Source organism: Bos grunniens, chromosome X, assembly GCF_055505025.1.
Source record: "Bos grunniens cultivar Pamir isolate PY7600 chromosome X, Bosgru_T2T1.0, whole genome shotgun sequence".
Classification (NCBI taxonomy): domain Eukaryota; kingdom Metazoa; phylum Chordata; class Mammalia; order Artiodactyla; family Bovidae; genus Bos; species Bos grunniens.
In genome coordinates this window covers 38819597-39063389 of record NC_141194.1, presented here as the reverse complement: position 1 = coordinate 39063389, position 243793 = coordinate 38819597, and the positions used below count along the sequence as shown (strand labels likewise).

The 243793-nt window shown below is 51.1% G+C and overlaps 1 protein-coding gene, 6 long non-coding RNA genes and 1 pseudogene across 39 annotated transcripts; 3 read left to right on the top strand and 5 right to left on the bottom strand.

Moving 5' to 3' along the window:
• Positions 1-15875: 15875 nt before the first annotated feature.
• On the top strand, positions 15876-134972 carry BCOR (BCL6 corepressor). Of its 33 annotated transcripts, none has more exons than XM_086387023.1 (16): positions 15876-15973; positions 109115-109240; positions 110555-110633; positions 111557-114400; positions 115048-115101; positions 115573-115759; positions 121309-121569; positions 121875-122219; positions 122836-123161; positions 123463-123717; positions 128293-128459; positions 129568-129713; positions 130094-130195; positions 130396-130552; positions 131747-132034; positions 134821-134972. In XM_086387023.1, the coding sequence occupies exons 2-16, from the start codon at positions 109155-109157 to the stop codon at positions 134882-134884; spliced, it is 5361 nt and encodes a 1786-aa protein (XP_086243149.1). In that variant the 5' UTR covers positions 15876-15973; positions 109115-109154; the 3' UTR covers positions 134885-134972. The 33 variants fall into 33 exon arrangements, with proteins under 33 accessions (XP_086243149.1, XP_086243166.1, XP_086243162.1 ...); XM_086387016.1 differs by lacking the exon at positions 15876-15973 and adding an exon at positions 16053-16240; XM_086387018.1 differs by lacking the exon at positions 15876-15973 and adding an exon at positions 45711-45844.
• Positions 16288-17278, bottom strand: LOC147340179 (uncharacterized; annotated as a pseudogene).
• On the bottom strand, positions 42956-46303 carry LOC147340178 (uncharacterized). The gene is made up of 2 exons (XR_015158624.1): positions 45997-46303; positions 42956-44212 (listed from the first exon to the last, which is right to left on the bottom strand). It is a non-coding gene; the product is annotated as an uncharacterized LOC147340178 (long non-coding RNA).
• On the bottom strand, positions 74623-78936 carry LOC147340177 (uncharacterized). Its single transcript, XR_015158623.1, has 2 exons — positions 78683-78936; positions 74623-75865 (listed from the first exon to the last, which is right to left on the bottom strand). It is a non-coding gene; the product is annotated as an uncharacterized LOC147340177 (long non-coding RNA).
• LOC147340176 (uncharacterized) lies at positions 83580-83914 on the bottom strand. Its single transcript, XR_015158625.1, has 2 exons — positions 83778-83914; positions 83580-83689 (listed from the first exon to the last, which is right to left on the bottom strand). It is a non-coding gene; the product is annotated as an uncharacterized LOC147340176 (long non-coding RNA).
• A 32199-nt stretch (positions 134973-167171) lies between the features above and the next one.
• LOC147340173 (uncharacterized) lies at positions 167172-181087 on the top strand. The gene is made up of 3 exons (XR_015159420.1): positions 167172-167557; positions 176077-176175; positions 179494-181087. It is a non-coding gene; the product is annotated as an uncharacterized LOC147340173 (long non-coding RNA).
• On the bottom strand, positions 168278-170854 carry LOC147340174 (uncharacterized). Its single transcript, XR_015159421.1, has 2 exons — positions 170675-170854; positions 168278-170468 (listed from the first exon to the last, which is right to left on the bottom strand). It is a non-coding gene; the product is annotated as an uncharacterized LOC147340174 (long non-coding RNA).
• Positions 181088-231091: 50004 nt separating the features above from the next.
• Positions 231092-238508, top strand: LOC147340172 (uncharacterized). The gene is made up of 2 exons (XR_015159419.1): positions 231092-231387; positions 238182-238508. It is a non-coding gene; the product is annotated as an uncharacterized LOC147340172 (long non-coding RNA).
• Positions 238509-243793: the final 5285 nt, after the last annotated feature.

The following is a 243793-nucleotide window of genomic DNA, read 5'->3' as shown; positions in this document are numbered from 1 at the left end:
GCCTGTTTATAGAGTAGTAAAAACTGCTTTCCAAGACATAGAAACTCCACGTGAAAACCGGCTTACATACTGATTGGGGGATGTATTGGCTCATATAACCTTAAAGTCCAGAGTTAAGATCTGGCTGGCTTCAGGAAAGCTTTGATCCAGCAGCACTGTGATCTCTCCAATGCCCTAGTACCCTCTCCCACATTTCACTCTTCTACCATCCGAGGCACAGACTTCTTCCTTAGGTTTGCTCCCCAAGGCAGACACTATTGATGCCCCATTCCTTATCCCTTTGGCCTGCTTGAGTTCATGGGCAGCTATGGGAGACAGTTCACTGTACTCTGACAACTTCCTTTCTGCAGTATTCATGTATTTTGATGCTCTGCCTGGATACCTTCTCTTGCAACAAGGGAGCTGGTGCTACTGCAGGTTGGGAATTGAAACTAGGGAGACATCCCCTCTCTCTGTAGCTACATATGTGGCTTGCATTATATTTCTATTGGACAGTGTTGATATAGATTCTATAGCAAACTACAGCCTGTGCACCAAATCTGGCCCACCACCTGTTTTTGTAAATAAAGTTTTATTGGAACCTAGCCACATCCATTCACTTATATATTGTTTGTGGCTGCTTTGTCTGCAAGGGCAGAGTTTAGTAGTCACAACAAAAACCACGTGGCCCACACAGCCTAAAATTTTTCTTCTCTGGCCTGTTATAGAAAAAGTTTACTGATCTAGGAAATTTTCTAGGCTGCAAAAATATTACTGGCTTTCAGAAAAGAAGAAAGGTTTGGTTATGTGGGGAATATATGAAAAATACATATTTAAAACATGTATGTGGGCTTCCCAGGTGGCTCAGTGGTAAAGAATCTGCCTGCAATGCAGGAGATGCAAGTTTGACCCCTGGATCGGGAAGATCCCCTGGAGAAGGAAATAGCAAGCCACTCCAGTCTTCTTGCATGGGAAATCCCATGGACAGAGGAATCTGGCGGGCTACAGTCCATGGGTTCACACAGAGTCAGACATGACTTAGTGACGAAACAACAACAATATGTGTGCATGCACGTCATATGCAACTGGCGAGTATGTGTGTGTGTTCGGGGATGGAAAAGAGAAGATGGCAGCCATGTGGAAATGAATGCAGACTGCAATGTGGACACCTCAGCAGGACATTGAAGTCCTGCTTCCAAGTGATGACTGACAACATAAACTTTGACTAAAATGAAAAGTGCTTCTAACACACTCTTAACAACTTGCCAGAGAAGTAGAAAAAATATTCTTATTAGGCTCAGGGTGGCAAAGTAACTCGCTCAAAGTCACACCGCTTGTGAGTAATAGAGCCTGATCTCTGACCTTCTTTTTTTCCCCAATTAAAAAAAAATATTTTGCTGACCACGCTGCACAGCATATGGGAGATCTTAGTTCCCTGACAAGGGATCCAATCCATGCCCCCTGCATTGGACGTTCACAGTCTTAACCACTGGACTGCAAGGGAAGTTTCTCCCATCTTCTTTTAAAGAAAAAGCCATCTACCTTAGATGGCCAAAAAGCACTTGAAAAGATGCTCAACATCACTAATTATCAGAGAAATGCAAATCAAAACTACAATGAGTATCGTGTCACATGAGTCAGGTGACCATCAACAAAACATCTACAAACAATAAGTGCTGGCGAGACTGTGGCGAAAAGAGAACCTGCCTGCACTGTTGGTGGGAATATAAATTGGTGCAGCCACTATGGAGAACAGTACGGAGATTCCTTAAAAAAACTAAAAATAGAGCTGCCATATGATCCAGCAATCCCACTCCTGGGCATATATCCAGAGAAAATCATAATTCAAAAACATACATGCACTCAATATTCACTGCTGTACAAAAAAGGTCTTAATGGCCCGGATAACTATGATGGTGTCATCACTCACCTAGAACTAGACATCCTGGAGTGTAAAGTCAAGGGGGCCTTAAGAAGCATCTCTATGAACAAAGCTAGTGGAGGTAATGGAATTCCAGTTGAGCTATTTCAAATCCTAAAAGATGATGCGGTTAAAGTGCTGCATTCAATATGCCAGCAAATTTGGAAAATTCAGCAGTGGCCACAGGAAGGGAAAAGGTCAGTTTTCGTTACAGTCCCAAAGAAAGGCAATGCCAAAGAATATTCAAACTATTGCACAATTGCTCTCAATTCACATACTAGCAAGGTAATGCTCAAAATCCTCCAAGCTAGGCTTCAACAGTACATGAACCGAGAACTTCCAGATGTACAAGCTGGATTGAGAAAAGGCAGAGGAACAAGAGATCAAATTGCCAACATCCCTTGGATCATAGGAAAATCAAGGGAATTCCAGAAAAATATCTACTTCTGCTTCACTGACTACACTAAAGTCTTTGACTGCGTCGATCACAACAAACAGTGGAAAATTCTTCAAGAAATGGAAATACTAGACCATCTTAACTGCCGCCTTCGAAACCTGTATGCAGGTCAAGAAGCAACAGTCAGAACTGGACAGGGAATAACTGACTGGTTCAAAACTGGGAAAGGAGTACATCAGGGCTGTGTATTGTCACCCTGCTTATTTAACTTATATGCAGAGTACATCATGAGAAATGCCAGGCTGGATGAAGCTCAAGCTGGAATCAAGACTACCGGGAGAAATATCAATAACCTCAGATATGCAGATGACACCACCCTTATGGCAGAAAGCAAAGAGGAATTAAAGAGCCTTTTGATGAGGGTGAAGGAGGAGAGTGAAAAAGCTAGCTTAAAACTCAACATTTAGAAAACTAAGATCATGGCATCCAGCCCCATTACTTCATGGCAAATAATTGGGGAAAAAATGGAAACAGTGACAGACTTTATTTTCTTGGGCTCCAAAATCACTGCAGATGGGGACTGCAGCCATGAAATTAAAAGATGCTCCTTAAAAAATAGCTATGACAAACCTAGACAGCATATTAAAAAGCAGAGATATCACCTTGCTGACAAAGCTCCATATAGTCAAAGAAAGTGAAAGTGTAGTCACTCAGTTGTGTCCAACTCTTTTTGACTCCATGAACTAATAGTCCTCCAGGCTTCTCTGTCCATGGAATTCTCCAGGCAAGAATACTGGAATGGGTTGCCATTCCCTTCTCCAGGGGGATCTTCCCAACCCAGGGATAGAACTCTGGTCTCCAGTATTGCAGGTAGATTCTTTACCATCTGAACCATCAGGGAAGCCCTCATAGTTTTTCCAGTAGTCATGTACAGATGTGAGAATTGGACCATAAAGAAGGCTGAGCGCCAAAGTATTGATGCTTTCAAACTGTGGTGCTGGGGAATACTCTTGAGAGTCCCTTGGACAGCAAGGGGGTCAAACCAGTCAATCCTAAAGGAAATCAACCCTGAATATTCATTGGAAGGACTGATGCTGAAGCTGACACTCCAATATTTTGGCCACCTGATGTGAAGAGCTGACTCACTGGAAAAGACCCTGATGCTGGGAAAGATTGAAGGCAGGAGAAGGGGACGACAGAGGATGAGATGGTTGGATGGCATCATCGACTCAACGGACATGAGTTTGAGCAAACTCCGAGAGACAGTGACGTATAGGGAAGCCTGGAGTGCTCCAGCCCATGGGGTAGCAATGAATCACACACGACTGAGCGACTGACCGACAATATTCATTGAAGTACTATTTACGATAGCCAAGACATGGAAGCAACTTAAATGTCCATCAACAGAGGAATGGATAAAGGAGATATGGTACATATATACAATGGAAAATTACTTAGCCATAAAAATGGACAAAAAAATACCATCTGCAGCAACATGGATGGACCTAGATTGTCGTATTGAGTGAAGTAACTCAGTCAGAAAAAGACAAACATCGTATGCTATCACTTAAAAGTGAAATCTAAAAAACGGTACAAATGAACTTATTTAGAAAACAAATAGAGTTATAGATGAAAACAACTTATGGTTACCAGGGGTAAGGGGGGGCAGGGATAAATTTGGGAGATTGGGATTGTCATATACACACTGTGTGTGCTTAGTCACTCAGTACTGTCTGACTCTTTGTGACCCTATGGACTGCAGCTGGCCAAGATCTTCTGTCCATGGGATTCTCCAGGAAAGAATATGGAAGTGGGTAGCCATTCCCTCTCCAGGGGATCTTCTCGATCCAGAGATTGGATTGAGCCTCCTGCATTGCAGGTGGATTATTTACCAGCTAAGCCACCAGAGAAGCTCCATATATACACTGCTGCTGCTAAGTTGCTTCAGTCGTGTCCAACTCTGTGCGACCCCAGAGACGGCAGCCCACCAGGCTCCCCCGTCCCTGGGATTCTCCAGGCAAGAACACTGGAGTGGGTTGCCATTTCCTTCTCCAATGCATGAAAGCAAAAAGTGAAAGTGAAGTCCCTCAGTCATGTCCGACTCTTAGCGACCTCATGGACTGCAGCCCACCAGGTTCCTCCATCCATGGGATTTTCCAGGCGAGAGTACTGGAGTGGGTTGCCATTGCCTTCTCCACACACATAAACTAGGCTAGAGCTAATCTACTTCCTCCTGGATGGAGCAGTTAGCTCAAGGGGTAGGCATGTGACTCAACCCTGGCCAATTGGAGACCTTTCTCAGAATTTTCTAAGTAGCTGTTAAGAATGTAAACCTAGCTTTTTTATTCCACTTACTATTGCTATGGGACAAATTAGGTCAAAGCACAGCAGCATAAAACAACCATTTATCATGCTCGCAGGTTCTGTGGGTCAGGAATTCTGATGGGGCACAGTGGGGAGGACTTGTCCCTATGCCCCAACATCTGGGGCCTCAACAGGGAGGACTCAATGGCTGGGGGCCAGAGTCATGTGGAGGCAGCATTACTCCTATGTGGTGGTTGATGCTGGCTGTTAGATGGGACTTTAGCTGGGATTCTTGGCCAGAACACTTTCATGTGTTCTCTCCATGTAGCGTGGGCTTCCTGACAGCATGGCAGCCTTGGACTTCTGCCACTGCAGCTCAGGACACCGAAGGCAATTTTTCCAGCCAACAAGGCAGAAAGTGTACTGTCCTTTATGACCTAGCCTAGTCACATGGTGTCACTTTCATCGTGGTCACAGACCCACCCAGATTCAAAGGCAGAAAAACACAGACCCTACCTCTCAATGGGAGGAATGTCAAAGTCACATTGTTAGACGAGCGGCTGGGATGGGAGATACTGTTGTCATTACTTTTGGAAAATATAATCTGGCATTCTCTTGGTAGTCGTTTTCTCTATAAAAACAAGGCCAAGTGCCTCAGTGAGAGACTATGGAGAGAGGATCTGGCAGGTGAGGCCCTGGTTCCTAGAATCACTCTGTAGATGTTACAAGCTGCCCCAGTCATCTGACCCCAAAAATTTCCATTGTGCTTAAAAAAACTTTAAACAGGTTTCTAACCATGAGTCTGGCTGATAAAATAAATAATTATTGATATCAAAACTGAGAGAAGACTTCATTCATTCACCAAATATACATAAATATGTACACATGGTAATGTGCTAAGTTCTGTGGGAGAGACAACACAGTGAGTAAGACACATCCCTGAGTCACCCGCACGGGGTTTACATGCTATGTTAGCTCAGGTTGTCAAAACAGAATACCACAGACTGGGTGGCTTAAACAAGAGAAATGTATCGTCTCACGGTTCTGGAGGCTGGTAGCCCACGATCAAGGTGTTGACAGGTTTGGTTTCTTCCGAGGCCTCTCTCTTTGGCTTGCAGACAGCTGCCTTCTGGCTGTGTCCTCTCACAGCCTTTCCCCTGTGTATCTAAATGTCCTTCTCTTCTTATAAGGATACCAGCCAGTTTGGATTAGGGCTCCCTTAATGGCCTCATTTCAACTTAATCACCTCATTAACAGCCGTATTTCCTAATGCAGTCATAATCTGAGGGGTTGGGGGGTCAGGCTAAAACATTATGAATTTGGGGGGGATACAATTCAGTCCATGGGCTTCATTGCTGGCTCAGATGGTAAAGAATCCGCCTACAATGCGGGAGACCTGGGTTCGATCCTTGGGCTGGGAAGATCCACTGGAGGAGGGCATGGCAACCCACTCCAGTATTCTTGCCTGGAGAATCCCATGGACAGAGGAGCCTGGTGGGCTACAGTCCATGGGGTCACAAAGAGTCAGACACGACTGAGTGACTAACGCTTTCACACACTTCACACAATTCAGTCCATAACACAGGTTTTTAGGGATGATAATTGTGAGAGACTGGAGTATTATTCAGTAAATATTTATTCCCGTTGCCCCTCCCTCTTGGGCTGTTGTCCGCCCCTGCTCCACTGACCTTGGACTTGAGTCTGTGACTTGCTGTAACCAATGGAGAGTGAGCAGGTGTGATGCCAGCAAAGACTTTAAAGGTGCTTGCATTGTTTGGCTTGCCTTTTGCTCTCTGGTGATCTACCATAAGATGAGGATGTACCCAGGAAGCTGCTGGCCCAAAGAAAATGAAGAGACACGTGGAGCAGACCTGGACCCAAGCTACAGCATGCAGCCAAACTCAGCTGAGATCAACAGAACCCCCACCCCATGAGCAGGAAATAAACATTTAAAGCTGCTGAGTTCGGGTGTGCTTAAAACTTTTGTTACACAGCATGATTGCAGCAATAGCTGACTAATGTGATAAGTAATAAAGTAAATTACTATGTCATGTAGACAAAAAGCTTTTCCTCTGTGCTGAACTTTATTTTACCAAAGATTTCAGATAGATAGAACTCCTTTTTTTTTTCCTACTGGTTAAACAGACAAGCCATAAATTATTTTGATTATCTAGCATACTTGACAGGGAGGAAAAGATTTTTCCAAACACATTGCATATGTTTTTACTTTCAGGAGGATTATTAGTATTTTGTGAGTGTCAGCAAGGCACTAAGTGCTGACCTGGGATTCCAGGAAGCGTAGTTCATGCCCAGAAACCTCAATACTGGAGTCACCTAAGGACCATCAGACAGATGAGGTCATAAGCTAAGAATGTCTTAAATATGTGAAAGGATTGTGAGTAATTATTTAATTATGCTGGTGATTAAAAGCCCAGGCTCACATACCTTCAGTCTCAGGTATGGCTCCCTACATATTTCCAAATTGAAATTTCTCAAAGCTTTGATAGCTCTGGTATGCCCAGTTTTTTATTTCTAATCCTAGGAATCTGTTCCAAGGTTGGAGGGACATCTTCCACCCTACGGGGTCCAAACATTGGTAGCGCCATTTATTCATTCTTACTTTCCTGATAACTTGCCAGGATCCAAGATTTATAATCAACTGCATGGGATTTTGAACATTAGTTGAAATTACACTTTATCTGGCCTGCAGATCCTCTGTTTTATTTCATTTAGGCTCACCCGTTTCCACTGCATCTCTAAGCAAAGGTCACGACCTCTTTCAAAAAGGGCTCAACGGAAGGGAAAATAGCAAGTCTACGTGTTGAAGTAAGAGAATTTGGTTCATAAAATAAAACTAAGGCGACAGAAGGCAAAGGGAGTTTCCGCTGTTTGAAAAGGGGCTTTCTCAGCACAAGCTTGGAAAAAAATGTTGATGATTTATGCAAATTAGAGAGGAAATGTGCCCCAAGGGATCTTGGCACAAAAGCTCAAGTCGGAATTCTGGATTCAAGGCTGGCAGTGTCTCTGATTCACTCTGTGACTGGGGCTGAGCCATTGAACTTCTCTGTTTCTAAATACCCTCATCTATAAAGGCGGGCTAACAATGCTGCTCTTCCTGCCCCTGAAGGGGAGGCAGTAAAAATGAATGAAATGTCGGGGAATTACTTCTAAAAGCCATCGATTAGAAATACAGCATATGGTCTTAATGAGAGCTTGTTTCTGCCACAAATTTTTCCCTGCTCCCTACGATCACTCCAGCTAGAGTGCCACAGAAATCAACTTCTCTCTTCAGCTATCTTCACATGCCGCTTTTCCAATCACAGAGGTCTTTAAAACAGCACTCCTGCCTGCTCTGGGTGGGCATGACGAGGCCGTGGCTCCTGGCTCCTTTCTACATGGAGCCATGCAGTCCAGATTTTCCGAGACGGTGGTGATTTAAAATATTCTGTCCCATTGTCAGACCATGTGTTGGAACATGTGTCAGATCACGTGTCCTGATCATTGCCTTAGAAAATATGGTCGCTCACACCTTCATGGGAAAAGAAGCACCTGCTTGTTGCCTAAAGTCCTCTTTGGAAAAGCATGGGAATAAGCCATAAAGCTGTAGAGACCCACTGATTGATTGAGCAGTGGATATATAAACAGGGAAGGGGAAATGGGGGAGAGTGTTAATTTGACTCAATCATTATGTGCTAGGGTAGGGTGGGGAAACTCACCTGTTTCTTAAGTAGCTAAGTTTGCGCTGGGCACTGGGCTAACCACTGTGGTTACAGAAACAGATAGACAACATCCCTGGGCCTGAGCAGCTTGCAGTGCAGTGAAGGACAAAGGCAGGTAGCAATTAACAAACTAAGGGGCGCTTCCAGGCTGTCATGAGAGCAAGGACAGTTTGTGGGGAATCAGGAAGGGCTTCACAGAGGTGGTGACACCATAGATGAGTATTGAAGAATGAGCAGAAACTCAGCAGTGGGGGGCTAAGAAGGAACAGGCATTCCAAGCAGGGAGCAAGAGCCCAGCAAAGACCTAACCGCAAATTCTGTTGGCGTCCCACCCATGTCCTTCCACCCAACCCAGAAGGCACCTGGAAAGATTTCCCAAATACATGAGGACTTCCTGAAACTCCATCAGAGGGAGTTCTCAGGCCTCTGAAGCAAGCTCAGCTGGCTACCATATGTGCAGGCAGATCCTAAGTGCTTAGTTCCCAGAAATCATCCTCAACTCATGAGAGCCGGGGTGTGCTGGAGCCGTGGTACGAGCTCTGGAGCCTGACTGTTAACATATTCAGAAAATTTGCAAGCCAATTGTTAAAACACTGGTAGCTTCCAATCAGCCACAGTGGGAATATTTATACCCTGGCAATTGGCGAATACCATAAATTGGGACTTTCTTCGTTCTCCAAGAAATCTGGTTTACTAGCACACCACTGGATGGGAGTTGGTGGATAGATACTCTGAGGGGTGTACTACACAGGATCCCACAGAGGCACCAGCAGAATTGAGCCCCAGTTGCTCATGTTGATAACCTGCTCATGAACGGACCCTATACTGGTCTTCCTCCCTTCCCTGTCTTGATTTTTAATCCCTCACTGTGCTTCCTGGGATCACCTCTCTTATGCCCCCAGATCCTTGGCTCAGGGTCAGCTTTGGGAGGCACCCAAATTAAAACAGTAATGGAAGCAAGAGTCGTGATCATGGAGGGCTGTTATACCAGGCAGAGGATGTTGAATTTAACCAAGGTGTCTGCAGTCTTGAAAGAATTTAAAGAGGTAAAAGGTGGCAAGATCAAATCTGCATTTCTTAAGGTCACCCTCAAGGCCTGCGGAACAGATGAAAACACGGGGAGCAAGACTGAGGTAGGAGGACGGTGGTGATGGTTTCGAAACGTGAATGTACTTAATACCACTGAACTGTACACTTACAATGGTTAAAATAGTCAGTTTCATGCCCATTTTACCACAATAAAAATAATGGGGGGGGGGGCGGGAATGGAGGCGGGAAAACCAAGAACTAAGTCAGTGTTAGAATGCAGGAAAGAAATGATAAGGGTGTCAGACAACCATGGGGGATGCCATCCATATAGAACATGAGGGAGTTGTGCTTGCCATAGCACTGTTCATGGATAGAACTCTGAGCACAGCTGGCACTGAAGAAGCAGATACCAGAAGAGGAGGATGAGACACAAAAGAAGACTGTATCAAGGAAGACAGAGTAAAGGGAACGTCAAGAGGGAAGTGTCACCAGGGCCACAGACCAAAAAGAAGTGGTTATCAGGATTAAATAGGTAAGGGTTTAGTAGCTGAAATAAACTTCTCATTGACTTCTCACCAGAGCCCTACATTAAATTCAGTGACCTTGCTGAATTCCCTTATTAATTCTCATAGATGAATTATATGTTTTGTTGGATGTTCTCTGTGCACAACCATGTCATCTGAGAATAGTTTCACTTCTTCCTTTCCAATCTTCATGAGTTTTCTTTCTTTTTCCTGCTTTATTGCACTGGCTATATGGTCTCCAGAGTAATAATGAGCAGGAAGAGTGATAGCAAGCATCATGCCTAGGTCCTGATCTCAGGAGGGAAATTTTCAATATTTTGCCATTAAATACAATGTTTGTTGGGGCTTCCCTGGTGGCTCAGTGGTAAAGAATCCACCTGCAATACAGGAGACACAGGTTCGACCCCTGGGTCAGGAAGATACCCTGGAAAATGAAATGGCAACCCACTCCAGTATTCTTGCCTGAGAAATCCATGGACAGAGGAGCCTTGCAGGCTACAGTCCACGGGAGTCACAAAAGAGTTGGGACACAACTTAGCGACTAAACAACATCTGTTATAAGTTTTGCTTGTACTTACTTTTTATCAGATGAAGGAATTTCCATTCTAAGTTTGCTAAGTGATTTTACCATGAAGGGGTGCTGAACTGTATTTCTGTATTTCTCTGGGTGACCCTGGGAAAGTTCCTTAAACCGTAAACCATAAAATGACCTACTGCTTTGGCATTAGATATATCTGGGTTCAAATTCCAGCTGTACCATTTTCTCCCTGTGATTCTGTGCAATTTAGTTAAGTTACCTCATATAGAAAATGGAGACAATAATAGTAACTCCCTCATAGGAACCAGAGATTTTTTTGTAAGTTCAAGAGCCCAAGAGGCTGGCTTTGAAGCAGGACTAGGGTTTAACATCCAAATCCTGGAGCCAAAGCCTATGGAATTAGCTCTCTGCGGGGACCAATGTTCCCAAGAGCCTTTCCATCTCCTGCTCCTTGCTCAGGATTTCCCAGAACCCTTCTGATGATGAATGGGGATGGAGCTGAGCTCTTCCATCCATATTGTTGCACTCTGCCCCCTCAGGACTAAGGGAGCAAACATATGAGTAGTTGGTCCACTGTGATGGCCCTACCCACGGCCCATGCATCCTGGTATTCATGCCCTCATGCAGTCCCCTGCTTTTGAATCTGGGTGAGCTTCTCTCTTCTAATTAGGTGAATTGGCATAAGTGATACTGCATGACATCTAAGGCTAGGTCAGAAAAGGATTTCTAGATTATATCTTGGTCTTTCAGAACTTGGGCCACCATGACAAAAGTGCTATTATCCTAAGGCCACCATGCTGGAGATAGGAACCGCATTCTACAGTCCCAGCTGAGCCCAGATTGCAAGCCATCCCCATCAAAGCATCACACTTATGCACAAAGCCAACCTGGACCCTCCAGGCCAGCTCATCCACCACTGGAGTGTCACTGAGAGTCCCTAGTTGACCACATGGAGCAGAGGAATCACCCATCTTAGTCCTGGGCCAATTCCCGGCCCACAAGATAAGAAGATACAGTAACATGGTTGTTACATACATTTGGGAGCTGTTCATTGTACAGTGATAAATAACTGAAGTATCTACCTTATGGGTTGAGTCTTTAGTCATGGAAAAACACTAAGCAAACCTGTCTAGTGCTCAAACCTATAACATTCATCTTGTTTGACCTTATTCTAACCACTTCAGCTAACCAGATTCAAGTATGCAGTATTTAAGAACTGAGAAAATAGAGAAGGAAGTTGTTTCACTCAAAATTCTCTGCATGCCTTTGTGTCTTAAATCCTTCTATTAACAAGAAGGGGTGTAAACAGATAATCCTCAGAGCAACTTACAACATTGGTACCATTAAGTCCAGCCGATTTTTTAAGGTTGAAGAAATGAAGGTTCAGAGAGAATAACTCACTTGCACAATATCACACAGCTAGTTAAATGGCAAAATTGGGACCGAAACCTAATACTATAAACTGTAAATCAGGCTTTTTTTTTTTTTTGGTCTGGGTTGGGGCACTTTTACTTGGTAATCAGGGGGATCCACTCATAGTAGCACAAGGAACAGAAGAGAACTGATGAGAAGAACTCAGAAGCAAAAGTACAGCCAGGTTCCCCGCCCTGGGGCGGAGGCAGGACCCCCTCACTGGACCCCTATCTTTGAGAAACCCACCTTTGCCCTCTCTGGGGCCCTGTGTTTCTGAAGGCACTCTGTTTTTTACTGTATGTCTTTATTATTCTCTGCCTTTCTGCAGACTAGTTTTCCCTGGCCTGGGATCCACAGGCTTGAACACCACGGTCCCACGATCAGGCAGAGTTGACTACATAATCTATGGGGCCCAGAACAAAACTAAAATGCAGGGCCCCAGCCAGAGGCTGGGAAGTCAGTCTCTCTTTCCCACATGTCCACTGCCTCAACCCAAGGTACTCGGTGGCCTCCAAGGGATCACAGCCTCCAAGCTGGAACACATTCAGGGCTGGGATCCTCCGTGGAGGAGAGGTCCCTGCCAAGTGTCAGACCCAAAGTGCTACTACCTTGCCCCACCCCCAAGATGCTATGAGGCTCACTGGACCCCAACCTGGACCTTCCCAAAGTTAGTACCCAGGCTCGTGCCAGGGGCAGAGGGTGGCAGCAGCCCCAAGGCCAGGGTGGTGTGCAGGAGGCCAAGTAAGGCCAGGGGCACCAGGAGGTGGGGAGCCAGCATCTGAGAACCCATTACAGGAAGGTAAACCGGGGGTGGAGGGCAGGAGGGGGGACCGTGCATGAGCTGGGGCTCCATGCCCCTGGGTCATGCTCCACTGTCCCATCGGACCTTACCCACCAAACCCAGATTTGAAATAATATTCAGAATGCCAAGATGGCAACTGCAGAGCAGTAAACCCCAAGCGTGGGGCCCTTCTGAGCACAGGACCCTGTGACTGCACTGATTAGACTCCACATAGCCAGCCCTGCCCTACCTAACCAGCTTTTTTTTCTCTCTGGCTCCCTTGTTCCTGGGGTGGGGGTACAGACTCCATCTGCAGCTAAAGCGATATAGAGACTGCTGGCATTCCAACCCTGTAGAGGACAGAGGTCCCAGACATCCGGGATGTGAACCAGGAAGAGACCCCAAAAGCTCCCTCGTGAATGCTCTCCTACCACCTCCTAAGTGATGTCATACTGCCCATCACATACTCTGCAGGTATATGAGCTAAGGGGGCTGGTTGCCCACCCCAGCATCCATCCCCCAATTCCTTAGTAACTGGAGGCCGCAATGGCCTCAAGCTAAGCAGTAGCATTACTCGGCCTCCCTTGCAGCAAGAGGTGGCCAATTGGCCAATGAGACGTGAGTAGAAATCACGGGGTGGGACTTCTGAGAAATCTTTATAAAGGAGGCTGACTCAGTTGGATGGGGGTGTCCTTTTCTCCCCTTGTCTCTCCGCTTCTTGCTGCTTCAAGGATTCAAGGCAGTGGGTGGCATGATCAGATGGAGGAGGCAAGTTTGGAGAGGGTGGGTTCCATTGTTCCATGAGGAGCTCTCAAAGATCTGAATTAAGAGGGTCAGATGGGGAAGAGCCCAGGAGAAAGGTTAAGGAGGTACGACCTACAGGATTTGATGGTCGAGAGCACAGTCAGTACCTTTCTGTGTGCCAAGCAAAGTAGAATGTAAGCTCCATGACACAGGGACCGTATCTCTATGGCTTACCATTCCACACCCTGGCCCAGCACAGTGCCAGGCACAAAGTGGGTAATCCCTATGTGTGGTCCAATAAATGAATGAAGAATGAATGAAAGTGCTGTAGAAGTCCTTTGAGGGCTTGACTCCTAATTGATCAGGAACATCCATCCCCAGGGAGCCCCTTGTACCCAGGGAATGATTCCCAAGTATGACTCTCTTGCTTTGTGCTACCTGTGAACTCCTGCCATCCTCATGCTCAGACTCAGGCTGGGTTTTGGGGGGACCTGGAGGACAAAAGCCATTGGAATGCCACCCTGCTCCAAGCTTTTCCCAACTCTGGCTCTGATGTGGTTTGCAGGCCAAGTTAATGCCACTGTTTCCACAACATCACTTCCTCTGCAGCGTGAGAAAAGAGGAAGAAAACTCGCTCTATGACTCTCCTCTTCCCCCAGGGAAAGCACAAAGCTGTTGGAAACAATAAAAGCAGCCCTGTGTAAAGGGGAGACTTTTGTCTGTGCAGTCAGGGGTTGCTGCGCCCGCGACTTCCTGCAGGGACATTCGGCAGTTTTGCAGATAAATAAATGCTCACATTCAGAATGACCAGCCTAGAACACTTTTATGAGCCTTTTCTCCTCCCCAGGCTGTACACAGATAATAAATCAAATTAGCATCCTGAACCTCCAGATCAGCATCACTTGTCACCAGTTCCCCCTGCATGAAGGGTAAGTGAGTTTCGGCAAGGCTGTGCTCAGCTATGATCTGGCCACGTGGGATTGAGGCCTGTGGCCTCCTTGGAAATCATTTGATGTTTCAGGCTGAGGTCACAGGGCCCTGTTGGTCACTCCAGACCAGACTGTAAAAGAGGTGGCTGAAGCCCCAGCCTTCTAATCAAGATTAGGTTGTTACTTAGAAAATAAACACTTTCATTTCTTAGTTAATAATCATAGGAACAAGAGCCAAAATAGACAACTGTCAGAAAGACAGACAAAGAAGGAAGGGGAGGGAGGGAGGGAGAGAGGGAGGTAGGACAGACTATATCCATAATCAGAAACAGAGGCTAGCCATTTTCCTCCTCCATGTTCTGCCTAAGAGAGTGACTTACACAGCAGAGGCATTCAACAGATGCTGGAGGAATGGAGTTGGAAAGGAGAGAGTTTACTTTCAGGTAACTGGAAATGAAATTGGTCCTCATTTCAGGCTGCCCAATTAGTGACACAGAATGGACAACTGGTTAGGTTTAGAAAATGAGGGTTCGGGGAATAACAATGACATAAAAGTATGTTCTATAGGATTACCTGAATATATGCATTTTTTAAAATCGCATCCTCTCTTGGAGCACTGGAAGGAGCTGGACAGCCCAGAGCAGCAGTGGTAGGCTGTTCAAATGGCAGATGTGGTCCTACTGCCCAGCCATCTCCAAGCTGTTGGTTGAGGTAGATGACTGCCTTCCAAGAGATGTGACCTCACAGCTGGTGAGGGCTGGGACTCTGAAACAAGCTGCACAGATGTACGATCATGGTGTTCCTTATGTGGTCTGTGAATTGAAAAATAAGCGCTAACTGCAAGTCACGCTCCCCCCCACCCCCCGCCCCCACCGCTGCCACCAAGGGCCTGTGGAAGGGAAACCAATGAGCCATGCTTGGTGGGTGTACCCTCCTTTCCTGTGATATGTTCAGATATGCCTGATCCTGAGCAGAAGCCTACAGAGAAGGAAGGGTGGGGGAAAATGGCTGAGATCAAGCAAAAGCTGCTTTGGGTATATGCCCCAGCAAGTTCAAATGCTGCCAGGCTGATTGGTTGGGGGGAGGGGTGGAGTGGGAAGTTAATGTATTTTTGAATAAGAGTTTCCTGTTATCTGCAAACAGTCACAAAACAGCTAGAGATTTTATTAAAATAGTCCTCTTAGAAGGAGCAGTGGTTGGGGCCGTTTTCTCTAAAATCATGGGTGGTTCTTGCCATGGGTGGTTCTGTTATCGTTTCTTCAGATACCCATTCATTTCACCATTATTTACTAAGTGCCTACTGTGTGTCAGTCATAGGGCAACGTAGAAAATACACAGTCCTCAAACAAACACTAAGTTTTGTAGATGGGTCTGGACTTCTGATTCCAAGGTGACCACTAACAAAACGTTTAACCACTCAGACTCAGGGATACTTGGCTTCAAATTCCCACTAAGTCATTTAACTCGCTGGGTGACTTGATAAACTCATGTAACTGACCTGTAAAGTTTGAGGGCTCGTAAAGTACTCAGCACAGCGCGGAAGTGGGAGTACTATTATTATTTAGCGCGATCCCTCCACCCCACCCCAGCTCAGATCCCTGCCGCCCTCCACCGCTTGATGGTATTTCCGAGGCGGGCCAGGCCTTCTGCCGCTGGGCCGTGACCCTGGAAATCGGGTCAGGCTCTCGTCAAGACGTGAGTGTGTGTGTGTGTGTTGGGGTGGGAGTGGGGGGGGGGCGGCTTTCTTTGCGCGCGGCTTTCCCCAAGGTCTGTCGACAGTCTAAAAACTCACTTGAGAGGAGAGGAATGAGCGCGAAGTGGCTCTTTCGATCTGAGACACCCCCTCCCGGAGAAATCACCCCCTCCCCCCAGCCCAGCGCGGAGTGAAATCTTAGAAGCCGCGGCTGCCGGGTTTGAACGGAATGCCGGAGTCGGTGGAAGCCGGAGCTGGTCGGCCCGAAGGTCAGCGAGTTGTTTTGAGTTCTCGTACCCGGAAGGGGGGGGAAGCAGGGAGGAGAGGACGCCGGGGCCCGAGAGACCCCGCGTCAGAGCAGAAATTGTTTGTGCTCCGGAACAGGCAGCTCAGCGGAAGCCGCGACGGGGGCGGGTCACGTGCGGCGGTGGCGGCGCAGCTGGCGGGGAAGCCGGGCTGGGACAAGGGCCGGGCCGGACGGGGGTGGCACGGGGCGGCGGCTTTCGCAGCCGAGGATGGAACCGGCGTACTCGGGCCGCTGAGCGAGTGGCGTCCCGAGCCTGGGGCGAGGGAGGCGCGCGAGTTATGGAGGGACTGGGGTTGGAGCCAGCGTGCTCGGAGCTCCGCGTGGTGCCGCACGGGCGGGACGGGAGATCGCTGTGGGGGAGGGGTGGTGGCGTGGGGGGTACGGGAGTGGGTCCCCCCAGGCAAGAGTGGCGATAGCGGGACCGACGCGGAGACTGCACGGTCGTCTGAACCCCGAGAATGGAGGCACCGCTCCTGTAGTCGCTGGCCTTGTTTTCGTCTTTGCACGCAAATCCCGGAACGACCGGAACCGCCATCCCTGTCTGCGTCCCAGGGGTGCCCCATTACGCGCGGGGGAGGCTGCATCCCGCAGGGCGACTCCGGGAGGGGAGGGCTGCCGCGATGGCTCCGCGGAGGGCGCCGGCTGGAGTCGTGATGCACACGACCTACACACCTCCTTCTCCCCCGGAAGGAAAGGCTCAGGCCATCTCTGGGGACGCCCCGGGGCTGTGTGAGCTGTGCGGGGACCGCGGAGCGGGAGAGGGTGCTGTAGGGAGACCACCGGCCCTACCTTAAAGACAGGGGTGGCCTCGTGGCCGGGAATGAGGAGTTTCACGCTTCCCCGAAGTAGCGAGCGCTACTCCGGCGTGGGATGGAAAGAACACGAACTTGGTCAGCAGCCAGAGCGCTTGAGGACGCCTGACTTCGGTGCCCCCCTCCCGGAGTGGCCTGAAGTGTTTCCCTCTGCTGCGTAGTCCACGCGGTTGAGGTCCGAGGCCTAGATAAGTGGGAGGGTGTGGTCAGGCCTCTGATGTGAAACCCACCCATGTTCCTCTCGGACGCCACGCGGAAGAGGGGCGGCACGGTCCTCGCACAAAGTTTCCCACCCCACCTCTCATCGGGGAAGGGCAGTTCTTCCGGTGGTGGGGGGCAGGGAAATAATGGCTTGGGCACGGGGAGTGGTGCTAGTTCGTTTTCCAAAGGGGCGCGGGCGGCCAGCGTTTTCGCGTCCCCCGAGTGGCGGCGCTTGGCCCCGCTGCGAAGTCTACTGGGAGTTGAGGCAGCGGGAGCCGTGCAGAGTGTGGTGCGACGCGAGACGCCATTTGCATCCCCCTCCTCCCCCCCACCTCCGCCTGCAGGTTGGCGGGGGCCGAGGTGTCGCCCGCCGCGGAAGCGTGCTCCTCGCAGTGACACTGATTAGATGCTGTGTCGGTACGTGCCCGGAATCGGGTGGGCCTTCACCTCTCCTGTGCGCATACACTTTTCTGTTGGAAAACTTGCGGGTTATTCCAACCCCCCCTCCCCCACCCCCCTTGCCGCACAGCTGCAGTCTTCAGGGCGGAATTAGGCGAGCACGTTAGCTCAGCCCCAGGGAAAGAGGATCGTGCTAGCGCTGGGAGGCCGCCGGGCCCGGGCCGCGAAAATCCAGCCCTGGCTTTGCGTCGAGCTGCCGAGTGCGGCGCTTACGCGCGCCCGGCCAGCCGAGGCCTGGTTTCCATCTGCCCCTTTTGCCTCCGTGTTAAGTTAGCCGGGGAAAACCCAGTGATCCGTGCACAGCCCCTCGGAGAACACCGCCTCCCCGCCCCCCCCCCCCCCACCCCCGCGCCAAGCCCGATTCTGACCGATGGAAAAAATGACAGTATAGGTCGGAGCAGGCTGCCCGCGAGTATTAATGCGGCCGCCTCCGTTCCCGGTGCATGGGGAGGATGGGCGCCAAGCCAGGAAACCGCCGAAGGAGGAGCCAGGAGGGCCGCCTGCCCCTTCCCGGCCTAGAAAACGTGGATTCTTAGAGAGACCAGACAACCGTGGGCAGACAGCTGCGAGAACTTATCCCACTAAATACAGGTTGTCCGTGTATCTTTCAAGCAAGATCGATCTTTTTGTTTTAATCAAGTACACGTTGAGTCAGTTACAAATACTGTGAGAACTGGTTGATCTGTAGCTGAAACCCCGCGCTCTGCCTGCTATGAAAAGTCTGGGCAGGAGGTACCGGACTGAGCATGATGTATCTTGGCGCAGGCCTTGTGTGTCCTGAGAAACCGCAGTCCCCTTTGCACTCCACCTTCGAGGACTCTTACTACAACTCTCAACGGGGATTTCTTTCCGTTGTAGTTTCTATTGGGGGCTTGCTTGTTCTTTGCAAAACCCTGCCTGGGATTGTTAGTACTTCCTAGTGGATGGTCCTGGGTTTTGGCTTTTATAAGCCCACGATTTTCTCTTGCCTTTTTCTTTTCCTGCGTTCGTGCGGCTGGGTGCTGTGGAGTCCTTTCCCGCACCCCGCCCCCGGTCCCGGTCCCGGCCCCGGCCCCAAACGTCTGCTGCCGCCGCCCTCGGACTCTCTCCTTCGCGCACCACGCGGCCTCGGTGGGGGAAAGTGAACTCTCCGGGTGGCGCTCGAGAACTGGAATTCTGACTTTGGGCTGCGGGTTTGCTCCGGAGGCTGGCCGGCAGCGGCGCGGGAGCCAGAGGCTGTGAAGGGGAAGCCCCAGAGGTGACCCCAGAGGCTTCGGGAGCAAACCCGGAGGCGCCCGCGTCTTTGTCTTTCGCGGGGCTGGCCGCCTGGCACGCACAGCTCGGATAAGAATCAACTGTGAGAGCGAGAGCGCACCGCCAACACATTTCAGTGACTAGGCAAACGCCGGCAGCCACGTAAGGAAAAGGCCATTTGCGTTGTCTTTGAAAAGGAAAAGGCTGTCCCACTTAATGAATTATGAGTGACCTGGGAGAGGCCAGGCGCGGAGTTTGTGGCGCCGAGGCCTCCTCGGGGCGCTTCTTCGCCCCAGCCCCGCCCCATCGTGCAGGAGACCCCATTTCAAAGGAAATGAGAAGCTTTTGGAAATCAGACATCTGACCCATTCTATTTACGTAAATAGTGGTACATTTGTGTGTCCCTAAAATGAGACTCACCAGCAGCCCAGGGACTGGGGCCTGCTGCCTGCCAGCTCTGGACCGGCGTTAAACTCTGGCTAACTTACATCCCCAGAGGATGTGGCTTTTGCCCAGCGTCTCTAAGAACTGATTTATAGGAGGTGGCCTTGAGCCATCAGAAAGGGTGGCCTGCAAGAGTCTACAGGACGTCCTCTAAACCAGGGCTGTTCGCCCAAGGCCTCAGGGAGAGGGTGGGTAATGGTGCCTGAGCCCTGGCAGAAGCTTCCCATTAATCCAGTCTAAATGAGCACCATTAAAGCAGTTTCTCCTTCCATCCTTACCACACACACGGGTCTTTAAGGGAAAGTCTAGTCGAGACAGTTTGAGCCCATTTTGCCTTAATTTTTTTATGGGCAGTAGTGCTATTTCTGGGCTTCCCAAGTGGCTCAGTAGGTAAAGAATCTGCAGTGCAGGAGATGTGGGTTCAATCCCTGGGTCAGGAAGATCCCCTGCCACTGAGTGTGGCAGGCTACAGTCCATAGGGTTGCAGAGTCCGACAGGACTGAGCACAGCACAGCATCAGCACCCTTTCTACCCTGTCCAAACTCTGCCTTCAGCAGCTTCAGCCTGGTAACCTGAAACTGAAATCTCTCAGTCGTGTCCGACTCTTTGCGACCCCATGGACTGTAGCCTACCAGGCTCCTTCATCCATGGGATTTTCCAGGCAAGAGTACTGGAGTGGGTTGCCATTGCCTTCTCCAGGGGATCTTCCCAACCCAGGGATCTAACCCGGGTCTCCCGCATTGCAGTCAGATGCTTTTACTGTCTGAGCCCACCAGGGAAACCTGGTAAAAGTATCAAATCCTAACAACACTGTAGCCAGGCAGAGTTCTATGCACTTTATGTATGAATTCATATCATCCTGAACACAGTCCTATGAGTTAGACAGTTACCGGTATCATGTTACAAATGAGGACACTGAGGCCCTGAACGCTTAGGAGGCTCTGTGGCACATTTTGGGCTATGGCCAGGATGGTCCCCAACTGAGGAATGTAGGGCTGTGCTGCCTCCCCGGTATTGTGTAGTGAAGGTGAGCTGTTTGGGTTGGGGGGAGACGGTGTTGGACCTACCACCTTCCAAAGGGTTATGGGAAGAGATGGGGAAGCCCGACAATTTGGCCCTTATCTTGCAAAGGGAAGTCCCGAAGCCTCTTACAGAAGCACGTTATAGTGGCGGCAGAAGGAACCAGGGAAGGCAGTGCAAAGGCCCCTCGCCCCACGTCGCCGCATAGCATCCGGCGGTCACGTCCGCCGGAGGTGACTGGGGGCTGGGGACAGCCGATTGCGAAGGAACTCCTTATCGCCGAGAGTCAGTGGTCTCAGGAGGCGGAGCTAAACGACCGCCTTCGGGGTGGGGGTGGGGGCTAGGTTAAGCCGGTCCCTGGGCCCCGGGCGTACCCCCGGACTCCTTTCGCGGAGCCGGCCGGATGCCTAGCAGCGCCTTCCGCACCTCCGGGCTCCACTCCGCTTGAGCCGCCAGCCCTGGGCACGGAGCCTGAGGACCGGAGCTGGAGAGGCCAGCTAGACGAGTCTCGATTGGGATAGCTGGTTCCGGGTTGCTCGCACACTCACCCTGCCGCCCCCATACACTCATCCCCCTTTCCGGGTGCGCGCGCGTGCGCGTGCACACACACACACACACACACGGATCTCCAGCCCGCAGCCCGCCTCCCGGGCCTCCGCCTTCCCTTCCTCCTCCCAGCTCCGGCGCTTCCGAAGCCCGTGGCGGTTGTGTGTTGCACTCCGGAAGAGTCGGGGTTGGGGGAGCCGTGCCACCTCGCCCCTCCCCAGGGTCCGTGCACACGCTGGCGCCTCGGGGGCGAGCAGCCAGGCCTGGGGATCCCCAACTCCCACGGGAAGTAGCGGTGGCTGCCGGGGACCTGTGCACTCTGTGTTTCGTGTTTCATGATGGCCCGGGGGTCAAAGGCGAGGGCCAAACAGTGGGGCCTACGCGTGAATGGGGATGGCGATAAATACCCTCTCCGGGAAGGCTGGCCGAGTCTCGACCACGGCTACTAGGAGTCTGCCCTGCATGGCTTGTATTGGCCACAGTTTGACACCCTGGATGCCCGGGCCAGAGTGTGGCCCTGTGTGTCTTGGGGTTGGGGTGCGAGGTGTTGTGGTCGGAGGCGGCACTGGAAAATCAGCCCCCCATCTCACATCATCCTGGAGCCTTTACTTCTAGCTCGGAAGACCCTTGGGCCCGGCTGCCCTAACCACCGCCAGAGCCCGAGAAGGGACTGGCAAACCGGCCTATCCGCACTTACGGGCTTTGAGAGGCCTCGGCCGGCAGCCGAGCCGAGGGAGGGAGCGCAGCAGCCCGCGCGCCTCAAGGCAGAACACACGCCTTTCCCGGAACCTTGAAACCCTGGGGATCCGCTGCCATCTTCGCGTGACGAGCAGCGAGACGCCGGTGATTAAGTGTTTCTTTCCGGCTCCCTCCCCGGGTTGCGGCTCTCCTCCTTGCCGGAGAGGGAAGAATAAAACCGGGGCGCGGGTGGGGGCAGGTAGCACACAATTGCGGTCTCCACTCACCCTGTGTCCGCACTGGTCTCCCAGGATGCGTCTACGCGGGGCGCCCTCTGCCCCTTTACACAATGCCTCGGCGAGGATTGAGGCTCTGGGGTGTCGACATGCCTCAGTTTCCATCCGCCTCGAGCCCAAATCGCGAAGTTTAATGCGGTGGGGGAGGGGGCACACATTGCTGAAGCCACCCGACCCCCATCTCTTCTCCCATGGGAATTAAACCTTAATACAGGAATCCCCCACCCATGCCAGGGACTAATCCTGCCGCCCCTCCAGGGATTAACTCGGCTCACAGGTCCATAAAACACTTCCGGCGCGGTTGGAGGGTCTGTCTGCAGAAACACTTTAAAATTATCCTCCCGGGTTTGGAGTGGGAATTGACCCGGTGGAGGGAAGTGAGTAAACCAGAGGGTTGTAAGAGGTGATCCGTGCGGTTTGCAGGCTGTCGAAAGAGGTGCCTAAACTGTGGGCTGTCGGGGCTGCTTCAACCCAGAGGGTGACCTGGGTCCCAGTAGACACATCTCGGAAAGGGATGCAACATTTACTAAATGACATTGATCTGGAGGAGAGTGGAGGCAAGCAGGAGCTGGTAGGTTTCAGCTGACTTCTGGCCCCTTTTCAATGAGGCCAGAAACTTACTGTTCCTGAAACTGTTTGGGGTTTGGGGCAGAGAATCAGTCTCCTGCCCCTCTTAGGTGGGATTCTGAAGACCAAGATCTTAAAGCATTTGGTAAACAGGACCTGATCCCCTCCACATCATTGTGACTAATGTTCCATCTCTCTTACCCTAGAAAACAGAGTGGTTTGCTGATTAAAAAAAAAAAGTAAAAACCAACCCTTCCTCTAATCCACACAGGAATGTACAGATAAACAGTATCCAAAAGCCATTTAAGATTTTGAACATCTTCTTCTTTTACATCACTTCAAATTAACTTTCTGAGGTAACAGAACATTCTTTGGAATGTTCTGAGAAACATTCCTGTCCAAAGTGGGGGTTAAATGAAAGGAAAAAAGACCTTGAAACCGGGTCAAATCACACTTTAAGGAGAAGAAAACCGGATGAAGAATATAAATTCTAAGTAGCTTTCTGGCTCCCTATCCTTCTGTTAGTCTGGAGAGCAGATGCTATAGATACCAGGCCACCCCCATAGGACCCCGGAAGTAGGTCCTGACTCGGACTTGATCCACTAAGGGCGAGGTGACGTTGGCCTTTGGGGGGTGGGGGGAAGACAGTGAGGAAGGGCAGTCATTTGCTTTAAGTGAACATCAGAAGAAAGACCTAGGCCTGCCTCTGCGTCCTGAGGACCCAGAGCTACTAAAACTGTGTGTTGGGAGGCGGCGCCCGACGACCTCCTTCCCCGCAGATGGACTCACGCAGCGTGACCAGCCCCAGGTGGCGCCCAGGCACACTGGGGATAGAGGCCTGGGCCGCGCATTCACTCTGCCTCGCAGATTGCAAACGGGGGCCTTTGGCTGGACCGCCCACCGTCCATTCTCTCCCCTCCCTTGCCCGAGGCCTCCGGGCAGGGTCTACTCGCCTCCACCCCACTGCCCCTCGGGCTGCGTCCTCCCCTCCCTGGCACCCAGCCCGGATCCTGAGGCCTCCCCCGCTCGCCCGCAGCCCCCGTTCTTCCCCTCGTGATTCATTTAGCAACGGTGCAGAAAGCCTGTTTACCTCTGCAGCCCAGGGCGACTCGATCTGCGTAAAAAGCCCTAACGCCAGCGCCGACCAGTAGGGGGGGATTGTCCTATAGATTATTTCTCCTCCTGGGGTTTTTTTTTTTTTTTTTACGAGAAGGCTGGGTTGGAGAGGGGGTGGGGTGGCGTGTTGCTGCTGGTTTTTAAAACACCGTATTTGAAAGAGAAACAAAAGCCACACAAAAGCCGTTTAGGAGGTACCAAGGCTGTTTTTACATATAAAAAGTGCAGCGAATACCAAGGGGCCCCCAGCAGTGATAAACTAAATGGTTGGCCGATTTCGACAATTAGCAGTTAATCTGTTATCTGCGATCTGCAAACAAGTTTTGAGGCTCGAAGGACAGCGAATTCCTGTTCCAGTCGACGGCGTTGTACTCTTGGGCACCTTCGATGCTCTGGGTTTCTCAGAGTGCAAATCCAGCTTCGGCAAACATGGGTTTCCCGAGTTGGAGGACAGACTTAGGTCACAGAAAATTCAGTCGGGCAGCCAAGAGGCCTCGGCCTGTATCGCCCCTCCGGCCCTAGCTTGTCTCTTTGGTTCCAATTTCCCCAAGGTTTTTTTTTTCCCTCCCCCCGTCATCTAATTTCGCACGTAGTAGGCCTCCAGCAAATGTGGAATGAGTGTTGGAAACCAAAGTGAGGCCCTCGGCCTGTAAAGCAGGCTGATGCGCGGCCTCGCCCTCGGAACTCCCTTCGGGTGCCCAGAGCCCTCTGGCCGCCGCAATCTGCGCGCAGCTTCGCCCTGAGCGGGCCGGGGCGGGCGGGGGAGGCCGGGAGGCATGAAGCGCCTGGAGCCTGCACGATGATAAATATTGCGCAGACAGCCCATAAATAATTTGCATTATGTTCAGCTGACAACGCAGGGCGATTAATTTTAATAGCTACATATTTGCCTGGGCTGCTGCTTTCGTAGGCCCGGTAATGAAAGGCGAGAGGCTGCCCTGGCTCTGTGCTCGCGGTCCCGGAAGGCAGCCGGGAGGTGCGGGAGGGCCCGACGAGGCGTCTCCTCCAGGCAGCCCCCCGGGGAGTCCCAGCCTCTGAGCCCCCCTCTCGCTCTCCAGGCCGTGTAGACGCGGGGTGCGTGCGCGCCGCGAGGGCACCCCCGGGGCCTGGAGCAACAGGAACTACCATAATGACACTGCACATTTGTCTGTCTGGGGAGAGCCACTTGTGACCACGGGACCCTCCCCAGGGCGATGCGCCCCACTCGGATCAAGTCCGGAGTGTACTCCGAAGGGGATTTCACGTTCCAGTTTGGGTGGGGGTTGGGAAGGGTTGGTGCTAGCCCGCCGATTCACCGGTAGGCCCCCGCGCAGCAGAGGCTTTTACGCCCCGGGGACCCAGGCAAAGGGCAGAACAAAGCCCAGCTGCCCACGCGTCCTGTCCGCGCGCGTCCCGAGTCCTGCGGTCCTGCGTCCCGCGGGAGGCCTCTCTAAAACGCTTTCCGAGCTCCTCGATTAAAAGGACCGCACACATAAAAGACAGAAGAAAGGATTTGGAGCAGCTCTTAAAAAGGGGGGCGGGGAGGGGAGCGCAGCGAAGAAGGACGCGGCGCGGTGGCTGCCGCGGTCCCGTGGCGACCGGGTGCGCGCGTGTGCGTGTCTGTGTGTGCGTTCCGATGACAAAGCCCCGCCGCCGCTGGCGAGCTCCCGGCTGCTTGAGCACTGGAGGGGGAGGGGGGGGGGCCCGCGCTCGCGTAGGTAGCGGGGAGTCGAAGCTTCCCGGGAGAAAGAGTTCATTCATAAGCCGGAGGAGGCCTCCTGGCCGGGCCAGGTGGAGCCTCCCGAAGCCAACACCTGTGTGTTTGCCTGTCTGAAAAGGGGCGAGCGCATCGAACATTACCATATTTTAATTGCCTTTCGCAAAGGTCATCTCTAATTACGGGTTGCGAGGAGGGTTGGCCAGGGGTCTGTAGCCCTCGATTGTGTGCGTGAGTGTGTGTGTCGCCGCTGAGACAATGCTCTTATCGAAATGCCAATCCGAGGGTGTCCGTGCGCGCCTGCGAGGCGGTCACGACGTGCCGGATCCACGCAGACCGGGCTGCGTGCACAATAAAAGCCGAGCAGGCGGCGAAGGGCAGCGCAGACCCACGGGTTTTCTTTTTAGAAACGATGGTGCGAAGAGACTTGACAATAATAACACGCAGCAGGATTAAATCAGAGTGGGAATAAGAAAATGCATTTTCGTTCCTAAAACCGCGTCCTGCGGTTAACCCATCCGATCCCCCAAGAGCTTTTTGTGCCCACGTGGAGTCCCGCACGGGGACAGGTGCGGGGCACAGAGCGGCTTTGGGGGTGCTTGGTGATGGTCCAGGACAGGCACCCTATTTTAATACTAATCTCTTCCTTTAATGCACCGTAGTCAGCTACAGTGAAGTGGAATCCTTAACGACGTCTATTTTATGGGGAATGATAACTGGCTAGTTGAAAAGGAGAAAGAGAACATTAAGGGTTTTTTAACTTTTAAAAGTCTGCATTTCCTTAGTTTTCATCACTTGCGGAAGCCCTTGAGGCAGAAGCCTATTGTAACTTCTTCTGAGGGAGCAGCCAGGCGGGAAGGTTGTTGGAGGGTCAGGGGTTCTTAGGAGGATATTGTGGAGATGAGGGGGTGGAAATCGGTGAAGAGCAGTTGGTCAGGGGTGGCCAGCAGCGACTCTAAACTTGACTTTATCAAAGGAGCCTGACGTCTCTTAGCCACCAAGCTGTTTCTGGGAGTCAGGAGACTCGCAGAGTTGGAGGGTTTTGTACTGGCTCTGCTTCCTGCCTGCCCCCCACACCTGGCCTCCTGGCCTCACCAGCAGCCTGCTTTGCCCGGAGGAAGGCAGAGCCAGATGACGGGTCCAACCCCCGAGAGACCGCCTGGCTTTCTCCTCCCCTGTAATCAAAACCAGATGCACTTAAGCGCCTTTCATCAGAGGAAGCCCAAAGCCCTTTAACAGGCTTCAATAAAAGCCTTGCTAGGGCCTACCAGCCTGCTCAGTGTCCAGGCTCCTGTGCCCATGTCCCACTGGAGGAAGCCTGGGTCGACCAACAGGGCCTAGCTCCTCCCAGAGGGACCCCAGAAGCCAAAGACATCTCCATAGCCAAGGCAGCCCTTCCAGACAAGTATGATGCCAGGATCCCTGCCAGGTGTATAAGCACAGACTCCTTTGATAGGAGGAAAGAAACCAGCAAGGACGAGAAGCCAGCAGCTAGTGCTGAAGGAAGGATAGGAAGAACCAGAGGGACTCAGAAAGTAGCAGAGAGGTGAAAGGGTGATAATGATCAAGATATTCAGAAGCACTCCAAAGTACTTGGACTACCCCCACGTTCAGAGCCCGTATCCTATCCTATTGCAGCGCTTCTGTCTCCCACACTAGACTACAAACTCCCCAAGGGCAGAGACTGTCTTATTTATCTTTGCAAGCCTGGTGCAGGTTGGCACTAAATACGTGGTCAAAATGTTTGGGAGATCACAGGTGTGGTGGAAAGCTCTGGAGCAAGACACATCTGGGCTTAAGATGGGAGCTCTGCCTAGTGACTCAGCAGTAATTTGCCTGAAATGCAGGAGACCCAGGTTCGATCCTTGGGTACGGAAGATCCCCTGGAGGAGGGCATGACAATCTACTCCAATATTCTTGCCTGGAGAATCCCATGGACAGAAGAGCCTGGCTACAGTCCGTAGGGTCGCACAGATTTGGACACAACTGAGCAACTAACACTCTGCCTCCAGTGGTTATGTAACTTTTTTGAGTCTCAGTTTCCTTATTTGTGAAATGCGCATGAGAGTGCCTGCATCACCAGATTGGGGAAAGACGTGTGAAGTAATTGCATGTAAAGCAATAATGAGGTTTTAGTCAACAATAATAATAATAAGGTTTTGATAACTGTTGTGCCCTTATTCTTGAAGGAGTGACAGAGGGTTGGGGCTGATACTGTTTGAAGCATAAGAAGACCTCATGGGCCTGGGATTTGGGTCAGCAGGGAATTGTTTCTAAAATGTGTGTTCCATAGCCCTGGGAATTGGAGCACTAGGACCCCACTGTTCAGCGGGCAGGCAGCCCCAAGGCTGTGAGCTGGGCGAGGGAGGGCATGTCAGCCTTTGAACTCAGGCTCTGGGGCAGGGCCCAGGCCCCTGTGTGCTTCTCTGCAGGGCTTCTTGTGGCCAAGCCACCTGAGATGAGTGGTAGCAAATAACCCCAGTTGGTGCTGGCTTTCTGTGATCTGGGGAAGAACTGTCCCTTGGGCTTCATTCATCTCAGCTCCTGTTTCGCGATTCTGCTGATCTGCTCAGTGCCAAGTCGTATCCGACTCTTCGACCCCGTGCCCTCTGTCCATGGGATTTCCCAGTCAGGAATACTGGAGTGGGTTGCCATGTTTTCCAGGGGATCTTCCCAACACAGGGATCAAACCCGCATCTCCTGCATTGCAGGCAGATTCTTTACCTGCTGAGCCATCAAGGATGGCTGTATTTTATCTTTGACAAGTTCACCCCTTGGCATTTGGCAGGGCAGGGGCCCTTCTCTTTGCCTCTTCTCTTTGCTTCTTGGCCTATTCTGGCCTGTTCAGTAGCTCCTCGCCTCTCATCCCCCACCCCCCACACAATTTGGCCAATTTGTCTGCACATTGCAGGTGGCTTGTTCTTTTCTCCTGCCCCTTGGCTGCCATGCTTTTTGGGTGTGTGTGGTGGGGGTAGGGGAACTAGGACCTGGCCCCCCATCCCCCCCCACTCAGTCGTCCACATTCCAGATGTCTGGCATCCCCTCCCTCAGCACTTTCCCAGGAGGGCAGGCTGTGAGTGAGGGTCAGTGGGCTGCCTGGGCAGCAGGGACTCTGAGTACCTGTCTCAGGGAAGCAGAAAGAGGGGGATCGGAGGGAGGGAGAGGCCCAAGGGCTGCTGGGTGATTCTGTAGGTATGGCCAAGCCAATGTGACCTTGAGTATCAGGGATGAAAATGTATATGTCTGGACTGTAATGCAATGGGGTAGTTGGGGGTCAGGGAATGAGAAGATGTGGGGTTTGTGGAGGAATTGGGAAGAAAATGAAGCAAGCTGACTCCCCTTCTGCATTCCATCCCACCCCCTCCCTGACAGGAGAACCTTTGAGAAGAGGCAAGAAAAATGTGGGAGGGAGGAGGAAATGTTTGGTCCTGCTCTCCTGCCCCATGAACTGGCTCGCTTGTACAGCCAGCGTAGGTTCGGAGGTAACAACAACTGGGGTCCTTTCAACCAGATCCTTTAGGACAGTAGTCCCCAACCTTTTTGGCATCAGGGACCAGTTTCGTGGAAGTCAATTTTCTCACAGACCCCCAGGGACTGTGTGTGTGGGATGATTCCAGCACCTTACATTTATTGTGCACTTTCTCTCCATTATTATTACATCAGCTCCACTTCCGATCATCAGGCATTAGATCCCGGAGGAGGTTGAGGACCCCTGCTTTAGGGGAAATGTGAGTTCAGATTTGAGAGGGAGACAGGTCACTGTCTGTCCTCCAGGGATCCCGTAAAGAACAAGAAGTTGTTCCATCCAAGGTGGAGGATTTGGGTTGTGATGAAATGTGTCCTGCCCTCCACACTTGTGATTTTAATCCAGCTTGCCTTCCAGCAGGCATATTATAAAACTGACCTCCCCTTCTTACTATCAGAAGTGAGGGTCAGAGCTTGTCAGCAGCAAGGGAGCTAGTGTGAAAGCAACTGAATTCTGCTTATGGACTCAATGGGTCCAGAATTCAGTGGAGATTCTGGGGGCTGGAATCATCTGGAGGCTGCCTCACCCACTTGTCGGGCTGCTGGCTGGGACCTCCGCTGTGTTCAGAGGCACCAGCACAGGGCTCTGTGTGTGGCTTGGGCTTCCTTACAGTATGGCAGCTTAAGGGCAGCAAGACTTGAAGTTACATAGCAGCCGCTTAGGGCTCCAAAAACAAGCCTTCCAGCATCACCTCCTCCAACCCACCCTCAGAAACCATGTGGCGTCATTTCTACTATATTCTGTTGCCTATGATGAGTCACGGGCCCACTCAGATTCAAGGCAAAGGGACATAGACCTACCCCTCATTGGGAGGAGTGTCAAAGAACTTATGGTCACTGGGGAAAAAAGAAAGAAGAAAGCAAGCCATGCCAGGCAGTCTTGAGAGCTAAGCTTAATTAGCACTGGCTCTAAACAGAATAGTCTACATTATAATAGGAGCTTGTACCCTCAAGAGGCTGCATAAATTATATGGGGGGTGAGGGAGAGACAGAGAGCTAAAATTAGGCCAGGGTAAAAGAAATAGAGCCATAAAGCAAATATGGGTCTTATGGAAAATAGACGATATCAAAGGATAGCTCTCTCTGTGAGCTTGTGATGTGTGGGAAGGACTGAGGAAGAATTGGTTGGTGGGATCAGCTGGGTTGTAGGCCCTTCAGCATTGAAAGGGAAAGCAGGTAAAGGACAGGACTGTGGAATCTGGCTGCCACCATCCTTCACCCGCCATCTTAGGGGGATCTGTGGTAACCCTTCATCGCCTCAGGCAACATTATTTTCATGATTTGCTTGCAAATCACTTTTTTTTTCTTTCAACATACAGATACCTTTCTGTGGTACAGAGCTGGAAATGTAGCCAGTGTATTTGCTAAAGTGTGGAAAAAAATAATACATTGCTCTAATAATAAATGACTCTAATACTTACTGTTTGTCCCCTACCCCCAGGTGTGGTTTTAAATATCCACCATGGATAGTGTTGTGACTGAAAGGGGCTGGGTACATCTCTAGGGCCCCAGGTTCCCATTATCCTTGTCTCTAACCCCTGAATGGAGAGTTTGACTTCTAATTTCATGCTAGGGGTTTCACAGGCAACATAATTGTATTTGCCTCTGCCTTTGATCTGCTATTTGATCTGCTATTTCATTGTGGCTCGACTAGGAGACAGAGATAGAAACGCAGTGGAAAAACACGATTTTGTTTTGCTTCGGAATTGGCAGTTATTATTTTCTCTGGCTCCCTTAATGTGACACGCCTTCCCTAAATCTGAAATCTTATCATTTTCCCGTTTTTTAAATTCCAAAAGGCATGTGCACCCTCTGGCTGGCTTTCCTTTTTTCCTCATGAAGATTTCATTTTCAGCAAGGCTTTGGGGCGGGATGCTCCTGTCTTTAGATCTCAATGAAAATTGAAATCCCTGAGTTAGTGGAGGACTCCCAGTTAAACTCTGACTGACCTGCCCCTTTCCTGACCTCACCCCAACTTCCCAGGATGTACCTGGTTCACCTCAGCCTCTCTTCAGGTAATTAGGGGTCTACAGGGCTGAAAAACAGGTCTGCTCTGCTGGGAAACCAAAGAAACCCAAATGGAGCATGAACCTTGTGCGTCAGAACTGAGCAACCTTCAGTATAGCCCCCCAAAGAAGCTGGCTTCTGGAGCAGGGCCAGGTCGGGCTGTGTAGCTCGTGTGCTGTACTAAGGCTCCCAGCCACCACAGGAAGTGAGGACTGGAATTCAGGCCCAGAGGCACTTTTCTCCAGTGCTCCTGATAGCAGCAAATAGGCTAGTGGCAGTTCTGTTCTCAGGGCAGAGGCAAAACAGATTTTCTCTCTGATCACTAAGAAAAGAGACGGTGACACAGGACAGGACGGGGGTCAAAAGGGCATCTTAGGAGCAGATCGGGCCAGCCTTAGGCTGTAGATCAAGACAGCGTTGACTGAGCAGGTTGGAGCAGTAGGCCCGTTATTCGCTCTTTGTTTCATCCCCTCTCATCTGCATGGTCCAGTGTTCATAAATTATTGAATTACTAGATCCTTCCTAGGCTTTATTTGGAGTTAAAAAAAAAAAAAAAGACAGGGGTGTCACCCTACCTATGTTTCTTGTTTAGCCAGCAAGGTGGGATTTGAAGTGGGGGCGGGGGGATGTTTTCTTTGGTTTTGAAGGTGAAGCCTTTCAGGGATGTTGTTAGCTGCAGGACTATATATAGTGGGTGCAGCCATTTGAGTGGAAGACCCTAACAGGTGGTGCAATAGAGTTGGACATCCTAACAGGTCACCTGTGAACTGAAATTCACATTAACGTGTAATGGGCAAAGACAATTTGCATTTAAAAGTGGAGGATCATCCAGAGAAAGCAATTCCTAATCAAAGTTAACTCCAAAGAGGGATTTTTCTGGTGTGAGCAGTAGGCTCCTAGGGGAAGCCTCTGGAAGCCTTCTAAATTAGCCCTGTAAAGCTTGCGCCTGTTCATTTCTATAGTGGACAGTGTGGGTATTTGAAATTCCATTAATACTTGGGAAGGTATTTTCACAGTAAAGCCAGAAATGGCGTCTCCTGAGAACAGCAAATTTAGGTGACTTGCTCTTTATAGCTAGGAATGGACAGGCCAGGCGCTCTAAATCCATTTGCCTTCCTGTTTCTTTCCATACTTTGCATAATTGGAACTGGGTATGTTGAAGAAAGACAGTTTCAAAGGACATTAGTTACATCATTGTGGCTGGGAGTTCTCAGTTTTATTTTTCTATATTTTTATTTCTATAGTTATATGTGTGTTTACTTTTTAAAATTAATTTGTATTTTTCACAAAGGAATTATTTGCCCAAAGTTTATGAAGCCCAAATAGTATGTAAAGGATTGTTATAAGAAAGCACCCCTCTCCCTTGTTCTGCCAGTTTCTTCTGCTAGAAGAAACTTTCTAAGTAATATGTAGATGTGGCCTTCTCTGGAAAAAATCCACAATAACATCGTCTGTTGACCTCCTGGTGTGGTAGAGGAGGATTTTAGTTCTCTTCGTCACACTTCCCCTCCCCCACCCTCACAATAGACCTGTACCATAATTTCTTATTAAATTCATGTCCAGTGTTTACTTTGTAACCACATATGGATTGTTTATTGCTGAGGCAGATGAGCTTCAGTGATTGCGTTTCCTTTCTTGTAGGATTTTTTTTTCCCCTGGAGTTAATAATTGCCTCCTTTTTCTATTTGCTTCATTTTCTTTGACCTATGACTGATTTTTCCCACACTCTCCAACCTCTCTACAAATCATCTTGGGGCAGGTTTTTTTGCATTCACATCTTGGATCCCATCTGCAAAAAGGCTGATCTTTTTTTGTTCTGTGTGTTTCTTTTTTCATTCCCATTGTCTTCCAGCTGCAAACCTTTTTAGAAGTTTCTCATCTTCCATTTAGTTTTATTTTCTAAAACTTTGCTTTTTATGAAGTGTGATGGGAGTTTTACCGATTTCAAAGTGAGGGAGGGAGGAGGTGGTGGTATTGTGTTTGGATGGAAAACTGCATCTCTACAGCTCAGCTGATGTCAGGAGCAGAGACATGAATCCTAAGTTTCTGAATCTTGGTATTTTGCTTAGTTTAAATAAACTTTCACCATTTTTCCTAAACAGCAACCTTTCAGAAGTGATGACTGTTATTCCCTGGAACCCTGAAACTATTCAGTGTTAGCATATTTTTATCCTCCCTTCCCCTCCCAGAGTGGATTCTACATTTTTAGAAGTAAAGGTTATTTTTAAAATAATTAATTGGCCCTTCCCCAGACCATTTACTGCAGGATTCATGCCCTTTGTTTACATTAATTTCACGTTGCCTTTTATTTGTGTTTAGTTAGTCATTTACAAGTCTGCCTTCCCAGCTAGATTGTAAATTACTTGAGGGCCAGGGGTGCCTTTTTACAGAATTCACTTTTGTACTTCTGGATTCCCCTAGAGCCTAAGTCAGTGCCTAGCCCTGAGCAAGCTCTCCATAAAACCCTGTCAAAAGGCGGAAAAGTAGAGTGAGTCTTCTTCAACCTAGACCCCTTAAAGAGACATAACTTTCAAATTCTCTCTGCCCTCAAAGCTGCTCAGAGACCCTTTGGACGGTGGGGACTGTGCTCCAGGCCTTGCCCCCCAGGATGACAGCAGCCCAAGTTGCTGGCCGCTGAGTGCAGGAGAGGTCACACCGCGTGGACCATTCAGGAGTCCTGGAACCTGCTGTCGTTTCTCGGGATTAAAATCCGCCTTGGCGTGGCGGCTAGGGGCGACCACAGCCTGCGCTTTCACCAGGAGCGGTCGCCCAGGGCCAGGGGTCAGCCGTGACCAACTGCGCGGAGGAGCCTCTGGAGGGAAAGGGGCACGGCGCCCCGGGAACGCCCGCACTGCAGCCTGGGCCCGGCCAGCGGCTCTGCGGTCCCACCGCCGGGGGCAGCACCGCCCGCGCCGCCCGGGCTAAGATGGCGGCCGGCGTGCAGCCCGCGCCCGGGGGAAAGGCGGGCACAGCCCCCCGAGAACCTGCGCGCTGGGCCTGGGCCTCCTAGCGGGAGGCCGCTCCTCCTTGGCCTAAGGGGACCGGTGAGGACCCAGTCCTGCCCCTTCCCCAGACAAGCTCCCTGGCCCAGCGTCCTACCTGGATGACGCCTAAAGGGATGTTTTATCACCCAACTCCCCCAGACTCTCGATAGGAGGAAGTAGGGACAGGTCCTGGTTGAGATAAGGACTGCGAGGAGGATGGCTGCCTGACTAGACACAGTGGACAGCGGACCAGTGGGTACCACTGGATGCAGACCTCAACCCCAAGCCATTTCCTTCCACCCTGGCAGCTCGGCCGCTAAGGCGTGGGACACGATTGGTGCATACGTTTGGTGTACAGTGACACAATACCCATGACCGCAGATCGAGGATCGCGCCCAATTAATATACAGGCCCAGAGCTCTTGAAATCAAGAATGTCTTGGAAAATGGGGTACATCTCGTTGGGAAATCCGTAATATAATTCAGTAGAGGCTACAGAATGTGAGCAGCCCATCACATTTGCTCTGACATCGGTATGCGCACTGTGTAAGCTTCCTGCCTTCTAGGACACTCCAGAACCTGAGGTCCAATTTACCAGAAATGGCATTGATGAATGCGGTGCCTTCTGAGTGATCTCGCCTCGGGCTCAGGTTGGGAGGTCAGAAGGGCCACCCGAGGGAGTAGCTGATGCCGGTAGAATCACAATGGTAGAAACGGAGAGGTACCCGGAAAAGCTTCCCTTCGCCCTTTGTAAATTGCAGCCTGACACGTCCCACTGGTTCAAGATTCCATCCCAGGTTTGCATGTAGTTTATCAGCTCAGCGTGAGAAGCTGAAAGTGAACTTTTTTGTTTTGTTTTGGTGAAATAAAGTCGTTCTGCATAACGTTTGCACCGACTGGTTATTCTCATGGAGAACACTTCCTCCACCCACCCAGGCAGCCGCCACACCAGCCTTTCTTTACCTCTGCAGCCCCTCTATTAATTACCTCTCTCTCGCTCCAGTTTAGGGAGCCCCCGGTGCTTTGTTCAAGTACAGCAATAAACCCAAGACTGGGCCTAATAATCCTTGGTCCTGACCTTCCTTCTAGCTGGCCTGGAGCCTGGTGGGCCCTCCTGGCCCCCAGTTGATTAGGGCCAAAGACGCTGTTTATAGTGTTTGTGCTTTATCCCCTCTGCACACTTGGTACTTTTCAGACAGGCCGCTTCACCAAAAAAATAAAACGTGTACAAGAAAAAGTTCAAAGCGGCCCTCTGGAGCCAGGCCTGCAGGAGCTGGGGGTCATCCTACTACGGAGCCAAATCCATCCGGTTTCTACACGGTAGCCCGCGCCGAAGGGTTACCGCTGACCTTGCGCCCACCGAATTCCTCTAGTAGCGCCAGCTCGGGTGGCCCGGGGACACCCACCTCCAGCCATGTCCAGCCCCCGTGCTCCTCCTGGGAGGCGCAGTAACCATAAACGGTACGACAGGCGGCCGGCGGAGCTGGTTCGGTGACGGCTCCCTGGAGACCGCCGCCTCGAGCGGCAGGCCCCATCTGCAGTGCAGCTGACTGTGAGCGGCCCGGGGTGGGGCCTGGACGGGAGAGAACCGGCGGGGGCTCCGGGCAGCCTCGGCCTCAGGACCCCCTCCTCCTCGCCACCAGTTACAGAACTGGCTATATCTGGCTCATGGCTTCCGAAAGGCTGGCGTGGGAGGCCCAGAAGACCCCAGTCAAAGGTTGGAGCCGGGGCTTCGGAGTGGGGCCCGAGGTATGAGGCAGCGCTGGGGACCCTGGAATCGAAGGGGAGATGAACCCTCCTGGGCCCCCCGGGCCGGGAAGGCGCTTCGGCGCCGAACTCGCAGCGAAAAGCTCCAGCACCCAACCCTCAGGGTCCTGCGGCCGAGAGGAGCCCACGGTACAAGCAGGCATGGGAAGCGCGGCTGTAGGCACAGCCTCAGGTGCGCTAAGGTTAACTGGCCACCTCCGGACAGCCCGCCCCCTGCCTTCCACCCTCGGGCGCCGGCCAGATCCTGGGCAGCACCGGCCACCGCCCCGAGGCCGCCGGGCTCAGCCTAGCGCAGTTCCGCCTCGACCTCACAAAGGCTGCGTGCGGCTAGAGCAGACGAGGAGCGGCCACGACTCTCAGATCTTTAATTACGCCCCTACCCTTCCCCCCACCCCCATCGCCGGCTTCCAGCCCTTTAATCAATTTCACGATATTAAATATTAATTTCCCGCCAGCCAGGCTTTCTCGAAGGAGGGGGAGGGGACGGGCAGGGCAGCTCCGAGGAAGGGAGGGTGTGACCTGGATAGTAAGGCGTGAGGGCTCTTAAGTGACCTGTGCTGGGAAGTCGGTGCCACCGGGTCTGAGCTTTGCGGCTGGGGAACTTGGAGAGTTATGAACGCCGGGATGCAGGCCTCCCGAAGGGGCAACTAGGTGCGCCGAGAGTCCCAATACGCTGGGCGATAGCCTCCTGCTCCGCACCCCCCACCCCAAGCCCGGAGTCAGCCTCACACGGGCCCGCGGCGCGCAGCGATGATGGATCGCGCCTGGCGGGGGTGATTTGGTGTTGATCGCACATTATCACTGGCAGGTTGGACTGGTTGCTGATGGACGACTTCTAGCGGCGGCGGCAGCAGCTTCTTCAGGCACCGCGCGGGGACTCGCTTGCTCTGCGAGGGTCTTTTTCCCCGAGCACCTCCCCCCCGCCCCACTTCCCAGAGACAGGAGAACCTGAGAGTCCGAGCGGGGTCTTGAGGCACCCAGGGCCGCCCGCCCGGGTCTGGGTCCTGGGGTGGGCCGAAGGCCAGGAGAGGAGGGGAGCCAGGACGCCTCTCCCACTTCCTCCCGTTCCTCCTTGCCTTGCCGCCTGACCCCCCCCCCCCTTCCTTCCTGCTTCCCCATCGAAGCCGGGAGGGCCTGGTTCACTCGTGGTGTGGTTTCCCCGCCGCCGAGTCCAGGCAGCGGCGGGGGGCGGGGGTGGGCGAGCTCCCCCGCCCTACGGCCCCCGCCCCTCTCGCGGGGCTCGCAGCACCGCGGCGCTGCGGTGCGCCCCTCCTCGCGTCTTTTTCTAAAGTGCCTGCAGATACAAAAGCGGTTTCGTAATGCCTTCCGTCTGCGAGAGCCGGAGGACCTTGGCTGACCTTTCGGAAACTGATTGCAACTGCCTGTTAACAGCCCGTACTGACCGCACCGAGCGGAGCGGAGGACAATCATTTAAGTGACAGACGGCGAGGTGGCCTCGGCTCAGTCGAGCGGCCTGGTTAAGCCCGCCCCGCCCCTCCCCCCGAGTCCCCCCCCGCCCCACACTCCAGCCCCGGGCGCACTGCGGGCTGTGGCGGGCGCTCGGGCGGGCGGGGAGGGCGCGTCGCGCGCGCCCGCTCGTGTGTGTGTGAGTGTGTGTGTGTGCCTGCGATTACCGGCCGACGGGTTAACCCTTAGCCGAGCGGCCGGCCCCTTTGAGGCCGGACGCTGCTGGCTTAATCTGCCATCTGCAAAAGAGGAATAAAAGGGCCGCCTCCGCCGACTTTCCCTAATGGGTAAACTGTCCCCTCTCAGCGTGACCGGGGCTGCGTGCCTGCTGCTGCCGGAGAAAGATCCCGACCCTCGGCTCTTCCGGCACGTCCCTGGGTCCCCTCCCTGCGCCCCCTCCCTCCTCCTCACACAGACACCAGCACGGGGACAGCGCGAGGGGTCCAAAGGCTCCGAGAGGCTCGCGGTGCAGTGGACGTGGGTGTTCCCGGTGTTTTCTCTTTCGGAAACTGGAGAAAGGTGGGGGGCGGTGGGACCTCACCGGGAAGGCGAGGTGGGGGAGGGGAGACTGGTGACAGGGCACCTCGGGCTGCGCTCGCTCCCTCTCTCGGGAGAGATCGCCAGCTGCTCTCCAACAGGCAGCGCCCTGAAATCTATTTAAAGAGAGGGAAAGGGGAGGAGAACAAAGGGGGAGGAGGGGGGCGGCGAGCGGAGCCTGGGCGAGAGCGAGCGAGCAGGGAGGATCCGCCGCTCCGCGGGCACATCAAGCGCTCACATCTGTACACTCCGCGATCGATGGGGAGAATGGATAATATTTGTCAGCTGCAGACCTTTCTCTTCCCGGTTCCTGAGGAGGGGAGGGGGCGAGGGAGGGGGAGGGGCGGGCAGACCAGGCGAGAGAGGCCGCCTCAAGGACAGCGCGCTTCCCGCGGCAGCCACACGGAAACCCAGAGCCATGAAAGCCCGGGGATTTTTCTCTTATTATCATTATTAATTATTTTTTATTATTCCACAGCAGCCAGCGAGCGCTCTGCGGCGCCCCTCCCCCGCTCGTCCGCCGCCTCCCTTTGTTGATTCTCAGCTGCGAGCGCGGCGGGCCCGAGCCGCCGCCGCCGCCGCCGCGGAGCACGATCTGCTCTTGCGCCCTCGGTCGCAGCTGCGGCCCAGGAAGCCTGGGCTGCGTCCCCGCCCCCCCGCCCCCCACGGCGCGGCAGCCCCCGCACCCCCTCCCTGCTGCCCGCCACGAGGCCAGCCCAGCCTCTCCGCTGTTCTTCACTGCGGCTCCGCGTCCCCAACGCCGAGCAGAGGCGCTGGCTGCTGCTGTCCCGGGCCTCCGGCCGCGCGGGGGCTTCGCCGCCACCCCCCCCCTCACTCCGCGGCGGCTTCACTCTGATGCCGCCGTCCTCACACATGGTCTTCATTTTGCAGACCAGCGGCGTGCTTCCTTTCGGCTCCTCTCCTCGGGGCTTTTCGGAGCGGAGAGGGCGGTTTAGAGGAAGTTGGAAACCCTGCGAGCTCAGGGGAAAGGGGGAAAACCCTCGCTCTAGTTCTGAGCTTCCGAGGCGGAGGGGAGCGCCCCGCGGAGGGTGGGGCAGAGCCTGGGTGTCCTCCCCTTCCTTAGGTGTTGGAAAGGCGAAGTGAGGGGTGGCGGTCGGGAGAAGATCCGGAGCTGGAGAGAGAGAGCTCCAGGTCTGCTTTCGCTCTGTCCCCTCGCCCGCACGCACCGGCCAGGGCAGAAGTGACCCGCCCCCTCGCAACGGCACAGCGGGCCTGGGAGCCGATCCGATTAGCGGTCATCAAACGAGACCAAAGACACCTCAGACAGTCTCCCACCTCCCGCGCGGGGGAGCTCCCTGGGCCTTTGCCCCCCTCCTTTCTCCAAGAGTGTAAGCCCACAGTCGACGGCCCCCCAGGTCTTGGATCCGGGCCCACTCTGCGGATGAGGGGCAAATAAGATGCACAAAGTTCTGGTTGGGGTTAACTGGGAGCTTTGCGCCCCTCACCCCGCTGTCCTGCGATTCCGGGCCAGCCTGCGGCGGCGTCCCCGACTGCTCCGCGGTCCTGGGCAGGGCAGGAAGCTGGCACGGCCGCCGGCTGGGCCGGCGCCACTTGGCCGGGCCGGCTGCTCGCTGGAACTCGCGCGGCACGTTCGCGCCGAGTCGGGTTCCCGGGTCTCCCGCCCGGTCACCCTGAGCGGCTGTCTTCCCCGCCCCACACTTGTCCGTCGTCTTCCCTCCGGAGTCTCCCTGTCTCCACCCGCCCTCTCAGCTTTTCCCCTCTTCGGTCTGTCTCGGGAGCCCCGTAGCGCAGTCAACCGCCCTTCCCGAGATTCAAAAAGAAGTTTTGTGTTTCCCCGGGGGCAGCAGCCTAATGCTTCCCTTGTTTTCCGGAACAAAGCAGACATTCAGTGGGGAGGGGGCAGGCGCTGACTCCTTCCCCTCCCCGCAGCACCCCGCACCCCTGCAGGTTCAGAACGCTTGCTCCGGGGCCCCGCTGGCCTGGGGGTGGGGTGGGGGCCCGGGTTCTCCCGGCTAGGCTACAAAAGCTTCGCCCCCTGCGCCTCCTCCCCACCCCCTCACCCCCAGCCTCAGCCGGGAGCCCGAGAGAAGGCGACATGGTGTTTGGGTGAGGTTCCCAGCCCGGGCGGGGAGGGCGCGCACGCAGCTGTTTACAGCGTGCCTGCTGCTGGAAGCATACCCGCCGCCGCCTGACAGCATGGGGCACCCGCGCGCTGCCAGCTAAGAGAAGACGCGGAGCGGCGAGCCCTCCGGCACTCGGCCCGAGGCCTCGACAGCCCCGGGGCCAGGGCGCGCGGGGTGGCTCGAGGTCTCTGCGAGCGCGTTCCTCTTCTAGCTCCTCTCCTGCCCCACAATGGTCTGAATCCATCTGGTAGTGTATCAAAGGTACTGGGGGGAAAGAGCGGAGAGCTCAACGAGGGGCGCTCAGAGCGTTCTTGGCGCCCGGCTTCTAGGTAGTCCTCCCCGCCTCTCACCGGGACTTAGTTCTCCGGCCCGAGTGAGTAAAGCACACCACTCTAGCGACTCGGAGATGCTTCTCCCTCCGGATAGCTCTCCGCAGTCCCACCTGTCCCTGTCCACCCTGCCCACCGGACTTCCCTTCGCCCCACCCCCGAGGGGATGGCGGCACTAGCTGTGCCCACGCGCGCCGGGCCTTCTGGTCCGCGCAGCGCTGCCTTCGATCCCGTTCCAGTTCTTCCCCTCTCCCGGGCCTGTGGCCGGCCCCCGGCGCCTCCAGCGCGGCCTGAAACTTGATCCCGTGTCGGAAGGACAGTGTGTAAACACCAGGCGCGCTCCGAGAGCCCGCGGGAGGGGCCAGGCGAGGGCCGCCCGGGCAGCTCCGAGGCCCCGCGCCCCCGCCCGCCTGGTCGCCCCGGGCACGATCGGCGGGGCCGCCGCCTCGCTCTTTGCCTTCCCCGTTGGCTCAGCTAATTGGAGCCGCCGCCGCCGCCGCGCTGGCGGCGGCCTCTTGTTGAATTTTCTAGATCGCAACCGTTCGGTCGTGGCTGCTTGCGGCTCCCCTCCCCCTCCCGCAGCTGTTATCTTGGCCGGCAACTTGGTGGTGGGGGCCGTGCCTCCGCTGACCCTGGCCTCAAGCTCGGTGTACACCCCAGTAGTTTGGGGGTGTGTTTCTGCGAGGTGTGGGAGTGAAGGCAGAGTCAGTATCGGAACTGTGAGGCTTTGCCCCTGAATCTGAGGCCCCTTGTTTTGATGAATGCAAATACTATCCAAGGGATTCTGTGACAGAAAGCCATTCTCCTTGCAGTCGTGCACCAGGAGGTAGCGACAGTTCCCGAGGAGCTTCAGGAACAACTCCACTAGCAGCTTCAGTTGGTTCCAGGAAAATGTTCAGAAGGGTGGAGAGGTGGGAGGCCTGAAGATACCCCCCTCCTGCCTCCAAACCCTTTGCAAGTTTGGGACCCGATGTGTAGGTTTTTCATGCCACAGAGGCCGCCTCCACCTTAGGCGTAGCCCACCAATATGGGACAAGGCCACCATTTTTTGTCTTGATTTGGAGTACCAGGTGGGTCCGAGGGGGAGGTGTCATCCTTAGTGGGTTCTGAGCTTGTACCCTGGGTCTTTGGGTCCCCCCTTCCCCTGCTGCTGGAGCTGAGCCTCCTTTCCCCCTTGGCCAGCTGGCTCATACCCTGGTCATATGTCCCTGCTCCGAGTGAACTGTCGGGTGTGCAAACCATCAGGTCTGCATGGGTCTAGAGGAGGCCCAGAGCCTGGCCAACGGCCAAGGTGGGAAGAAGTGAGGGAGTTTGGTAGTGCTGAAGGACCCAAGAAGATGTTGCTGACTATGCTGGAGCAGTTGTTCCGTATACAACATCTGCCTTAGAACATCTTTTCCTTTGAATAGAACTTTTGGTAGTGGGTTTCACAGGCCCAGCCCTGACATTGTAAAAAGTGCGTGCACCACCAGCCCGAAAACGCATAAATATACACAGGCAAACTCCCAGGGGGCCGGTCTGTGAGCCACCACCGAAGGGATCTGCAGCAGCCAGAAAGCGAGTCAGCTTTTCCTGTGACGGTTCTGAGAAGGGCCCCTGTTCCCTCCCTTTGATGGTTTCTCTGACAACTGTTAGGGAACAAAGAGGCAAGGCCACTGGCTCATTAACTGTCATTTTCTAACACCTCTTTCCTTCCCTTCTCACTTCTACCCAAATTGCCACTTTGGGGTTTTCCTGAGGTGTCCTTTCTATTTATAACCAGAGCAAGGTTTCCAACTCCATCCATATTGATTTAAGCTCTGATAAAAAGGGAATCTATAAAACTGATGTGGTAAGTTGGTGTCTAGGATGGCACTTCAGTGGGTCAAGTTCACCTAGTTCTTTGGCATCGAAAAACGTCCAGGCCCTTCCAATCAGATAAGCTAAGTGTGTCTCCCACTGTTAGTTTCTCTTCTCTTTCTGTACTGGATAAAAAAGGGATCTTCTCTCAAAAATGTTTATTCTTCTTCACCCCTTCCCTACCAGTGTGCAAGAACCTTGTTACTATGTAGGAGAAAGTGTATTTCTGTGTTTTGATAAAGAAGAGAGTAATTTGTGTTCCTCTTCAGGCCTGAAAAGATAATTATGTGTCCCGGGAGCTCCCTCTTCTCCTGGCTGTTTAACAGGCTATCCAGATTCTTGTTCTGGATCAGGAGCGCGTCAGTGTCTTGCCTCCTTCTCGTCATCGTCCTGTCACCAGCCGGCCATCACCAGGCCCTTTGGCAGGTCATGTGCTTGAGGGTTTCTGTCTTGAAGACTGGTGGTGCCTCAGAAGACCCTGTGACTCCGAGCTTAATTAACATTTCTTTTACTGTACAAAGAATATTCTGAGCCATTGGCATCCTCTGGTCCATCTCCCTGAAAGCTTATGCCAGAAGCTCTCCGTGGGGCCTATCGGTGGTGGGAAGGAGCCATCATGGTGGAAGTGTTGAGTGCTTGCCTGCACCAAACCAAACCAAAGTGCAAATGGCAACAAAAGGGGCATCTCCACCTGGTAGCTAGCTTGGAAACAAATTCTACCCCACCCCACTCCACTGCCAGCTAGTAAAGCCTGAGGGCACATAGTTCCTTTGGCCTCCCTTTAGCCTGACTTAGGAATGATGCAGTTAAGTAGATCAGGAAGCTGCGAGGCATCCACTACTCCTCACTTCCCCTGGCGCTGGGCTCAGCTTGGCTGAACTTGCCGTTCCTATCTTTTAAGAGGAGCTGGTTGTGTTTCTGAAGCAGGATCGCACTGTGCCGCCTCCCCAGGGGTCCTCAGCTATTGATTTTTAATATCCGTATTCAATATTGTGTATTAAATATTGAATCCATGCACGAGAGGATGTGATGCAAATCACCAGCCGTGCCTGAGACTTTAATAGTTGTTTTATTGCCCGGAAACCACAGTTGGACGCAAGGCATCCTGCAGCCGAGGCTGGGGGTGGGGATGACAGGCAGAGAGGAGAGCCGAGCAGACAAGCAGAGCGGGGCCTCCCAAAGATATAAGCCCTCTGGAATAGCCACTGCTGGAGCCACAGACAGTTCACCCCTGGGCAGGCGAGTTGGGGGCCGGCTCACAGGCTGCTACGGAGAGAGCAGGAGGCTGCTGGCTGAGACCTGAGTAGAGGAAGAGGTATGAGGCTATGTCCTTCCTTCCTGGACTTCCCTCACTGGACTGCTCATTCTTGTCCAGCCACCCCCCCGCCTTCCCCTCCACACAGATAGTCACCCAGACTCACACACACAGAGCTATTGAACAGGAAAGTGAACTTGGGAGCAGGAAACCCCAGGCCTGGGGGCTCCTCCACCACTCTTAGCTCTGCAACCTTGGTACAGACCTATCTTAACCTCTCTGGGCGTCATCTCTCTCCTCTGTCAGTGAGGGTAACGCTATCTGCCCTACCTTCCTTATAGCCCGGAGTGAATGAGATAATATTCAGGGAAAAGGCTTTTGTAAACTGTCAGGCCCCACGTAGGTAGGCTGAGGGATTAGTGTTGGCTTTCCCTTTATACTCCCCCTCTCCTCCAGGCTGTGGCTGCAGGCTGGCTTCTTTTCTCTCAGGCATGCGGGGCCCCTCCTCCATTACGGGCCCTCTCCTTCTCTCCCTTGGCCACCTCCCCTTGGTCCTCCAGGCTCCCCACTCTGCCAGGGCTCTGCACTCAGGCTGAGTAGTCAGGTTTCGAGGGCGCCCAGCAGGGAGATGAGAAGGGAGGCCCCCAGGAAGGGCGAGAACAACTCGTGGTGTGTGTGTGTGTACAGCCAGCGTGCCGCAGTCAACAGCCTGGAGAAAACGCTCAGCTTCATTCGAGGTTGGAGAGGTGAGCTCAGAGACTTCTGTCCCGGGGCTGCCCAGGCAGCGTGGGGAGAAGTGGAGGGGAGATCAGTGAGTAAGAGGCTCTCCTGGCCCAGTAGGAGTGGCGTGCTGGGTCCATTGTGCAGGCAGTGGAAGGGAGCAGCGGAGAACTTGAGGCTGAGGAGCTCCTCTCACATGACACTGTTCCTCCTTGTGGGAAGTCCACTCGATTCCCAGTTGTTGGAAAGTCAGGGCATGGGCTTTGCCGTAGGGGTCTTGCGATGGGGAAGCTGGAATGTCAATTCAATTGAGGGTGGTGGCCTCCCAGCACCTGCAAGTCAGATAAACAGTTGCCAGTGGCCCCCAGGGTGGACACTAGAGGGCTGTACTCTTGCCTGGACAAAGTGCTGACCTCCTCAAACCCACACCTTTGTCCCGGGGCTCAGGGAGGGGCGGGGACCAGAGGGGTCCCTATCAGTTAAGCCCACTGCCACGGCGTGGGCCCCACCATCTAATGGGAAGGCCCGAGTTGATTCGCTGAGCCAGCCCAGGCCCAACAGAGACCAGGTCTGGCAGAAGGCCCCGCCGAGAGTCCGCGTCAGCGTCCCTGGGCTCGCAAACCCAGGGATGCCAGGCAGGGCCTGGCTGCGCACGCCTCCGCGTCGGGGCTCGGGCGTCTGCTGCTGCCTGCGTTTCCGGGTCTGCGGCTGAGCCTCCCTGGCTCTCTCCTCCCGCTTTGTCTCGCTGCCAGCTTCTCGCCTGCCCTCGCCAGTCTCCTGGGTCGGCCGGGCGCGCTCTGCCTTTCCGAGTGCGTCTCAGCTTTTACAGTGCCTTGCTCTTTGCGCACGTGTGTGGCCGCCTTCCCTCAACCCAGGCACAACCCAGCCTCTTCTCGCTGGCTACTTGGCACGGCCGTCGGATCGCGGAGAGGGCCTACCCCTGGCGCCCCCTCCCCCACTTCAGTCTGCCGCATCCAGAGCCTGGCGACCTCCAGGACTGAAACATCCCGAGGTTCTGGGTTTAGCTCCCCTCAAAGCAAACCCAGAAGGGCTCGGGAGTATTGCTCACTGCGCTCCTCGTGGCTCCCAGCCCTAGGCAGCACCTGGAGGGGGACTTTTATGAGACCTTGGCAGAGTTAAAGGGAACCACTTCTGCGGCCCACCTCGCGCCGTCTGTGGCGTTCTGAGAACTGTAAGCCTCTGAGAATTGGGAGTACACGGCTGTGCCGCTGACCCGAAAGGTGGCCGGACGTGTGGGTCCGAGTGGGGGTGCCCGGAGTGCGTGTGGGGATCGCTGGGACTCTCGGTGGATTAGCCGCTACAAAACGAAGAGGAGGGGGAGCAGGCCTTGGGCGCTCGGGCTGGGGGCCAGCCGGGGGCTTGCGAACATTCTAGGCCGTGGGGCAGGTGAAGACACCCGAGCCCGCCCCTCCCCCTGGAACCCGCACTCGGCCGGCCTTTGAGGCGGAAACACCGTCCAACTCCTTGAAAGTAAACTTGCCGCGAGGGGAGCGAAGGAGGGAGGGGGCTGGCGGGGGTGTCTGCGTCGGGAAGGCTTGTGTCAAGTTTCAGCCCCTAATGACACTCGGTGGCAAGGTGCCAGAGCCCTGGGAGCCGCGGCAGGGGGGAAGGGCGGCGGGGGATCCGGGTAAGAGTGACCGAGCCGCGGGGCCGGACTCGCGAACCCCGAGGCGCACCGCGCGCTCTCGGGCCGGAGGAGGCCGGCGGGGCGGGGGCGGCGGGCGGGGAGGGGGCGCTCCGAGAGCCGCCTGAGCGAAGAAGAGCGCAGGCATCTTCCGCAATCCATTCATGCACTGAAGCGCGTGCAGAGCTGCTGATCGCTGCCATTGTTACTCGCGGGCGGTGTGGGAGCCGAGCCTCCACTCTGGCGAGAGATAAATGGCCTCTGACAGCCCCTCCTCGCCAAGAGAGCTCCTCGGATTTCACCGCGCGGCGGCTCTCAGGTCTGTGCCTCTCTCGCTTCCCGGTGAGAACCTTTAAATCAGCCTCCCGGCCTTCCCTCCTCCTGGACGCTGCCCCCCACCCCCACCCCCGCCCGCTCAGGCCCCGACAGGGCCCTGGGCGCGCTGCGCGCAGTCTCCGGCCCACTACCCACCTGGCGGGGGGAACAAGATGGGGAGCTCCGGGCGGACCCCGGAGCCGCGGGGGAAGGCGACTGGAACCCCCGCCCCGACTCCGCACCTCCCCCGGAGCGGAGCCCCGCGCCCCGCCTCCGCGCCCACAAGATGGATCAGGCTACCGTGCGGAGAGCGGGCTGTAAATATTTAAAAAGTCTCTCGCGCGCCGGCGGTAATGGCTTTCGCAGTCGTAATGTGTGCTAGGAGGAAGGGCGATGCATGCGTGTACTGTGTTGCGAGATGGGGGAATTGTTCTTACGCCTGCCCCCCTCCCAGGTCCAGGGTGGGCTGCAGGTTCCGGCTTCCCGATTTCCCGCCCTCCGTCTCTGTGCCGCCACGATAGCGCTGAGAACGCCAATCGATAGGGAACTTGAGCATGGCACGGCGCCGAAGGCTCGGACGGGGTGACCTGGAGCCGCTCTTCCCTTCAGAGTCTCCCAAGGTCCTAGGCTGGTACTGGTCTGAGACCCCCTGTCCAGGTCCACTTCTCGTTGATGCACGGGGGAGGGCGGGAAACACACAGGTTGAAGCCCCCTGAGTTTGGGTGGTCACTAAAGCCCGGACGCGGGTCTCTGCAGCGGGGCCCAGAGCCCTGTTTTGTGCCTTTGCTCCCCTCCCCGTGCCTCTCTTAAGCCTTGATCCACTCTAAAAGAGAGCCCTTCCCCCGCCCCCCCACCCTTTCTGAATCTGAAAGTAGCTTTGTGGCTGCTGGGACCGAAACCTGGGAGGAGGCAACGCGGAGAGATTGGGGTGGGGGGGGGGCGGTGCCTAGCGCCCAGGCTCAGTGGAGGTCACACGTGGATGTGGAGAGGATCCTTCGTATTGCTTGCGACTGTGGGCCTGGGATCTTTAAGGCCAAGCCCAGCCGGATGGAAGAGGTGGGGGAGGGGGCATCCAGTTTCCTCGGCTTCTCGGCTTAATGGGCCCACCGCAGGGTGTGTACCGGTTGAGGCTGTCGCCTATGCCAGCGGCCCCTCCCTGGCGGGGCGGGGGCGCCGAGTTGCCCAGAACTGGGGCGCGCCGGGCGCCGCGGGTTCGTGCGGAAGGTTGGAGGGGTGTGGGCTCAGGCTGGGGCTGCTCCCCTGCACCTCTCCGCCCGCTCGGGGACCAGCCGAAGTGTGGGTGCTGGCGGCGTGTCAGGGCGCGCCGGGGCTGCTTTCGGCGTTCGAGCGCGTGGGGCTCCCGACTCCTGGCAGCTCCGCGCACGCCGCTTCCAGGGGCTTGTGTTGTGCCCTGCTTGCTTGTTTGTCTCGTGTAAACCTCGTAAACCGCCCTGATTTATTACCCAGACTAAATGCTTAATTTGTGAATATGAAACAGATTAAAAGGGGCGGGGGGGCGGGGGCTTGAGGTCGGCATATTTTAGCAATCAGACCAAAGCAGGCCGGCAGATGTTTCAAATTTGTCGACATTTTCAGGCTCATGTGGAAAGCCAGCCAGAATGGTCAAGAGGTCCTTTCTCCTTCCTTCAACCTGAGAACTTGGCAATGATCAAAAGGAGGTGATTAGTAGCTACAGGGAAAAGACACCAGCAGACAAGGAGTTAACAGAGGCTGAGCCCTTCACCTCCAGGATTGGAATGGGGGTGGGGGGGTGAGAGCTGGTCACAAAGGCAAGAGGGGTCCGGACTAAAAAGGCCTAAGTCCCAGAATCCAACTTTGAAGAACAAAGTAGAGGATCCATTAAAAGTTAATTCAGCAAATAAACTTCATTGGCGATAACAGAAACAGGAAAGATGGAAATGCCAACTTGAAATAGCCAAAAGATAATAAAAATAAGTCGTTTTTATGTGGCCTGTACATGTGCTTCCCTTCAGTGATCTGCCTCAGCACAGGCCTCTCCAGAGCACCCTCTCCCTTTGAAAAGACCCCGTGTGTACAGGCAGTGTTTTTGTTTTTCTTTTTGGCATTTGTCATTTTGGGGCAACTTCACACGTCAAAGGCGAGCACAGTGTTCTTATCAGCTCCCTTCTTCCAGCCGCCCAGTGAAGCAGATACAATTTCTGTAAATTGGCCTTCTCCTCTGGGTTTTGATTGATCATCACCATATGAGATTATTGAAAGTCTAATGTCTTATTTCACTTTCTCCAAGGGGTGAGGAGGGGAACAGTTTATTGGAAGTCAGGCCACGTGAAGATTCTGGGGTTGTGCAATAGTAATTTCCATTATCCTGGGTAGATCAGCCTGTGGGAACTACTGCGCATCTCCTACGGGTTCCTTATACCACCTCCCCGCTTCCCCCCTCCAGGTCTCAGCTTCAGGCGCTGTTAACAGGTACACTACAAACTAGAACCTTCTGGAGCCTTTGTAGTTAGAAGGAGAAAATGGCTGTTGACTAAAAATAAGGCAACAAAAGATTCATTAAAAAAAAAAACATTTATTATTAACTCAAGAATCCCCTCCTGAGGACTGTTTCCCACTCTAAACTTTTTTTGTTCCCCTTTTGCCTCGATACCATCTTTCATTTTATTAAAGTTGATTATGGTTCCTGTGTCTTGTCCTCAGCCAGACAAAGGCTTAGGGAAAGTCAGAGAACGTGTTAATTATATGTTTCTTGTAAACTGACTTTTCATTTCCCCCTAACACATTTAGTCGGCTTGGTGTTTAGTTTAGCACTCAATTGCTGCAAATATGCCGCTTAAAAATGCTGTCTTTATTAAAAACAAATAAATGAATGCAGAGACCTTTCTAATTTCAACTCGCGTGGGCTAGAAACAGAAGAGAAAACCGAAAGCGAGAGCAAGAAGGAGGGAAAGGCAGCGGGGAGGAGAGAGAAGAGACAGAGACCAGGAAACACACACACACACACACACAGAACATTGCTTCTGCCATCCACGCTCCCTCCCCTGTTAAAACTGGTCCGTACAATTGTCCCTGGTCCCTGGCCGCGCCCTGCAGCTCGCCAGCCCGCCTGGATTTTCCATCACTTGGCGCCTAAGGCGATCATTAGCTGAGAAGGGACAGCCTCCCCTACCTGCTGGCAGCCCATCTCTTACCAGCCAGGGGGGAAGGGAGAGGGAGGCAGGCTGCAGGTTCCTGCTCTGGGTGCTGGTCCCCATTTGCCCAACCAGGACGGGTCCTGGGGTCCTTGCCCCTGGGTGCATTGGTGCCTAATTAAACTCTATCCAGGGCAACGTGCACTAAGTATATGAAGACTGAGAGGAAACTCAGCGGGTGAGGCAGGGAGGCAGTCATTACCTGGGCAGAGACAGGAAAGGGATGCCACTGATCACACTCTGTTTATCCTCAGCAGAGCCTCTGAGTGCACATTTAACTCATGCTGAAATCAAGGAGAAATGGAAATGAGGAAGGGGGAAAAAAAATCCAGACCTCACACATAACTAAACAGGGCCTGTGTCACCACCAGGCAGGAGAGAGGTCTTACGTGGCTTGAAACAGACAACGCTAGCTGCAGAAAAATGACTTGGGTGCCCTTGTGGCACTGGAGTTATTGCTCATGTGCCATGGCCCCGTCGCACGTGGGAGCCGGAGCTGTATAAATGGTTGTGGGGACAGAAAGGCACACACATGCCAGGAGCCTAAGGACCAGGTATGTGTTGTCAAGCTAAACAGACCATGGGAAAGCAGAGGAGGCATCCTCAGCGGAAGGCCAGGAATACCACTAAGACCTGAGTCCAGGCGGCCGACCTGGGTTTAAAGCGACAGCCAGGAAAACCAGAGTGTGTGCCGAGTATGGCCGCCAGAGCTTTGGTTGGGCCCCCATTTAGTCCAGCTGAGGAAATGGGTTCAGAGGGTGGCAAGGCCAGCTCAAGGGGACACATCAGTGACCAAAGTAAGGCCAGAACCCAGAGCGCCCTGCTTTGGGAATCAGAGGAGAAAGGGGACTTCTGGTTAGAGAGCAATCCCGGGTGCCCGCGGTCACTGAAGAGCTCTGGTATTATCATATAGATTTATCAAGTGCTTGCTGTTGGCAAAGCACTGTGCTGGGCCTATGAGGCCACAGTGCTCGGAGCCCTCAAAGGCCCAAGCAGGTGAGTTAGGGGGTAACACAGGCTGTAAAGGACGGTGGGTGAAGGGGCTGTGGAAGAAGGAAGCCAGCCACTCAAAGTGCTACAGCAAGGTTTACAGGAGGGCAGCCTGGATGTGAGACCACTCTCCCCAGGGGTAGAGGGGTGCAAGAGAGGCCAGGCCCTTTGGACCAGGGCCCTTCACTTGACTGTCATCTGAGGGCCTGCCAGTGTGTCCCAAGGCAGGCAAGGAAATTGAGCCGGGGGCTGATTGAAGAGGCAACTCCTCCTAGCTCGAGCACTACTTGCAGCTCTCTCTCTTGCCCTGGACAAATACAAGCATGTAACTCACCCCCAAAAAGCTCCTGGACAAATGGAGGCTCTCTGGGGGAGCTGCTAAGGGAATACCGCCTCCCTTAACAAAACAAACCTGAGACTCTCCAAGGTTTAGCACTGGAAACAGAGTCTCCCAGCAGAGAAAGGGAGCTGGCTTAAGCGGCACCCCTGCCCCCGTGCCCCCTGGATTCCACCTGCCCCTTGGGGCGCTTGCAGTGTGATGACAGGTGCCCTCCCTGCAGCCATCTGGCCTCGGCCCAGCCTGTGCTCTTGGTTTCCCTAAGCAGAGGCGAAATAGGCTGGACCCTTCAAAGCACATTCCTAAACACTAAGGGAGAGCGGTGGGGAAGCGAAAACAAAGGCCCAGGAGCGCTGGAGCAGTTCAGCTTACAGAGTCTGTGGGCCAACAGGGCTGGCCCAAGTTCAGTCAGACTTCCTGGCTGTGGGCCAGCCAGAGCTGGCAGTCAGCCCCGTCCCAGCCCACCACTCAGGCCTGCGTCGCCCCCCAGCCCGGGGCACACCCTCGCACCCAGTCTGAATCCCAGGAAACCCAGCTGCCCCTCCGAAGCCCCCTCGGCCCACCCTCTCCTCATTTAAGTGACTAGCTCCAGCCAGCCAGTGAACGGCCCCTGTAGCTATCAACCCAGAGCTTGCCAAGATTGAGGGTGTTGTCTGGGGGCCAGCCCCTCCGGGTAGCCTGGGTCTGGCAGGGGTGGGGACCGGGTAGACAACTCCCCTGACTGGTAGCTTCAGGCCTAGAGCAGCCAATTGGGGCCCTTGTGAACACTTGGTCACTGTTTATCCTTGTGCGTCGTAAAAATATCATCACGTTCTATATGTGTTAAGGCTGGGAAGCACTGGTAACTCGAGGTAAGTGTGACATCCAGGCTCTAAGAGGTCCCCACACATATCCTGGGGAGACCATCGGGCCAGGTGACCCTTGACGGAAGGTAAGCACAGCTCATTCATTCCATGAGCACTCCATAGAGCCCATCTGTCTGTTGGGCACTGTTCTTGGGGCTGTTGGGGATGGCCGGGGGAGACCCCAGGCTCCTCCTTAGAGAACTTACAGTCTCCCAGAGAGACTTGAGCCCCACATGGCTGAAAGCTTCCCTCTGTTCACACTACCTAAAGCGGAGAGAATGAGCTCCCCTTGATTTTCCTCCTCAAGCTTATATTTTTTAGGCTAGAGAGTGGGTGGGAGTGTCTGCTCACTTTCCACTTGCAGCTGGGTGACCAAAGACCCTCCACACTCTGAGTGGTTGGCCTGCGGGGTGGGGACTCGGGAACCTGGAGTTCTGTGCTTGCTTTCCCAAGCTTCCACCCAGACAATGTCACATTCATTACACAAAATTCTGAGGATATCAAGGGGGTGCTCTCCCGTCCCCCCTAGTCGTGTTCCTCAGTCACCCAGGGCACCTGTCTATGGGCAATCACCACTCCTGGTTTCTTGCTTATCCTCCCCAAGGTAGTCTATTAAAGCTAATTCTTTAAAAAAAAAAAAAAAAAAGAATAATTTTAATTTTATTTTGAAAAAAATTCCAAACCCACAGTAAAATGTAAAGATCAAGTACAATGAACACCCATATAGGAAGGCAGGTTTTCCAAAGCACTATATTTATTCAACACTCCTACCCTTGGAAAGAATTCAAAACCCCTTCAAAGATCTGAATTAGTTTAACTTTATTTTACAATGTTACTTAGAAATACTTGGCCCTTGTGAATACATTGCTTATACAGGGTCCTCCCCCCAAAACCCCCAGTACCTTATCAGGGCGCCTGGCTCATGGGAGGTTTCTAGGATTCAATAGCCAAGACTGCACAGTAGCAGGTAGGGTACAGGCAGGCTGCCTCGGTTTCTTTCAAACCTGGCTCAGCCACTTGACTAGTTGTGTGGCCTTAGGTGGTTACTCTCAGCATCCTACTTGGCCTCGCTTTGCCCGGTTGTAAAATAGAGGAGGGGGCGACAAAAACCACAGATTTCATAATGTTGGGAGAACTAAGTTAGTTGATGGAGATAAAGCACATAAAATAGTGCCTGGCATACAGGAGGGACTTAATAGGTGTTGAGGAGACGAGACCAATACATTTGGTATCCACTTTGCTTCGGTGATCACCTGAGAGTCATTGGGCCCCCGAGTTCATGGCCCTCCCAGTTTTCATCCAGAACCGTGAGCGAGGCCGGAGGAAACCCAGAATGTGGCTTTAATAGTCCTTTCCTGCCTGAAAGAATTGCCCTCGCTCAGCTCTGCTCAGAGCCAGGGGCTTCCTGTGGACAGTTTCCACACTCACGGAAAGCTTCTAGCCATGCTTATTAAAAAGACATTTGGAAGGAAAGTCTTTTCCTTTTTTTTTTTTCCTTCCCATTTTCTAGCCTGGCTAGTTGCTGCCCTGCTGATAGAACCATCTTCGAAGAAAGAACTGGCGTTTACTTTCGGGACAAAGCCAGGAAGAATACACCCTTCACCCTCAGGGAGTTCCAGGTTCACAGAGGCCTGTTTTGGCCCCAGGTCGAGGGTCAGATGGAGCAAGTGGATGTGATCGCAGGAATACCCCCTCCTCGGTCCCCCCCTGCGCTGTCTGACAAGCCAGAGAGGGTCTTATGGACCCTCAGACAAAGTTGTCCGGGATGTTGTTCACATGGGCAGTGTTGAATGGCAGATGTCTGACGAGCTGGACGCTAGAGTCGACATGGGCAAGATAAGGAAATTTGTTTAAAGGTATACTTTGCTCTGCACTATAAAATACTGAGCCTAATGTTAGGCTTTGACGGCTGTAATATCTGACCTTGACATTGTGGTATTTCTGCCATATAATTTAATTAACGTGTGATGCTGGCACAATGCCAGAGAGTCAAACGTTCTGGCGGCTCTTGGAAGCCACGTCAGTCCCTTTCAAGTTCCCCCCAGTGAACTGACACACAGAAACCTCCTAAGGCCGAGGACAGCCTCTGAGATGGGCCACAGAGATTTAGCTGTGTTACAGTTCCATTGGATGCTGCTGGACAGGCCACCTGCTGACTTGTCAAGGTCCTGGAGGGCTGCTGTGGTTTCTGAGACCCTAACCACCGGGAGCCGCCCCTTGAGAAGGAACCCCTCAGCCCTTACCAGAGACAACACCCAGAGATCTCCTGCTCACAGATTCTTTTTCTCCACAAAATGTTTTCTTTTTCCTCAACTCAGCCTATCACCAAGTCGTTGAGCTACACAGAGGAGCATAAATTAGACGGGAGACATATTAACTGAAGACAAAAAGGGCTATCCATCCATTCTACACATAATTATTTAACACCTACCACATGCTTACTTGGGGCTTCCCTGGTGGCCCAGCTGGTAGAGAATCTGCCTGCAATGTGGGAGACCTGGGTTCGATCCCTGGGTTCGATCCCTGGGTTGGGAAGATCCCCTGGAGAAGAGAACCCACTCCAGCATTCTGGCCTGGAAAATTCGATGGACAGTATAGCCCATAGGGTCACAAAGAGTTGGACATGACTGAGTGACTTTCACTTCATGCTCACCTACTAGGGCTTTGGGTGTTTATAGCGGCGGGGAACAAAACAGTATCTTAGCCATCATAAGACATTATTTCACTTGAGAAACAAGTACATTATATATATGTATGCATATATATATATATATAGCATTTCAGGTTGTGATAAATCTATGAAGAATTAAGAAGGATAAGGAGAGGGACTTCCCTGGCAGCCCCATGCAGGGGACATGGGTTCGATCCCTGGTCAGGGAACTAAGATCTCACATGCCACGCAACACGGGGCGGGGGAGGGGGGAAGGAGGGGAATTCTCTGGTTGTCCAATGGTTAGGACTCTGCAGCTTTCACTAGCAAGGGTGTGGATTTGCTCCCTGGTCAGGGGGATCCCACAGTGTGGTCAAGGAGAAAAATAGAGGGGAGAGAGATGAGATGTCTAAAAACATTAGATTGTGCATTGATGGAATAAAGTGCTTAGGGTGTATCAGTCAGGTCTTGCCACAATTATGCTATATAACAAAATACTATTCCCACACTTAGTAATTGACATCAGGAGGCATTTATTTCTCATATCCGTGTCTGTGGATTACCTGTTGTTAGCAGATCTAGACTGTACCAGCTGGGCTTGAGTGGGGGTTGGGTCCAGTCTGCTCCATGGGTCTCTTGTCCTCCAAGGACAAGCACGCTACCTGGGACATAGTTTCCTGGCGGTATCTGAACTGCACGAGGGTAAAGTAGAAACGCAGTGACTCGAGTCCTAGACTCAGAGCTTGTGCACTGTTACTTTTGCTTACATTCCATTGGTCAAAGGACATTTGTCACCTGACAGCGATGGAGCCGGAGATTCACTCCACCTCTGCTGCTGCTGCTAATTCGCTTCAGTCGTGTCCGATTCTGTGCGACCCCATAGATGGCAGCCCAGCAGGCTCCCCCGTCCCTGGGATTCTCCAGGCAAGAACAGTGGAGTGGTTACCATTTCCTTCTCCAACGCAAGAAAGTGAAAAGTGAAAATGAAGTCGCCCACCAGGCTCCTCCATCCATGGGATTTTCCAGACAAGAGTACTGGAGTGAGGTGCCATTGCCTTCTCCTTCACCTCTAGAGGGATGAATTGTAAGGTCACATGGCAAAGGGTATGGAAACAGGGCAGGGTGGAGATTTAACGGTAATATAATCTGAAACAGATGGCTCAAACCCAGACTATATATCTCTAGCTATGAGATAGATAGATAGATATATATAAACACATATATGAAATCATATAACCGCCTTTGCTGGAGTTCTCTGTTTTAGATTACATAAATCCATGCAATAATTACACATTAACATCCCTGAGGTGGTTTACTATGGGATCAGAGGCTTCTGGATCATGGCCACCAACCTCAGGAAACCTGAGAAGGTGGACCAGAGGCCATCTCAAGGCCTAGAGAGAAGGAGATCGTGATGGAGACTTTTCTTCCTGCCGGGATTTCCTATGTAATGATGAGATATAGGTGGTAAAGACTGGAGGAGACCCAAGACCTAACAAGTGTCCTTGCTAGCCTCTGAGCATGTCTTAGAGCAACACACATCTGGACTAAGACCCAGGAAGTGTCACCACTGGAGTTCACTCTACTATCAAGCGGACATTCAGCTCTTCACACTGGCTGTCTAGGACATGGCTTCATGCATTGATGGTTTTAGGGAGTAAATTGAAGGTTCCAGCTCCTTCTTATGGCTCCTTCCCCCAGTCCTGCCCTGCCTTTCTCATTTCATCCTTGAATAATGTGGGAGGGATGCCTAATGTCTCTTCCAAAAGTGATGATGTTTAAAATCGGGCCTCCCTTCAATGAATTCCTCCAGGGCTCTGCAGTAAGCCAAGTACTGGAACCTGGCCCTTCCCTTTAGGAAGGAAAGCTCACTGTTCAATTGATTCCCACGGCTAATGGAGTCTAATCGCCTTTGCCCAAAGTGATTCCAATCAAAGGAATCCACTGTACAAAAATTTAGGGTGGCAGCATCAAGATTTACATCCTGTAAGCAGAGAGAATCGAGCGTTGGGGTAGATGTTTAATGGTGGGGCCCCTTGAGGATTCAAAGCATCTTTTATTTGGGGGGAATTCTGCCTCCTGCCTCCAAGGCTGTGGGAGGTGATCCATCTTCTGTAACTAATCCCAGCCTAGATCTGGAAAGGGGACTGGCTGGGCGTAGTTGCTTCTTAGACTAGCCACCCATTAGGGAGCAGGGCGGGTACTCTTGAAGCTGCAATTTGCTTTCTGATTTCACTGACAACTTTGCTTGATTTAACTGGGTCCATCTAAAACTTATCCTTGTTGGCATGTCCCTCAACTTTGTTTCTTTGCCACACTTTGTGTAAATCTCTTCGTGACTTCTGCCTTCATTCCGCGTTAGAAGGTGATAATGATGACAATGGTGATGATTTGCTTTTTATTGACGCAAAATAGCTATACAGAAACTCGCACAGATCATTTGCACTGGACTTGATGAACACACCCATATAACCAGTACCCAGATCAGGAAACCACCAGCACCCCAGAAATCATCTCATCCCCCCTTCCAAGTACTGTGGCCCTAGAGATAACTGCTAACCTAACTTGGCATGATTAGCATTGCCTGGTTTGGTACTTTATAGAAACAGAATCTACAATATGGGCTTTTTGTGTGTCTGGCTCCTCTTGCTTCACACACTGTACTGGTAAAATCCATTCACAGTGTGTGCATTATGGTTCATACATTCTCTTTGCTGTGTACCAAGCCACGGTGGCGCTAGTGGTAAAGAACTCTATTGCTAATGCAGGAGACAGGAGACACGGGTTCGATCCCTGGAAAGATCCCTTGGAGGAGGGCATGGCAACCCACTCCAGTACTCTTGCCTGGAGAATTCCATGGACAGAGGAGCCTGGTGGGCTACAGTCCATAGAGTCACAAAGAGTGGGACATGACTAAGTGACTTAGCGCACACATACACACACGCAGCACTCACATTCCACAATGTGAATACACCACATTTTATTTCTCTACTATTTCTCTCCTGTTGATGGGCACTTGGGCAGCTTTGCTTTGGGGCCATTCCTAATAGTGCCACTATGAACACTTACGTACATACCTTCTTGTGAATAGACAGATATTCTTGTTTGGTTGCTAAGTCGTCACCGACTCTTTGCAACCCTATGGACTATAGCCCACCAGGCTCCTCTGTCCATGGGATTTCCCAGGCGAGAATACTGGAGTGTGTGCCACTGCCTTCTTCAGTGGATCTTCCCGATCTTTCCTTCTCCAGGGATCCAACCCATGTCTCCTGCATTGGCAGGCAGATTCTTGACCACTGAGCCACCAGAGAAGCCCGAATAGATGGACAGATGGATGCATTTCTGCTGGTATCTGTATACCCATGCATTGAGTCTCTGGACCTGTGTTCAGCTGTAATGGTTGGTGCCAAAAAGTTTTCCAAAGTGGTTGCATCAATTTATATTCCCATAGCTGAAGAGAAGAATTCTCCTGGCTGGCACTTAGAATTTTCTCTCTTTTTAGGCATTCTGGTGGACCTTATGAGAGTCCAAGCTTCTAAAGGGCACTAACAAAAGTATTTGTCTTCCATGAAAAGTCTCCCAAGTGTATCCTATAAAACCATCCTGGGGAAAATGTTAGCTGATGCCCTGGGAAATAAAAGCACATGGTTTTCTTTTACTTTTCTGGAAAAGCTGAAATGTGGTCCTTGATCTTTAATGATAGTAGCTTTTGGAAAGTGAGAAAATAAAAATCTGGATCTAGCCACAAATCCCTCACCACTCCACCTCCCTACCCCAACCACCACCAGTCTGGTCTAGGTCTACACTGGTTTCCATACTCCACAAACACACCTGCCAGACAGTCCCAGGCTTCCCACTGCCCACCCACACTCTCTTGCCGGCTCTTCCCCCTGAGGGAGACTCAGCTCCTGGGTTCCCCACGTGGAATGATCTCCTTGCTCACCGTGACACCCAGCTCTAGGCACACCTCCTCCACGGAGCCCTCCCAGACTACCTTTGAATTGAATTCTCCCAGGTGCCTTTGCGCTTACCATCACAGCCACAAAGCTTATCATTTGGTTGCTCAGTTATACCTTATCTCCTCAGCTCAGTTGGAAGTTCTTGGAGGGACCACATTGTCCAGAAAGGTGTTCTCACATACGAGTTGCCCACAACATGCTTATCGATCAGATGCACAACTATTATGTTTTGTCTCAGTTGTGTGGGGCTGGAAAGGACTTCTCAGTTGCTACTGGCCGTTGTCTGGGAGCTCAACTGGGCTGTCAGCTGGGGCATCTACCTGTGACTCCCCAGCATGGCCATGACTTCTTTTTGACTTGTCCTAGGATGGGTGCCCCAGGGAGCCAGGAGGAAGCTGCATGGTCTCTTCTGATTTAGCCTTAGAAGTCTCACAGCATCACTTCTGTCATGTTCAGAGCAGTCGTGAACTTACCCAGATTTCTCGGAGTGGGAGCATCACCCCCACCTTTGAATTGTGCATTCATGCATGCTCAGTTGCTTCAGTCGTGTCCCGACTCTTTGCGACCCTGTGTTTTACTGTAGCCCACCAGGCTCCTCTGTCCATGGGATTCTCCAGGCAAGGATACTGGAGTGGGTTGCCATTTCCTCCTCCAAGGGATCTTCCTGACCCAGGAGTCGAACCTGTGACACCTGCATTGCAGGAGGTTTCCTTACCACTGAGCCATGGAGGAAACCCACCTCTCGGTGGAAAGTATGTCAAATGACCCACAGACTTGTTTAAAACTGCCACAGTATCTGATGGGGTTGTGATGAGGATTAAGTGAGAGGATGTCTTTGAAGTGCTGGACAAATGTGAATTATTCTTGTTTGAGGTCTAGGAGTTCCCAGGTCAAAGTCAGTGCCGGGTGCCAGGCTTCCAGATGCTTTTGTTCATGTCTACTGGGCTGGAAGGATGGACTGAAGGGACGATCTTTCTCAGTTTCTTTTGAGGGACAGCATCTTAGTTCTCCAACCAGGGACTGACCCTGGGCCCCAGCAGTGAAAGGGCCAAGTCCTAACCAGTGGGCCACCAAGGAATTCCTTCTTTCTCAGTTTCTAGTCATTTCTAGTCCCTTGGGATAGTTCAGGGCAGCAGTGGTGCACTTTCTGACTCCTTGATGGGGTTTTGGGTACACAAGGTCTTCCATGATCTCCTGAGACCCCATATCAGCCCTGACCAAGTACCTGGGCTCAACTGGAACCTTCTTGGGCTCCAAATGGGAACACTCGACTGAGGACACGATGTCTCCAGGACAGATGCCCTAGTGTGGCATCTTCTGGAGGCTCATATGGAATGCGGAACTGAGTGGTAGCTGAATAGAAAGCAATCAGAGAGTGATTCTTGTGGGTGTGGTTCTTCCTCCTCTTGTCCAGGAGTGGGTCCTGTCTCTGCCCTTGGTTTCTTCACCCCAGGTCGGAAGAGAGTTGGGGGCTGCTGCTGCTGCTAAGTCGCTTCAGTCGTGTCCGACTCTGTGCGACCCCAGAGACAGCAGCCCATCAGGCTCCCCTGTCCCTGCGATTCTCCAGGCAGGAACACTAGAGTGGGTTGCCATTTCCTTCTCCAATGCATGAAAATGAAAAGTGAAAGTGAAGTCGCTCAGTCATGTCCGACTCTTCTCAACCCCGTGGACTGCAGCCTACCGGGCTCCTCCGTCCATGGGATTTTCCAGGCAAGAGTACTGGAGTGGGCTGCCATTGCCTTCTCCGTTGAGGGGCTGAGGAGAGGTCAAAGGGAGACCATTTTGGCCAGCACCCAGGCTGCCAGGGGAAGGTGAGGGTGGCTTGCCTTCCATAGCCACATTCAAGGGTGCTTTTGGTTAAAAGTGAAAGTCGCTTCTGTCGTGTCTGATTCTTTGTGACCCCATAAACTATAGCCTGCCAGGCTCCTCTGTCCATGGAATTCTCCAGGCAAGAATACTGGAGTGGGCTGCCGTGCCCTCTTCCAGGGGATCTTCTCAATCCAGGGATCAAACTCGGGTCTCCTGCACTGCAGGCAGATTCTTTACCACTGAGCCAAGGCAGCATTAAAAGGGAGGCTGGGTTCCAGTTGGTGCCACGGTGGATATGATTTGCCCCACAGGGAAAGCAGGACAGAAGAGGGAGGAGCCCTTAAGCGTCTGCTCCAATGAACTGTCCTTCGGGAAGGTGGTCGAGCGCTGTCTCTGAGGTGGGGGCCCATAGACCCCTCTCGCTCACACTTTGATTCTCGGAAAAGGCAATGGGGCCTGTGCTTGGCAGTCTGGGGACAATGCTCCCTCTGGTCCTCCTGGTTTTCTTTCTGGGGCTTCCTCCCATCCTCCATCGTCACCACTAGCCTCACGTTGGGCAACTGTGTTGTTCAGAGCAGGGCGGGGAGAGACTCAGAACTGCACAGCCTTGTAACACTTCAGCCCCAGAGCTCACCTTACTGGGCTCCTTCTATGTGCCCGACACCAGGGTGAGGGCAAGAAGTGGTCCACAGGCCCTGTGATGCTGGCCAAGGAGAACAAATTGATGAACACACACTGCGTGCCCAGGTGAATAATACACGCATTTAAGCACCTCAAGAATCCATGTCTGAGTGGCTCTCAGAGGACTGGGGAGGCCAGGAGAGGACTAACTAGGCTAGGCCATACTACAGGCTGCACATCATCTCACAGCTCTGTGCCTCAGTTGCCCCATCTGTAAAGTGGGCGTAATGAGATGCCCACCTTGAAGCAGCCTCATGAGGATGGCATGAGGGGATGCAGATAAGCAGTTGACAGGGACCTAGGGCTCACAGTCAGCCCTTAATAGAGTTGGTCTTCACTGGTTAGGGATTTGCATAAGAAGGAAGGAGGGGAGCCTGGAGAGTTGCCTGGGAGGGCAGAGCCATCCAGAAGGAGAAGCCAGTGGGCATCCCACCCCCACCTCCCCAAAGCCTCCCAGCAACTACCTCCCCGCTTCAGACTGCAGTCACCTTCAGAATGCATTCACTTGCTCCCTGTGGCTCCACCCTGGTTCTCTCTTGCAAACCTGGCCTGGCTTCTCCTTATAGACCAGCTCTTCCTATTACTATGCACTGGGTGGCATGCGGGGTGGGGGGACGGGGGAGAGGCAAGCAATCCCCATTCTCCTTAAGCATCAAACCTTGAGGGAGAGGTAAGACCATCTGTTTGTAAGTCCAGGCCCACTAGCTCTGTGACCTTAGGAGTCTCAGTTTCCTCACCAACAAGAGGGTAATGTGACTAATGACTTGTTTTGCTTGTACTTTTATGAGAATTAAGTAAGCGAATGCATTAAATATACACTTAGTACTGGTGTGTGCATGCTCAGTCACTTCAATCTTGTCTGACTCTTTGCGAACCCCATGGACTACAACCCACCAGGCTCTTCTGTCCATGGGATTCTCCAGGCAACAATACTGGAATTGGTATTTAGTAGGTGTTTAATAAATGGTTGCTGTGTCCATAGTGATTCTACAGCTGTGTATCCCAAAGGTGTTTGGTTAGACGACATGTGGGGATTTGACTGGCTTAGGCAGCCGCTTGTTGACAGATAAAGAAATGGCAGTCTTCTCTCTTGATTCAGGGAAAGCTCTCCCTGCCCTCTTTTCCTCCTGAGAGGCACCCCTTGCTGTGGCCCAGAGCTAGAAACAGCAGGCACAGACACAAGGCAGGGTCAAGCCAGAGGTAGCTGAGGGAAGAAAGAGTTCTAGATAAAGGGTTTTCTCATTTAATGGAGGGCTTTGTCCAACAGTCAGAACATAACTTCCTTCTAAAACTCTGGGATGGAACCCTTTCTACAGTATGTTTCCATGAGCTGTATTAGTGTGTTATTGCTGTGTAACAAACGGCTCTAAACGCAGTGGTTTAACACAACAACAATTTCTTCTTCCTCACCGTTGGGCGGGTCAGCCACCCTCATTCCTGCAGCTCACCTCAGAGGAGGCCCAAGATGACCTCATGCACAGTCTGGCAGCTGGTGCCAGCTCTTGGCTGGGGTGAATGGTGGTTCGCCAACCTGTTACCGTAAATCCTCTAATATACCAGTCCCCAACTGTTTTGGCACCAGGGACCGGTTTTTGTGCAAGACAATTTTTCTATAGATGGTGGTGAGGGCAGAGGAGGGGGGGCATAATTCAGGTGGTAATGTGAGCAATGGGGAGCAGCAGATGAGGCTTTGTTCTCTTGCCTGCTGCTCACCTCCTACTGTGTGGCCAAGTTCCTAGCAGGCCCGGGATTGGGGACCCCTGCTTTAATACACAATACTGGTTTCCTTATGTGGCATTTTCAGAACTTCCTGAGAGGGTGAAGCAGGTTGCTGCAAGGTCTTCTAAGGCCTTGCCTCAGAAGTCACACGGTATCACTTATGCCGCATTCTGTCGGAGCGTGTCACTAGGCCAGCCCAGCTTCTAGGGGAGGGGACATAGATTCCACTCTGTATTCATCAGCTCAGGCTGCCATAGCAGAATACTGCAGACTGGGTGCCTGAAACCACCAAAATGTACTGCCTCACTGTTCTAGAGGCTGGAAGTTCAAGATCAAGGTGTGGGAAGGGTTGGTTTCTTCTGAGGTCTCTCTGGCTTTCAGAGAGCCATTTTTTTCCCATGCCTCACATGGTCTTCCCTCTATGTGTCTCGGTGGCCATATTTCTCTTCTTATAAGGACCCAGTCAGACTGGATTGGGGGGGGGGGGGCTCATCTATGTGACCTCATTTTGGTTCTTTTTTTTAACATTTATTTATGTATTTATGTATTTGGCTGCAGTGAGTCTTAGCTGACAGCATGTGGAATCTTCACTGTTATCATGCAGGATCTCTGATTGAGGCCCATAGACTGTCTAGTTGTGGTGCATGGGCTCAGTAGTTGGCTCGGGCTTAGTTGCTCTGAGGCATATGGGATCTTAGTTCCCCGACCAGGGATGGAACCCATGTCCCCTGCATTGCAAGGCAGATTCTTAACCACCATGGAAATCCCAATGTGACCTCATTTTGAATGACCGCATTTTTAACTTAATTACCTCTTTAAAGATCCTGACACCAAAAATAGTCACATTCTGAGCTACTAGGGCTTAGGAATGTGGATTTAGGGGGACACAATTTAGCCCCTGGCATACCCCTTTGGGGAGTGGAGGTACAAAGAAGTTATGGCCATCTTCGGTGTACAACAGGAGACTATACAGTATCCCACCAGAGCAAATGCTCAAACACGCAACTGCTAGCGTTACCATTTCTGCTTACCTGCCTGTTGTGAGGTGAGTAAGGAAAAACTCCCACTCTGGGTCCTTAAACCCTCTAGACTCACTCTCTCCAGCAAATACGCATCTTTTCCAAGGTGGCTGCCCTTAGTATGTCCCTGCCAGGGCTCAGTGGGCTGCAGGGACCTTACCTGCCTGTGCCATTGGCTGCCCTGGTTTTGAGTGGACTGTGTGGGGACCCTCCCAGAACAGAACAAGCCAGGCTGGCCCCACCCACCTTCATCACTCCATGCGCCAGCCCACACAAACCCGTCCATCTTCCGTCTGGCCTGATGCTTCCCCCTGGGTGCTTGGAGTGTCTTCTTCAGGGCAGTCTCATTCCTAGAACACCTGACTTATGCATACAGGCTGTTTAATTATCGTTTTTAGAATAGAATTGATTTCAGAATCTTTGTGGTCCTCTTAACCCCTAATTCAACAATTCCTCCCAGTCCTCATACCCCAATGTCACCAAGAGCCCGATTGGGATTTGGAAGGTTTCTCCTATCATAGCTTCTCTGGGGCTTATTCCTCCCCTCCAAGACCCCTCCCCTTTTCCCGAATCCTTTCCACAGCTCCCCTTCCTCAAATGTGGCATCCTCAAAGATGCGTTGTTTCAACACTGAACCTGACTTTTCTCTCCTGTGGAGTGATGCTGGGTGATGCTGGGAGAGAGGAAGCATTTCTGCCCCTCTCCGCCTGGAACCCCCTTCCACACACACACACACACACACACATACACACACACATACACATATCCACCCCAGGGAGCTATCCTGCACCCCAGCCCACATCTATCTCCCAGGCTGTGCCACTGCATTTCTGGAGCCACATAAACGCAGGAAAGTAAGACACAGCTGCAGGTCTGGCCACCCCAAGAGAAATGAGAAAGTGTGGAAGGAAATAAGAAAAGGCACTGACTTGGGAGAGGTCCAGTGCCATGTTATTTACAGCCTTGATGGACACAGCACACAGCTCAGGGACTCGACAGCGGTGGTGGCAGCCCAGCAGAAAAGGCTGACAAAGCCAACACCCACTGCCAGAGCTGCAGCTCTGCCAGGGGCCCAACGAGTGAGTTCCACCTCTGAACACCCCTTGAACGAACAGTGAATGTGCTGAAACCTGCGCCCCCAAAATGCGCTTAAATGCCTGTAGTGCCCCTACTGACTACACTGTCCTCCCGCCCACAGTACCCCACTGGAGGGTCCCCAAGGCCCTCTCTCACCCCTTCCTCCTCCCCCACCATTGCACACACAGCTTGGTGGCAAGTGCCCTCCAGGGTGGGAGAAACAAGTGCATCCGGAGGGGGAGTTCACCCAAGGATTTCAGGAAAGCACCAAAATGGGGATTTCTGATCCCTCAGTTCAGTTCAGTTCAGTCGCTCAGTTGTGTCTGACTCTTTTCGACCCCATGAATCGCAGCATGCCAGGCCTCCCTGTCCATCAAACTCATGTCCATCGAGTCAGTGATGCCATCCAGCCATCTCATCCTCTGTCGTCCCCTTTTCCTCCTGCCCCCAATCCCTCCCAGCCTTTTCCAACGAGTCAGCTCTTTGCATGAAGTGGCCAAAGTATTGAAGTTTCAGCTTTAGCATCAGTCCTTCTAATGAACACCCAGGACATCCTTTAGGATGGACTGGTTAGACCTCCTTGCAGTCCAAGGGACTCTCAAGAGTCTTCTCCAACACCACAGTTCAAAAGCATCAATTCTTTGGCGCTCAGCTTTCTTCACAGTCCAACTCTCACATCCATACATGACCACAGGAAAAACCATAGCCTTGACTAGATGGACCTTTGTTGGCAAAGTAAGGTCTCTGCTTTTGAATATGCTATCTAGGTTGGTCATAACTTTCCTTCCAAGGAGTAAGCGTCTTGTAATTTCATGGCTGCAGTCACCATCTGCAGTGATTTTGGAGCCCAGAAAAATAAAGTCTGACACTGTTTCCCCATCTATTTCCCATGAAGTGGTGGGACCAGATGCCATGATCTTCGTTTTCTGAATGTTGAGCTTTAAGCCAACTTTTTCACTCTCCACTTTCACTTTCATCAAGCTCTTTAGTTCCTCTTCACTTTCTGCCATAAGGGTGGTGTCATCTGCATATTTGAGGTTATTGATATTTCTCCCGGCAATCTTGATTCCAGCTTGTGCTTCCTCCAGCCCAGCGTTTCTCATGATGTACTCTGCATATAAGTTAAAGCACAGTAACAATATACAGCCTTGACGTACTCCTTTTCCTATTTGGAACCAGTCTATTGTTCCATGTCCAGTTGTAACTGTTGCTTCCTGACCTGCATACAGGTTTCTCAAGAGGCAGGTCAGGTGGTCTGGTATTCCCATCTCTTTTAGAATCTTCCACAGTTTATTGTGATCCATACAGTTTATCTGATCCCTAGGATCCCCCTTTTTAAAAAATTGCTACTTACATGAATGGACCTAGAGATTGTCATACTAGGTGAAGCCAAACAGAGAAAAACAAAGATCCTATGATATCACTTATATATGGAATCTTTTTTTTTTTTAATGGTACAAATAAACTTATTTATAAAACAGAAACAGACTTACAGACTTGGAAACAAACTTCTGGTTGCCATGGGAGAAGGGGAAAGGGGAGGGATAAATTAGGAGGTTCGGTTAACATACACACACTATATTATATATACAATAATCAACAACACAGGGTAGCACAGGGAATTCTGCTCAATACTCTGTAATAACCTCTATGGGAAAAGAATCTGAAAAAACCCAGATATATGTATACGTATAAATGAACCACTGTGCGTATACCTGAAAGTAACACAACATTGTAAATCAACTATATTACAACATAAAATAAAAATTTTTTTTAATGTAAGAAACGACGAAGAAAAAATGTTGCTGCTAGACCCTCAGTGGATGCCTTCAACCTGTAGTAAGGAAGGTCAGCCTGTATCTGAGACTCCCTGGCCTCCGAGGTACCCTAGGGCCCAGGAGAGAGGTCATCTATACTAACCACCCAGCTGTGGGCCCAGATCCCCTGCCGTGCTGAGCAGTTCCTGCTAAATCAGGATGGTTCTCCCGAAAGTCTGACTGCTCTTCAGGTACCAGGTGATCCTGAGCAGCCACTGGCTAAGTGTGATGCTGGTCTGTAGGCCTTTGAAACAAGTGTGCATCGCTTCACTCTGGATTCTGAGTTGTCTGCTTATAAGCAGAGACCATCTCGGCCCTGGCGGTTGAGGGATCTAAGCCCTGGTGACAGGCAAGTTGAAATTCTCAGGATGACCTGCTAAAGGCTGCTAAGAATATCCAGCCTCAGGCCTGACCACAAGCCAGTGAATGCCCCACGTGGCGGCTTCCATAGTCCTTTGGTTCCAGGAGGAAGGAGTTGATGGCATCTGGTGCTCTCACTGGGTCCCTCAGTTGGAAGAGCGTAGACACAGAAGTAGAGAGGAAAGTCAAGTAACATTTTGAAAAGTCCAGCAACCCCATCCTGCCCTCAAGGAATGCATAATCCTAGGAGGAAGGTCATCGACCACAAGAGACTTTGTGCGCCTTACAAGTTAAAACAAGACCACCAAGCAGAAGGGGCCAGCAGTGAGCCATCCTACATGAGGATGTGAGGCTGCGAGTGCCAAGGAAAGAGCCCACCATGGCTTCTTGCAGCCAGATCGGGTGAATCTCGTGGCCTAGCAGCTGGCAGCCTGATGGGGAGCCCTAGTTCCCACATTTGCCAAAGCCAGGAGTTTGGCTCACTGTTTCATAGACTGTTTTTTAAGTGCCTTTAAAATTTTTTTGGCCACATCACACACCATGCAGGATCTTAGTTCCCCAACCAAGGATGGAACCTGCACCCCCTGCAGTGGAATCTTAACCACAGGGAAGTCCCTCATAAAAGGTTTTGAAAAGTCAGGCCTCAGATGTCCTGGGCTTTGATGCACACATTCCCAGAGGAAATGGACAAGGGGTTGCCTGGCCCCAAGCCGACTGTCCAGGGATCTCAAGCAAAAGTTCTGAGGTTTGGGCTTAGAGAAGGAAGAGTTCCTGGAGATCTGGAGAGGGCTGGGAAGAGTTCAGGGAGAAAGGTGGATTGAAGGAGGGTCAGAAAGAAAACACCTACTCCGTCATCCAGCAAATGTGGTGAGAGTGGCAGCTGTGGGCAGGTGCAGTGGATGCAGCCAGAGAGGAAACCTAAGGGGTCTGGAGTCTTGGGGGACTGCCTTTCTAGCCAGAGAGAGAAACCCCCTGGGCTCCAGGCACACAGGCCGTCATCCTTCTTTTGCTCAAATAGTTCAAGGGCAGTCATACTTCAGGACCTGTGCACTTGCCCTTTGGCTGCCTGGAGCTCTTTTTCCCACCCCATACGGCTCAGAAGTCATGCTCTGATTGAGGCCTCTCTGACCATCCCTGCCCCTTGCAGCCTTGCTACCCTATTTCATCTTCTCTGTAGCTCATATCGTCACCCCAGGTTATCTTCTCTCTTTGCTTTGTGTTTATGGTCCATCTCCCTTAGGACAGAGACCCTGTCAGTCCTGTTCTCCATGGTGCCCTGCCACCCAGGACCGTGCTCAGCACAGAATAAACACCTGTCAGAGATATGATAAACCAAATGAACTAATTGTAGACTCAAAGCTAGGTTGCTGTGTACTCATGAGACCTGCGTGTAGGGGAAGGGCCGGGCGGTTTGAGAACTGGGGGACTAACCTGGTTTGAGGAATGTGTCTTAGAGGCAATGCTGTTTGGATAGAGTTCTGATGGTAAAGAGTCTGCCTGCCAATGCAGGAGACGCAAGAGTCTCGAGTTGGATCCTTGGGTCAGGAAGATCCCGTGGAGAAAGGCATGGCAACTCACTCCAGCATTCCTGCCTGGGAAATCCCATGGACAGAGGGGCCTGGCAGGCTGTAGTCCATAGGGTTGGAAAGAGTTGGACATGACTGAGCACAGCACACACACAGCCCAATGACTAGGTAGTGGCGGTGGAGAGGAGACAGCTGGGCAGGCTCCTGGGATGGCTGTGATGTGGAAAGGGGCTGGAAACAGAAGCCCAGAGCAAAGATCTGAAGGGCAGGGCCTGGTGGGCTGCTGGAGGGTTTTTATCATCTCGTTAATGAAAGCTCCAACTACAGGAACTGCCCCCTATTACTTCTCTGATCCATCCGCTCCCTTATAACACTCTGGCCACACTGGAATCCTGGTTGCTCCTTACACACCACAGGCAGTCTCGTGCCACAGGGCCTTTGCACGGGCTATGCCTCTGCCTGCAACTCTTTCCTCCAAAAATCCTCTTGGCTCATTTCCTCATCTCCTTCGAGTCTTTGCCTGTACCTCATCTCACCTTCTCAAAAGAGGACTCCCTTGACCACCCCTGAATCCTGCAACCTTCTCCCCACCCATGTCCTCCTGCTGGCCCTTACCAGCTCCCACTTTTCTTTCCATGGCATTTTTCCTGTCTACTATCCAAGGCAATTTTAAGACCTATATTATTTATCATGCATCTCTCTCCTACTGGAATATAAGCACCTTGAGAACAGGCATTCGTTTTGCTCCCCAGGGTGTGCTGAGTGCCTGAGAGGGGCACCTGGTACCCAGTAGCAGTTGAGATTTATGGGAATAGTCCAGGGATGGTCATTGCTGTTGGCTACTGGGCAGGAAATGGACGGCAGGGGGGCAGGAGTAGATGAGGGGGGCCAGTTAGGAGGTCATTGCCAGGTCTTAGGCAAGAGATTGTGCTAGGCAGGTGCTGGATGCCGAGGGAATGGATGACTCCTAGAGCTGTGTAGATGGAGAAGGCAATGGCACCCCACTCCAGTACTCTTGCCTGGAAAATCCCATGGACAGAGGAGCCTGGTAGGCTGCCATCTATGGGGTCACACAGAGTCGGACACGACTGAAGTGACTTAGCAGCAGCAGCAGAGCTGTGTAGAAGACAGAAAACAGGATAGGGTGATGGGGCGGGCTGGAGGGGCGGGGTGGTCAGAGGTGACTCCCAGGTCCCTGGACTGCACTCTGGGCATAACTGGAGGTCATGACCAGGTGGTTGGCAGGGACCAGGAAGAAGAAGCAGGATTAGAGGAAGGAAGCGGGAAACAGATTCCTGAAGGGGAACATTTATGGGCATCCACTTGCAGGCTTTCCTGGTGGCTCAGATGGTAAAGAATCCACCTGCAATGCGGGAGACCTGGGTTCGATCCCTGGGTTGGGAAGATCCCCTGGAAGTGGGCATGCAACCCACTCCAGTATTCTGGCCTGGAGAATTCCAATGGGGTCGCAAAGAGTTGGACACGACTGAGCGACTAAGCACAGCACATGGGGTAAGGCTCGCCTGTTCAGGGGAGAGTGAAAAGTCCTGTTTGGCAGGAGTGGAAGGAGGTTCCCCCGGAGGAGAGGAAGATGGCAGGAAAGGCAGGATGAGGGGTGGAGCGCTGGCCATCCACTAATGCTGTCTACTCGCTGTTCTCGCTCTGGCATCCTGCGTGCGAAGCTGGGCTGTGAATCCTCACCCTGAACATGGCCCATCCGCCTGGTGCATGGCTCTCAACAACTCACCTCAATCAGGGAGCAGAAAGTTTGCTTCCATTCCAGCGATTTTATTTTCTTGGTTTTTGGATGATATTTATTTATTTATTTAATTTTGGCTGCGCTGGGTCTTCTTTGCTGCGTGGGCTTTTCTCCAGTTGCGGTGAGCAGGGGGCTACTCTCTAGTGGTGGTACACGGGCTTCTCACTATGGTGACTTCTCTTGCTGTAGAGCACAGGCTGTAGGGAGTGTGGGCTTCAGTAGCTGAGGCACACGGGGTCCATAGTTGCGGTTCCCGGGCTCTAAAGGACAGGCTCAACAGTTGTGGCTCATGGGCTCAGTTGCCCCATGGCATGTGGGATCTTCTTGGACCAGGGGTTGAACCTGTGTCTCCTGCATTCGCCACAGGATTCTCCACCACTAAGCCACCAGGGAAGCCTAATTATTTATTATTTTGCCACACTGCACAGCATGCATGATCTTTGTTCCTTGACCAGGGATCAAACCCATGCCCCCTGCATGGGAAGCGCAGAGTCTTAACCACTGGACCACCAGGGAAGTCCCCTGTCTCCATGATTTTAAACTGTACTTCCTGGCTGTCTCTAGAACAACCTCACTGCCCTGTTCCCCTAACCCCACTCCACCCAGAGTATCTCCCACTCTCCAGAGCTCACATACAATTATAAGTCGTATCCTTCCCTTATCTGTTTACCTATTTTTTAAATTTATTGTACTATTTTTTCTTTTTGGCCATCCCCCAAGGCTTTCGAGATCTTAGTTTCCCGACCAGGGATCCAACCCATGCCCTCAGCAGTGAAAGCATGGAGTCCAAACCACTGGACCGCCGGGAAGTCCCTATTTGTTGGGTTTTTACTTTGTTACCCTTCCATTGAAGTGCAGCACACAGAGAGAAAAGTATACGAATCCTAAGTGTATAGCTTGATGAATCTTTACAAGCGGGCACACCCATGTAGCCAGTTAAATCAAGACTCAGCACATTCCTGTCCCCTACCCCAGAAGTCCCTGCTGTGCCCCTTTCCAAAGGGCATGCCCCTCCCCAATGTCCCTCTTCCTTCAAGGTCGCCCCTGTGCTGACTCCTGACACCTTAGATTGCCTTTGCCTACATTAAAACTTGAGGTCAATGGAATCCTATTGCACATGTTCTTTTGAGGCAGGAGTGCATTTTAAAACCAGTCTTCCCAGTGGCCTCCCCCTTGAGGCCATTGAGGAGGGCTGAGCCTCCATTGCCCCTCTGGCCTGCGGAATCCTTCCAGAAAAACTTGGAGAAGCCCTCATAAAGGCAGCAGAGGGGTGATAGAGACTTTGGGTGAGGGAGAGGACTATGGCGGGGTAAGCATGGTGTTAGATGCTGGAAGGGATTAAAAAAAATGGAAGATGGGGTTAGGAGGGAGTGAAGGCAGCTGAGACTGGATCTGGATTCTAAGAGGGTGGGCTGGGTTCTAAGAGGGTCTTGAACTGCAAGAGGAGGAAGGAAAGTAGTTTACAGCTGAGGGAGGGAGAGACCCCCTGCCTCCCAAGAAGGATATTCTCCACGCTATCCAATCCTGGAAGGATCTTCCCTGGTGGCACAGCTGGTAAAGAATCCACTGCAATGCAGGAGACCTGGGTTTGATCCCTGGGTTGGGAAGATCCCCTGAAGAAGGGAACAGCTACCCACTCTAGTATTCTGGCCTGCAGAACTCCATGGACTGTATAGTCCATGGGATGGCAAAGAGTGGGACACGACTGAGCGACTTTCACTTTCACCCGATCCTGGAAGGGTCTCTTTAGCTAAAGATTGGAAAAGGGTCCTTGCCTTAGGAGAAGAGACAATTCAAGTCCATTGTTCTAGTTTCCCAGAAGATTTCTGTGTGTGTATGTGTATGTGTGTGCGTGTGTGTGAGAAAGAGGGAGGGAGAGAGGGAGGGCGGGCAGAGAGAGAGGTGTTCCTGGGAACCCATTTCTCTGACAGTAATTCCTAGGAGACCTCGTGCCAGATGGGCAGTGCTGGCTCCTGCCCACGTGATGGTGATGGTGAGGGCAGGGGGTGGCGGAGGAAGGGACCTCAGAGATGGGGAGAGACGTTTGAGGATTTCAGACTCCCGAGTCCAGAGAGGGTGAATGACTTGCCCAAGGTCACACAGCAAGGGCGCCATCATTAGAAATGGAATCTCCTGGGCCCTCCCCGGTCCTTTCATTACTGTGTACCACCCCCTTGCTTTACAAAGAGCCTAGTGTTGCCACCAAAAGAGCAGAATTACCTCATTTTTGAAAGGCGTTATGAATTCAGTTCTATTATGTGGGATGGGGCACGGAGGTTGTGAGCAGGCATGACAGTATAATTCATGTCCCACTTCTTCTATTTATCTTTGCTGGGTTTTGTGTATCTTTGGAAGCAGCCTTAAATCATTATTGGAACAAAGTAGGGAGAAAAATAATAATATATAATTACAAATGAGGTCTAGACCGTATGAATTCTATTAATTGCCTTCCCTGCAATGCTTAGTTTGGGTATTTTCAGAATAATTAAAAGATTAAGCTTTCATTGGTGGAGGTGGTGGTTTAGCACTGAACCCTAAACAGTGGCATCACCTACTCCAGGGATGGCCCTGTGCCACCTGCCGCCTGGGACACTTTCTGAGTAACACCAAGGGCTGTGCTCCAATCTCTGAGTATTTACTCTCTGCTGAGGAGAAACTCTGGCAACGGCTGTAAAATAAAGCCCAAAGCCAGGGACAAGCTGAAGAGAGGAAATAGTCGGTGGCGCATTAATCATCGTCGGCAGACCTAGAGCAGAGGACAGAGGCTGGTTTGAAGAAAGACAGAACCTAAATTATCTTGGAGATTGATCTTCCCTCCTCCACGCTCCCTGTGCCAGCAAGTAGGTCAGGAAGGTCCCGGCGCAGCCACTGGCATTGAACTGGCGAGGGCACCCGCCGACTGTGCAGCATGCTTTTGTCAAAGAGACCAGGGCAGGGATGACCGCACTCTGTCATGGGCATCATCGCAGAGCTTCGTCCGCCCTCAACGGGCTGTGTCTTGGAAAGTGACAGCACGCAAGAGGCATCTCAGAGGGACCTTCGGGACAAATTCACTGCTGTCGTGTCCTCAGGGGACATCAGTGACACTCCAGGATGCAGTGAAGGCCGTTTCCTTTAGATCCAAAGAAAGTGCCCAGTGATGATGCACCTGAGAAACTGGCTGAGTAATGACATTGCCTGGAGAATCGGAAAGACCGCATGGATCAGACTTGAGGCTCTAGGAATCTGGCGATGAGTGTCCAGGCAAGCAGGCAAGTTAGTTATCCTCTAAGCCTCAGTTTCCTCATCTGTGAAATGGGGATACTAATAGTAGCTTTATTATAGGGTAGTTTTCTATATGAAATAAGATTAGCAATGCCTATAAAATGTTTAGAACTGTGCCTGGTGGATAGTGAGCCCTTTATAAATCCTAGTGATTGTTCTTCTAAGAGCTGAAAAAGGCTAGCGGCCCTTCTCTTCCCCAAATTCAAGGGCTTCAGAAAGGCTGTGTGGTGGGTCTTTCCGATATCCTCTCTTCCCTGCTTTAGCTGTCTCTCCATGGTGAGAGCAGAGTAATTTTTATCGAAGCCCAAAGCCAGGAAAAACATTGCCCGGAAGTCTGAAAGGGCAAGGTGGTTTATAATCTCGCCAAACAGCCATAATTTAGTATTGGTGGAGGTGCAGAAACTTTCCAAACAGAGCTAGACAATCTACTTGTGCTGGGGAGGAAGTCCTTTCCTTGAACTTGGCCCCACACTTTTTTAAAGCTTACCTGGGAGGAAGGCAAGCCTTCATGCAGATGATAAATTCTTAGGTTCCCATGGTGAACACAACAGATCAGCCAAGACCTGCTGATCCCAGAAAGAAACAAACTCTTTTTGTGATATTTACTGCAGTTGGCGAGTTGTCAAGACGACCCCAGAAGGACAGGATTGGAGAAACTATGACGGATCTGATCCCAGAAATAGTTTAAGGTTTGGGGGAACGGTACATATGCGTGGGAGACAAACAATTACTCTACTGGAAAGAGCCCAGCTTTAGAGTCAGATAAAATCCCCGTCACCAGCCTCAGTTAGACTAGCTGTGTATTTGGGGAGGGCAATAGTGAGCTTCAGTTTCCTCAGTTCTAAAATGTGAATCGTCATACCTAACCCATAGGGTTATTTGGGGGCTTCCGTGAGGTAACTTGGGAATGTACCTAATAAAGTAACTGAAAAGAGTGAAGGCTCTCAATAAACAGTAGCTGTTTTTATCATGGAGGAATTTATTCATCCTTAAAAAAGACTCTCTTTGCTAGCAAATGCATCATAACGACATGGTTACTGTTTAAAGTCGAATGTCATGGCGTTGAGAGAAAAATTCCCGACTGCCCAGGCTCACCTGTGACCAGAAGCCACTCTTCTGGTTCCCCAGGGTCTGGAGCAGAAAGGTAGTCTCAAGCTTTTGCCACCAAGAAAGGACCCAATGGTTGGCAACAGGCAGAATACACTAAAGAGGTTCTGGTTTGGGCTATGTCTTGCTCTTGGGCTAGGAGGTCCCTCTCTGATCTCTGGGAGGCTTATACTCAGTGGTATTTAGCAAGGATAGGCCTGCCCCCTGTGTGCACACCCAGGAACTCTGGCAAAGACCTGTATACCTGCATCCCACGCTCCCATGAGCCTTTCTGGGTTGTAACAGCTCCTCCAGCCTCATGCTTGACTTTCCTAATTTCTGTGGTCTCGATCCTCACCCGAACTACAGAGCTACCCGCCACAAGCCCAGACACTCTGCTTTTCCTGGCATGCACGCCCACAACTGTCTTGCTCTCTTAGATTTGGTTTCTTCTCTGGCCATGATAGAGAATATTGATTAGAGTTAGCAAAATGTATGAAGCATTCAGTGTTTCATGTACTGTTCATCAAGTATTTTAGGAGGAATTCCCTGGCGGTCCAGTGGTTAGGACTCTGCACTTCCACTGCAAGGGGTGTGGGTTCTATCCCTCGTCTAGGAAATAAAATCTTGCATGCTGTGAGATGCAGCAAAAAATGAAAGAAAAAATTTTTAGCATCTATATGTGCCACAAATGTGCTACAAACAACATTATGAGAATGTTATGTTTATACATGTTCATTGCTGGATATTGGTATAAAGTCAGTGTACAGTTATGACACGCCCTGTCCTTACAGAGCATACAGTCTCGCTGGGGAGACAACAGCCCAGGGAGGAACGCTCAGAGCCTATTAACAACAGGCCCCTGTATGCTGGGCCTCAGAGAGTGAGTCAGACAGTGGCAAGCCATGAGGTGGCAGGGACTGGAAGCGTTGTTCAGGAGTTTGGGTTTTATTCCAAATGCAGTGGGAACTAGTGGGGTAGTGACATGTGACTTTTTTTTGCAAGACCTTTGTAGCTGCCATGTGGAGCCTGGGTTGGAGGGGGGTGAGAATATCAGTGCAGAAGGCAGCAGGACTAGAAACCCTGCATGCTCATCCCAGCAAGATGGTGCCCTGGTGAGGGTGGATTTGGGAGAATGGGAAGAAGGAGGTTGACTGGATAGAAACATTCAGTAGCAGAATCAGTTAGCCTTGCCAGCAGACCTAGCGCAAGGCGAGGTGGGAGATGGAGACAGGTCTAGAATGACCCTTTCCCTCCCACCTTCAGGATTCTGCTTTAAACACTTAAGTGGCTGAGACTTTTCTGTGACAGGGAAGGGAGTTGGGACAAAGGGCAGGATTCAAGGGAACAGCTGGTCCCTTTTTTAAGGGACATTTTGCCCTGCTTGCCACTCTCTCCCCAGGACCTGTCACAGGGTGTGGCATTTAGTAAATAACCCCCAAATATCTGTAGATTGATTTTTTTTTAAAAAGAATACAGTTTTAAGTGTGCTATGAAGCAGAATGGGAAAAAAACATGGACTCTGTGACTGCCTGGGTTTGAATCTTTGTTGTTATTGTTCGGTCTCTCAGTCATGTCCAACTCTTTGCAACTCCATAGACTGCAGCACACCAGTCTCCCTCATCCTTCACCATCTCCCGGAGTTTGCTCAAACTCATGTCCATTGAGTCGGTGATGCCATCCAACCATCTCACCCTCTGTCGTGGCTCCACCATTTTCCGAGTGACTTTGGAAGTGTTCTATGACTTCTCCTACTTGGTTTCCTCATTCATAAAATGTGGATAATGATTCTACCTGCCTGAGAGGGAAGTTGTAAGGATTAATCGTTAATTTCTAGAAAGTCCTTAGAAGAGCATTGCCAGCACTCTGCAGGTGTTCACTATTGTTATCATGAAGCTGGTCGAAGATGGATGGATTGAGATGCCAGTTGTGCAGTTGGTATGGGGGTCTGGAACTGGAAAAACAAATTGAAGGGTCATCAGCAAGTTGTTGTTCAGTCGCCCAGTTGTGTCCGACTCTTTGCAACCTCATGGACTGTAGCACACCACGCCTCCCTGTCCCTCACCATCTACCAGAGTTTTCCCAAGTTCATGTTCATTGATGCTGTCCAGCATCACTGCCTTGTGGCGAAAGGGCTTGTGTAACTCATTGAAGCTATGAGCCATGCCGTGCAGGGCCATCCAAGACAGATGGGTCATAGCAGAGAGTTCTGACCAAACGTGACCCACTGGAGGAGGGAATGGCAAACCACCCCAGTGTGCTTGCTGTGAGAACCTCATGAACTGTATAAAAGGCCATCACAAGTAGGTGGTATTTAAAGCCATGGGCCTGGGTGATATTAGGGGAGGGGAGAAGGACCCAGGCCCAAGGCAACTAGTAGAGCGTAGAGAAGAGTCCAGAAAGAGACTAAAAGATGAAAACCAGGTGTGTGTGTGGCATCTGGGAAGCTAAGATGGGGAGTGGGCAGGGGTGCTTAGTGCTTCTAAGGCCAAAGAAGGCCTGAACTGCAACCCCCCCCCCCCGCCCCCCGCCGCCGCAATCCACCTCCCAGCAGCAAAAGGAAGTGACAGGTGATCTTGAGCCCTTTCTGCAGAATAGCTAGGGAGAGTGGAAGTTGAAGAGTGTGGGTTGAAGAAGGTGATAAATGATGCATCTATACAGTGAAATTCCATAAGCCTTGGCACAGACAAAGCCCATCTCCAAGTGCTGATATAGAAAATGATCTGTAAGATGTAGCAGAAAGTTTCATAGTTGAGGTACAGAATAGCTTGTGCACTGTGTTCCCATTTCTGAAAAGAAAGTGGTGCTGGGGGTGGGGGGTGCAGTGTTGAAGATGTTTACCTTTTGGACAAACAGGTGTCTGTATCCTTCCACGTTGTTTTTTGGTACAAGGGGTAAACAGTACTCAAATTGTAATATACTATATACTTCTGTTCTGAACATTCTGTTTTTCCCCTAACAATAGACCTTAGGGGTCACTCCCTATCAGTACTACAGAGCAGATTTTTTAAAATAGCTGCAGAATATTACCTTGTATACATGTACCTTCCTGTCATTGCTGGACATTGTTTCTGCTTATGCTGTTTCAAAGCTACAATGTATCCCAATATCGTAGACTTTGAAACTAGCTGACTCTGAGACTGCACACAAGGTAAGGAAATGGAAATACTATATGGACATAGACACCTCTTTTGAGAAGTACAGCTGTGCGGGGGGAACAGATAAATAGGGAGCCGGGACTGGGGTTAAGGAAGAGCATTCTAAAGATGGAAGATGCTGCAAGGGAATGAATGCAACAGTAATTCAGTAAAGAGTGCATGGAGGTGGGGGAGGGAGGCAGCCAGGAAGAGCCTCCCCAGTGATATTTTAGCAGGTGTAGGATAACTTAAAATGGTATGAGGCCCTGTGCTGAGAGCTGAGAACAGCAGGTTCCTAAACAGGCCTTCAGGAAGGTTCCAATCCAGCAGGGAAGCTATGGATGTTTCAAAGTCGGTTGCAATATTGTTAGAAAGTGGTTGATTTTGTTACTGAGGTACAAAGATCTACAAACATCCCACTGGGTGTGCCTGCTGGTGGAGTTTGCTCACACTTCCAGTGATTTCCCTGGGTTTCTGAAAAACCATTAGATTTTCCCATAGGGATTTAATGACATGCACACCCTGGAAGGCTTAAAAAAAAGGGGGGGGAATAAATAAATAAAATCCCAAGAAGAATTTATATTCCTGATGGCTTTGCTGATGGTCGTGTAAATTGTATATTTAATCAAAGGCACTCGAATGTCTCTTTTTTTTAACTATTGAAGAGCCATTTAAATGTCAACATAAGTGATTCCCTCCCAAATAGTGCTGTTTATACATTACTTCCCCTAATAGACCATAATGATTCATAAGGAGGCATTTCGCGCCTCTAAATTGTAGGCCTATTGAAATATAAATTAAGATGATAAATAATTTGACCTTACCTGAGAGTACTAAGTATTTACATGTGTCAAATACGAAATTACCCTGAAATCAGGGTCCCTAAAAAGGCAGCCTTGCTCTCCTGGCTGAATTCAGTAAATGAAACGGGTTTAGACATCTTTAGAGAGCAGAGGAAAGAGAGGGGCAGACACAAAAGAACGGGCCCGGGGACCCGGCCGTCCCTGCCTTCCAGACTTTGCCTGGGGCCGGGGGGCGCCGGACCCTCCCCGAGAGTGCAAGGCGAGTGCCGGTTGCCCCCGCGCGCTTCGCGCGCCCTCTTCGCCCCCTCCTCCCGCGACGCCGCTGGAGTTTCTAAACATGGAGTTCCTACAGGAACTTTGCCAGGCCGAGCTCGCCGCCCTCCCGGGTCCCCGCAGCGGGATTCACCGAGTTGGCGGCGCCGCGCGGCCTCCCCGCCCCCCACGCCTCCGGGGAGCCGCTGACCCGGCAGCCTCCAGCTCCGCGAAGCCGTTCCGCCGGGTTCATAACCCGAGAAGGCACGGAGCCTCCCGGGTCCTGCGCCCCCGCCCGACCCTGCCGGGGCCCCGGAGCGTGACAGCTGGGCGCCCCGGGCGGGACCCGAGCCCAACCTGCCCGCCGGGCCTGTTTGTTGGCGGCCGCCTGCGCTCGGGGCCCGGGGCCCGGGGCTCGGGGCTCAGCGAGCTCTCTGGTCCCCGGACCTGGGCCGAGCCGCAGGGGTCGCCCAGGCAGCTGAGGGGGCGCAGGCCACGGCGGGCCCGGGCTGAGTGCGTTGGCCGCTAGCGCCTGGTTTTTGTTTTGTTTTGAAGCCGGGCGTGGGGGAGGGGCAGCACCTTGTCAATGAGAAATTTCCTGTTCGCAAGACTCCGCTTGCAGAGTTTCTGTCCTGCCCTTGAACTGACAAGTGGATCTCCGCAGCGCGAGCCCCCGAGAATCCATCCAGTCGCGCCGGAGGCGCGCGAGGGTGGGGGCAGGGGCACCCGCACCGCGGCGCCGAGCCCCCGGGAGCCCGGCGGAGCGGGGCCGCCGCCTGCCTTCCCGGTTCCCGGGCGCACCCGTGAGCGCCCAGCCGAGCGGTGACTAATCTGCGGCTCTGGGCCTCTTGGCGCGCAGCCCGGGCTCGCCTCCCGCCCCCTCGTTCCTCCCTCCCTTCCTCGCCGGCCTCCCGGCCCCGCCGCGCCGAGCTCCGCAGAGAGAATCGCGCGGGCCGCCGCTGCCGCGTTCCCGGGAGTCTGGGAAAGCGGGCCGAGGCAGGCGGCTCCCGACCAGTCTCTCCAGTCGCCCTTCTTCGATCTAGGCCCGAATGTGCGTGTGTGTTTCCTTCCCCGCAAGCACTTTGATCAGCGCTTCCTCAACGCAGCCGAGGAGCCAGGAAGAACCGGAGCTTTTAACCCCCTGCGTGCCGCCCCACGGTGGGCTCCGTGGGGAGGGCGCCGCAGGGAGACTAGTCGACACGGGGGCGATCGGTTTGGTTTGGCAAGCCGGTGTCTGGAGGAGCCCGACCGGATCCGAGGAGCTTGCCCAAGCACGGCAGGCTCTCCAGGGGAGAGCAGGCCGCGAGGCCCGGGGCGGTTCGTTAGTGTTTCAGCCCGCTCGGGGGCCGCACAGTAACCCGACCTGCCCGGCGAGGCCAGGTGCGGGCTTGAAAGGCCTGGCAGGCGGAGGCTTCTGGAGGGGATCGGGAGTCCCCGGGGGGGACCCACTTTCACGCACCCTGCCCGCTGGCGCGTGGACGGCTCCCAACCCGGGGTGGAGGCCTCCTTCTGGCCCCGCGGACTAGGCTCTGGCCGCCACTCCCTCCCCTGGCCAGGCCTCGCCGGGGAGTTAATGATTGATTTACTGGCTCCGCGCGGCCGGCGCCCTCCCAGCTATTTGTCCAAGCTGAGGAGTTGCTGGCGAGCAGCAAAGGCTGGGAGCGCGGGGGTCGCCCGGGAAGGGAAGCCGCGCTACCGACGGGAATGAGCAACCACTTGATCAGCCCCCACTGAGTGGCTCTAGCTGTGTCCAGGGCGAACCTGCTGGAGGCCCAGGCCGGACTAAGGGAGCATCGGGAAGCTCCACACGTAAACGGGTTGGCAGCTGGTGATTAGGCCGCCCGGTTTTATGAGTCATAATGGGTCCCCTGCCTGGCCCTCAACCTGCTCGCTATGGACTCGGGGCGCCGGGGTCCAGGCGGTGGACCGTTCCAGGCGCGCAGAGGGGGATGCTCTGGGGGGCCCGGGCCGCCGAAGGCGTTGCGCAGGATTTCCTCTCATTTCTAGCAGAAGGCAACACAAACACCCTAAATCAAACCGCTCCGACAACCGAGGGCTCCACACAGACACATCAATAAGGATTTCGCCTCCCGCGTTCGAACGCACTGAAACACTTGTCCTATTTTTATGCAAATGACACCACACAAATAGATCTCGCAGGCCCCGGAGTGGGGCGAGAGGAGGAGGGGCGCCGTCGCCCCAGCCTGGGGTGCTGTGAAGCAGGGAGGGAATGCCAAGCCCGCACCCCAGGACCCGCGCCGGCTCGGGCGCAGCGGGGCTGGTACTGGCCAGGCAGCCCGCCCCGCGCGCAGTGGCTCCCTGCCAGCGCCGCCAAGTCGGCCGCGTCCCCAGGCTGCCTGCAGAGGCGGATTAGGGAAGGAGCGAAGCGAGCCTGTGACTAATCGCGAGGCCTCGGACCGGAGCACCAAGGCCATGTGCGACTGACAGGATCGACACTAGCAGAGGACACGGCGACGCCTCGCTTAATTGCAGGCTTAAAAAATTGCCGCCTGAGCAGCTCCGGTGCGGAGCCACGGCGTGCGCTCTGGGCTGGGGAGCGCGCCGGGGGGACCTGCGCTCTAGCCCCCGGGAGGGAGGTTTGGCGTCTCCTGGATCGAGGGATCTGACCCTCCCGTCCTTCCCCCACTCTGCAGGGTCCCCCCACCCCCACCCTGCTTGCGGACCGACTGTAGCGGAGCCGACCAGTAAAGTAAGATCCAGCTCCCAGGCCTAGGTTTCTGACCCTTTCCCCCATGGGCCCCACGTTCCCCCTTCTCACCGTAGATCCTATAAAAGAGGCTATACAGTTGGATGAGAGATTCCAACAAACCCTTAATATAAAAACCACACACGTGAACCACTTTCTTCTCTTCCCTCCTCTTCCTAATCCACCGGCTGATACAAAGCCCCGAATGACCAAAGGGAGGGAGAGGCAAGTCAGGGCTTCAAGGAGCGAAGTCACCGAGTGCCCCAAACTCAGGGCCCACAGACATGCACCCTAGGATCTTCATGCCTGGTTATAGCCCCTCTACCCCAGACGTCCTTCCTGGAGCACTGAGGCCTCGCGGGGGAGAAGGGGGGAAGCGTCTGCAGGCAGATCGGCCTGCGTGTGAGAGGGGAGGGTGGAAGGCGGGGTGGTGGGGAACCCAGCGAGAGAAGTTTCCACCACGCTCTGGTCGGCTCTGCCAAAATCCCCGGGCCCCTCCCCGCCCGCACCGCCTTCCGTTGCCACCACAAGTTTGGTTTAACGAGAGCTCGGGACAAAAGCAAACGTTTTCTATAGACCCCGAAAACAAAGGGGAAAGAGACGCGCGGGGCGGCCGAGAAGCGGCTGCTAGCGTAATGGTGCCGGGCGGACAGCAGAGCATTAGAACTGCAAAAGCCGCGCGGGCGGGAGGAAGTGCGAGGCGGGAGGCGGGAGCGCGGGGAGGGCGGGCGGGGGAGGGGCGCTGCGCCATGTTTCCGTGTCACCCGCCGAGTCGCCGGCGCTGGGCTCGGCCGCCGGCTCCCGCCTGCCTCCGTAACAGCAGAAAGCGTGCGATTAGCAGCCAGACAGGCGGGGACTCCGGGCCCGCGGGGCCGCCGCACACGCCGCCCGCGGCCCGGGCCCGCGCCCCCCCGCCCGCCGGGTAATCATCCTCCTCGCCGCAGCGCTGTGTGCACTCTCATTAGAGCAGGGAGGCTTTTCTCTGCGCACTCGCTCGGCTCCCGCTGGCAAAACAACGCCTTCCTCGGCCGGGCCCTGGGCCAGGAGCGCCGGGGAGGGCGGGACGGGGGAGGAGGGGTGAGGCAGGGCAAGCGGCGCAGGTCATCTCGGCTGCCCGATCTCCTCCGGGCACGGAGGAGATGGGGAGGGTCCATCGGCCCTCTCCACGCGGAGTGCCAAAGTCCGAACCCCGTACCAGTGCCGCCATGACCTACTCTGGTCCCCCGCTGGAGGCTAGAGTGAGGGCCGAGGGGAGATGAGTGTGTCTGGTTTGGAGAGCGGGGGCGGACACCGGGATGGCTCCCAAAACAGGTTTTGCCCCATCTATCTTGCAAACGACCTCTTAAGGCCAGAAGCCGGATCCCACGGTTGGCGGCCCTTCGACCCTCAGGAAGACCCCAGTTCCCCGAACTTCGGGCCTGATTGCACAGAAAGGATGGGAGATGGGGGTGGCCGGGGCGCGGCTGCGCCTGGACCTGAGCTTCGGAGCCCCATTTTCTCCGCGATCTCTGCACACAACAGTAGGCAGCCTCTCCCAGCACCACGCGCCCAGCTGCAGGGCCTGGGAGCAGGTGTTCCTGCCCGGCGGGAGTGGCGGCTCCGCGCCCCTCCCGTCCCAGCTGCGGGGGGAGCCGCGCTGATGGTGGTAATAGAGAAAGGTCTCGCTGGACCGCGAGTAGGGTCCTCCGGGTTTAAATGGGGATGCTCCAGGGCGAGGACGGCCACCTGAGACCAGGAGGGATCGAAGGTGACGCGCAACTAGCCCTCGTCTGGAACAGCCCTGGGGGCCAGCGGAGGCCGCTCGGGGCGGCGCAAGGGCTTCCGGTCCCGGTGACTGCGGCGGCGGCGGCGGGGCGGCTGGGAAGTTCCCGGGGCGGCCGCGAGGAGCACCCTCCTCTGGCTGCCGCCGCAGCGCAGCTTTCGGAACGGCGCCCTAGGAACCTCTCTGCGTCTGGCAGCGCCGATCTCGGCCGGCGCGGGGATAGGGGCTGCGGGCTGCGGGGTGGTCCAGACCCGGCCCCGGGCAGGGCGGGGGAGGCGGGGGCCGGAGACCCCGCGGGAGCTGCGGCCCGCCTCCCAGCCCCCGCTCCTCGCCGCCGCCGCCGCTGATATGGCGGGCACGTGAAGCGCAGTTCGGCGCCTCGGCGCCAGCCAGGGAGCGGCCTGCCCCGCCGGCTCAGCTTACCCGCGGGCCCAGGAACGCGGAACCGAGCCCGGCCGGGCCCCGCAGAGCCCGCGCCCCCGCCCCGCTGCCAGCTCGCCGCGGCCCCGCACCCCGGTCCCCTCCCGCGCCCGGCCTTGGGGCCGCGCCAGACGGCTCGCCCGAGGGGAACTCAGGCTGACTAATGGGACGCGTGTGGGCCTTACGTGAGGCCCGGCTGTCAGCGGATGCCCGCTCGCTCGGCGCCTACGCCGCGGCCAGGCTTTTCGGGGAAGGACGAGAGGAGGGGTTTCCCCGCTCGGCGGTTTCGACTCCCCGGGGACTATCCGGCCGCGGCTAGCCCCGGGCTTTAGGTCGCGCCCGGAGGGGGCCGACTCAGTGTGCGCCCGGCGCCGAGGTGCAAACCCGGGATGAGGGGTGAAGAGGTGGGATCTCGGGAGCTCTAAGCCGGAGGTGGGCGCAGAGGCTCATCAACTCGGCCTGGGGTGCCTGCCTGGATGTTCGCGATCTGGCCAGCGGCTGGGCTGGGGGAAATTTACAGGCCGCTCTGCAGGCCTGGAGTTCAATACCGAAACCTCCCTCAACAAAGTCTTCCGGAAACCCCTTGGTGAGATTTTTGTGCGAGAAAAGGATTTTATAAGGCTCCTCGAGAGTCCGGTTCGGCTGAGGGTTCTCAGGTTCCGGGGCTCATGACGCCTTTTCCTTCCTTTACAGGGGCCTGTAAAAATCAGCAGAGTTTCTTATTATTTCTCATTAACAACCACTTCGTGTTGACATAGTTATATGACCCTCCCAAATATAACTACCTGTTTAGTTTCAACACACGAGCGAGACGATGAAACACAAACACCGATCAGGAACTCAGAGAAGGAAAACCCGGCTGCGAGCTTGGGGTTGGAGGCAGGATAATTCCTGATCACGCATCCCTGGTTTTATTCAGCCTAATTACACTAGTAATCCTGCCCCCCACGAGAAAGCCTGAAACCCTGTAGTCGAGGTGCGACTTTTCCTGGGGAGTCCCGCGGATGAGGAGGGGGTTGCTGGTGTAGAGGAGGTGGGTTTTAAATGTCACTTCCAAATGAAAATGCTTTCCTTCAGCCTTTTTCTTTTTTTGATGCAGTTTTCGAAAGGAGCATTTTTGCGAGATAAGAAGTGACCGATCAAAATCGCTGAGGGGAGGTTGTAAGCAGCCGCTTTGCCTCAGCTTAGCCTTATCTTATCTTTCACACTTGCATGGCGGAAAAAAAAATTGGCTTATCTTTATCCCCACCCCCTTCTCGCCTTAATTGCTAAAAAACACTGGTGTGTTAAACGGGGAGGAAGGAGGTCTCAGGATTGTCAGTGGAAAGGGAAGATTCAAAAATGTGGACACTTTGGGGGAAGCCAGGGTAGCAGGGTTTATTCTTTCCCCCAGGCCTTTCTAGTACGACGCAGAAAAGGTCCAGTCCGGGGTGGAAGGCTGGATGGCCAGATTAAAAAAAAAAATCTAGGTATGGCCTTGGGTCGTGTGGCTTCCCTAGGCCTCGCTTTCTCCGCCCTGCGTTTACCAACCTCACCTTCCCTTCATCTCTCAAAAGCTAGCAGTGGGTCTCTGGTTGAGGCCTCTCATTCTGCCTTCGTCCCCCCCTCTGCCTTTTCCTCCCCTCCACCCCGCACACACCCCCGTTTGGGGGAGGGGGATGCAAGGCAGGGACGCATGGCCTGCTGGAAATCATTAAAATATATGCGAATGTCTGCAAACACACACTTTTAAATCATGGCGTTTCCCCTCCACGCTGGTATATTTAAACTCCAGAGCGAGCTAGATCTCCTCCCTCTCAGTCGTTTGTCTGTGTCACCGACAGGCCGCTAATGGCCGGGCTTCCAGGCGCTGTGCATTATGCATTAGCCTCCTCCGAGCGCCGCACACAGAAGGTTCTGTCAGGCCTCGCAACACAAACCACCCAGCGCCCCCCACCCCCCACTCGCGACCGGGGGCTGTGCGGTGGCCAAAGTGCTGGAGACTCTGGGATGCAGGGGTAGGGGGGCGCGCGTCGAGGGCGAAGGCCGAGCCGAGTGGACCCGGAGGGGGAATCGGGGAGGGGTGGGGGAAGTGCTCCGGATTAGGCCGTTTGGAATCTCCCTCCCTGCGCTAGCCCCAAGTTTTGTTCCTGGCTGACCTTCCCTAGGCAGCTGCCCAGCTCCACTCACCTCGGTGCCCGACTTTGTGGGGGCCCAGAGGTACTTAGGGACAGGCCAGCGCCGCGTTTCCATCTGCTGGGCCGTACTCCCTTCTGGCCCCGAGCGAGGGGCTGGCGGAGCCTTCCGGATCCCTCCAGTCCCCGGGGTGCTGTCCGCGAAAGGGTTCGGGGTGGTGCGTGTCAGCGGAGTCCCGCGGCCGCCGTGGAGGGAAGCTGCCGAGAAAATGTCTCGGGCCGAAAGCCGCCTTGCAGGGTCTGCGAGCGAAGAGTTGGTGTTCTCCGCCCCCCTCTTTCCGTGGTTCCCACTCACTGCCCCTGGCTAGGTAAAATATGAGCTGGAGAGACCGCGCTAAATAAGCAGCCAGGACGGGACGTGGCGTCCGAGTTTATCTACAGGAGCATCTAGCCCAGCTCGGCGGCTTTCAGGTCTCTTAAGCCCGAACCAGGTGGGACGCAAGAGGAGGCCTCCCCAAGCCGCCAACACCCATTTCTCAGAAAGCCCCCCTCAGTGTCAACGGTAGTTCACCCACCCGTGCCTGGTCAGAGCCTGAAATCGAGCCCAGACCAGAAATTTTGAGAGGCAGTTGCTGCTACCATGTTGGGCCTGCCTTCTGGACCCTCCTCCGGAGGAGGCCCAATAACCCTTCAAAGAATAGAGCAGCCATCTTCAACCTGGAGACTCCTAAGTCTAGCAGACTCCTACCAGGGAAGGCAGCTACCTTTAGATGTTTCCAGTTAACTGAAATCCCTGGGACAAAGATGCCTTTTGCTTGAGGGATGGACCAGTGGATCTTCTAAGTGGCACCCGTGGTAAGCCCAGAGTTCTTTTACAAAGTGACCAGGAAAGACTGTTCCTGGGGGTGTTTGTGTATTTTTAAAAATACTTAAAGTAGATCACAATATATAAAATAAAAATACAGTCTCTGTAATCACCCCAATCCCACCCATTTCAGTACCCAGCATCATAGAAGAGAACAGCTGCTGAAGAGCCCCATTGGGGCCTATAAAGCTTTATAATTTAGTCCCCACATGGATGTTACAAACAAACCCCACACATCATGCTGGGATCCCAGGGTCCCCCAAACTCCAGGTAGGACCCTCACTATGGGATGCATGGCCTTTCCCCTAGGGCTTGGGCAGTGAATGAAGGTGTGGAAGAGGACTTGGCCTGCCTTACACAATTAACCTGTCAGGAAAAGGGCAACCAGGCTCCTGGCCTGCTCCTCGAAGAGCCAACCTGCTTGTCCATTTGCAGACGCTGGATAGCATGGGCAGCAGGAGAGTGCCCGAGAGCCATAGGTTCTAACTGGGAGGCCCTTCCCAGGGAACCAGCGGCAGGTGGGAGGGGGTGGCCCCTGCAGCTCGGTTGGAAGCACCTCGCCTTTCTGTGCCTATTTCTTTATTTCTCCGCTGCCTTTGCGGCCTCCCCTCCCTTGCGCTCACTCGCTGGCTCTCTCCCGCCACCGCCTCCTCCTCTGCTTTCATTGAAATCCTCCCCTTGCTGAGTGCCGAGTGTAGCAGCCTGACCCCCAGGTCAGCTCCCCAGGGACTCCTGGGAGGGCAGAGGAGGGAGGGAGCAGGAGGAGGCCCGCACACGCTGCAGGCTCCGCAGTGTCCCCAGCTCCCAGAGCCCCTTCCTGAGTGGGGATGTAAGATGGGACTGCTTCTCCTCCCTGGAACAATGCCAATGAATCCGGCCAATTGGTGTAAGCTCCCTACTCCTCCTCCACCTTAGAGCACCTCAGGAAAAATCTCACCTTTTAATTCCCAGTGAGTCATGAATCCCCTCTCCCTCACACATACATTCATACCTCTTAGGACTCCCTTAATAAGATATTTTAAAAATCCCAGAGTTGGAAATGTATCCCCTCAGAGATGGAAGAGAAACCCTTTAATCCCACCAACTTGCACAAAGATACCATGCAGGCAATACTCCTTAAAAAGGGTGTGTGTGTGTGTGCGTGTGTGTGTGTGTGTGTGTGTGTGTGTGTGTGTGAATGCTGCAAATTACGTCAAAGGCAAATTTACTGGTCTGTTTGTCTCCAGCATCAAATTTCTCCCACAGTCAGCCCTTCTCTGGCCCCTTCGCATTTACAGCACCGCCCCCTCCCCAATTCATTTTTAACTCTAGGACTTTTAAAGGTAGACAAACAGGCCCCTTTGTCAGCAGCCCTGGGAGGCCACAGGACTCAGAGAGGCTGCAGGCTCCGGGTTTTCACTTGGTTCCTGGATTTTCCAAAAGTTCTGGATGGTTACATGCAACTTTTAACTCTGGGAAAGGCCCCTGCCTGTGGGGGAGAGTTGGGGAGGCATGGGAAGGGGAGAGAAGGTGGCTGGGCACGGGGCCAGGGTCTCTGCGGCAGCCTAACTGAGCCGGAAGAGGCTGGCACGGCTCTGAACTCGCCCAGGCCAGCTCTCCCGCGAGGCCCACAGTGGCGCAGCGGCCTCCTTGCCTCCTTGTGGCCTCTGAACCGCATTCAGAGAGTTTCCCCACAAATACCCAACTTCAGCCTTCCTGGTTATTTTAGACTTGTTTTGAATAAAAAGAGTCGCTTCAAAAAGAAATGTTGCTACAACACACAACCAGAGGCCTTTTCTCCAGCTGTGTCTGTAACTTGCATGCGTTCAGTCTAATAACTTTTAATGTCTGGCCCTAAAATGTCTTTATAAAAAATAGCTTTACAGCATAATAGTCCAGGTGTCTTTCTGCTTGTTACCAGAGATTAAAAAAATGTGTGGGTTCGCTTTCAGAGACATCCACCTCCAGAAAGACGGGGAAGAAAAAGGCATACGTTCTATTATGCAGGCGCGAGTCCTGGAAGCGGTGGCAGCCCCGCAGGGCTGGGGACTGCTCACTGGGGCACTTGCCTGCCCGTCTTTTGCATCAGTTGTTTTAAGCAGCTCTGGAGCATGAAGATTTAATTCTGCCTGAAGTTTCAGGTTTCAAACGGTAGAGATGTTTCACTTCTGCTTTGAAAAGAGCTGTTTTTATAACTATGTACTGAGAACTAAAACAGAATAAATAAAATCGCACCTAACACCAATCCTATAGTCAGGATTAAGTCTAATTTTTTTAAAGGGATCTACTAGCTAGAGCTGATTTTGGCCTTGACCTTGACTTAGTAATCAACTTGAGATGCTTTTGATTATTTTTGGTATGGAGACACTCCAGGATATTTTAAAACTTTCCGTGTGGATTTACAAGCCACCTCCATTTCAGATTGATGTTCTCATCGAGCTTGCACCATCTTCTCCTTAGGCGGAAAGAGACTCCCCCACCTTCAGCATAAAAAGACCCTATCCATTAACCGAGTGGGTCACCTATTGCGGTGATGTCCCGGCCCGCGGTCTGGGTGCGGTTAGGCCGGAACACCCCTCCCCCCACTCCCATCCCTTCCCGCCTGCTTCTCGAACTGGGGCTTCTCAGCTCGCCTTAGAGGCTCTGAGCTCCGGGGAGGCCGGAACCTCGCCTCTCCGCTTCCCCCTCTCGCCTGCCTGCCCCCACCCTACCCACCACCCCCGCCCGCGCGCCCAGCGCCGCTCCGGGTGCGCTGGAGAAGCTCAATACGTGTCAATTGAATTGAACTGCTGCGGGCGCAGGCTGTACGCCGCCGCCGAGCTCCGATCAGCACGACGTTACCGAGTGGAAATTTATGGAGCGAACGGTGTAAGCCAAAAGTTGCTCCCTGCCAAGGAAAATAAAACGCGGGAGATAATCTCCCGAGGCAGGGGTGAGGGGCCAGGACAGACCCTCCAATCATCTGAGATGCAGACTGTGAAATGCACGAGAACGGGGATAAATTCTGGCGAATCTCCGCTCCCCTACCGCCCCCACCCCCGCCTCCTCGTGCCCCACGGGCTGCCTTCTCCGTCCCCCGCCTCTCCAGACAATTCCCACACAATCGAAACGTCCGGGGAACTCGGGCGCAGAGTTCGGGCGGAACGGCCACCGTTGCTCAGGGTGGTGTCTAAAGGTAGTTCTTGACATCGAAATGGGAAGGGGCTCCTCCGGGAGGAAGGGGCGACCCAACGTGGGGATGGGCACCGACGCGCACCCGCCAGGCTCCACTGGGTCTCGGAGGGGACGCGCGACCGGGAGAGCGCAGAGCTGGTGGCGAGAGGAGGCAGCGGCGGCTGCCACTGGGGTTTGACAGCTTTGGCTGAGCGGAGTGCGAGGCGCTTTATGGTAATTGCGGTCCTCCACTGGCCTTCTGGGTAGCGAGGGGAGTCTCGGCGCGCGGCTGGGAGAGCCGCCCCCGCCGCCCCCATCCCCTCGGCTTAGGATCAGCCGGCCGCCCGCGCCGCCGCCGCCGCCGCCCGAGTCGGTCTCTGGTTCGCCCAGGACGCGCGCCCGGGCGGGGTGTGCGCAGCCAACTCGGTCCGAGCGGCGGAGGGGAGGGCAAGGGGCGGCGGGGGGGGCGCCACCCAAGTGGTCTGGGGTTCGGACCCAGAGAAGCGAAACGCTCCGAGGATCGATGACGGCTGGGGAAACTCGGGCAAACCCTTACTGGGGAATCACCCCTCCGAAACCCCACCGCCGAGGCGCCGCAGCGGAGGGTGAGCTGAGGCTGGGGGAGCTCAAACTTGCGAGAGCTGGAGGCGGCGGCGGGCGGGCGGCTGTCGCCCGAGCGCTGCGCCTGCGGGGGGAGGGGAGGCGGCTGCTGGGAGGGAGGGAGGGAGGGAGGGCGAGAGGGCGGAGGGAGGGGGAGGAGGAAGAGGAGGGAACCAGGGAGGGGGGACGCGTTGGGATCGCGGCGTGCGGCGGCAGACGGAGCCCAGGCTCCCAGCGGCAAGGTGAGCAGAGCTACGCTCCTCGCTGAACGTGGACCGAGCTCGGCGGCTGCGGGGGAGACGCGCCGGAGCCGCGACCGAGAGCGGGAACGAGGCGGCGGCGGAGGGGGAGCCCGTGAGCCGCCGGGCGGGGAGCCCAAGCCGCGCTGTCGCCGCGCAGGGACGACTTGGCCAACACACTCACACACTCACACACACCCAGCCCGAGCGGGCGCTCGCGGCGAACCGTCAACATGGCGCTGGGGCTCCTGCCCGAGCGCGGGCGGCAGCAGCGGCGGTGCGGGAGCTGCTGAGCCCGACCGAGCCCGGCCCAGCCGCCGGAGCCCGGAGGATCGCGCGGGGTTGTCGCCACCTGCCCGGAGGCTTTGAGGCCGCCCCGCCCCGCCCCGCCCCCACCCGGCCCAGAGCCCACCCCTCGGCGGGGCCGACCCCGAGGGCAGCCGGCTGGCAGCAGACGGCGAGGGAGGCGAGCGAGCGCGGCGCCGCGAGCGGGCTGCGGGCAGCCGGGGACGGCAAACTTTGCTGCTCGCCGCGCTTCCCCGGCCCGGCTCCTTCTTCCGTCGCCAACGTCGCCACCCCACTTTCCTCCAACCCCGCACACCAGTTCCCATCCACCCCGTCGCCCCTTGCTCCTCCTCGCCGCCTCGACTCTGCTCCGGGGAAAAACTTCAAAGCGCCGGATCGCAGGCTCTCTGCTTACTCCCCGGCCGGGGATTTCAGGTCAGTGCCCGAAACACCTTTCCCCGGGGGAGGCGGCGGGCTGCAGTCGGCCCCCTCCCTCGGGGCCTCCGCTCGCGGCGGGTGGTTTCTTTTGACTCTCGCGTACCCCCTCGAAGCTTGTGCCTCGCGCTTCACTTTGGCTGTTTTGCTCGCTTTCATTTTTATTTCCTAGCTATAAGTTATTAAAAATGCAGCCAACCTAAGCGGCCCCAAGTGGGCTCCGGGGAGGGAGGGGCGCGGCGGGGGGGGGGGGTGCTGCCGCCTCCCGGGGGGCTGGGAGGAGAGCGGGGAGTTCACGGAGTGGAAGTTTGCAGCTAGTGTGTGCCTGTGTGCGCGGGAGCGCGGTCGTCGCTGAGCGCCGCGAGTCGGGCGCGGTGGGGGGGGGGGCAGCGGGGGGGAGCTGGGCTGGAAGCTGGGAAGCTCGGCTCGGCGTTAGCTCGCTAGCAGGAAGGGGAGGGCGGCGGGTTCCCGTCTGCTTTCTTTTTCGACTCGGGAAAGAACTGTAAAAACCCCCAGCCGCCGCTGCTTCGTCTCGCCTCTCCGGGGGCCGCTCGTTCCTGCTCGTGGAACGACGGCGTGTGCGTGCGCAGGGTGTGTGTGGCGGGCGCCCCGGGCCGAGCCGAGCTCGACCTGCTGCCGCCGCCGCCGCACAACTCGGGAGGGGAGTCCCGGGATTTTTTTTTTTTTGGCTTGCTCCAAAGCGCGAATCACGTGGATTTAAAAAAAAAATACTAGGAAATCGAGGAGAGCGAGGGGTTCCGACTCGGCCCGTCCACCCGCCCGCCAGGTCAGACGCTTTGTTTTGTAAATGTTCTTTTAAAATTTTAATCTGCGACCCTGGTCCACCCCCACCCTCCCCACGAAGTCGTAGGGTTGGTTTCAAGTTGTGAGTCCCCAGGGGCGGGGGTAGATCGTGCGGGGGCGGCGGCGGGAAGGGAGAGCGAGGGGGTGGGGGCTAGACCTGGGCAGCTACGAGTCTGGTGGGAAGCCCTGTAGGGCGTGTGCAAGTCTGTGGCCGGAGGAAGTTGGTCCCGCTCGGAGGGCGTGCGGCGCGGAGGCTGAGGGCGAAGAGGAACTTGCGCACACGGCGCGATCCTCCGCCGAGGCGGGGAGGGCGAGGCGCCTCCGCGCCGCGGGGCCCGCGCTCGGAGCAGGCGGGCGGCTGCGCTGCAGAGCCTCCGCCAACTCGGGGGCTCGGGGCGGCGGCGACGTGCGCCGGCTGTTTACCAAGCAAGCCCTGGGGCGCCGTGTGCGGAGTAGGGTGGCTCGAGGCACGCGTGGTCCCGGTAGGCTTCCCGCCGCCTGCACTCTCGAGTGGGCACGTCCTCCAGTCCCTGAGACGGCTGAGCCTGGCCTCGTGTAGGCCGAGGCCGGGCGAGGCTTAATTTGCTGTTAATGAATCTTTCCCAGAAAGTCCGCGATCTTCAGCTAGTGAGTGCCCGCGCGCGAGGACGCGCGCCGCCGGCGTCTGAAGGGTGGGGGTTGGGGGAATGGAAGAGCGAAGGAGGGGGGAGGGTTATGTGTATTTAAAAACAAACCTTAAAAAGAAACCAGCGCGCTTCAAATAGGTATCCGTAGAGCCTCCTGTGTCTAGACTAGACTGCTCTGGGTTTTAGCTGTTTTTTTTTTTTTTCCTTTTTATGAGATTAGGCCAGAGATGGGGTAAGTGTTGTTTGGTTCTAGGGGTAGCCTCCTGGAGAAAAATCTTTTAAATGACTTGGGAATAAAAAAGCGGAGGAAATGGCCCACCCCAGAAGGTGGTGGGTGGTGAACGCAGACAGACTTGAGTATTTCTAGCCATCTGACACTTCCTGTGGCACTGGAAACGGACACCGCGGGCCGAAATCAATCCTTACGAGGTGTTGGATTCGGTTTTGCCAACAGAATTGCTTGTGTGGAAGGCATTTTAAGTGTCGGCCTCCGAGACTCCTGTACGTGGACACTTGGAGAATACGTTTGCATAGCGACCCTTCCCACTCCACCCCCGATTTGTTATCTGCTCTGGGCTTTGCAGTGGTGGTTCTCGTGTTTATCTGGGCCATGATTTCACCGCGTGGAGGAAGGGTGGAGATGGTGGTGATTAATATGCCGTCCAGGTTTAATCCGAGGCCGGCCTTAAGTATGCGGGTTGACGGCGCCACTCACCGGGATTGGCCTGAGGTAGTGAGGGGAGCGCTCGGGGTTCGGGCGCCAGGCGCTCGGCAGGCAGGTCGGGGCTGGGGCTTGGATGGCCCCAGCGCTGTCCTTTGAGGCGCTGTCACCAGTAGGTGACTGAGAGTTAATTAGGAAGTGTTCTCCGGATCAATGGGCCGCACAGCTCATTAGCGATTCTCTCCAGCTCTTTGCAGGGCCGGCCGGGCCTCTGCCTCCCACACAGGCCGGGGCCCCGCGGCCAGGGCTGCGGGGAGCGCCTCTGGGAAGTGGGGAAGGACTGGCGGCGAGGGGCGGCGGGGAGGCGAGTGTAACTTCGCCGGCGGCGTGTTGCGTGCGGAGCCCCGAGGCCCAGCGCAGCCCGCTTTTTCTTCCTGCTCTCGATCGCCTCGACTGTGTCTTTAACTCGCTCCCGCTCGCGTCGCTGCCTGGCTGTTCCTCCCCGCCTCCCTCGCCTATCTCTTGTTCTCTAAGCACGACGCCTGTGCTCCCCGCCCAGTTTGGGATTAGACAAGATAAAAATAGGACTGCCCAGCGCGCAGAGCTGTGACTGTGTCCCGGCAGCCGGGCTGGCGGGAGCGCTGGGGGCCGGGGCGGCAGCGCGGTGCGCTCGGGGCAGCCCGCGCCCGAAGGCTCCTACCCCCACCCCGCCGCCGGTGCGGTCACGCTCCAGGGTTCGGTCCGCCGGGAAGCCGTGCGGGCAGGGGGAACCCGGGCAGGGTCTCGGCGCTCTCACGGGTGTTGTTGGTGTGCCTGTGATAGATCGGTCTAGACAGGCATGCAGGCTCCCTCCCGGCTGAAGGACGGAAGGGGGGGCGGGCCGCGGAGGCGGCAGCAGACTCCCGTGAGCCGCGAGTGAGCGAGCCACCCTGCGGGCCCAGCGACCAAGGGTGAAGGGAAGGCTGCGAGGATTTCTCTTAACCCTCTAAAGGCGAAGGGAAGAGTGGGGGTGGGGAGTCTAGTAGAAATTCCTGGAGGCAAAGTAGCCTCCAGGTTGGAGGGGGCGGGAGTCTGGACCCAGGGTTTGTCTTTTTCTGTTCTGTGTTTGCACGCTGACATCCTGGTGCATCCGGCTCGATTCTTCGACGAACCAGACGCAGCTGCTAGGTGATCTAATTTGACCCGATACTTCTTAATGGGGGAGATGTGAACACACACAATGGGCACCCCTCACTTAAGGAAGTGAGTTTGAGAGATGCAGAGGTTAGATCTCAATGTTCCCAGCGGCCCGGTGTGGAAAGGTCTGCTCAGAGCTTTAGTGGGGTGGGGCCTCTGACGGAAACTGCTGCCGACCCAAGCCTGAAATGCTCGGCCCATGTGTGCAGGTATGCATGGGAGAGAGCAAAAGGGTTCTTGAGTTGTCTGTGTAGAGACACTTTTAACCATTAACTTGTGGAGAGTTCAGATCAGATATGTTCAGGGAGACAGCGTCCAAACAGGAATTGGACAGTGATGTGTGCAATGTATGTATGGACACATACAGGGGACTCACCATTGAATTGGTCTAAAATTTTAATACAACTCTTGAAGGCATTGGTCTAGCTTTTGCAGAGGTGGACAATTGGCGGGTAGGTTACTCTATATAAAAATGAATCATTAGTCATGCTCCTCTCCTTCCCCCTTCCTCTCCCTTTTAGGGATTGTAATCTTAGGGGAATCCTCTAGGTACATTTAAACTACAAACCAACATTGGTCTGGTCTGAAAATGAACCACATTATAGGCAAAGCAAGAATGTAAGTCGTGGGGAGGTGTACTGTTAGACAGGAATGCACAGATTAAGATGTGTGCCTGAATGACATGTGCTGAGACAAATCAAGACACTTGGGCTCCGATGCCCACACGGAACAAGAGATACAGAAGAGATAAAGAACTGGCCAAGAGGAATGTAAACATGGATATGCAAATACTGAGACCTAGAGCGAGATTCTAGGAGAGAAAATCCCAGACTTTGTTGAGCTGGAAACTGGGGCAGAATTTCTGTAAGTTCGTTCCAGAGACAAAAGCCCATTTAAAGGTGTGAAGAGGGTCACTTGGAAACACAAAAAGCATTCATATGCACACATCCACGCTTAGATACACAGGCTGAATGACAAAAACTCCTCAATGCCTGATGGAGACTTTCCTGCCCAGGGAGACCGACCAGGGCACGGAAATGTGCGCCACACAACCACATTCACACACTCATTTACCGAGAAATAACGTGTCTTTGGCTAGAAGGAAACTGAGGGCAGAGGCGCCTAGCTAAGGGTAGATGGTCCTCAGTCACTAAGATTGCTTCTTGGTTATAGTTTCTTCCAAGCCAGAGTGGGGGAGAAGGTATGTCTTGACCAGGTTGGAGGATTTCTAAAAGATTTTTGAGCTCTTGACCTTGAGAGGATGGATGGTGGAGGAAGACTAGGAGTAAGCGTTACACTCCTGGCTGGGGAGGAAGGGATGCTGGGCTGCTCTAAGTCCTGTTTGCTAAGGTTGGCGCACAGGGTCTAGTGAACAGAAAAAAGTGCGAAGTTCGGCCTCTGGGCAAAATCAAGGGGAGGTATGCTTTTTTTTTTCTTTTCCTGGAGGAGACCGTGCGGGGACGGCCTGCTCGGTAGGGAGGATTAGCAGGCGCCTCTGTGACCCCAGACGTGCACATAAACTAGGCTTGGGTTTGGTTTGCCCGCGGCGTCGATTTGCCGCGGTCCCTCTTTGTCTGAGCCCAGCCGGGAATTCCAGCTTTTATTGGGAAGACCGCACTCGGGTGGAGCCCGCGCTGGGTCGGGCGGGGCAGGGCTGGGCCGCGGGGCTGGGAGGGAGGCTCGCCGGCCGCCGAGCCGCCCGAACCCCTGAATGGTCCTGGGGAGTGCCCAGCGGCCTCGATCAAGCTACCTCGGTGGTTTCCTCGAGGGCGCCGGGCTCGGCTGACTCGGCACGGCGGGTCAGGGGGCGTGCGGGTACACTTGGGCGGCCGCGCCGCCCCCCTCCCCGCGGGACCACCCCTCCCCCGCCAGTCCGAGGCCGAAAGGAGCTCTGAAGGCCCTTTGTTAGGCTCCAGGGTCACACCCGTGGCCCGGGGGCCGCGCCGGGGCGGGAAGGCCTTGCTCTCCGCGAGAAGGGACGTTCTCCTGGCTCGGAGGTCTCCAGCCGTCTGCTCACACGGTTTGGGCCTGGCGGTGCCTCGCCCAGTTTGGGGAGGGGAGGCCGAGGCCCGCCGCAGCCCGCCTGGGCTGCTTCACCCAAAAGTCCGGCCGGCAAGATTCCGTCTGTTTGCAAGGCTGGCTGCGCTGCCGGGGCCTAGGTGGTGGCGCCCGCTTGAGTAACAGCCGGGGTAGGAGTGGAATGTCTCCTCACGCCGTCCCCGGGGCGGCCCAGCCTCCTGTGTCTCGAGCACTTGGCCCAGGACCGACGGCTTAGGCTGGTTTCCCCCCATGTGTTTCTCCGCAAGGGGTAGCTGACTTTTTGTTGGATGAGAATTAAAGAACGAGCTTTTCCCGCAACGTTTTGGTAGAAGGCCCTCTTTCCCATTACAGGCTCATTTCCACCTGCCCCCAGTAGAGGATCTTGGGAATGGGGGGGGGGAGCCCCTGCACTTAGTTATTCCTTAGAGCCATGTCTCCCTGCCAACCATTGCCCCTCAGCACCCACGGGCTCCGGCGCCCCGTGATTAGCGGGGAAGTCCGCTAGGAGAAGATCCTGACAGCATAAAATATAATTTGTGATCTAAAAGACAGTTTCCAGTATAATCTCATTATGCACCACAGACTCCCGGTGTTATTTTGTGGAAGGCGGACAATGATCAATTTACATTGACCCGGGGCTGGGCGAGCTTTTAGATGGTAATTGCCATATTGATTTGCATGCAAAAAGGAGACCTGCTAAAATTAAAGACCGGAAGCTAAATTAAACTAAATTTATTGTCTAGGTGCAAACCGGAGAAACTACTGGGGGGGTGGGGGTGAGTCAGGTCAGGGTGCCAGGAGCAGACCAGGTGAGAAGCTTTGGAACCTCAGAGGGTTGGGAGCTGTCTTTGCTCTGGTGATTTCAAAATGTGAGGAGGGGGCTTGTTTAGGGTATGGGGACCCAGCGGGGAAAAAGTTATAAACCGGCACTACTGCATTGAAGGCACTAGGGTCTTTTAATGCTAATAGTAACTGCTGGGGGGGGGGGGGAGAGGTTTATAGGGCTATAGAGGGGTCTTCCTGAACCGTTTCCGGCACCCCTCATTTCTATTGTTCTACCTGAGCGCTCACAGCCATGCCCAAGGACACGCAAAATTCTTGGATCTGAAGCGTTAAAAATTTTTGTAAAGGCAGGCCTTTAACCTACCCCCCGCCCCCCAGCCGTCAGGTCTTTCTGAGAGAACTAGAGTAGGGGGCGGCTCTGCACCCGCGCGCCACGCCGCGAGCAGGCTCGGACCGTTGGAGGCTGCGGGACTTCCTCCCTGGACCAGCTCCAGACTCGGCCCGACGCCGTTGTCTTCCGGAAGCTCTCTTCAGGTGGCCCAAGAGGTGGGGGTCGGGGATGGTCTGCCGGGGCTGGGGGTCGTCTCCCTGGAGGCTGAAAGGGCCTGCAAGAAGGTGGAGGAGGGAAGGCGGGGGCTGGAGATCCTGCCCCAATTGGCAGTTATCGCCAAGGCCGGAAAGTTTAAAAAAGAGAGAAAGCCACTGGCCGGGAGCCAGGGCCGGCCGGGCCGCCGGGGCGTGTTCGGCTGGCTAGAGGGGTGAGGACCCGGCGCCGCCATCGCCTCGATCCCTCCCGTGGCCGAGGCTCTGGCCCGCCCCAGGGGCTCCGGGAGCCATTTCGCACATCTGGAGCCTCGGCCTCTGGAAGAGACACCCGCCCGTGGCCGGAAAGCCACAGGGGCGGCTGAGTGTCCGGCGCTCCTGCCTGTTCACCTTCCCACCGAGCCGAGCTGGAGACGGCTCTTGGTCCTGAAGCCGGCCGCATCTGTGGCAACGGGTGTGGAGAGTTCCTGGAGCATCTGAAAGCCCGGTACAGACCCAGAAATTGAGGATGGGGTGGGAAGGAGGTGCTTAACGCTGACACTGCGCTTCTTGGATGAGAAGTTGGGCAACGAAAAGATAAACCCAGCCGCCAGCTGGGACTTGGACTTGGCCACTTCCCCCTCAGTTTCCCTCCCCAGCTCACTTTGGTCCTCAGGTCCCTAGGAAAGGTAGGTGTAGGCACTCTTTCCAAAGGGCTTTTGCTCTACCTAGATAACTTGATTTATTGCTCCATGTGGCAAAACTAGGGTGGCAAGCCTAGTTCTAGTTCCAGGTGTCAGCACTTTAGCGCCCACTTTCTGCTGCCTGTTCTGGTCTCCTGGAGGGGGAGTGTATGGAGCCTTGTGGGGATCCCTGGCCTCACACTGGGGTGTTCCAGTTCAGGGCGATGTGTAGGATGTCAGTGGAAAGACTAAATATGGACCGAGCGATTTCTCAGTGTAGGAGAAACTAGGGTGCAGGCTCCTGGTAGATCGAGTTTCCTAGGTGCTGAGTGCTATCCTTTTACCCTGTGTTGGAGTAAAAGGGCCGAGAAAGCTTCCCGAACTTCTTGGTAATTCCAAATGGCACGGTTTGACCAATACTTGGCTCCTCTCCGCAACTCCAGGACTGAGTTTGACCGTGGCCCATTTTTACTAGCTGTGTGACCTTGGGGGCAAGTTATTTATGGCCTCTGAGCCTCAGTAAGTTTCTTCATTTGTAAGACTGGGAATAATTATCCACCTTTAGGATCAAAGAAGACTACTGGGCACATAGTAGGCCCTGAGGATTAGTAATTGCTTTGAATGACTGGTCAGGTTCCTATAGGTTGCTTCTCCATTTCCTCCTTTCCCTGAGGACACACCCCCCTCCCTCCCACCTGCTTAGGCCAACCTTGGAGGGGACCAACCTGCTGGTTAAGCTCCCCTCCAAGGGTGTTCCCGAGGCTTTTTCTCCAGGTCTGTCTTGGTGGGTTCCTCTTTCCCTTTGTTACAGTTCTTTACATTCTGGGCTTTAAAGGATTCCATATGAAAAGGCTGGGTTTTTTTTTTTTTCTTCCCCCCCCTTGCCGGAGTGGGATCATTTTTATGGTTAGGAATTGATTCCAGAACCAGTATCTAGGTGCTCTTTGGCTAGTCCTCCCCTCATTCTTTTGGGGGAGGGAACAGCAGCAGCTGGACGAGAGACCTGGTGGGAAGAGGTGAGAGGGTCTGGCCCGCTGTAGAGGCCAGAGGTGCTGTGGTTTGTTTGATAGGGATTAAGTCCGGATGTTATGAGGTCTCAGTGTGGTTTTCAATAAAGTCTGCCAGGGATTGCTTCTTTTATATCGATATGTATTTAAAAAAATTACTAGCATGAGAAGAAAACCAGACCTGTATGGATCCAGGCCGGTAGTAAGCTACTGTGATCAGGTTTCTTACTCGACTCCCAGAGGGGAAGTCAGCGTTTGATTGAAGCTACACTTGGTTCTTGACTCTCTGGGGATGCCTGCTCTGAAACAGGAGCCCTCCCTTACTCTCCCCCACCCCCCCCTTCCCTTCTTCCCCTAAAAGCCTTTGTGCTGAAAGAGCTTCAGTAGGCATGAATCCCTGGTCCCTCTCTAAAGAATGCCTCCCAGCCTTTGCTGACATTGTTTTGCGAACAGTGGGTTTTACCAGGCCAGCAGTTTTCCCCCCATCTTAGCTCACTATTTTAGAGGTTAGAGTATGGCCAGGATGTGCCCAACTGCAGTGCTTTCCAGAGTGTGTAGCCAGGACCTTGCCTGTAATTCTGAAGACACCTTAACCTTTACCCTTAGGTGCGCCACCCCCCCACCCTCCGTGGAGGGGGTGGGTGGTGAAGGTGGGGAGAGCGAGGCCAGGAGATTGTTGTGGAGGGTCTGTTTGTTTTCTCCAGCCTCGGGCTGAGGGGTGGAGTGGGGCGAGTCAGTCCGTTCCAGCCTTGGGTCTGATTTAAAACTTGGTTTAATTGGAGAAACTCTTAGGCATTTAACAGTTCTGTACAAAGGCAAACTTGAAATAGCTCTAGGCCTACGTCATTTAAGAAAGAATAAATGAAGTACAGAAATGTCCAAACTATGTAAATCCTAGAGTTGTCTGCCCTCCCATAAACACATGACAAGTGCCAAGGCATTTCCAGTCAAAACACCCATGGAACCAGCAGCCTCCATCCTTTGTATTTATTATTTTATTAACAGCATTTTACACAGCATTTAACAAGCACAGCCTGCCTGCTTTCCACCGCGGCTCTCAGCGGACTGAGGGGTGGAAAACAGATGAGGGTGGTGAGAAGTGGGCTCTAGACGGGCAGGGACAAAAGGAGCATTGGGGGTTCCTTTCGTCTGGCCCCAAAGAGAAGACAAAGTCCTGCTTTGGAGGAGGAAAGTTGGGCAGATGTGGTGTGTCTAGTCTGCACTTCGATTCCAGGTGTGAGGCTGGGTCTGCCCTCCCAGTACGCTGCCCATCAGTTATTGGTGCTTTTCAGAGACTAAGTATTTGTCTGCTATCCTTATTCTATATCCTGGTAGAAAGTTTATAACGAAAAGTAATGCCTTTCTTAAGTCATAAAATGAGCCTTGTATGATTATTTAATTAAAATCTATTTAAGGACCGATTAGGCGTGTAATTTGCGCTAATAATGACGATTATGGAAATGTTCGACTTAACCAAAAATCATAAAGGAGACATTCTGATCAGTGGGGCGACCAGTCAGGATTCAGGGGCTTGGACAGTTTTCCAGAAACACAAGGGGGCTGTGAGCTGCAGATGGGGCCAAGCTGCGTTTCATCTGGGACACGGTAGAGAGGGCTGCAGGACCCCAGGCTGGCCCACGCTTTGCTGAGCAGAGTCTGGGAGTCTGAACAACCTTTATTCCCTGCGGAGGAGATTGGGGGGGGGCTGCCCCGAGCCACTAGCTGGAGGAGGAAACTCAAGAGAGAGAGCCGGTGAACCCCACCGAACTCTGCTCGAAATGGCTGTGTTCTCTTGCTTTAACAATCAGCAGCAACACACGCAGCACTGCCTTGGCCAGCCTGGGCTGGAGCCCGGAGGGGTTGGGGGGAGGGGGGGTCCCTTGTTCCGGAGAAACCTGCCAGCTGCTGGGCTTGGTGCGAAGGCAGCGAAGGCAGACACAATACTGCTGTTGTTGGTTTGATCTCTAACTGTGGATTGTTAGTCTGGCTTTAACTATGTGGTAAGGGGGGAATGTGAAGGCTGTTTACAGCGAGTGCAAATAATGTGACAGCTGTTGGTGCACGGGCAGCGCTGTGCCTCCCCGGCGCTCACACAAAGCGCGCACTATGCAGGCCCACGGAAAGCCGCAGAGGTGGCCGCCACTTGCTGGCCGGGGCGTCCTCGGACGCAAGGCGAGACAACCCTTGGCAGCGGCGCCCCATCCCCACCCCGTGGACACATGGCCCTCTGGCTCCCGGGACCTGGGTGGACGGGCGCGCTGGTTGGCGTTTTGTGGTTTAGGGAACTTGTTAGGCAGAGGTGGCAGGAGAAGGTCTGCAGGGTCATGAGTGTCAGCTGTCTGGAGGGGTTGCCTGGGGCCTGGGGCCTCAGCGGCTTGTGACAGGGTTGTTAAGATTTGGGAAAATAACTTTCCGCCCTAAAGCAAGCCTGTTGGAAAGAATGTATTATTAACTGAAGGCTTTCTGGAAATTGCAGAGGCTCTGAAGGCCGTTGTTCTTCCTCTGAAATGGCCCTGTTATTCAGACAAGTTCGAGAGACAGGCGGCTGCTGTATTCTATGCACTGGGCCCTGTTTCCTGGATTGGCAACACCAGTGTGTAGGTTCAGGACCCAAAGCTTTGGATTACCTACGTCCCTTTGCCTTGCTGTGTTTTTTTAAGAGCGCACTTGCCTCTAAGCTGCAGGACGCCACTGTCTTCAGGTCTGCCCACAGCGCCACCCACTCTGTGACTTAATCAACTAGATAGATGCCCACAGCCGCAGGCCTTCCCTGGTCCTCTGCCAGGCAATGCAGGGAGGCGCCAGGGTGGGAGGCAGAACAGTTGGTGGGTGGCAGCCATATCCCCCCCTCACCACCACCCCCACCCCCCCGCCAGGGGCCGGTCCTGGAGCCCAAGCTGGCAAGGGGCATGGATGGTCAGGAGGCTGGGCCTGCCCCTGGGCTGTCCTGGGGCCAGCTCCCCCCCCACCCCAGCCTCAAGTTTGAAGCCTTTGGGGCTCTGGAGGATCATTCAGAGCTGACTTAATTCTATATCCTGCCCTTCTGTGTGACTTGGCCTCCTGGGTGTACAGCTTTCGGGATATCTGCAAATGATGATTTCATCCCCCCTCCCACCTCAAACCTTACCCCCCCACCCCCCGCCTGGAGTTATAATGTGGACTTCTACATCTAGTTGGGTTCCCTAGTGGGGAGCTGGGAGATACTTCTGGAATGATACATGAACTTCGGTGCCAGTTCTATAAATTGGTCTCTTTTTATGACGTGTGCCATTTTCTGTAGGAATGTTGCTTGCAAAACGAGTTTCGCCTTGGAGGAAAGGCGGAAAGATAAACAAGCCTGCAACGCCAAAACACTGGCAGTCTTTCCCTCCTTCCAGCTCTCTTAAAGCAGCCGGGCTGTATTTCCAGGATTAGACTCGTGCTTGTGAGGAGGGACTCTGGTTGGCTTTTTTTTTTTTCCCCCAAGCAAATGCAAATTAGAGAAAAATAATTTTCTTTCAACGATATGCAATGTATTAGTCACTTGTTATCGTGCTCCGAGGCAGGCCTCATTTGCGCGTCTGCCAGCTCGCTCACATCTGCTCGGCGCTGTTCGGGGCATTTTAACCTTGGCGGTGTCGTGTCTAGTCCCACGGATCAAGGAGGAGTAATTAAGCTCTGAACAGCTACAAAAATTCACGGGCCCCCACGTCTACTGCAGTTTTCCCACAGCTTTGTTTGGGGCATTCTGGTTCCAAGATTGAGTAGCAGACATGGGGTTCCTATTGTTCCTTGTTAAGAAAGTGGGAGCCCCTGTCCTCCCCTGACCCTCATCCCCAGTCTTCCCAGGACTCCCAGGCGCACACAATCAGCAGGGAATCAGGGTGCAGACTGAGGGACCCTGTGTTTTCTGCATCTTTTATTTGTAAAAAGTTCCTTTGTGCTTTCTGTGTGTACTAATGATAGCTGCTGTTAATAACCTTATGGATCGGTTCTTCTGCATTTGCCTCCAGGTTGGGGGAGACTCCAGCTGGGAACCCAGCCCTGTAGGGACCCCATTGGAGGGGGTGTGGGGCGGGGGAGGGGTGTGGGTTGGCAGAAGGAGAGGAATGAGGATGATTGATTGCATTCAACCTAGGTTTCCTGTCCTGGGCTGCTGCCTCCTGTGGGGGGACACCCGCTTCCAGGTGGGGCACCTCTTGCATACACACATGGTTGTTGTGTGTGGCACCGCCGTGAAAGAAAGTGAAAGGGACAAAAAGCCAAGGCATGGCGTCGGGGCAGAAGGGGAAGTTCCACAAGCCGACCGGGGTGGGGGAGGTTGCCCCATGGCTCTGCTGTGTGGGAAAGGGAGTGTGTGGTGGGCAGCACTCCCGGTTTGGCAGCAGCTCTCCAGGTTGATCCTTGCTGGTGCCCTCCCCCCTCCTCAAGCCCCCAGCCCCCTTTTACAGTTGGCTACACTTGGCTTGCGTCTTTCAATCAGGGGAGATGGGGGGAAGCATCCATGGAGAGCAACACTCCAGACTGGCCAAAGGGAGCCCAGGACGATGGCCGCTGGGGTCTGCAGTGCCCAGTCCCCTGGTGAGTTCCACCGCACATTCTGGGTTCTCCGTGTGCCCACCCAAAGTTGCTTTTTGTCGAGATTCAGTGGCAGGTGCCTGGGAAAGGGAGAGCCCAGAGATGCGCACAGGCGAGGTGTGAAGCGGGGTCTTGGAGGGCTAGTGGAGAGAGCTGGAGTTCCTGGAAGGTTGGGCGGGGGCCGAGGGCGGGGATGTGTGCTGGCCACTGCCCGACGCAGGGACCTGGCAGAGGAGCTGAGAGGAGCCCGCAGCCGCACGGGGTGTGTGTGCGGTGGGAGAGAAAATTCCTTTGTTGCCGACCGATCGGGCCAAGACGCGGGAGGGGGCGCCCCTCCCCCACCACCCGCCGCCACCGCTGCCGCTGCTGCTGCTGGCCAAGTTCACTCCTCACTGCCCCGAGTGGCTCTATCCCGGCGCCCTGGGGGAAGGCGGGGAAGGTGCTGGGTGTTGCAGGTCAGGGCCTGCCGCGAGTTTCTCATTCTCCCCGCCCCCCACTCTCCCTTGCTAGCCCTCAGCAGTGCTGTCTGTTACTAATGCAAAACCTGGGACAGGAGTGGGGATGCCCCGGAGGCTTGCAGGGTGCATGGAGAGATAACACCTTGGCAGGCAGGATCACTCCTCCCATTCCCCCCCACCCCAACTTCAGCACCCCTGTACAGGCTGGAGGACCCAGCCTGCGACCTCCTTCCACCATACCCCTGGAAACCTGCAACCTTCCCCTGACCTGGGAGGCATCCTTGGGGTTCCCCTCTCCCCACTGTTACACACACTGGGGAAGATAACCCAGGAGGACTCACCCCAATGCCTCACACCCTGGACCACTTTTTCTCAGCTCCCACATCCAAGCAGCCCCCCCATCCTAAAATAGGAACTTCTTCACCCCTCCCTTCCTTGACACCCATAGAGAAGTGCCTGTGGGTGACTCAGTCTGGGCTTGGAACAGCCCCAGGAAGGGCTCCTGTGCTGCGAGCTTCCATGAAGGCCCCTTGCCCTGCTGAAGGTCACCCCTCCCTGGCCCCTCTGTGTTCCTTCCTCAGTCTCCCCACTGCCACAAAGGAACCACGCAGCCATTCTAGGGGTTTGTTGCATAGTATGTTTAGTGGAGTTAGATGCTGTTTAATGGCATTAGACTGGGCCTGCACCAGCTATTGCCAGGCAGAACTCAAGTCCTGAGTGCAGTTTAATCCTCTGAAAAACAGGGTGCCAAATATTTACAGATGAGGGCACCGAGGCTGAAGAGGTTCAGCCACCTGCCCAGAGACAGGCTGTGAACGAGAGAGCGGGAAGGCAGTGGTGATTGTGCTTTTAGCGCATCCTCCATGGAGAACTGGCCATGCAGTGAGAGAGTCCCTTTCCCCACAAAGGTCCCCAGCCCACAGACGACCATGGCACACGGCATGCTGCCTGGGGTCCCTGATGTCCACTCAGTCTTCTGGACCAGGTGCTCCCCCAAACCTGTCCAGACCTCCTTGGCCACTGACTGGAAAAGTGCCTGATGGATTAAGGGGTGCCTAGTGAGCGAGGCCCTGGGAAGGGGCACTGGTGGTGGTGGCATAGAGTGGGGCCAATGTGGTGGTGCTGCTTCGCATTTTGTCGGTGCCACTTGACAAGCTTGATGTGCAGACTTGAACCAATCCATCCGTCGCCTCGAGGGCGGAGGCAGTGGAAAGTGGCCCGGTGCCAGGAGGAGCGTGGTGGAGAGAAAGGAGAGGTGCCAAGAGTGGCCCAGTGCTGCCCCCCTCCCTGCACTCAGGCTGGCCTCTCAACAACCACGGCTCCTTCCTTGGCACCCTGTCTGTTGTCTGCCAGGGGAACTCGGCCTTAAAGGAAAAAAAAAGTTCTCTCCTTTTCCTCGGTGCATAATGGTATCTTCATGGCAGGACTTGGCAGACCACTGGTGGTGGGGTGCAGCTCAGGGCCCGTGTTCCCCCATGTGTCTTTTCACAGAGTGCCAAGGTGCCCCCAACTCAAGGATGCCAAGGTGGGAGTGACAGCTCCTAATCGTAGTCCCTCTGACCTCTTTCTGTCAATCAGGCTCTTCTCCCCAGTGTCCAGGCCATGCTGGGGGTAATCATAACTTGACTCCTGGAGTAGATGAGGGCCCAAGTCTGTCGAGGGAGACTCAAGCTCTCCTGTGCTTTCACTCAGACGCAAAGCCAGAGACCTCCACGCGGGGTGGCTGTTTTGTCTCTCCCAGAGCTGGGTGTTCAGCAGGCAGCCACCACAATTCCTGTCTGTTCTTCCAGAAACCAGACACTCTTGTCTCCTGGGCTGACCCCTTCTCTGGGCCACCTTCCCTATATCCCTCTCCGGCATCCTTGCCCCTTCTCTCCTCTACTGGAAAAAAGGATTAAAACCCAGAGCCAAGGTATAGCTTAGCAGCTTGCTCTGGAAACAGGTTGGTGCTTGTAAAGTGCTTTTCATGACTGACTTCACACATCTTGGCACTGCCAGAAGCATAGCCTGCCTGTGGAAGACCAGGCCGGGGTGGGGTGGGGTGGTCATTGAGAAATAAGGGTGAATGCACATCTTATATATAGCAGCACAGCCTCTGCTCTGTTTGTCATCCAAATCACATCGTTTGCCCCCTTCACCGTGACCCACAGCCAAGGGTCAGGGAAGTCACTTTTGAAGAACTTTTCCTCAGTTGAAAAGAAAGACCTCATGTCTCCAACAATTTCCGTAGCTCTTTCTAAAAGTGGAGTGGGGTGAGGATGACTGCCTATCTGCCCCATCTATGTGTCCCTTACCCCCAAGATCCCCTTCGTCGGTTCTCCACCCCAGAGAGATGGGGGGAGGCGTCCTTCAGTGATGGGGGATGTAAGCAGTCTGGCCTTTGCCCAGGATGTGGGCTGTTACTCTGGAGAAGGGCCTTGCGCCGGGCAGGGCCCTGGCTCGATGGCCCTTTCTGCGCAGCTCCATCTTTGGCCAGGAACCTGAAGAGTTAAAAGTCTTTAGCTCGTTGCAATGAAATTATGGCTGGCAGTGGCGCCGCTGTTTGTTCAACAGACCTCCACTTTTAAACAGTTCACAAAAAGTTCATGGGGCAGCTAAAGATTATAAGAGAGAGAGAGTGTGTGTGGGGGGTGTGTGTGTGTGTGTGTGTGTGTAGGTGTAGTCAGCAGGATCCAATACTGGGCCTCACCCCTCTTCCTCTCACCCCCACCCCTGTGACACTGGACCATGCTCTGGGCCTCAGCCCTCCATCTGATCCTGTGCTGTTCAGAACACTTCATTCTGATGCAGGGTGTTATTTATCTGTGCAGTATTAATACTGAAAACCAGACGAGACCTGGAGCGGGGGAGAAGCTTTGAAAGCACTCTGTGATCCCAGGTTGTCTCTTCTAAACTCTGTCCACCTCACCCACTAAATTCAGGCTGCCCTTTCCAAAGAAAAACCCTTTCAAGGGAAGGGGGCTGCAGGCCCTGGGGGTGGGTGAAGGGCTCGGTAGGGTGATTGTGGCAACTGCCTTCCTATTTCCTCAGTCTGGTGCTCAGAGGCCCTTGTCCCCAGGTGACAACTAACAGAAGCTCTTAGGAGGCAGCTGGTGTAACTTTTGAAGACTGGAACACCAGACGATCGTGGCTTCAAGGGCACACACGCTTCTTCCCCTCATCCTGTTCTTAAGGGTTTGATAGAGGGACCCTTTGGTGTAAGGTCCGAATTTCATCGTGACACGCAGCCAGGGAATGGCACGGCATGGCCTCCCGTGGCAGCCATGTGCCCAGGACACTTGCACTGAGGAATGTTGCTCCACCTTCTAGATTGAGACCTGTCTTCCTTTTGTTAGAAGGGCTGGCAGGGGTTAGAGAGGGGACACACTGTTGAGTGAGCCTTCTCTCGTGGTGGCCTACCCCCAGTTTGATGTGCACGTTTGGAACACAGAAGAACGGCCTGTGGACCCCCTCAGAACCTTCCTCAATGCCTGCATCCGACTGAGTCTGTCTTTGGGGCGCTGTAGCCAGCCTCCTGGAAATGTCCCAGCTTGCCTGAAGAAAGGGACACTTTCTAGACAAATAACCTCTCCAGGATCCCACCAGGCTGGACACACAGGGAGATTGCTGTCTCTCTCCCAGCTTTATTGTTGAGCTCTAACTATGCATGGTGTGTGTCTGCACGCGTGGCTCTTGATTAACAGACGGTGTTCTATGTATAGGGGCTGATGAGGGATGCTGGTGGACAAAAGCCCGAGTTAGGACAAAGAAACCCAGAGGGATAACCTGGCTTTGGGATTGGGGTCTCCCAGGTGCTCCCCAGTCCTAGTGGCTCCCACCCAACCAACCTGGCAGTTAGCTCCCTGTGCGAAAGTGTAAAAGCAATCATTTGCATATTTTTCCCTGCTAACAAAGGAAATGTGTCGACTTAGGGAACATTTGGGCTTTCGGAAACTGTGGGTGGGTGTGTAAGGGAGGAGAAAGAAAAGTTCCCCCATGAGCTGCACACCAGGGATTTCACACTCAGGTTTGGGTCCCGGTGTACAGAGGCTGTGGCTGGGGGGTGCCTGGACAAGGCAGCGTGCGAGCTGGGGGAATTGCCGAGGGCCATCGGTCCCAGGCATTAAAGGCTCCCCTACTTATTAACCCAGCATTTAACAGCAGGATATGGGCTGAAGCGCAGTCAAAAGAAACGGCTCAACCTCCAAAGAGCAATTAAAATCCTGCACGAGGATAAATCACGCGCCGTGATAATCCTGTTAATAAAATGCAGCTTGTCCTGACCCTTCACTCATGCAGCAAACTAGAATGTAATGTGGGTGGGGGTGGTGGGCAGAGAAGGTAAGGAGGGGGGAAGGTGCCGCCTCCCCCTCCCTCCTTCCCAGTGGATGGGAAATGGGTGGCTTTTGCCCGCTCCCCCAGTGCCAGCGGCTCGCTGCCGGAGCCCAACAGCCCAGGCTGCTAAGACTTCTGCGCTCGCTAATGATTTTTGTCCCCAGCGAGCAGGCGTCATTGAATTACTCAGCCGCCTCCCTCTGCAGCTCCCAGGCCAAACCACCCAGGCAAAACCACCCGGGTTTGGGGCTTAATCTAATCTAGGGCTCGGGTGGGGTGGCTTGCCAGCCCACTGACACTTTTTAATCCTCCACCTGTAAGTCGTGTACACCACAGCCCTGGAAATGAGTCGTGGTTTGGGCTGCCGCACTGGACTGCCGTGTCTTTTATTCCGCCCCCACCACCTCCGACCCGCTCTCCCCCATCCTTTCAGCCCCAAGAAGAATCAGTGTGGGGCTCCACGGGATCCCCCACCAGCCGCTTTTTATGCAAGTGTGTTCTCCAAAGGCTGGGAAAGGGGAAGGGAGAATGGCAGGTGCAGGGTGCCATGTGCTGTACCTTGACTGATGGGGCCCCAAGGTGCTGGGCCGTCCACATCCCCGGCGCCTCCTGCTAGGGAAGTTCCATCCCCTTCCTTGAACCCCTGGGTCAGGCGTACTCCTTCACTTCCAGCCGTCTGTACAACGTCCAAGCAGGCTCTACCTTGCCGAGTGTGCATTCCACACTCCATATGAATTTGCCTAGAAAGAGGGTTTCTCTCATTCCCTGTTTGGCTCTTTTTCATTCAACCTCCTGGGATTTTTTTTGTTGTTGTTAAACAGACTAGACGCTTGAAGAAAAGCTGCCATCCAAGAAGACGACATGCTTTCAGCAACCCCCCTGTATGGGAACGTTCACAGCTGGATGAACAGCGAGAGGGTCCGCATGTGTGGAATCAGTGACGACAGGTGAATGCGTGGGTCTGGCTGAGGCCTGGGGAGCATGCGGGTCCTTCCCTGGGGCTCCTAAGCAGAGCCCCCCTTCACCTCCTCACAGCCAGAGTGGGCCCAAAGGGGGGTGGTGGGGGGAGATCTCCTGCCTAGCTGGCAGCCCTTGATTTACAGTTTTAACAGGCAACCCGGCTCAGCGAAGCATTGCCGCCCTTTAAGAGATTAGCCCCTAAAGCGGCCTTTCAGTGCTCTTTCGTCCTTAATTTATTATTTCATATTTATGAAGGAGAATTAATCCCAGTCTATATGCTGCTTTAACTCTAAATGTCAGGAGTGTGGGCCCAGGTGGATCGGCATTCGATGTGCTTTTAAAACAAATAGTTTGCTCAGTAATAAATGGGGCAAAAGCCACCCTTCATTTCATGGAAGCCCAGGGTTTCTCCAGATCCTCTGCCGCCTATTTGGCGAGGCCACCGGCTCCTGGTTTCAGTCACCCAACAGTTCTGTTATGCTTCCTAATCAGTAGTTTGGGAGTGTGGGGTAGGGGCAGCTAAGCAGTAGATAATTGAAGCTGCTCTTCGGGGTAATGATGAAACTTTGCTCTGCTGTTTGTCAGCGATTTTATCCTGGGGATTTGGAAGTTGGCACCAAGCACTTTCTTTATCGATGCTCTCTGATAACAAGTCTCAGGGCAGCCACAACAGCCTGGCACAGATGTGTGGCCTCTTCCTCTGGAGCGGCTAACATTTGTATATTTGTGTGTATCCCCCATCATTTTGATAAAGGCCGTCAAATATGGCTTCATTATCACCATGGAAACCAGTTTCATAGGACGTGGTGCCTAACTTTGGGGGAAAGTTTTGAGAACCTGTCCTCCTGGGTAACACAGAAATGGTTGACATGGCTGGCCCATAGACTTTAGCCTCCAGGTCTGCCCTTTTGGCTTTGGCCATTGTACCCACACGCCTGTCCTCCGGTGGAGCTTATAAGGGTCTGCTCGGACTGCAGGGCCCAGACAGCCCTGCCCAGCCTGTGTGGAGAAACAATCGTGAAGGAGACATAGTTGTGCAGAATTTCTACCTTACCCAACTCAGGGACATATTTGTGATTTCGCATCCCCGTTCCCTTGCCTTGCTTTGGTTTTTTTCCCAGTTTGATTAAATCACCATTTGGGGATAACTTTCAATATGGGCCATGGGGGAGGAATTTTTGGTTTTTTTAAGGGCAGTTGGGAAAAAAGAGTTTTTAGAAACTGGCCTGTTCCGGGGTAATCTATGAAAGATACATTAAATGAGGAATGTTTTCATGAAGTTGGTATGTCCTTTTAAATAGGAAAATTCCCGTAAATGATGGTGACGCTTCAAAGGCCAGACTGGAACTAAGGGAAGAAAATCCCTTGAACCACAACGTGGTAAGAGATTAATGGCTTCTGTTGATGTGCTATCTGAGTATCAGTGATCTGTAATCAATCGTGCATTCATTTGCATACCATTAAAGGGCCTTTGGGGGGCTGCTGGAGAAAGCCTAGGCAGTGGGACAAGGCTTCACCCAGTTTCTTCCTGGCTTGCTTTCTTGGCTGCGCTTGCCATTTATGCCCTAATATCCTGGTGACTGGTGGGATCCGTACCACCTTTTCCTTGATAAGCTATGTGCCCCACCGGCGCTCCCAGCTGGATAAATTTCTAGCCTCCAAGTAGACCCTGAGGATTTACCTTCCCAGTAAAATATGAAACAGAGCCATCTTCAGACACCAGGGAGAAGAAGTCCAAAGACACAACTGCAGTTTGACCCATGGCCTCTTTATTGATTCGAAATGAGACAGCTCAAGTCTTCTGTTCCTTGCTGTCCCCCTGAAAGATTGGGGTTTTTTTATTATGTTAAATAATGCCTCCACACATCTGGGAAAGCCCCAGTGAACATCACCCCACCCCATCCTGACTGGACCCAGGGAGGGTGAGTCTGAGATCTGTACCCCACAAGGTCGGTGCTGAGAGCAGTGGAGTTGGTACCACCTCAGTTGCAGCGAAGAATTTTTGCTGAGAAGGTGGATTTTCCAGAGTTAATAGATGACTGAATTAATGCAAGGGCCTCAAGTCTAAAGGGATCATTTTATGTGCTTCCAGGATACTAGTCGGACAAAGGTGAGAAGGCAGGCAGAGGAGGGTGCTGGATAAGGGGGGAGGGGGCCACGGACCTTGTGAAGCCTTGCTTTTTTAACCCTTTCCGCTCAGATCTTGAGGCTGATATCCTACTGAGCTAGTCTGTGGTTTCTCTTTGGGATGGGCTGCTTTGGAGGCACATCCTTGGTAACACCCATGTTCTTCTTGTATGAAGGTGGATGCAACCACGGCCCATCGGATCGATGGCCTGGCAGCGCTGAGCATGGACCGCACTGGCCTGATCCGGGAAGGACTGCGTGTTCCCGGAAACATCGTCTATTCTAGCTTGTGTGGACTGGGCTCAGAGAAAGGGCGGGAGGCTGCCACAACCACTCTAGGCAGTCTGGGGTTTTCTTCCGAAAGAACCCCAGAGATGCAGTTCAAACCGAATACACCCGAGACGGTGGAGGCCTCCGCTGTCTCTGGAAAGCCTCCGAATGGCTTCAGTGCTATATACAAAACACCACCAGGAATACAAAAAAGTGCTGTCCCCACGGCAGAAACTCTGGGCTTAGACAGGCCTGCCAGTGACAAACAGAGCCCGCTCAACATCAATGGTGCTAGTTACCTGCGGCTGCCCTGGGTCAATCCCTACATGGAGGGGGCCACGCCAGCCATCTACCCTTTCCTTGACTCGCCAAATAAGTATTCCCTGAACATGTACAAGGCCTTGCTACCTCAGCAGTCGTATGGCCTGGCCCAGCCGCTATATTCGCCAGTCTGCACCAACGGGGAGCGATTTCTCTACCTGCCGCCACCTCACTACGTCAGTCCCCACATCCCATCGTCCCTGGCTTCCCCCATGAGGCTCTCGACGCCTTCCGCTTCTCCAGCCATCCCGCCTCTGGTCCACTGCACAGACAAAAGCCTGCCCTGGAAGATGGGTGTTAGTCCTGGGAACCCGGTCGATTCTCACTCATACCCCCACATCCAGAACAGTAAACAGCCTAGGGTGCCCTCCGCCAAGGCGGTCACCAGCGGCCTGCCAGGGGACACGGCTCTCCTGTTGCCCCCCTCGCCTCGGCCTTCACCCCGAGTCCACCTTCCCTCCCAGCCTACTGCGGACACCTACTCTGAATTCCACAAGCACTATGCCCGGATCTCCACCTCACCCTCTGTCACCCTGTCAAAGCCATACATGACGGTCAGCAGCGAGTTTCCTGCAGCCAGGCTCTGCAGCAGCAAGTATCCAAAGGCTCCAGAAGGAGCCGAAAGCGCCCAGCCAGTTCCTGGGCACACTCGGAAAACAGCGGGTCAGGACAGAAAGGATGGCAGCTCACCTCCTCTGTTGGAGAAGCAGACGGTTACCAAAGACGTCACCGATAAGCCACTAGACTTGTCTTCTAAAGTGGTGGATGTAGACACTTCCAAAGCTGACCACATGAAGAAGATGGCACCCACCGTCCTGGTTCACAGCAGAGCTGGAAGTGGCCTAGTGCTCTCCGGAAGTGAGATTCCGAAAGAAACACTATCTCCTCCAGGAAACGGCTGTGCTATCTATAGATCTGAGATCATTAGCACGGCTCCCTCGTCCTGGGTGGTGCCTGGGCCAAGTCCTAACGAAGAGAACAATGGCAAAGGCCTGCCGCTGAAGAACAAGGCCTTGGACTGGGCCCTCCCGCAGCAGCGCAGTTCTTCGTGTCCCCGCATGGGCGCCACCGACACCGTGGTCACTAATGTGTCCGGCTCAGTGTCCAGTGCCGGCCGCCCAGCCTCTGCATCTCCAGCCCCAAACGCCACTGCTGATGGCAGCAAGACCAGCAGGGGCTCCGTGGACACCACACCGTCTGTCATCCAGCACGTGGGCCAGCCCCCGACCACGCCTGCCAAGCACAGCGGCAGCACCGGCAGCAAGGGCGCCAAAGCCAGCAACCCAGAGCCAAGCTTCAAAGCAAATGAGAACGGGCTCCCACCAAGCTCGATATTTCTCTCTCCAAATGAGGCGTTCAGGTCCCCACCAATTCCCTACCCCAGGAGTTACCTCCCTTACCCAGCACCCGAAGGCATTGCCTTAAGTCCCCTCTCCTTGCATGGCAAAGGCCCTGTCTACCCTCACCCGGTGTTGTTGCCCAGCGGCAGTCTCTTTCCTGGGCACCTCGCCCCAAAGCCTGGACTGCCCTACGGGCTGCCCACAGGCCGGCCGGAGTTCGTGACCTACCAGGACGCGCTGGGGTTGGGCATGGTGCATCCCATGTTGATACCTCACACACCCATTGAGATCACTAAAGAGGAGAAACCAGAGAGGAGGTCCCGGTCCCATGAGAGGGCCCGCTACGAGGACCCAAGCCTCCGAAACAGGTTTTCCGAGATACTCGAAGCTAGTGGCACCAAGTTACATCCAGAAGTCACCACGGACAAGAACCTCAAGCCCAGCCCTAGCTGGAATCAAGGGAAGACCGTCGTTAAGAGTGACAAGCTTGTCTATGTAGACCTCCTCCGGGAAGAGCCCGACGCGAAGACTGAAGCCAACACATCCAAACCCGGCTTCACAGCTGAGAGTGTCGGCCAGAGCACTGAGCCCAGCAAACCCCCAGCTGAGCCGGCCCTGCAGCCCCACCGGGATTTCGTCACCCTCAGAGACGAGCTGGGGCGCATCAATGACTTCCACGACGCCTATGCTTTCAAACAGGCTCCAGGCCAGTCAGTTTTCAACTTAAGCAAGGAGAATGTTCCAGCTGGAACCAACAAGGAGAATCTGGCAATGCCGGTCTCCACTCCGTTCCTGGAGCCGACCCCGGGGAGCGATGGCCCTGCGGTCACTTTTGGGAAAACCCAAGAGGAACCCAAACCATTTTGCGTGGGCGGTGCCCCACCGAGCGTGGACGCCACCCCCACCTATACCAAAGATGGAGCCGATGAGGCAGAATCAACTGATGGCAAAGTTCTGAAACCAAAGCCATCTAAGCTGGCAAAGAGAATCGCCAACTCTGCTGGTTACGTGGGTGACCGGTTCAAGTGCGTCACTACCGAACTGTATGCCGATTCCAGTCAGCTCAGCCGGGAGCAGCGGGCATTGCAGGTGAGCCCCCCACCCAAATTGCAGGAGCCTGACCAGTTGTCAGTTTTTTTTTGTTTTGTTTATTTTTTTTAATGTTCAAAGAGGAAGGGGGCGGGGGTACTAGAGCAGGACACCGGGCAGATTTGATTAATGAAGTTTATGATAATATAATTTTTTGAAATGTATCCAGTAAGGGAACATAAGTGGATTCTTGTGGATTTTAAGCAAACTCCACTTGAATGCTGATAACGGAAGTTTTAGAGGATGTCTAAAATACTGCATGACATTGACGTATCAATTGCTTTGATTTCTCTGCCGTTACTTTACTGTACGTTAACAAATAAATCTAACAGCACTGCTTAGAATGCCTTACGTGATACTTGGTGGAGGTGTGTAGCCGCCGCATGTCTGTGAGATTTGTGCAGTTTTTCTTTCACCAAAAAAAGAAAAAACAACAAAAAAACCTCGATTAAAGGGATAGAGTATGTATTTAACTTGCTAGTGAATGATAGATGTTGTCTAGGAATTTCCTTAAGATATTTTACTTTTAATTAAAAGCTAAATAAAGCCAAATTGTTTTGCAATGTTAAGAAAAAAATTGGTTTATGCTTATAAAAATGGATGAAGTTATCTAAATGATCCATTGAGTGCCCATTTTAATTACATAGATGGAAGGATTACAAGAGGACAGTATTTTATGTCTACCCGCTGCTTACTGTGAGGTCAGTTCTTCAAATTTTTATTACTAGAATCTTACATAAACTTTTTGAGTTAAATTTCATTTCCAAATATACAAAGGGAAGTTTGTGGGCCATGGTCGTCTTTATTCATTGTGCATTTGTTTTCTTTTCTGTTGTGTTTTTTGTTTTGCTTTCTTTGCGTTGTGTTTGTTTTGTTTTATTTACCTTCGAAAGAGAATGTCTGTCTCTATGCCAGTGTATGTATGGCTCTACATACACACCGCATATATCTCTACACACATATGGCTTTATGAATACAGAGTGTGTGACTGCTTAACATATAGACACTCTTATATTTGTATCATTAACTTTTAAAATATCTCAGTTGTATCATAAAGTGTGGTTGGTTTTGGGCAAACTTTTCTTGGAAAATACTTTCCTTTAAGGTAAGGCCAATGAAGTAGCTTTGATGGTAAGGTGTTTGTTTTTTTTTCATCTCCATTCTCTTCCTAGCGTGCAATGATGCGCTTCTCAGAGTTGGAGATGAAAGAGCGAGAAGGTGGCCACCCCCCAACCAAGGACTCCGAGGTGTGCAAATTCAGCCCCACTGACTGGGAAAGGTTGAAAGGAAGTCAGGACAAAAAGCCAAAGTCGGTCGCCCTGGAGGAGGCCATTGCCGACCACAACAACAGTGAGAGATGTAAGTGAACCCCAGTGGCTTGTGTGTTGTGCCATGTTGGTGAGAACAGGGCGATTTGGCTGTTTTATACATGAGGCATGTGTGAGACATTGTTTCCTGGGATGTGTCTCCTTTTCCAGAGAAACACTGGTCCCGTAGTTAATGACAATGTAATATAATAGAGCAGAGGAATGGCGATGCAAGACCTCAAGCGCAGCAAATATTTTATAGCAGGTAGGGGTATGGGTTTTTGGTAGCAGTGGAATGAATGACACTTGCAGCCAGAGCCAGACCTTCCATAGCAATGGTCTCCTCTAGTAGGAAATGGAACGTCCTCGTCTTCTCCCTCCAAAAGCAGAAGTTTTGCTAAAATGGGATGAGGGCTGATGAAGGCACCAGCAAGATGAGCATAGTTATTTTCTGTGGCAGGTTTGTTTGCAGCCATTAGGAGTTGACAGCACACTCCAAGGGCATGGGATAAACAAGGGGGGTGTTTATCACACCCCACTAGACAGGGGGTGTCTTATGTTAATGCAGGCAGAATTGGAGAGAAAGCTAGGGCTTGCCTTGGGTCACTGCTGTCCCAACCACTGCTCCTCCACTGGGGTTGACTTCGGGTTGTATTGTCAACTTCCTGAGCTCAGGGGGTGTGTTGGTGGCCAGTGGAGGTCTTTCCCTGTTTTCTTCAGTGTGCGTGCTTGGGGCCTGCAGCCCACTCCGGACCCCACAGACCTCACCAGTGATGGTGAATGAGGGCATGAGGTGAACATCGAGGACAGGGTGGGTGCAGAATCCTCCTGAGACAGGACGGTTGGGGATGGTGGGCACATTTGGAAGGTCTGGGTCCTTGGTGGGAACGGGGTGATTCAGCTCCCAGCGCTGAGGGAGTTGAGAGGAAGCAATACGCTTCCGGTGGCTTGACATTTGGGTGGCAGCTGCTCAGAGAACGGGTCTGTCTAGCCATCCTTGCCAGCCATGGATCTCCGGGCCAGGATTCTGGGTGAGCCACACCAGGACCGGCTGGTTCTGCATGGTCTCGAAGGGTGCTTCTCTAGGGAGGGGAAGCGGGGTCTGCCTGTTCTGGGGGGATGGTGAGGGAAGCTGGAGGAAGGGAGCAGGAAGTTAGCTCGCTTGAGTCTTCTTGCCCTTTTTTCCAGCAACATGGCCAGACCCAAGGTGGCCACTACCCCTCACATCTCCGTGGCTTTACTCCAGCCTTCTTCCCAGAGAAGTTAATGTGTCTTTCCCCATCTTGCCTGCTGAGCCTCAAGACGAGGCTGGTGGGGAGCAGGGCCTGAGCCCCAGTTGATTTGGAAAGCCACCTCACCAACCCCCCACCCCCGACTACCCCTTCTGAGCTCAGGGCATGGGTTTCTTCCTGGAGCACCCAGGACATGGTCCAGTGAGTCATTGAATCACTGCCACCATGGGAGGGCAGGAGGAGGGTTGGGGAAGGTGAGGAGCTCCGTTTGCCTTCTGGAGACTTGTGGTTTGTAGTCGGTTGAGAAGGTTCACCTAATTAAAGGAGCCATTGTCCTTACTGCCGCCTCCGAATCCACAGCACAGCAGGTGTTCAGTCCATTCAACTGGAAATTAATGGGCCTTCCTGTCCTTGAACCGTCATATCTTGAGCCCATGCTGGCTCAGAGGGTCCTTCTAATGGGTGTCAGTGTGGTTGAGAGCCACAGAGTGAGCATGTGGGAGCTGGGGTGGGCTGGGGTCATGAGAGGTCCAGACGTCTCTGTCTGCCTTCCCCCTCCTGAAGTAGCCTCCCCCGAGAGTGACCAGGTGCTTCTAAGATGGTGGGGCTTGCAAGTGGCTTGTTCAAAAAAAAAGTGAATTAACTTGAAAATACAATGGCCAGGATTTTCATTTGTTATGATCACTGTTCTTTATGATCGCAGGGGTGGCTGAGTTCAATTTTATTTTGGAAGTTCACCAAATGAGTTTGGAGGTTCCTCAAACTGGGAAGTTCATTATCGCTAGGAACCCTCAGTGACATTTGAAAATGGGGTGGGACAAGGAGGTATTGGCCCCTTCGTTCTCGAACTTGAAATGACCGCCTGCAGTGCCTGGCCAGAAACTGGAGGAAACCTCAGTCAAGGGGCTTCATGAAACTTCTTAGCTCAGGGAACTTCTCTTCCATATGAGCATCTGCACATTTGTAAACTAATTTGAAACAGAGATTCCCTAGGCTTCCTCTGTAGAGGGTGTAAGTTTTAACAAGGTTAGCCTTTACTGGCAGTGCTATACTTAAGCTGCAGAGAAGGGGATTTCAATTGTGGGGAGCCCTCCAACATCTCAGAGCCCTCCCACCTTGTTTAGGCCTCACCGGGCATGGCTCCTCAATGGTGAGGGTGCTTTGTTGCCACGGTGACTTGTAAATGTTGCTATGGTGATGCTTCTCTGAGGTGATGCTATGGCACAACCATGATAAATTATGGGATATATGTGTTGTGAGTCATATGACCACACTGCAGGGAGCAAGTGTTAAACCTCAAACAACACAGCCATGTTCACACCTGCTTAGACTGGGTGACCAAGGGCCCATGGCTTCCCACTTTTAGGAGGACCAAAAGTAGCAGTGATGGCCAAGCCTGATGGTTGGGATCCCCATGTATCTCTCTCTCCATCTCCTTTACCCTCAAGGGTCGTCCTCTGGGTCCTGTGTAGTCCTGTGGTTAGAACAGTGATTGAAAAGCTCCAGGTGACACAAGAGTCTCTTCCCCCATAGGTGGTGGCCATGGGTATCTTGGCCAGTCAGGCTGGATGTCCTTCAGGGTTCTTCAGGGTTATTATTGGCCTGGGTAGGGTCACACTAGCATAAGGTCTTGCGGGGCCTTAACTGAGAAGAATTGAGATCTTTGCCCTGAAAGACTCGGGCACTGGGAGAGGGAGACTGGATGGACCTATTTGGGGAAAGATCCTCTCACCTAATGGGGAAGAAAGCAACTAAGCGATGTGCGTGGGGGGATGATTTCAGTGAGCCCTGATTTGAGCAGTGGAAATTTCCTGAGTAATAGTCCAGGATGAGGAACCACGGACATTATCATGGGGTCCCTGGGGACAAGGACCATTGGGAAGGTCAGGTGCAGGAGCGCCCTCCCTAGCTGAGTGGGTATGGTGGGCATGTGTGTGGCGCACTCTTGGTCCTGGTGAGTGAAGGGGTGCCCTCTGCACCCAGGCAGCTTTTACCAGATGGGAAGCCTAGAGGAGCCCCCAGGAAGGGTCTGACTCATTGGGGTGCGCTTACTCTTCCAGGAACAGAAGGAAGAGCTTCCACGGTCACTGCCTGCCCACACCTGAGAAGCTGTCATCATAGATCCCCCAAGTGGTTTTCTATGGGCAAGAAATACTGGCCTTTTGTAGCCAAAGATATAAAGTAATTTCACTGTTAATGAAGGTAGCTGGCCTTGAGGGTGAAAACTTAGATGGAAAACCTTCTCCCTGAGCCAGATGCCTCCCTAGATGGATTGAGACTGTTACAGATACAGGGTTAAAATGTAGTAGGTGAAAGTGGAATCAGAAACACTGAGGGTAGACAGCTTCTTCACGTGATTGGGGACATCTCAGATGGGCAGGGCCCCACACTGACGGCATTCGCTGACATCACCCAGTTACCTCTCCTTCCAAACCACCGAGTTGGAACCATCTTTCCTAGCTAAAGTAGGTGGGGGGGAACTCACTTTGAATGAACTTTAAAATTGGACATGGGGGTTCGTAAAGTAGCCGTTACACTTCTCCATGGGTCTTCTTCCATGGGGCTTTTAGGAAAGGCTGATTGGACCAGAGAAGTCCAGTGGTGTAACCAGGAGGGCTCACCTCTTAAGATAGCATACATTTCAGGCCTGAAATTCAGTCTGCTCTGAAAATCTTGGCATCTTTTGGTTAAAGGAATTTTTCCAGCCTTTCCTTGTGTTTCTGAAGCCCACCCACAGGAGGAGGCTTGCAGTAACACTCCCACTTTACAACTGAAGGGGGCCAAGTTGTAAAGAGGTGCTGTTCCTGCCAGAGTGGTTCAGAGGGTCACAAAGCAGCCAAGGTGAGAGTTGCAGCACACCCTCTTCCCAGGCCCTCAGTGATCTGGACTATATCCCCCATGAGCACAGGCCAGGAGTCTGGGATTTTTCCTGCTGCCATGACAGGAGACCCAAGCAGTTGAGGTGATTCCACCATTCCTTGGCAAGGGTGGACGGGGAGCTGTCCCACCTTGGGATGCCCTTGGAGAAAAGATCAGTGGGTTCCAGCATTGAGAACACAGGCCAGGCTAGCCAAGGCCGGGGTGAAATTTGTCCCCACAACTGACTGCCCTTAAATGCTGAGAATGCCCGCGCAAGAGAGGTTGATTAGGGGGCTAGCCAGCTGGGCAGAAGTGTTATATATGGGAACATGAAGAGTGTGTCTATGATTTCATCTAAAAGATGTGCTCAAGGAGCATAGCTTAGGTGTTAACGGAAATACCAAAGTCATACCAACCCACCCCCCACCCCGGGGTGATGGTCAGGGTCATCTTAGGGGAACACAATCATTATGGAATTATTTGCATGCTAGGAAAAAATACGATCAGCAATGCAGTCAAACTGTTCTTTGGCTGGAGCAAAAGTGAGGAGTGATGTGAGGCTGGGATGATTGGAAGAAAAGCCCCAAGTGGTGCTAGATTGAGTGGAAGGAGCCGAAGCAGGCAGGGCTGGGGTGTGAGCGGTTCAGCCCCCAGTGAAGGGGGTGGAGTCTAGTCTTTGGAACATGGAGGAGTGCCCCGTGTGCGCGCGGTTCCCCCCCCCCGCCCCGTTGGTGGCAGTGAAATGCTTTTCCCCCCAGTGGTTGTGGAAAGAGGGCCCAGGGACTTGTAGAGATCTGGTTGAGTTCTTTGAAACTGCCCTTCACCTTTGTACATACAACAGGAAGCCTTGCCTTTGGCTTTGCCAGGCTTCCTCCTCCCTTGGTCTCCAAGCCTCCCACCATTCTTGCCCTGTTCTCTTCACCCTTGCCCCTGCTGACCCAAGTGAACATTGGTTCTGTCCCTGTGGGTGTGGCATTTGGGGGACATTTGGTCTTTTTATTACGTCGTCCTTTTATTTCAAAATAATGACCTCAGCAGCTGTTTCCATAGAGACGGGTAGCTCAGCCCTGGCTTAAGCTTGCTGCGGGCTCACCTACTCGCAGTTGGTAAAGGTCCAGGAGGGGACCTGAGTGCCATCAAAGTTGACCAACTGGGAGGTGGCTGGCAGGCAGTTCTCTCATGTGCTTATAGAAGAGTGATATTGATGCCTCATCTTGACTTTCTCCGACCTCAACTATGGACACGGAGAAGGGCAGTAGTGAGTGTCCCACACCCCTCATTTTCTGGGCCGAGTATCTTCAGGTGCCCTTCCTTTGGGACATGGTCTTTCCGAGGGTCTTGTGCTTCCAGCACGGGAGGCCCCCAGTCTCCAAAGGGGAGGGTCTGTTGGTAGCAGATTACCTCGGGCGTAGGGATCCGACGCGTAGGGATCGCGCCTGCTCCCCAACCCTGCCTGCCTCGTGACCTCTGTTCCTTCCTTCCCTGTTGTTCTCCCTGCCCGCCCCGACAGGCGATTATAGTGCCGGAAGCAAACACGACCCCTTTGAAGCCCCAGACGACAAAGATGTTTCCGTGGAGAAATACTTCCTGGATCGGCAGCCGGTGAGCGATCCCTCCGCCGACCAGGTCACCCCAGACATGCCGAACAGCCCCACCCTCCGGGCGGACAGAAAGCGCAAGGTCTCAGGGGACAGCAGCCACACTGAGACCACTGTGGAAGAGCTCCCTGAGGACCCGCTGCTGAAAGCCAAGCGAAGACGGGTCTCCAAAGGTGAGCTTGGCCCGGCTGCCGGCCCCACAGGGCACCCAGGGGAAGTAAAGTCCGGGGGTGGAGCAATGGAAGGTTCCAGTCCCACCTTGGAGCCCTGGGGCAACCCACTCACACCTCCCCCGTCCCAAGCCAGGTACAGGAGCCCAAAGATGACCAAAGGCAAATAGGCCCCCCTCCCGAGACTTGGTGACAAGTTCCACAGTGACCACACCCCTCCCCTCCCCCACCCCGTCAGTGATGTATAAGACAGTTTCTTCCCCGCCCCAGGGGGCTTTTTGATTAATTTATAGTTATTTCTCCATTAGATGACTGGCCTGAGAGGGAAATGACAAACAGTTCCTCTAACCACTTAGAAGACCCACATTATAGTGAGCTGACCAACCTGAAGGTGTGCATTGAATTAACAGGGCTCCATCCCAAAAAGCAACGCCACTTGCTGCACCTTAGAGAACGGTGGGAGCAGCAGGTGTCGGCAGCAGAGAGCAAACCTGGCCGGCAGGGCAGGAAGGAAGTGACCCAGGCAGCTCAGCCTGAGGTTGCCGCCCAGGGCAATAACATCTCCGAAGAGAAACCTGGCAGGAAAAGGGCAGAAGCCAAAGGCAACAGAACCTGGTCGGAAGAGTCCCTCAAATCCAGTGACAGTGAACAAGGTATGCACGGGTTGTTTTGGGGGGGTGGGAGGGGCTCCTGGAGGTTGGGTCACCTGCCCTCTGTGGGAAAGGGCCCTGGAGGAGACCTGAGCTCCATCCAAGTTGACGGAGTAGCATGTGGCAGGTGGGGAGTTCTCTCCATGAGGTCCTTTCAGCGTCCACACTTCCTTCTCGAATATACTGTGAGGAGGGAGCTCCATTTCCTGGGCTGCACCTCACCCGGCTCATGGATGGGCAATGGATGGGCAAAGAACGGAGGCCCTGGGTGACCCCTCACTCCAGGCTCAGGCAGTCCCCAGTCTCCACGTCCCAAGTACCCAAGGCCCCCTATGGGTGGGGGCTGGAGAGCGGGAAGGGCTGGCTTCTGCACCCCTGTCCAGGCGCTTTGAAACAACTTGCCATTTGGCGTTTGAATGTGGGATAATTAAAATATTAATGCTTTGAAAACATAATTGGTATATCTTTAAAAACTGAAGCCGCTCCAGTGATCAGTGATAACAATGGGCTTTTCTTTCCGCACCGGCTACAACTGTGTAACGCCTGCTTTTTCTCTCCCCACCCCCTGCCTCCCGCCCGCCTGCCCCCCCCCCCCCCCCCCCGCCCCCTCCGGATTTAGGTTTGCCTGTGTTCTCCGGCTCTCCGCCCATGAGGAGCTTTTCATCCACCAATTTAACCGGCAGAAAGCAGAGTCAGCCAAGCTGTACGGCAGGCTCGAGGCTGCCTGCCAAACAGCAGAAAATTAAAGAAAGCCAGAAGACAGATGTGCTGTGCACGGACGAAGAGGAGGATTGCCAGGCTGCCTCCCTGCTGCAGAGATACCCCGACAACAGCGAGAAACCATCCGGGAAGCGACTGTGCAAAACCAAGCATTTGATCCCGCAGGAGCCCAGGCGGAGCTTGCCGCTGCCAGGGGACTACTACGTGGAGAATGCCGATGGCAAGGTACCTCTTGCCCCCGGCACTCCCCCCTGGGTCGTGCCAGTGCATCCTGCCTGCCCGCTTCTCCGCTTCCGGGGACAAAGGTTTCCTTTTCCTGAACACCCTCCCCCAAAATGTCACTGCCCTGTCCTAGGGGGCCTGTATCCTGGGTGGTGCTAAAGTTTCCGGCTAGTAGAAACACAACCCCTTCTCCCCGCGCGCCCCACCCCCCCCCACACACACACCCCCACACAAAAGAGGAGGGGGGAAAGCGCTATGGCGGAAGGACATCCCACAATGTGTGCGCTGCCCGCTTTCTTGGTAGGTGACCGTCCGGAGATTCCGAAAGCGGCCCGAGCCCAGTTCTGACTATGATCTGTCACCGGCCAAGCAAGACCAGAAGCCGCTGGACCGTTTGCAACCACTGCTACCAGTTTCGCAGACGTCACAGCTGCCCTGCTCAAGCTCTCCGCCGGAGGCCACCCAGTCCCGCCCGATGCCACCAGAAGCGCGGAGGCTTATTGTCAATAAGAATGCAGGCGAGACGCTCCTGCAGCGGGCTGCCCGGCTGGGCTACGAGGTGAGCATCCTCGTGGGTGTGCTGGATACCGGCTGCCGCTCCGGGGGTGGGGGCCCCATTGGCGGGGGCGGAGGGTGGAACCTCAGAGCCCAACTCTCCTCCACGTTGGGGGCTGGGCTGGGTGTTCCAATGGGATGTTTGCGTTAGCCCCCGCTCACGCTGCTGGCTGTTTGGTGGCTTGTTCAGTCGCGGTGTGAAAAGAAAGGCCTCTCTGATGTTTGCTTCGTGTTCAGGCAGGTAGGCTGCTTCGGCATCTTCCAGTCTGGCTCACTTATCTCTGATATAAAATCTGACCTAACCCAGGGCTTGGCGACTAGGGGAATTTTAATGAGCCCTTTTGGATTCTGATTAGCAAGGGGTAGAGAAGTTATTAACTCTACTTTTGGCTGCTGCCCTTTTTGGAGGCAGAGTGATGCCCGCCCCCCCCCCCCCACCCGTGGGGTAACAGCGGGAAATGTCTGTGCAGAGTAGGGGTGGTGATGGGGCAGACCTGAGGGGTCTCTTTGAGAGAGGGTACTGGAGCCCAGGGCTGATGGTAAAGGAGGTTTGGTCCTTAACCAGGACTCCTGGTCCACACCGCTGTATCCCAACCCAAACCTGGCACAGCTGATGACAACCATGGCCTCTACTGCCAGAGCAATATAGATAGAAAGGTAACTGATATCTTTCTAAGCTTGTGTGATCCACAGTAACTCCCTTCACCCTTGTAAGGGAGGCATCTTCACGTGGCAGTAGCTAGGACTAGCCCACTTCCAGATGAGGAGACTGAGCCTCAGAGGGGTTAACTGATACTGGCAATCTACAGTCTGGCTCCACAGCCCACGCTCCTCACCAAGACTGGCTCACATTGGAATTGCCCTTTTTACAGTTTAGAACCTCTGTGAGATAGATGACTCCTTCTGCCCTGTGCGCCTCCCCCACCGCACTTGTCAGCTGCAATTGTGATGTAATAGCCCACAGGGCAGAGGCATTTTTTCAAGCTGGCATCAGCTCTCTGGGAGTTGAATGGTCACAGTAAAATGCGGCTCAGCAGGCCAAGCACGTGGAGGTGTGGACTAGCATTGGGGTGGCAGGACCCATGCGGGCCAGGAACCCTGGCTCCCCCACCTCCAGCTCCTACACCCCCAGCCAGCTCTGTGGAACCCGTCCCCTTGTCCATAATGCCCTAAGCCCTTGGAGATGTGCCCACTCAGCCCCCCAAGGCATGACTGTGGGTGGGAAGTTGGAAGCACCTATGCTTAGTGCAAGGCTTGAATGTGCTGCTGTTATATCTACATGTCTTTGGAGACCTCTCCATTAGCTAGAGAGAGCTTTCTGGTGGTTCACGCAGTTACTTTAAGATGAAGTCCAAGGAGCACCCAAGTGGTTTTCCCAAGAGCAGAGAACAGCACCTAGGAGGACAGAGTGGCTGTTGTACACAGCCCTAAGCTGGGCCCCATGTGCCAAGTGTTTGCTCAGTACTAGTTGTGGTTGAGAGCATATACTCCTGGTATGGGGGTAGGGTAGGGAGCCTACTTGGCATCATTCCCACCAGTCTCCCGTTGGGACCAGAGACTTCAAGAGACCCTTGTTGGTCCTTTAAGAAAGTTTCCATTTTGGTTTGGTGACTCTGAGGTCTGGACCGAGGGGCACTTGATCCATACGTTTTTTAGCCTACCTGGCCTTCGATTGTACACAGGAGGCCATGGGGATGTTTGTGGTCAGACTTGGTTTTCTTCAAATATACATTTCAACATGTAGGTTATACACTGATTATCACCAGTTTTGATACTGATCATTGTGACTTGTAGATGAATGCTTTCAACTTTTTTATCCAACTTCCTGGGATTTCTCTAGGCAGAATGTTAAATGTTGGGGTGATGGCCCAGTTGGGAGATTTGACGATTTAAACCTTTTAACATTGAAAGATAGTTTACTTAACCAAATAAAGGTGTGCTTTGAATGCACTTGGGGAGGGTTTTCCTGAAGTTCTGTCTTCACCATTCATTGTTGGTGATTTTCTGCTTATACCATGTGCAGTAAAGGCAATCTGAGCTTTATGTCAAAATGATCTGGTTCTGGAAGTTTAGAAACATGCTCTGGCTTCAGATCTGCTTGCAAAAGATTACTTGCGTGGCCAGAGACCTCAAACCTTTCCCTCTCCAGAAAAAGGCTTCTGCTTCTTAAGCTAAAATGCCAACGTGCAACCCCATGCGTGTGCGCTTAGTGGTAATGGTTAAATTTTCTATGAATTGAATAAATCATGTTTTTAAAAAAGTTAATGAGGCATTTAATTAATTAACAATGTCGGGTTTATGGCCTTTATGGTTACATTTTGCGGTTAATGGCGTTCAGCTTATAGCCGCTTAACAGAGAGTTGTCCAACAAAAACAGTTGGATTTTGTTTGGAAATGGGTGGGCTGCCCTTCAAACACTCCCATTTCTAGCAGAGAAAATAAACCAAGAGATGTGTTGGGCAGACAGACTTGCCTGACCTCGTCACCTTTCTCTCTGTTGGTAACGGTGGTTGCCATCCGTTTAGAGACCAACTCCCTCCCAGCTAGGAGAGTGTGGTTAGCCCACTGACCCCAATAGAGATGGCCTGGGGGATGCTCATCATGGATAGATTGCATCCCTTGGGCCTTTTGAATCTTGCCAGCCAACCAGATACTAAAGATTTGAATTATAGGTCTAGTACTTCATGTTAATTGAACTTGGGGTTTAATTTCTCTGGGCCTCAATTTCTCTTAAGTGTTCAATGAGGATAGTACTATCTTCCTTTCCTGACATCTCCTGGGTTCCCGTGGGATGACGGAAGATGTCCTTATCTGGGGCAACGAGAAGCAGTGTAAATAGCAGCATCAACATGATTGAGTTAGGTCAGACTGGGCCGTGGGGCTCCTGCTACCTTTGCTGATGTCCTCCAGGAACAGAGATTTGACTTACCTGTCAGCTTTGATGGCCTTTCATTTCTAGGTCCCCTTGAATTGGCCCTGGTAGCAATGAAGGTTTCCAGGTGAAGGCCATGATTGTCAGAGTAAATAAACCCCGTGCTGGTAGGACCCAGGCAGGCCGCCAGGACCTGGGGTAAACTGATCTGTACACAACAGTTGGTGGCGTTCAGACCTGATCTGGAGCCACGTGACGGGGCCTCTCCCTGACTGGGGCACACAGCTCCATTAGCTTGCGGCCGTCCACTTGAGTCTGGCTACTGAGGGCCTGCTAAGGGAGCAGCAGCTTCATGCAGTATCCTGGATACCAGGGCTCAGGATAGGTGGCCCGGGAGCCCAGAGGATTGTGGGCTTTCTGGCAGGTTGGGATCTGAACGAAGAAACACCTTCATGGGCGTGCCTTTTCCCTTCCTCCCCTTGTTTTAGAAGGGAGCTGCCACATTGACCTCACCGATGGCCAGGTTTACCAGCATGGCCCATTAGGTTCATGGACTAAACAAATGGAACTTGCAAGTTCACTCACAAGTGAGTGGTCACCTTTGATTGGCATGTCCTCTGAAGGTCCTGACAATGGACCCTGTTCTAGGTTACACAGATGAGTTACTTAAGAGTTGTCACAAGGTCTGCTCTGACCCCGTCCCGTCCCCCTTTACCAAGTGGACTGAGCATTGGGCTGCCTGCACACTCCGCCTACCCCTGGCTCTCAGAACCTGACAGCTCTCTGCTGGGCATGACTTGGAAGAAAACAAGTATAACATGTTTTCTGGTGGCAAAATGCTTTCGATGTGTTTGAAAACTTTCTTAATCAAGGTAATAAAACATTGAATAAATTATCACTCTGCTAACTGGGAGCAGTTCATATTAATATTTTAACACACCGAAGAAGTAAGATTAATAACAGTGATTCTAACGCATACTCTTGACACAGAACTCCTTCGGGGAAGGGGGAAGGATAGAGTCGTTTTATTTGCTTCTTGAAATGTGTAGTTTGTGGGGTGGAATGAGGCATAATAGAGGGCGGGGTTATTTGGAGCATTTTGTGTCATTCCTTGAGGATGGATAGAGAAAGCTTCTGTTTGATTCTATTGAACATACAAATAGCATTTGAGGCCCAGGTTCTGATTTGGGGTCTTCACTGGGGGCGTGAGGATGTGGCTGACCTGGGTGTCTGTCCCTCCTTCTCTAACCTGAGGGATGTTCTTCAGCGGATTTCCGCTCTCTTTAAGCATCAGTCATCAATGCTTAAACATGTGTTGTCAACTATTGCCACCGACAGAACGGACCTGTCAAGGGAGAATGGTCTATACTTGGCCTTGTGTCATCTAAGATGTTAGCAGCCGTGGCATCTCTGTATGGGCCATACCAGATCCTCTCAGCAGCCCTGTGGAAGCTTGGGAGAAGTTCAGGGGCAGCTTACCCTGGGCCAGGCCACTGGAGCAGCAGAGCCCTAGACAACACTATCTGCATTTCCAAGCCCTTCCCACAAGTTTTTGCCCCCTCACCAGGACGCCCACCGCACTTCAGTGAGCTGTTAGATCCAAGGATGTATGCTTTTGAAAGTGGGCACTGCCAAGCTATGGAAAGGCCACCCTTGGAAGGTTCACTGTGTGGTGGTCTGATGGCATCCCCTACTTTCTTCCCACAGGAAGTGGTCTTGTACTGCCTGGAGAATAAGATTTGTGATGTGAACCATCGAGACAACGCGGGTTACTGTGCCCTGCATGAAGCTTGTGCAAGGGGATGGCTCAATATTGTACGACATCTCCTTGAATATGGCGCTGATGTCAACTGCAGTGCCCAGGATGGGACCAGGTAAGTGGTGGGGAACCCCAGGAGGAAAGATGGAGTGTGAGCACCATGTAAGCACACTGATGGAATCAGACATCTTTCTGGCAAATTTACATAGAATTTTAAAACTTAGTGATGCTCTCATGGACAGAAATCCCTGGAAATGTTGCACCTGCATGGATAATCAGGGGTGTTGCCTTTTATGACCCCAGACTCTTTACCAGCATCTGTTCAATCACCATATTTAAAGTACACGTGCGTTGAAAGTCCCTGGAGTACAGACAGGGCCGGGGCCAGTGGCTTCAGAGGATCTGCTGTGGTCACCCACACCCCCGGCCCCCTACTCTTTCCTTGACCTTGGTTTATTGGCCAGAGTCCCAGGTCTGAGTCAGCCCAAGCATCTTCTGGGTTGTGCCTGGGATGCTACCAGGAGGCGGGGCACTAGGGCTTTCCTGACAGTCATAAAATGAGCAAAACTGAAATGTATTTGGTGGTTCATGGTTTCCAAAAAGCATTCTTTCCAGATGGGACTGTGGGTTGTGTTTCCAATCCCAATAGACACAGAAAGGACTCTGGACTCTCCGGAGAACTCACCCTGCCTGCCGACTGCTTCTGAGCCAGAGGGTTGATCATTGATCTCCAAGTTGGTTTCAGGAGAGGTTCTACTTTACCCCTAGTTTCTTTTAGAAATGGCAATCTTTTTTTTTTTTAATGGTATAAATAATTGCTTGTCATGTTGGCTTCCATGATGTTGGGGTTTCCCCCCCCCGCCCCATAAGTTATCTTCTTACAGTCTGTCACTATTTAAGTTCATTGGGAAAGTTTTCATCATGGCCTGAGTTCCTCCTTAGGCTAAGTGGATTAAGAGAGATTTGCATTTGAGAATTAGGCCTGAGATAGTCTCTTCATCTGTCCTATAAAGGGTTAAGTGTAGAAATAATAATAGAGTGATTCATCATTTGACAGTGGGCCAGTCACAGTGCCTCACTTTCCCCGTGTGGAATGGCAGTGACTGTACACTCCCCTCCTTGGTGAAACAGCAGCTTGACCACACACAGTCCATTTTGCCTTTGTGTCGTTAGAGGTGAACATCATGTCCACAGGTATAATCAATCCCCCGTGCCTCTCTTAGGCCTCTCCACGATGCCGTCGAGAACGATCACTTGGAAATTGTCCGCTTGCTCCTCTCCTATGGTGCTGACCCCACCCTGGCGACGTACTCAGGTAGAACCATCATGAAAATGACCCACAGCGAACTTATGGAAAAGTTCTTAACAGGTATGACAGAGATCACGAAATGGTCTGGTTCAGGCATCTAGATGGGCCAGGCTCCCCCCACCTCGTTTTACACTTACTGGGAAAGTTGGCGTAACATTAGTCTGTCAAACAGATACATACTTGAATGTTGCATGGGATGGCTGGGGAATTCTGAGCTGGCCAGGCCTAGCTTTTGTTTGGCAGGCAGGGGCAGTGAGACGGACTATCACTCGGGAAGGCAGGTAGATGCATATGCAGCTTACAATTAGATACCTGGAGGAGTGCGCAGAGGGACTTGTCTGGAGATAAACCTGCCAGCCCCAGCGTGAGATTCTCCCGACCTCCACCAGCATTTGCCTCTAGCCAGCAGGTGTTAACCTTGTTTCCCTCTCTCTCTCCAGATTATTTAAACGACCTGCAGGGTCGCGATGATGATGACAGCAGCCCCAACAGCAGTAGCAACAGCAATGTCTCTTGGGATTTCTATGGCAGCTCTGTGTGTGGTGAGCAGCCTTATTCATTTCAGTTGGGTGGAAAGGACGTGCAGGAGTTAAGAGAACTTTTCTCTCTAGTGTGGATGAAGGCTTGGGGCGGGTGCCATGAGCAGGGCTGGCTTGGGAAAGACTTTCTGTTTGGAGAACAGCTGGAATCTTGCTCTGGCTTAACTGATCCCCACCTCTCTCTCTCGTTTGCCCTCCCTTAGAACCAGATGATGAAAGTGGTTATGACGTTTTAGCAAACCCCCCTGGACCAGAGGATGAGGACGATGATAATGACACCTGCAGCGACATGTTTGAATTCGAGTTCTCAGAAAGCCCCCTCTTGCCGTGTTATAATGTCCAAGTGTCCGTTGCTCAAGGGTGAGCATGCCCAGCGTGAGACTGAGAAGCAGCAGATGAGGGTCGGGGGGTCGGGGGGGGTGAGTGAATTCCTCACCAAGTGTCCACCAACTTCACACACTGCAGTAGAATTTTGCCAGGAAAGGGGTGGGTTGGGGTGGGGGATCCCAGCAAACTGCCCTCATCGTAATACACCCCACAGCCCAAAGGACACAAGAGCCAGTGGCTGGAATTGCTCACTGTAGTTTCAGTCACTACAGTCTTGGGGAAAGGATCCTCCTTGGGAGCCCCCCACAAAGAACCACTGTAGGGGCCTTCCAAGGCACACAAGGTCCACTGATGTAGCCTCTCCTTGTGTAAGATTAGGTAAAGCCTATGTGGCACCTGGGATCTTCTGTATCCTCGGACTGGGTCAGATGGAGTTTTGCCCCATTAGTCAGGCCACTGCGCCCCTGTGCCCAGCCCTCCAGAGTGAGCACGCCAGGAGACATTGCTCTGCCATGTGTTGGCCCCTGCTTAAGGAGTAGCATCCTCCTTGGACTATGAGCCTGGGAATGTGTCTGTCCGTCTGTCCTCGTGCTGACGGTCTCTTAGGAATAGAGCTCATGAAGCGTGGCAAGGGACAGCAGGGAAAGGTTGTATCCCCTTCCTTCGAGAAAGCCTCACTCCCAGCAACATTGAGGGGCAGGTTGGAGGTGTGGGGAAAGGCAAGGAAAGACAGGCAACCTTGCCTCTTTCTCATGCTCTCTCCATGAGGGTCGGAAGAGAGGAAAGATCACAGAGGTGTTTGCCATTTGCCTTGGGTTCACTAACAGACTAGTTTTCCCTTGTGACTAGAACCGGGGGGGATGGGTGGGCAGAGACTCACTTGGACAGGGTGACCTGAGTTGTGGCTGGAGCTGAGGGACCAAACCTTTGCCTGGGATGTGTCCATCAGTTCTAGAGGTGCCAGGGCGGCCTGTGACGAGGCTCATTCATGGGTGCTGCTCCCACTTAGGTCTAAATTGGCTGATCCGTCCTAGACCATCTCTTAATACATGCAGATGGGTCCAGAGTTCGCCGCTAGAAGTAGATCTTAGTGAAAACTGGAGTGAGCGAAGTAATCAAAGCAGAAGTAACTGGCCCTTGTTATACCACTGGGAGACTGGCAGTTCATAGTTGGGAGAGCTTTTAATTTTGCCAAAAACTCAAACCACTGTCCTTTCTCTGGTGCAGGCCTCGGAACTGGCTATTGCTTTCAGACGTGCTCAAGAAATTGAAAATGTCCTCCCGCATATTTCGCTGCAATTTCCCAAACGTGGAAATTGTCACCATTGCGGAGGCTGAGTTCTACCGGCAAGTGTCAGCTAGCCTCTTATTCTCATGCTCCAAAGACCTAGAAGCCTTTAATCCTGAAAGCAAGGAGCTCTTAGATCTGGTGGAGTTCACGAACGAGCTTCAGACTCTGCTGGGCTCATCCATGGAGTGGCTCCACCCCAGCGACACGGGCCCGGACGACCACTGGTGAGCTCGCAGGGCCCGCCGTGGACAGTGTGGCATAGTGTTACCTTGTGCATATGTGTCATAATACGACGGTTTCTGTAAAGAAGGGACACTATTACATAGAAAATCTCTCTTCTTTATATAAGAGACATGACTCCAGTCGGAAGGACTCAGAAATAAGGTTTTTTCTTTTTAAACTTTTAAGTCAGTTTTTATGACGTTGTTAAAAATGTTTCTTTACTTTTCAGTGCACACATGCTTTGGGATATGTTTGTTTTTACTCAGAACATTTGTTTCTTTTCTTTTTTAAGGAGAAAAAAAAAAACAAGGAAAAGGAGCTCCACACTTTGACATAATTTCATGTAAAGCTCCCATGACAAAGGCTGTAACTGTTGAGAGTGTGGTCAGAACCGTGTGGTTGGTTTGGGGGGTTGTATTCGGGGAAGGCACTTGGCGATATTGTAACTTTATGTTTTGTTTACAGTGTACCTGCTCGGGCCAGGTCAATGCTATTGGATGTGATCCAGTAGTATGTAATATACATTCAAACCATATCCACACACAACAACTAATTGTATGAAACTTTTATATCCTAATTTAAAAGCTGTGAAATTAGTTTTCACGCATCAAACCGGATTGTTTATATGTTTAAACATTTTATGCTCTTATTTAAAGAAGACTTTGAGCTATTTTTTTCTGTACCCTGTAAAATATTGAAAACTAACATAATATGTTGAGGTTGCTTGAAATTGTACATAAAACTAAAATTTTCTGAAGTGTGTGTTTATGTATGAAACCTGTGTTTTAACTTTGTAAGTAAATTCTCTGCCTTTGTATTTATATTTTACAAAAATTTTCTTAAAAGGCAATAAACCTGTTGAGGAAAGGAGAAAATTGAAGTACCTTGTGTCCTATGTATTTTCCTAAAGCATTACTGTTGGCAGGTTTTTTTTTAAGTGTTGTTGATGGTCTGTTCCCTATAGATAACTTTAGGACAGTTTATAGTCTCTATGAACTGAAACAGACTAGAAGATTTCAGGGAAGTGAGACTCAGAAGACAATTTGAAGTTCTATCCCGATTGCTCAATTCATAGACATATATTTTGATGGTTCTCAGATCCTACCTGATCTCTGATGGCCTAGAAAACTTTTACGTTGCCTTTGACCTTGATGGACCACAGAAGCTTCATCGTGGCTAACCCTTAATCTTTAGGAGTATTTTTTCAGAAACGGGACTTTTATTATGTCACTTTTCCCTCCAGACCTCATGTTTTTCCGTTACATTTTAGCATCAAGTCCAAACCTGCTTGGCCCAATAGTCAAGGCTTGTAGTTATGACCACTCTGCTATTCTCCTGCTCGCTCTTACAGCAGTATTCCTGTTGGGTACTATCAGTTGGCACTCAGTTTCCGTCCTGCATCTTTTAATTCCTTTCTTCATTGCAGAGGCTAGAAACCTGAATATTACTAGACTCCCTTGCAGCTAGAATTCTGAATCGTGGTTAGGTTTGGAAGGCAGAGTGAGGGAGAGGTGTCTTCCTGCTCTACAGGCTGCTGATAAGGTTAAGGAGACATGTTGGACAGTTGGAGTGATTGCAGCCTTTCAACAGTGGGTCTTTAGCTTTGTGAGTAATGGGATGCAGTAGTGATTGTGGTAATGCCTGGATGACAACCTCAATAGACTGTTCTTAAATCCAGTGGTTCTGGTGTCATCCTTGACACATTCCTCCAGCCCTCCCAAAGATTCCTTGTATCAAATCCGTTTGTGATCAGAATGCTTAGTGGTTTTCAGTCTTATAGTGAACTCTGAGAACACCTAGGCAGAGCAGATGGAAGGGGCCATGGAGATGATGTACTTGAGTGGGGTCTTAATGTATGGAGGGGAAGGGTCCTGTAAGCTCTGTGACCTGGCAGGTGGGGAAAGAGCCGTTTGTGGGAACAGGGAAATGCAGTACTGTCAGATGTGAGATGAGAGCCCATTGTTCAGTCGCTCCGTCGTGTCCGACTCTTCGACCCCATGGACTGCAGCACACCAGGCTTCCCTGTCCATCACCAACTCCTGGAGCTTACTCAAAGTCATGTCCATTGTGTCGGTGATGCCATCCAACCTTCTCATCCTCTGTTGCCCCCTTCTCCTCCTCCCACCTTCAGTCTTTCCCAGCATCAGGGTCTTTTTCAATGAGTTGGTTCTTCACATCAGGAGCCCATTGTTGGTGAGTACCAAATGAAGTTTGGGATGTATCTTGAAGACAAGGAAATCAGAGAACAGTGTTCTCGATTTATCCACTTTATTTATTAGTTTTAAAAATACATATTTTAAAATTCATTTTTGGCTGTGCTGGGTCTTGCTGCGTGGGCTTTCTCTAGTTGCAACGAGCAGGGACTACTCTTTATTGCAATGTGTGGGCTTCTTCGGTGCCTCTCGTTGCAGAGCATGGGCTCTACAGAATGCGGGCTTCAGTAGTTGTGGTGTGTGAGCTCAGTGTTCTCAGCTCCTGAGCTCTAGAGCATAGGCTCAATAGTTGTGGCGCACAGACTTACTTAGTTGCATGTGGGATCTACCCGACCCAGGGATCAAACCCATCTCTTCTGCATTGGCCAGTGGATTCTTTTGCACTGAGCCACCAAAGGGGTGCTATTATTTATTTTTTTGATCAGAAAAAATACACTTTGATTGTTTTTTAAAAAAAAAGAATCTCAACGTTTCAGAAATAGAGGTTCTTGTCATCCCAAACCAAACCCTTTCTCCCGTTCCCCACCCGAAAAGTTAAAACCTGTTAACAGTTTTGCTGAACTTTTGTTTTTTAGGAAGTCGTCTCAGACAGCAGGTGGAAGTGGTCACACACAAAGCAAAAGAGACCTGCAGAAATGATTGAAATGACAGAGGACTGGTGAGCCTGAATTACAGGCAACGAGGGGCCCCCAGGAGCCCAAATTAAAGCAAAGAATAACAACTCCAAGGTATTTGGCTCTTTGTATTTGCGTTTGGGCTGGAGTTAAAGGGTGGGCTGGCGACCAACTGAGGTTCTCCTGGATGAAGGTCATTCTATTAAGAAAATAGGTGGGAGCCATAGGTTTAAGGGGTGCAGGGGAGGTTATGGGCTTGGTTTAGGAGACATTTAAGGTATGGTTCATGCAGTGGAGGAGCCATTGGTAAGTTAGAACACTTACTGTAAGAAACATCAGGTGTTTGAAACCGTGGATGAAGAACAGCTAAAGAACTGACTGATTCTAGGTAGAAATGAGCTGTCCGTGGCCTAGAAAAGTTTGGATGTCAGGGAGCTCCCCAGCGGTTAAGAGGAGGTGCCGTAGGTGTGGGTGCGCCCTGCCCCTCTCCAGGGGAGCAGAGGGAACACCAGTAGAGACGACATCCCACTGGGTGCAGAGTAGCTTTCCGTAGGGAAGACAACAGTGCAAGTGAGATCATACTAGCCGTAGCAGGCTCCCAGGCACAGAATCCCTCATAGCACAGGTGGAGAATAGAAGTGTTCTATTCTCTGAATAGAATAGAATTCTGAAGGTTCTTCTGAAGGTGTAAAGATTGAGGGCATGCTCTTCGTCCTGTCCTATGATCTGGCTACAATGTGGTGGTGACAGCTACTGCCACAGCAGCCACCCTGGACCATGAAGCATGGAAGTCGAGCATTCAGTGTGCTTAAGGAGCCTGGGGCCCCTTAGGACCTAGTGTCCGGAACCATCACATCAGCCCTGCCCTGTGCTGCCCTGCTCTGCCTACCTTTTATGTTCGAGAAAAATAAACAATTTTGTTGAAACCACCGTTCTTTTGAGTTTTTCTCCTCAGTTCAGTTCAGTTGCTCATTCGTGTTCGACTCTTTGCGACCCCATGAATCACAGCACGCCAGGCCTCCCTGTCCATCACCATCTCCCGGAGTTCACTCAGACTCACGTCCATCCAGTCAGTGATGCCATCCAGCCATCTCAACCTCTGTCGTCCCCTTCTCCTCCTGCCCCCAATCCCTCCCAGCATCAGAGTCTTTTCCAATGAGTCAACTCTTCACATGAGGTGGCCAAAGTACTGGAGTTTCAGCTTTAGCATCATTCCTTCCAAAGAACACCCAGGGCTGATCTCCTTTAGAATGGACTGGTTGGATCTCCTTGCAGTCCAAGGGACTCTCAAGAGTCTTATCCAACACCACAGTTCAAAAGCATCAGTTCTTTGGCGTTCAGCCTTCTTCACAGTCCAACGCTCACATCCATACATGACCACAGGAAAAACCATAGCCTTGACTAGACGGACCTTTGTTGGCAAAGTAATGCTATCTATGTTGGTCATAACTTTTCTTCCAAGGAGTAAGTGTCTTAATTTCATGGCTGCAGTCCCCATCTGCAGTGATTTTGGAGCCCAAAAAGATAAAGTCTGCCACTGTTTCCACTGTTTCCCCATCTATTTCCCATGAAGTGATGGGAAATTACTTTTTTGTCCTACTCCCACCAAATCTCATCTTAATATGCTTACCATAGGTGTGCCCTTGGACATCTTCCTTGTCAAGTTGGCCCAATAGTATAACAGCAATAGGCTGAAAACACCCAAGTGCCCATCAGCCAGTCCCTGTTTGAAGTAATAGTGATGCATCCGCACTGTAATACTAAGGGAATTGAGAGCCCGCCTCCTAATTTGCTTTAGAAATGGTTACCTCTGGGTAAAGAACAAGCTGCCAGGGAAAGGGGTGGAAGCTTCACTCCTCTGAATATTCTTGCAATATCGATTCGACTTGAGAGTTTACATATTTGTAAACCAAAAGCAATGTCAAAAAACAAACAAACCCTAACCATCCAGTTGGAAGTTAACCACACAGAAAGGAACTATTTCAAGTGACTTTAAAACAGAAAAAAGTGCCTATATAATCCCTTGCCCTAAGGACAGAGGAGTGCAGAAACTCTTAAATAAATAATAAATTAGTATATTTTCACTAATCCTGTCCTTGCTGATAGTGTCTGCATTGTGATGCTGAGACTATCCTGTTTGTGTTGTGAGATGAAGCAAAGAAGTTATTTGACATGGTTGAGAAATGCGGTTTTCTGCATGGGAGAAAAGAAATGCAAATATAGGATGGGTAAGGTTAAAGAAAAAGAAAAATTCCCTTGGGAATTCCCTGGCAATCCAGTGGTTAGTGCTTTCACTGCTGAAGGCATGCGTTCAATCCCTGGTCGAGGAACTAAGATCTTGCAAGCCGTGTGGCACAGCCAAAAACTAAAGAAAAGAAATCCGGTAGTCCTGATCGTGAATTGGGCTTCCCATTGGCTCAGTGGTAAAGAATCCGCCTGCTAATGCAGGAGTCACAGATCTGATCCCTGGGTCAGGAAGATCCCCTAGAGAAGGAAACGGCAGCACACTCCAGTATTCTTACCTGGAAAATCCCATGAACTGAGGGACCCAGTCCATGGGGTCGTAAAAGAATCAGACACAATTTAGTGACTAAACAACTTCAGCTGCTGCTGCTGCTAAGTCACTTCAGTCGTGTCCAACTCTTGTGCGATCCCGTAGATGGCAGCCCACCAGGCTCCACCGTCCCTGGGATTCTCCAGGCAAGAACACTGGAGTGGGGACTTCCCCGGTAGTCAGGTGGTTAAAACTTGGTGCTCCTAACGCAGTGGGCACAGGTTCAGTCCCCAGTCAGGGAACTAAGATCTCACATGCCAAAACAATAAAAATTAAAAAAAAAAAAACACACCGAAGTGGGTTCCCATTTCCTTCTCCAATGCATGAAAGTGAAAAGTCAAAGTGAAGTCGCTCAGTCATGTCCGACTCAGCGACCTCATGGACTGCAGCCCACCAGGCTCCTCCGTCCATGGGATTTTCCAGGCAAGAGTACTGGAGTGGGGTACCATTGCCTTCTCCGAACAACTCTCAGACTGGATGCTAAATACCTTTTCCCACTAAAGAGAATTGAGGTTCCTTTGAGAAATGGTTGATTACAATGAGAGTTGGCAGGGAATATGGACATATACACAATATAAGCTGGTGGGGCTGTGTCAGAGATTCAGTAGCCAACTTGGAGAAGCCCCTATAAATACAGGCCACTTTTAGCATCGATGAGGGTAACTGCAACAAATACAGAGTAGTTCCCCTCCATCCTACCCCCCAATCTGCAGTTTTCACTTTCTGAGGTTTCAGTCACCCATGGTCAGCCTTGGTCCAAAAATATTCAATGGAAAATCCCAGAAACAATTCATAAGTTCTAAATTGTACACTGTCCTGAGTAGCATGATAAAATTTTGCTCAGTTCTGCCCAGGACATATCCCTTTGTCCAGCTTTTCCATGCTGTATATGCTACCTGCCCTTTTGTCCAACTGGGTCATTAAATCTAATTTCAGGCCATCCACTGAGGGGTCCTGGAATGTATCCCTCATTGATTAGGTGAGAGTACTGTACACATTAAATATGTTCAAATCCATGAGTTCATAATGGTATATAAAAAAACAAACTCATTGATCTCTTTGGAGGAATGTTAGGGAAAACCTCATTATTTCAAAACTGGCAAAAGGGAAAAAATGAAGCATTTCTCTGCCTTTCCTCCATGAAATATTTTGCTTTATAATAGTATTACAGCCAATATAAGGTGTTACCATTTTACAACCCTTAATGAAATAGATCTAGGCAATGACCAGTCATAAATGCCAACATTACCAAAAATAGAAAGAAAACACAAAAAGGAACAACCAGGAATTCTGAGCCTCCTGATAGAAAACACTTCACTTCCTATGACGTAGTCGTACCAAAAAATTGAACCTGAAATGGATGAGCCTCCAGAGCAGCATTGCCCACTAGAAATACAATGTGAGTCAAATGTGTAATTTAAAATATTCTAGTACCTACATTTTTTTAGAGGTGTTTTGGGTTATTTCTTTTTTGTCAGTTCAGTTAAGTTTAGTCACTCAGCCGTGTCCAACTCTGCGACCCCATGAACCGCCTCCCTGTCCATCACCAACTCCCGGAGTCCACCCAAACTCATGTCCATTGAGTCGGTGATGCCATCCAACCATCTCATCCTCTGTCGTCCCCTTCTCCTCCCACCTGCAATCTTTCCAAGCATCAGGGTCTTTTCAAATGAGTCAGCTCTTCGCATCAGGTGGCCAAAGTATTGGAGTTTCAGCTTCAACATCAGTCCTTCCAATGAACACCCAGGACTGATCTCCTTTAGGATGGACTGGTTGGATCTCCTTGCAGTCCAAGGGACTCCCAAGAGTCTTCTCCAACACCACAGTTCAAAAGCATCAATTCTTCGGTGCTCAGCTTTCTTTATAGTCCAACTCTCACATCCATACATGACTACTGGAAAAACCATAGCCTTGACTAGATGGACCTTTGTTGGCAAAGTAATGTCTGCTTTTTAATATACTGTCTAGGTTGGTCATAACTTTCCTTCCAAGGAGTAAATGTCTTTTAATTTCATGGCTGCAATCACCATCTGCAGTGATTTTGGAGCCCCCAAAAATAAAGTCTGCCACTGTTTCCACTGTTTCCCCATCTATTTGCCATGAAGTGATGGGACCAGATGCCATGATCTTAGTTTTCTGAATGTTGAGCTTTAAGCCAACTTTTTCACTCTCCTCTTTCACTTTCATCAAGAGGCTCTTTAGTTCTTCACTAGATGGTTTTTTTTTTTTTTTTTTGCCCATGCTGCACCACTTGCAGGCTGTCAGTTCCCCAACCAGGGATTGAATCCAGGACCTTGGCAGTGAAAACATGAGTCCTAACCACTGGACAGCCAGGGAATTCCCTAGCAGGTACATTTTTTAAAGTGGGGGAAAAAAAAAATTTTTTTTAATTTTAACTCAATGTATCCAAAGTATTACCATTTCAATGTGTTACCGATATAAAAATCTTTTTTTGTTAAGGTATAACATCTCGACTGGCATTTTTTTATTTATTACTTTTGGCTGTGCTGGGTCTTCATTGCCACGTGGACTTTTCTCTACTTACAGCAAGTTGGGGGCTACTCTCTAATTGTGGTGCGGGAGCTTCTCATTGCAGTGGCTTCTTTTGTCGCCGAGCACAGGCTCCAGGGCATGCAGGCTTCCTTAGTTGCAGCACGTGGGCTCAGTGGTTGCGGCTCCCTGGCTCTAGAGCACAGGCTCAGTAGTTGTGGCGCATGGGCTTAGTTTTTTCACGACATATGGGATATTCCTGGGTCATGAATCGAAACCATGTCTCCTGCATTAGCTGGTGGATTTTTTACCACTGAGCCACCAGGGAAACCCGTAAAAATCATTATTAATGAGATACTTTACTTTTATTTTTTTCTACTAAAACTTTTTTAAAAAATCCAATGTATATTTTATTGGATTATCCAATGTATATCAATTTGGACTGGCCACATTTCAAGTGCTCAGTAGCTATTTGTATGGCAAGGGGCTACCATACTGGACAGTGTTTGTATTTATTTTGCAATTTACCAGAAATAAAAGGGACAAAAGAACATGTTAGGACAGTATGTGTATGCATTCAGCAAAAGCCAGATTGAAGCTCTATAAGGCACATGATTTGGTTTCTTCAAGTTGTAAGTGGAAAAAAAAACAGGTGGGGGAGAACCACAGACTAACAAGAGACTTAAGAGAAATACCAGAATTGTATAATAAGGATCTTAGACTCTGATTTGAACAAACTAAAACTAGGAAATATTTGTGAAAACCAGGGAAATAGGAACACCAAGCTTTATTATTTATTTTATTTTATATTTTTTTTTTGGTAAAGACCTTATCTTTTAACAATATATGCTTAAATTTTATGGATGAAATGACAGGATATTTTGCATCAAAATCATCCAGGAGATGGGGAAAGGAGGAGGTAAGTATAGACAAAACAAGCCTGATCATCAGTTGGTAATTGAAGTGGATGATGGGTACATGGAGGTTTATTTGCACTACTCTCTCTACTTGGTTGAAATTTTCCACAATAAGTTTTTGTTGTTGTTGTTTCTAATGAACATCAATACTTGTCTTTCTGAGTTGTGAGGATTAAATGAGAACACCAAGCACAGTGCCCAACAGGTAGTAGGCACTAGGTAAATGCTTAGATTCCCCTTTCTAAAAAGTTGTATACTTAAAAAAAGACCCTGAAATGATCCTGTCTCATCGCATACAGTTTGTAAATTCTTGCAGATAGATTTGTTTTCCTTCCTTATCTCTACCATCTGGTGATGACTTCTTCACTGGAAAACTGTCTGAAAGAGAAATTATGGCAAACGCTAGTCCTCAATGACAAAAGCTCAGTCAGGAATGGGCCAAGACACTCTGTGTACGCCTATTATATAATTTTTAAGGTTTCAAAAAACTAAAATAGATGAATAAGGATACATGCTGAATTTGAATATAAACAGGAACAAATGAAACTTTGTATCCCATTGACAATATTACCACACAGAGAAAAGAATTAGCTCAAGTCAGTTTTAAACAGTACACAGAGTGTACATCTGTAGTGGAATATATTCTAAGGACAAAAATAACTGCAAGATATCATGAAATTTACTTAGCAGATCTCTTGTAGTGATACTTTTATTGATATTGTATTTTATTGAAAGTATTTAATAATTTTATACACATTATAAGATAGAGCAAATGATAAATATGTTGGTAATGTCGTGACCTCTGTATGAGAAGGGAGATATGAATATGGAATGTGCAGAAGGGAGAAAGAACCTTGTGGTGTTGGATTTGAATTGTCAACTCTATATTTAAACAAATACAACTTGGATTTCCAAGCTCTGTCTGCCCACTAAAAGGGCCGCCAAAACATTGATACCCCAGGAGCAATGAACACATCCAGGACCAAGTTCTTGGTTTCTAAATACCATTCTCCACTATCAAGAACCAGGGGTTGCTTAAAGAAATGGCTGACCCTGAGTCTTTAGCTGACAATGTGAGCGTCACCTGGAGAGGAAGAGAATGGTACCATATGCCTCCCAACATGATGAATAAGAATAAAAAGGACACAGCATCACCTCTACAATGTTCTTGTCAAAAATGTAGAACCAGATCCCATCATGAGGAAATGGATAAACCCAGAATGTGGGACATTCTGCAAAACAAGTGGTCTGGCTTTATGTCTATTTCTTAATCACTGCCATAAAAAAACAAAAGCAGGAGGGAATATTCTAGATTAGAGAAGTTTGAAGAGACAAGACAATGAAATGCAATGCCTGAACCTTGATAGTTCTCTAGATCAGGGAAAAAATAGTTAATAAACACTTTTGTGACTACTGGGAAAAATTTTTAAATTCAATCTCATTGAGGTATAATTTAGATAAAATAAAAGACACCCATTTAAAATGTACAGTTCTATGAGTTCTGACAATTTTACACCCATGTAACCACCACTCCCAATCAAGAATCTCATATTTCCATCACCCCCCAAAGTTCCCTTGTGCCATTTTGCTTTCAACATTCTCCTCACCCCAGGCAACCAATGATGTGGTTTCTATCACTATAGAGTCAATGGGGAAATTGAAATAAAGACTATAAATTAGAAGGTATTATTGAATAAATGTAAATTTCCTTAGGAGTGATAACAGCATTGTAGTTTTGTAAGAAAATGTTCTTATTCTTGGAAGATGTATGCTAGGGTGTTTAAGGGAGAATTATCATGATGTCTGTAATTTAGTTTCAAATGGTTCAGCGAAAAAGGCTATACACACACAGGTAACAAAAGCAAAATAATAATTGGTGAATCTAGACAAAGGGTGTATTAAACTGTTCTTCCAACTTTTCATAGGTTTGAAAAATTTCAAAATAATAAGTTGGGGAGGGGAAAGAAAGGAAAATGTAAGACTTTTTTCAGTGTCTCTCATAACTGCTGCCGCAAAGAAAGATGAAACAAAGACAGGTTAAAACATTTATTACCTTGTCACACTTCTTCCTTTTCTAAAAGGTCTTACTTAGGATTCTGTCAAAAACAAGGCCCCAAAAGTTGTGCAGCCCCTCCCCACTAAGACCCCTCTCAAAGCCCAGGTTCAGAAGTTGCAGTTTGGATTCGGGTCTGGTTCAGGGAAGGGGGTGTCTCTCCTGTTTGACGCTGAAGTAACTCCCTGTCTTAGTCTACTCAAGCTGCTGTAACAAAATACCATAGACTGGAGACGTTACAAACAGGAGAAATTTCTTTCTCACAGTCCTGGAGGCTAGAAGTTTGAGATCAGGGTGACTGCATAGTTGGGTTCTGGAGAGGGCCCTCTTTGGGGGTGCAGATTGCCAACCTCTCCTTGTATCCTCACATGGCAGAAAGGAGTTAATTAGTGCTCTGGCCTCCTAAAGGGCACTAATCCCGTTCATGAGGGTTCTACACTTTTAGGACCTGCTGCTGCTGCTAAGTCGCTTCAGTCGTGTCCGACTCTGTGTGACCCCATAGACGGCAGCCCACCAGGCTCCCCCGTCCCTGGGATTCTCCAGGCAAGAATACTGGAGTGGGTTGCCATTTCCTTCTCCAATGCATGAAAGTGAAAAGTGAAAGGGAAGTCGCTCAGTCGTGTCCGACTCTTAGCGACCCCGTGGACTGCAGTCTACCAGGCTCCTCCGTCCATGGAATTTTCCAGACAGGAGTACTGGAGGGGGTGCCATTGCCTTCTCCACTTTTAGGACCTAATTACCTCCTAAAGGCCCCATCACCAAATACCAGCACATTGAGGGTTAAGCTTTCAACACATGAAATTTGAGGGGGACACCAACATTCAGTCCACAACACCTCCTTCCCAGAGCCCTTTGGTTTGGACAAATGGGAGGATTGATCAGCCAGGCGGGCAGGCAGAACCAAGCTGCTGGGGAGAGGTGTGCCAGGCACGAGAGCCCACTGTTCAGACCTGCCGCACGAGTATGTTTCATGGAAGGTCCCGGCTGTCTTTCTCCTCAGGAACCACTACTGCATTCAGGCCAAGGTCACGCTTCCCTGGGGGCTGTTCCCAGCCAGTGACAGCACAGCAGCAATACTGAGGCCCCTCATTCTGGCGAGATGCAGGGTTCCTCCAATGGTTGACTTTAGCTCAAGACGCTCTACAGCCTGGCTGGAGCTTGCTGGGAACTATGCTGCAGCCTGAGAATATTCCTTCACCTCTCCTTCCATGTGTCTGACCTGATCGAGGTCTGAACAATCTCCTTACCTTTTCCTCCTTCCTCCCCAGCGACTGACTTTGCTGTCTGATCCCATCTTGGCATCTACTTTTTTTTTTTTCCAGCTGTGCTTGGTCTTCTTTGCTGCCCACAGGCTCTCTCTAGTTGTGGCAAGCAGGGGCCACTCTCTAGTTGTGTGCAGGGTGCTCACCGTAGCAGCTTCTCTTGTTGCCGATCACAGGCTCTAGAGCACAGGCTCAGTAGTTAGGGTGCACGGGCTTAGTTGCCCTGTGGCATGTGGGATCTTCCCAGACCAGGGATCGAACCTGTGTCCCTTGGATTCTTAATCACTGGACCACCAGGGAAGTCCTGGCATCTACTGCTTGGTGGACCCAAAAGTAGACAACTTTCCTTCAGCCACAAGTGCTATAAAAGAGGACTAGGATCAGAATTAGCAAGGGACCAATTTGATTTTTGGAAACTGCTTTTTTTCCCTCAATTGGTTTATATTACAGGAGGCAGAGGAGGAAGAAGAAAGAAAAACTCAGCTTTAGATGAATAATCAGGACACAGAGGGCCTCTCTGGGAAGGGGGTGTTTTGAGCAGGCAAGCGAATAAATAAATTGGTTTATAGTCAACCAAAGAGATATTAGACACCAACCAAGACAGATGCATGTCACAAACATAATATTGACCAAAATAGAAGGCAAGTTACAGAAGAATGGGTAAAGCATGACATATTTCTCTAACATTTCCAAATAGGCCAAGTACCATGTTATGCTCTTAAATGAGTTTCTGACCAGTTAGTAAAGATACAATAACAAGAAGAGTAATACATACTTAATTCAGGGTAGTTCCTGCCTTTGGGTTGTAGAGGGGCAGTGGAGGAGGAGAAATGGTTACTAGAAGGAGGAAGGAATGGGAGGAGGAGGAAGAAGAAGGAAGGAAATGCTAAGGATGTGAACTTTGGAAGCAGAAATTCCTTTTGACTCAAGCCTGCGTGATGCTTAAAATAACAAATAGTTCCTGGTCTTCAGGCACATCCTATGCTCACAGTTCTGGAAGGAAAATTGTAAGAGTTTGCAATTGTTGCTTATCTGCCTGGCCTTCCCCTACAGATTAATCTTGCTAGCTGGTGGGTGCATGACCTTGAATACGTTTTGGAGGTTAACTCTGAGTCTGGCTGATCGGGCCAAGGCTGAACTTTTGCCTCTGTCGCTCCCATCCCCAAGTCTGCTAGATTTGCAAGGTCTACATGAGTCCTAACAATGCCCCCAACTAATGACTTCAAGCTAAAAGGGTGGGACTGAGAAGGCCAAGCCTGATCCTTTCTAAATTGGCCTACTCATTTCGTTACGCCACGAGATTTCAGTTCCCCAGAAATGAACAGCCCTCATGACCCAGTGCCTGGGTTGGAAGAAACCACTTATGCATGTGTAAGGGTGGCTTTTTTTTAAGACTGGCATTTTTAGGGTCAGCAAATTTAAGCAGAGGATAGGCTTAAGGAGTCTCAAAAAGGAGCAAGGAAGATTCCTGTCTCTTCTTCCTTCAGCCACCTTCTCCTTCTCCATCTTACACTTGATCTCTTCTAGCCATTCCCCTCCCTGCTGCCTCCCTCTTCCAGTTACCATGGTTGCATAAAAGTCACTCCCAAGCTTGATGGTTTACACTGGCATAAGGACAGACATATAGACCAATGGGATAAACTAGAAAAGAGTCCAGAAACTATCATAGAGATGGTCAACTGACTTTCAACAAGGGTGCCAGGACTATTCAATGACAGAAAAGACAGCTTTTTAAAAAAAAAATATTTATTTATTTGACTGTAGTAGGTCTTTAGTTGCAGCATGTGGAATCTAGTTCCTTGACCAGGGATGGAACCTGGGCCCTCTACATTGGGAATGTGGAGTCTCAGCTGCTGGACCACCAGAGAAGCTCCCCAAGCAGCCTTATTAACATGGGAAAGTGGGATCCACCTGCAAAGAATGAAGTTGGACCCTGACTGCATACTATACCGAAAAATAAACTAAAAATGGAGCAATGCCCTACATATAGGAGCTAAGACTATCAAACTCTGAGGAGAAAACATAAGAGCAAATCTTGGTTAGGCAATTTTTTTTAGACATGACACCAAAAGCATGAACAACCAAAGCAAAAAAATAAGTTGATATATATATACATGAATCACTTTGCTGTACACCTGAAACAAGGTAAATCAATTATACCTCAATTAAAAAATAATTAAATGATGGTTTTAAAAAAAATTGGGCCTTTTGAGGATTAAAAACTTGTGCTGCAACAATATGATCAAGAAAGTAAAAAGATCAGGGCTTCCCTGGTGACTCAGCAGTGAAGAATCTGCCTGCCAATGCAGGAGACACGGGTTTGATCCCTGGTCCGGGAAGATCCCACATGCCATGGAGTAACTAAGCCCACGTGCCACAACTATTGAGCGTGCGCTCTAGAGCCCTGGAACCGCAACTAATGAACCCATGTGCCACAGCTACTGAAGCCCGTGCACTCTAGAGCCCGTGCTCCACAACAAGAAAAGCCACTGCAGTGAGAATTACAGAGTAGCAGCAACTAGGGGAAAAACCCATGCAGCAATGAAGACCCGGCACAGCCAACTGTCCATGGGATTTTTCAGGCAACAATACTGGAGTGGTAGCCATTCCTTTCTCCAAGGGATCTTCCTGACTGAGGGATCAAACCCAGGTCTCCCACACTGGAGGCAGATTCTTTACTGTCTGAGCCACCAGGGAAGCCCCAAGTAAATAAATACATAATAAATTAAAAAAAATTTTTTTTTAAAAGTGAAAAGATAACCCACGGACTGGGAGAAAATATTTGCAAATCTTATATCTGATAAGGGACTCATATTCAAACTATAGAAAGAACTCTTACAACTCAATAACAAAAATAAATTAAATTACCCAATTAACAAAATAAGTAAAGGATTTGAATAGATTTTTCTCCAAAGAAGATATATAAATGGGCAAAAAGTATTTAAAAATATATGTTCAAGATCATTAGCCTTCAGAGAAATGCAGAGCAAAACCACAATGAGATACCACTTCACACCTATAGGACAGATAATAAAAAATGTTAGTAAGAATGTGAAAATTGGAACCTGTGTACATTGCTGGTAGGGATGTAAAATGATGCAGCCACTTTGGAACACAGTTTGGCATACAGTAAAATGTTAACTAGAGAATCTTCCATATGCCCCAGCAATTCCACTCCTAGACATATACCCAAGAGATAGGAAAACGCTGCAACAGAAAATCTTGTACATGAATATTCATAGCAGTGTTATTCATGAGTGGAAAAGAAACTGAGTATAAATTTAATGTCCATCAATGGATGAATGAATAAATGTGAAAATGTTGTCTATCTATACAGTGGAATATTACTTAGCCATAGAAAGGAATGAAGTACTGACATCTGCTACAGCGTGGATGAACCTTGAAAACATTATGCTGAATGAAGAAAGCTGGACACACAAGGCCAGCAACATTCATTTTGTTCATGAATCCAGAACTTGAGCAGGCCTCCTTCGAGACAGCTCACCTACACTCCACTTGGGATCCCCTGGGGTAGCTCATAGGCTGGGGCTGGAATCTTCTGGAGGTTCCTTCTGTCACACAGCTGGTGGTTGAAGCTGGCTGTTGGCTGGGGCTCCAGTGAAGGGAGTGGGCTGACAGCTGGCACACCTACACTCTGCCTGTGGCCTGGGACATTTCCCTCCCACAGGGGCCAGGCTCCCAGAGCAAGCAGCCCTTAAAAGCAGGGATGGTTCTGAAGCTCTCCTTTTATGACCCGCCTCTGAAAGTCACCCACTGTCACTCTCCCCACATCTATTTGTGAGAAGTGAATAAATAACCAAGTCCAGCCTGTATTCAAAAAGAGATGGATTAGATTCCATCTGTTTTTTTCTTTTTATTGTACTTTTTTTTTGGCCACTCTGTACAGTTTATGGGATCTTAGTTCCCCTACCAGGGATTGAACCCGGGGCCCTGGCAGTGAGAGCAAAGAGTTCTAAGCACTGGACAGCCAGGGAATTCCCTAGACTCCATCTTTCGAGGGAAGAGGATCAGAGAATTCGGAGGCATGATTTTAAGCCATCACACTCCCTTTGCTCCAAATCTTTATGGAACGGAAACCATTCAGTGAGTGTAAACCAAGGAACCCTGCTGAAATACCCACAGAGGAATTTACATTTCACAAAACAACATAAAGGGAAAAGTTTGGGCTGAATGCTCACATGCGCCCGACACTGGGTTACTTACAGCAGATGGTGACAGGGCCTGTGAGAACCATCCATGCCCTGTCGGAAGGGACAGTGTGCCTCTGGGACTAGCTGTGGCTGCGACTGGACCCTGGATTGCCAGGTCTTCCGACCTTTCAGAAGAGAAGCTAGTAATCTGGATTTTTACTGTGAGCACTCACAAGCATTCATGACATTGATAAAAGAATGGATAGGCCAAGCAAAACTATCTCAGGGAGGCCCAGGCCTACCAGTTTGCAAACTCTGATGTAAATCCCTGGAGGGTTTCTTTTTCTTTCACACAAAAATATGAAATACAAATTTTATCATATTGCCCATGGTCTGGATGAGTCACCCCCTGGTGGGGGGGTTGGACCATCAAAGAGACAATTTCAAGAGCTTCTGCCTTAAACGCCTCCCAGATAAACAGTGCAGTGAGGCCGTTGAGCCTGGGGTCCCGGTTAATTTCCTGGTGAATAAGTAAGTGAATCCAGTATAAAGCATGAACTTAAAAAATTCTTTTAATTTAAACATTTTAAATTTTTTATTACTGCAAGCGCATGGGTAGGGGGAGACAAGGTTTTGGTGAATAGCCTTTCAACTTTCTTTTTCTATTCATATATCTGTTTTGTTTTGTTTTCATATTATACAAGTGTTTAAAAAATTTTTTTATTCTTTCTGGCTGTACCACACACACACACACACACACACACATGTGTGCGCACATCTTAGTTCCCCAACCAGGAATTGAACCCGTGCCTCCTGCAATGAAAGCATGGAGTCGCAACCACTGGACCACCAGGGAAGTCCCATATGGGTGTTTTATAAGTAGCTTTCTTCTTGAACTCCCTTTCTCACTTTTTTCTTAATGAGAATATTAGTCCCTCGAGTCCTGGATTCTGTTCCCCTGGTCACCCACTACCACCACCCTGACACTTCCCATAGCTTAAGAGCAACATTTCCTAGACCTGGCAGGTGGGATTCAGACCAGACACAGCCACAGACTGGAATGGAGGCCAAGGACATGTTGTGAGGCCTCACAAGTCCCCCAGAGTCCCCTCTTAAAAAGTAGCTTCTGGGACCTCCCTGGTGGACCAGTGGCTAAGACTCCATGCTCCCAACGCAGGGGGCCCAAGTTCCATCCCTGGTCAGGGAACTAAGTCCCACATGCTGCACTAAGAGTTTGCATGCTGTAATGAGGACTGAAGATCCTGCGTGCTGCAACTAAGACCTGCTCAGCCAAATAAAAAAATTATAATAATAATTATAAATAAATATTGTTTAAAAGTAGCCTCATAGATTCCACATATAAGTGATAACATACAATATTTGTCTTTTTCTGACTAATTTCATTAAGCATCATACCCTCCAGGTCCACTCACATTGTTGCAAATGGCACTATTTCGTTCTGTTTTATAGCTGAATAGTAGTCCATTGTATGGGCTTCCCTGGTGGCTCAGGTGGTAAAGAATCCGCCTGCAGTGCAGGAGACCTGGATTCGATCCCTGGGTTGGGAAGATGCCCTGGAGGAGGGCATGGCAACCCACTCCAGTATTCTTGCCTGGAGAATCCCACGGACAGAGGAGCCTGGTGGGCTACAGTGCATGGGGTTGCAAAGAGTCAGAGACAACTGAGCGACTAAGCACAGCACAGCACAGTATTCCATTGTATATATTATATCACGTCTTCTTTATGCCTTCATCCTTTGTTGGACACTTAGGTTATTTCATGTCCTGGCTATTGTAAATGCTGCTGCTGCTGCTAAGTCGCTTCAGTCGTGTCCGACTCTGTGTGACCCCATAGGAGTCCACCCCATGGGAGCCCACCAGGCTCCCCCATCCCTGGGATTCTCCAGGCAAGAACACTGGAGTGGGTTGCCATTTCGTTCTCCAATGCATGAAAGTGAAAAGTGAAAGTGAAGTCGTTCAGTCATGTCCGACTCTTAGCGACCCCATGGACTGCAGCCCACCAGGCTCCTCCGTCCATGGGATTTTCCAGGCAAGAGTACTGGAGTGGGGTGCCATTGCCTTCTCCGGCTATTGTAAATAGTGCTGCTATGAACATTGAAGTGCATGTATGATTTCAAATTAATGTTTTCATTTTCTTCAGATATATACCCAAGAGTGGGATTTTTTTAGTTTTTTGGTTTTTTTTAAAAAAGACTCTTATCTTGGAAGAATTAGAAATGTAATCAACAAAATAAACTTTGAAACAGGCTAAAAAGAAAAAAAAAATAGCCTTAGGCCTGACGGATCTGTTGACGTCACCTGTGTCTTCATCTCGAAACTTCTGCGTTCCCTTAAATTTCTCCCTTCCTCTGAATTCCCCTCTCCTCAGTCCCTGAACTGTCCAAGCCCCTGACTTTACCCCAGAATCTCCAACAAGTGACCCTGTCCTCTTGACTCACCTTGCCTGGGGGAAAGAGAGGGCAGAAGCAGATGTTCTGAGCAGACTGGAAGCCCAGGAGCCTTAGGTGAGACACTCAATCTCACCTCAAGGAACTCTGTGAGACTGATAAAGTGCCATTTTCCACACACTAGGTTCAGTCTCAGCCCACTCTCCCAATTCTAGCTCCAGCCTCTCCCTCGCTGACGAGATCCCTCCCGCTTCTCAGCTTCCCCCATCTCACTTCTCAGCTTCCCTTCACAGCTGAGGACCTCCAGGTCAACCCCCAGATCAACTCATGTTTGGCTACCATGTCCCTCAGAACCACTCTCCTCTTATTCCTCCAGGCCCAAGGCTAGAACCCAGGCTAGCCAGGGCCCTGCAGCATGGCTGGATGGCCTAAAATATCACCCTCTCTTGACCCCCACCACCCACCCTGCCCTTCTGCACCAACCATTCCATATCTTTCCTTCTCCCTGAGCTGTGGCTTCAGCCTCACAACTGCGCCATTCCTCAGAAACCCTTCCCTAAACTGCGGTTATAAAAGGAAATAAAGGGACTTCTAAGTGGAGGTCCAGTGGTTAGGACTCTGAGCTTCCACTGGCCGGGGGGAGGGGGGTCCAGGTCCCATCCCCAAACAAACAAAATAAATAAAAGGAAATAAAACAAATGAAGTAAAATGTAAGCCACCAGCAAAAATTTGTGATTGGAATGAAGCTTCTGGAAACCCAGGAGGAACTTTTCTGGTCCTTGGAACAGAACAGGCACACTGTATCTCTGCCCTGGGGTGTCATAAGTTCCTTGAGGACAGTGGCCAACTTTTTTGAGCCCGCCTGAGTCTTGAATGTCTTCAGAAGTCCGCCCACCATGGCCGCTCAGTCAATGCTTAATCTGTATACACAGGCCACTTTGGATCCAGGCAATCTACCTGTAGGAATTTGCATTGTGTGTCACTAAATTGCCAGACCTTTGAAGCTAGAGAGGGCTTTCTTTGTATTCCCTCAGCGTGAGCACCAGGCCTGAGTCAGGGCAGGCTCCCGCCTGAATATGAAATGACCCAACCCAGGAGTCAGTGTTCCCTCAGGAAAATCTAAGACAGAGAGGCCTAAGCTTTTGATGATTCATTTGCTTATTTATTTTCTAGGTAATTAAACTATCCAGCATCTTTCTGGACCCAAGAGGTCCAGTGATTTCAGAATTGAGGCCACCCCCCATGTCGGGGCCTTTAACATTGGAAGCTTCATGCTACTTTATCCTCAGGTAACTGTTCACTTCCTGCCCATCCCTGTGCCCCTCCAAGTTTTTCTTGTTCCCTGTCTGTTATCATTTGAGTCAGGCAACCTACAAACCAGACAGGTCTTTTCTTGAAAGGTGCAGTACTGCTAAAATAAACAAAGAATCAAACACTCTCCCCCTCAAGTTTTCCTGGATTTTATTGTTTTTAAAATATATATTAATTTTATTTAAAAAAATGTATTTATTTGGTTCCTCCAAGTCTTAGTTATGGTATGTAGGATCTTGGATCTTTGCTGTGACATGCAAACTGTTAGCTGTGGCATGTGGGATCTAGTTCCCTGACCAGGGATTGAACCCAGCCCTCCTGCATTGAGAGCCTGGAGTCTTAGCCACTGGACCGCTAGGGGAGTTCTAATAGCTTGGCTTTAAAACAGCAAAAAAGGTCCTACTCCTCTTGCACTGGAGAATGTTCATAATATTTTTTAAGAACAAGAAGGAAAAATATGACCGCATAACACTGTTATATCCAACATAGCCTAACTCTTGGGGTTCTGGGAAATTTGTGGCCCGGCCAAATTCACAAATTTCTGGGAATTTCTGGGTATCGGGCAAGGGTCGCTATACTCTGTAGGATCCATAGTTCTTCTTCCTCAGGAACTCACACACAGGATGAGGCAGATGGACCCCTGTCCAAAGTGAATTTCACAACATCCTTCGGAGATGCGAAAGGGCCCCCAGGGAACTCAGAGACCAGCACTCTCAGCTGCTTGCTGTGATATGCTGGATTTGTTTCCTAGGTTGCCGTATCTGTGGTATTTTATTATTGCTTCATGATTTCAGGGAATGGAAATCTGAGGTCAGGATATCACTAGGATTGGTTCCTTCTGAGGGTGAGATGGAGAGTCTATTCCAGGTCTCTCTCCTAGCCTCTGGGGCTTTGCTGGCAGTCTTAGGCATTCCTTGGCTTGGAGAAGCATGGGCTCCATCTCTGCCTTCATCTTCACATGGCAGGCTCCCTTTGTGTGTCTGTCTCCAAATGTCCCCTCTTTATAAGGACTCCAGTTTTACAGCAGTAGGGCCCACCTTACTCCGGTATGACACCATCTTAACTGATTACATCCTCTATGACCCCATTTCCAAACATGGTCTCATTCTCAGATACTGTGAGTTAGAACTTCAACAGAGAAATTTTGGGGGAGGGGGAACACAATTCAATTTGTAAAAGATGCATTCTAGAAGAGGTGGGAAAATACCTGGGTCTTGAAGGACAGTGGCCTTTCAAAGGCAGGGCCTAGGAGCAGAGGTGGGAGCATAATACAACTCACAGACTTGGACCCTGATATTCACTTTATTCAAGAATTGTTTATTGAGTACTTGGGCTTCCCTGGTGGCTGAGGTGGTAAATAATTGGCCTACAATGCAGGAGACCTGGGTTCAATACCTGGATCAGGAAGATCCCCTGTAGAAGGGAATGGCTACCCACTCCAGTATTCTTGCCTGGAGAATCCCATGGAGAGAGGAACCTGGCGGGCTATAGTCCATGGGGTCGCAAAGAGTCGGACATGACTGAGTGACGAACACTTTGTATGGACTGGGCACCACATCAGAATCTGGAGTAGAATAGCAGACAGTTTCCAGCTTCTTGGTGCTAACTGTCTAGTGCCAGAGCAGATCCTAGAAGACACTGGGTTTGAGGGCAAGAGAGACATAGATGGAACGGTAGAGTTTCTTTTTCCTCCTTTCTGCTGGTAGGAATGCAAGTGTGCTGACTGAAGCTTGAATAGCCAAATTGAGCCTAAAATGTTTAAACAAAAACAGAAGGAGGCCGGTTCCCTACAGTGGAGTGCCATACCAGTCTTTCAATGGAAGAGACATAAGTATCTATCTTGTCAAATAGCTATGAGCAGTGAAAGTGTTAGTCACTCAATCGTGTCCAACTCTTTGCGACCCCGTGAACCGTAGCACGCCAGGCTCCTCTGCCCATGGAATTCTCCAGGCAAGAATACTGGAGTGGGTAGCCACTCCCTTCTCCAGGGGATCGTCTCAAACCAGGGATTGAACATTGGTGTCCCGCATGACAGGTAGATTAAAGAGAATATGATCAGACCTGTCTCTATTGCTTGAGTAGTACTGTAACCAAATTTTTCCTCGGAAAGTCGAAGCTACCCCAGAGGTTTCTCAGAAACTTTTACGGAAATGTAACATACAACAAAGTACACAAATCATAAATATACATCTTGAAGGATACATGAATTCTCACAAGCTGAACACACCCATCTAAGCAGCATGTAGATGAAACAGAATATGACCAGCACCCCGGAGGGCCCCTCAATGCCCGCTTCCAGGCACCTCCTTATCAAGGGTAACCCCTAGCTTGTCTTCTAACCCAGTAAATGAGTTTGGGACTTCCCTGATGGTCCAATGGTTAAGAATCTGCCTGCCAATGAAGGGGATACAGGTTAGATCCCTAATCTGCATGTGGCCTGGGAAGATTCCACATGCTGCAGGGCAACCAAGCCCGTGTGCCACCAGTACTAAAGCCTGCACACTACAGAGCCCATGCGCCACGACTACTGAAGCCCTAGAGCCCATGCTCTGCAACAAGAGAAGCCACTGCAATGAGAAGCCTGTGCACCCAACTAGAGCGGAGCCCCCGGCTCCCTGCAACTAGAGAAAGCCTGCTCACAGCGCATTGATCCATTTGACTGGTGACAGTTAGCTGCCTTGTACTTCAGTCCCAGAAAACTCTCTCGATTTGGAGGGTACTCTCAATGACTATTTCCAGCAACAAAGTGGTGTTTAGGGAAGACCCATTAACCCGAAATGGCCTCAATCAATGCTGGTTTGCAAAGCTTAGAGAGGTCACCTAATAGAATCGGTTTATTTAAAAAAAAAAGGGAAGGAAGAAGAAAGAAAAGGAAGGGCTGTTCAGGATGTTATTAACAGAATACCACAGACTAGGTGGCTTAGAACAACAGGCATTTACTTCTCAAGGTTCAAGATCAAATGCTGGCAGATTTGGTGTCTGTTGAGAGCCCATTTCGTGGTTCAGAGACTGCTGTCTTCTTGCTCTACTCTCACATGGTGGAAGGGACCAGGAAGCTCTCTGGGGTCCCTTTTATAGGGGGCACTAATGCCATTCCTGAAGGCTCCACTCTCATGACCTAATCACCTCGAAAAGGTCTTGTCTCTTGATGCCATCCCTTTGGGGGTTTGGTTTCAACATAGGAATTTTAGAGAGACACAAATATTCAGTCCTTTGCAAAGGCAAAGAAAGCTAACCAAGATTTAGTCTTTGTTCCTGGTTACAACACAAATATTGGATGCTGTTGTGGACAAGCCCTTGAATGCCCGCTTTCAAAAGCAACACAGTCAGTGGTTCAGTTGTGGAGGCCACAAATGCACACAGAAAGAAGGCATGAAAAAGAGAGCCTAATGGTTGGACAACGAGTGTTTGTAGCTTTGGATAGAATTTCCCCACAGAAAGTGTAAGGTCTCAAACTACTCAGTGCCTGGTGCTGATGAAATCACGAATGTCAAAGGTTTGTGGAAAGTTTCATAGCTTTGGGCTATGATGGTGGAAAAGGCAATACAGTCTCAATTCATGCGTTATTTGAATAATAAATTCTTCTAAATAATAAAGGTAACTGATAGTTTTGAGGATATGTCCACAGGGATTCGTTCTGGCCTGCCTACAGCTATGCGATTCTCCAGCCCCGGCAGCCCTGAACTACATTGAATATTCTAGGCCTAAAAGTTCAAGGTAGTCACAAAAGATGTTCAGAGACCGTCTCTTTGGGACAACAGGAGATCATTTTATATTTGGCCATCAAGGACATTTCATTCATTGAATGGATGGATGAATAGATGAAGGAATGAATCTGAGCTTAAGAAAGGATAGACTTTGGAAGAAGGATTTGACATGAAGAGCCCAATGCCAGAAGCCAATCAGGATGGTATTGCTGTGGTTCGGCAAGTGATGATGGGAGTCTGGGCCAAGGCTGAGGCCGTGGGGAGTGGACAGAATGAGGATGCTTTTAAACAGAGGGACATTTTGGAGCAGAGTCTCCATCATGGACTCTGTGCTGGTCTGATAAAACTTATGACCCCCTTCTCAGAATCATGCTTTACAATGCATATAATAAAACAACAGGGTACTTTCCCTGGTAGTCCAGTGGCTAAGAATCCGCACTCTTAATGTAGCAGGCCTGGGTTCAATCCCTGGTCATGGAACTAGATCCCATATGCCACAACTAAGACCTGGCTTAGCCTAAATACATAAATAAAATATATTAAAAAAAAAAACCAAAACAACAGGATTACAGAGGAAATCAATTATATTGAAATATGCTATAAAAATACCAACCCCCCCCAAATTTGTGATACAGTCATTTTGGCCACAAATCTTTTGACACTTCCTCCACGGAGAGGTGGGGTCTATGGCCCCGCCCCTTGTCTCTAGGTTGACCTTATAAGAAATTTGCTCAACCAGTAAAATGTGGCAGAAGTGATATTTTGGAACTTCCTTTTTAAAACTGAGTTATAATGACATATAACATTCTATTGGTTTCAGGTGTACAATGTAATAATTCGATACTGGTATATATTATAAAATGATGACCATAATACATCTAGTTATTATATTTTTTCTTGTGATGAGAATTTTTAAGATTCACTCTCTTAGTATCTTTCAAATACGCAATAGTGTTATTAACTATAGTCACCATGCTGTATATTATAGCCCCAGGGCTTATTTATTTTATAACTGGGACTTCGTACCTTTTGAGCCCCACTTCACCCGTTTCACCCACTTGACATTCTGGAATTTCTAAGACTAGATCAGAAAGGATGCCTGGTAGCTTCCTCCTTATTATCTGGAACACTCTTTTGGGGGCTGTAAGCCACCATGTAAGAAGTTCCAGTACCCAGAGGCTTCCATGATAGATAACCCAGTTGGGCAGAGGACTTGCGGGAGGCTCAGAGACTGCCTAGAGGGACAGAGACACAGAAATGCACAAAGGAGCCCCCCGTCATTGCCTGGAGCAGAGACAGCCCACACAGCCCTGCCCAAATGGCAGTTTCAAAAGCAAAAGAAATGATCGTTGCTGTTTTCAGTCATTATTTTTATTTATTTATTTGGCTGTGCAAGGTCTCACTTGCCATACACAGGATCCTCAATCTTTGTTGCAGTATGCAGGGTCTTTAGTTGTAACATGAGAATTCTTAGTTGCGGCATGTGGAATCTAGTTCCCCAACCAGGGATCAAACCTGGGCCACCTGCATTGGGAACCCAAAGTCTTAGGTCACCGGACCACCAGGGAAGTCCCTCAGCTATTACCTTCGAGGCAATTTGTTCCATAGCATAGATAACCAGAACGTTAATGGATGGGCCTATTTAATTGTGAATTAAATAAGATATAATAGCAGGCCTAACAAATACCATAATTTCAAAATAGTAATGACTGTAATCGATATACTGAGATATTGGCACCAACTATACCATGATATGAAAATATCTGTGATTTTGAGTGGGCACCAAGTCACAGGTGCTGCAAATACAATGATAATGCTTGCCCACTGGCAGGGCTGAAAGAAATGCTAAATTTCAGTTAAAGGTTAATGAAAAGAAAAATAGAAAGATTTCGCATTCGAGTTCACAAGTCTTCTGAATTCTATCTACGGATCCCAAGTTAAGAAGCCCTATTTTAGAGAGAAATCGGGGCATCCCTTTGATGACTGATTCTGTCCTTCTTAAGAATTCAGTGAAGCAGCTTTTATAGACAGCTGAACAGACTGTATTTTTAAATGTGTTTTACCGGAAGCTTTAAAAATACCCCTCCTTTCATTCTTTGCGCTCTCTGATGTTCTCTCTCATTTTGCTCCTACAGCCGTTCTCGCTGTCTCCTTAGTGTTCTCTGTTCTCCATTCCCAGAACCCGGCTGTTCACGCCCCAGGCCTGGACCACGCAGAAGGTTCTCTCAGTCCTGCCTGGTGCCACCCATCCACTGCCCTCCTGCCTGAGAGAACTTTCTAGAACACAAATGTAACCGCATCCTCCCCAGCTCCGGCGTCCACATCCACACTGGTGAGCAACGGGGAGAAGAGCTTCTCTGACAAAGACCAGCCAGAAACAGCCCCTTTCTCCTGGCCACTGCTCTTCTCTGACACTTCTGTATGGTTCCCCAGCACTCAGGCTACTTCTAGCTCCCCAGGTTTGCTTTTGCATTTCTGCCCTCACCCAATGCCTTCCAGAATCCATCCCCAAGGCTAAGGCGGGTATACCTGGGAAAACCAGCCCAGCATCACCTTCTCTAGGAAATTTTCCTCAGCTCCCCAGTCTAAGAGTAACTAACAATGCCTTCCTCATTGCTCCACCCACTCTCTCATAGGGTGGATTTTTTTTTTTCTTACACATTTTATTGAAAGACGCCACACATACAGAAAAGTGCATGTGTCATAAGTGTGTATAGCTCAATGGATTTTTGTGAACTGGAGAGACTTGTACTTGTGTGTAAGCAGCTCCCAGAATAAGGAACAGAACCTTTCCATCCCCCAGTGGTTCCCTCTGCCTCCTTCCAGTAACTATGCCCCTTCCCGGCCAGAGTATGTTGTCCAGACTTCTAAGTGTAAACACTAGTTTGGCCTCCTTTTAAACTTCAGATCCATGAAATCACACAATCAGTGCTTTTTTTTTTTAAAAAAATTGAAGTATAGTTGTTTACAATGTTGTCTTAGTCAGTGCTTTTTGATGTCTGGCTTCCCCCACTCCATCTCATGTCAGATCCCTCTCACGTGCAATTGTGGATTATTCATTTTCACTGCTGTATAGTGTTCCGTTGTGTGAAGACACTTCAGTTTCATTCCCCATTCTGCCGTTGCAGGGCATATGGATAGTTTCCCGGTTGGGGTAACCACACTACTGTTAGCCCTGCCTTTTGAGAAACATTTTTGAGGAATACAATTCTGGTTGAATATATTCCTAGTAACCTACAAAGACAGGTTAAAACAACTTTCAACATTTTATTGCAAATCACTATAATTTGTATCTCTGTTTCCCTCTATTAGACTGTGAACATCTTTAACAATGGACTATGTCTTACATATTTTTGTATTATCATCGTCTAGCTTATAGTAGTTGTTCAATAAATATTCAAATGAATGAATCGCTAGGAGAAAAGTATTTCTTCTATGGCCTTCATATTGTCTCATCCTTCTATTCTTAAATTTTCCCAGATTTTGTTATTTACTATTTATATTTTCCTATCACTTTATTATATTTTTGTTAAAAATTTACTCAAAATCCTTTGTGGAAGAATCACACACACACACACACAGCTTCCTTTTTCCCATCTAAACTCAGAAAGCAGTGGGACTGAGTAATTTGACTATGTGATGATCTATCTACTCTTTTCTAGGAGGAGAGTCTTAGCTACCCTAGGAAGTCCCTGTTCCTGGAACAGGAAGCAGCTTGAGTCATTTAGGTCATACTCCAAATGTTTTATCATTTCAGTTATTGAAAAATACCATGTACACAGAAAGGAAGTTATTTCATTTTTAAGTAGCACTTCAGGGCATACCTATAGGAGATTCGCTCCTCCAGAACTTAATCATCCCAGTTTAGCTTTTCATACTTTTGGCGACTTCTCGTAGGGTATGAGTGTATGTTTTGTTTCATTTTGACTCCATCTCCAAGAATGGTTCCTCTCTGTAAGTTAAAATGGTAATGAATTCTTACAAAGATCTGACTTTCAACTGCAAAGTGATCAAAAGAACTATTTAAAACTGTTTTACTGCTTCTGCTAGTTTATCATCGCTGTTATTGCCGGAAACATTAATTGGCCATATATTTAGTTCCCTCTTTTTCTCTCACACTCCACAATGTGATTTAGGTTATTTCTCTTCGCTTTCAGAACACGGTTTTCCAGGTTGAGAGTTGGGTGAGTGACTGACTTCGGGGGTTGGCAGAGGCACATCCATCCACCTGGGCAAAACAGAAATGTGTTTAGCGATATTAGAATGGTTTAGAGCTATGTGCTACATGCAAAGTTGACTCATGTATTAGTTATCTATTGCTGCATAACAAATTACCCTGCAGTTTAGTGACTTAAACAACAAAACATTATCTCGCAGTTTCTGTGTGTCAGGAATTTGAGGAGTCAGGGGCCTTCATGAAGATGTAGTCGAGATGTTGCTCTGAAGACTGCATTGGGGCAACCAGATCTGTTTCTAAGATGGCCCATTCACGTGGCTGTTGGCAAGAGGCCTCAGTTCTTCCACGCTTGGCTCACCCAATAGGGTTGCTATGTGCCCATCATTCAGGAAGCTGAATGCGCCCATGTCATGGCAGCTGGCTTCCCCAGATAGCAATGAGGAAGCCACAATGCCTTTTCCATCCTAATCATGGATGCCACACACAGTCACTTTTGTCACATTCCATTTATTAGGAGTGAGTCAGTAAGCACCACCCACAATCAAGGGAAGGGAAGGAAAATCAGGTTCCACCTTTTGAAGGGAGGAGAATCAAAGAATTTATGGACATATTTAAAAACCACCACAGGTGGTAAATAGGTTAATTGACTCCAATCAAGTGTTGAGACAACATGGGTGGTAGCTACATATTTCTCTCTCCTTCAATCAGATGGTAGGGCAGAGAGATCAGAGGGTTAGAAACAATCAGGGTAGGGTTTACCTTGAACTGGGAACCTGAGATTAAGAAGAAAAAAATTCCACCTGAAGGGTATGGTCTTGGATCTTCAGTTGTCATAGTAACTCTAAACAAGATTAAGAAGGGCTCGGGTGATGTGTCTGGGGGTAAGCAAATTCACCCTGGAGATCTTTAGGGGCCGTATCCTGCATCTTGCCCTCCAATTTCTAGCCAGCCACAAATGTTATCTATGTAGTGTGATGAACTCTTGACCAACGTTAAAGGATGTCTCAAAAGAAGGCAAAATCATGACTTTCATACAAACATAAAATGAACACGTCACAGGTTTTATACAACTCATTAATTAAATGAGGGAATGGGTGAGATATAACTGATTCAAAGGACCATCCCAAGAACAGAAACATTTTTAGGTTGGGAATATTGAAATAAATTTGCAAATAGGCGCAAAATTGGCTTTTGGAGTGGGTTTGGGGGAGGAGTAGTGGTTGTCATTTCCCCTGAGCAAAGTTATTTGGTTATTTAAAGACAAGAATAGTATTCACAATGCTATTAGTTCTCTGCATCTTATAGAGTTGTAAAATAGCCTGGCCAAGACAAAGGTGTATCGCTGTAGGTACAGAAAATACCTCCACCCTCAGGCTCCAGCATTCCATTGAAAGAATAGCCAGTAATCTCTTTTTCATATTTCAAAGCCTTACATTATTCCTTGTATCAAATAACCTCAACTCTCTTGAGCTGACAAGACACACTCCTTAGAGAGTGTCCTTTTAACCTTGGGAAGGTTGAGAATTGAATATGGAGAAGATGAAATCAATCAAATACACTATACTGATATTTTAGTGTTAAGCTCAGGAACAATCTGTGCATGTGATCTAATCTGTAGTGTTTATGACAAGTTGGGAGTAGTAAAGAAACTAATAGATTAGCCTTATGGTTCCAACTTAAAATTGTATAGACTTGCAATTGTAAAGTAAAAGGAATTAAAATTTGACTTGGGAAGCAAGAGTTCCAATGTTTAAGCCAACTGGATATTCACTATATTTGCACATTTAACTGATTCAATTTTGGTTTAGGTCGGCCCTCTGTGTCTGTGGGTTCCACATCCAAGGATTCACCCAATTGCGGATGGAAAATATTCAGGAACAAAAAAGTTCCAGAAAGTTTCAAAAAGCAAAACTTGAATTTTTGCTGCATGCTGGCAACTATTCACATAGCTTTTATATTGTATTTACAACTATTTACATGGTATTTACATTGTATTAGGTACCATAAGTAATTTAGAGATGATTCAAAGTATATGGAAGGATGTGTAGATTATATGCAAATAGTACACCACTGTGGGGCTTCCCAGGTGGCTCAGTGGGTAAAGAATCCACCTGCAATGCAGGAGCTGCGAGTTCGATCCCTTGGTCGGGAAGATCCCCTGGAGGAGGGCATGGCAACCCACTCCAGTATTCTTGCCTGGAGAATCCCATGGACAGAGGAGCCTGGAGGGCTACAGCCCATAGGGTCACAAAGAGTCAGACATGACTGAGTGAGCACCCATGCACGAACACCACTTCATATAAGGGACTTGAGCATCCTTGCATTTGATATCCGAAAGTTGGTCCTGGAACCAATCCCTTGTGGATACTGTATTATGGTCATAAATTTGCCCATTCAAGCATTCAAATGCTTAAAAAGAAAACAAAACAAATTGTGTGTGTGTGAAATATATATATATAGTGTTTAGGGAAATTTAGCTAAATTTATAAAGGGATGGAACAGTTTAAGAGCATTTTAGTCTGTTCGACTTGTCTTGATTGAGCCTTAATCAAAGCCCTCTCTGAAAATGATTGCTCTAATTTTATATAAGAATAACAAGGTTAATAAATGGAAGTTAAAGACTTGTGAAATTTTAGATTTAAAAATCTGAAATTTAGGGGCTTCCCTGGTGGTTCAGTGGTAAAGAATTCACCTGCCAATGCAGGAGACGCAGGTTTGATCCCTGGCCCGGGAAGACTGCACATACCATGGCGAAACTAAGTTCGTGTGCCACAACTACTGAGCCCATGCCCTAGAGCCCGGGAGCCCCTACTAGTGAAGCCCCCATGCCTAGAGCCCGTGCTCCACCACAAGAGAAGCCACCTCAGTGAGAAGCCCGAGCGCCACAACTAGAGAAAAGCCTGCGCAGCAACCAAGACCCAGCACAGCCAAAAATAAATAAATAAAATTATAATAAAAAAATCTGGAACTTAAATCTATAGTAACTTAACACCCAAAATTGAATTTTTTTTTTCCCCTATATACACCCACATGAATTTACAGGGCTATCAAATAATTCCCACTGATGATTTGGAAGAAAGAGGGGTAGGAGGGACTTCTCTGGCTGTTCGGTGGTTAAGATTCCAAGCTCCAAATGCAGGAGATATCGGTTTGACTTGGCATGCTGCATGACCCTGCCAAAAAAAAAGAGGGGTAGGACATGCGACAAAAAAATGACGTTATGTGTTATTTTGGCAGGGTTCAGTATTTTTTTTTTCAGGCATGCAGCACTGCTTGAGGGATCCCAGTTCCCCAAGCAGGGATTGAACCCAGGGCACAGCAGTGAAAGCACGAATTTTCACCACTAGGAATTCCCTAGGTGGCAGTTTTAAAGCAGAGCCCCAAGATTGTTTGAGGCACTTCCTGTTGAGAGGTAAAAGGCAGGGGTTGATGTTCTGTCCTCCCCTGAAGCTGGGCTCTGTAACTGCTTGACCAACAGAGCATGGCAGAAGTGACACTGCTAGTTTACAGGCTTAGTTGCCTTAAGTAACTGGCAGCTTCCATTCCCTCCGTCTCTTAGGTGCTCACTGTTGGCACCCAGCCACCATGCTGTGAGGAAGCCCAAGCCATCCTGTGGAGAGGCCCACATGGAGAAGAACCAGAGCCAGCAATAACTTGCCAACCATGTGTGTGAGCCATCTTGAAAATGGATTCTTGAGTCCCAGTTGAGGCGCCCCAGTTACCGCAGCGAGCAGAGGTGAGCTGTCTCTGCCACGCCCTGCCCAGATTGCAGATCCTTGAGCAAAATAAATGATCCCTGTTGTTTACACCACTAAGCTTTGAGGTGGCTTTACATAGTAACCAATAAACTGAAGAAGATATAACTTGCACATAGTAAGGCGTACAAATCTTAAATGTACAGCCTGATGAATTTTTACAGTGCAGTGATGAATTTTTACATTGTAAATAACCAAGTAGTCATCTATCAGGTTCGATATAGAATGTTTGCATCTCCCCAGAAGCTTCCCTAGTCAAACAGCTTCTTGAAATACTACCTAGGCACCTGAACTATTAGCCCACAGTTCTGGGCAGCTCATCATTTACTTTTTTTCTCAGAGACGTGTCCAAATGTAACTGGATTAGAAACATTCTCTTCAGCATCCATTGATGGAATAAAAACAGGCTGTGGTGTGTACGCCAGCAAAGAGCAGAGGCTCAAATGGAAGACAACCAGATTTCAGTCTGTAACCTCTGGGAAGTAGGTCGCCAGGAAAATGAGCTGATTTGCTCTTTAAACTTCCCATCAACAGAGTCACCTCGTAAAATCCAAGTGCAGAGGGTGCTGTCTTAATACCTGTAGTCAGGCCTGTGAGGCCCCACTTGGTACTTACAGTCCTAACTCTGTCCAAAGCAACAGAGACCAGAAAGGGTTTGGGGAACCTTTAAGCTGGTTGGAGGAGATCCCCCCCCAAATCAGCTTCACCAACTGCTTTACTTCAAACCGTGGGCTAATTTCCATTCATCACACTTGGCCCTAATTACCCTGGAACAGCCTTTCTTCCTTAGGCCTGGAGCAGGAATTTTAAGGGGCTCCTGACAAAGCAGGTCCCTGAGACCAAACAAACCAAACAATAGTGGTCTCCAGGAAAAGCCTGCATGAGGAAGTGTCAATCCCCACTCTCGTCCTTCCTGGAGACCCAGGTTCCAGGCCTGCTTGTGATCTCCCCAGGTAGGAACCCGAGTTCCTCCACTAAATAGATTTTTCTTTTGTTGTCACATTAATTTGCAACTCATTAATAGTGACAGAAGTGAGGTACTGCACCAATGCTATTTGCATATTCATGAGTGACTTATTATTAAACAAATAAGATTTTCCTATCTTCGCGAGCACCCAAAGTAAGGCTGAACAGTACATTACACCGGCCCCGATGCTTTATTCTCTCTTTAATATGTTAATAGATGCAGTTGATTTCTTTAAGTAAATACGCATCTATAAAACAACACGTACTTTATAAAAAAGAAATCATTTAAATAATAATCCATTAGCAAAGTTGGCAACAATTTAAGAGGAACAACCCATTAATACCAACGCGTGAGAATCAATTTGCGAATTTTAACTCGCTTGGGTGGTGGGTTGCGGACGATCGGGAAGGACCTGCGAGTGTGTGAGCGCTTAAAAATATATTTTAATGAGTGTCCGGAGACCAGCACTCGAATCCTTCGCGTCTTTCGGGTGCCTACTCCCAGAAAGTCGAAAACTGCCTGCGTCCTGACCCGGATCAGCGTTTTCCGACATCCGCAGGGCACAGGAATCGTGATCTGAAAGCAGGCCGAGCGCCACGTCGACCCTGCCGCTGTCGCCGTGCCCACCGGCCGCGTATTAGCACCAGTTAAGCCCGGTGGGGGCGGGGCAGGGCCTGGGTTCCCGGCGAGACTCCCCAACCCGGCTGGGGCTGTGGCCTCCCCTCCTATCCACCCCTGCTCCGGCACGGGTTTCGTCACAGCCGGCTCTTTCCTGCCGGGGTCAGGGCGGGCTCCCCCCGCGGCGGCTCGGAGCGCGGGGCCAACCGCGCACCCTTATCTCGGCCGAGTCAGACACTCGCCGCGCGGAATCTGTTGACATTTACTATTGTTTGCAGGAGTCCGGAGCACGGGGCGGGGGCGGGCGGGCCGAGACTGGGAGAGGGAGGGCGGCGAGTGTGGGGCCTGCGGTCGGCCCTGGTGTGTGTTTGTGTGAGCTCGCGAAGGGAAGGGAGGGGTGGGGGATGCGCCGTCTCCACGGAAAAAAAGTGGCTCGCGGGCCCGGAAGCTTCCAAGCCGGCTCACTGGGCCACGTCGGGAATTGAGGTGGTGGTGATTGTGTGTGTGGGGGGGTGCCCAAGAAGAAAGACGGGGCAGCGGGCGGTGGGGCCCGCGCGGATGGAGGGGGTCGGCTCCAGCCGCACGGCCCCTGGTGACCCGCAGGACACAAGTGCATTTGTGCCGAGCCGTGGCGGGGATTAAAGTGCCATACGGCCAGAGCGAGGGGGGCGAGGCGGGTGGAAAACAACTCCCCGCGCGCACAAAGCGCGCATTGTTCCAGCCACCTCCATTATGCCGCGCTGCAGCCAAGAGCCCGTTTCGCAACTGCCCGCCCGGCGCTCGGGCGCGCGCGCGCGCACACACACACAGACACACACAGGCACGCACATGCACACACACATACAAAAATTCGTCTGGGCCTAGGCCGGGGGTGGGTGCGCTCCGCCGGGACTGGGAGAGGCCGCTGGGGTTGGGGGGTTGGAGAGAGAAGGGGCTAGCAGGCGTCTTTTTCAGCTCGGCTGCTTGTCTATTCAGGGCTGGGCTTTTAAATGTCTTCTCTCCCTAATCTCCTCCCCGGCACTTTTCCTTTTCTCCGGTTCCTCGGGCCTGCCCCGAGCGCACCCCGGAGCCTGGAGCTCCCCGGGAGAGGCGGCGACGGCTGGGCTGGGGGCTGGGGAGGGAACGCTCTAAGCCGCTGTCACCAGGGAATCGCAGCCCCAGGCGCGCAGCGCTTGCCTGCTCTGCTGAGGACACGTGCTCGGGAGGATCCGAGGAAGCGTCCCGCCTTCCTACGAGAGGCTCCCGGAGCGCCCCCATCCCGGGCTCTCCAGGACTTCCCCAGGCCCGGAGCGGGAGCTGCGGAATCCTGCGCGGAACAGACGCGCCTGCCCGCCAGTGCGTGCCAAGTGGGACAGTTCGGCAGCCCCCACCCTCACCAGGCCGGTGCCTGGGCCCTGATCTCCACCTTCTCCAGCCTGCAGGGCACTGGACAGGCTCCCCGAGGGGAATTTAAGACTTGCCAGCCTCTTAGGACCCTACCCTACCCTTCTCCCCCGGGAGCGGAGCGGGGGGGGCGGGGAGGCAGGGAAAGAACCGAGACGCCCCATTCGCCTCCCGCCGCGCCCTCCCTGGTGGGCAGGTGGGGAGCGTAGGAGCCCGAGCGCGGCGAGCCAGCGCGGTCTGGTTTCCTTTACGTTTACAAGCTATAAATAAACTTCCCCTTGGGCGGATGCGCGCTGCGTCCAAGGGTGGCTTCCCGCCGAATCGGGCGGGTGGTTTACGATCCGGGCAGGGAGCTGGTCCTAGCCTGAGCCCAGGGTGGGGCGCTGGCTCCAGGAGAGCTCAGAGGTCGGCCAGAAGTGGCCGAGTGACCCTCCATCCCCTGTGGGCCTGGGGTGCCTCGGCGTTGTGGCCCGAGGGTAGGGCTGGGTGATTTATGAGCCGTCACCCCACCCCGCCCCTCCCGTTTCACTTGTTTTCCTCGCCTTCTCCAGCTCAAACCCCATTCCCAAAGCCTCGCCCCCCCCCGTCCAGCGACGATTTGGCAATCGCAGGCAGCTTAGAGGGCCAACACCGGCCCCGGCAGGACGCGTGTCCGCAGGGCGTGGGTGAGGTCCTCGCTGCTTTCACCCCCGGGTCCCGGCTCGGGGCCGGGAGCCGGCGGCTGAGCGCGACGAGGTTGGGCGGTCCAGGGCGGCCTTGGCCGGAGAGACGGGGAGGAAGGGCTGGCCGCGCCACTCCGGAAACCGCGGGCCTGCCGGGTGGATCGCTGACCCTCAAAGTCACGAGGCGCGGGGAAACCACCGGCCCACGCCAGAACTGAGGCTAGCGCTCCAGTCGGAACCCTCCTGGGTGGTGCGCAGGTCCGCGACGGAGCCCGGAGGACGAGGTAGAAGACGTAGGGCAGAGGCCACCACGGGTCCCAACACTGCCCTCCATCAAAGGGGTGCCGTTTCATTCGGCCTTGGCGCCCACGCTGCGAAGTCTGGGGTCGGACCTCCTCAAGTCCTCAGCACACGTGTGTGTGTGTGTGTGTGGGAGGGGAGGGCGGCAGTGTACGTGTATGGGCCTATGGGGACTCAAAGGAGTGGGGTGACTGGCAGCTGCTACGATCGTTTCCGCTGAGACTTGGGAGGCCGCGGAGGAGAGGCGGCCAGCGGAGTGGGCGAGAGCCGGGCTTGGGAACTGGGAGGGGGCGTCTTCCCCTCTCCCCCCGTTCGGGGAGGCTCCGTAGCGAGCTCCCCAGCATTCTCTACCCGTCTCCCGGCCGCAGCCCCACACCGCCCCAGGCTCGCTCCTCTGCTCCGTGTTTGTTTAACCCTCAACCCCTCCGCGGCAGCTGCGGGTAAAAGGATTCCCGGCGCGCTAATCCTGGGGCTGGACCCCAGGCTTCGGCCGCCGGGAGCGCCCCTCCTCCTCCCAAACCTCGAGGCCGAAGGTCCCCAGGGGCCGGCGCCTCCGCCACCTAATTGGGCCTGGGGGCCGTTGGGGATCGACAGAAGGGGACCCTTGGCAAGGTCCCCATTGTTCCCCGGGAGCTGGGAAGCTGACTCACGCTCCGAACACAGAGCGATGCCGAGTGTTTTCTCGGCAGCCTTCACCCGAGTGCTTTATTTAGACAGGCTTTATTTACAGTACACATGTTTTCGGCTCGTTATTCTGGAGGCGGGAGTGGAAACTGGGCAGAGCAGGAGTTCTCCCCGTGAGCCTCACGTTTGGAAAGGGGTTGAGGCTCAGCGCAGTCGAAGGTTCCCACTCCCGCTTGCTCTGTTCCCTAGTGAGTTGATGCGGAGGAAAACGGTGAACCGGTGGAAGTGGAGGGCGGGGGGCGGGGGCAGGTTTACACAGGGGGTCACCCCTCCCACAATGCCGCCCTTCAAAATGCATAGCACCCCAGATACGTGAGACATCCGCATGCCTATTGTAGAGACTTGGTGGGGGGCGGGGTAGAAATTCACACGGACAACACACACCGGCTAAGAAGAGCGTCTTTAACTCTTTCTCCTGGGCTGCTTCCTTCCGGTTTTTTTGCACTTCTCGGGGTTATCCAGGACTCGGTTTCTCTCTGGATTCTGGGACGGGCCTTGTCCAGACTCCTGAGTGGAGGGTACAGGCCAGCCAGGCGGCTAGAAGGCCTCTGGTTGCCAGCCCTTAGTGAAGCCTGCTCTTTTGGCAGCTGCTCAGTAAGTGGGGTGGTCCGGTTAGGGGGCTGCAGGAAATTGTCTGAGCTAGGTGAAACATTTTACAAAACCTTTGGGGGGCCTACGGTTGACTGGAAGCTGGCAATGTTCAACCAAACCAAGGTTAACGAGTTCTCTCTCCTGACTTTTAAGGTGCAGTTCAGAGAAAACTGGGGGTGGCGCTCTTCAGAGGAAGTAGGTTTAATGGCATTTCCTCTCATTTTTCTCCACAGCGAGGTGTTGCAGTCGTCCCCTCCTGCAGCTTGCAGAGCTCAGTAGCCTCTCTTGGGTTGGGGTGGCAGAAAGGCCTCTCTGGAGCCCCTCTTTGGCCGGGGGTGGGGGTGGGGGAGGACGACACAGCTGACTTGATCTCTCATGGCCACTGAATTCGCAGTCTTGGCCCATTCTGCTTGGAGTGAAGAAGGGCAGGCAGAGTGCAGGTCCTAGGAAGGGCACAGGACACAATACAGACACCCGGGTCTCTTCTGGTCTTCCTCTAGTGTAGCCCCTGGACTGCTTAGGAGTCAAGGCCCAAACAGCCTTAGCCTGGTTTTCTCTCCCTCTCTTGAGTCTCTGCCTGCAAACCCTTAGGGGCTCTCTGGGGTTTGTTTGCAGCGCTGCTCTTCCTGAATCCCTTTGGTCCCTGCCCGTTGGCTTGGGGGGCTGACCTCTCCCCTGCACGCATGCCCACCCCATTCCCATTTTCAAGGGGCAGTGTTGGAGCTCCGCAGCCTTGAACTGAACTGGGGCCACGTGAGAGAAGGAGATGGCTTGACCTTTGCAGGAAGGGACGTGAAGGCAGATTCACAGCTCGCAGCGCTGCAGGGAGACCCAGGGCTGCACAGGGAGCCGCAGGCGTTGCCACAGCCCCAGCAGCTCTGACGGGAGCCTGTAAGAGGAAACCAGCTCCGGGAGGCCAAGAGCTTCTGTGCGATGTGTGTGTGTGTGTGTGCGCGCGCGCGTGTGCGCACACACAGGCCGCTCATTGAGCCTTTGGTGGTGGGGAAGCTGAGGCTACTGTCAGTGTATGGCAGTGGGCAGTGGAGGGGGGCTCACAGAGAGGCTGAGGGCCAAGGTTGGGGCTGCAGTGGAGGATGGGGCCTCTGGAAAAGAAAATTGCTAAAGGAAGCCGGCCCTAAGAGGCCCAGCCACCTGGAGACTGGCTTATCAGATGCGGGTGGGGGGTGGTGTCCAAGCATCTTAGCAAAGTACAGCCTGGGGAGGGTAGAACTGCCAAAGGATAGGGAGTCTGGAGCTTGCTTGGGTTTTACACATTATTTGGGGGTGGCGTCTCCCAGGGAAAAACAGCAGGCCCTTTACTTGGAAGTCCCCAAAGGCCTCAGGTACAATGATCTCAGACCCGGCAGTCCAGGCTCACCCAGGGGTGTGCTCTGGGGAAGGGGCGGCAGAAAGTGCAGCCCCCTCTGGTTCCTTCCCAGGCTCTGGGGGAGGGAGTCGGCAGTGGGGGGGGAGTGGACCCACTGTACCCCGAGGCCGCTGTCATTACGGGGTGAGGTGGGAAAACGTGCTGCCTTAGTCTGGCTGCTGGAAACCATTGTTTGAGTCTGCACCCAGCGCTTCTCCAGCCGGGCTAATTCTCCACGTGTCCAATTTTCGTGTCTGAAAAAAAGCAGCAGCACAGAAACAAAACCATATGACAGGACTGGGCTGCAAACCTTGAAGAATCGAGAGGGTGGGGGAGGTGGCGGCTGTGAAGGGGGAAGGGAAATTATGTGTGTATGTGTGTGTGTGTGTGTGTGTCTGTGTGTGTGGAGGGGGCAGCGGCGCACAACTCAAAGTTTTGTCTATTTTCTACCCGATCTCACCTCCCGGCGTGCTCATCTGATGCAGTTCCAACTCCCTCAAACGATTCCGCAGCCCTAGCGCTCGCGGGAGTGTGGAATTACAGTTGGGAGGTTAGGCGCCGCCGGGAGCGGCGACGCGCAGAGCCCGGGGGTGCGGAAGCCCAGGCCCGCAGCCACGAGACGCCCCGGCCGGCTCTGGTCGGCGCCCCACCCCCCCACCCCAGCGGCTCCGTCCCCTCCCAGGTCCCGAGCGGGAAGGTGGGTCACCGCACCCCCTCTGCTGGCTGCGGGAGAGGGGGAGGGGGAGAAGGGGGACAGGGCTTCTCCCGCCTACCTCTCTAGGGCTCGATACCCCCCTCCCCCCTTCCTGAGATCCATGGCCTTAAAAAATAGCCGAAGGGCTAAACGTTTAGCTACGGGTTCAGCCTTCCCCCACCTGCCCCCGTGCCCTCTCCGCGTTCCCTAAACCCGCGAGGGCGCTTCAGGCCTGGCTTCCCCTCCTCCCCTCCCGCTTCCGCCCGTGCACGAGCTAGTGGCGGTCACTTCGGCGACTCTTTGGAGGCCGACGGCCCGGAGCTTTGTTCTCCCGGGGCTTCCCCTCCTCCCTCTAAGTCATCCCCGGCTCCACACTTTATCGGCCCCCCTTCCACGTCCGCGCACACAAACAACCCCGGTTCATAATCTCATTAGCATAGGCCTGAATCTGGGTGACCGCGAGGCTCCCCGCGCGCCCCGGCGCAGCACTGTACTTCGCGGCGAGCCGGAGTTTCCCGTCAGGCGTGCGCCCTGGGCGGGGGCGGGGATGTTGGCTTTGGGGCAGGATTGGGGCCGGCCGGGAAGAGGAGGCCGCCCGGGGCAGCCGGAGCTGCGGGAGAAAGGCCCCTCCCAGCGCCCAGTTGCCGTGGTCCCCGGAGCAGATGGCAACTTTGTCTCCTGGTGTGCGCGCAGCGACTTTCAACACATTCAAAAGGCTGCGCTCAGCCTGTCGGGGAAGCCTCGCTGACATTCAGAACCGATTAAAGAGCCGAGACGGTGCCAGGCGCAGTGGAGAGTTATGAATTAATCATGGGGGTTACCGATATCTGAGGCTCCCCAGGGCAGCCCCTCTATTATTAAGCAGCCCCCACTGCCCACTCCTGACCCCCACCCCCCACCCCCACCCCCTCCACAAAGAGGGTAGGCTCGGCGTCTTTTGCGCTGCCCCAATTAACAGCCACCGGATAATGTGAAAAGTGTTTGCCCTGCCACCCGAGGTGTGGGCTCAGGCCGCGCCGCTGGGCCTGCCAGACGCACGCCGGGCAGAAAAGCTCAGCTTCTGGGACCGGCCCTGGTGAGCGCGGCGCTCCCTCCAGGGAGTGGGGGTGGAGTGAGCGAGGCGCGTTCTTAGGCTCTGAGCCCCAGGCGCGGCTCCCTTCACTTCTGCAGGTGGGGAGGCCCTGGGTAGAGGGCGACGCCGCGGGCCACCCACCACAGGGTACGTGCCCTGGGCCTCGGGAGTAGCTGGCGGGCTCGTGGTTTTTCGTGGTGCTTCTGGCGATGTTCCAGGCATGGAAAAGCGAGGTTTGTGTGTGCTGTGAAAACCCGCACAGTGCCTGGGCCTTCTAGGAGGCCCACTGGCTGGAACCTTCATGCCCCAAGCAGCCCACAGTCCCCCCAAATGGGAACCCCCTCGACTACCGAACCCCCTGTCCGCATATTAAATCACTCACAGTCTTCTAATCTTCCCTATTTATTTCCCGGGCCTGCCTGGCCACAGATTTCTGCAAGACAGAGCAGTCTTCGGGTTCCTCCTGCTTCCAGAGGGGCCATAAAAAACAGATGGTCTCATTAGGAACAATTTATGCATATATATTTCGAAGAGTTCAGCAGAGCTGGGGTAGGTTTGCAGCCCCTGCGTCAGGCAGGAGCAAAATATCACCACTTGCAAATGTTTCCAGTTTGCAAAATAATGGCCTATCCAAAGTAGCTAAGCAACGAATTACTCAAACACTAGAAGGTTAGATGCCAATATTATCGCATTCCTCGTGTTCCTTAAACCGTCCTCTTCCGCGGTCACTGCATTTCGGAGAGAGGCTTGGGGGCCACGCACCCCTACGCCCGTGGCTTCCTTTCAACGACTATTTCCAATCTCCAAGTCAAATCACTTATTAATTATAGAGGCAACTCGAGCAAACCCAATTACCCGTAGGCAGCCCTTCCCAGATGGGAAGTCTGTCTCATTGCTCCCACGGTGGCCCAATTTCTGGGGGAGCCTTTCTTTTGCGTCCGATTTCTTTTTGTCAGTGGTCCGCCAGCGGCCCAGAAGGTTTCCTCTCCCTGGTTTTTCTTCCCAGAGGCAACTCCATTTTCTTACCCAGTTCCCCTTTCTTCCTCCAAGGAGACCTCCCCGCCCCTTAGGAGGCGCTGCCTTCAGGCTAAATTTACCGCCGCGCCAGGTTTAAGCCTCAGGCGTTGCAGACCTGGCGCGGGAATGGCGGAAGCCATAGACAGAGCCCTATTCATTTGCAAACGCGGAAGGCTGAATGATTCGCTCGCTTGGCTGCCCCTCGACTCCTCGGTCTTCCCTTCAGGCCTAGCCGGTGGCTCGGACTCAACACGGTTTGAGAGTTGTGACCCTGGGCTCCGCGGGGGTTCATTCCTAATCGGAAAAAGGCCACCTCACTTTTTAATGCCGCTACAGTTCTGGCCATATGGTAATGCTAATGCTAACCACCAGGACTCTTTGTGCCAAGCAGTTAATATACACGTCTATCTTCTTTAAAACTCGCGGTCGCGCATTTACAGAGGCATCGTTCCTCCCATTTTGCAGATGAGGAAACAGATTAATAAACTTGCCTCAAAACATGCTGTTACTTGGAAATGAAGCTCTTAATTCAAAACTTGCGTTTTCATTCACAGCTTCAAAGACACCTTTCAGAATAGTATAAGCCGTAGGGGGAGGAGTGGGCAGGGGCGTTTGGCGTGCAGCGGCAGGCCTAGCAGCGCAAAGGCCTCGGAGTGGTCTAGGCGTCCAGTAGGCATTTGGGTAGCACACGGGCTGGACGGGGGAAGAGATATGGAGAACCGAGGCGCGCCTGGGATTTGGAGCGCTAGGGTGGCTGCACTGGCTGGCGGCAGGGTTGCGGGGTAAAGCGCGGTCGCAAGGGTCTTGCAGCGCGTGGAGAGGGGGTCCTCAAGAGACCGCGACAACCCCTTACGGGGCTGTGGCGCGAGTGCGACACACTGCGCGGTGCGGAGGCCTCTCCCCGGCGACCTGGGGGGCGCGCGGCGTGCGAGCAGCCTCGCGACGTCCCCAGAGGCAGCTGGCCTCAGCCGCGCTTCCCGGCCGCGCTCGCTAAGATGGAGCCAGCAGTTCGGCACAGGAGGGGAGGGGAGGCGAGGCGAGGGGAACCGGGAGAGGGTTGCGCTGGCGAGCTGGTAACCGTCTGCAGCGAGGAGTGTAATTGCCCCTGTGACCGCGGGCGGCGAGGGCGGGGCGCGCGCCGGGCCTCCTCCCTCCCACTCCGCCGCCGGCGCGAAGCTGGCTTTTGGCTGGGAAGTCTTAGAGCTCCTCCAGGGCTTGGCCGGCTCCGCGCAGGGCGAGGCGCGTGCTGGCCCTCGTCGCTTGGACAGCCGTCCTCGGCACCCCCGCCTGGGTCCTTCCTTTTGCGAGCGGGCCACTTCCTTTGGCCTCCAGGCCCTTCCAGGCCCGGCCTCCCTCTTCCTTAGGGTGCGCTCTGGCCCGGGCCTGGGGCAGTCAGCTGCGCCCGGGTGATATCGGTCACCCGAGAGCGGCTTTCCCTGGAGGGGGGCGGGGCGGCCATCCTCCGGTGGCGGGTGACTTACAAGACCCTCCACCCCACCCTCGGCCCAGGCGAGCCCAGAAGCCCGCGCGCCTCGGGGGTCTCCCTGGGCCACCCCTGCTCGGCGAGATCGAGCTCGACTGCGCACACTGGGCCGCCTGTTCCCTGATCGAGGGGCGAAGGGACTCCAGGCACTCTCTGCGCCCCCGGATCTCTCCGCGTGGCTGGCGGGTGCGCTTTGCCCTTTGGTGGGTTCCTGGCCCCGCGCCGAGCAGAGGGGGCCGGGTCGGAGGTGGGAGAAGGGGGCCCGGGCCGGCTAGGGATTCCAGAGTTTGTAACCCGTGTAGTTTCTGGCTTTCACGGCTCGTTTGCAATCCTCCCACAGGAAGATGTCTGCCAAGGAGGCCTGCGCGGCCACCCGGGTGTGTGAATGTGCGGGTGTGCGTGCGGTGTGTTTGTGGTTTGTGTGTGTGTGTGAGCGCGCGCGCGCGCGCACGAGCCCCAGTAGAGGCGAGAGGAAGCCGGCCCGACCACTTTTCTCGGCTGCAGTGCTGCGATCGCGTCCTGCGGCGCAGGGGCTGGCACCCAGGGCTCGCCCGCGCCCCAGCCTCGGCCCGGCGGGCGCCCAGGCGTCCCTCTCGAGCTTCCTCCCTGTCCTCCCCCACCCCCACCCCGGGCAGGGACTGTTAACCCAGGCAGGTGACGGCGCCCTGGCGCCCGTCGTGCGTTGGTCTTTATACCTCGTGAGTTCAACACTAATGAGTTATGGGTTGGCCCACGAAAACATAATGTGTAAATTAGGAATTTAATGATGTGTAAGATTAAAAGCTGCGCAGGGTTGCATTTATTTAAGGCTGCCATCTTGTGTTCGCAGAGAAATTACTTGAACGACATTGACCCCCCTCGCCCGTAAGAGTGGAAATGGCGCGGGGGCGGCGGCGGGTTCTGGGGGCTCCCGGCCGTGGGACTTGAGGCTCCTCTCGGCCCTCTCCCAGGGCAGGAGGTGGTCTGTGGAAGCTGAGGGCTGATTTGGGGTGGGCCTATTCCTAGGAAGCCTGCAGAGGCGCTGATTAAACTCTTTCCCCCTTTTGGGGATCCAAGGGATCCAAGATTGTCAAGGCCCACAGGGTGGGGGGTTGCGAATTTCTGGGAAACTTAATGCTTCTTCCTGTCCTGATGCACTCATAGGATTTAGGGGTTGTTTCCAGAATTCAAAAGCATCTATTAAAAATAAAAAATTTTAAAAACTCGTTTCTTTTTATTTTCAAGTGCTGAGTCTCCCTTCACAGAGCATCCAGGGGCCCCCAGACCCAGGCAGGCCTGGAAGCTGGATCCTGAACTCTCAGGTTCATACAGATTCGGCTCACTTTTTGTAGGATTTTTTTCTTATTTGCAAATTCGAAGGGCAATTGTGAAAGCAGAGACTCCTGGCCTTTATACTCCGACAGTGGGGCTCCCTGCTCTATGCCAGCATGCTTGTACACTGGCCAGTTCTCACCTCAGTATTGCTTCCTGCAGTTTTCCCAACAAAAGCTTCTGGCCGTGTATGTGGCCTGAGATTCCCTCTCAGGTGCTCCTCCGACCCAGGTGAAGCATGTGCCAAACAGCCACCACTTCAAGCCTTTCTATCTGGTTCTGCAGCTCCAGTGACCAGCAGCTGGGATGTTCTTCGTGCCCACTAGCTGGGAGGCCTCTCTGACCATCTCTGCCCAGCCCTGCGGTGGCTGAGGAGGGAACGAGGTAAGGTTGGGCATTCCTGGGACCCAGTCCAGAGATAGCTGTTCACCCCCTGGGAAATGAGGGCTTTCCTTCTCCAAGGGACTGCTTTGCACCTGGAAGAATGCCATGGCCTGGCAGGGCTGGAGCTCTAGTGTTTAGGGGGGCCTGGGAGGAGTAAAAGCAAAGAAAGGATTGGATCCTGGACTTCTATTTAGGGAACCAAGGCTTGTTTTGGTAAATTACAGAGTGCCAGGGACTCAGGGGACACGGGGAGGCCTTCAGCCTGTGCTTTCTAGGCCTTGAAAGAGTTAATGGGAGAAGTGTTGCTCCTGGTTTGTCTGTTTGCTCAGGCCTCACACTTATCTAACCAATCGCTGGAAGGGTATAACTTTAAAAGTTTCATCCTCTCTCCCGCTTGGCTGGGAATTTCAGAAAACCCTTGCTTAAGTAATCATGATAATCCTTTGAAATTCCTTAGGGTCTAAGGCCATTTGGTGTTCCCACTTGAGTCCTGTTTTGAAAAAAAAAAAAAAAAAAACAGACAAGGAGAGAAGAAGGCAGCATGTAATAAAGAACATTCCAGCATATCCATCTGAAATCTACCCCCCTGACATGGCTATGTTGCCCAGATAAGCTTCCTAAGTGTGTCCCCAAGTTTCTGAGAAGTGGCACTGCCAGGCCTGGATGTTGGTGGCAAAGAGAAAGATCAAAGGGAAACCAGGCTAGTGGGCCACAGTTCCCTTTTTGGTAAAAACATGAAGGGGACACTTGACCACCTCGGGGAGCTGGGGGAGGCATATCGTATTGTGGGGAGCAGGTTAGAGTTTGAGGTGCTGCTGATATCAGAAAGTAGGTGTGTGGTTTCTCAGAGCAACTTCAGCCAACTTTTTTCATTGGTGTTTGTTGCATGATTGTCCCTAAGGGGTTCTTCAGCCCTGGACCTGCCCTCTGCAGCCCATATCAGCCTGTCATGGAAAAATGCCATCCCACCATCTCGGTCCCTAGCCACACTGTCTCCGATCCAGGGCTGAGGGCTGCAGGCAACCTGGCCCTTTATGCAGCCTGGCACCGTTCAGTTTTTGAGAATCTCCCACCCCCACCCCCACCAAGAAATTCTTCTTCTTCTTTTTTTTTTTTTTAGAAATTCTTCATTGAGCTATCACAGCATGCTGGCCAGGCCTGTTCCCATTTCTGGTGACATTCTCCAGGGTTTTGTTTTGTCCTTTATACACCATTCCCAGAGAGGCTGCAGGAGGAAGCGAAAGAATGCCTGGCTGAATTTTTGTAGGTCTTTTCTAGTCCATTCTGCAGCTGATCTAGCTCTGCGTGCTTAGGCAGGCCTTCCCGCCTCTGCACCCTGGTGTGTGGGGGGAGGTGATTTCAAAGGACCTTTTCAGCTCAGACATTCTGGCAATTTCTTTGACAAGGCAGGAAGGAGGTAGGGTTCGCATCCTCAAGACAGGATCTAGGGAAATGGCAGGTTTTGATTGATTGGGAGGTTTTGGTGTTTATGGCTTTGTTGGCCGCTCCTCAGATGTGGTAGATAGCTTGAGCTTTGCTCAACATTTGGTCCCCTTCTAGATTCAGGACCCACGCTTTGTCTGGGGGAACCACTGCTTTCTGACTGAGCCCAGGTGCTATGTGGGAGGAGACTGACCCTGTCTTCTGCCTACAGAGGTGGGATGAAAGGAGCCTTTGAACCTGCCCCCTCACCCCACTATGGCCACAGCGATTGGTTCAGAGGTGGGTGTGTGACCTGAGTGGGTCCCAGAGAGACAATTTCAGAACTTGCTGTTTCTAGTGGAAAAGAGAATCACGCTTTCTACTGGGGTTACTGAAACGATAGGCTATAAGCCTGGGCTGGCTGACAGCCTGAGGTAAGAGCCAACAAAGACAGACCAGAGCCAGGTGACAGACTCTTCATTGTTTGAACCCCTGGATCCCGTTGAACCTGAAGCCAGCCCTGCCCCAGGATATTTTAGTTATGTGTGCCAATAAATTCCCTTTCTTTGCTTAAATCACTTGGACCTGGGTTTTCTGTCACTTGCAACTGAGAGAGTCTTTAAAAATTTTATTTATTTATTTATTTTTGGCTATACTGGATCTTCATTGCTGCACAAGAGCTTTCTCTAGTTGCAGGGAGTGGAGGCTACTCTACTTGTGATGTGTCGGCTTCTCACCACAGTGACTTCTGTTGTTGGGGAGCACGGGCACTCAGCGTGGGCTCAGTAGTTGTGGTGCCCGGGCTTAGTTGCCCTGTGGCATGTGGGATCTTTCTGGACCAGGGATTCAAACTGTGTCCCCTGCATTGGCAGGTGGATTCTCAACCACTGGATCTCAAGGGACATCCAAGAGAGTCTTAATTTACCTGCCATCCTAGGGAAGCATAAAGGTTACTACCCTCAGACAGGTTCAGAAAAGTTAAATCCAAGAGGTGGGGAACCAGGATGGGAACTCAGATCTCTATATCACAGTGCTTGCCCCAAGGAGCTTTATCATCATTGTAGTTTTCTTTCTTTCTTTCTTTCTTTCTTTTTTTCTGGCCTCTTTACATCTTTCTAAAGGACCCACCCAGAAGTGAACCTAGTATGCTGGGGCATCTTCTCTGCAGTTGATGCCAGGGGAGAATGTTTGCTTTTATTTCTGGTGGAGCCCGTCCAAGATTTCATGCCTTGCTCTCAAGCCCTCTCTCGAGCTATCCTCCCAAGATTAACTTCCTTTCTTTTGGTTTTCTGTTTTGTTTTCTTGCCCTCATTCCAAGGACATTTTCCTGACTCCCATCCATTCCCTTAATCTGATCTTCTATATTCTGCTTTCAAGACACTTCCCAAGCCTGGAGCTGGAAATAGTGCTTAGCACATGGTAATAAGTGCCTGGTAATTGTTAGTTTGCTGTGGCGTGAATCACATTGCTTCCTTTCCCCTCATCCACCAAACATTGATCCTCTGTATATATTTATTTTCTCATTTATATATGTATATTCTTTTTTTGGATTCTTTCCATTATAGTTTGTTACAATATATTGAATATAGTTTCCTGTACTATACAGTAAATCCTTGTTGTTGATCTGTTGCTTCATTTTCTAAATTTCACACACTACTCCCTTCTTTTGAACAATTCCTAAGGTCCCAAGTCTTTCATGAAATCTTATCAATATCTGAGGAGGAGGTGGCCATCTTCCCTGGCTCCGGCCCAGATAAATGTGTGTGACCTTGTTTCCTCCCTACCCCAGCCCTGTCAGTATAAAATACCAAGAGCCTGGACCTGGTGTCAAATATTCTACTTAGTCTCACTCACACCCATTCCAACTCTCTTTTGCTTTCTCATTCTGTACCACAGAGACCAGATAGTGAAGTTCTCAAATTGCCAGGCTCCTTTAGAGCTGGTGGTGGCCATATGACTCAGTTCCGCTCAAGGAGAGGTAAGCAGAAATCTCTGGGAAGGATTTTCCTTCCCAAATAGGGCAAAACCGTGAAAAGAGAAGAATTTTAATCCCTCTGTCTTCTTCCTGTCTGGAACTTGGATCCCGTGCCTGGAGGTACAGCAGCCATCTTGAGACCATGAGGATGAAACTGGCCTGAAGAACAGGAAGAGTTCAGGTCCTGGATAAGGAACAGATGAGCCCTGGATTCTATATGTTCCTCTGGACTTCTTTTGCAAGAGAAAAATTAACTCTTTACTCAGGCCACTGTCAGGATTTCTGTTACTTGTAACATTTGTATAATTGACATATCCGGGTTCTGTTCCCAGTTCTGCTCTAATTCATTGTGTGGTCTTGGGAAAGTGACTTCACCTCCTTGGGCCTCTGTTTCCTCATTTGGAGAATGAATATTCATGAGTACACGCTTCGGAAGATTTTTTTATAACTAACGTTCTGATTTTCTGAATATAGCTTTGTGTCCTTTTCTGCTTTCTCTGCCTGTGTTTAGGTCTTATTGTCTGAGACTGCTACCCTGCCTCCTGACTTTCAGGTCTGTTCCACTTTCTTTTTTCTTTTTAATTGATGCATAGTTGATTTATAATATTGTGTTGGTTTCAAGTGTATAGCAAAGTGGTTCAGTTTATATATATATGTGTATGTATTTATATGTATTTGTTGTTGTTCAGTTGCTAAGTCTTGTCCAGCTCTTTGCAATCCCATGAACTGAAGCACACCAGGCTTCCCTCTTCTTCAGTATCTCCCGGAATTTGCTCAAACTCATGTCCATTGAGTCGATGGTGCTATCCAACCATCTCATCCTCTGTATATATTTATCTTCTCATTTATATATGTATATTCTTTTCTGTGCTCTTTTCCATTATAGTTTGTTATAAGATATTGAATATAGTTCCCTGTGCCATTACAGTAAATCCTTGTTGTTTATCTATTGCTTCACTTTCTAAATTTCACATACTACCCCCTGATTAACCCAAATTATAAGAAGCTTGTTAGTCATGCTTAAAAACTGCTAATGGTTCTTCCTACCCACAAAGTAGAATCCTGAGTCTTTTTCCAAAATTCCCTACAAATGTGAAGGGGTGAATGAATATACTACTGTGATGACCAAGATCCTATGTAATTCACTCTAAAATAGGAAATTGATCCACTCAATAGGAAAGATTCTAGAAAGAGATTGAAAACACCACGAGAACTTAATCCGTGACAAACAAAGCTACCAAATCACCTTATTTAATATTTAATAATTATTTTAAAAATGCCATTAGCACAAGTTCTTGGTGTAAATAACTAACTTGGATTTGGATCTCACACCAGACCCTGCCCCCACAAATTCTGGATGGGTTAGAGTTAAATATAACAACAACAAAAAACCTTAGGAAAAATAGAAGCGTATTTCTAACATCTATAGGAGGATAACGTGGAGTTCATAGAAAATGACAAGGACAAAATGTTATGTTTCAACATAAGAATAAAGAAAACTTTTGCACAGTAAAAGTGTGGTTATATTTTGGGTTCTGTATCCTTTCCCTTTGACGTATGCATCTGGCCCTCCATCAGTACCAGAGCCTTGATGATGGTATAGCCGTAAAGTAAGCCCTTGTATCAGGTGGAGTGAGAACCCTGAATCTTTTGATCTTGAAAGCCTCTGTGAGCTGACTCTGTTTACCTTCCTCTTCCCCTCTAACTAGTCTGAGCATTGTCCCTGACACATATGAGCTTGAGAACTCATTGTGGCATGCCTGGGATATTGGGCCCCAGGCCACATCTGAAACCAACTCTTCCTTTAAGATTTATCTCAGTTTCTTCCTTTTCCATGAAAACTTTCTTGGTTCCCACTACTCCTCACTCTAATCCTAAAAGGGATCATTCTTTCCCTCTGGAATTCCCAGCACTCTTTATCTGTATCATTCACTTGGGCTTTAAAATGTTATGCTTGTATGTACTCTCATTCCCATGTATTACTGTTCAGTTCAGTTCAGCTCAGTTGCTCAGTCGTGTCCGACTCTTTGCAACCCCATGAACCACAGCACACCAGGCCTCCCTGTCCATCACCAACTCCCAGAGTCCACCCAAACCCATGTCCATTGAGTCGGTGATGCCATCCAACCATCTCATCCTCTGTCGTCCCCTTCTCCTCCTGCCCTCAGTCTTTCCCAGCATCAGGGTCTTTTCCAATGAGTCAGCTCTTTGCATCAGGTGGCCAAAGTATTGGAGTTTCAGCTTCAACATCAGTCCTTCCAATGAACACCCAGGACTGATCTGCTTTAGGATGGACTGGTTGGATCTCCTTGCAGTCCAAGGGACTCTCAAGAGTCTTCTCCAACACCACAGTTCAAAAACATCAGTTCTTCGGTGCTCAGCTTTCTTTATAGTCCAACTCTCACATCCATACATGACTACTGGAAAAACCATAGCTTTGACTAGATGGACCTTTGTTGGCAAAGTAATGTCTCTGCTTTTTAATATGCTGTCTAGGTTGGTCATAACTTTCCTTCCAAGGAGTAAGTGTCTTTTAATTTCATGGCTGCAATCACCATCTGCAGTGATTCTGGAGCCCAGAAAAATAAAGTCAGCCACTGTTTCCACTGTTTCCCATCTATTTCCCATGAAGTGATGGGACCGGATGCCATGATCTTAGTTTTGTTCTAGTACCTGACACATTGGGGCTGGTATACAGTAGGTACTTACTTAGTGCATGGTACATTGTTGGAGGAAAAAAATAAAGCAAACTCTGTTGCTAATTCGGGAAGGCAGAGGTGTGTGGGATGACAGGTCGCCCAAAGTACGCATGCATACTTTAGGTGCAGGTACACTTGGAAGCTGATTTGCAAGAAGGTCTCTGACACCATGTTGGTGGGAAGCTAAGTCTTCTATGGAAACAAGTTGATAAAGGCTCTATATTTAAACATGACTTGAAGTGGGTGTTATAACTAACCCTACAACCAGCTGCATAACAAACAGCCCCCAAATCCCAGTGGCTTACCACAAACACTCATTTCTCACCTATGGATGGCTGTGGCTTCTCTGTTCCAGGCTAGGTGTTGGATTTAGGTCAGCTCCCAGCATCTCTCTTTCCAGGGTGTTAGCTTGAAGCAGCAGCAGCAGCTACCTAGAGGCATTGGCAGGAGTGCAGGAGGCCGGGGCCAAACCAAGTAAGCACATTTCAAACCTCTGCTTGTATCTCATTTACTTACATGCCATTGACCATAGCAAGTCACATGGCCAACTGATGTCAGTGGGGCCCGGAAGTAGATTCCTGCCATAGAGGGGGTACAGGGAGAGGCTGGAGTGGGGAGGGGGAGTGAATATTTGCTGAGCACAGTGTATATAGTGCACAAACAAAGATCAAGGGCCCAGCTACAAAAGCCTAGAGCCAGAAGGGTGGAATGAGCCACTTGGGACCACACAAAAAGATCCAGGAGGAAGCAGCGCTAGGGAGGGGCTCTCATTGGGTCCTCAGTGATGGGGAGCTGGAGGCTGGTATCAGAACATGCCATGAGTCCATGATGGTCTGGGTGTAAAGTGCTGGTAGTCAGACCGCGCACAGCTCTGAAAGAAATCCAATCTGGCAGAAGTGGAGGATTCCTCCGGGTGCGGGTAAGGACATCAAACCTGCTATTGACATCGCAAATCAATTTTCCCCTCTCTGCTTCTCCTTCCATCATTCATCCTTAGTGGGGCAGAATTTGGATTCCCATTTTCTTATTATGAAATATCGGACGGTGGGAAGACATAATCTTTTCAAAGCAATCGCAATTCAGCTTCTGGAATGGGGAGTCTTTCTCAGGTGTCTGCTGTTGGAGTCCTTGGAAAGCCAGAAGAGAGGGAATGTGGTCTGGATGAGGGGCTAGAGTTGTGGTTTGGTGTTCTACTCCCTGCTTCTTGTGGGAACAGATTCTATCGGGGAATAGGGCGACCCAGTGTGTTGCTACTTCTCAAAAAGACTGAGACCGGTCCCCTGACAGCTGATGATCACACTCCTGCCTCCCCTTTAGCTTTGCCCAATGAATTTATTGCAGGCTTGCTTTTGAAGGGGCTGCAGGAGCTGGTGCTAAATAGCTGAAGAGAACTGATGATACATATCTCTTGCCAACTCTCCAGTCTGCGATGGCAAGGTGATAGCTTGAAATCGACCTGGGGAAGGGGGAGTATTTACACTACAGAAATCGGCAAACACTGCAAGCAGGTGGTTTTTTTTAACTTTTTCCTGGAGAGCTGGTTGTTAAACATTTACCAGCATATCACTGCTGCTGAGGAAAAGTCCAGGCCATTGAACTTTAGACGGGTCTTTCTTGAGGTTTCTTGGAAGTCTACTGTGCTCCCGGTAAAGGCAAAAGGAAAGTTTGTGAGATGAGGGGTGGGGGTGGATGTGGGAGAACCAAGGTGTCTGGGCGCACGTGCGCGGGCGGGTGTGTATAGAAATGAAGGAGTTGTGTGCTTCCATGTTTGTTCAGCTCTTAAAATAGAAAAGAAGCCTGCCAACGTTTTATTTTTAAATTCAGCCAGTCCTGCCTGAGGCTGATGGCCTGCCACCTGGCCAGAGGCGGGCCGTGGTGGAAAGGATGGGAGGAAGTGGCCGAATCTGCAGGGGCGGCCCAAATCTATCCTTTTTTTATCGAGCACACGCCTGTCATCCATCGCCTGAAAAGGTTATAAATCCACCCGGTGTTGAAAAGCCCCAGAATGAATTGAATGGAATTAAATGTGTACCACGTGAGAGAACTCTGCTGTCAAACTGCCCTTCATCTTGCGGCGGATGTGGTGGGCTTCGAGAGCTCAAGAGACGTTTCCTGAATGAATGAATGAATCAGTGAGTGAAGGTGGAAGTTGTTTTCTCGTGCCTCTGCTCCTTTCCTTCTGTATTTTCATTCAGCAAATACTTTTGAGCACCCAACCTGCGCAGGGTGCCATGTCCCCAAGGCTCAGCATTGCCTGGTTGTGGCTTGTTGCCTCGGCTGGCTACTTGATCTGTGATCTGAGGGCAGGGTCTGGGTTTTCTACCTCCCAGTTGCCTGCCCTACCCACGCAGAGCCCATCATGAATTCCTGCTGGTGTTGCCGCCGCCCCCGTCACCCCTTTGGCATGGTGTTGGCAATCTCTGAAGGAGAAAGTGGTAATTTTGTCTCCTGTCACGTAGCAAAATAAAAGCTTTTGGCAAGCACGAAGCCTGGGAGGCCTTAAACTGCCACACATATAATTAGAACTTTGGGCTAAACCCATCCCTGAGGAGCAAAACATTTCATTTTAAGGCACATGCTTTTTGATTTATTTATTAAAAAAAATTTTTTTTTCGAAAAAGCAGTTCCCTTCATTCCTTCTGATGACATCACCGCTGAACACAACACAGAGCTCTTCAGCACTGTAGAAGGGGAATAGATTGCCTGCTGTATTTGACTTCAAACCCTTATAACCATGACTAGAGCATACCAGGCCTGCACTCGCAACCTGGGATGGGCATTTTTCTTCAGGTGCAAGGATCATTACAAGGAATGCATTCTTAAAGCAGGCCGGCTCCCAGCACACCATTTCCACATATGGATATTAATTTATGTGATCACTTGAATGCAAACGCTCAGCTGTCTCCATAAGTTATAGAAGCAATCATCCTAGGGAGCATCGGAGACACCGAGAGTCAATTCTTGTGTAATAATTTCATATTCGAGCCAGGGATGCCAAATCACGGCCCCTTTGGATAAAATGTGAGCCTGTGGAAACACTCCCCTCCCCCTTTTTATTATTGTGCATTTTATTTCTCCATAAAATAAGTTTATGCCCTGGAAAAACAAACCAACTCAGGGGGCCAGGCTGACAGTGTGATGCAGGGGGTGCCTTCTTAGCGCTGCCCGAAGCCTCTGACTCAGCCACTGGCAGACACCTCAACGGGTGAGCGTGTCCAGGTGCTGCTGAGAAAGCTCTCCTAGGGCCCCAACCTTGGGTGGGGGAGATATCAGAAGATCCCCGAGTCTGGAATAGAAATCACCCAACCTTGGAATGGAAAGGGGTCATGTGCCACTAGGACCCATCTCAGTGGGAAACTTCTATCCCTTTCTTATTAAGAAAAAAAAAAACAACTTTATTGAGATACAATTTACATACATACAATTCACCCATTTAAAGTGTATAATTCAATGGTTTTTTTAAATCACATTCACAGAGAGAAATGCAACCATCACCACTTTTTCTACGTGTGTGTGCTTAGTCACTCAATCTTGTCCGACTCTTTTCAACCCCATAGACTGTAGCCCGCTAGGCTCCTCTGTCCATGGACTTCTCCAGGCAAGAATACTGGAGTGGGTTGCCATTTCCTTCTCCAGGGGATCTTCCTGACTCTGCATCAATCAAACCCTAGTCTCACCACTTCTTATCATCCCCCAAAGAAACGCCATATCCATTAGCAGTCACTCCCCATTGCCCTTCAACCCCAACGTCCAGCCTTAGCAACCAATACTCTACTTTCTATTTCTATAGATTTTCTCACTGTGGATAGTTCATGTAAATGGAATCATACAATATATGGTCTTTTGTGACAGTCTTCTTCACTCAGCATCATGTTTTCTGGGTTCATCCACATTGTAGCAGGTGTCAGTAATTCATTTCTTTTTATTGCTAAATAATATCCCAGTGTCTAGATAGACCACATTTTGTTGTGGATATTTGGGCTGTTTCCACCTTTTAGCTATTAGGAATTATGTTGTCATGAGCATTCGTGGACATATGTTTTTATTTCTCTTGGGTAGATAACTAGGAGTGGAATTGCTCAGTCATATGGTAACTCTGTGTTCAACTTTATGGGAAACTGCCAGACTGTTTTTCACAGTGGTTGCACTATTTTATATCCCCACCAGCAGTGTATGTGGGTTCCAATTCCCCTTTTTTTAATTTTGTAAACTGTGGTAAAATATACATAATGTAAAATTTACCATTTTAAGTGTATAGTTTAGTGGTGTTAAGTACATTGACAATGTTGTATAACCATCACCACTATCTGTTTCCAGAACTTTTCCATTTTCCCAAACAGAAACTCTGTACCCACTAAGCACTATTCCTCAGCATCCTACCCCCAATCCCTGGCAACCTTTAGTGTACTTTTTATCTCTATGAATTTATGTGTTCTAGGGTTCCAGTTCCTTTTACAGTGTTCCCAACAGATGTTTATTACAACTTCTGCCCCAATCAGCTCTCGTCTCCTGACCTTAGTACTGCCATCTGGATAGAAGAAACCTTGGACAGATTGGTTTCCCCATCCACAAGATCAGGTATAAGGGAAAACCCTACTCCTTTCTCAAACAAAACCTAGGGCCTAGTCTAGGATCTAGATCTGGAAAGACTCTCTTAAAGGGATGAGAAGTGAACAACTCTGACTTCGTGCCTCCCAGAGTCTCCTTCCTTTGGGGTACCCTCATTCTGACACCCACTGATTCTATCACATTAGTCCCCAGTGTTGCCCCCTCTCCATTTTACACTTGAGTCCCCTGTATGGACACACTCTTCCCCCTTTTGGCTCTTCTTGGCTCAGCTGAGACCTCTAAATACTAGGGCAGGACGAAAGGGAAATTGACACAGAATACACAAAACATGGCAGCCTGGGTTACAAAGTGCAGGGCCCACCCAGCCTCATAGAGGCTGTCCCTCCCAGCTCAGTCCTAAGCCACAAAGGCTGGGCTGGTACCAGGCTCTTTCCCTCTGCCTTCTCCAGTCTTTCTTTCTGAAAATCTTGTTATTCTACACATGTTGGACCTCCCAAACTGATTCTCTATGTCTCTTGTCTTTTCTGTCTCTTTCATCATGCTCTGTGTCCTGGAAGAGTCTCTTGATATATTTTTTTCCTTTCAGGCTTTCAATTGATTTCTTTCATTCTATACCCATATTTTAAATTTCCAAGTTCTCTTACTTCTGTAATTGTTTGTGTCGCCTTCTTGTTTTATGGATGTAAGATTCTCACATCTCTCTGAGGGTAAAGCTTCCTTCTTCTCCTCTTCTTTTTCCTCCTCTGTTGGTGAAATTATCTCTCTTTCCTCCAGGATCCATTTTTCTGTTGTTCTTTTCCATATACATCTTTCATGGTGCGGGCTTTCTTTAGATGAACCTCCAGGGAAGGCGTCTCTTCATGTGTAGCGGAAGGAAGTGGACCATCCTCCTGGTGTGCGTGGTGGGGGTGTGGTTGATGAGCTCCATTTTAGGGGAGCAGGTGAGTAGCTGATGTCCCCCAATGATGAATCATGGGATGGGGGCTTTCTCCCAAGGCATTAATAGCCACACAAGCCACTCTGGTTCCCCTCAGAAAATGTGTTCTGTTTCTTCAGAAGACAGTCTTCCCCCTCTGTTGTGGTTGTTGAGAAATGCAAGCATGATCCTGGTGTTGACTCTAAGAAACCGAGAAGGGTGTTCTTGGCTCTTCTACTCCCAGAGGTGGGGAGAGTGGTGCTGAGGGGCACTTGTCCAGCTGCAGACCCTCAGTCAGTTCCATTTCCGGACACATTTCCAACTCCCACCTTCAGGGACCCCATCCCTCCTCCCACCTTACAGGCTCAGCCTGGAGCCTCTTCCTCGCACATCCTTGCCTGGGAGGATTCCAACTGTGGCTCCCTCTGTTCTGCGTCACCTGTCACCACCCTTCTTCCTGCTCTCTGTCTTCCAGAAATGTGTTGAAATCCCTCATCTGCTGACACCCTGCACCCTTTCCTTATTGTGGGTTTATACCTTTTTTTTGTTCCTTCACCGTCATATGAAAGGGAGCTTGGGAGGAAGGAGAGATAAGTACATGTGCTCCAAGTATGTAAAACAGATAATCCACACAAAGCATTCTGCCTAGTATCTGCTCAACAAATGTCAGCTCCTCTTAAAATGATCACCTGCCGTTGTCGTGTCTTGGGGTGTGTAGGCGGAGGCGTGGGGGTCAGTGGAACTGTGGTGGGGCAGGCGAGAGTTTGTTTGTGGTCTCTCTCAGTGAATCTTCTGGGTCTTCCAACTGTGGTTTCTCTTCTTAAAATGTTTCTTATTTAAAATTGATTAATTGCATTAATAATAAATGAATACAGGACTTAACTTCCCTGGTAGTCCAGTGGTTAAAACTCCATGCTCACACTGCAGGGGGCATGGGTTTGATCCCTGGTTAGGGAAGATCCTGCATGCCATGCAGCATGGCCAAAACCAACAACAACGGCAACAATAATAATCAATGAATACATCCCTTTGTCAAAAAGTAGAAAACGTGAAAAGCTTCACGCTGCTTCGCATCTGCTGCCTCTTTCTGTCTCTGCTTGGGTCTGGGAAGCAGGCCCTGATCCAGGGCATTGGGGGCCACCCCTTTATTGGGGAGGTAGCCTGGTGGGCTGCCATCTATGGGGTCGCACAGAGTCGGACACGACTGAAGCGACTTGGCAGCAGCAGCAGCAGTCCCAGGAAGCCCTAGGAAAGGGATGCAGAGATGAGCCAGGGAAGCGAAGGAAACCAATAAAGAAATGGCTATCAAACAAATGATTCCTGTGGGCAGCTAGAGCTCAGTTCTGATGGGGACTTCCAGTAGTCAGTGGAGAGTGACCTCCCCGAGGAGTCAGGGTGCTGGGGGATTTCATTACCACACTAGCTTCCCTGCTGGGCTATGCCACAGGGAGCTTTACCATGTCTCCCGTGACCAAGGCTTGTATGTTTCACTTCACCCCAGACCTTCCTCTTGAAGGCAAGAGGGTGCTGGTTACTTCCACTCCTAGAGCATGTTATCATCCTGTCTCCTCCACAGTCTTGGGGAGGAGAGCGGCAAGGTTCTTTAAGTCTTTCTTCTTATAGCCTCCTCTACCTTCTCCTCTTGACAAACCTCCTCCTATCCATCAAGCAGTGTGTACTAACTGGTCTATCCTGGTTTGAGTTGGCAGATTGTGCCCATCTCCTTTTCCTTTTTAAAAATATCTTATTGGGGGATAAATGTAATCTATTTTTATTCATTTATTTGGCTGCTCTGCGTCTTAGTTCCTGCATGTGGGATCTTTAGTTGCAGCATGTGGAATCAAGTTCCTGGCCAGGGATCATACCTGGGCCCTCTGCATTGGGAGTGTAGTCTTAACCAGTAGACCACCAGAGAAGTCCCTGTGTATTCAGGGATATTGCATTGGTGGCTTGAAATCAGCCACTGTGGAAGTATTTATACCATGGATATTGACCAACACCCTAGACCCCAGCTTTGCTCTCAGAGAGCCAGGCGTTAAACATTTGCCACCACACTTGTGTGTAACTTCCTATTGAGAGGAAATACAGGGCATAGAGAAACAAGCTAATGACATCACAAGGAGGTCACTTGATAGATCTAGAAAGTGGGACATTTTTTCAGAACAACATTGCAATGTTGGGCCTGGACTGGCTATTGGTTTGTAAAGACATTTTGAGTCTATTAAGGGAATCTGAATATATTCTGAGTATTGGTTGAGATGAGTATTTACTGAAATGGAAAGGTGGAGATCTTTGACTGGAAAAAACTAATTGGCTTATTGTATCTACAATACAAATATATCCTTCCACTGTTACTGGAAACTATCATAGCATTGTTAATAGGCCATACCCCATTACAAAATAAAAAAGTAAAAAGACCAAAATCTATCTTTATAAATATTTATACAGAGAATGATCCAGAACGATATTGTGGGAGGCAGAGTTCTAAACATACAGTCCCTCAAGATTTCATGCCTTCATCTTGGAATCTGTGAATCACATCATCTGTGATGAAATTTCACTCATGTGATTGTGTCGCATGCATGGCATGTGCGTGTATGGTAAGTTGCTTCAGTCACGTTTGACTCTTCACGACTGCATGCACTATAGCCCGCCAGGTTCCTTTGTCCATGACATTCTTCAGGCAAGGATACTGGAGTGGGTTGCCATGCCCTTCTCCAGGGGATCTTCCCGACCCAGGGGTTGAACCTGCGTCTCTTATGTCTCCTGCAATGGCAGGCGGGTTCTTTACCACTAGCGCCACTGCACAGTTGATCATAAAGTAAGGAGATTATCTGGGTGGGCCTAATCTAATCACATGAGCTCTTTAAAAGCAGAGTGTTCTCCCTTGTTTGTTGTTCAGTCGCTGATTTGTGTCTGATGATTTGCGACTTCATGAACTGCAGTGCACCAGGCTTTCCTGTCCTTCACTATCTCCTGGAGTTTGCTCAGATTCGTATCCACTGAGTCAGTGATGTCATCCAACCATCTCATTCTCTGCTGCCCACCTCTTTTGCCTGACTGGTGGCAAAAGAGGTAGGTAGGAGAAGTCAGAGAGATGTGAAGCATGAGAAGGGTTAGATGTGCTATTCCTGGCTTGAAGATGTACAGGAACCAGAGACAGACCTCAAGGAAATGGTGACCTCAGTCCCACAACCACAAGGACTCAGATTCTTGTAATAACCTGAATGAGCTTGGAAGTGAATTCTCCCCCAGACCTTCCAGATGAAAGCCCAGCCTGGCTGACATTTTGACTTTGGCTTTAGAATACCCAGAGCAGAGAACAAAGTCCACCTGGACTTCTAAGCTGTAGAAGTGGTGGGTAGTAAATGGATGGTGTTTTAAGCTGCTAAGTTTGTGGTAATTTGCTGCATAGCAGTAGAAAACCAAGACAGATGTGCACTTAGGTGTTAATGGTGGTGATATCTGGAAGGTGAGAGTGTGAGATTTCTATTTTAACATTTTTAACATTTTTTGGTGGTCTGTATTTTCTAATGCTCTGTAGCATGCCTGTTCCATCCATTATATTAAGAGGATATTTAACAAAAACCTGTTCAGATGGCTGGGGTAGGGGAAAAGCCCTTACCTTCATCTCTTCCCCATCTGAAACAACCTACCATGGCATTATTCTGTATCTCTTTCATGATATTTGCAGTATTTTGTAGTACTTATGTTATTATTGGGATTCCCTTATAGCTCAGTTGGTAAAGAATCTGCCTGCAGTGCAGGAGACCTGGGTTCAATCCCTGGGTTGAGAAGATCCCCTAGAGAAGGAAATGGCAACCCACTCCAGTATCCTTGCCTAGAAAATCTCATGGACAGAGGAGCCTGGTGGGCTGCAGTCCATGGGGTCACAAAGAGTCAGGCACGACTGAGTAACTAACACTTACTTATGTTATAATTAACATAATATTTAAATCATCTTTTTTTTTTTTTTAAACACACCCTAAATGTTTTAGCCTTCTCCTGAGCAATAATATTCATGAAGTCATGGGTTGGCTGTGCTGGTTTTCTTTTTCCTAGCACATCAAAATACGTAACCATAATTATTAAGAAACATGGGTCTGTGTACCTCCAGTGGTATATAAAACAGGCTCTGGGAACGGCTGATCCCATATAATCCTTCCACAGCTTTGGCTTCAGTTGAAAACAAAAGCCTAAGAGGGGGTTGGCCCCTGGGTGCCTGGCAACTTCAGCCGTGGCCCTGCCCACAAAAGCCCAAAGGCTGGGGATGTCAAAGCCTGGCTAATGTCTGGGCCATGGAGGGGAGAGAAACCTACCCCAGAAGGAGGTAAAACCTGGATTTATGCTTCTGGAAACTGCCTTGCCCATGGGTGGGTGTCAGAGCCCCAGCTCAGCCCAGCCCATCTGATTCCTCGACCCAGACTCCTCGACCCAGACTAATGCCGCTTTGCTTCCCAAGGGAAAGACCAGAAGCTTGAGAAGTCCCAGAAAGGATCAGACGTCAATCCAAAGACCAGTAGATGAAATAGGATTTTTTTTGTCCATTTTCGTTTTACCCAAAGGAAGGAGGGAGCAGCAGAAAGAGGGAGGTAGATAAATGTGAGTTTTTATGTGGCTAGGCCTCCTGGGAGATCTGTATCAGATGTTTCTTGGTGAAAGAGCTTACCAACTGGGTAACTTGAACAAGTGACTTAACTTGTCTGAGTCTGTTTCTTTATCTTTGAAGCAGGCAGAACGAATGTGGGTTTTGCAGAATGTTGATGGTGAGGTTGAACTCAATTCCTACTGAAATAACATTCACTACAACATTTGTGGTCCTCATTATCTATATACAGAGAACCGCTGTATAGTCTTTTCATTGATGTTCCCCCTGCCTTTTGCCCTCACACCTCTACCGTCTGCTCTGAAAACAGCAACCAAGAAGGGGTCTCCTAAAACCCGAGTCCCATCTTGTCCCTTTCCACACAGAATCCTCCAAAGCCTTCTTATGGCACCGGAGTGAAAGCCAAGGAAGGGAACCACCCACCTCACTTGTCTGAGTTCCTGGCCTGTTGCTTTCCCCTTCTCCACTCCAGCCACTCTGGCCTCCTTGCAGGTCCTAGAATGCACCTTAGGGCCTTTGTATCAGTTGTTGCCAGGTCTGTTTTTCTTTATTGTCCACAGCACTCCCTCCCACCTCCCCCCAAGGTCTTTATTTGAATGTCCACTACTTCTCAGCACAGACTCTTTTAAAACCTGCAACCTTCCCCCGCTACCCATCGCCGCCCCTGGGTTCCCCATTCCCTTCCCTGCTCAATTTTTCTCCTTCCTACTTCCCACCATAAAACATACTGCATGTTTTGCTTATTTATTTGTTTTCTACCTTTCTCCCCCACAAGAATGTAAGCTCCATGACTACAGGGATTTTTAAAAAATCTGTTTTGTTCACAACAGTTTCCCAGAGCCTAGAACAGCAAGTGACATACGGCAAGTACTTAGTGATTATGAGTTGCATAATGAACGAACAAGCGAGTGAATGACAGGTTGGGAGGATTAAGTGGGGCCACGAGGGTGAGGCCCCGAGTGGGTGCACAGGGGCCTGGCTTGCAGAGGGTATGACCTTGGGCTTGTGCAGGCCTTGGCCTGGAAAACCTGTTTCTTTTTTAAAAATATTTATTTATTTATTTGACTGTGCTGGGTCTTAGTTGCGGCAGGCACTGAGGGAGGATCTTTGATCTTTGTTGTGGCATGTGGGATCTAGTTCCCTGACCAGGGATCGAACCGAGACCCCTGCACAGGGAGTGTGGAATCTTAGCCACTGGATCTCTGAGGAAGTTCCCTGGGGAGCCTGTTTCTTTCCCAGGACCCCTTACAATTTGAAGGCCAGTGGCCAGGCAGTCCGCTTTTTAAGCAGCCGTCTGGAGCAGCCCTCAGCTGGCTACGCTTTTGCTGGATTTTCAATACGTGATGTCCCCCCACGGACAGAGCGAGAATCATTGAAAATCATTCATGAGAAACTCACGGCTGTGCTTTCCGCAGGCGGCTTCGCAGGCCACCAGCGCCTGGTAGGGAAGGTGCAAAGCAGAGTGGGCAGAGCATCCTGCCTCCCTTCCAAGGCCTGGACAGAAGAGCCGCCTTTGGGGGCAGGAAAAGCTGCTTGGGTGAAGGTTGAGGTCCTGCCATGCTTAGATGGGAAATGTGCTGCCCCTTGGCTGGCTCAGCAGTGGGCATGCTTGTGGTGTGCTCCCAAGGCCCCAAGGCTGCTCCCCCGAGACTCAGCCTGGAGCCTGAGGCCTGCCCCCTTTCCTGGCTGAGGCCATAGTCTGGGCTCCTCGTCTGCCCTGGGGCCAGAATAGATGTGTCCCCAACCCGACCTCCATCGGCCCCTCCATGGGGAGCCCATGTTATGTCTTCGTGTTGTGCCTCGCTGGCTCCCTGTGGTCTGTTTTCAATGGTGAGGGGTGGCCCCTGGGGTTCACCTATGTAGTCCACGTGCCTCACAGCCCTTTACTTGTGGCTAAGCCTGGGGAGTTAGAATTTTGCTATGGGGCAGCTTGGCTTCTCTCGCTGGCTTGCCTTCGTGTGTTCTGTGGCACTGACTCTGCAGGTGTTGGCAGTAAGCAGTCTTCGGAGCTTCGAGGCAAGGCTGCAGGCAGCTGGTTGGGGCACTGACAGTGGCTGCAGTGTACGCAGAGTCTTAACCACTGGACAGCCAGGAAAGTCCCTGAGGGAGTTTTTCAGGCAGCACCCTTAGGGCACCGATGCAGGGGATCAGCTATTTAATACTCAGACACCCATCCCTCAGTTGGGGAAACTTTGAGGTTTCTCCTACGCTGTCCCCTGAGGTCCTCAGTGGGATTGTATCCCTTCCCCATTGCCCACAGGAACAGCTGCTGTGATAACATAAACGTTATGACTTCGTTCCCTTCCAGCTCGCTGCCTCATTTTCCTTCCTGTTGTCATCACTCAGATTGCTGGGGAGGAGGGTGGTTAAAGATGGCTGTGAAGTCCTTGTCATTCCTCCTGCCAAGAAGTATTGAATGATTCCCCTCCTCCTCCCCCCAGCAAAGATCTGTTGAAGTCGTGTCCGACTCTTTGAGACCCCCAGGGACTGTAGCCTCTGTCCGTGGAATTCTTCAGGCAAGAATACTGGAGTGGGTTGCCATGCCCTCCTCTAGGGGATCTTCCTGACCCAGAGATTGAACTCAGGTCTTCTGCATTGCAGGCGGATTCTTTCCCACTGAGTCACCTGAAAAGCCTCCTTTGCATTTCACATCACCTCTCTCCTACCCAGGAAACATCTGTTGAAGTCCCAACCCCCAGCACCTATGAATTATTGACCTTCTTTGGAAGCAGAGTGGTTGCAGATTAATCAAGCTGAGGCCATACTGGATGAAGGTGGGCCCCAAATCCAATGCCAAGTGTCCTTTGAAGAAGAAGGAGTGAAGACACAGACCACACATAGACATGACATGTCACAGCAGAGGTAGAGATCAGGGGACGACACAGACAACAACACCACGCAGAAGCTGGGAGAGAGGCCCAGAACAGGCTTTCCCTGTGCGCCTCCAAGAAGGAACCAACTCTGACGACACATTGATTTGGACTTGAGGTCTTCAGAGCTGTGATAGAGTGAATTTCTGTGAGACTGCAGCCTGCATCAGCTTGTTGGCTCTTTAGGAAATGGGTCTTCCAGCCCCGGTTGAGCTGCTTCAGCTGATCCTCAGATTACAGAATTGTGAGCAAATAAATGTTTGTTGCTTATTTTACGGGGGTTCCCAGGTGGCATCCTGGTAAAGAATCCACCTGCCACTGCAGGAGACTCAACAGACGCAGATTTGATCCCTGGGTTGGAAAGATCTCTGGGAGTAGGAAATGGCAACCCACTCCAGTATTCTTGTCTGGAGAATTTCATGGACAGAGGAGCCTGGTGGGCTACAGTCCATGGGGTCACAAAGAGTCACACACGAGTGAGCTACTGAGCACCCACTCAAGCATTTATTTTAAGCTACTGAATATGGGGACGGTGCCTTGCCTGGCAGTAGGTAACAGAAACGCACAGGAAGTTCTGGCTCTGGGCTCCTTGTCTTAAAATCTACCTGCAATGGAGCCACCCAAACCATCTTCTAGCTTCCTTCTGGTAAATTGAGCACCATTTAAAATACAATCTGGTCTCTTTTTTTGGCCACACTGTGCAGTTTGTGGGATCTTAGTTCCCCGACCAGGGATCGAACCTGGGCCCTCAGCAGTAAAAGCCTGGAGTCCTAACCACTGGACTGCCAGGGAACTCCCTCAGTCTGGTTCTCAGAATCCACTTTTCCAGGTCCTCTGGATAGTGCTTTTGCCCTCAACTGTCCACATACTGACACCTGGTTCCCTTGCCTCATACTGGGTGTCCCCTGCAGGTATTTCCCAGAGGTGGGACAAGGACAGGGTACCTCTACCCCTCCCCCTTAGCCTCCAGGCTGCTAAGGAGGAAGTTGTCTGCCCTTTCTCTTTTACAGCGCATCTCGGTGTGCCTCCTACTCCCACAGCCCAGCATTCTCCTAGGGTGGCCATTCTGGATCCCTGTCCTTTGTCACATGTAGCCCTGTCACCTCGACTGCAAGCCCCACATCAGCCTCATGCTAAGACTAGTTTCCCTGGGGGTCATAACAATGTGGTGTTATTTTCAGGTGTGCAGCAAAGTGATTCAGTTGTCTATCTACGTCTATCTACCTGTCTTCCTTTTTAGATTCTCACAAACTCTTTTCTCTCTGTCCTTCCTGACCAGCCATGTGGCACTCATTTCTGCACCGTCTTTGTTTACATCCTGGCCCCTACCTGCAAAGCCCTTTGCCTGTCTCCCTACTTCCCCCCACCTACCCCTTAAGATCCTTCCGACTGAACCCCTTCATGAGTCCCCTGGCAAGTATTATCTGCGATGGGTCAGAGTGTGGGCTCTGTAGGCCTACTCCCTGTATTCGAATTCTGATTCTGCCACCTTCTTACTGTGTGACCTTAGATGAGTTAATGAACCTCTCTGAGCCTCGATTGCCTCACCTGTAAAATGGGAATCATTATAGTTCTGTCTCATGGGGTTGTTATGAGGGTGAGATGAAGTCATGATTGTAAAGTGCTGGAACAGTGCCCAGCACAACCAAAATGCTTTATTAACGTCTGTGAAATAAATAACAGAGTTGTCGTCGGATATGGTATTTGCTATCGCATGTGTCTGTGGGTGAGGCAGAGCCCATGCCAGGGCACCTGCCTCTCCCTAGGATTGGCCTTGGATCTTGCTTTTCTCAGACCTTGAACTTCCCTCTGGGTTCCTGGCTGGCCTTATCTTCAGCTTGCCTCCCCAACCCGCTTCCATCTGGTTGCTCTCCCATCAGGGAGCCACGCCCACCCCTGGGACTGCTCGCTGCTCAGTGCTGCCACTTCTGCCCTCAGCCTGGGGCCAGGTACCTTTCCTGCCAGTCTGGGTGCCAACACTGGAGGTGGCTTTCCCAAGCTGATTTGTTCTAGAACTCATCCTTTCCAGCCACAAGGGGAGAAGAAGGTTGTGAGAGCCCTAAAGCATCATTTCATAGCTGGAAAGGCGGCATGAAGGATCTTTCTGGCTGCCTGAGCTTTGAGAAGATGCCGTAAAACTGGTCATAGTAAGAAAATGATAACGGACCTTTGAGAAGCCACTGGGTGTGGCGTGTGTGGCTCTGACCTGCTGGCCCTGGCAGGAGACTCTGTACGGGGCTATGTCACCAAAGCCACTCGACATCCCTGCAGAGTAGAGAGAGTTATCCCTGTGTTAAAGATGGTGAAACCGGGGCACAGAGGAGGGGGGGGTCACTTTTCCAAGATCACACAAGGGGAAGAGGTCGGGAGTGGAGAGGAGGCATGGGAAGTTGGAGGAAGCTCAGCTTTGACTTTTCCCAAAGCCCACACTCTCTCCTCCTCCTCCTGTAGTGACCTTCCGTGTCCCCTGGTCCTAATCCTCCTGAAAGTGGGGAGTCCGCCATGGCACTCCAGCACCTCCTCACCAGCTTGGAGCTGGGCCTGGGCTGTCCCTCCCCAGGCCAGCTGGGTTTTACTCGAGAAAATGTGATTAAAGTTGCTCTCTCCCGAGAGGGTCTGTTTTAAAGCATCAAAGGCTGGAAGCAAGAGGAATGTTCATAATTTTCATGGCGGTCTTCGCTGCTGGGTTTATTTCCAACTGGCCCTGTGCTTGGGCATCCACGGAAATATTAGACCTCCCGGCAAAACCTGCAGGGTTGTCAATTCAGAAATGGAGAGTGGGAAAATGAGAATAAAAACAAAACCCCATCTCCAGCGAATGTTAGATTCTGACGGCAACTAGGCACCTGGAATCCTTACTGTGTGGATTCAGGATGAAAAAAAAAAATCCATATCTGTGAAAGCGGGAGCTTCTCCAGCCTGCTTTTAATTGCACCTGGAAAGGGGCTTAATATCTCAGCCAATTTCTCATCATCTTTTGCAAATCTTGGGCTGCTCGGGTCCCCAGGGGATTTGTGTAATAAAACGGGATGGTTAAAGGGCATGTTTCTGCATTAACGAATCTTTCTGCACTGGCTGGGCCCGAGCATTATGTAAATGTTTACTGTAATTAAGAGATGAAGTTGTCACGGTACAGGATTTTGGTTGCTGGTGTGGAGTTCCTGCCGTGCCCCAGCCGTGAATATTCACCCAAGAAGGAAGTAGCCGATAGGGGACAAGGTGGAAATGAACGCATTATACTAGGCTAACCCCGAGAATAATTGTCTGGTTATAACGTGCCCTTCAGCTTAACAATACAAGCAGGAGTCGGAGCCACGTCTCGGGAAGACAGGTCTGGGCTCAGACACGTCGATTTGCCTTCGTGCCTCTGCCATGGTGTGGTGGCCACGCTTCTGTTACACTGCCTTGAGCTTAAAGTAGAATTTCTCTTGCTTGATCCCAAAGACGAGAGGATATGTGGAATCCCAAGAACCCGTATTTGTTGTATGTATTTTTTGCTTGTTTCTTTTTTTGGAGGAGGAGGGAGTGGTGGTGAATTCAGCATTAAAAAAAAAAAAATTGAAGTATGATTTTCATGCAGCAAAACACACATCTTAAAAAATACAGCTTTATCGAGGTATAATTGACATACAATAAACCGCACTTATTTAAATTATACAATTTGATACGTTTTGACATATGCATCCACCCGTGCAACCGTCACCATAATCAAGATCGTAAATATATACATCGCTCCCAGTGTTTCCTCATGCCCTCCCTTGTCATTGCTCCTGCCTGCCTGTCCCTGGACCCCATCCCCAGGCAACCGCCGATCTGCTTCCTGTCATTGTAGAATGGTTTGCATTTTCTACTGTTTAATATAAATGGAATCATGCAGTAAGTACTCTCTGCCTTCTTTCATCCTGATTATTTTGAGATTCATGCATGTTGTGTGTATCAGGGGTTCATTCCTTTTATTGATGACTGGTATTCTACTGTGTGGCTATACCACGATTTGTTGATCCATACAGTTGGTGGTGAATATTTGGGTTGTTTCAGTTTGGGGCTATGACAAATAAAGCTGCGGTGAACTTTCATGTACATATACTTTCATTTCTCTTGGATAAATACTCAGACTAGGTCATGGGGCAGTATCTGTTTAATTTTTATAAGAAACTGCCAAGTCATTTTCCCAAGTAGTTATACCACTTTCTACTCCTATCTGAGACGTATGGGAATTCCCATCTCTCTACCTCCTTGCCAACATTTGGTGTTATCACTCTTTTTATTTTTAGCTATTCCAGCTACTGTGTGTGTGTATTTTAATTAAAATTTCTTTTCTATGCTTCCTTAAAATTTTATAAGGCACATGAGTGCATACATATGTAAAAATTCATCAGGTTGTACACTTAAGTTTTCTGCATTTTACTGGATATAAATTATTTCTCAATAAAATATTATAAAAAACTTTATAGGGAGAAGATTCCCTGGAAATGAAATCATCTTCTATTTATATTCCTGTAAGTGGCTTTCCTAACCAAGCAGGGACTCAGCTCTGGTAACTAACTGGTTCTTTAAGAAGGCCTGCCGGGTCGCTGGTGGTGAGTTGAGGTTTCAGGCCTGGGTAGGTGTGGCTCAGGTCAAGGAAGACAAGCTGGGACCCCGGGCTGGTGCCAACACAGGTGAGTCATCCGGTTTCCTGGATCCTGGAAAACTGTGCCCAGGGCTTTTTTGTGAGGTCCTTCTTTGATGTCGAAAAGATGAAAGCTTTACAAGCCATGACCACTCCCACCTGCAGATGGAGGTGGCAGCCCACTCCCAGTGGAGAAGGGTGGAGCCCTATGCCCAGCGGTGGGGGTGGGGCATGAGCGGGGTGGGTGTGGGGGCAGGCTATCCCTTTGGGTCACTTTGTGGAGGCCAGTCCTAGACTCTGTTGCCTTCCCGAATGCCTTAGCATGAGCATGGCCTGGCTCCGCTGGCTTGGCCTGGTGCCCAGGTCATCTCTCTCTCTTTTTTTAAAAAAATATTATTTATTTATTTGGAGGTGCAGGCTCTTAGTTGCCGCATGCAGGATCTTTCATCTTCGTTGTGACATGCGGGATCTTTTTTTTAGTTTCGGCATTAGAACTCTTAGTTGTGGCATGCGGGATCTAGTTCCCTGACCGGGGATCAAACCCAGGCTCCTGAATTGGGAGTTCAGAGTCTTAGCTACTGGACCACCAAAGAAGTCCCTGCCTGGGTCATTTCTGAGTTTGCCTTTACACTTCTGTGCCTGGTCCACATCGGTGGCCCAGTGTACCTGGATTGGGGGTTCCCAGTCCTGGGGCTGTGCCACCCGCCACTCTGGTGGGAGGGTGTTTGGAAATGGGTCACAACTGCATGGGGTGAATGGGCAGGGACAGTGTGTGGGACAGCTCGGTGGAATGAAGGACTGTCCTACCCCAAAAGCTAACAGAGTGTTCCAGGTTGAGAAACGAGCTGGTTCTGATAGGTAAGAGTTAGTTGATTGCTTAAGCGGTAAATAATTCTATTCATTCAACATCTTGTGTTCGTCTTGCGGTGTCCATCAGATCATTCGGATTTTGTTGGTTGTATCCATACTTCATTGCTGCTGCTGATTAACAAATATATCTGGACTCTCAACAATGCACAAAATACTCTGCAGAGCTCTTATCTTTCCTTTTTTCCCCCCACAGCACAACTCAGCTTGTGGGCTCTTTAATTCTCTGATCAGGGATGGAACCTGGACCCCCCAGCTGTGAAAGCAAGGAGTCCTAACCTCTGGACCACCAGGAAATCCCTCCAATCTTCCCTATCGTAAAGGTTACACTTCTGCCTTACCCTATTTCTAAACTTTCTGGCATCCAAACATGGAGTATGAGAGACGTTTAAGGAACAGGATTGATTTCAAAAGCAAAAACATCCTTTCTGAGTCTTATTTAGTTTTTGTTTTCTTTTTTTAGGATTCATTTGGCACCCGGTATTTTAAGGAAACCCAAACCTCTCTGTGGGTCTTGACACGTAGCTAGAGGGGTGCTGAGATGGAAGAGTTCTGGTTGGCATGACCTGTGCGGGTCTGGTGATGGTGCAGAGAAGGGAGCTGCAGTTTTCTGACATTAAATATTAACACTGGATATTAATAATGAAGGCTGACAGTTCTTTTCGCAGTGGTGTTTCTGAGTGTGTCTCTCCCCAGCCTGCGAGGCCAGCTGGCCCGGGCCCTTCCCCTGCCAGAGCAATGTGGCTGGAGCCCCCTGCTCTCCGAGGTCAGGAGAGGTAAGGTAAACAACCCCGCGTTGTCACCCACAGAGGCAGGGATCGCCTGCCTGGGCTGCTGAGCACAGCTCTGCTCCTTGTCTTCCCTCCTGTCCCCAGCGACAGGGAAGCAGCTGGTGGTGAAAGGAAAAGCAGGAGGTGGATGCCTGAGATGATGGAATGGACCACAGGCCCCCAGGCAGGAGGAGGAAACTGGCTCCCTGCTCAGAGGTCCCGGAAGGACCTGTGACCCCAGGGGAGCGCTCAGATCTAACCCCTCAGCTCCCCAGCGTGGCCCCCATTCCTGCCTTCTGCAGGCTTTGTTAGAAGCTGAGCAGTGTCTCTCTTCTGGGTCAGGAGGTCTCAGTTTGATTAAAGGGGTGGCAACATAGGTGCCAAGCAGACCTGGGCCATGCAGCCTCTGATGATGCAGATCTTGATGCGGCAAGAATCTGGCCTTGTAGACCTGTGCTGTGCAAACCCGAGCCACGTAGACCCTGATCTTGCAGACACAGGCTGTGTAACCTTGCCTGGCCACCCTAGCTTCACACCCACATGCTTGTCTCAGCTCTGCTAGCCTCCTGACTGGCTGAGTTCTGGTGACCCGTGGACAAAGGCATGGACACCCCGGCAGTCTGGAATTTCCACCAGGGAGCCCGTGCTTGGAGCTGGAAAATGAAACACCCAGTGAGCTCTTCTGCCATAAAATGTACAAGGAATCAAATGTGAAATAGCCCCTGTTTGGCATACTCCATTTATGAATGACTGGGCATTCACTTTGCATTCATAAAACCACATACTTCTGTATGTACATTTTCTCCTTTTCCTCCCTGCCCCGCGCTTGATGGTGGCGAGTTTAAATATGGCCCTTGGAGTGGCTGGGCTTTACATATATTCTTGGGGGATCCAGGCCCGCTTTAAAGCAGAGGCCAAAATCTGAGGAAGGTGTCTCAGCTTGGCACTAGTACCTCATTCTAAGAGAAAAGGCTTATAATCTGAGGAAGACTCATACTAGAGTCATTTTCTCTGAGGAAAATGGTGAGATCCAGGAAACCTCCAGTGACTGATTGTTCATGGCAGCTTGCCATGGGGAGCTAAGACCCTAGCCAGGATCTCTGGCTTACCTGTTGACTTTCCCCTTCTCAGTCAGCACCTGCCTGCTTTTGCTGTGAGACAGGGCCAGGCAGCTGAAGTGAAAGAGGAGGTGGGGCCCGAAGCCTCCATCAATGGTGGTAATTAATTGCGCTTGTGGTCGCCTTACACCTCTCATTTGAGGCTGTACAGGTGCTCCAAAGACATAAATTAATTAGGCCTCCCGCGCCTCCTGTGGGCCTGGACAGATGTTGGATTCCAGAGGCCCTGGTTTCCCCATCTTCAGGGCAGAGCGTGAGGGGTTTGGTCGGACAGTGACAAAAGCACTGTGCCCCTGGATCAGTCCCTGCCCTGCCAAGGAGGCTGGGCAAATGAGAATTCCCTGGAAACATGTTTGTTTGGCATTCCCAAGCCAAACCTTCATTCCCAGAGTGCACCTCTGTGGAGTGCTATGACTAGGCCTCATCCAGTGATCACCTGCTGGCTTTGGCATCTGAATGGAGGCTACTGCCTTCTGAGTCACTGACTCACCAATGCAGTGCAAACGTGGAGGGTCAAGTTCTTCCTTGGGTGGCAAGCCATGAAGGAGAAGGCAAAGTTTCTTTTCCCAAGCAAAAAAATTAATGAGTAATGGTTTCTGGAATTTCTCCTCAGAGAATATAACCTCGTCAGCTCTAGGCTTCTGGCTTCTGAACAATTGTTCTCAGTAATAATACAGAACCCCTTCATAATAATACATCCTTCTGTGTGTTCAAGAAAGTAGCAATTTATTCCAGGCAAGACTGGAAAAAAAAAAAAAAGGTTGCCTTTATTCATCTTGATACCTGCCCACCCCAGAGATCAAGCAGTGAGGAGGCTGGTTAATCAGCTTAGGCTTTTTGGAGGTCTTTAACGAGCACCTATGGCATGCCCAGAAGTTGGGGCAGGCGTCATGAGGGAGACAGTAAAAAGGAGCTGTAAGAGCTGAGAATATTTTCTGGAAAGATCAGCCTTAAATACATGCCAAACTGGCTTTCCTTAAGTGCACTTTTGAGAAAAATGAGGTGAATTGATGTTTGGCATCCATGTCAACCTCTGTTAGAGAGCTAAATAGGGCATTTCCCAGACTCTCTTGCAGCTAGGGTTTGAGGTATGATGAGGTTCAGCCAATCAGACATTCTTGTGTGAAAGCTGACTTTGGATCTCAGTGAAAGAGGGAGAGAGGCATGCCTTTTGCTGATGTGAATCACAGCTGAGGCCACATGGTTCTCAACCTGGCAGTGATGGTTTCTGATTATGTGATGGCTCCCTGATCATGACAGCTCAGTTCTATGGTGTGACTTTGGGGGACCTTCCTGAAAGTTCAGCACAGAGTGGGTCTCTTCAGTCCTCCACATAAGCTTGTTAGCCTCTTAGTATCCTACAAGGAATCCCTTTCTGTTGCAATTAGCTGACCGCTGACTCACTTAGGCTTCCACTCTCAGTTCCTCCAGTTCCTCCCCCATGCCTCCCCCACCATCCCACCCTATCTTATCTTTCTTATGCAGGTAACTCCTACTCATTCTTCAAGACTCAGTTCAGATGTCACCTCCTCCATGAGGCTTTCCTTGATATATATGTCACCTCTGCAGCCTGCCTGCCCCATGGCACCCAATGTGTCCCTTCACAGGCTCTTTTTCTTTGCCTTCTTCCTCCACTGCACTGTGAGCTGCTAGAAGCTAAGGACTATCTTTTCTGGAGGTCCTTGGTGCTTAGCATCTTGCATGTACTAGTTGCTCAAGAAAACTTCTTTTGTTGAGTTAGAAAGCAACATACTGGACTTAGAGATTATCATACTAAGTGAAGTAAGCCAGACAAAGACAGATATCATATGATATCACTTATATGTGGAATCTTAAAAAAATAATACAAATGGACTTATTTATAAAATAGAAACAGACCTACAGACATAGAAAACAAACTTATGGTTACCAAGAGGGAAGGGAGAGGAGGGATAAATTAACAGTTTGGGATGAACAAATACAACATACTATAATGAAATAGATAAACAACAAAGTCCTACTGTATGGCACAGAGAACTGCATTTAATATCTGGTAAGAAACTATAATGGAAAAGAATCTGAAAAAGAAAGAATAGATTTATATATATCATGTATGTATAACTGAATCACTTTGCTGTACAGCAGAAATGAACACAACATTGTAAAACAACTATAAAAAAAAAAGGAAGAAAACAATATACAGCAAATAGTCAGATGTGAAGTTGTGTGGTTCAGACCTCAGTTCAGTAAAGGGAGAGACGGCCATTGCCTAGAGGAAATGGGAATGTCATGAGGGGAAGCAATGATGACCCATAAGCCAGGAGAACCCCCTTTCTGGGTCTGGTTTCCTTGTCTATAAAATGAAGGGTGAGCATTCATTAGTGTTCACTGATGTGCATTCCTCTGAATATGACTTCTGTAAAATGTTACCTGGGAGACAAGGCTTCCATGAGCACATGTGTTTGGGAAATGTTGGGTTCAGCAAAGTTAAACAGGTTTCTCTACTACAGAACTTCTCAGGGCCTTTAATATGCTAGAGTACCTTGTGACTCTGGACAATTCTAGCACGCAGGGTCGTATCAGTTTTCTTTTGCTTCGACGGTGCTAGAAAACCTCAATGGCCTACAATGATACATGTTTCTTGTTCAAGTGTCTCAAATCTTCCGGGGATTGGCTGGGCACCCTCGTGGCTGGTGGTGGCTGGTTAGAGGGCCATCTGAGTTGGTCCTGGTTGGGATGCTTACAGCAGATCTGCTCTGTCCCACCTGTATCCCACCCTCTTGCAGCCTTCTTGGGCATGTTCTTGTGATGGTGGCAGAGGCTCAAGAGAGCAAAGTCCCAGCTCACTGCAAACCTCTGCTTCCCTCAGGTCTGTGAGCATGTATCAGTCCACAGGCTAAGGGCCGAGCAGGTCACCTACCTGCCTTGGGAAGACACTGAAACTCCATGGCCAAGGGCGTGGGTTTCAGGAGGGATCAAGAGTTGGGGTCACCTCTACTACACAGTGTTTCCCAAAGTCACCTAACCAAGGAACTCCTTTGCCTATCCCACTGGCTTCCACAACATATACTTTGGGAAACGCTTGAGTAGCAAGGCTTAACATCTTGTGCAGTTCTGATACCCTGATTCTGGAGTCCGGCTTTGGACGGAGTTGATAGCAGATCTGGGTGGAGCTCAGTGGATGGGATTTGACCAGAAGCGGCAGAAGAAGTGACTAGAGGCGGCTCCCTCGGAACCATGCTCTGTGGGTGAAGTTGTGATCAGATGGGGTACCTCCCAGCTATTCCCATGATGGCCCTGTGCTTCACCTTCCCCTCCTCTCCCCATCAGTCTTTTGTCCAACCCTTGCTGGGGGTGAGCACAATCCTCCTGGAAGCATCACTTTCTGAGAGGCGTAGTTGTAGAACTGCATGGCTGCGCTGGGAAATTCAATTTTCCTGTGTTCTGTTGCTCCAGGAAGGTGCTGTCCAGAGACTGGAATGAGGAACAGCTTTCCTGGGCATGGGCATGGAGCCTCTCACCTTTCCCCCAGCTCTAGGCCAGGGGCCAGGTTCCTGCCATGGAAGAGTCGGGGCTTTGGGAGTTGGGCCTACTCCCCTTCTCAACATATCTGAATACCTGCACTGCCCTCTTACCTCCCTGGCTTGGGGGTGAGGTCGGGGTGGGGTGTCTGCCTGTTCGTTCTCTACTGAGCTGAGCATCATAACTGCTCTGGACTTCACCCAACTGCCAAGTCCAAGTAGCAACTTAGCAGCCACACCCAGCACCCTGCAGCGTGACAGCGCTATGGTGAGGTGGCCCTGAGCACTCACGCAGCGCCTCTTTTAGTTTTCAGACTCAACTCATCCAGCAGCCCCGCCTGCCGTCCAGTAGGCGCGGTGGAAATGCTTCCTGTTTATGACTCCCTGTCTTGTGTCCCCAGAACTTAGAGAGGTGGAGTTTCCGACCTGACACCCGGGGCTGCTTCAGTTTTATCAAAGCTCACCCGACCCCTTTTGTAAATGCCCTGTGGCTTTTGGGGGTGGTGGTGGGTGAGTTCCGGGCAGGGGTTTACCGGCAGCTTGGGTTCCCTCTGGGGCACATAAATTTGGCCTTGTTAAGGAAAGCTGCAGGGACACAAGGATGAAGGTGATCAGGTTACAAAAGCACACTGGGCCCCTGATGGCTTCATAGGAGGCCTGGGGCACACAAAAGGCCTCAGGGTCTGGGGCTGGTTAGGTGGGGGAGGGGCTGAGGCCCAGCTGGTCACCTCCATGGGCACTCAAAGGGCCCGCCCACCCAGAGGACACCCTTCATTTTAAGTAGATCTGAAGGGCAGGGGCCCAGGTAAAACCCCACCAGAAACACCTGTTTCTGTCTCTGAGTGGGGAACACCTGGAAATGTGGTGAGGTTATGATTTTATCAGGAATACATGCAGCGAAATGTGTGCATAGAAAAAATACTGAAAGGAAACTCAGGGTTATGTTACCAGTGGAAAATCCTTAGCTTCTGATTATAGGTAATTTACATTTCTTTTTTATAATTTTTTGGTAATTTCCAAATTTTCTACAGTGACTACAAGTATTGTTAAATTTGAACATAAAGTGATGGGGAAAAAAATAGAGGGAATGGCATAGTCACGTTTTTTGAGAAATAATTGTTCTATAATGCAGGAGGCCTGGACCAGGGTGGGGAGGGGAGGTGGTGCTAAGTGGGGTCTAGAGACCCACCTGCATAGGGGTCTCTAAGTGGCTGGTGACTGTGTGCCCAGGGGTTTCTTGCCACCTGCATGGTTCCTGGTTCTCTCTTGCTGGCTCAATGGCCAGGCCTAGCTCAACCCTAGCTGATCTGAGCAGAAGGAAGAAGCATCCTGTAGCATGGAAGCTTGTCTGAGCTGTAGGCCCTGACAACGACCACATCTAGGGAGGAGGGAAGCAGAGACAGCGTGGCTTGCCAAGCTGGCTAGCCAAGCCCCAGGACATGAAATTAAAAGATGTTTGTTCCTTGGAAGAAAAGCTATGACACACCTAGACAGAGTATTGAAAAGCAGAGACATCACCTTGTTGACAAAGGTCCGTAGAGTCAAAGTTATGGTTTTTCCAGTAGTCATGTACAGATGTGAGAGTTGGACAATAGAGAAGGCTGAGCGCCAAAGAATTGATGCTTTCGAGCTGTGGTGCTGGAGAAGACTCTTGAGAGTCCCTTGGACTGCAAGGAGATCCAACTGGTCCATCCTAAAGAAAATCAACCCTGAATATTCATTGGAAAGTCTGATGCTGAAGCTGAAGCTCCAATACTTTGGCCACCTGATTCGAAGAGCCGACTCATTGGAAAAGACCCTGATACTGGGAAAGATTGAGGGGAGGAGGAGGAGGGGACGACAGAGGATGAGATGGTTACACAGCATCACTGACTCAATGGACGTGAGTCTGAGCAAGCTCCAGGAGATGACGAAGGACAGGGAAGCCTGGTGTTCTGCAGTCCACGGGGTTGCAAAGAATTGGACGTGACTGAGTGACTGAACAACAAATTCACACAACAGGTTAGTAGACAGCAATAAAAAGGAGTAAACTCTGGGGTCATACAGAGTCAGACACGACTGAAGTGACTTAGCAGCAGCAGCAGCAGCAGCTGCCCATGCAACAACATGGAAACTTTCAGAAACATAACATTGAGCAAAAGGAACTGGAGACAAAAGAACGCAAATTGTACATTTCAGTGATTATAAAGTTCAAAGTCAGGCAGAACTAGTTTATGCTGTTGGAAGCCAGGACAACAGTTAGCCTTGAGGGTGCAGGGTAGTCACTGGAAGGGTCCCCGGGAGGCTTCTTGAGTGTTGGTCATGCTTCTCGACTTGATCTGGAGGCTGGTGACACGGGTATAAGTTCATTTAGTGAAATGTCACCAAGCTGTGCACTTATGACATGTGCACTGTACTTCATGTACATTTTGCTTGAATTAGAATTTATTTACAAAAATCCCTTGGGCTGCTGTATGGAGAATTGGATGATGGGGGAGGGTAGAGGCAGGAAGACTTATGAGGTGGCTGGGCTACCCGTGAGAAAAGAGAAGAGGGAAGAGGGGAGGCAGGAAGGTAGGGAAAGGTAGAGCTCTTAGTGCCACTGATAGGCTGGTGGGGTGTTCAGAGGTTCCGAGGGCAGTGGGAGAGGCCCCGTGAACACTAGGACAGAGCTGTGGATGCCAGGCAGCCTGCCCCTCACAGCCAGTGTTTTCTGGGGACATTGTGAAAGAAACGACACAGCATTCCTTTCTTAGAGACTGCATGCCCCCATCAGCAGTGGATGAAAGTTCTAGCTTCTCCATATCCTGACAACACTTGATAGATATGGTTGAAGGATCTTTAAAAAAAATTTTTTTTATATTTAATTTTTTTTGATATGGACTATTTTTTGAAATCTTTATTGAATTTGTTACAATATTGCTTCTGGTTAATGTTTTAGTTTTTTGACTGCAAGTCACATGCAATCTTAGCTCCTCGACCGGGGATTGAACCCGCACCCCCTGCATTGGAAGGCAAAGTCTTAACCACTAGACCGCCAGGGAAGTCTCTAAGGGATCTTTTTAAAGCATAAATCAGGTCATGTTGTTGTCCAGTTCAAAACCCTCCAATGATTTCCTGTATCACTTAAAATAAAATCCGCACTGTTTACTTGGTCTATAACCCCATCCCTACCTCTTTCACAAGAGGCTGAGCGCGGTCTTGCCTCAGGACACTTGCACTTGCTGTGCTCCTCACACCCAGCTCTTTGCATGTCTATTCTTTCTCATCATTCAATACTCAGTATGTTTTGGTTACTGTTGCTTCACGAGCCACTGTAAAACTTAAGGACACAAAGGAAGGGTTTTATTATGTTCATGGATTCTGGGAGTACAAGAGTACAGACAGGGCATAGCAGATTGGCTTGCTTCTGCTCCAGCACAGGTGAGAAAACATAAAGTTTGGGGGTGACCTGCAACTAGGCTCTGGACTTCTCTGGAGGCTCTGGGCACCTGCATTGGGAAGGCTTGAACCCTCAGTTTATCTGGGACAGTTTAGCAGAGCACCTCCGCGTGGCCTCTCTTACTCCTTGCGCTTCCTCACAGCATGGCAGCCTCAGGCTAGTCACACTTCTCACATGGCAGCTCATGGCTTCACTGTGGGTGTTCTAGGAGACCAAGAACTCCATGGCCTTTTGCCCCCTAGCTTTGGAATTCTCCTGGTGTCACTTCTGATGCACTGTATTGGTTGAAGTAGTCAGAAGCATGCCCGGATCGAAAAGCAGAGGGCGTAGACCTCACCTCTCAATAGGAGGAATGTTAAAGAATCTTGTGGCCATTTTTTTAAGGCCGTGACACAAGCTGAATGTCTCTCCCTAACCACACTACCTGAATCAGAAACCCCTGTTCCATATTTACTATGTTTTTCTATTTTATCTTCTTTATAGCACTTATCAGAACCTGAGGCTATTTTACTTCATTATTACAAGTTTATTTTCTGTCTTCCCCCACTGGAATAGAAGTTCCAGGACAGCACATGCTAGTTTATATTTTTTCTTTATGCTTTTATATCACTAGTGGGTAGAACAGTACCTGAAACATAGTGGGAGCTTGGTAAATATTTGTTGAAAAAAATGATAAAGTGGTAAGCATGTGAGGCGCTGTATCAGCAGAGGATGGCTTTGTTTGTTTTTTATTCATTTCTTTGGCTGCGTCGAGTCTTAGTTGTGGCACATGGAATCTTCATAGCGTCATGTGGATCTTTCACCGTGGGGCACGGACTCTCTAGTTTTGGCTCATGGGGTTAGCTCCTCCACGGCACGTGGGATCTTAGTTCCGCAACCAGGGATTGAACCTGCATCCCCTGCACTGCAAGGCAGATTCTTAACCATTGGACTATGAAGGAAGTCGCAGGGGATGGCTTTTTTTTTTTTTTTGAGGAGTCCAGTAAAGGCTTTTTGGAGGAGGTGACGAAAGCTGAACTTTGAAGAACTAGAAGGTGTGTAGCTGGTGGGAGGGGAGTGGTATATTCTGAAAAGAGAGAGCAGTGGCTGTGAAGGTGCTAGGACCTGGCACACGGGACCCAGCTAGGGCGCCTCCTATAGTGACTTGCTCAGTGTGAGTGGGGAGGCACTGGGTGGAGATCAAGGTGGAGGGGTGGTGTCGGGGGCAGACCGTCAGAGCTGCAGCACAAAGGCCAAACTGGTTTCACTCGTGATGGCTGTGGAAAACCCCATGTATAATTTTAAGCTGATCTTAAATGATGGCATCAGATGAGTTTTTCTCCAAAGGTCATTTCTTACAGATGCAGTGTTTTTCCCATGGGGTAGGGGTAGGGGTCCAAGGTGCACTTGAACAAGGCCTTGCATGTAGCCCCTGATCCCTGCTCCCCTTCATTAAGTTGCAGACAGGCCTTCTGTCCCGGCTGCAGCAAAAGGTCCAGGCGGCCCAGATCTGGGAACTGACTTGCGTCCCGGGCCTCCTGGGGATGGGTGGAGCTGAAGTTCATCTCATGGTTTCACTGAACTAAAGAGAGAAGCTGCTGACAGAGATCCTGTTGTTGTTGTTGTTGTTGTTGTTGTTTAGCTCCTGAGTCCTGTCCGGCTCTTTTGCAACCCCATGGACCACAGCCTGCCAGGCTCCTCTGTCCATGGGATTCTCCAGGCAATAATACTGGAGTGGGTTGCCATTTCCTTCTCCAGGGGATCTTCCTGACCCAGGGATTAAACCCATGTCTCCTGCATTGGTAGGCAGATTCTTTAACACTGAGCTACCTGGGAACCCCAACAGAGATCCTACCCCTTAACAGTAACCCTTTACAGTATTAACAAAACCCAGTATGTGGTGTCTGGGGCTTGCTTCAAAGCATCCTAGGGTTGGGATGAGTGGGGTAGGACCAACCCCGGGTTGCAGGTTGTTGAAGCTGGTGATGGGTCCCAGCAGTTCCTTGCAATATTTCCTTGATTTTTGAATAGTTCTGAGATTCTCCATAATGAAAAGTATAAGAAGACATCACACTCACTCCAGTAAAATCCTAGTCTCCCCTCTTCTCTCTTCCTTTTGAAAAACTCATCGTGTTGGGTACATTCCTTCTGAATAATTAAAAACAATATCTCTTGACCATAATGTCAGGATAACAGCAAGATTATTAGCAACTCACAGAGGATGTGAAAACAGTAATCTTGTTTGTCAACTTATTGTAGTGACTTAATGTTCATATATTTTATTCTGAAGTGTGGAAAATGAATATTGAAAGTGTATACTCCAACACAAAAGCTATTATTTTTAACGTTCAAGTTTATGTTGAGTACAAAAGTGTCAACTTTCACAAGGCAAGCAGGGAGACTAAACTTTATAGTTTCAGAGGATTTAGGAACAGACTCTAGATCTGAAGGCAGTGTCTTTCATACCCAGCTGAGTACACCTAGGTTTCCCCAGACTGAAAGTTTGGGGTTGTGACAGTTGTGAGGACAGAGAATGGCAATTACCATTTCCAGAAAGAGCTCAGTCCACAGTGATGAGATTTCAATGCCTGTGTTTGGATATACCCTTTCCAACATGGCCACCAGTTTCAACATGGCTGCCATTAGTGCTGTTGAGTACCTATCAGGGACTGCTACTGTTCTCCGAGTTCTGAGGGGAAACTCTGTTCTCAGGTTGTGCGAAGCCTCTCTTCTAAAGGAGCTGTTCAATAGGTCTGTATACGAGGGTACAGAGATACATACTCTTGAGGATGCCCCAAAAAACTGGGGGTAAGAAGTTAGGTTGAAACTCTAGAATGAAACATCCAAACAAGGTCACAAGGTTGACTGCCTTGGCTCTGTGGGCTCCATTGCTGGTGGGAAGTTTGTAGAAGCCACAGCCAGGGCCTTCCCAGAGACAGGCCATCTTAGGAGTGAGGGGTGACAGGTATCTTCACTGAGTCCCATGAATGCTGACGGGTAGGTGTAGGGGGAAGAGGATGGCTCCAGGAATAGGACCAGGATATGGGTGGCATGCTGAAGTTACCCGTCAGCAGACTGCTCCCCTGACAGGCCAGTGGTGAGCCTGGGGAGCCTGGGGACCCATGTGAGGGTAGGCCTCAGTATAGGAGGAGTTCTGGAGCAGAGGAGTCCAGACGACCAAGGCTCATGGTTCACATCCCTTCAAGCAGACATCAAGAATGAACAGTAAAGATTCCTGCTCAAGGTTTCTGGGGAAGGGGAAGTCTTCAGGAGTCTCATTTGTGCTGTGGAATTGTGAGCATGGGACTCGGGCCCTTCATGGGGTGGGAGGGTCCTACCGTGCGCTGGCCAATCCCAGTGTACCCTGGGAAGTCACAGCAAAGGCCTGAGAGGTTCCCCTTGGCCCTGTCCCTGCCCCACTTGCTCTCAGGGAAGCCTCCTATCTCCCAGTGCATAAGGGCCTCAGGAGCAGTGGTTCTCGTTGGGAGGTAGCTCAGCGCTGCAGCTTTCCAGCCTACAAATGACTCAGCTCCCTTCCTCAGTCATTGCCCTGAGCTAGATCACGTCAGGATCCAGCTCAGAGCCCTCCCTTGGCTCCCCACTGCCCTCAGATAAAAGCTCAAGTCCTGAGACTTCCCTGGCAGTCCAGTGGTTAAGACACTGCACTCCCAATGCAGAGGGCACCAGTTTGATCCCTGGTTGGGGAACTAAGATCGTGCATGCTGCAGTTGAAAAACAAAGTCAAAGCAAACAACAACAGCAGCACGATCAAGTCCTCCCTCTGACTGACAAGGCCTCCCTGGTCTGGTCCCTCCTCCCTAACTCCCCCACCTCAGGTCCTGCTATGCATGCCCCTCCCCGTCCCCGCTCCAGCCACACTGGCCTCACTGTCATTTCTGGAACGCACTCAGCACACTCAGGGCCTTTGCACTAACTATTCCCTCTGCCTGGCACGCACTTCTTCCAGATATCCCTCACCCCCTGCGTTGCTTCCTCACCTCCTTAGGTCTCCTTTCCAGACAGGCCTTCCCCAACTATCCTGCTGAAATCACAGCAGCCCCTCCCCACCATCCTGCTTCCTGCACTACCCCTCCCCCGCCCCATTCCATAGCCATTGCCGTACTTGCGGTGTGACAGGTTCGATGTGTTTTTGTTTATTGTCTGTCTCCCTTTGTTCAACAGAAAGTCTAAGCAGGCAGGGACTTTTCTCTTCTTTCTTTCTTTGTTTTTGCCCATGCCATGTGGCATACGGGATCTTAGTTCCCTAATCAGGGATCCAACCCGTGCCCTCTGCATTGGGATTGTCAGGGGAGTCGCCGAGTTTTCACAACTTTCATTCACTGTTCCATCCACAGAGCTCAAAACAGTGCTTAGCACGTGGAGGCATGTGGTAAACACTTGAGTGAACGAATGAATGTATGAAAGCACTCACCCTGGCACCTGGGGCCCTTGCTCTTCGTTGGGCCCTTTCCCGCAGGTGCAGATTGACTTTGTCCCTGAGCAAGCCTCTCCCTGCCTTCCCTCTGCTGTCTCTCTCTGCCAAACGGCATGTCACCAGCACTCTGGACTCACTGCCCCCTCATTGTGACCTCCACCGTGCCCCTGATAGTGCTTCCTGTTGGCCGGGACAGCCCACGTGCCCCATCCCGCTGCTCTCCCACCTTGCCCCTTGGCTCCCGCCCACTCCTCAGATCCTCCAGCCCTTGTGGCTCTTCTCCATGCTCCTGTGTGTCCCCTCCCTACTTCCCCTGCACACCCCCTCCCAGGGCCTTAAAGGTGTTCTCTGCCTCCCACTCCTGCCTCCAAGAGCTCACTTTCTCTAGAGGTCTCCTCCATCAATCTCCCCAATCCAAAATCAATGAGGGAAAGCCCAAGAGCCAAGTGCATGGATTAGTTAAAGAAAAAAAAGCAATATAAAAGGAGAAAAAGCATAAAGAAAAATCCAGCTCATCAGCTCCTTTGCAGTTCAGTTTCTCCCTTGCTCTTCCTAACTCTGTTGGTGGCCCAGCCATTCCCTTAGGTGTTCAAGCTAAGCTCATCATCTTTGGTGCCCATTCCTCTGTGAGGCCCTGGGGCTCTTTCAACGTCTTCCCTTGTCTATTCTCACGCCACTTCCCTACTTGAGGCCTCCCTCACCCTTCCTCACTTTTTCCTCAGGATGTATGCAGAAACTGTGAATCGGGCCCTCTGCAGCCAATGTGAGCTTTCTGAAGCCAAGTGGAATCCAATTACCCTGTATCAGTGAGGGTCTAGCCAAGAAAACAGATACCTCTCTAGGTATTGAAACATAAGGTATTTAATCCAGGAAACTGACTTCATAGGCTCTGGAGGAGCCAAAAAGCCAAACAGGGCACAGTGAGGTAATGCAGAGGTTAGCAACCCAGAGATTAGTAACAGCAGGAAGCTTTTGGCATCCCTCAGGCAGGAGGGACAAAAGGAGAAGAGTATTATAGGAACCTGGAAGCTGGAGTCAGCTAACAGGAGCTGGAACCATGGAGAAGATGCCAGAGAAGCAGCCTATGCTGGGGATGCCACCCAAGGCGAAGAAGAGAGTGGAAAGAAATACTCTGGTTTCTCCCTCTTTCTGCCCCGCCTGTCTCCCTCTGGGATCTCCCATTGGCTGAATCTAGTGGCCAGTTGCAAAGTAGCCTGGGAAATGTAGTTTCCTGCTACACTGAGCAGAGCAAGAGAAGGGCAGAGAATAGATCTGAGAGGAGAAAGACAAATGACTCTACATATTTCCTGGCAAAGAAACCACCGAATAAACTCCAAATACCTCAATCTTCCTACATGCTTTGGATACTACTCTGTCCATTTGCTGGCCCTCTCTGTCACTGCCCCCACACGCTCACACTCAATGTGGCTAATGTTGGAACCCCTGCTACCATGCCTGCCACCTCTGTACCCTTCCTCACTCAATATCCTCAGCCCAGAAGGCATTCCTTTCCAGCCATTGTGTAACATCACCCAGACTTTAATGCCCAGGTGGAAGCCACCTCCTCCATGAAGCCTTCCGGCCCATCACTTCTAGCCTTCAGCACACACAAACCAGTGTTTTTTTTTTTATTCCCCAGTGCTTCCTGCATCTCTGCCTCGCCTCGTTTCTCCCTGTATCATAGTTATTAATGGGCTTGTCTCAGCTCCCCCATTAGACTGCAAGCTTCCTTAAAGGCTTGTTGAAAATGAAGCCTCCACAGCCCCCTGACACACAGTACCCGGCACCTAGTAAGGGCGCTGCCTTTTAGTTTAATGAATGAACAAATGAGTAGCAAGCGCCACAACAGCAGGTAGCAGTGTCTAGTCAGTGCAGGTGAATTCATTTGGGCTCTTTAGCAATCCATGCCTTGGGGGGGAGGGGTGTGACAAGGCCCGGGAAGAAGCAAGCTGGGGAGTCGTTCAGGGCGGGGAGCAGATGTCCATATTCTGCCTTGTTATTACTTCAGCTTATTGTTTCAGGTTTTTTTTCTCTTCCAGAGAAAAGAATCCGCCCATGTTTTCATGTTGTTCTCATTGAAATACACCCACAGGCTCTGAGACGAACCCACTGGTGAAGCGCAAGCAGGGAGAGGGCGGTGGGTTTGTTTCTTCTCCCGCGGTTTGGTGCAGCTCACGGCGGGGCTCCCTGGGGCTCCATCTCAGAAAGCAGAGGGCGGATGGAAGCAGAGCACCGCCTTGGGTAACTGCTCCAGGCTGGGGGAGGCTTGGGCACTGGAGCATTGAAGATGTGTCTGTGAATTCATGTTTGTAGGAAGCATTTTTTTTCCAAGGGCTTACTTTTTCCAGCAGGAGAGGTCCTCAGGGAAAGGATGCAGGCAAGAAGTTGGACCCAGGGCCGAGGTGGCTCTGGCTTGGGACCCCTCTCATTGGCTGTTTATTCAGGAATTCATTTATTCTTTCCTACACGGAATGAAAGTGTGAACTGAGGCGCCCCTGGGATGGTCGGACTTTTGGAGCTAGTCTAAGTTCCTTGTTTGGAAAATGAAGGTTCAGAAAGGTTAAGTGACTTTCTCAGCATCACACAGTCAGTTCTGAGCCATGGAGGATCTCCATCTTCAGCCTCCCAGCCTGAGCTCCCAGGGTTTATGGGGGCTGCTGAGAGGAGTCCAGCTCCCCCTACCTTCAGAGAGGGTCCATTCTGGTGGATGTTGGGACAGAAGGTCCCATTTGGAGTTGTTCAATGATGGTGACTACCTCTTGTGGCTGACTGGTTTCCCTCATAGCTCAGATGGTAAAGAATCTGTCTGCAGTGCAGGAGACCTGGGTTCCATTCCTGGATCGGGAAGATCCCCTGGAGAAGGGAATGGCAACCCACTCCAGCATTCTTGCCTGGAGAATCCCATAGACAGAGGAGCCTGGCGTGCTACAGTCCTTGGGGTTGCAAAGAGTCAGACATGACTGAGCGACTAACAAACGCTGCACTGAGAGAGTCACTTGCATCCAGCCGGGGTCCTTCTGGTGGGGAGTGAGGGGGAGAAATGCATCTCCTTCCGAGCAGAACTGGTTAGACCCCTCCCACCTGACAACCTCCCCGCCCTCCCCCTCCCCAACCTGTCACCCTGCATGCAAAGCGTATCTCTGAGACCGCATCCCCCGCCCCGTGTTTATAAAGCCGCGTCAGCTTGGGGTGTGGACAGGAATGACCTGAGCTGTCTAAACAAACCACAAGCTTCTGGCCCGAGAGGTGCGCCGGGTTAGGAGTCTGGCTTTGCTCATTTTGAGAGCTGGGCAGAGAAAATGTGGGTCTGTGCCCCCTGGTTCCCCAGAGTGAGCAGAGATGCGAAAGGTGAGTGGGGGTCCCAGGACATCCCTGCCAGCCCCCTCCACCTCCCCCAAGCTGTTCCTTTCTTTTTCCCCTCTTTTCTCTTAATCACCAGGGGGACAAAGAGGAGATCTGACGGCCAAAAACATCCCACGCAGATAGTACCTACTGAAACCACAGGAACAGGCACATTTTAGTAAATTGAAGGCCCACTCGCTTTTCTTTTCCAGAGACCGTGCCCCTAAATAATGCAACTTTGGTTTCTCATCTTAGATGCCTGTTTGAAAAAAAAAAAAAATCAGGCTTAAGTCTGTCATTTTAAACAGCTTTTCAAATGACACAGAAATTATACTATTTTTAGGTCAAACACCCTGCAGAACTTGACATTTGAAGGTTCGGCTCTGTGTGAAAACATCCAAAGGAAAGCCTGTGATTTCTCTCTCTTTCTCCCCCCACCCCCCGCAACCAGAAACAATAAACAGGAGTGGCTTTCGTTTATTTGTGTGCGTTCCTATCCTTTTGTATTTGCATCTCTGGGGTTTATTGGTGTAATTCTTCAAGCGCAGACTCAACATGGCAGATGTCACCTGAAGGCCGCCCTTTGGAGATACGGTCCCTACAAATAAAAGCAGGTCGTTAGACTAGAGCCGTCTTTGTTCCCTTAACTACGGCGGTTTCTCCCTCCACACAGAGCACGCTCTATATAAAGCCATAACCATTCAGAGTCACACGTAGACTATATAAAGGGCTGCTGAGAGATGAAAGATGTTTTTAACCCCTTCCTCTCAGGCGTTGGTGCAAGCTGCAACCGCTCAGTTCCAGAATGTGCAAAGTTCTGTCCTGGTCTGACATGGGGCTGGGGGCAGAAGAGGAGGAGAAGGTGTGAGTGAAGCAGTAAGGTGGGAGAAATCCCCCCACCTCGACCCTCCTCTTCCATGTTCTTGCCTGAGTTTTGAGCTGTTGGGAATCCTGGTGTGGATGGGGGTGACAAAGAGAAAGAAGCTGTGAAGACCTTGGGCAGGACTCAGGCCATGGGGTCCGGAACAGCAGTCCACCTTTGGGGGCTTTCGTCTGTGATTTGAGACAGGGGTCCCTGTATTCTGCCGTCTCTGCAAGGGTGCCAGGGCGCTTGAAACCCTGGGGTCAGGGTGGAAGTATTTCCTGGAGGGTAAACTGTATTTCATTTTAAAGTGACTGTCAGGGTCGCTTTTATATCAAAACAAGCACGTGCATGCTCAGTCACTTCAGTAGTGTCTGACTCTTTGGGACCCCATGGACTACACCCCGCCAGACTTCTCTGTTCATGGGATTCTCCAGGCAAGAATACTGGAGTGGGTTGCCATGCCCTCCTCCAGGGGATCTTCTTCACCCAGGGACCGAACCCACGTTTCTTAGTCTCCTGCATTGGCAGGCGGGTTCTTTACCACTAGCGCCACCTGGGAAGCCCAGTGCTGTCTAACAGGATCCAAATGCAGATGGGCATGAATGCCCAGTTTGCTGAAATGCCACTTTGAATTCTAACCCAAGACCACCCAGAAGGCTGCTTGGGCCCTTTGGTGACAAAGTTTAAGGAACCCTGCCCTAAATAAAATGCTAGACACAATGTAAAAATTGTTTAGTGCAAAAGACAAGGCTGGGGTTCAAGGCCTGGCTCTGTTAGTTACCAGCTGTGTGGTTTAGGGCGAGTGGCTCAACCTCTCTAGGCCTTAGTCTCCTCCTCTGTAAAAAGAGACTGATACCAGCTCCTTCCTTATAGGACCAGGCCTGCCTACTCATGTGCCCCCAGTCCAAGCTGACATCCCTGGGGCACTGCTCCTGGCAGAGAAACTACTCCATATTTTTAGCCCCTGGCAGGACCCACTGTGGCCACAGGGCAATTTAACAGACTTTGTCCTGTGAAAGAGACCGTGGGTGCTGAAAGCAAGGAGGCCACTCAGAGATACAGTGCAAAATGTCACAGCGTGCCCTGGGCTATTAGACATCTGAGGTGCAGTAATACCCAGGCCTCGGTCTCCTCATTGCCCACACGCAGAAACACCCTGCTCTTCCCAGTTCTGCATGACCTGTATGGCCACTTCTGTGACAAAAGCCATGTCTGCTTCTGAAGCTCGCTTTCATGGATAATGTGACCCCTCCCTGCAGGGTGAGAGAGGGGTCAGGAGCCCAACTGGACAGGTGCGAGGAGGGGAGGAAACAGCTGGTGGAAACTCCACCCTGGATTGGACACCACAGTGCTTTGCAAGAAGTGTCCACACATTTGTTGACACTCTTTCTCTCTGGAGGGAGGCCAGTGGCCGTGTGGTGAGGACACGGTGAGGTGGTATGTGGAAGCCCCACGTGGTGAAGGCTGAGGCCTCCTGCCCTCAGCCGTATGAGGGAGCCATCTTGGGAGCGGATCTTCCAGCCCTCGTCAAGCCTTTGGACGACTACAACCTCAGGAGGGACCCTGGGTCAGAAAAAGCAGTTAGCAAGGGACCAGCCTTGCTTCTGACTAATTGCATAGCCTTTGGCAAGAGACCCGTGAGGGCAGGAGGAGAAGGGGGCGACAGAGGATGAGATGGTTGGATGGCATCACTGACTCAATGGACATGAGTTTAAGCAAACTCCGGGAGATAGTGAAGGATAGGGAAGCCTGGCATGTTGCAGTCCATGGGGTCGCAAAGAGTCAGACACGACTGAGGGACTGAACAACAGACTGGTGGGGGACTTTTTTCTTTGTGAAAGAGCCTCTGTACCATTCCTTGTGGCCTGGGGGGGGGGCGCTGTCAATCATGGTGGCCCACTCTCCTGTGGCAACAGGAATGGAGCCTGGCCTGGTCAATGACAGTGATCTATTCCTCTGACCACAGTGATTAGTTAAGGAATGGACATGTGATTCTATCCAGGCCAATCAAAATCTTTCGTAGAGCATCTTTGCTGGGACCAACAGAGAGAACAGCCCTTTTCTTTCTGCTAGGGTTGCTAAACTGGGAGGCTGTGGATCTGGTTCTGCTAGGGTTGGCAGGCCTGCCTGTCTACAGGGTCAGGTCGAGCCAAGCCATGAAGGGAGGCAGAGCTCTGGATCCACTTGAGCTCCTGGATCCAGCTATACCTGAAACCCTTCCTCTGCCTGGACTGTTCAGTTCTAAGAGTCAGTAAATTCCACTTGTTTTGGTCTCAGCTCATTTGAACTGGGTTTGCGTTGCTTGCAGTGCAGTGAGCTAACCTGGAATTGCTTTTAGTATCTCAGTACAGCATAGCTTCTGTATATTGTGACTAAATGTAGCAGTTGCTGGTGGTGCCCTGATGGCCCCGCTGAAGGTCATGGCAGACTGTTTCCTTACAGGCCAGTGTCTTCCTGCATCTCTCTGTCTGAGGTTCTCTGGCCTCTGGACCGTGCTTGGCCTCTGTGTGTGTGTGTACCCAAGAGGAGAGGCAGACAGTTCTAAAATGTCAGGGAATTAATATCTCAGGAGCAACTCTCTTCCAGTGAGAGGAAATGGATACTTACCCAGGTTCCCTTGCCCCTTGAGAGGATAATCTGGATGTGTCTTCTACACAATTTCTTTGGGAGTCCCCAGCAGAACTGCATCCCAGTAGCCCAGCGTGGGAACCCTCTCAATAAAGCACCTTTCATTGGCTTTCCTCCATGCCCTGTCTCTTTTCCCACTCTCTCTCTCACTCATGATCCATGGGGTCACCTCCCAGATAAACTACCTGTCCCCAAATCCTTATCTCAGGGGCTGCTTTGGAAGACAATATCTAAAAGTAGGACATCAATAGATGGGATTTTGATTTTCTGGAGTTGACAGATCTGGAAATACTTAGCATAATTGGAAAGACTGAAATGGCAAGTTTCTCAGCCATAGCGATGTTGTTGGTTCAATATCCCCCACATGGGATGTGTGAGGACCACATGAGGACTGGGCAGGTGGGGTAAAGACAGACAGGCAGGAATGGCAGGGGTCCAAGGCCCCACAGAACTGCAGCAGTCATTTTGAAATGGAAATTGATGGGACAAATGGGGTTGGAGCATTTGGGCAATTCGGGGTTGCCTCAGTGTGGTGCTTGTGGGTGGGGGTACCCGTGTTGGCCCCCCGCACCCAGGGTCCAGAGTGTCTGTGGACAGACAGGAGCCGGGAGCCCTTCAGATTACAGCAAGAGATGGGCTTGGTTTCCAGCTGTTGGTCTTGTTTGCCTTTCCTCTCTGCCTTTGTTCTCTTTCCTTTTGCGGCTCTCGTTTATTTATGTTTAAACACGTTCTGTGTCGCCGCCTCAGCTGAGTGGCTGGAGAGTCAGCGTTGGTGTGGTTTCTGTCTCATCTTCGCCTGCAAGGCCTGGGCTCCAGGAATAAAATGCATCTGTGGATGTCGGACTATTTGGCTGATTCAGTTCGGCCACGTGTCTGCTTTCTCCCCGCGGCTCCTGACTTCCCTCAGATCCCCCGCTGTTCCTCCTGGTCACTTCCGCAGTGGCATCCGGGCCACAGACAACCGTTTTTTGTTTTTTTTTGTTTTCTAATTGCACTTAAGCCGAGGGGAGCCACACTCCGAGAGGGACTGCCGGAGAGAGGCCTGGCAGAGCTTGGCAAGGTAGCTGCAGCTTCCGTGTAGGACTTTCATAAAAAGGGAAATAACAAGGTTCATTTTGGGTACCAATCCCTTCCTTCCCCTCAAACCACTTCCCTCTCCTTTTTGTAGTTTTTCTTCTTCCCTGAGGTATAAATAGATACAGTAAAAAGCGTCCAATGCACAAAGTATGCAGCTTGATGGATTTCTTACATTTGACTATACCATGCCACCACTATCCAGATCAGCATGTAGATAACACTTGAGCTGTTTGCTCTTTAGTTGCTCAGTCATGTCTGACTCTTTGCAACCCCATGGACCGTAGCCCACCAGGCTCTTCCGTCCATGGAATTCTCCAGGCAAGAATACTGGAGTGGGTTGCCATGCCCTCCTCCAGGGGATCACCCCGACCCAGGGATCGAACCCGAATCTCCTGTGTGTCCTTCATTGCAGGAGGATTCTTTACCACTGAGCCAGCAGAACATTATAAATGAACTATACTTAAATGAAAAAAATCCAAAAGGAAAAAAAAAAGATATAAGACTTCCCCATGGTTCCAAAAGTTTCCATGATGCCCCTCCCAATTAATACCCCTGCCCACAGAGGCAACCGCTATCCTGACCTTTATCAGTGGAGATTGACTGCCTTCTTTTTACCTGTAAAAGGAAATCAGCTAGCCTTGTTACATGAGCCATGCATGTGGAGCAATGGTCCCCTCGTGTTTGGTTTGTTGATGTTTGGTTTTATCTGATTCCTATTCCTCACCACCAAAGGGGGTGGAACTGGAGACCCTGCAGGGGTGTAGAGCCAGCAGCTCGCAGATCCCATTTTGCTCCCCGTCAGCAACGGGGTGGCCGCACTCCCTGTAGGCACCTTAGCTCCCGACTGTCTCGCTGCTGCTGCTGCCAGAGCCTGGCTCCTGGGGCCAGTGCCGCCTCAGGCATCGGGTTCCCTGTTTATTTCAGGCTACTGGGCCAGTAACCTCAGCTTGGAAACCTCCTCGGGAGACAGGAGGAAGCTGGAGCAGCCCCAGCTGTGGGGTGGAGCTTGGAAATAATAAGTTGCGATTTGCAAACAAGCCAACGGCAGCAGAGGAGAAAAGTCACTGAGGTCTGGTGTCTCCTAGCGCAGTGCAGCACTTTCCTCTCCTTCCTGGATTTGTGTGGTGGCCCCTGTCTGGCCGCCCCCATGCAGGGTCACCCTCTGATTCATCAGCTCCCATCCGTCAGGGCCTGGGCTTGGCCTGCCACTCCTCTGCTCACAGATCTTCGGTGGCTCCCCACTGCCTGCTCAAGGCAGCCCTCCTCTCCTGACATTTAATTAAGAGGCTCCCCTGACTGAATCAGCTGACTCTCCCTTCCAAGTCTGCCACAGCTCCTGGGCAGACACTGTCTCCCTTTTTGAGCAGCTGGGACTCCTAGCTGGGGATGTGCCAGCTAGTGTGATCTAGTTCTCTCTCTGCTCCTCTCGCCCTATCGATTTTAGGAGACACTCTTTTTCAGTCTACCTCGCCAGGGAGGTTCCTGGCTCACTCAGCCTACCATGTAGAGCTTTGGTTGCCAAAGTCATTTCATGGACCAAGATGCCTGCTTCAGCTCCAGCCATCATGACTGCATTCCAGCTAGTAAGAAGGAGGAAAGGGAAGAAAGGAATGCCACCTCCCTTTAGGATTAGTAATAATGAAAATAGCAATAAGAATAGTAAACACTTATGCATCATTTACCATGTGCCTAACACTGTGCCAAGTGCGTTTATTTTTCATACAACTCTATGAAGTAAGAACTATTGTTTAGCTTCCTTTTACAAATGAGAAAATGGAGACACAGAGAAGTTAAGTAACTTGTGCAAGGTCACACAGCTAGGAAGTGATTGAAGCAAGATTTGGGCTCAGGCGGTCTCATTCAGCTTCTCCTAAGCTCTCTGTTTTTGTGCTCTACACCTCCTGGTCTCTGTATACCTTCCCCCTTCTTATACCCCACTGGCCAGAATTTAAGCACATGATCAAACCTACTTGCAAGGATGTCTGGGAAATGTAGTCTTTGTTCCAGGCAGTAAAAATTGGAGACTTTGATTGCTGAGGAAGAGGGAAGAACAGATCTTGGGGGCCGGAAAGCAGGCCCAGGGGCTATTACCATTCACTTCCTGGCCCTGGTTTTTGCTTTGTTAATTCAATGAGATCACAGGCTTCTTGAGAGTTGGCACCTAGTTCCCAAGAATGGTTCTGATGGGGCCCTGAGAGGGAAATGGCCTCCTTGTTTTGTTGTTGACTTTAAATCCAGAGCAGCTCTTTGTAGTATCCAGAATAACCCTATTCGAAGATTATTTCAAATAAGTTGACTGATATCCTGCATTTCTACGTGAAGGTCCTGAGTGGAAAGTCGGTAGGATGCTTAGGGTGAGGTTGACCACTCTCTTTGTTTTGCAACTGTCTCTTAGCTTGGCTGGGCTTCCCCAGTGGCTCAGTGGTAAAGACTCACCAGCAATACAGGAGACACAGGAGATGGTGGTTCGATCCCTGGGTTGGGAAGATCCCCTGGAGGAGGAAATGGCAACCTGCTCCAGCCTTCTTCCTGGAAAATCCCATGTACAGAGGAGCCTGGTCGGCTACAGTCCTTGGGGTTGCAAAAGAGTTGGAGCGACTGAGTACACACACACACACACACACTTAACTTGGCTTCCCCCACGGAAGGGTTTTTGTCAGGACCTCTGGGCCTCCTCCTCTGCCGCCCTCCACGTGTGGGCTGCCTGGGGGCTCAGTCCTTGAACCAGCCGCATCTCCCCCGGCCGCTCTGCCTGGACCATCTCGTTTCCTCTCATGGCTTTTAAAATGCCTCCCATGTGCTAACTTGAGACCAGACCTCTTTCCAGGGCTTCCGCAGCCTGCCTGCCTGTTGGCGTTCCATGTGGCAGTTTCACTGGCACCTTAAACCCAGTGCATCCAAACCAGAACGCCCGATCTCTGCCTCTGCCTCCGCAGCCCAAACCTTCTGCTCCTTCAGCATTTCCCGCCTTAGTCAACGGCTCTTCCAATGGCTCTTTCCAAAGGCCTGGGAGTCATCCTTGATACCCCGCACTCCACATCCAACTCGACTGCTGGCCCTTACCTCTAGTGAGTCTTCCACTCATGCTCATGGCCACGACCCTCCCTCAGCTAATCTCCCTTCCCTCTCTTCTGGATCAGTGAGATGCCTCCTACCTGGTCTCCGCATTCATGCCCCCCACCCTACCCCAGTCCATTCTCCGCATTGCAGCCAGAGGGACCATTGCAAGCGAACAGATCTGATCATCCTCTCTCCTGCTTATTGCCCTTCGGTGACTCCTGAGTACACGCGCACAACATTCCCAGCCCTTGACATGGCCTGTAATTTAGAGGCTCTGGTCCTTTCTGCCCCTTCAGTCTCATCTCCAGCCTTGTTCCAGGTACTATAGCTGCAGAGCAAACCACTCCAAATTTAGGGGCATAAAATACCAGCATTTGTCATACTCGTAGATTCTATGGGTTAGGAAGTTGAAAGGGGCACAGAAGGGAAGGTTAGTCAACTCTCTGTGATGTCTTTGGACTCAGTTGGAGGGCTGGACGGGCAGCCTGACTGAAGGCTGTACACACACCTGTTGGGCACTGGAGATGACTTGAAGACCCAGGACTGCTGACTGGAGCACCTGCTCTGGCCTCTCCACGTGGCTTGGGCTTCTCATTGTGGTGGCTCCCCTTGTTTTGCAGCATGGGCTCTAGGCTGTGTGGGCTTCCGGAGTTGTGGCACATGGGCTTAGTTGCCCCGTGCATGTGGAATATTCCTGGATGAGGGATTGAACCCATGTCCTCTGCCTTCTTAGGCAGATTCTTAACCACTGGACCACCTGGGAAGTCCCTCCGAAGGTTTCTTGAAGACCCAGGTGTATGGGCCCCTATGGAATGTGGGTGGTGGCTCAGATGGTAAAGAATCTGCCCGCAACATGAGAGACCGGGGTTCAATCCCCGGGTCTAAAAGATCCTCTGGAGAAGGGACTGGCAACCCGCTCCAGTATTCTTGCCTGGAGAATCCCATGGACAGAGGAGCCTGGCAGGCTAAAGTCCATGGGGTTGCAAAGAGTTGGACATGACTGAGGGACGGGGGAGCCTGGTGGGCTGCCGTCTATGGGGTCACACAGAGTCGGACACGACTGAAGCGACTTAGCAGCAGCAGAGGGACTAATAGTAAACACTAAAGTGTGGATGACAAGACACCCTGCCTGATGGTGCTAAGCTGCCCCAAGCACTTCATCATCTGCGGTGGGTGGAACCTGCAGGCTCTGGATGGGCTGGGTAGGGGGTAGAGGTGGATGGGGGTCTGGAAGCCAAGTTGTTCCTCCAGTTAGGCTGCCTCTCTCCTGCCTTGGCAGGGCGGGGGGCGGGGGTGCTTGGCGTTATTAGAATGGCTTCTTCATCCTGACTCCAACCGGAAGTTCCTTGGTCCTGTGTAATTACATTAAGCTTTTATGGTGGGGATCTAGGCGGCCAGCAGCATTATTTTGCAGGGGCGGACTGCATTCCGGGTGTCTGGTTCACCTTCTCTCTGTGTCTGTGCCCTGGAATGCCGGTCTGTGGACAGGTCCTCCTGCCAAGCTCTGGTCTAGCTGTGGGATCCCCAAGCAGCATGCTGGGGGCAGGGTGAAGAGAAAGAGCTATGCCCGCAATTTCCTGAATCCCGAGGGTCAGAAAACCCATTCTACCCTGCAGAGCAGAAGGTGGAAGCCTGGGTCCCCCCACTTTCCAGCTGACATCTGCTTGCCTGGGATGCCCCAGCCTGCAGGGGCCAGGGGGCCCAGCTCTTCGGGATCACAGGCTCCTTGGGCTGGATGTCCCACCCAGGGGCCCCCTGTGCTTTGCTCTCCAGATACTGACTAAGCTGGTTGTCTGCTTCATACACATAGCCAGTGTGTGTGTGTGTGTGTGTGTGTCTGTGTGTGTGTGTCTGTGTGTGGTATCCATATGTAGGACTTTTCTTTTAAAGTAGCTTCTTAAAGAATTATTTATAAGTAATATTAGCATAAGATTAGGACCTAATCTCACAGCCTACACAAAAAGAAACACCAGGTGGATTAAAAATCCAAACATTTCATAGAACTATAAAAACCTGATGAAATCTCGTGTGGACTACTTAATAATCATAGGGTAGGAAGGCCTTTCTTAACACAAATAACCAACAGCCTGTGAGAAGATGCTGGTGGGGGTTTAAATTGGACAGCCCCTTTGGAGAATAATTTGGCCACATCTATGCACGTTTGCTGTTGTGTAGTCACTCAGTCATGTCTGGCTCTTTTGTGACCCCATGGACTGAAGCCCGCCAGGCTCCTCTGTTTATGGGATTTCCCAGGCAAGAATACTGGAGTGGGTTGCCATTTCCTCCTCCAGGGGGTCTTCCCGACCCAGGAAACCTTCGTCTTGTGCATTGAACTGAGCGACTTCACTTTCACTCCTGCATTGGCAGGCAGATTCTTTACCACTGAGCCACCAGGGAAGCCCTATCTCTGCACATTTAAGTGTGGTCATAGTCTTTGGCCTAGAATTTCTACTTTTAAGTCTCATTTTTTCAAACCGACATGAGCAGGCTGACCTATATCCTGGGATGTTCACAGCATCATTGTTTTATGGCAAAAATTTGAGAATAATCTAAATGTCCAGCAGGATGGAATAGTTAAGTAAATAAGGAACATCTATGCCATAAAATACAATATATTGTTTAAAAAGACTAGTGTGTACTGATATGGAATGTTCGCCAAGAAATATGAAATGAGAAGCAACTTGTAAATCCAGTATGAGTTCCTTTATACACAGTAATCCGTGCGTGTATTTATCAATGCAGGGAAAAAGGTCTTGAGCTACCTGGCCAGAGGGGCTCGTGGGTCCCTCTAGGCGGAGGGCGGTATTAGGAAAAATGATGAGAGGAGAGGTTCATGTTTTTTTGGAGGGGATTGTTTGAACTTTTATAAGCACACGTTACTTTTAAAATTCAAACTATATAATGCATATGTATATACACATATATATGTAGAAAATATATTTTAAAAAAGGATTGGGAACACGTGTACACCCGTGGCGGATTCATGTTGATGTATGGCAAAACCAATACAATATTGTAAAGTAATTAGCCTCTAATTAAAATAAATAAATTTAATTAATAAATAAAATAAAAATATACATACATATATATATATATTACAAGATGTAAAAAGCAACATGGACCACCCTGTAAAAGGCCAAGAAAAATGATTACCGTAGTTGTGTTTATTGAATCTGTGATTATACATGCCTGACATTGCTCTTAGACCTTGATATGGATAATCTCATGGGCACTTTCCTCAGTACGCCGAGACATGGATTGTTGTGACTCCATCTGATGGATGAGGAAACTGAACACAGACAACATCCCCTAAATCACACAGCTAGTCAAGAGGAGCTGGAATACGGAGGCAAATCTAAATCACCCATCAGCCCAGATTACCTAGAGATGACCACTGTTAAGGTCATGGAGATTTCCTGACTGTGGTATGTGTGTGTGTGTATATGTGTGGGGGGGGGCATATGCGTGCACATGGAGGGGGCGGGCTTCAGTTCCAGATATATGATGAAATCTTATGCCCTGATAATCTCCTTCATCCTTTCTCTCTTCCGTCTCTGGCTCTGATTTAGAACTTTTCCTCTACTTTTGGGGGTGGTTTCTAGGACACCTCTGGAAAGTCTCCTCTGCCTAGGTCGTGAAACCAAAGAGAAGGCCTCTGCCTGCCAGGTCTTTTCTGTGGAAGCAGAAGAAAATCTGGAAGACCACCTAGTAGCAGTCCTTGGAGGGAAGGGACTCCCAGAGGTGACACTTGCTCTTCAGGTGGGGAGCAAATAGATTGGCAAGCTGTGATATGGCCAAAGACTCTTCACTGACTTCCCGGATGCTCGCAGGAACTGGGTCTGTGTCTGGGTAGGCTGAGTCGAATCCTCTCACTGATTTTTAAAAAGCACTGTGAACTGTGTAATAGAGAAAATGTTCTGGATACAGAAACCAGTTTGCGGGAGGGCTGGCCAGGAGTCAGTGTTCAGCAGGGCGCTGGTCTGTGGTGCGCAGAGCGACCAAGCCCTGTTCCTGACCCCACCCCACCCCGCCCCACCCCTGACCCCAGGCCCCTTCCACCTTCCAAGGCTGTACACTCCTCACTGTGCAGGAACAAAGGCGGTTCAGATTCGTGAACAAGAAAGAGAAAAAATAAACTCAGCTGAATTCCTCTTGCTTGTGAGGGAGCGGTTGACTCTGGCCTCTGAACGGGGGAGACGTGCCGGGCGGGTGGCAGCAGCGGGGCGGGGGGGCAGGGAGGGGGGCCCTGGGGACAGCTTGGCTGGAAGGGAGCGGGGGCAGGGAGGTGCAACAGGATGGGAACAGTTGGTGATTTATGGCACCAATAAGCACAACGGCGCAGTCTTGCAGTTCCCCTCAAGATGTATCTGAGCGCGGCGCCCTTGGAGCATCACCTGTGTGTGCTGTGACTACGGCCACGGCCTGTCTGGGCTTAGGAGCCCAGCTCCTCTGTGCCCAGCTCATAGGTGCCCCTCGTTGCTGGGGGCCCAGGGAGAGGCCCCCCCTTCCTGCCCCCTGATCTGAAGGGCAGTGGGAAAACCTGCCGGAAGGTGCGGTGAGATGAACTGCTGAGCAGGGGGTCCAGCTTCCTCTTTGGGACTGAGTGTAAGAGGCCTTTTGGAAAATCAGCCAGCGAGCAGAATTCACTTTGGCAGCTGTCTTGTTCCTTTGAGCTTTAGCAAGCCTGCCCCAGGCTGTGCTAGGCTAGCATTCTGGGGAGCCAGAAGTACTAACATCTCTTGAGGGCCTACTGTGTACTAGGTACTGGGCTAAATTTCCAACATCTCATTTATACTCTGGAAGCTTCACGACACCACCCTGACATCAGTATTGTTACTAGCTTCATATGGCAGAAAAATAAAGTGAAGCTCAGAGAGCTCAAATAACTTTCCCAAGACCACAGCCAGTAGGTGAAAGAATTTGGATGCAAGCCTATCTTCAGAACCAAGGAACTGGGGTGTACTCCAATGCTTAAGGGTTGAGTTTGCCGAGGGGCAGGCCCAGGGGTACCCCAAGGACTTGGAAGCCAAATCCCCAAAAGTGAATTTAGACCATTTTAGCATAGCATATTGTTTCTGAAGTCTGAGGTCCACTAAGGCCTCCGGATCTTTTACTGTTAGGCAATCTGCATACGTACCTTGAAGACTGAAAAGTTTTTCTTTCGGAAAGTTTGAAGTCTGGACTAACTCCTTCTGGCTGGTTGGCCTTGAGTACTATGGCCAACTACAGAGGGAGAGAGAGTGACGTTGACCTGAAAGGGAGCGGGTGTTGAAGTGCTGGCTTCTCGCTACGGACTTTGGCCTTGGTCGCCCTCAGCTGTTGGGGTCACTCAGAAGCTCAGCTTTGTTTGGCCATTTGTTGGGCTAAGAGGGAACAAGCAGATGGTTCTGGCCATGGGTGGCCATTCCGCGCTCCACACCCACCAGTTGCCCTCTCTCTGAAGGCAGGTACTGAACAGAAACATTTCCCTTTCTTGTAGGAGCTCAGGTGCTGGAAAGCACGCAGCTTTTGCTTGGGGGAAACACAAAAGCAGTCCAAATCGAAATATCGTCTTGAATTTCAATGCCCTTTACTTCACTTCTGCTCATGGCATGGGCTTGCTGGGACAGGCTGAGAGAGTATCCTGCCAGTGCTGGGACACTGGCTCCTGGCAGGCTGGCGGAGACTTGGCACCACTGCCCAAAAAGGTTATTCCCTGGCCACGCAGACCCCTCAGTAGAGTATCAGGGCCCTCTCCCAGGACCCAGCAAAGTCCTCTGAGCATGTGGAAGTGGGGGGTGCGGCTGGGGGCTATTGGGTGTCTCCTTTTGCCCATTTACTGTCCACATGGAGTGGAACATCCACAAGACGGCCCCGGGGTGGATGGTGGGGGTGAGATGGGGAGAGGATCGCCCAGCTACAGGAGCTTCTTGGGGAGGCTCGGCTGATGACAAGTTGCCAGACACCCTGCAGTTTTATTCATTCCTCCTTAGGGAGTTATGAGTTTTCTTCCAGGACTTCTGGAATGTTCTCTAGCCGCACTAGAAAGGGAAAGGAAACACAGCCCGTAGTCCCTTCTGCCCGCCCACACACATTCCCCACGTGCCCAGATTGATTGCCTATCAGGGCTCAGTGGTTTCCAAATGGCCAGCGGTCTGCAGGCTGCAGAGAGGGAGAGGGTGAGAGCTGTGGAGGAGGCTGCCTGCCTTTCAGGTGGTGGCTCGGAGGAGGAACGCTCCCCAGGGCCTGGCTACCGCCAAGTGCACAGGTCCAGAGCAGAGATTTGCTTTTCCGTCTGTGTGACTGAGAGGTTTTCAGACTCCTCTGGCAGGAAAATTTCCCTGGCGCTTGGTGAACCAGCACTCTGGGCTGTGAGAGACAGAGACAGCTGGCTGGGGCTACATGGAGCCACCTGGAGGCCCAGCAGTGGGCTGGTGGATGGCAGGAGCTTTGGAGTCAGATAGAGCTGGGTTCAGATCCTGGCTCCTTGATGGGAACTCGGGTGAGTGATTTTCCTTCCCTGAGCCCTGGTTTCCTGTTGGTAAAATGGGGACTATCATACATTCCTTCGAAGTAGTTGTCAGAGTTCACTCAAAGAATGCTCGTGAGAGCCGGGTGTGATGCTGGTCACGTAGCAGGTGCTGAGTGATGGAGTTGCTGTCGTTACTCATCAGAACATCACCTCCCTTGTCCTCTGCCCGTAGCACCCTCTTTCCTCGTGGGCCCACCCTCTGTCTTCAGGTACTAGGTGTTCTCAGGCAGCCCAGGAAGCCCTGACAAGAAGTTATCTGATAAATCCATTCCCACCTGGCGACGGGGCCTGAAAGTGTTAGCGTCAGGAATATTTGCATTTTAACTCATCTCAGCCTCGTGGGATGAATTGATTCATTTAATAAGCATTTCCTGAGATCCTAGTCTATCCTGTACTAAACAGCTATTATAACTGTGCACCCACCACGTGCCAGGCACCTTTGTTATCCGACTTCACCTTTGTACCAGCATTATGAAGACGCTATTAGGGGGAGTTCCCTGGTGGCCTAGTGGTTAGGATTCGGTGCTTTCACTGCTGTGGCCCAGGTTCAATCCCTGGTTGGGGAACTGAAATCCCACAAGCCACATGGCATGATAAAAAAAAATAGATATTAGTATCATTCTCATTTTACAGATGATGAAACAGGTTCTGAGGGTTTAAGGCACTTGTCCCAGCCCTGCCCTGTTTTAACTGGCTCTAGAATCTTTTTCTGGGGCTTCCCCAGTAGCTCAGCTGGTAAAGAATCAGCCTGCAATGCAGGAGACCCAGTTTGATTCCTGGGTCGGGAAGATCTCCTGGCGAAGGGATAGTTTACCCTCTCCAGTATTCTTAGGCTTCCCTGGTGGCTCAGACGGTAAAGAATTCGCCTACTATGTGGGAGACATGGGTTTGGTCCCTGGGTTGGGAAAATTCCCTGGAGGAGGGCATGGCAACCGACTTGAGTATTCTTGCCTGGAGAATCCCCATGGACAGAGGAGCCTGGCGGTCTACAGCCCATGAGGTCTCAAAGAGTCGGACATGACTCAGTACAGCACAGCATCTTTTTCTAAGGTGCAGACACTGTGCCGGGCCCCGGGGCTGTAAAGAGAAATGAAATTGATCCTCAGCTTTAAGGAGCACCCGGAGGTGGAGACAAAGAAATCAGATCAGCAACATGCAGTGATGGTGGTAGGCACGGAGTAATGTGGGGCACAGACTAGGGGCACCCGGGGGGCATTAGGGAGTACAGCGCTGGCAGTGTTAATGCATTTTTTTTTCTGTTGGCTTACCGCGAGGCTTGCAGGATCTTAGTTTCCCAAGCAGGGACTGAACCTGTGTCCCCTGCAATGGAAGCATGGAATCCTAACCACTGGACCGCCAGGGAATTCCCAGTGTTAATGGATGTTAGTGCTTTCCTGTGTGGATCCGAAGCCCACCTGCCTGGGAGAGCAGCCTGTTTAAAATATCAGATTATTTCAAGGACATACATTGGAATAAAGAGATGTTCCCCTGTGTGGCCCCTGACTTCTTAGTATCTTTCTAGAGATAGTTGGGGTATATTGGAATATGTACATGATTGTATCCAAATATATCCTTTTCAAAAGTTGCAAATGATAGCATAAGTTTGATAAGACATCTCTATCTAGAGTGTTTATATCTTTATATAAAAGCAAGTCACCCTCCTGACCCTATTCCCCTTCCTTAAGGCTATTCCCACTACCAGCTTCTAATACAAGGTTATATTCTTTTTAAAAAGACAAATGATGGCACACTGTTTGCATATGATACACTTCTGTGCATCTTGTTTTTTCACTTAACAGTGTGTCTCACAGAGCATTCTGCATTAATACCTCGAGCTCTATTGCATTCTTTTTAAAAAATTAATTAATTTTTGGCTGTGCTGGGTCTTCATTGCTGCACGGTCTTTCTCTAGTCGCGGTACAAAGGCTTCTCATTGTGGTGGCTTCTCTTGTGGCAGTTCACAGGCTCCAGGGCATGAGGGCTTCAGTAGCTGTGCCGCACGGGCTTAGCTGCCCTGCGGCATGTGGGATCTTCCCAGACCAGGAGTTGAACCTGTGTCCCCAGCATTGGCAGGGGGATCCTTAATCAGGGGATCACCAGGGAAGTCTATTGCATTCTTTTTAATGATAGCATAACAATCTCTTATGAGGATGTGGCAGACTTTATTTAACAGTCTCCTATTAATGGATATTCATTCAGGTTGTTTCTAATCCTTTGCAGCTGCAAATTACATGGCTATGACCAACCCTTGACATAGATTTTTGCTCACGTGCGGTATATCTGTATACCTTGACTGGAAAAAAGACTATGCGTTTTAGCTTGAAAAGTGTTGAAGGCGTATCTATGTAAAATCCACACCAAAAATCCATGCCTAAATCTCTCTGAAGAAATGAATCACTAAGGGTGGAATTCTGACCATTAGCAAGGGACCCTGCTTCCCTGAGTAGAGTTAGCCTGCTTACCCTGGGAGTGGCCCTCCCCTCTCTCCAGCTCTTAAGCCCGAATGCCAGCGAGCAGAAGCAGCTGGGGTACCCTGGCTCCTGAACTTGAGGGAGCAGCCCAGTGGCATTCTCTGCGGACACAAATTCCCTCTCTAACCAGTTTTCCCACTGCATTTCATTGGTGGCCAAGAGAGACTTTCATAACTCTTGCTATCTTTACAATATGTCGTTCAAATTTAAAACATGCTAAAAGGGAGAAAATATTTATAGAATTTTTCTCTGGAAGAAAAAAAACCCTACTTTTAAGCCTAGCCAATGACATTTCTGGAAACCACAGAGAGAAAACAGCAACAACTCGCAGAAGATAAAATGGACTAATTACACAACAGATCTCTAATTTAAGAAACTAGCTGCATTCTTCTGTTTTTTTTTTTTTTTTTCTTTTCAAGATGACAGAGAATAAAAATACTGGTTCACCAGCTTATTAAAAACTTAATCCAGCGACTCCTGACCTTCTCTTTGTGAGGCGACGTATGTTTGTGCATGTGTATACATGGTGGGCTGCTGGCTTCAGCGAGGGCTGGAGCGAGGGGTCTCTTCCATGGGGTTTCTTGGCCTGTGAACTAGTTTCCCATGGGAAGGAACAGGGATCCTGCTGCCTGAGTTATTTAAATCTTGGAGTCTTCCTCCTTTTCCAAAGCTCTGGGAGTGTCTCCATGGCCACAGCTGTTGCGGACACTCAGCCCAGCGGCCTGGCTTTGGGGTGGTTGAGATAGGCCTGCGTGAATCTGCGATTTCTTTCCTGCAGAACCCCCACTGGCCACCTTGAACAAGTACTCCAGATTTCTAGAACAAGCCCTCAGCTGGAGGGTGGCCAGCATGGGGACTGGGGAGCTCCCCCGACCCTTGTTTCTGGGATTCCAAATCAGAGGGCTACCAAGGGAGTCTTTCCCCAGCTAGAATTTCCAGAAGCCAAAAGTGACTGCAGCCAAAACCTCCCTGTGAACCTCGTTTCTGTTTGGATTTTTATGGAAACTGTTTCTCTCAGACACACATCCTGTGGGACTGCGCTCCTTCTTCCCCTTCCCTTATTTTTATGTATGAATGGATTATGTCGGCTGTTTAATGGGTTTGCAGCAAGCGCGGGGCCGCCGAGCGCTTTTTAATGAAGTCTCCGACTGGCCAGCCCCGTGGCTTTCGGAGGCCTTGCAAGAGCCGAGGGAGAGTTCCCCGGTGCCTGGCCGGGATTTGCGCTCTGCTTCCTGCTTGGGATTCTGGGCTGCCCCGGCGTCGCTGTGATTTGCTGTTGGGTTTTGGGGAAAAGCACCTTAATCTCCCAGGCCTGCAGTGCACACCCGAGCTAATGCCGGCACCGGGGGCCTCTGTGGAACTGGGATGAGGAATCCTAGTGGGGAAATAAAGACTAAGAGTGACACAAGAGGGAGGGCCCTGAGGAGGGGTGTTGGTGGGAGCGGCGGGGGTGTGATGGGGACTCTTGGCCTTGAGTCCAGCTGGATGGCTTGGCCTGGGTTTGCTTGATTTGCCTTCTCTTATCCAGCAGGCTGCAAGATGTTGATTTGGGAACGTAATATCCATCTTCTCAGCTCGCAGAACCGGGAGGTGGGGGTGGGGTAAGGGGGTGCACATCCAGAGTGCTCTGGTCTGCCCTTCTTCCCTTTTGGGGGATCAAGTCTGGAATTAGGGTGCTCCCTCCTGCTCCAGTGACCCACTCCTGTCGCAAACTAATCCTCCTTCCCCATGGATGACTCTTGGATTGTTTCCTGGGCCAGCCGGAGGCAGAATTGAGAACTGGGCACTTTCCTGCCTCACCTCTCAGCCTGCTGTCCGGCCTGGGCACCGATTGGTGTCAATATTCCCGAGGGGCCTGATGGATGACGTTCCTGGCCAGTAGGTCCCCCAACTTCTCCGCCAGGGTCCATTCTGCAGTGTCTCTCCTGAGGTTCCCAGGTTGACAGTGGCTATGTGGAGAAGGTGAGAGAGCTTCCTGACCCACTAAATTCAATGGGAAGGAGGGGAAGTGGGAAAGCCACTGATCCCACCAAGGGAGGAACTCGTCTCCCCCTGCCTCCCCCAAGCCTCTGGGCTGCCTGCTCCATCCTTTTCAAATCTGTTCTCCTCAGAACTGCCTGAATGACCTCTTTAATGCACACTGGACTCTCTTATTCTCTCCTGAAAACCCTTTGTGGGGTTTCCAATGCTTGGAGAAGAAGGCCAAGTTTCTTTCAGTGGTTTATCACCCTGTCTCATCTCAGATCCATTTCTCCAGGCTTGATTCTGCTCACCCTCTGTCTCAAGCTACTGTCCTTAGGATTTTGTTTTCCCCTCTTTTTAGAACAATTCTCTCTGGGCCCTCCTGGATCACCCTAATTCTCCCGTCAGGAGGCAGCTCACGTGTCACCTCCTGAGTCTGGCTATAAATTGTTAAGCCGTGTATTCATTCATTGTATACTTTTTAGTCGATCGGAGACCTATGTAACTGGTCATTACTAAGGATCCGCCTGTCTTAGAGCTAATGCCTCACCCGGAGCCAGCCAAACGCAAAAACAGGAGGGGGTCCTTCATGCCAGGGGTCCTGCCCATCCCCTCACCCACCCTCTGCTCTTCACACACCAGCAGACTCCTTGCCCCACCCCAGGGCATAAGGAGTCTTGTTCGCCAAGACAGAGGACTGTGCCTTGTTTCCCGGGAGTGCTGAAGGGCGCATTCCACTTTGAGCAGAGGTGAACTTGCCTTCTCCTTTAGACCTGTTCTCCTGGACCTTGAGTCTGGTCACTCTTGGGGTTCCTTGGGTGAGGCTGAGAGTTTTCAAATTGGGACTTTCTTGAAGCCTGCTACAGTGCCTTGTAGCCTGGTCTTTCTCAGGACCTTGGGTCCCCCCTGCCCCTCTGTGCCCCCCTCCCCCAGCCTCCCCCTACTCCTTGTTTAGTCTCGAGGCTCTAAATGTCCCTTTGTGTTGAAGATCCCTCAGTGTCTAACTCCAGCCTGGACTTCTCCCCTGAAGCTCTGACTCCCACATCCAGCTCTCCACTGAAATATCTGGTAGAGATCAGAGACTTAGCATGTCCCGAACCCATCACCCACCCTGATCTTCCTGCCACCTCCCCTAGCCCCAGCCTTCCTTTCGCTGTGCAGTCCACAGCCTTAGTGTCACCCAAGGGTCCTCTCTTGAATCTGTGTGCAATCCTTCAACAAATTCTGTAGATCTGACCTTCAGAATAGATCTAGAATCTTAGCACTTGTCCCGCCCCGCCACCTGCACTGCTCCCACCCTGGAGCAGCCTTCACCCTCCGCTTTCTCTTATCTGAATTATTGCAGTATCCTCTCCTCCCCCACAATGATCCTCCTGTTTCCCCTTTTAGTGCTTCTTCATTCCACTAGCAACTCAGCAGTCAGGAGATCTTGTTAAAACTGAAGTCAGGTCCTGGCGCTTCTTGCTCAGAACACTTGGTGGCTTGGCATCATCCTCAAGGTGGCTTCCAGTCATCCATGTGGCCGCAATTATCTACAGAGTGGTCCCTATCACCTCTCTGACCTCGTCACCTATCACTTCCCCTTCACTGCCTCTTCCCCAATCAACTGACCTCCTTGCCATCCCTCCCACTTGCTGGACACACCCAGCCTTAGGCCCTTTGCACCTGCTGTTCTCTCCGCCTAGAAGGTTCATGCCTCAGTCATCAGCAGGACTGCCTCTCTCCCTTCTTTCATGTCTCCTGATCAGTGATGCCTTCTCCCACTACCCTACTGAGAAATAAACTCCCTCTCCCCAGCACCCTGCCCCCTCCCTGCTTTGTATTCCTTTAGCACTTACCATGAGATTATGCATTTTTCTTTCTCATTGATCTTGATTATTGTCTATTCCTCCCCTGTCAGATGGAAGACGAGATTTCATTTTTTGGTCCACTGCTGTATCCTTAGTGCCTAGACCAATGCCTGACACAGAGTGGGCACTTATTTAATATTCACTGGATAAAAGATGAATGGATGGATGGATGACAGGTGGATAAATATTCCACTGACTTCCGTCTTACAGGCAATGTCCGGAGACCAAGGATGTTGGTTGACCTCTGGAGGAAACCTGCTCATCATTCTTGGGTCTGCAAGTGAACAGACTCCAAAAACTCAGTGGTCATCTATCCTGGAATTCGATTTCTTCCTCCTCAGCCAACTTCTGATGCTCTGCCACTTCCTTTTCTGCAGGCTGCAAGTGAGACTTTGTGGCTTTCCCTTGTTCTGCTATAGCTCATAACTGGCAGTGGTTCTGTGTGACTTACTGATGGGATGTTGCTCTTGGAATGTTCTAGAAACCTCATGGACCCTGGAGAGAGATGCATGAGTTTTCACTGCATTGTGGATGCCAGCAGCCCTTGGTGCTCCTTAGAGATGAAAACCAGAAAGCTTCGCTTTCCTATCAGCCCTTTCAAGCTGCCTCAGAGGAAACTCATCTCACCGAGCGAGCATCCCAATTTCAAGATGAAGTGTTTAATTTACCTGAAGGGGTGGTCTTAGATGACATTCCCCTGGCCAGGGCGCTCACTTTGCACATCCATAAAATGGGGCCTGCGATACTGACCTCACGTGGTTGTTGTGTGAAGAATAAATGAGGACCATAAATTGGGAAATCTATAAAAGTGTCTGGTTTTATTGTTACTGGTGGGGCAGACCCTCTAGGGAGAACCTGTTACTCTGGAGGATGAGGGGACCTTTGTGGGATCCTGGAAGGATTCGGTGCCTTTTGGCAAGATCCTGCAGCTCTCGAAGTTTCTTCTGCTCGCATCTGGGGCTTGGGCTTGGCTTGCTGTGCAGCCTTCTGTGACTGGGGCCAGGGGTGGCTTCTCTTATTAGCTGGCCTCCTGGGGTCTCTATCTGGCTGCTTTGGAGGTTGGAAATGGCATGTGTCAGGAAGGGGATGACCCCTGACCTTTCTTAGATTTTTCTGTGTTGTTCATTTGCATTTTCTGGTGAGCTGAGAGTTTATTAGCCAGCAAGGGGACGAGCCAATCCAAGCTTGCTCTTGCTCAGGGAGAAGGGAGGTTGCATGAGGAGGCAGCCACCTAGCATGGGTAGAGCGCTGGCCAGAGCATCTGGAAGTGAACGGTCTCCTCATTTCTCTCCTCCACTTTGTCAAGTTTCAGGCCTGGTCCAGCTCCGAGTTGGTATCATTTTATTTATTTATCCATTTACTGGCGAAAACTTGCTCCTTGTGAGATCTTAGTTCCCTGACCAAGGATCAAACCTGGGCCACAGCAGTGAAAGCCTAGAATTCTAACCACCAGGCCACCAGGGAACTCCCATGGTGTCATTGTATACTTGCAACTTTTCTATGAGAATTGTTTCAAACCTGGAAATCAAAATCCTGTCAATATTCTCTTTCCTTTTCAAGGTGGTTTCTCTGATATTCTGAGGCCTCTCCTCTGTAGGCCATTCCTGGGTACACCCAAGGTCTCCTGTGGCTCTGCCTAAGAGTGTTCTCCACTCGTAGGATAGTGCTCCATCTGGGAATGCCGGGGGGTGGTGGTGGGGGCAAATGCCTCCAGGAGAGAACCCTTTTTTTTAAAAAAAACTAATTAATTTGGCTGTGTCAGGTCTTAGTTGTGGCATGTATGATCTTCTGTTGAGGGTTGTGGGTTTCTCTCCAGTTGTGGCTTAGTTGCCCCGAAGCAAGTGGGATCTGGTGCCCAGACCAGGGATTGAACCTGCATCCCCTGCATTGTAAGGCGGATTCTTTTTTTTTTTTTAATTTAATTTTATTTTTAAACTTTACAAATTGTATTAGTTTTGCCAAATATCAAAATGAATCCGCCACAGGTATACCTGTGTTCCCCATTCTGAACCCTCCTCCCTCCTCCCACCCCATACCCTCCCTCTGGGTCGTCCCAGTGCACCAGCCCCAAGCATCCAGTATTGTGCATCGAACCTGGACTGGCAACTCGTTTCATACATGATATTATACATGTTTCAATGGTAAGGCAGATTCTTAACCACTGGACTACCAGGGTAGTCCCCAGGACAGAACCCTTGACTGACATAGAATCCATTGGTGCATCTGTGCCCCGGCTCCCTTGTCTTTGTAGGACAATTCTGTCGTGTGCTCCACACTGTCCCCTCTGGGCCTCAGTTGCTCACACAACAAAACTCTGCTCAGCAACACACCCTCCCTTCCCAATTTCACCATGCTTCCTGGCTCACCTCCCGTTATGGGCCCAATTGTGTCCCCTGCCAATCCGTATGTTGCAGCCCTAACCCTCAGTAGTTCAGAACGTGACTGCATTTGGAGATAGGTGATTATGTTAAATGAGGCCATTAGGAAGGGTCCTAACCAATCTGACCAGTGTCCTTATAAGAGAGAATTTGGACCCAAAATGATACCAGTGGAACATGCAGAGGGATGACCACGTGAAGAGGAAACAAGAGGGTTACCATTTGCAAGTGAAGGAGAGAAGCCTTGGAGGAACTGCCAGCCCTGCCAGCACCGATCTTGGATTTCCCACTTCCAGAACCATGAGACAGAAAGTAAAAGTGAAAGTCGCTCAGTCATGTCCAACTCTGCGACCCCATGGACTGTAGCCTGCCAGGCTCCTCTGTTCATGAGATTCTCCAGGCAAGAATATTGGAGTGGGTTGCCATGCCCTCCTCCAGGGGATCTTCCCAAACCAGGGATCAAACCTAGGTCACCCGCATTGTGGACAGATTCTTTACTGTCTGAACCACCAGGGAAGCCCCAATGAGAAAGAAATCTATTGCTTAAGCTGCCCAGCCTGTGGTATTTTGTTAACGGCAGCCCAAGAAGGTGAATATACTTCCCAAAGAAACTACTGCACTGAAACCCCTGGCTCAGAGCCTACTTTTCCAGTCACTGAGACGGAGTCTGAGAGTAGTTTATAGAGAATATATGGTAGTAGTATACATGGCTCATCCCCATTGGGCAGAAAAGAAGACAAAAGATCGAGAGACCTGGGATAAGTCAAAAATATCTTCATCGTCACCTTCTCCTGTTTGGATCTGGGGCTGGAACACTGCAAAGAGCTGGAGTCGTGCGGAGAAGTAGACACCAGGAGTGGGGCTGGGGTAATGTGCGGTTCACAGCGCATGAATACAAATGCTTTTATTCACATGAAATTGCTTCCGAATGAAGGGCTGCTCTAAAACTGACCCTCAAATGGAGCATTTTGTGTTACAAAATAAAATTGCATCCCTTCGGCTCTGAGAAAAATGCATATTGCCCTCATCTGAAATGTGGTGATAATTATATGCCACATTATTCATCCTGTGTCATTTCTGGTCACATTCAGCATGTGGCACGGTGGCAATTGAGGGTGTGCTCGAAACAAAGGCAGTCACGCAAAAGGCAGGGGGGACGGATTTCAGGCGGTCAAGGTAACTGGTACACACCTGCAATTTCAAATGTTCTCTGTGTAGGAGGATCAACTTGGTCATGCTTTTTAGGGAAAGGGGAAGAGACAAAAATGGGAAAAGGAAAGCAAGTCAAATAATGCCAAGGTATCAGAGGCTCTGTGTGTGTGTGTGTATCAGGCCAGGAAAGTCAGGGTCACATGCTCTGACCTGAGAAGCCTTGGTGGGGGAGGGCGTATTAGTTATCTGTGCGGTGGTATTGCGCTGGTATGAGCTGTATTATTTATCTTTTGCTGTGTAATAAATGATCCCCCCCACCCCACAACTTCGCCACTTAAAGCAACAAGCATCTATTATCTCCCATGGTTTCTGAGGGTCAGGACTTCAGAATGGCTTAGCTGGGTGATTCTAGCTCAAGATCTCTGATGAAATGCTGTCAAGGTATTAGCTGGGGCTACTATTGTCTCCAGGCTTGACTGAGCTGGAAGAACGGCTCACACACATGGCTGTTGGCAGGTGACCTCAGAAGATCCATCTCTGAGCTCGCTCACATGGTTGCTGTCAGGTCCAAGCTCCTCATCACCTGGGGCTTTCCATAGGCTGCCAGAGTGTCCTCGAGACATATCAGCTGGTGCCCCTCGGGAGAGAGAATGAGTGGGCCAGAGAGAGCCAGAGTCGGGAGTCACCGTCTTTTGAAACCTAATCTCAGAGGTGATACCCTATCACTTCTGCTCTGTTCTTTGTGTTAGAAGCTCAACCCTGAGTCCAGCCCACGCTCAGAGGGTGTGAATATCAAGAGAGAGGAGGGCTCCCTGGGGGCCCTCTTAGAGGCTGCTTGCCACAGGGGTCAGGCCTTTGGTCAGCCTTGCTGACCTCAAAGCTTGTGGGGCCTGAGAAAGTTTCTGTCAGTACCAATGGATGTGGGGACAAGAGCTTCAGATGCACGACTTGAAGGGTCTCGGTTCTTGCCCCAACTCTGCTATTTCCTGTCTGTGTCACTCAGAGCAAAGACACAAGTCTCTCAAAGAGTTAGTTTCCCCATCTTTAACCACAGGGACAGTAACACTGACCCCTCAAAGGCAGGGTGATGGAACGACGTCAGCTGCAGAACACTAGGAGATGTAGGGAATGACACTGGAGAACATTCCCCAGGATTGGGACACCTGGGGCTTCTATGGTGACTGTTTCTACAGTGGTGGGCTATCCTGGCCACTCCAGGCTCTAGGGATTTAAGGGCCAGAGACAAAATGCACAGTCATGAAGTAACTGACTGCTGTGTGGTGACGCTCTAAGGAACTCAGGCTCAGGAGACAGCTGATGGTCACCGGCAAACCCCAGCCCCTCAAAGCGAATGCCTTGCCTGTCCCATCACCCTGGTCTCTGAGGGTCTCCGTGACTCTTCTTCAGATCTCTCTCTGTGAACCTCTTCACTGGCCAGAATGAATAGGAAAATCTTTGAAAGGTTGGGTGCTTTCTGAATGATATTCTGGTTTCTGGGCCTGCAGATTTTCTGTTTCTTCTGCTTTGAAATAAAGACTTGAAATGTCCCTCTTGTGTGAGGTGCTGGGGGCCACAAGTCTTCAGGAGGGGAGAGACAGGCCTGGCCCCGCTATGCCTGATCATACCTCCAGCTCCTTGCACAAGCCCTGCTTACTATTCTTTCTAATTTAATTTTTTAATTAAAGCCTGATTCGCATATGTTGAAAGGCGCAGAAGGTGTACCGTTTGATGGGTTTTGGCAACTATACACATCTGTGGATCCACCACCCCAGTCAAGATATAGAACATTTCCTTGGTTCCCCCAAAGTCCCCATCCTCTTCCCATCAAATCCTATTGGTCACCAGAGGCAGGCCCCTGTCCTGATTTCCGCCACTGTAGGTTAGTCTTGTCTTTACTTGGATTTTATAGAAATAGATCATACAGGGACTTCCCTGGTGGTCCAGTGGTTAAGAATCTGCCTTGCAATGCAGGGGACGTGGGTTAGATCCCTGGTTGGGGAACTAAGATCCCACATGCCATGGGGCAAGCAAGACTTTCTGCCACAACTTCTGAGCCCACGAGTGCCACAACCAAAGAATCTGCGCTGCAACAAAAGATCCAGCGTGATGCAACAAAGATCCTGCGTGCTACAACTAAGATCTGATGCAGCCAATTAAATAAATAAATATTAAAAACAAAAACAGATTATATTGCCTGTGTTCTCTTGTGTTCGGCTTCTTTTGCTTGACTTATTCATCTGTCAGATCATTCAAGTGATGGTGAGTACTGCTAGCACCTTCCTGTCTGTTGCTGAGTAGTATTCCATTACACGGTTATATCGGCTATATCACAATTTGTTTTTTCAGTCACCACTTGATGGATATTTGAATTGCCTCCAGTTTCGAGCTATTATGAATAACGTTTCAAGTGTTTTTTTGGACGTATGCTCTTATTTCTCTTGGGTAAGTACCCAGGAGTGGAATTATGGGATTGGAGGATAGTTGTATGTTTAATCTTGTGAGAAGCTGCCAGACTACTGTCCAAAGCGGTCCTGCCATTTTATACCCTTGTCTGACATTTGAA

Excerpts from the sequence above, each read along its gene's own strand:
- BCOR (XM_086387023.1), top strand. The coding sequence starts at position 109,155 with ATGCTTTCAGCAACCCCCCTGTATGGGAACGTTCACAGCTGGATGAAC. Across the intron at positions 115,102-115,572 it reads TACCCGCTGCTTACTGTGAG|CGTGCAATGATGCGCTTCTC; the intron begins GTCAGTTCTTCA and ends TTCTCTTCCTAG. Across the intron at positions 130,196-130,395 it reads CTATGGCAGCTCTGTGTGTG|AACCAGATGATGAAAGTGGT; the intron begins GTGAGCAGCCTT and ends GCCCTCCCTTAG.